Source organism: Globicephala melas, chromosome 1, assembly GCF_963455315.2.
Source record: "Globicephala melas chromosome 1, mGloMel1.2, whole genome shotgun sequence".
NCBI lineage: Eukaryota > Metazoa > Chordata > Mammalia > Artiodactyla > Delphinidae > Globicephala > Globicephala melas.
Window position 1 is genome coordinate 85078268 of NC_083314.1, and position 260212 is coordinate 85338479.

Genomic DNA, 260212 nt, shown 5'->3' on the forward strand with positions numbered 1-260212 from the left:
CTGGCATCTGAAGCATTTCTTCCTGAAAGCTTGTGGTCTTCTTCCTTCAGAAGCCACTGGCACCTGGTGCAGGGTATCAGAGAGACCCACCTAAGCCCAAGAGAAGAGTCTGGGGGCTTCCCTGGTGGCGCAGTGGTTGAGAGTCCGCCTGCCGATGCAGGGGACACGGGTTCGTGCCCCGGTCCGGGAAGATCCCACATGCCGAGGAGTGGCTGGGCCCGTGAGCCATGGCTGCTGGGCCTGCGTGTCTGGAGCCTGTGCTCCGTCCGCAACGGGAGAGGCCACAACAGTGAGAGGCCCGCGTACCGCAAAAAAAAAAAAAAAAAAAGAGAAGAGCTTGGGTGGGGCCGGGGCTGTGAGAATCTTCTTTCTGTAGTTTGTGGCTTCAGTTTCTGCTTTCTCACTCTTATGTGCTAATTGACCATTTCTTCTCTCCCATTCCTCTTTTTCTCCTGTTTTCCCCACTACCCCCCCCCCCAAACCCTCAACACTTCTCCTTTGGTCCAGAAGAGACAAACACAACATTAATGATTGGCTATGAAAGAGAATCTTACAGGTTCTTTGTATTCTCATCCAGAGCTCTGCAATAAGCAATCCCTTTTCATCCTGAAACATTTTCTTGATGACACCATTCCTGCCACTTTAGTAATCACCTGTGTCTGATGGAAGAGCTGAAGCATGGCTAAGTGGTAGGTGGGGAAATTCCGCATGCTTGAATGGTTTTGCTTTTAAGTTGTACACATTACCCATGTGTGTGCGCATACAACAGAAAATACCAAACATGTAGCACTCAAATAACTTACTCCATCTGACCCATGTAAACAGGCATGAAGGGCACAAGTACAGGGAAAACCACAGTTCAATTCATTCATTACACTGTCAATGCTGCTGTGGACAGAATTGTGTCCCCCCAGGTTCATATGATGAAGCCTCCTCCCCAAGGTGATGGTATGTGGAGGCAGGGCCATTGGGAGATAATTAGGTTTAGATGAGGTTGTGAGGTTGGGGCCCTCATGATGGCATTAGTGTCCTTATAAGAAGAGACACCAGAGAGGCGCCCTCCTTCCCTCTCCCTCCCTCCCTCCCTCCCTCCCTTTCTCCTTCTCTCTCCCTCTATATGTCTCTCTATCTCTGTCTCTCTCTGTCATGTGAGGACACAGTGAGAAGTTGGCAGTCTACAACCCGGGAAGAGGACCCTAGCCAGTGAGCTGGCATCTTGATCTGGGACTTCCCAGTCTCCAGTCTGTAAGAAAATAAATTTCCATTATTTAAGCCACCCAGTTTATGGTATTTTGTTCTGGCAGCCGAGCAGACTAATACAAATTCTCAAGCTAATTATTTGCTATCTGCCATAACATTTGTTTCCCAAATGTGCCATTTGCGCTCAAATCTACATGTAAATTGAATTAGCTAATTAATACAGGTATAAAGTACCTCAGGATAGGAGTCTCTGCTTACTTCATTTTCCATTAATTCCTATATATTTATATATCTGCCCTTGGAACTCCTGGATTAAACTACACAGCCCTCTCACTTAACTGTAAAGCACTCAGACAATTTTATCTAAACGTTCCCCTGTCCATGCTACCTTGATATCCTGACTCTTTCCTGAAACTTTACACTTACCTTTCCCTAAATTAGCCTCTTGCACTGTGGACCCAAGCAATGATCCTATTCTGTGGCAAAGCCCATGCTTGCATTTCATTTCCATACCCTGTCTCTCTGCTATTGCGTTAAAAATTAGTTTAAATGCAGGTAACTGGTTTCCTTTTCAGGAGTAAAAAGGATTAAAATGGCCAGTTTGTTGATGATGATAAAGATGATGTCTAACATTTATGAGTTTTAATTTCTTTACGCACATATCTCATTTAATCCTTACAAAAAATGATGTGAAGGAATGGCTATTCCCTCCATAGTTATGGATGAGGAAAGTGAGGCAAAGAGATTAACCGCCAGGGATTTCACAGCCAGGGACTGATGTCATCAAGATTTGAACCTAGGCACCTAAATCCAGATCTCACATTCCTGACTATTAAATTAAGTATTCATTGGGCATGCCACCTAAAACGACCAAAAAGTCAAACTGGAAGACCCTAAGAGGGAGTAGTTAGCAGCCTTGCTACAGCTGACTTCTTAGGAGGATTCATATGTTGACTATTTCTTCTGTGTGGAAGGGTTACTAAATATCACAGCTGCCATTTAGCTCTCTGTTGCCAGGTGGGAAGCCTCCTGGTTTACTGCCTTTGAATGATTCATACTTCATGCCACACTGAATACCTTCCTTCAATCAAGAAAAAGGTTTCACAGACTCGCAGACATAGAGAACAGACTTGTGGTTGCCAAGGGGGAGGGGGAGGCGGAGGGGGAGGGGGGAGGGATGGATTGGGAGGTTGGGATTAGCAGATGCAAACTAGTATGTAGAGAATGGATAAACAACAAGGTCCTGCTGTCTAGCACAGGGAACTGTATTCAGTATCCTGTGATAAACCATAATGGAAAAGAATATGAAAAAGAATATATTTGTGTATAACTGAATCACTTTCCTGTATAGCAGAAATTAACACAATACTGTAAATCAACTATACTTCAATAAAATTTTTTAAATAAAAGGAAAATTAAAACAAAGAAAAAGGTTTCAAGTGAGGAATTTAGATGTATGTGTTAGGAGCTGACACTACACAGAGCCAGTAGCCCTTACTCAATCTGGAAGCTAAGGCCAGCCCACAACCTCTTCAGACTCCTGTAACATGCTCAGTTTTTTGCTTCAATAGTGATGTTTTTGCACAAGCAGCTCTATTTGTCAATTTTAGGGCTAGAAGATATTTGGCCCACACATGGGGAAGAAAGGCCATTCTAACACTTGGGTCCTTTTATTGGGCTGGTCCTATCTTGGGTATTGAGAACAGGAGAATCTTCAAACAATTTCCTGCTGCCAGTAGGTGGTACAAGTAGCTGCTGTTGGACAGACCATTAAACAATACAAAGATTCCCTAAAGACAGACTGAAGAACTCATAACATCTGCCTTTAGTCATGGGAGACTATAACAAAACATACTCTCGTGTGTCTATTTGAACAGCATCCTAAGGCAGCACAGAGTAGCCATTCAATCAACATGTGCTGAGCTGAATGGAAATCTGTGGGAACCAGGGCAAAGAGGGCAAAGGTTGAATGAATTTGGATTGGAGGAGTGCTCCTCCAATCCAAATTCATCTCCCCTTTCTAGAGCCAACCAGCAGTTAGAGAGCGTGTGACAAAACAAGCACCTGTCATTGTTTTCTGTCCCAATGATCCTCTCATCACCTTGGATGTGTACAGATCTTTGCTCATGATGAGATGGCAGAATCTCTACAGCTAGAGGAAGCATACTGTGACAGAGCGTTGCTTTTGGAGTCCATGCACACGCTCTGCCCCTTAATGCTAGGTGACCTTAGGCATGACACTTTAACTGCTTTTTCCTGGCTTGTGGTTTAATCTCAGTTTCTTCACAGGTTTGTCATAAAGATTCAGTCCTCATAACTCATTAATCTCTTTCCCCTTTCCTCTTTGTGGAAATGGATGATGTCAGTTATTTCTGCATGCCTAGCGCTTAGTGTATGTCTTGGTACATGTTAGAGATCAGAAAAATGCTTATGGAATAAATAAAACTATTTCTCTTTTATTTACAATCCCTTTTTCTGTGTTGGTCATCTAGTTGGTTCTCAAATACTTTTTGAAAGAAAGGTATTTTTTAATTTACTTTTTTATTTTTTTAATATTCATTTGGCTGCACTGGGTCTTAGTTGCAGCACGTGGGATCTTTCTTAATTGCGGCATGCAGGCTCTTAGTTGTGGCATGCGGGATCTAGTTCCCTGACCAGGGATCAAACCCGGGCCTCCTGCATTGGCAGCACAGAGTGTTAATTACTGGACTGCCAGGGAAGTCCCAAAAGATGCCTTTTTAAAAACTCGGGTTTAAGTTATTTACATATAGTAAACTATTGTTATGTATTATTATAATATTTATATTAATATGTATTAAACTATATATTATTAAGTTCAGTTATTTACGTACAGTAAAGTACTCAATCTTAAGACAGCTCAGTGACTTTTTACATATGCATGCACTCAGGAAACCCCCACCTGGATAAAGATAAAAAACATTTCAGTTGCTTCAGAAGTGTCCTGCATGCTACCTCACAGTCAACGCTCCCCTTGCCAGAGGAAATCATTATTCTGACTTCTGTCACCATGGATTCATTTTGCTCATTCTTGGACTACATACCCTCTTGTGTCTGGATTCTTTCACTCAACAATGCTGTGAGATTCTTCCATATTGTCGTGTAAGTTGGTAGTTTGCTCATTTTTAAAAAAATTAATTAATTAATTAATTAATTAATTTTTGGCTGAGTTGGGTCTCTGTTGCTGCGCGCGGGCTTTCTCTAGTTGCGGCGAGCCGGGGCTACTCTTCGTTGCGGTGCGTGGGCTTCTCATTGCAGTGGCTTCTCTTGTTGTGGAGCATGGGCTCTAGGTGCGTGGGCTCCTGTAGTTGTGGCTCGTGGGCTCTATAGCTCAGGCTTAGTAGTTGTGGCTCACGAGCTTAGCTGCTCTGCGGCATGTGTGATCTTCCTGGACCAGGGCTCGAACCCGTGTGCCCTGCATTGGCAGGTGGATTCTTAACCACTGTGCCACAAGGGAAGCTCTGTTCATTTTTTTTTTTAATGTGCAGTATTCTGTGGTATATATAGACTATAACCAATCCATTCGACTACTGATGGACAATAGGTTTGTTTCCAGTTTTTAGCAATGATGAATAGAGCTATAAATATTCTTGTGTATGTCTTTTGGTACACATAGGCATTCATTTCTCTTGGGTAAATGAAAGGAATGGAATTGCTAGGTCATAGGGTGAATGTATGTTTAATTTAATTAGAAACTACCGAACTATTTTACAAAATAGTTGAACAGATTTACACTCCCATCAGTAGTGTATTGAATTCCAGTTCCTCCAAATTCTTATGAGCATTTGATATTGTCAGTCTTTTCAATTTCAGCCATCCTGATGTAACGAACTTGAGTTTTCATTTGCTGGTTATTTACAATGTATGAACTTATTAATAATTCCTTATCCAATGTGGTCCTCCATCTCAGCAAATTGTTCAATGTGATAAATATGCTTCTAGTCAAAACCTCTCTATTAGGCAGTCAGAACTGGTGCAGAAGGAGCCTTGGATTCAGAGATGACATGGTAGAAACTCCAAATTTCTAGCAAGTAAATTAAACATAAATGCAAGTATCAAAAAGATAAAGTAAATAGAAAGCCAGTTAAAATAATGAACAATGTGGGCTTCCCTGGTGGCGCAGTGGTTGAGAGTCCGCCTGCTGATGCAGGGGACACGGGTTAGTGCCCTGGTCCGGGAGGATCCCACATGCCGCGGAGCGGCTGGGCCCGTGAGCCATGGCCGCTGAGCCTGCGCATCCAGAGCCTGTGCTTTGCAACGGGAGAGGCCACAACAGTGAGAGGCCCGCGCGCCGCAAAAAACAAACAAACAAAAATAATGAACAATGTAACTCTGTCTTATCCCTACACTTTTAAGTAGAAAATTCGGTTAACAAATATTCTTTAAACAGAAGAAGAATCTGATAACATATGTCGTATTTAACAGATATATATTAGCTACCTCTGTGAGCTTGATATAATACCAGAAACTTTTCGATAATTTTGTTCAGTTCTCAAAACCCTCATAAAATTGGTATTATCTCCATTATACAACTTGGGAAAGTAGAAGAGATTGCTGAGGATGCTATCCTGCTTCACCTTGGTTCTGCCACAGCCCTCGCCCACAACCCTCATCCATCGCCTGAGCTGCTGCTTTTTCAATTCTCTTAAAGAACAGCTATTCTTTCCCTACTAGATAACATCCAATGGCTCACCCTGTCCACCAAATGAAGTCCAAGTTCTTACCCATGCTCATGATTTCTTTTCCTGCCCTTCCCCGACCGCAGTTAGAGTTTGCCCTAACTACGTTTCCATGTTTATCTCCCATTGCTCCCCTCCATAAATCTGACACTTAAATCAAGACAAAGCTATTCTATACACGATGCTTTGCTTGAAGCTAACTCTGCCCCCAGACCACTGTTTACTCCAACTTCTGCTGTCATAATATCTTTTGACAGTTTAAAGTTCAAATGATACCTCCTTTGTGAAGTTGTCTCTGATTTGTCATTGCCCATAGAACTTTACTGCATTAGGGGATAAAAATTAAAAGCCAGCATAACAGAAGTCTGAGCTGAGCCTACTGGGAATGCCAACTTCTCTGGACCTGTCTGATGAGTGGGGAGCCTCCCACAAGCTCAATTTGCATGACTCACGTTGCAGGAGAAAGGGGGCCTGTGATGAAGACGTTTCAGAGGTTCCTAGGAGCCGAGAATAAGAAATGGAGAGCATAGCGTGAAGCCTGTCTCGCAGACTGGTTCCAGACAGGCTGGTGTCTAGACCCTATGGAGAAAGGAGATGTTAAACGAAAGCTAAAAGGAACTGTTTTCACAAGAAAATCTTTATAGAGACATGGGGGCACAAACAATCTTGGACCTGTTTGCAATCCAAACAGAGTGTCATGCAAAGACAAAATGAGGGTTAGGCACTCTTCCTTGCTTACCACCGTCTAGCTTTGGCATCTCACATGCTCCAGCATCCTTGCTGCAATGGGAGCTCATAGATTTGAACAGAACAGCAGGAAGCCCTGTGGGAGGGGACTTGTTTGTGAACTCATATGAATTCCCAGAATCCAAGGGAAGCCCTAGAAATGCTTGAAGAACACTTTATAGATGGCCAAGACTCTGGGGCAAAAGTATGTAGAACTTGGATTATTGTTGATTCAATTTCATTCATGTGCATGGATGGGTAAGACCTGGAAAAACCTGGGTTATGCCTACTTTCATTTATGACTTGAAATGGTTTAAAACTTATCTTCATGTAAGTATCTGATTTGATCCTCATATGAGGTGGATACTATGATCACCAGATTTTTCTGATATCAATGTACTGAGCACAGTGTTGATTGTGGAAAGAGTCCAGAACTTTTTGTCAGTGGGCCTCATTTTGAGCTCTTACTCTTTTGCCTATGGTGGAGTGATCCTGGATAAACCCAACCTCTCTGAGCTTCAATTTCTTACCTGCAGGAAAGGAATACCAGCCCCTTTTGCATGGAGATGCCGTGAAACTCTGGGATGAATAATAACTCCCGTACCATTGTGAGAAACTATTAGGGCACGTGACCTTCTACCAACTGCATTCATCTTCTGCCATAAAACAGTTGTTCCTATCCATGCATCTCAATAGACTGAAAATAATGAAAGGAGTGTAGTCATGTCTTACTCTTCTTTGTGTCATCTTGTCCTGCAACTCAACCTGATGGTGTGGAATGCCTTGGGGTGATGAGTTTCTCATCGTTAGTGGGAGTGTGGTAGAGAGGATTCATGCGTCAGAACTGCTTGGACGAGACAACAATCCGGAGAGCCTAAGATCATTTATTAAAGTCGTCAGATATACAACAGATACAGATATAACACCTCAAATCAAGTTTCCCAGGAACATAATTCATGGCTAAAACTGACAGAACATTAGCCACTGAAAGAGAGCAGGGAGTGGCAAACTTTTTCCATGAAGGGCCAGATAGTAAACATTTTAGGTTTTGCAGGTCATACAGTCTATCGTGACAACTACTCAACTCAGCCATTATATCATGACAGTAGCCATAGATAATATCTAGACAAACGGGAGTGCCTGTATTCCAACAAATTGCATTTTAAAAAACAGGTAGTGGGCCACATTTGGCCTGTGGGCTACAGGTAGCCAACTCCTGAGACAGAGGTTTGTCCTGTTGCCAGGGAGGAGTTACTAACACAAGAAGCTGAAAATAAAACCAGGTGGTGACATAGAATAGAAAAGCTGAAATCAATGAGTAAAAGTAAACTTCTCTGTTAAGACTGAAAAACTAAAATGACCAAGGGCATAACTGGAGAGAGAAGAGGTTTCACGTAAAAAATGCCTGCTGAATTGGATGAAAACAAATTTTATTCTAAAGAAGTTCAGAAAGGTAGAAAGAAGACGCTGGGGTTTCAGTTACCTGAAAACTACTATAAGCCAAATGGTGTGGTGTGACTTCCTAGAAAATCCAACGTGCTCTATCTAGTTCCCATTAATGAAAACAGAACATCCAGAAAAAACTAGGTGATAGTCCCAGGGGAGCAGGGTGGAGTCTGCTTGAGTCACCACTGGATCCCACGCACCTACCCCAGTGCTCGATACCCAGGAGGTGCTCACTGGGCAGTAATCATTCCCATGTTCTGCTCTGGGTGGGGCAGTCGGATATTTGAGTGTCTGGTCTGTGCAGTCTCTGTGCTGAATTCAAATGTGACAAACTGGTGTTTGAGCTGAGAGCTGAAAGGCAGTATCCAGGCAAGGAGGGAGAACAGTGGTTGGGGGTAAGAGTACCTGAAATGGGGGCAGCACCAGGATCTATTCCGATTCTCTGATGGGGCTCAATCCCATTCTCTTTCCTTTCAATATTCAATTAAAATACGGGTTTCTGGAAATAACGGCGGGGGTGGGGGGAGCATCACACTTCAATGTTAAGAAATCTTAACATTAGCTTTGCTTTTGGAAAAATTTGCTCCCTTACCTGAGAGAGAAGAAATAAATGCTCTGACCTGTTTAAAAAGACATTTGGAGTATTTCAAATGAGGCTACAAAGGGAGATGAAATCAAGGAACCCATAGGCCTGCGGTGCGAGTTCTCATAGCCACCAAAAATCCCCTTGCAAAGGAACTAATTATGTTTGGAGAGGACGTGTGTGCCTGATAAAATAATTAAAAATAAATTGCTAGCCTTGGAAATGCAAATTAATGAGTGTTAAAGCAACCCTGTTGATCACATAGATAATAAATAGATGTGTTTTCTCAAGCCTGTTAGGTGGCACTGATTGATTTCCAATTCTGGCTACAACAGGGCCTAAGCTGCTTTTGAAACAAAGGTGAGGGGACCCCAGACCCAGTGGGGACAGTTGTTATCTCCTAGGGGACAGTGGTTGGAAGCCTTCGGCCATGACACTCCCCATCCCCCTCCTCCTGACTTTTCCTGGCTGAGAATAGAGGATGCTGAGATTACTATTCCCCCTGACCTCCTAGCCCCTGCCAGAGCAGGACGGGACAGTGGCACTGTTAAGTCCTCTGCCCTCAGATAACTGACACAGCCACCTTTCCTGCTACCCGGTGCTGTCAGGTCAAGGAAAATAAGGCTTTGGCTAAAAAAGCCAGGAGCCAGATGGAACTTTGGGTGTGGGGAGGAAAGGGAGATATGAGGCCTCGGGGAGCTGACTGGAGCACTGTTGCAAAATGTTTAAAAAAAGTTTTTCCTGGGCTTCCCTGGTGGTGCAGTGGTTGAGAGTCCACCTGCCGATGCGGGGAACACGAGTTTGTGCCCCGGTCCGGGAAGATCCCACATGCCGCGGAGCGGCTGGGCCCGTGAGCCACGGCCGCTGAGCCTGCGCGTCCGGAGCCTGTGCTCCGCAACGGGAGAGGCCACAACAGTGAGAGGCCCGTGTACTGCAAAAAAAAAAAAAAAAGTTTTTCCTTAACAATGACTTAATAAGTCTTATGGAGAAAAGAAAGAAAAAAAAAAAAAGGAAAGAAAGTCAGGCTACAAAATACCTTATCCTTTCACTAAAGAACCAATACTGATGAAGCACCTACTATGCAGAGCTTGCTCGTCAGTGGCGTTTATAGATGGGATGAGGATGGAGTGGAGGAGAAAATGGGATTTCTGCCTTGAAGGAAGCCACAGTCTGATTGGGAGGCAGATTTGATGTGAATGAAGGGCATAGTCCCAACCCCTTTTCCTTGCTGGCATCAGGTCCTTTCCTACATGTCTTATCTGGAGGCAAAATGTTACCTGGAGCCAGTGTGGCAGGACCACTGAGTGTTGTCCAGGGAATCAGTGACATAAGAGAGGGAAGCATCGCCCTGGGCTCTGCCGTGGGATCTCATTTAATCCCCAGCAGCTGCGTGAGGGAGGCACTCCTCTCCTTACAGATCTATGGACGCAGAACCTAAGCCCCGTGAGGTGTGGCAAGCGGAAGACGGTGTAACAGCGTCACCTAGCTCCTGTGGGGGATGCGATGGGTAGATGAGGTGACACGTGAAGAAACACTTAACGGTTTCTGGCACCACATACGCGCTCAATAAATGTTCCCTCTGAGTCCTAGGTACCTCGCCCCAGGCCGCAGACTCAGAGGAGGACAGAGGCAGGGGGCACTCCTCTCCTGGTCAGTCCAGTTTCAAAGTCCGCACTCTTTCCACAGGGCTGCAGGCGCCTCTCGGGATTCAACTGTCTTCACCGTCCTCTTCCAATCTGTGTGTGGTCCTGCTTCCAGCCCTTTTCAGGTCCACCCAGAGGGCCTTTTCTTTCTGTATGCTTAGGCTCAGAGTTGACAACTTCCTGGCCTTGCAGTACAGGCAGAGGAGGGAAATGAACAGAAGGATGAGCATAAGGAAGGGGCAGATGAAGAGGAAATAGAGTAAAGGTGCTGACGAGCAGATCCTGGAAGGAAACGTGGGCTCTGCGACAAAAAGGAAGAAAATAAAGAGAATAATTAGTCTCCAGCTTATTTGTACTCATCAGTTATAAACACTTCTGGGATTTATTGTTACAGGAAAATATATGTAAGAATAACGGGGCCAAATGGCAGTGTGCCCCTTAAATCACATGCGAGGAGCAAAGGGAAGGGAGCTGGGAGAAGAGAGCTCCAGGATGGCCTGTTCCAGCCTGACTCCCCCTCACCCAACAATTTCCAACCACCAGAGGTTCCCATGACCTACTTAAAACGAACAGCCAGAAAGAAAAACAAAACAGAAAAAAAAACCTCTCCTTTAATCTTCTTTCCTCAGAAAAGATATCTATAATTCAACCCTCGTTCCCAACTCTGTTGCCGGTCCTGAATTTTTAACTGAGTTATTCCCACTGCTGCTTCTGAAAACACACACAGACACATACGCACGCGCACGCGCACACACATGCTCTGCACTGTCCTGATAAGAACAACAGCAGCTACAAGTAAGAAGCACCATCCCTTCCTGAATCTCCAAACTGGTCTCACACTCCCCCACCCCCATTCAGCTCCTTTCCCCTCTTGCTCTTACCATCACCTCTAACTGGCGTGCTCACTGCACCATATCCTCGAGGTCCTACTGGCCTCACTCTCCATCACTCCAGCCTTCCACCTCTCCTCAGGCAGTTTTCCTCTTCTTTCTATCCTCTTCTCACACATGCCTTTGTTTAGACCTCTTTCATCCCCTTTTAACCATCTTTGTCATCACAGTTACTTGAGTAGCTCTGACAGTGTCCTTTGTTTCTATAGTCCTTGCAGTGCCTAGCACATGTGCCTGATAACGTTTGCTGATCTGAATTAAACTGGATTCACTGCAACCACATGGGCAAAGGCTACTATATAAAGGCATGCTGAAGCATCTGGCAGCTGCAGTCCGAGGGGAAGTGCTATCAACACATGGACACACAGCAGCCCCCGAGGGGTTCCTGGCCACACAGCCAGGGAAGCAAAGGCGAGAGAACTGCCAGTGCCACAGGCTCCAGGAAGCAGTGCCTCAGGTGACTAGTCAAAGGACAGGGATTCAGTCTCTCGATGCACAAAGACATATGCTTAAAGAGACACCAACTATTAAATGTAGTCTTCTGACTACATTTGTTTATGACAGGATATTCAAAACCAGGGCTCTTCTGAAAAATCTGATGCTAATAGTAGCTGTGCTTTTATTGGAAAACTGTAATGACCTAAGCACTTTCTTCTTCAGAGGTTAAGCTGTAGGATTCATGGGATTACAGACGCTTAGAGATGAAGATGACAGGTTTAGAGGTCATTGCGACCAACCTCATGCTGCAAGAATTCCATTTTTTTTTGGCATTGCAGATACATTTTGCACACTGAAGGACATCTCTTTGTGGGAGGTTAAGAAAGAATCTAAACCTGTGTCCAGCTCCTGCATTGTAAACTCCGGGAGGAGAGGGCCTATGTCTTACGTATCTTTTCCCCTTGTGCAGCACTTTGCTCATAGGTCATCAATGGAGACTAAAGAATGAGTCAATTGTGTGAGTGATTTGCGCACACAGGAACCCAGGAGTAGCTATCATCATGTTACCCAGAGTAAAGACCATCACTGAACGTTAGCCTGGCAGCTCTGAACAGGGCTGGCAAGGAGCTACGGGGGTTTGTGGCCCGGTTCTTCTCTGGTCTCATTTATATTCTCCACCCTAGATTTGGTTTTTGTTTTTGAAAGGGTGGGCAATGATAAAGATAGATTTTGAATTCTTTCTCATCTCCTCTCCACATCCTACCTGACCCTTCTCTCCAAGGCCCTGGCTTGACTACAATATTTCTCCCAGGTCTTACCTGAATACATTTGAAAGCGTATGGTTAAGAAGGAAGTGCAGACTGAAATGCTGAAAGAGAATAGAGCTGGAGAGTGGGTAAGAGGTCTGGCCTTGCTACTTCACACTACTCCTGTGCAGAGTAGGGATTGAGCACCTCCTATGTCTCAAAGAGAGCTGGGTTCAAATCCTGGCTCTACAACTTACTGCTATTGACTTTGGACAAATTACTTTTCCTCTCTCTCTAATCATTAGTTTCCTAGTCAATCAAGCGAGGATAATAATTTCTAGAGTTGTGATGAGATAATGCTTAATAAAGCATGAAACAGTGCCTAGCACATTTGTTGAGTCAGCAAGAAATAAATATCAGCTAGAAAGCTACTAAGAAAGTTAGGAAAATCATAGGTGACTTTTTCCCAAGAGACCAGGCAGAAAAGAGGGCTGAACCTGATGATTCCTCACTCAGGGACCGCAGACTTGGCCGTGTCCTTCCACAGCCAACGTCTCTCCCTTGACTCTCTGATCTCCCTGTCCCCTGGGTGGGTGGGTGACATTCAGCTGAGAGTCAAATGATTACTTGGGAGACTCTGGCTTCCTGTTCCAATCACGAGAGGCAGAGAACCGGGAGGTAAGAGTCCGCGGCACCCGTGGGTCACCATTGCTAGGATGGTGGTGTGATGTTGGGGGGGATGGGGCCGGCACACAGAAGGTGGAAAGAAACCTGGCGCTTGGATTTTCTGCCACTGAGACTCTAACCTTCCGTGTGAAGGGACTGCCAGAGGGCTTGACTATCTAAATGGGGCTGGGCTTCGAGCAATCTGCCATCCAAGGACGACAAAGTGCGCCCTTCGCAGTGCCGAATTGGCCAACAGCTAGAAACTGTCAGTGCTTCTAAATTACCTCTCCTGGGAGGGCGGTGTTTGCTCTGGATCCCACAGTCACCATTCCCACCATCTGCCTCTCACCCGTATCTGGATTAGCATTAGTGACATTCAAAACCATTAAGGTTTGGCATTTTGAAGCAATCTGAGTAAGTGCTCAGTGCTCCAAGTACAAGGTCTGTAAGGAAGAGCCAGAAGTATAATGAGAACACTGCATCACAAGGTTGAGTTTGTAACTTGCTTCTACCCCCAGCCAAACACATCGTGAGGAGCGTTCCTTTCCGATATTACCCCAGAAATACCGACTTTAGGAGAAGAAAGGTGGAGGATGATGAGGGGGCTACCAACGCACCCCCAACCCCAGACTTGGGCAGCTGACGTGCCAGGTGTGGCCGTGTGGGAGGGGTGGCTCCTGCCAAGAACTGAAAGCAGGATTAGGTAACCTGATACAAGCGCATCCCAGAGTAAGTGAGCCCCTTACAGCATCAGTTTCAACTCCATTGAAGAGTCGCTTGCTCATTTTTCATCAAGCATTTGTTGAACCGAGCGCTATGTGCCAGGCCTTGTTGGAAGCACCGGGGTAGCGTTGATAAAATAGCATGTTCTCTCCAGAAACATCAGTGTGATAGGGGCATATCTCCTTTGAGAATCCACTTTCTAAATATATCCTTACCCCCCAAAAGCTGGGAAATAGTGACAAATACCATTCTATTACAAATAATCCAGTCCCCAGAAAGCTTTATAGCCTTGCCTATTAATCACAGAGAATTCTCTAGAATGAGATACAAAAAGACTCAAGCAGCTGTAGCCCCCGCTTTGGCTTCGTCATAGCTAAGGAAGTAAGATGGAGAGGAAAAATGCAAGGTGCGTTCCACCAGGGAAATACCTCTCAACTTTTCTGCCTTCACAGGATCTATATGCTTCACAGTTCTATCAAGTAGTCCTAAACTAACCCAACCCAGAAGTGCCAAATAAAGGTGGTAGAAAACCATTTGAGAAGTGAGAGTTGGTAGCCTATTGTATTTCAACTGGCCTTTATTCATACACAGGCTGGTCCTGACCAGGAGGGCAGCTACACGGATTCAGTATTTGAGTACTGTTTCTGTGCCAAGCACTGTGCTAGTGCTGAGAACAAGACATTCAGTCTTTGCCTTCTCAGAAGGTATTGTGTGGCACTGAGGATGGATGTTACACAGGTGGGATGACTAAGAAAATAAGCTAAGTCACTGAGAAAGTGGCAGTTCAGTTGGTTGGTGAATGATTAGTAGGTGTTGATCTGGGACAGGTACCAGGAAGGAGCATTCCAATCAGGAGGTGATATAAGTTCACTCAAGATGTTGGACTGGGCTTCCCTGGTGGCACAGTGGTTGAGAGTCCGCCTGCCGATGCAGGGGACGCGGGTTCGTGCCCCGGTCCGGGAGGATCCCACGTGCCGCGGAGCGGCTGGGCCCGTGAGCCATGGCCGCTGAGCCTGTGCATCTGGAGCCTGTGCTCCGCAATGGGAGAGACCACAGCAGTGAGAGGCCCGCGTACCGCAAAAAAAAAAAAAAAGATGTTGGACTGTCAGTCATAACCATTCTCTTCTAATCTTCCTCTTCTTCCTCTCTACTGGCTCTTTTCTCTCTAGATGTAACAGTGCTCAAGTCCCTACCATCTTCAAACCAAAACAAAACAAAGCAAAGCTTCACTGCACCTCTTGCCATTTGCTCGTCTTCTCTCTTTCCGTTTACATCAAAGCTCTTGAAAGCATGAACTGGATTTGATGCGCCCACTTTCTCCCTGCAGTCTGACTTTTCTCACTATTTTTCTGTAACTGCCCTATATTGTTAAACCCAATGGATATTTTCCTATTTGGGTCTTAACTGGCCTCTTTGCACTAGTCGAGTCTGTCGGCTCTCCCGACTCTTGATCCCTCCTGCCTTTGGTGTCTGTGATACCACCATACCCTGGTTCTCCTCCTACCTCTAGGCTACTCCTTCCACTCTCCTTCACAGGTTCCTCTTCTGCAGTCCCCCGAGAAATAGCCGTGTATCTCAGGGATCCATCCTTGGGCATCATTATAGGCCATAAGCTGATGATTTCTAATCTATAACTCTGGTAGAGATCTCATTTGGAGATCCTGAAGTTTATTGGACAGATCTCCCTAGATGACTCACTGGTACTCCAAACTCAATTCCAGTCCAACTTATTCAAAATTGAACTCATCTTCCCCTTTAGTCCTTTCTCCTATATTACCTCATTTAGTGACTGTCCCCACTATCCATCTTAGGCCAGAAACCTGGTATTCATCCTCGATTCTCTTCTTCTGCTCATTCACCATCCACATACACCTAATCAGCCTCTAAATCCTGAAGACCCCATCTCCTAATATGGAATGCAGAATGCCTGTCTTTCTCTCAGCCCTCACAGGCACTGCCTTAATTCAGGCCTTCATCTTGTCTCACCTGGGTCCCTACAATCAATTTCAAATAGTTCTCCCTTCTCTGTGCCTACCTCCCTTTCAATTCATTTTTAACACTGTTCCCAGGAAGAGCTTTCTAAAACGCAAATCTGATGTGTCACTCTCCTGCCTGAACTTGTTCAACGACACTCTGTAACTTCCATGAGAAAGCTTATCTTCCCTAGCTCCAAACAAAAGACCCACTTGACATCTGTACCCGTTCCATCCCACTAGCCTCCTCTCTTGCCATCCTACCACAGTTTCTCTGATCATCTAGCATATACTTTCCTTTTCCCAAAACATGTGCCTTCCTTTTTATAGGCCCCATACTCTGGGGAACCTTTCCAGATCTCCTCCCAACCCAGCTCTTCATCCCAGCCCTGCCTCTGCTCCTTCCTTAGTATCCTGAGACTATTTCTTTCATGACACGTATCATGTTGGACTTTACTTCCCCACCAGACTCAGCTCTGTGGGAACAGATTCCATAATATATTTTTTGTGTGTCCTCAGAAGCTCATATAGTTATTTATTGAAGAAATTAAAGTATTTTATCACATAAATAGATATATACATAGGTAGATGTGTGTGTGTGTGTGTGTGTGTGTGCGCGCGTGCGCATCGCTAGCATGTTTGGAGTTATAAGGGGAGAAGGAGGTAACGTTTGTTGAGCACTTAGAGTACGCCAGGGACTGTGCTAGATACTTCATATGCATTTGTACCATAATCCTCATTTTATGAGAAAGCTGAGTAACCAGGGTATGACTTCATAGCTAGTAGGGAGGTGATAGAGCTGCAATTTGAGACTCGGCTTGTCTGATTCCAAACCCTGGGATTTTTCATCACCCACACTGTCTTTACAACTACCAGAAAGGAACAGCCAGGCAGAAGAAGTGAGATGCTATATTATACAGATTTACTTGGGAACACTTAACTGTACTTATAATGAAAACCCTCAGGTTCTCAAGGCACAGGCTTTCCAGCTCCTTCAGTTGTGAAGAATACAAAGACCATTCAGTCTGTAACATTTTCTTTCCAGAGTTGATCTTTTTAAAAACTTTACAGCTGTTTTATAAGACTTCCACAAAGATGAACAGTATATATATGCTTTGAACGATCCCACCTGTCTCAGAGGAGATGTGCTTTTTAGCCACAGAATATACACTTTTTACAGTTATTATCTATTTATTCTACTGCATAAACGGCTGAATCTACAGAGCCTAGGAATTCCAGTGGGAAAACATGTATGGAATGTGCTCAGGGTGGGGACTTCCTATAATTGTTGGAATGGAAGAAAAGCTGATAGGAAGATAAATCCTGCCTGGATACTTGGGAGAAGAATCCTGCTGAAGAATAGTCAGGGGACGAGAATGATGGACCCCAGCGAACAAGTTAGATAACTCTGACTTCCACTCTAGAAGCCTTGCTGGGGCTGGGATGCAACTGTCCCAACTCTGAGAAGGTACCATCCGTTCTCAGTAGCCCTCTTTCCCTCCTACAGACTGTCCCCAAAGCTAGCTGGTGCTGTAGGGATGTTATCTTTATTGATCCTTTCTACTCCTCCTGGGATGGGGCAGCAAGACCACACCTCTGCCTCTCCAGTGACCCTCTCTCACTGTAAGTTTAACCTATAGCTCACCTCTCGCCTTATCCTTAAACCCCACCAGAAAGAAATGGCTCAGAGGATGAGCAGGCTACAACATCTACTGGCTCCTTAGTCACCTGGGAAGATTTACTGGTCTGGCTGGAGGAATTTTTGCTTAATGAATGCCTGTTACATGCTTGGCATCGCACTGGCTGGAAGGAAGCCCTCTCCTCCTTCACGAGCTCTTGCTCTACACACCTCCTAAAGCAGGATAAGTTGACCTTCCCACACAGAGAAGGGTCACCCTTTGGCCAATGGTCTTCAAGCAGCTGTCTTTTTGCCAGAGCCTGTAAACAAGTTCTATGGGACACACTTCCTCCCTTGATGACTTTCAAGGTGCAGTCAGGAGAGGCACACCCAATGACTATCACGACCAAAACTCCCATAGTTTGTTGAACACATCAATAAGAAGCTTGTCGCTTATTCGTTGAGAAAGGCTTTTTTTTTGTTGGGTTCGTTTTGACTCAGGGAGCATGTAGATATAGCTGATTTTGGTTCAACCAGATCAAACACAAAGTCACCATGTCCCTATTGCTCACCTCACTCCCACCACAGGTCAGCCTTCTGAGATTGGAGAATTACTCAAGAGGTAAGGATGTCTGCCTCCAACATTATTTGGTTATTTAAAGGGATACAATGTTGATGGCTTTTTTGTTTAAGAGGGAAAGTGGGGGAGGAGGTCAGATGCCCTTGACATTTAAACGTCCATGCCAAAACCTCAGGTAAACTTGTCTGCCCAAACTGAGTTACTGTTGAGAGAAATGGCGAAGTCATTTTCTTTCGGGAATCTGTAAATTGTTTTCAGTCTGAAAAGAAGCAAAACATAGCTGGGTGGGAAAGCATAGGAGGGGAGACAAAGATTCTCCTGACCGCAAGCCATGACAGATGAACCGCTAGTTACCTGAAGGCAGCACCGTGAGCACCACACGCTGTGACTCGTCTGATGATTGGCTGACCCACTTGCTTGGGTTACCGTGTAGCTGCCACTCTGCCACCCTGCACCAGTACATTCCAGCATCCTCCATCTCCACTCGATGTATCATCAGGACAAAGTCTGCAGGGGATGAACGGTAACAGTGCAGGCGCCTCCTGAGCCCCTCTTCGCCATACTCCAGCAAGCCGTCATGCTGCAGGTGCACCAGCATTTTACTTCCAGAATTTTCTCTGTTCCAGTACCACATCACAGAGAACAGGGAGGCTGGGCTGCCCGCACTCTCCAGGCTGCAGCGGATGGCCACCTCGCTGTGCTCGGAGGCATTTTTTGTCCCGGACACTTTGGAGATGCGTACCTTACTTCCTAGGAAATAAAATGGCGGTAAGTTCGAGAAGAACCCAGATCTTAGATTGGACACCTCCTCTGAAAAGTCTACTTCTCATTGAAGGGATGCCATCTTATAATTTTTAGATATCAGGTCCTTCATCTTTAACACTTTTCCTTGACCCTTATCCTTCTTCCATATTTGCCAGAACATTCTCTGCTATGAATCAAACCAGCCACTTCCCTTCATCAGTCTGCCTCTTGCCTGCTGGACCTGACACTGAAAACCACCCAGCTTTGTCGGATGTTCTGCCCTGCTGCTTTTACTTCTCCCGGCTCAGCTCTCCCTTCTGCTTCCCAGAAAGGCCATTCGAAACTTCCAGCCCGCCCCTCAAGTCCCATGTTCCACCACTACCCGTTTTTGTTTTTGCAAATTACCCTCCTCCCATACACTGGATCTCACCTCAGGTATTAGACGCAGGGAAAGAGGAGGTTACCCAAGAGACTGAGCATTTTCATACATGTGTTAGAATATCACTCAAGGAGACTATTTACATTATTGGATTAGACTAAGTTTTAAACAGATTTTGACATTTACTTTTTTAAAATGTTCCCCTTTTAACTCACAGGTGAGGACTTGGAACGCTAGAGTAATCACACACAAAATAAATTATAGTATGCACTAAATTTTCAACTCTACTACAAACATATTTATTGATCTATCTTTAAAAGAACATCTTTGTCTGATCCTACATTCTTTTTTAGCTACCATCTTTACTCTCTCTTTCCCTTTATAGAGAAGCATGTGAAATATTAGTTTACATGGTACTGCCTCTGCTTCCTCACCTCAAGTTACTCCCTACTTCATTGCCATCAGCTTTCCATCTCATCTCTAGGCTCTGGCCGAGGTCCCCAGAAAAGGCCCGATTTCCCAGCTCAAGAGACCTTCCAGTCTTTTTTGTCTTCTCTGCAGTTTCTGTCACTGAAATCCATTTTCTTCTGATATCCTCTCCTCTTTTGATTTCAGAGAAAGCATCCCTCCTACAATTCTTACGAATCCTTCTCAGTATCTTTCCCTGGGGCCTCTTCCTTAACTTACTTCCTACACCAGGGTACACAGCTAGCTACTCCCAGCCAGCCACACACAGCCCACAAATATGTTTTATTTGACATCTTCAGTATTTTAAAAGAATTTGAATTCATTATGGACATTCCAAAATGAGTGACGTCACCAAAAAAAGATTTTAGGCATTTCTTGATAGACTAAAAGATTGAACAGCACTGGTCCCACGTTTCTGAATGGGAAGCGCTGGCTTGAGCTAAGAAATGGTGCGCACTTCTTAAAGGGGTGGGCACACACTGTCAAGATTCAGCTTGGACAACTGGGAGAAAGGGATGCCAGCCACCCAGATGGAGAATGGAGTGGCCATAAGCCTTGTGGGATGGCCAAGATGATAAACACCATCATGATGATTTGGGACATAAGGATGATTTGGGATATGCTGAATGTGAGGCTCTCTGGGTCAACCAAGTAGAAATGTGCAACAAGCAGATGGGTAGAAAGGCCCGGAGCTCAGGAGATGGGGGCTAAGCATAAAATCTTAGAGCTGTTTCACTGAAGGTGGTAGTTGGTACCGCCAAGGTGGGATTTAAGAGGTTTTGAAAGGCACAGAGAGAAGAAAAATGGTCTCAGGTATCCCTGATGAACACCTGCATTGAGCAGGGAGAGGAAGGGCATGGAGAAGGGCGGCCAGAGCGGCAGGAAGAGACCCTCGTGCTCAGCTGCTACTTTGCCCCTGCTGCTCCCAGCCGACTGCGAGCTCCTTAAGGCTCTGCCTTCTTTATCTTTGGATTCCTAATTGCCTAACACATAGCAATGTTCATTATAATCTTATTTTTTGATGTTACACTGAAAATAGAATTTTCAGTGCCAAACTAGATTAACTTATTTGCATCGTGCTTTTGGATCTTGGCCAGCTCCCAAACCTTAGCTGTGAGGTTCATTTAATTTTAATCAACATTGGAGGTGACCTAACTAATGCTGACAGATCTAATCAACCCTGCCCACATTTAGACCACGGCACTCTTAGACTAATGCAAATGAATGGAACTTCTATTTCTTTTTTTTTTTTTGGTGGTACACGGGCCTCTCACTGTTGTGGCCTCTCCCTGTTGTGGCCTCTCCCGTTGCGGAGCACAGGCTCTGGACGCGCAGGCTCAGCGGCCATGGCTCACGGGCCCAGCCGCTCCGCGGCACGTGGGATCCTCCCGGACCGGGGCACGAACCCGCGTCCCCTGCATTGGCAGGCGGACTCTCAACCACTGCGCCACCAGGGAAGCCCTCTATTTCATTTTTAAAGATCTCCTGAGGAGGAGGAGATGCCCTCAGTAAGCCATTCCAGCAGGTGACTACTTCTATTTGCCTTATGTTTAGGCAGCCAAACGTTGAACAGCAGTCTCTCCATACAACCCTATAGAGTTGGACAGTTTCTGTTCACAGTGGGAGAAATATGCTTTGTATTACTCTCTTTCTGCCAAATTACAGTAGAGCCCCACTGGAGTGACACAGCTTGTTTTACAGAGAGCTGGAGATACGATACCCTGGGTCGCTGCATAGACCAGCCTGTCAGGCTGAGAAGCAAACCAATCAAAGGGATCTTGCTCCCATCTAAGCTTCTCCAAATCTCAGCTTGACTCAAAGGGACCCCCGCCTGCTCTGGTGGGCTATCCAGTCCTGCAGTCACTGTGCAGGTGGGCACTATTCCTATGACTGTAGGTCATATTTTTACCTTCATCTAATCACTCCATAGAACAGCTGCCCAAGAGAAGACGGCAATTCTACAGAAAGATGAGTGAGAATATACTTGCAAGGTTTACCTGTGGGCCTGAGTTTCAATTCTGTTAGACCTGACGTCTTTTCTCCAAGCTTGTGCCAAGTGCCATTTGTAGACCAGAGCCATTCCTCCACAGCGCAGCGATATTTGCCCTGATCGCTGTCTTCCACGTTCAGAATGTGTAGCTGAAACGAGTCTTGGGAAACTTTCTCGGCGTGGAATTTTTGTTTTCTCCATGCGGTCTGAAATTCATCCCCGTATTTTACTACGTGGGTTCGGTCCATTTCCAGGATCCTCAGCCAGGTTGCATTAGTGGACGTGGCAGAGAAGTACCAAGTAACAGCCAACCGAAGGTTTCCAGTGGATTGGCACAGGATGTTACACTCTATGTCTGTGTTGGAGTTGATGGAGATCTCTTGGACTTGACTACTTGAATTCACTTTCAGCTTGCTCTCTAAATTAAAAGAATGGTACCATTACTTTTGTTACTTTGCTAGAAAATAGAACTTTAAAGTAGAAGGGACATTGGAGGTTAACTAGGGCCATACCTCCTACACCCATCAAATGTGTGAATTCCCTCTTCAGCAGCCCCACTAACTGCTCATTCAGCCTTTGAACAACTCACTAACTGACAAAGCACCCATTCCACCTTTGGACATGCTGCCACCAGAGGACTCTTTCTGATATCAAGTTGAATTTGACTTCTCCATAACTTCCATCCACTGGTCCTAATTCTACCCCTGCCCCGGAGGCGTGGGATAGGGAGTGTGGGGCAGGGAAGAAGTGTTATGCAGAAAAGCCAATCTCTTCCACATGAAAATGCTTCAGTATTAGATAACCAACAAGGACCTACTGTATAGCACAGGGAACTCTGCTCAACATTCTGTAATAACCTAAATGGGAAAAGAATAGACACGTACATGTATATGTATAACTGAATCACTTTGCTGTACACCTGAAACTGACACAACATTGTTTATCAACTATACTCCAGTATAAAAGAAAAGAAAAGAAAATGCTTCAGTATTTTGGCACCGACATCTTCTCTTCTATAGCATTTCATAAATCAAATTGAGAGAAAGTGGCCCTATTAATGCTTTGTCTGTGTGTTCACTATCCAGATACTCCTAGATCCACAGTTTGCCTAAGTCTAATTGTATCTGCCGGCAAACATGGGTAAACAAGAGGAAGTTGTACGTGGGCTATTACAACTGTGCGTTTCTTTGCAGCCACTCGACTGTGGGAACATTGTACGGATATGGAGTCAACTATCCTTTAACCCAGAGCTTTCCTGCTTTGTCAGAAAGATGAACGGTAAAGCCTGGCTTCCAAATCTTATGCTTATCTTCTTGCTGACGTCACCAGTTCTACTTTTGTGGCTGCTTATTGATGCTCCCAGTAGGTCCCTTTACTCTTCCTTCAACAAACATTTATTAAGCATGTACTATATTATGTGCCAGACTATTCCAGGCTCTGTGGATCCCTCCCCTCAGTCTCTGCTTAGAGGAAGAGACTAGTACAGGACAGAGGCTTAGAGATTATAGGATTGTGTCACCCAGGGGGGACAGAGGTATGCAGAAGTGGCTGTCAGAGCACACAGCAGGACTGTCTAACCCAAATGTGGGAGTGAGGGGAGGCTTCCTGGAGGAGATATCTCTAAGCTACGTCTTAAGGGTTAATAGGAATTAATCTGATGGAGAAGGGGTTAAGGAATCCCATGCAAAAGAAGCAACTTGAACAAAGACTAAAAATGAGAGAGAGCATAGAGTATGTGAGGAACTTCCAGTAGTTCAGTGTGGCTGGAGCTCAAATTCAAGATGGAAAGTGGAAAGAGATGATGCAGGAAAGACATAAGTGTATCAGATGGTAAAGGACCTTGCCATGTAATGGGAGTTTGGACATGAGGTAGACGTGGAGGAGTAGTGGATGACTCAGGTTTCCTGCTTGGATCACCGATGGATGGTGGGAACATGGAGAACAACGTCAGAGGAGTAGCTTTGGAGGGATAATAATGGTGTATTTATGTTTTGACATAGTGAGTGTAGACATGTCTTAGAGGCAATTGCATTGATGAGTCTGGAGATCAGAAGAGAAGTATTTCAAGATAATGAATTTGGGATTTGTCAGCATATAGCCTGAATCCCTGGGTAGGAATAAGCCCACTTTGGGACAGTGTACAGAATGAGAAGAGAGGAAGTTGAGGATGAAACCCAAAGGGATGAGTCAGTGAAGGAGGAGGATTCTGCAAAAGAGAATGAGAAGGAGCAGTCGGCGTGTCAGGAAGGAAACCAAGAAAATCTTGTGTCATAAGGTCAAGAAAAGAGAAGTTTTAAGAAGAAAGGATTAAATCAACAATTTGAAATACATCAGAAAGGACAAGTAAATTAAGGCATGAGTTAATCAACAAGGAGATCATTGCTATTACCAAAAATATAGCTCAGTAGCTGAGATAATGACTGCTACCACGTTTGAACATCTGCTTGGTGTGTCAGGCACTGTACTAGGAATGTGCCACCATCTTTAAATTGCACATCAGCAATTTACATATGGGGGTCACTGGGCTTGGACAGATTAAGGTGCCTTGTCTAAAGTGATGCTTCTATCCAGTGCTTGTCAGGTCTAAATGACGTCAAAGCCTCTTGAACACTTTGCCCTAAGAGAATGGAAGTCATGAAAGATACCAGCACAGCAGAATTTGCCAAGTTGTGTCTTACTTTTAATCTCTATCCTCTATTACCAACTGACAAGGTAAATTATTTTGACTGTAATCATAAATTCTCTAACTCTTGTATATTAACATATCAAAATGAATGGATAAATGTATTTAATGGGATTTACATTATCCATACCACCAGGGGACACATTCTAAACATTTAATGACTGATCAGGCATGGGTACTGACCAATCCGAAAGAATTCCTCACCACTGGATCTGGTCCTAGATGTCCCCTGCTGTGCCACGTGGTTCCCTTTAGTTGCTGAGTAGTGGGGACTTATGGGAAATGGGGAAGGGGCAACAGTTAGAATTCGTCAGTGTGGAAGTATTTCAATGTTTTAAAAACCAGTATGGCGGGACTTCTCCGGTGGCGCAGTGGTTAAGAATCCACCTGCCAGTGCAGGGGACATAGGTTGGAGCCCTAGTCTGGGAAGATCCCACATGCCGCAGAGCAACTAAGCCCGTGTGCCACAACTACTGAGCCCGCATGCCACAACTACTGAAGCCCGCGCGCCTAGAGCCTGTGCTCCGCAACAAGAGAAGCCACCGCAATGAGAAGCCTGCGCACCGCAATGAAGAGTAGCCCTAGCTCAACTCAACTATTGAAAGCCCGCCTTCAGGCACAAAGACTCAACACAGCCAAAGAAAAACAAAAACAAAAACCAGTATGGCCATTTTGTGCATATTGACTTAATGTTAACCTGGATATCCCTCTGTGTGTGTGTGTGTGTGCGTGTGTGTGTGTGTGTGTGTGTGTGTGTGTGTTTGTTTCTGGTTCCTTTTTTAAATTGAAGTATAGTTGATTTACAATGTTTCAGGTATACAGCAAAGTGATTCAGTTATACACATATATATTTTTATTCAGGTTCTTTTCCATTATAGGTTATTATAAGATATTGAATATAGTTCCCTCTGCCATACAGTAGGTCCTTATTGTTTATCTATTTTATATATACTGGTGAATATCTGTTAATACCAAACTCCTAATTTATCCCTCCCCCTCCCTTCCTGTATATCACTTACATATGGTGCTTACTTATAATACAAACTTGGGGAAAAGGTATTCTATGCTTTAATTCTATAACTTACCCTAAACGGGAGGAATGTTTAAAAATAAAGCAGGATTAATTTCAAGTAGTGTTTACCTGGTAAAGTGACAGTGATCCTCAATGGGTGAGAGATGGCAGAAGCCCTCACGGGGCCGTTTGTGTGTAGGGAACTTCTGTCATAAACTTCTACATTACACTGATAAACTCCTGCTTCTTCCTCGGTGGCATCATGGATTAGGAGTTGAGAACGAAATAAAGACTGTGAAACCTTTGTCTTCTTTTGGAACTGGGGTAGGAAGTTCCCCCATTCAATAGTGCCATTATGGGTGATTCGAAGAAGCAGATCAAAGGCTCGAGATCTAGCTGCCTGGAACTGCCATGTCACGGTGAGTAGAACCTTGAGGTCAGAGTAGCGAACACCCACTATGCAGGACAGGTCAAAGGTGTTGGTTAATTTCACTTGTGGTTGACGGCTCATCAGACTAACATGTAAACTTGACTCTGTGGGCAGAAACGTGAAACACAATTTCTAATACATTCAGCAAATCGAGGTACAAGTTGTCCTAGTCATTGCCTCCTCACATTGAACTATGTGTTCATACGCTGGGAGTATCAAATACGTGGGGGTAGAAACTGATTCACAGTACAGTCTGTCCTGAAGTCTGACTTCAATTTTCTAAAGTTGACCCTCTTCTAAAGAGTGTTCTCAGCAGAGACAACAAACAGGCAGTGTTTCTCCAGTCTGCTGCTTAGACAGCTGCCGCTGAGTGGGTGGGGTGCTCCCCGGCCCCACTGGCTGGCCTCCTTCCCTCATCCCCACTCCTTGGTGCACCATCACTCTTTTGCACGTGCTCCAAGAGACTCTGCAATCCCAGGGCTGCAGCTGTCAGAAGCCTGAAATGCATGAGGCTCCGCTCCACTTGGCATATCTCTTTTCTAAGTCTATTCCAATTCATACGATTTTGTTTTTAGCCTTGAATAACAATTTACAAGTTGCACTCTAACGATGATCTCTATAAAGATGAGTAAACTTCAGAGATCAGCTGACAGACATGGTAGCCAGAGACTCTGCTCTGTGTCCTGGGGTACACGTACCATAACTAGGGGATTCAGGGTGACACACAATCGAATTCCACAGCATTCCACTGCAGAAGGAAGATACTGAAGATGCGTAAGTTCAGAAAAGGATTTCCCTGACACTTACTCAGAGGTTTTACAGTGACTGACATCTGAGCCCAGCTCTGATCTCTGGTCTTGCTCCGGGGCATCTCAGACACCCTGCACTCATACATGCCGCTGTCTGTGATGGTGGTGGAGGTGATCTCCAGCTGGAAGGTGTCCCAGTCCGTCTTCTCCAGCCTTGTGTTGCTGTGCTTATCGAGTTGCCCGTAGAAGGCACCCAGCTGCATGGTGCCGTCCTGCCCCATTCCAGCCACAAACTCCGGCTCTGTCTCGTCTTGTGGGATGTGCCACCAGGTCACGGACAGGAGACTTTTAGCTCCACCTACCTTGCAGAGAAGGGTTAACGCCTCTCCTTCCCACACTGCTTGCTTCCTGTTCTTGGTAGACATGACCACATATCTTGCTGTGGATTACAGATTTTAAAAGAAAAAATTATTTCAAGTAAATGAAATTTTTTCTAAAAAACGGTGAAATCTCATTAATTAGGACTTGACAACTTTGTGACAAATCCGATCAGGTTGTTCACTCCTGCACCACCCGCAGAAAAAAAGATTTCATCAACACTTAAATAGTAGAAACAGCAGAAAGAATACCAGGAGAACTTAGTTACACTTAAACCATTTATAATTTGCCCTAATTTTTAGTGATTTGTTCCTTAGGAACATCTAGTTGGGAAAACATCTGGTAATATTTTGTTAAATTAATTACAGTTGGTGTATGAGGCTGAAAGTAATGAAGCCGTGTTTAGTTTTTTAGAATTCAGACTTTCACAGTTCAAAATGACCTTCCTCTTCTTACTTACCTTCCCCTAATTGGTATGTATTCTGAACAGTGAAGGAGTATTGTTAATTATATTTCTGTTCAAAATACTGCCACTAAAAAACAATTACTTGGGGGAAAATGTATGTATATATAAATATATATATATATATACAATAAATATATATATACATTTCCCCCCCAAGTATTTTTTAAATATATATATTTACCCATACATATACATTTCTCTTTTTCAAATCATATATTCATTCATATATATTGTTGAAGCGAGATCCTTCCTATATCTGAACTATAGTGTAAAACAATAAATGTAAATCTGGCTTCCAGATGGGAAATTAAAGATGTGTAGAAACGCAGACATTCCTTCAACAGATACTTCCTGTGCAAGGCCTTGTCCTGGGTGCTTTGTGGGCAATGTAAAGATCCCTCAAGCTCATGCATCCTAGGCAGCCCAGCCTCATGCTTCAGGTCAAGGTCACTGTTGTCAGAATTATCCTGGGCAACATAGTGGACCTCTCTACGCCTCAATTTCCTTTCCTGTAGATATGGGGGTAATAATAACACCTCCCTTATGCATTGTGAGAGGACTAAACGAATGGTACATGCAAAGGGCTTACCCCGGCTGGCAAGGAGAAGTACCCAGCAAAGGTGAGCTATTAGCGTTAGTGCGTCATGATAGGCACTTTGTGAAAGCAGAGGAGTTCAAAGCCAGAAAAGGAAAACAAAATAGATTTTTTTTCAAATTTATTTTTTCTGGCCTTGTGGGATCTTAGTTCCCCGACCAGGGATCAAACCCAGGCCCTCGGCAGTGCGGGCATGGAGTCCTAACCACTGGACCACCAGGGAATTCCCAGGAAAACAAAATAGAACTGGCATTAGAAATTTAAATAGGATCTAAATGAATCTGCAAATTGATCTTCCCTGCTGAGGAAGGAGTTCAGTCTTTAAGCACTTTATGTATAAATGTATATGTTACAAAGGCAGAATGAAGGCTAATGTCCACAAATAGGTTAATATATCTATATCTATTTATCTATCTATTACATATATATAACTTGCTTCCAAATTTTGGGTATTAGAGGCATAATTATACTTAATTTTTTTTTCAAGTTAAAAATAGACTCATGGGCTTCCCTGGTGGCGCAGTGGTTGAGAGTCTGTCTGCCGATGCAGGGGACACAGGTTCGTGCCCCGGTCTGGGAAGATCCCATATGCCATGGAGCGGCTGGGCCCGTGAGCCACGGCCACTGAGCTTGCGCTCCGCAACGGGAGAGGCCACAACAGTGAGAGGCCCACGTACCGCAAAAAAAAAAAAAAAAAAAAAAAAAAAAAAAGACTCATAACTAAAGTTTAGAAATTAGAGGGGAAATTATTACTCATAATCTCACTACTCAAATATAACCATTATGATTAGCTTCAACCAGCTTCAATTTTGTTTTGTTTTGTCTTTTTAACTGTGGTTTCCTTAGTTTACTGTGGTCGTTACTGCCTCTCGGTAAGAAGTAACACACTCACCACGCATGCGTAAGGTATACATGCATAGCAGTAGGGAGTACCCTCTTCTGTTTAAAACATTCACGGAGTGATAAAACTCTGCTCATACTTGAAGTAATGGTTTGAGTTTCAAAACCAAATGCTCCACAGGATCTTTAATAAATCTGTTAATAACCTTTTTTTATTCTACGTAAAAAGAAACAGGCTGGACTCCAGCCTGCACAAAGGATTATTTTTAGCTTGGGAAGACCAACTACTTGATAGGCTCGTGATCTGTGTGCCATGAAGCACACCTTTAGGTCTCTTTAGCACAAATTCCTATGTCCTGAGTTTATGAAAGATTTACAGATCTGCTCCAGCAGAGACAGATACACGAAGTTGAGATTTAGCTCTGTGTAAATATGTAAACACGCCTACATAGTTTTTTTCTGAATCCTAGCAAGTCAGAACAAATGTTTAGTGTCAAAATTACCACCAACACACTTCCTGGCTCGCCACTCTAGGCCAAAGCTGTGCGTCTTCACTCCCAGCAAAGGGGGTGATGGAGAAGAGGATGGAAGGGGAATGTTTCTATCTTTGGAGAGGCCTCCAGTGAGCAAGTACAACAAGGATATCTTCATTTTTAGTTTGTTTTTGATTTTGGTTTTTGCAAAACCAAAAATTTGGGGCAATTCATTTTTCTAGACTTTGAATTTAATACCCAGCCCAGAGGATCCTAATATTACTTGCGGATTTATCAGTTTTCTCTCCACACAAAAAGCACTGATAATTCAAACACGTTTAAGGTCACCCAGCCTTCAGAAACTAAACAAGACCTGAGTGGCCTTCCAGATACTCAGACCCATTGGGATAGGCATCTCACGACATCATAACAACATACAGGCAATAGAGTCTGCCCACTATCATTTACTTCTTCTTTTCTTACTCTGAGTCAGGCTTTGGTGCAGAATTAAGACTTAGTATCAGTTTAAGATAATAGAGAATTGATGAAAGATGTCGCAGGAGTAGGAGGGGTAACGTGGGTGTTTATTTCCCAGGAAGGGGGCAAGTGTAAGCTCTTGCCTCTTAATCTACTCAAAACACACACACACACACGCGCGCGCGCGTGCGCACGCACGCGCGCGCGCAACAAGGAGACAGAGGGCTTCATTAATACAGGTGTTCTCTGCTGAAAGAATACCCAATGGACAAAAATAAGAAATAACAGCAAATAGAATCAAAGAATCTAAGATGGCAAGAAGGTACTTAAGGACAGTCAGATTAGATGTCATTATCTTACAGTTGAAGAAGCTGAGATTTAGAGGTGAAGTACATAGTGTGTTCATGATCATGGCCCATTTAATGGCTCAGGAATAGGACTCAGGTCTTCAGCTGGTTTGGGTGCTTTCCTTTGCAGTACTCCACTCCACCTCAAAGTGATCTGATTGACACCTGACTTCAGAAGACCTCCCCTGTGTCCATGAAGGCATCCTGTACTCACAAAGGAGGGCATCTAAAAGCAGCCCAATCGTGTCTGGCCCCGACTTCACATACCTGCTGGCTTCCTCAGGTGCACGTAGCTGTCTGGTGACTGTTTTTTCTGGAGCACCTGCCAGGAGCCCATCTGAGCTCTTGTCACCTCCGCCACGGCACATCTGTAGGCACCTTCATCCCTTGGCCCCACAGAGAAGATCTTGAGAGAGAAAGACTTGGGGCTTAACTTTGAAACCTGGAGCTGTCCTTGACTTGCTCTTTCTTGATAGTTTTTCTTCAGACCCAGAACTCCACCAGCATCAATGTGGGCCATTTCAATATCATTGAAGAACCAAGTGCCATGAAGCTGTGGGTCCCGGCCACCGCCCATGACCAGGCAAACCAGTTCTAAGGGTTTTCCTTCAGGAACCGTGCTCTCAGCCGTGATGTTGACTTGAAAATCTCTCACTAGGAAACAAAAGCAAGGCAGATATATAGAGAGGCCACTGCATCTATCCTTTCAATACCAGAGAGAGATGCTACCTCCTGTTAGGATAGTACAGGGATTGAATTTCATGTGGGAGATCAGTTCTGAGGAGAAGGTAAGCCAAAGAAATGCCTAGAATTAAAAAATGCCCTTGACTACTCTTTAAATCACCTAGAAAGAACAACATACATGATTTTCTGAATGCAATCCTATTAAGCAAGATGTATGCATAATGTGTAAAGTACACAGTAATGTATCTTTTTAAATAAAATATTTTATACTATGTTGAATCGATGTAAATTGTGATTTCTTGCTCTCATTTTTGGCTGAGCATATCCAGTGGAATTTTCCGAAGTTAAAAGCATATGTGATATATGGCAAGTCCACAGCTAACATCACACTTAACAGTGAAAAGCTGAAAGCTTTTCCTCTAAGATCAAGAATAAGACAAGGATGACCACTCTCACCACTTCTATTCAACATAGTATTGGAAGTCCTAGCCAGAGCAGTTAGACAGAAAAAGAAATTAAAGGCATCCAAATTGGAAAAAAAGGAAGTAAAACTGTCACTGTTGGCAGATGACATGATCTTACATATAGAAACCAAAAAAAACTCCACCAAAAGATGTTAAAACTAATAAAGAATTTCAGTAAAATTGCAGGATACAAAATCAACATACAAAAAAAAAAATCAGTTGCATCTCTATACCCTAACAATGAACTATCCAAAAAAGAAATTAAGAAAACAATCCCATTTACAATAGCATCAAAAGGAGGAAGATACTTAGGGATAAATTTAACCAAGGAGGTGAAAGACATGTACAATGAAAACTATAGAATACTGATGAAACTAACTGAAGATGAAACAAATAAATGGAAAGATATCCCATGTTCATGGGTCGGAAGAATTAATATTGTTAAAATGTCCATACCACCCGAAGCAATCTACAGATTCATTGCAATCCCTATCAAAATTCTAATGGCATTTTAAAATAGACAAAAAGAATTCTAAAATTCATATGGAACCACAAAAGACCCTGAATAGCCAAAGAATTTTGAGCAAGAGCTGTAGGTATCACATGCCTGATTTCAAAATACATTACAAAGCTACAGTAATCAAAACAGTATGGTGCTGGTATAAAGCCATATAGACCAATGAAACAGAAAAGAGAACCCAAAAACAAATCCATGAATCTATGTCAATTAATCTCCAATAAGGGTGCCAAGAATACACAACAGGGAAAAGATAGTCTCTTCAAATAAATGGTGTTGAATAAACTGGATATCCACATGCAGAAGAATGAAGTTGGACCCCTATCTCGTGCCATATTAAAAAAATAAACTCAAAATGGATCAAAGATTTAAACATAAGACCTGAAACTGAAAAACTACTAGAAGAAAACAGAAGGGGGAATTCCCTGGCAGTCCAGTGGTTAAGACTCTGCACTTCCACTGCAGGGGGCACACGTTCAGTCTCTGGTCAGGGAACTAAGATCCCACATGCCACATGGCACAGCCAAAAGAAAAAGAAAAAGAAAAAGAAAAGAAAATAGAAGGAAAACATTCTTGACATTATTTTGGGCAATGATTTTCTGGATATGACCCCACAAGCACAGGCAACAAAAGTAAAAATAGATTGTGGGATCGCATCAAACTAAAAAGATCCTGCACACAAAAGAAACAATCAACAGAGTGAAGAGACAATCTACAAAATGGGAGAAAATATTTGCACACCATGTATTTGAAAAAGGGTTACTAGCCAAAATGGATAAGAAACTCATACAAATTAATAGCAAACCAAAAAAAAAAACCCCAAATAACTTAATATAAAGACGAGCAAAGGATCTGAAGGGACATTTCTCAAAGGAAGACATACAAGTGACCAAAAATATGGAAAAAGATGCTCATCACTAATCATCAGGGAAATGCAAATTGAAGCCACAAGATATCACCTCACATCTGTTAGGATGGCAATTATCAAAAAGACAAAAGATATCGAGTGTTGGTGAGGATGGACAAGAAAAAGGAAACCTTGTACACTGTTAGTGTACAAGGAATGTCAATTGGTATGGCCATGATAGAAAACAGTATGGAGGTTCCTCAAAAACTAAAAGTAGAACTACCATATAACCCAGCAATCCCACTTCCACGTACATATCCAAAGGAAATGAAATCAGTATCTCAAAGAGATATCTGCACCCCTATGTTCATTATTCATAATAGCCAAGATATGAAAACAACCTAAGTGTCCATCAAGGGATAAATGTATGAAGAAAATGTGGTATATATACACAATGGAATATTATTCAGCCATGAAAAAAAGGAAAATCTTGCCATTTTCAAAAACATGGATCAACCTGGAGGACATTTTGCTATGTGAAATAAGCCAGACACAGAAAGACAAATATTGTGGAAACTAAAAATTGACAAAATGAATACATAGAAGTGGAGAGTAGAATGGTGGTTACCAGGGGTTGGGGGAGTGGGGACAATGGGGAGATATTGGTCAAAGGGTACAAAGTTTCAGTTATGCAGGATGAATAAGTTCTGGAGATCTAATGTACAGCATGGTGACTACAGTTAGTAATACTGTGTGGTATTACTTGAAATTTGCTAAGAAGGATCTTAAGAATTCTCACCACTTACACAACACAACCACGTGAGGTGACGGGTATGTTAGTGAACTTCATTGTAGTCATTTCACAGTGCATACAGATATCAAAACATCATATTGCACACCTTAAACGTATACAACTTTTATTGATCTAAATAAATAAAATTTTAAAATAAAGAGTTTTACATTTTTAAAAATTGTTTTCAAAGGGAGGGGAAAGAAGCACATGTGATGTGTCTCCAAAGGACTCCCTGAGTATAATTTGGACACGTACCACCATCAGGACAATTTTTAATAGAATAGAATAACACTCCTAAAAAAAAAGAAAGAAAACTTCAATGATCCACTATTGGATCATTGCTTTTAGCAGGGATATATATGGTTATAGACCTCCTCCTACTGGACCAAATCCCATGTGGAGAGACCAGGAATCAAAATGGAGGCTTCCTGCTTGCTTTGGCGAAAGTGTCAATGGCTCATGAAGAGTGACATCGTTCCAAGGAAACGGGGTAAGGCGGAAGGAGCAGTGACTAAGACAAGGCTTCACGTTGGAAATAGGCTACTCTGAGGCGCAGGTGTCTGTGGGGAGAGGGCCTTGGAGAGATACATCTGTCTTCCAACGCCAGCTCCAGCAGAGCGAGCTAAGGCAGAGCATTTAGCTGAGGCTCAGGGTCATGTTTCAAAAATGGGGACTTGACTAGTTGCCTCAGAGGGTGGTTGTTAGGACTAAATTCGATAATGTATTATAGATAAAGTGCTTACACAGAGCCTGGCAAGAATGGCAACAAAACTATTTCCATGCATGGCTGTGGAATCTACCTAACATTCAACAGATTTTATCCCATAGAAAACCTCCCGTGGATGGAGCCCCAAATCTGTCCTTCTTACTTATGCTTCCCAGATGACAAAAACAAAATTTACTCAAACTTTCTAATGATTTTTTTTTTTTTTCGCGGTACGCGGGCCTCTCACTGTTGTGGCCTCTCCCGTTGCGGAGCACAGGCTCCGGACGCACAGGCTCAGCGGCCATGGCTCACGGGCCCAGCCGCTCCGCGGCATGTGGGATCTCCCCGGACCGGGGCACGAACCCGTGTCCCCTGCATCGGCAGACGGACTCTCAACCACTGAGCCACCGGGGAAGCCCTCTAATGATATTTTTGATCCAACAAAAGATTAGAAAAAAACAAAAAGAGAAAACTCCCTCGCGGTCCAGTGGTTAGGACTCCGCGCTTTCACTGCCGAGAGCGCGGATTCAATCCCTGGTCGGGGAACTAAGATCCCGTAAGCCACGTGGCACAGCCAAAAAAAAAAAAAAAGAAGAAGAAAGATATCCAGATACCCACTACTAGCTGTTAATGAATTTCCCGAGAAGATAATTACCTGCTGGATGGACCCTCAGAGTTGTTTGATCTGTCTGCTTTTTCGTGATGGAAGTCCAGGTTTCATCCGGATCCTGAATCCATTCAGTTGCCTCACAGAACAGCTGACCCTGATCTGAGGGCCGAAGTCTCCCTATGGACAGCCTGAAGGTAGTGACCCCAAGCTTGTCGAGTCGCACGTCACCAGCTGCAAACCTCTCTGTATACAAGGGCCCAGGGAGCAGCATAAAATCCTTGGAGAGGGAGATAATCTTGCTGGCTTGGCTTCTTTCTCCATCTTGCATCAGGTACCAGGCGACAGAGAGGTGAGTATGTTGAGCTGTGGCTTTGGATGACTCACAGGTAAGTTCCAATGGCTCACCTTCCTCCTTACTGAGAGTCTGGGAAGTCATGGCAGCAGAGAGGGTATCTGGAATGACTGGATGCAAAGGAATGATTGTAATTGACTGAGTACCTGTCAGACTAGCCTCCTTAGATGAAGATGGCGCCCTGACCCAACATCTGTACAGTACATACTTTGAGTCGGTTTTCCACCAGCCGTATGCTTTCCCTATTGCCAACAGGAACATTGGCATCTATATACATACAGACTAGGGAACTCGGCAAAGCTATTGGTTCACTGTTGTACTGACCCTGATTTTACATTTTTAGCATAGGCTGTAACCAATTTAGCTATTCAGACACAGAGGTTTTAAATGGGAAAAGCACTGGGAGCTAGAAGACTATATTCTGATCCTATATTTGTCCCTATTTGACTCCATGAATTGGAGGAAGTTACTTCACTTCCTTGGGCCTTCACCTGCTCCTTTATAAAATAAAGTTCTGAAATAATCTGTTACAATTTATCATTCAGAGCCAAAATGCAACCCTTACCAAAGTTTCGAAAACCATCTTACTACCCTACCATTCTTTCCTTCCTCAAAGGAAATCACACAGCCTAAGTTTATGTGAAAGCAACACTTAGATTCAAAAATGAATGTTTATTGAGCATCTACTCAGAGCTAACCACTGTGCTAGAGAGTGAGGTAAATGTTCTCTTCTCATGGAGCTCAAGGTGAGGTCAGAGAGGGTCATGTAAGTAGCCAATTACCACATAAACTGGGTGAGTACTAATAACAGTAGTGTGAACAGAGCATCAAGAAAGAACAAAGATGGGAATACTGCCTGAGACAGAATGGGTTTCACAGAAGAGGTAATACCTAAACTGGGTTCAGAAGTATATGTAGGAGTTTGCTAGGCTGAAAAGGGAGTAATAAGATATTCTAGGCAAAAGGACAAAAGGGTAATTTCAAATAATATGACCCTTGCCCCATAGGTAACTATGTTAGAGAATGGTAGTTTGAGAGTAATTACTTCCAAGTTAATGACTTACTTCCTATGGTATTATATTAATTATATATAAACATATATTAAATATATTAATACTGGCTCTTCTATCAAGTTAATATTCTGCCTCTGAGAAGAGACATGAGAACTCTCAAAGCTTTGTCTAATGCTGTGCTATTATCGACCTATGAATAGCTGTGGGCAAGGCCTGGGAAGACCACGTACTATCTAACTCTTCATGACAAAGTCGATTGGGAAAATGAATTAAGAGCTTTAGGGAATATGAGATACCTATTTGTGACAAACTCCAAAATATCCAGAGGGGTATGTGGGCTCTTTTGCCAAAACAAACAGCACAATATAAAGTCATGTCACGTTGCAAGGCATCGTGTTGATGGAGAGAATCTGGCTTCTCAGGGGCTGGCTAGAAGAGGAGGGCACACAGCTTACCAATTAGATTCGTCTTTGCACTGTAACTCCCATAGTATTTTCCATCAGTGTTGGGTGTGTGACACTCATACTCGCCGGAATCCTTCATCTGGAGCTTGGCGATGTGCAAAAAGACTGAGTTACCCTGGACCTTCTCCACGTAGATTTCCTTACTTTGCACCCGCTGTGCATACACTGCATAAGAGAAGGTGGCATCCTTGGTGCTAATGATCTGGATTTCTTGGGTCGGGGCTGTCGGCAGGTAAACAGACCACTGGAAATGCTGCTCAGAAGGTCCCCGGTAGCCAGTTACGTTGCAGCCGATGCTAATGGGGTAACCTTCAGCTCTGAACAGCGGTCCTTTCTGAACTGTTACTTCTCTCTGGGCAGTGCTGAGCTTAGCTTGCAAGTAGGAGAAAGAAAGGGGAATAAAAATAGATTAGTGCTCCAGTTCCCAATGTGCCACATTATGTAGCTCCCTGTATTACAATTCTAGAAAATGAGATCGCAGGTTATTAGCTATAATCAACTCAAATGTTCAATACCTTCTTCAGGATGAGGAGCAGTGGAATGGCTTGATGAGTTAATTGTTCTTTTTTTTTTTTTTTTTTTTTTTTTGCGGTACGCGGGCCTCTCCCGTTGCGGAGCACAGGCTCCGGACGCGCAGGTTCAGCGGCCATGGCTCACGGGCCCAGCCGCTCCGCGGCACGTGGGCTCTTCCCGGACCGGGGCACGAACCCGTGTCCCCTGCATTGGCAGGCGGACTCTCAACCACTGCGCCACCAGGGAAGCCCGAGTTAATTGTTCTTTTATAAGTTTAACTTCCATAGTAATCTCTAGTCTCTTAAAAAAAAAATGTTTAGCTTCATCAATGTAACATGACCACTTTCATAAAACATATCTGCTTATCTAAGTGCACCTGAAGTAAATACGATGTATAATAATTCACCTTTTACATTATTTTAGGGGAAAATTCCTCGATATACTTCCTCAAGCCTCCAATTCCTAGGTACCTGTCATCGAGCTTTTCTCACAGAAATGATTGCTGGAGAGGCAGAGTTTATGGCACTGCTCCTGGTGCCATGCTTTTTCCTGCTGGTTGGTTGGAAATATCTGTAGCTCCCGGCCAGGTGTGATGCAAGACTAGCTAAAATTAGCATCTGAAGAAGCAGCAGCACTTCCTTTCTATACCGTGGAGGGTTTTTCATTTTGTAATTTTTTAAAGAGCCACTACAGCTTTATTGAAAAGCTTCATACAAGATGACTGTCAAGTCCAACAGGATCTGGGATCAGATTTAGTTTAGTTGTTCTCTTACCCCAAGTTTTCAGTTGGGACCACTATGGAATGTTTCCTGTTGGGACAAATCTTAAGTATTAGGTTTAAAGGAGAAAATCTTATTCAATGGTAACAGTTCCTTTGACATACACCTTTTCAAAATCAAGACTTTTTTAGAAATTAAAAGGTATGTATTTATTTATTATGTTAACATTAAAGCCTAGTTTATTTTGTGTAACAGAAAGAACAAAGAACAAATGACAGAGATGCCACAGGGTGAGCTAGATCTTTCACTCGGGGCCTAGGGCCCAGTGGAAAGACATCAGAAGGGTCCAACAGGGAGCAATTGCTGGTATTACAGAATTAACAGAATAGAGTTCATAAGTAGGCATGGAAGAAGCAGAGCATCTGCTGAATTTGTTGAATCCACAAGGACAAAGAGTAAAGGAGACCAGAGTGAAAAAAAAGTGAGAGAGGGGAAAATGACATTACAGAGACCATGAATATAGGCTGAGTATAGGAATTTTAGAATGAAGACAATTCTGATAGGAGGGGACCTGCAAAAAAATAGGGAGAAAGGGTAAGAGATCACCTGATACAGTCAACTAAAAATTGCATATGGATACAATCAATGCAAAACTGGAAAACAAATATGCAATCAGTCAACCAATCACACAAATTTCCAGTAATCATTTAAAATATACTAATTTATTCATAAATCCCAGTTAATGTGATATATGTATGTTAGGCTCTTTTTGTAATAAGCATTTAGGAATAGAAGTTGGACCATATGAGAAAAAATTTTTAATTTTTTTTCAAAACAGATGACTTTTTATTGAAGTATAGTTGATTTACAATATTGTGTTAGTTTCTGGTGTACAGCAAAGTGATTCAGTTACACACATATATATATTCTTTTTCAGATCCTTTTCTATTATAGGTTATTACAATATATTGAATATAGTTCCCCATGCCATACAGTAGTAAAATTTTAAAATATTATTTACCAAAAAATTGTACTACAAAGGCAATTTAAAACATTGTCAGCAATGCTAGCCAGGCTTAGAGACATACATCTTAGAGAAACGTGAGCACTGCACCAGGCTACACGTGAAAAAGTATCCACAGCAGCAGTGTTCATTACAGCCCCCAAACTAGAGACCATTCATATGTCCATCAACAGTAGAACAGGCAGACTGTGGTACATTCATAAAATGGAATCTTATACAGAAATGAAAGTGAGTGAATTGCAACTGGTTGCAGAAACGTGGATCACTGTGTTTAATGAAAGATGCTGAACACTTTAGAATCTTTTTGACTATACCCTCCATAAAATTTAAAGAAAGGCAAAAAAACCACACTGTATTGTTTAGTGATGCAAACATAGCGGGTAAAACTATTAAAAAAAAAAGCCAGGAAGTAGGTACCACGAAAGTCAGCAAAGTGATTGTGTGTGTGTGTGTCTGGATGGGACGTGTGGCAAGGTGGGTGGGTGCTTCTAGGGTCCTAGCAATGTTCTATTTCTTGACCTGCATAGTGATTACATGGTTTTTACTTTTTATGTATTAGTTAAATTGCACATTTATGTTTTATTAACTTTTCTTATATGTTATATTTCAAGATAAAAATGTTTTAAAAAATATGATTTCTGAGGTACCACTAAGATGTTTATGTCAGGACATGTTTCCACAATGTTATTTTTGGTGTCTAGGCAACACTTAACATTTTTTATGACTTTTCGGAGAGATGGTACCACATGTGAAACATTTTATTTTGAAAACTAGCACTTCATTTTCTACTGCTTCGCCTACTAATTCAATAAATATTTGTTCAATCACTTATAGTGTTTCTGATGCTTCAAGGACTAAGATATGAAGATGAGTTTGGGACAGTCTCTGACTTCTTGATTTTACAGTTTAGTCAAGTAGGGTGGTAGTCATCTGTCCTGGAAAGAAATATGATAAAAGCGCTTTGAGGAATTTGAAGGAAGGAGACATTACATTTTGGGGGATGGAAATAGGTAAGGTGTATGGAAGATATAGTATTAAAAATGGACTTTGGAGAAGGTTATGACAAGTTAAGTGGAGAGACAGGGCCTTTTAGGTGAAGGAGATTTCATGAAAAGACTGTATAAGTAGTAATCAAAAGAATTGTTCAGGAAATAGAGAGTAATCAGTTGGATTAAGGGGAGAGTTACATGAAGATTAATAGAAAGAGGTAAGAGTGGGTAGGAATTTTGAGTCCAAAGCATGAAGGGCTTGACTATCATGTTTAAAAGTTTGGACTTGATTGATTAGGCAATGGGGAACCCACTGAAAGTATTTGAAAGGTCTTAGTAAAATTAACCTGAAGTGTATAGGATGATGGAGTTAGAAGTAGACATCAGGTAATGATAGTAGCCCAGAAGAGGAGTGATAAAGGCAATAGAAATGGAAAGAAAGTGGCTATAATTTAAGAGCCACTGTGGAGATAAGATCTATAGAGTTTTTCAGTGTCTTAGATGCTTGGAAGTAGAAGGGGTAGATGGAGGGATGGAAGGCAGGAGGAAATCAAAGATGATACCAGGTTTTGTAAGGGTGACTGGGAATAATGGCACTGTTTACAGGAATAAGGATTTCAGGAAAAGGTACTGTTGTGTACCTTCGGAGGTGAAGGAGAAGATGGTGCATTTAATTTTGGAAATACTAAATTAGAGTACCATGGAATAATCAGGAAGGAAATCCAGCAAACATCTGGAAATAATATTTAAATATATGTCTATATCTGTAGCTATATCTATCTATCTATACTTTAAAATCTACTCAACCCTTTGAAAATATTTGTAATCCAGTCCTCTTAAGAACTCTGAGATGTTCCCATATTTAGCAATGTCAAAGTTGTAAATGGTACAGCCAGAACTGAACTTGGATTTACACATGTCAAATTCCTGGCTGTGTCCATTGTTTCCTCACTGCTTCCTGTAAATGCTTGTTAACTAGGGAGAGTTCTGGGCTGTAGATGCAGATTATGTCAGTTACATGTAAGCACTGGGAAGCGTTCGGGAATGTAAGGAGAGGGCTGAAGAGAGATTATTAGAGGATCTCTCTCTTTAGGGGATAGGATGAGGAACAAAACCTACAGAAGGAAGAATCAGGGAGGGAAGAATCAGGTGGCAGGGCAGCAAGGACGCAGTAGCTTGAAAACCAAAGGAGCAAAATGGTCCAAGCAGAAAGAGCTTGTCAGCACTGCTGAATGCAGCTGAGAGGGTAAGGACTCTAAAGGCAGACGAAAGTCTTTGTAGTTTGATGATGAGGAGGTCAGTGGAAATCTTTGTAAAAGAGATTTCCATAGAGCAGAAGCAGAGTATTTCAATGGTAAGAAGCAACTGCAAGAAGCATAAACTACTTCAAGAAGCGTCATGGAGAAGGGAAAGAGATAGAATAGGGTGCCATTTAGAAAGAGTAGATGGACGTGGGCAGAGCAGTGAGGGAGGATAGACACAGGTACCTCTACATGTCTACGGGCAGAGAAGCTGTAGAAGGGAGACATGGATGAAGCCAGAGAGAGGATGATGAATGGCATAAGGTGCTAGTAGAGGCACGAGGTCAAGAACATGATTGGGAGGGTACTCAGAAAAGCGGAAGAAACAGTGTGAAGGTTTAATAGGTATTGTGGAGATAAAAAGGAATGACTGACAGAGGCCAATTCAAATGGCCATGCATGGGGAATCATACATACACTGAAGCATCTTATTATACATCTGTTTTCTGTGGGATGTTGTACATATCTCTCCTCCTAAAGAGTGAAATACCTCAGAGGACTGACCCGTTGCTTTCTCTTTTAATAGACAGAGGGTTAGTCACCTCTGCACAGCAGGTCAGATTCTTGTTGACTGATGGACACAGAGCTTGGCATTGACATACTGCATTGGAGTCCCATTTTTGTAACACGAAGAATTCCCTAATGGTGTGGACTTTTTCCAAAAACATTAATGGGATTGCCAAATTTTCTATTTCAGTATTATTTGAATGGAAGCTATTTGACCTATATAAAATGTGGCCAACACCTGGCCACTTTTGATACGCAAAAACAGCAACTTCCAATGCTTCCACCTTATACAAAACCTAGCTGGAGAACACAAAACACAACAAGCGACTTCTCTTTCTTTACCCATATAAAATCCCTTTTTGCTTGGAGGCTGAGAATGCTTCCATCCATAATTCAGTGGATTTTTTTTTTCGTGAATGCAGCCCCAGTAAGACAAACAGTAGCCCCTCCCCAGGACCCTCCCATGTTAATGACTTTTATCTGTAGGGCAGCTATTCAGGGTGAGGGGTGACAGACCAATCAGACAAGGCTAAGTCTAAGAGCTCATTTACCCATGACATTAACCTCATCTGGCCCCATATTCTAATAGGATTCATCAGTCTTTACATATTTATTTAAAAAATTAATTAGGACAAGGTATACATTTGCCAAACAATGCAATTGGTCAGTTGATCATCCATCATTTAATTAATTTCCTTCATTTTTCCCTCTGTATTTGTAATGACAGATAGCAGGCTTCCAAAATTGTTTTCAAGTTACTTCCTGATATATATGTTTTTCACATAAAAACTGTGGCTCTACACAAAAGTTGTGCTTAGGAAGAGTTTAAATTTAGAAGAAATAATTATATAACTCAGTTTAGGTAATGGTTTAAATGGGGTATGGAAAGGCTTGAAGCTTCCCCTTTTTGAACCTTGGTTATTACTTTCCTTTTCCCAGGTCTTTCATCTTACTCACTAGGGAAAAAAGAAAAGACAAAGAGAGAATTTGCAGTGGTCTGACTTATTGCACAATGTAAGCCCAGTTTCCCCATACACAAGCCAAACACATGGTTCACAGACACAAAGCACAGACACTTGAGAATCACACTCAGACACCTGAACAGGACACCAGCCAACAGTCCCCAAAGGGCCCCACCAGTGAACCTAGTCATTAACGTCTGCCAAGCCCGTCTAGTGGGCATTGATTACCCAGCAACTGGTCCCAGTAACCTCCTGCAGGCCACCTCTTACCCCAGCAGGTCCCATATCTGATCTTTACCTTACACTACCCAATGTCTTTTGAGACATGAACCCCATTCAACTCAAGCCAAGGTTTATTAAGCACCCCGTTGAGCTGAATGCTGCACCCTTTTCATGTATTAGCCACAGCCTTGGTCACACTGATTCTAAGCTCTTTTAGTTCCCCTATTGTCCAAGTCCCTTCACTAACTCCATCCAGTCTCTTTAAAGCAGAAGTTTTTAACTTGGGTCCATGTGGGGGGATGAAAAGATTCACAAGCTTGGGGGGGAAAAAAACCTACATCTTTATTTTCACTAATCTTAATGGAAATTTAGCATTTTCTTCAGTCATGAATGTAGACAATAAATCATAGATATTTTCACATCACACCACATCTATTGCAGATATCTTGAAATATTGTTCATACTCATTACGACTTTGAAGTTTGGTAGTTAATAGACCACCTCCAGATCTTCTTATGTAATACATAAATAATGAAGCAAATAAACGACTACATCAAAATTTACTTGAAAGTATTTCAATAACCCTATTTCAATATGATTGATTTTCCCTATAATCGTATACATTTTAATTCACACATTTAAAAATTATTCTAAGTTGGGGTCTGTGGGCTTCACCAGATGCTAAGAGAACCCAGAGCACTAAAAAGTAGCTGCTACCTGCTCTGTCTGCTCTGAGACTATTTCATTCCTTCCCCAGTTCATCTGTTCACGCATCTCCCCCCAAGCTTCCCCTTTCGCCATCCTGTTCAACCATGTACAAATGCCCCTGGGCCAGAGGTCCTTCCACTTGCCCCTCAGCAGAGCCAAGTGAACCTTCCTGCCCCTTTCTCAGGCTCTTAGTAGTCACTTCCCACTTCACCTCACAGATGAAGTCCAGAACCTTCTTTTAGGTTAGCCTAAAACTCCTAAGTGCTCTCATGACACTTCCTTCCATCCGGTCACATCCCCAAGGCACATTTATCTAGACAAGTTCTAACATCAGGCATCACCTCTCAGTCTGAGGAGTTAAGCCTCTTCCTATCTCCAGGGATGAGTTAGCCCAAGAACATAAGGTTTTTCCTGAGTTAGCCCAAGAACTTAAGGTGGAGGCAGGGCCAGCAAAATCAGCAGATCTGGCCACACACACAAATGTAAAAACCAGTGGGATCAGATTCATGGGACTCAACCTCACATTGCACCTCCTGGAACTCAAGGATGTCTAGGTAGCCAAGAACATCATCAAAAGTCAAAAATGATTGCCAGCACCAGAGATGTGTGGCATGGTTTTTCCTGTAGAGACCAAATTGTCCCATTTTATCATCCAACAGTCTCCATTTGACTAGCTCCTTGACAACAGTAACCTACAGAATGATGACACTTACTCAGAAAGAGAAAAAAAGATGCCACTCGTGGGAAGCGTGCCATTTGGACCAGCAGAGACCTTTCCTGGTGGTGTCACTGAAGTTGCTCAGACGCCGAGTGACAAATGTTGCGCTCTCACTACAAAGATAAAGAGGAAGCGATGGTGCGGTTTCCAGCCCACTGAGAAACAGAGACGGCTTACCAAGAGCAATACAGTTTGCTTCATATGGCTCTTTGCTAATCATTCACATTTACCTACTTATGAAGTTATCTTCATGGGTAGGTAAACAAAGATGGATAAAAATAAGAAAAGACGAGCCTCCTCCTGGTGAAATACATATCATTAGGTAATGATACGGGAATTTAAGTAAACAGAATAAATAATCAAGCAGCAATTTTCTCTTCTTAGCCCTTACCTCGCCTCCCATCGTGGCAGAGGAAAGGACTGAGAAACGAGAGACGCGCCCTTAGGAGACATGAACCTGGGGAGACATGCGGTGACGGTGACGATAACACACTCTAGGTGGGTGTGCCTGGGTCTGCACAGACTGTATTTTTGATAGTTGATCTTAGAACACTGAATTAATCTTTTCTAACCCTCATCGACAAAATGGAGATACTAACAGTATGTGCCCCGTAAGATTGCTGTGAGAATTGAATGAACTAATTCACTGAAAGCACTTAGAACAACATCTAGTACATAGAAAGTGCTCAATGCATATCAGCGACATTTAAGGGAATCTTCATCTGCCCAGCATGGGCCTGGGCACCAAGGATGGTGGGGGAGTGACTTCGCAGACTAGGATTAAGTTAGCCTGGCCCCGAACCCAGGCCAACTTAATCCTAGTCTGCGAAGACAAGAACATACACGGGACGAGCTTACTGAGGACGTTAGTTCCCCAGGCCGAGCCTCCATTTAGATGGGTCAGTAACAGCCTAGTCTGCTTCAGGCCACAGTTACAGCAGATCCCTGTTCCATCCACCTTTCCAACAATTTTTTTTAATCTTCTGGGTGCTATTGTAAGTGCTGCACATACGAAGCCTTTGTTCTCAGGAAACTTCCGTTTACTCAGATAACCACAAGGTAATTTTGGAAGCACATCAGTGGGGCACCTAAAGGGAGTGGGGGGAAGTGAGTGGGTGGGAGGGAGGGTCAAGATTGGCTGGGCCACATGAGACAACCAGGGAGGAAGGGGGACCGAGGTGCAGTTGGGGAGAAACAGTCCAGCATGGATAATGACACACCAGCTGTGCCCTCCTTCTGGAGTAAAGTTTGAGGCTGGTGTGAAGGGAGAAGAAGGTGCATTCAGAAAAGGCTGGTTTTCTTTAGGTCCTTGGAGATCTGGTATGATTCTAATAGGCAGAGAAGAGAGAAGAAAGGACATTCCACTAGGGAGGAATGAAATGTATAAAGGTACCGAGGCAGGGATGTACAGGCTGTATTTAGGGAACAATTAAAGGGCAGTTTACCTAGAATGGCAATTTCAAACTACCTCTCCAGGCCGTTAACCATAATATCAGTGGGGCTTGAAGTACAAGAATTTTTTCACCATTGCAGTTGGAGAAGGCATGGGTCACCCCCCAGGCACCAAAATTTACTGTATCGGTTAGTTATTGCTGTATAACAAATAGAAAACTTTGGTGGCATACAACAGTAAAGATTTATTTTTGTTCACAAGCCTATGGGGTCAGCCGATGGGAGCTGGATGGTCTAGGATGGCCTTAGCTTGGATCCCTCTCACAGCCCTCGAAAAGGCTAGCCTGGGCACATTTTCACAGTGATGTCAGGGGTCCAAAAGGACTAGGGGAAACACATCAGTACTTTTTAAAGCTTCTACTTGCATCATGACTGCATGCCTTCTACAAGCATCCCTCAGATGAAAGCAAGACACATGGCCAAGTCCAAAAGCAAGAGATGGGTTAATGGACTCCATCTCTTTAGTGAAGGGAACAGCAAAGTGGCAAGGCAAAAGGAGAGGTAGAGAACGGGGGCCATCAATGCAATCAATCTGCTACGTGCACTGAAAAGAGAATTATTTTAGAAATAAGCATTGACCACAGAGACAATCATTGGCAATACTACAGAGGACGCTGTATTCCTGAAATACATACAACTAAGTAAATGCTATGCAAGTTCTCCTTCTTGGCTGTTGCCAAGTTTTTTTTTTCTTTCTATTTTAGTGGCTCCATTTCTGCCAGAATTTAACATTGACAGGGTGATGTCGCTTCTTTTCTGGAGGGAAAAAAAAGAAGCTTTCTGTTATCAAGGGGAAAAGAAAAAAAGAAGAAAGAAAAAAATAGAGCCAGTGAGAGAGACAGTTATTCTATTACCTTGGGAACCACTGCAGTGCATTGCAATTTTATCAGTTGAAAGGAATGTAAAAATAGAGTTCCTGATTCAGATGGAGGGAGAAGGCCAGTGCTGGACAAAGCAACACAAGGATGTACTAAAGAAAAAAAATCCTTTCTGAAGTTCCTAGAAGATTAATGAAAAGTGATGTCTTTTTTTCAGGTTCGACATGCTCAAATATTAATTCCATAAAATTATAGAAATTGCAAGTATCGTGGATTCCTAAGCATTCAGGCCCAAGAAATATTTAAACGGGTACCTTTTACATGTCAGGTTCTGTGCAAGGCATTTTCACATATGCACTGTTATAGAATAACTCACATCACTATGTGATAGGTATTACTAATACCATTTTACAGGTGAGAAAACTGAGGCTCAGAGGAATCAACTAACCTAGCCAAGACTGTATGGCTAGGAAATGGGTGCATTCTATGGCTGCCTTCTTACTTGTGGCTCAGTGCTCTATTAGCTTGCCATTCGCAAGCTTTCAGAAGGCAGAATATGTAGGACAGTGAGTGACTGCAGGATGGAAAAGAAAACCCCGAAGGGGTCAGCAGGAAGCTGATCAGGATTTTGCCCCTTTTTCTACCCAAGCTCCTATAATTCAGGTCAAAGTGATCGATACCCCACAGGTATGGGACTTGCCAAGGTGTAAGGAAGCCCTGGGGCTAAGCCTCGTTTCTCTATGTATGGATCACCAAGCAGTGACACCACAGGAAGGGATCACAGCGAGCTCAGTCAATCCCTCATAGAACAGTGGAAGAAACGGCGTCCTCAAGCGGGCCTGGTTACAACTTGGCCCACCAAGTTGTACTTCCCACCAGCCTGGCTGTACCAGGAGCTGACAGTTAGTTAACCAAGGCTAAGAGCTTTTCCATGTGTGTGGTAACTCCTCCTGTCTGTGGGGAAAAGCCTGAACTAGATTCCTGTGGGCAGAGGCAAAGGCCAGAGCATGGGAAGAGGGGTGGAGAAGGAGGTGGGGACTAGAGGATGGTGGCAGCAGAGAAAGAGCAACAGATGGGATTCCCGGGCCATTTGCTGTTTCCGAATACTCCCTTGGGAAGAGCTACTTCTTAAATTCCCTATTAGGGAGTAGCTGACAACGAACTCTGATTTTAAAAAAAGGAAGGGAGGGCTCAGAATAGGTCCCAAAGAAAAGAAGGAAGGAGAATAGGAAGTTCACTTTACCTGGGCTTCGGGTACGGGTGAACCCCTGAGATACAGTTGCCCCCTCATGGCTTCCTTGGCCCATAAAGCAGCTCAGGTGCCTCCTACCCTATTAAATGGCCACATTTTCACCCTAGTTTCAAACCGCCCCCTCTTCCTTCCCCTCTTCAAATGTGGGACAGTTTCCCGGTGTTCTGTATTCTGCTTGGTTTCCTAACTTGCTGGTATTTCGGCCCACCACGATCTGGGCTTGGTTCCACCCAAACATCCAAGGTCACAGCGGCGGACACTGCTCAGCTCTCCCTTGATTTGGTCCTTCTGGGGCACAAGGGAGGACCGACCGTTGGCAAATCTGCTTGGAATTCTTTACTACCACCTCTGATACCACGCTCTGGCCGGGATTTTCTCTCTCCCCTTTGGAAGTTCCTTCTTAGTCGTCTTCTCGGTGGACCCCTTCTCCAGGCTCCTGTCATCAGCCCTTTGCTCCCCTCGCTGCTTCTGCCTCTCATGCCCCACCTGTATAAGGACAATCACCAATCTGTCTCCACCCGCAACTTCTCCCTTAAGCTCCAGGCCAATTATCTAGCTGTGTCGAACATTCCCACTTGAAGGTCCTGCAGAAAACTTAAATTGCGTCCAAAGCTGAGATCACTGTTTCCTTCTTCACTGGTATTTTCCACCGTGGTGACTGCACCAGCATCCACCCAGACCCACGGCTGGCCTCCACACTCCATATCTAGTTATAAAGTCCTACCAGTTTTTCCTAAAATCCTTAATGAATTCATTCTACCTGCTGCTGTCGCAATTGAGAGCTGCGATTTTTCACCTGGATTAATGCAGTTCAGTTCATCTTCCAACCTTGTCTGCACCCCGGCCCCTTCCACCAGAGTAATCTAAAGTGCAAACAGAGCCATGCACTGTCCTGATTAAAGGTTTTCAATGGCTCCCCCAAACTTCTAGACGATCAAGTCCAAACTCCTTGACTTGACCTTTACGAGCTGACCCTTGAGAACTCTCTCCTACCACCTCACCCTTCAGACACAGAACCTCTGTATTTCTCTGAGCGTATCTTACCATCCTCTCTCTTTAACTTTGTATATGCTATCCCCTCTGCTTAGAGCCCGCTCTACCTGCTATATGCCTATTCATTAAAAAAAGTTTTAAATCTAGGTTTGCACCTCCTACGCGAAACCTTTCTTGACACCTTAGAAAGTTCACCATTCCCTCTTCTATCTCTGTCAGTGAACTCCTATAATTTTACTTACTATATGTAATAAAATGAATTATTTACATGCCTCCCTCTCCTGCAAGACCATGAATTTCCTAAGGGCAGGGGCCAGTTCTTACTCATCTTTCTGTCTCTTCAAAAAATACTGAATGGCTAAAATAGTCAGGCACTGTAGCTGGTATAGTGATTTAGAACATGTACAGACTTTGGAGTCAGAAAGACCTGCATTCAAATCTCGAGCAAATTCGTTTCTTTAAGTCTCAATTTCCTCATCTATAAGGATAGGGACAGTAACAGTAGAAACTCATAATTAGAGCTGTTAGTTGATCAATTAACAGAAAAGTCAGGTGAAGACAGGAATCATAAAAAGACACTTAAATTTCTTAACAGTTTTATTTTCACCTCAATCATATACATATATATTTGTTCACCGATCTCTTAACACAGGCCCAGGTCTTTCCTTTGAGTATAGGTCTGTTGTCTGGAGTCTCCTCACTTTTTTGCATAAAGCAAACCTATGTCTTTGCTACAACTTTCAGGTTTGTTTTATTTTTATTTATTTATTTATTTATTTTGCGGTACGCGGGCCTCTCACTGTCGTGGCCTCTCCCGTCGCGGAGCACAGGCTCCAGACACGCAGGCTCAGCGGCCATGGCTCACGGGCCTAGCCGCTCCGCGGCACGTGGGATCTTCCCAGACCGGGGCACGAACCCGTGTCCCCTGCATCGGCAGGCAGACTCTCAAGCACTGCACCACCAGGGAAGCCCTGTTTTATTTTTTATTTTATTTTTTAAAGTCTTTATTGAATTTGTTACGATTTTGCTTCTGTTTACGTGTATTTATATTTGCTGAATGAAAACTGTGGTGTGTGCTTCAGTGAATGGAATTTCAGGCTCTCCCTCTGCACAGCCAGTGGGCGAAGGTCGCCTTAAATGACTCTTTCTTCCCATTTGTCTGTTGATCCCCAAACCAGTTGCTTTTTTCCAGTTGCTTCCCGGGTGCCTGTACATAGTTCGTCTTTTTATCAGAGCACTCTCCTGTGTTCTGCTTTAACAGACAACGGCTGTATGAGGAAGACAGTATAAACGGAATACAAATTAAACTGGATTTCTATGGCCTAGGTTTTGTACATACAGAAACTGCATGGTATTTAAATTATTGTTCGTCTCCAATGATGTATGCAGTTTCTTTAAAAACAAACCCAAAAAAAAGTCTTAAAAAAAAAACATTGCTTCTGTTTTATGTTTTGGTTTTTCTGCCGTGAGGCATGTGGGATCTTAGCTCCCCGACCAGGGACTGGACCCACACCCCGTGCACTGGAAGGTAAAGTCTTAACTACTGGACCGCCAGGGAAGTCCCCCAACTTTCAGGTCTGATTTCCTTAAAATGGAGTAAGAATTTTAAAAACACTTGTGAAGCCAATGGAGTACAGATCCTCCCATGTTTTTATGATTTGTCTCCCCTCAATCTTTTATAGTTGTTTTGCCTGGACCTAAACTGATAGCATTTAAAAAAAAAAAAGCGATTTGCCTTTATCTAGTCCAGAGAATTCATCTTATTGTATCAACACCTCTTTCTTTGGCACTCATATTTCATTGGTTTACATATTATTCAATGAAATGATGTGATCATAGTAACCAGTACTGGTGGCACAAATAGGCTGGAGAATAAACAGAGAGGACCCAGATGAGCATCACCCCCCCGCCCCCCCAACCCCAGTGGAGCTGAGCCACCCAGGTCTATGAGCCCCCAAGCAGTGAGTATATTAATCATGTCATTTTGTTTCTGGTTTTTGATGTTTTGACACCTAGGATCTTGCTGATCCTGGAGAGACTGCCCCTCCCACGGCTGGCCAGTTCCTAGAGAAAGGAAATCATTCCGAGTTGTCTATAAGCACGCCTTCCATGTGCAAACCAACCAATCTGGAGTCCACACACCCTCCACCCCCTCCATCAGGCTCTCATGCTCAGGACCACTATCCCCTGCTCTGATCACCCCAAGGCCAGGAACCAGATGTGTTGGCGGGGTGGGGGAGAGGGGAATAGCGGGTGTATTAAGAATATGCGGATTATGAGCTGCTGAACGAGGAGGCACCAGCCACCCACATGGGATCAGCAAGTAGCTCCCTCAGCATCTGAACTCCCACCCCGAGGAAGTGAAACCCCCGGGTCCTTTTGTTTGAAGTTGCAATTTCAATAAACTTACACAAAGTCACAAGATTTGTTACTTACAGATCCCAGAAACCAGGGTCGGGGTTGCCACTGAGCAGGGGGAAGGGCAGTGCTCCGACGTCCCAGGTGTCCAGCAAGCAGGAGATAAAGAGCAGGGTAACAAGCACCTATTACATATAACATGGTTGGGGCAGAGGCTGCAGGCTCAACTCAAAATGGTTATTTTAAAAGGTGCCCCAGGAAAAGCAAAGTGGGAACTTGGGGTGGGAATCCTAAGCTCAGGTCCTCATCTAAATGTCCAGGCTCTGGCTGTGAGCAGGGCTATTATACTGTAAAATCCTAGGCAGCAACTCAAAATAGCTGTTTTCTCATCACACCAGATAACTAGGGATACTCCCTATGCCCCAGAACCTGCTGAAATTATCCAAACTAGTCAATCCTAAGCCTGCTTACCCTAAGTTGCCCATTCCTTCCTGTGAAAACCCCAACAAAGACCATTGCCCATGCTTCACCCTTGCTCCCTCTGCTGCCTGAGGGACCCTGGTGCTTTCCCGTGTGGCCCCCTTTTGTGTGGCATGACCCTCCCTCTTGGGATCTGTGAGTGTAACAAACTGTCTTTTCAATGGCAGTCATCTCCCGATCTGCTGGCCCTGCCTCACCTAAATAATAATAAAACCTGTATTTTTTTTTTTTTTTTTTGCGGTACGCGGGCCTCTGTTGTGGCCTCTCCCGCTGCGGAGCACAGGCTCCGGACACGCAGGCTCAGCGGCCATGGCTCACGGGCCCAGCCGCTCCGCGGCATGTGGGATCTTCCCGGACCGGGGCACGAACCCATGTCCCCTGCATCGGCAGGCGGACTCTCAACCACTGCGCCACCAGGGAAGCCCTAAAACCTGTATTTTAAAGCAGTGTGCTACACACACTGGTCTGTGGGTAAGAGGACATGGAGTGGCTGTTACTTGGAAGATCTAGTTACATGAAGAGCAGGTAAGAAGTCTTCTGCTGTAGTCACCTCAGGGTGACCTGAGGCACTTGCCCAGGTGTACGGCACATGTAAGCATCCTAGTGTTAGTTAGCTGTTTTCACAGTGGTGAGGGGTCCCTGCCCTCGGGGCACTTTCAGACAACCAGAGCATCTGTCAGGGGTTCCTCTCCTAGCCTAGAGGGGCAGAAAAGGCTCCCTGGGACCTGAAGGAGAAGTAGGAGTTGGAACAGGTGGAAAGAGGTTTCTAGAACGAGCAAACAGCAGGTGCGAAGGCCTCTAGGAAAGGACATAAGTGGCAGGTTTTCTGTGCTTAGCACAATGCCTAGGCCACAGGAGGTGTACAAGCAAATTTCTGTTTTACTTTTAATATAAACCGAGGCGGGAACGGGCTCAGCAATAGGTATGTGACTGCTAAAGACCAGCTCTGACTGTGTCAGCCTTTTGATGTGAACAGAGTCCTCCATCTTCATGGAGAAGTGTGTAGTGTCGGGCTATTCTCCCGGCAGAACGTTAACGGTGCATTTATACACCGCCAGTCGCTTCTATCATGCCTGGATCAGGGCCAAGGTTAGTAACCGGGACACAGACCCAGCCCCTGAAGACCACACGAGTGAGGTGGTCCCTGCCCGGGACACACATGGGGAAGCCCAGCCGAGGCTGAGCGGCTGCTCCAGGGGCCAGCAGGGAGGTGGGGGTCCCGGCACTTCCTCCTGTGCAAGTCCCTGAAGCCAGCGGCCTGGGGAAAAAGCACTGTTTTTATATAATACGGGGACTAGCACCTTCTGGCCTAGTTTGGCTGCAGACCGGGTCACGAGTCAGAAAAGCCGTTCTGTCCCAGGCACGATATGGTCACAGAACTTGGGTGCGTTTCCTCATCTGCAGAGAGGAACAACCTCTAACTTCTCTCTTTCCTGACAGGAGTCCTATAAGGTCATGGGAATTCACAGAAAGACCAAGAGACCATCCATCAGCGACAGGATCCTAGCCCTCACCTTTCCACTTGGTGGGAATCTCAATACTGATCCTGTTAAATCCATTTCTTCTTTTCTCTTTGGAATATCTACAATGTTTTCATAGGATTCCAAGAGATCAGAAGGTGCCCGAGTTGCAACGGGAATTCAGTCACAGTCCTTCATGCGGAGGAGATAAAAGGGTAACAGAGGCGGAGATCAAGTGCCTCACACAACTTCAATTTAAATTAAACTTCGTTTAATGAAATAAAAAACAAATGGTGCATTGCATAATATTTTGTGGTCACAGTATAAAACAATACAATTAGTTCATATAACATTGGATATGGACAAAAATACACAGGACCCTTTCTTTGTCTACGTAAAATTCAGCAGATCCGTATGTGCCACACTAAAAAAGAAAGAAAGTCAACTTTTTTCTCCTAGTTATCTGCACACAATATTTATCACTGAGAATTTGGTCAAACAGCGGAGGAGAACTTACCCAAATCCTATAGTTCCCTTCTTCCTCTGTTGTCATCGGTGAAGCTAAAAAAAGTTTCTGAAAGTAGCAAGTTGTGTAGTATTGCTTATTTTTCCTGCTAGAGAGGCTCAGTCTTTGGCTCACAGATGTCAGTGACAAAATCATGGCTGCAGGCAGTCTGCAAAGCAAGAAGCAAGAGCCACCAGGGAAAACAGACAAGGGTCTGGGCAGGAGGGGCCACCTTAACGAGGATCTTAGGGAAAGCCACGTGGATAGGAGGGGAGAAAACACACACATAAATAAACTTCTAAATTAAGATTTAAATCCAGTTGGTGAGTCAGAGTTCCACCGTCCCATGAAAAACCTGAAAAGTTGTTCAAAAGTCAGAGCTTGGATTTTCTTTTTTTAAAAAAGTGAAAAGTGTATGTAAACATTATAAAGTAAACAACTGAAAGTAATTTTGAGGCTTCTATCGGAACATAGCTTAGGCTCCTTCTGGGGATATGTTTATGATTAGAAAATTAAAAAAAGCCAAACTTTTTATCGTTTGTGTTAAGCGGTGCAATTTCATCTGTGTGAATCGTGGCTGCGTCCTTCCATTCATACCAGTGCTTCTGGCAGGAACCTTTTCCAGAAGAGCATTTAGGGGGCCCTATTTGGTACAACAACCGAGTACGTCTCGCACTTTGAACGGGACACACATTCCAGCCAGTTTATGCCCCTGGAAGGAAGGAGGCCCTTGGTACAATGCCCTGGGATTTCTCCCCACTTTGTACCAGCTCAGTGGACAGAGGGTGGGGCTAGGGGGGCGGTCAATGCCTTCACAACCCCAGCCTTGAACTGCAACAGCAGTCTGAAAGGAAAAGGTACAGTGTGTGAGCACGTGTTACCTTTCCCGCCAATAAGTGTCAGTTGTGGCCCATCCGTGGTTTTACGTACACCTGGGGCCACCTGGTCACGTCCAAAGCCAAGTACCCTTTCCTCCTACCAAGGGCCTGTACTACAACAATCCTGAATCTTCTTTTAGGAGGCATGATAACTGCAAGGGCTCAAAGGGCACTGGCTGTTCCTAACACAGCACCTGTTTCTATTTCCTGTTTGCACAATCACCTGTGACCCACCTCCTCTGGAGTGGCCCAGTTAGGAAATGACATGCAGGAAACACCCAAATCTAGTGCTATCAAGGCCTCCATCCCTTCCTCTAGTCATCCGTGCTCTGGTGGGGCGGACCTGCTGCCCGTGTTCCCGCCACAGATGCTAGGCCTGGAATTCACTTGTGCTGCTACCATTAGTGCAAAATCTAGTTTCTATCACGTGAGTGGTCCCCTCTGTGGGCAAAACCAAAAGGAAAAAATTCGGTGGAAACTTGCCTCCTGGGGGTGACTTGATGATAAGTGCAGAACGAATCGTGGGTGACAGAGGGAGGGAAGTGGAGGGGAAGGAAGATGGTGAGCCCGAGGAGTTGGCTGTCTGGCCCATTGTGACAAAGAGCTGCACATGAATGGCCATCATTTTGTATTACTTTATTGCTCAAAACAAATGGATCTTTTTCCCCTTTGGAAGACAGAGCAGTATTAGATCCTTCAGAGCCAGGATAAAAGCACAGAGGATTGCAATGTGGGGCGTGAGTCACCAGTGAGCCTCAGGAAACCCCACTGAGATGCTTCTGAAAAGCCAGCGCTGTGCAGGGGCAGACACTTCGGGGGGGCGGAAGATCTCTTTGGGTCCGTTGTCCTTCTGGTATGAGTGATCAGGCGAAACGGACTGTTCTCAGATCTACTTTGTAGGCTGTTCACATGGCAATATAAATTGCTGGGTTTCCTTTGTGTTCCTCATAGGAAAGCAAACATACCACAAAGTATACCCTTTCTCACTAACCCCCTGCAGGGGATTTTAAAACGACTTGAAGGACTGAAAAGGTCATAGAAAATGCACGGTTCTTCCAGGTAATTTCTGATTCCGTGAAGTCAGTCTTGCAAGCAGCAATTCACCTCCACATTAAGGAGCCCACTCAGCCCACGAAGGATGTGGGGTGTCCGTGGTTCCCCCTGCAGACGCACAAGGCCTTTGCCTCTCACAAAGGGCGGGACAGAGAATAGAAGTGGCTTCTTCCGCCTGACACACCCCTGGCACCACTGACCCTCCGGGCACGAGCTCCAGACATCTAACTCCCAGGATCCCCCTTCTGCAATCCCCAGGGCCCCCTGAGGCATGGTGGCCTCCGAACTACGGAAGTGACTGTCTGTTCCTTTCCTTGTCCCCAACCTCCTCTTCCTTGCAGGCCTTCTTACTGCCCTGGACAGAGGTGGCTGTGCATTTTTCTTCATACGCATTCTTAAGGCTAAGGTGGCAAGATAAGGTGCTTGGTGGAGAGCCAAATTCTCAATTCCAGGGCCATTTCAGCACTCGCACATAAAGCAGATACGAAAGAAATGGAAAGGGGGCAGAGAAGCAAAAAACCCAACCAGAACAAAATGCATCTGGGCTCGATAGGAAGTTACGGACTGCAGGTTTAGATTTCAAATGTGGTCTAAACCCCCTGAAAATAGGGGGTGGGGGAGGGTAGTAAAAGCCACACATTAGCCTTCGGCACTGGTCTGTGTTGTCCCTCGGCAGGGGTGGAGGGTCGCCTTTAGCAGCTCTCTCAGCACGTGCCTCCGACTCAGAAGCCGGCCCTTCCGTTCTCACCCGAGACAAAGAACTCTGAACGCCTTCACCCCTTCCTCACCACAACCCCTCGAAACAAAAGGTAGAAACACACACAAGCCAGAGATCTATAAACCAGTAGGAGAAAAAAATTAGACAGAGGTTAACCATTAAAAAGCCGCCGTCGGGAAAACACACACTCGATTGTTCTATCAGAAAGTGCTGTGGGAAGAAGAGCCGTGTGCTGGTAAACATGTCCGCGCTCAGAACTTGACATGCAGAAAAGAGAGAGCGCCGAGTCCCACCTGAGATTAGAGAGGACTGGTTTTTAGTGTAACACACATCACGTTAAAAGATCACTGTCCTCTTCTCGCCCAAACTGCTCCTCGAACGTCCCTGCATCCCGGCCTTTCCCGGCACCGGCTAGTCCATCTCCATGGACATGAGCCGGCGGCGCTCCCGCCTGGTCTCCTGGACCTCCTTCTTACAGCACCAGTGCGAGCTGCAGTACCCGATGAGGCAGGACAGGAGCCCGATGACCGTGGACAGGCCGACGCCGATCAGCAGCGGGTACTTGAAGGCGTTCAACACTGGGAGGGAAAGACCAGAGGGAACGGGTCAGTGATGCGAGGCGGGCCTCGGAGAAGACCGCCGCCTCCCCTCTCCATCGCCACGGCGTCTCCACCAGGGATCTGACCTCATGCATCCTGTACCCGGCACCTGGCATGGTGCTTGAGACAAGAGCAGCTCGGCCATACGTGTCCAAAAAATGAGCAAATGTCTCCCCACCCAGTTCTGTGCGGGAAGGCAGCAGAAAGCCAGAAAAAAAAAAAAAAAAAAAGATTCTCCTTCAATGTCTTTGAATGTCAACTTGCTTTTTAGGGTTTTGGCAGGAGATTGATTTTTAAAAGTCAGTATAAGGGCACCACACATTCGGTAGCAGATGCATCCTTAAAAAAACCATACATAAATCAATTCTATGCATCAGATAACTGAAGTGTACTAGGGGAGCTATTTTAAGTAACACTATAGTAAATTATCTAGCAAAGTGAATAATCACTCCCTACTTGTTTAGTAAATCTGGGTTTTCATATGGAGTGACTGCAAGCAAGACATTTCTAAGAGGCAAATATGGTATAAATGACTCAGTTGCGGGAATGTACAAACACTGTTTAGATCCCACACCCTCAAATCCCACGTCCCCGTCCCCCAAAGTACCAGCACGCCTTGGGTGGAGGCTGGCACTGTGGTTGTTTGCCTGACATTTAATACAACAGCCCCAGGAGAGATTATTATCCCATTTAACAAGAGAGGAAACGAAGGATTAGAAAGGCTAAGTCACCTGTGGAAGAGCTGGGGTTCCAATTCCAGTCTCCGCCAAACTGACACAGCATCAGGGGAACACACTCAAAGGCTCCTACTTAATCCTTGGTGGTACCTGGACTTGAATTCTCTCCATGAGTGTTTTCAGTTAACGTTTACTCTGACACTTTTTGCAGAGAAGACATGTTTCTCATTAACCAAGGAACAACTGCCCACACTCTGAGAGGCCAGGGAGCAGAGGCGTGGGAAGGGGGCCCGCTGACCATGGCGCTTTAGGCTGACTGTGGTGGTCGGTGTAGGCCAAGGCTGGGAGCTCCCCCTCCCATCCAGGAGGAACCCACTTTACCAAGAAGCAGAACCAGTAGGAGGACACGAGGGGCAGGAACCCACTTGCAGCCCCTCCTAGAGACCTGGACCCACTCTCCTGATCTGGTCTCTGCCCCTGCCTGGTGGTATCCGTGCCAACCCGAGGACACAGCGAAGTGGGTGTGTACAGAATTTAGAGAAAGCATCGAAAATCTTTCCAGTAAGTCTTAAAAATCATTTCCCAGTGGTAGCTCCAGCACACACGATACCAAAGCTGGGAAAACAGCAAGGGCTGTGTGTGCTCTTTCTGGGTACAGGCCCGGGCCAGGCTAGAGAGAAAGCAGGCACATTCCTCAAAGGGTGGGAACCTGGATCCCATCAGCGGCAGCAGAGCGTGGAGAGAAGACATTCCCCAAACACCAAGAGGGTTATTTGCGTGTCATTCTTACCATCCATCTTCACAGTTATAAAGATGGGCTTGGACTGGATCTCTGCCTCCTTCTGCCAGGAACCGGTGGGTGACTTCACCCACGGAGTCACGGAACAGTAGTAGTTGCCAAAGTCCTGGTCCTCGGAGCCATGCACTTGCAGCAAGAACTCTAGCACGCTCACGCGCTCCAGGCTGAGGTCGCTCTTCCAGTCCCTCTGGGCCGTGTTCACAATCCCCTTCCGATCCAGGGACGACAGGAGGACGGGAGCCTTGTCCAGGCCGAAGGAGTGCACCGCAAACCAGGTCACGTCAAAGGCCATGTCGTCTATGGATGACCAAGCCAAAACACTGGGGTCAGGGCCACAGGCACAAGTACCAAGTACGGCTAACATGCCTGTAACCTGACTGTGGGCCAGCACGGCCCTACGTGCCTTGGGTCTCCCCAGATCCTCTCAACAACACCCCATGATGAAGGTACTGTCACACTTCCCGCTCTGTGGCGGGACCGAATAACTGAGGTCACACAGCAAGGAAGTCACAGAGCACGTGGCTTAACCCAAGAGTCTAGCTCCGGAATGCACCCTCTTCACCACGCCACTGCCCCTACCCAGCTGAAGGAGCACAGCCTCAAACTGTCTCCTCCAGAGAACACGGGATGAAAGGCTGGTGGTGTGTGGTGACATTGAACGCTCTGTCTCCCAAAGAAAGCAGGGTCCTTTGGCATTTTAGGCAGAAGAACCCACGACAGGAAGGACACGAAAGTCATAAGGAATGACCTGGACATAAAGTGAATCGTACAAAATGGAGAGTTGTAAACAGTTTAGATTTTATTGTTCACTGTGATTTTTTTTTCCCCCTGAAGTGCTTAAGTTCAAAACAAGAGGAAAAAAATGTCAAGCTGAGAAAATTGAACACAGTTTAACAGTCCCAGAGAGTAATGCTGCGGAATCGTAAAGTACTCTGCAAAATTAAGGTTCTAACAGCCTCACATAAATTAATATGGGCATAAGAGAAAGACGGCTTTGGCACAAGTGGTAGTTCTCATAGAACGTGGAAATAGAGTGCACATCCTAAACCTCTGACCTCTTCTTTTGACTGCTACCAAGTGATACCAGCTGTGTCAGGTCTGAGAGTCACCCAGCAAGCAAGAAAGGACTGGGAGGCCACAAACACTGCTTTATCTTAAAATCGCTTGACGGGGCTTTCTGTACACATGTTAAATAACATAATTTTTGTTAAAAAAAAAGTAACATCTGGGCTTCCCTGGTGGCTCAGTGGTTGAGAGTCCGCCTGCCGATGCAGGGGACACGGGTTCGTGCCCCGGTCCGGGAGGGTCCTGCATGCCGTGGAGCGGCTGGGCCCGTGAGCCATGGCCGCTGAGCCTGTGCGTCCGGAGCCTGTGCTCCGCAACGGAAGAGGCCAACGACAGTGCAAGGCCCGCATACCGCAAAAAAAAAAAAAAGTAACATCCATTTAGTAAAAATACACTAATAACCTCAAAAAGCATATTATAAGGCAAATAAATTACATTCAGATCCTTACATATTAAAAAAGGAATATAAGCAAAACTAGAAGCAGGAATTTTTGGGGGGGGCCACATCACATGGCTTGCGGGATCTTAGTTCCCCAAACCAGGGATCGAACCCTGCAGTGGAAACGTGGAGTCCTAACCACTGGACAGCCAGGGAATTCCCCAAAAGCAAGAATTTCTAAAAAATTATTCAAATGGTAATTCCTTTTCAACTCAGTCTAAAAATGTTAAGGGCCACAGGCAAATCTCAACTCTACATGTGTGATGTCAGCCCTCTACTCTGAGGCACCAAAATATCATTTTTTCCTCCCCATCGACCCGCCGTGGCCCTTGAACACAACATTTGATTGTTCCGAGGGTGAGGGTCATCTCTTGCAAGAAGACCAACACCCTGGGGGCAGAGGGAGTGAGGTCAACGTCCTCACACCCTCACAGTGCCCAGGCAGAGTGGGCCCCCAGATCACTCCCAGGTCCTCAGTGAAAACTAGCTCAGTGTCGCTGTCACCTGCAGGCGCCGGGTGGTTACTGAAGGCAAAGAGTCACAGCTGTGTCCCCATTACTTGTGTCCAGACTCTAACCCCAGTCCCGCTGTGCCGTACAGTGCGGTGGCCAGGCTGCAGGGTCAGGCTACCCGGGCTAGAATCCCAGCACTGGCTCTTGTTAGCCTAGTGACCTGGGTGAGTCACTTAAGTTCCCTGTGACTTAGTTTCCTTATCTGGAAAAGGAAATTACAATAACACCCATAGTTAGTTAGCTTTATAAAATGCTTAGAACGGCACCTGGAATATAGGAAGCACTCAATAATGGTTGGCCGCCATGAACATCCTTACCGCCACAGTTCAACATACACGGTCTGTACTAAGAGATGCTGTAACAGGAAGGGTACTGCCGCCTGCAGCAGATGCTCGTGGTGCTCTGCCCCAAACAGCTGGATCGCTGGGCCCCCAGATGCTGCAGGTGCCGGCTGCTAAGCTCTCACACCGGTACCCTTCTCCAGAGGACTGGCCTTAGCTGACAGAAGCCACCTCCTGGAGAGCCACCCCTGGAGGTGAAGAAACACTACCCCTCCCCAGCCATTCACTGTGGATAATGACTGACAAATTGGGGTGGCGGGGATATAAAAGCCCAGTCCCTTAGCTCAAGGAGGTCACACTCTGTGGTGCAACCCATGTTCTGGAGCTCCCCACAGGGAGTTAGACTTGTTTCGAAGAGCTCTGCCTGGCTTCCTTCCCTGCTCTATCCTGACTCCCTCACTCCCTCATTGTTGCCTCCTGAGGGCACATCTTCAATTAATCACTCGCACGCTTGTCTCAGGCTTTGCTTCTAGGGAACCTGACCTAAGACACCACCTCTAAAGGGCCGTGGTCTCCCCCTGCCCCTCCCCCTGCCTTGGCACTCGGCCCACTTGGGCCACATGTCCTTTCCGGAAGAGAATTCCTTCACAGCCCACAGGATGCGAGAGGAAAAACGAAATTACGACCTGTGCTTAATTATTCAGAATCTTCCACCCATGCAGTCTAAGAGTGCAAAGTTCTGGAAAATTGTGATCTGCAAGATAACAGCCACCTATAGCTTCTGCAATTACACTGGAGGAAAAGACTTACATTAAGGGCACAGTTGGTGACCCATCAATTTCCTGAGAAAGAGCATTTAAATGATTTATTTTTGTATATCTCTATAAATGAGCTTTTAAAATTTAAAAAAAAATTTTATAAATGAGTTTTAAGGGTAAAAATGGTATTACATTATTCCAACTTTTGAAAAGGATCTCCCCGCCCACCGCCCCCTCCCGGCAGTCTCCACAGATGTGGTGGCTCAAACAAGACCTAGAGGCTCCTCCTTCCTAAGCCCCAGGACAGAGCTGACCCCTCTGTTGTTTTGGATGAGTGTTTTTCTTTGCCTTTCCTTACATCTTCCACAAACTCTTCTCCTTTTTCCTACCTCTAAAGCTCAACCACGTTCAAGTCCCCTATGAGAGTCAATTTCGGTATCAATCAGCTCGTCCAGGGGTCAGTAAACTACAGCCTGCAGGTCCAATCCAGCCTACCGCCTGTTTTTGTAAATAAAGTTTCACTGGAACACAGCCAGGCCCATCTGTTTACATTGCTCTCTTCGGCTGCTCTCTCTCTACAACAGCAGAGTACAGTAGCTGCTGTAGAGATCATCTGGCCCACAGCGCCAAAAATACTTTCTACCTGGGCCCTTTACAGAAAAGGTTTGCTGACCCTGAACTAGCCGCACCTGAACCTTCAACTGGAGTCCCTGCAGTAGCCAGACCTCAGGGGGTGGCGGCCCAAGCCCCTCTGCTGTTGGTCACACCAGATCCAATACAGCCCACCCTCACTTTGCTGACAGCCTGCCCTTAACACAGAATGTAGACCTGCTTCCAGTTTCCACCCCAGGGCCACACATCCCGTGGTCTCTGCACAGAACTTAGTGAACCCTGCACAATTTGGCCTTTTTGAGGCACAGATCTGTGTGAGGCCACGGCTCTGCTTATGATGGGGTGGGCAGTACAAAGACACCCAAGGTCAGAGCACGGGCATCCCCCAGGCGGTGAGTCAGGGTATCCACGGGTGCTTTAGGAGAAGGCAGAGGTGGCTACAGTCCTGCTCAGCAACAGAGACACACCTACATGCATTTAATGTTCTTTCAAACCCTGAGGGTCTACGAGTGAGAAGAACAGCACCGGGTACTAAGGGGGCCAAGGAGAAAAAGTGTAAGGCTGCTGGCCCACAACTGTTAGGTATCCTGTTGGCAGTACTAGTATTCTCTGCAAAGAAAAGATTTACAAAGATTTCCTAAGAATTTAAACTACAATAGCTCCCCGTGGTTACTGGCTACTCATTTCCTCTGCTCTGTATTTCTTCAGAGTGTTAATCGCTATCTGATATTATATCATATGGTGATTTCTTTCTTGTTTGTCTCCTTAACTAGGCTGCAAGCTCTATGAGGGCAGACATGGTGCATTTTGATCACTCCTCTATTTCCGGCAACTAGAACAGCACCTGTTTATAGGAGTTCACTAAACAGCTGAATGAATGGATGAATGAATGAAAGACAAAAAGCGAGGGAGCCAGACTCTGCCAGTGGGCTGCAAACGAGATTGAATCAGCCCCCGAAGTGGCCACTAGATCACCCTGAGAACACATTCAAATGTCTGGTTGTGTTTCCAAATCGTCAAACAGATAGTTGCATCCATTAAACACCTACTGAATACTGCCGAGCTAGGCAGTTTGGGAATAAACAGCCAATCCAATCCCTGACCTCCACATCTGTGTAACATAGTGGTGATGATATGAGAAACACTTACAAAAAAGAAATACGGGGAAGGGGAAGGATGGAGAAAAGTACCTGGATCCAGGGCTGCTCCTTCAACAGTGATGATACAAAACAATTTGATGAGATCTCCCCGGATGACTGATGGCGCGTCCGAGTGCACAGAGGCATTAAATATAGGACCTGGAAGAAAGCAATGCCACTTCGTGATCCTCTTTCACACTTCTGTTTAAATCCTGTTCTTGGTGTGCAAATGGGCATCTAAATGTGGGATCCCCTTCCTTGGAACTGAGCTAGAAATTCACAAAATAGGTGTCCTAAGATTGCTTTCCTTCTATTCAGAGAGACATGTGCATTAAGTATATGAGCTTCATCTTAAGATTACAACCATGGTCTCATTTGAAGGCCACCCACCTCCCATCCTGGTACAGCCTGGGCTGTTTCTAGCTGCACATGGTTCACTTCCAGGCCAGAGTGGCTCAGATGCCAGAGGGTTCAGGACTAAATCAGGGATGCTTTTGGTCCCGAAAGAGTGAGCAGCCTCATTGTATTGGGTGCTGGCGATGGGCCCTGCTATTAAGAGGCTGAAATCCAGTAATGCCAACAATGACGACATTTCTATAAAGCATGGTGGGAGCACTGAAGGCGATTCATTCCAATCTGCTGTGAGAAACTGAGGAAACGTGGAAACTCCTTTTAAAAACTACCCAGGGACTTCCCTGGTGGCGCAGTGGTTAAGAATCCACCTGCCAATGCAGGGAACACGGGTTCAAGCCCTGGCCTGGGAAGATCCTGCATGCTGCGGAGCAACTAAGCCCATGCCACAACTAATGAGCCTGCGCTCTAGAGCCTGCGAGCCACCACTACTGAGCCCGTGTGCCACAACTACTGAAGCCCGCGAGCCTAGAGCCTGTGCTCCGCAACAAGAGAAGCCACTGCAATGAGAAGCCCGTGCATCGCAACGAAGAGTAGCCCCCGCTCGCCGCACCCAGAGAAAGCCCGGGCACAGCAACAAAGACCCAACGCAGCCAAAAATAAAAATAAAAAATAAATAAGTTTACAAAAATAAATAAATAAACATAAAAACTACTCAGATAGGATCTGTCTTGCATACCTTTCTGAAACTCTCCCTTGATACCCAGTTTACTTTTATAAAAGACCCCTTTCCTTCTTCCAAAGGCCAGAGGATGTTTCTACACAAACCATGCTGACTCCTCATTGTATCATTGACTCAGAGCAAGGCAGAGTTGTTCCAAGTTTCTAAGTTGTAAGGCAATGAGCCTATGCATGAGCAAGAAAATGTGAAGAATTAAGTCAAAAGAATTTAGGGCTAGAAGTTAATAATATTTACCATAGAGTCAGTTGGATGCATTTGAATGTAGGCATAATTATTATTGTGCTATTTCATAACTAGGCACAAATAAATGACTTAATAAATTAAAAAAAAATAGGTATGCCTTGTATGCAAGAACTCTGCAGCTCCGATCCCCTCCTTAGGCAGAGAGAAGGGCTAGGTACTGCATTCTGTTTTTAACCCCTTTACAGCTCACTTTTAGGTGACAGTATTACATAGCTTTAGGCCAATCTGATCCTAAGAGCTTAATATTTACCATATGCCAATTCCTAATGTCTAGGAATAGGCAAACCTGAAGAAGATTCCAGAACACCAATGCTAGGGGATTTCCCTTGGGTTTTCTGGAAAGCAAAGATAGATGGCCCTGGACAATGATTCTGAAACTCACTAGAAGCTAAGAATACAGGTGTAACTACCTTTAAAATCAGATTACCAGAAAGGAAAAGGTACGTTTTGTTTTAACATCCAAAAGAAATGACTGTGAGAAAGAGAGTAAAAGGTCATATGAACCAATGAGGCAAAAAATTGAAAAGACTATACTTTCATTTCAACATGAGTAGTAAGATGAATTCATCAGATGGCTTTCTTAACACCGAGTCCATGAGTAATCCGTGTTTTGCTGGGAGCAGGGTGAAGGTCGGTTGTAGAACATGGAAACCTTAAGGCATTAGGCAGCCCTGGGCAGGTTCTGCTGAGTACTCAGATTCAGTCTAGGGCATGGAGAACGTAACAGAATGGCAGTCCCAGGACATGGGGAAAGGGATGAAAGCAAAAAGGACAAGGAAACTTTACCTACTTCTAGACATCACATCCTTCAATTAACTCGGCTCAGCCATGGTTCCCTCAGGTCCTTACCACCCTGGATTTGCTCTGTTTATAGCAGTGAGGTGGGAAAGGATTAAGCCAGTTGCTCTGAGTTGGCTCAGTGGTAATGACTGGGGGGACTTCATGCCATATATGGTCATCCATGAGGACAGGTTAGTAGGGACGATGGTGAGCAATGGGGACTGAATTTTTTTTCTCTGACTAGAAATTTCATGGTTATAAATAGAACTATACTATGGGGCTTTCTTAAAGTATCCAGACCCCTCCTAAGAGAACACAAGATAATAAAACACAAGGAGATCCTCATAATGGATTTAGGTTCTTATTTACTTAATTTGAAACAGCAGAGAAATTTGGACATATTTCCTTTACTTTATTTGGACAAATTTCCTTACCTAATTTGGACAAATTTCACTTTTTCTTTATATTTCCAAAAAAAATCCAAAATGCCTTCTAGGTCACAAGTTACTGTTCTCATTTCCCCTCATGGCCGTGGGAACAACAGAGCATTTGTGCCATGCTCACCATGCAGACAAGGACCAGGGAAAAAGCCTGCACTGTGAACTATTCACAGTAGTGGATTTCCTTCGAACGAAATGAACAACTCACTGTTAATGTGGGTCATTATCCCAGGCTTAGAAATATTTTTATTATGGTCAATTTCTGTGGTAATGCTGTTTTCTTGAGGGGATGTGTCTGGTTAACTTCACAGATGACAAACTACAGCACAGATAATTTAAGTGAACAACCAGAGTCACTACATGTCCCTGGATTCCTAGTCTGCAGAGTACATGGACCACTTAGCATTTAAACACAAACATTGACACAAACCATGCTCCAACTCTCGCCCCTAAAAAAAGGTTGTAAATGACAGTATTTTTGTGAAAGCCAAAACTACAGACTGTCGGCATGTCCATCAATAGGATGATGGTTAACCAAATTCTAGCAAGTGTAGTCATTAAAGTTGGTATTTACCTAGAATTTTTTATAACACAGAAAATGCTTATCTTATAATGGTGGGGGAGGGCAGAAAGCAGGTCATAAAATTGCATATACAGCCTGATTTCAAAGTTATGAAGAAAACATGCAAGGGAAAAATTCTAGGAAGACGAATACCACCAATTAACAGTCTCTGGTAAGACTGTGGGTGATTCTTCCTTGTATTTTACTGTATTTTCACACTTCTCTGTTAAGGAGAAAAACTTTATTATTATTCTTTTAAAAGGCCAAAGTCCTTCACATCATCACATTTAAACCATACTATTCCTCCTCATACTTTGAATCAGTAGAAGTTACAACTCAGTAGGACCCCTTGGGGAACACAGTCCGCATACCAAGAGGCAAGTGTCCTGAAAGCAGAGGACAGAAAGGTGGACACCAGGAAGGATCTCTTTGTTACATGCGTTTTACCGTGTGCTGCTAATTTTTAGGAAGTAAAGGCTCTCAGTATCAAGCCAATGTTTCCTTGGAGCTATTCGGGGCTACGGCATTGTGCTGGGTGCTGGATTTGATGGCAGCTCCTCTTAATTAAACTGTGAACTGGCCATGACAACTCCGTGGATTAAACAAAGCAAAAACCTGAGGCAGTCTATTTAACCTGTAAGCTACAGTGATTTCATCTGTTATGTGGAGATTTAAAGAACTGAGAAATAGATTTAATTCCCATTCCTCACCTAGAAATACATACAAAAGATTTTATGTCTCCCCTCTTTCTAAACACAGTTTTAAAGAAACATCAAATAACGAATGTAAAACAAATGGGAATAAAATCCTATAGGCAATAAAACAGATACACAGAAAAAAGGCAAAAACCACACATAGTCATCTGAATCTCAATAGTCACAGAAAAAGCGTTTGACAACACCCAACACTTCATCATGATAAAAACACTCAACAGATTAGGAATGAAAGAAAACTTCCTCAACTCAATATTTGGTGTCTATGAAAAACCCACAGTGACCATGATACTTAAGGGTAAAAGATACTTCATGGGGAAAGTTCCCCCTAAGATCAGGAACAAGAAAAGGATGTCCACTTGTGTCACTACTATTCACCACTGTACTAGATTCTAGCCAGGGCAATTAGGCAAGAAAAATAATTAGAAGGCATTTAGTAAAACTGAACACAAGAAATAAAACCATCTCTATTTGTATCAATAGATCACATGATCCTATATTTAAAAAGCCTAAGTAGGCCGGGGGGAAGATGGCGGAAGAGTAAGACACGGAGATCACCTTCCTCCCCACAGATACATCAGAAATACATCTACACGTGGAACAACTCCTACAGAACACCCACTGAACGCTGGCAGAAGACCTCAGACCTCCCAAAAGGCAAGAAACTCCCCACGTACCTGGGTAGGGCAAAAGAAAAAAGAATAAACAGAGACAAAAGGATAGGGACGGAACCTGCACCAGTGGGTGGGAGCTGTGAAGGAGGAAAGGTTTCCACACATTAGAAGCCCCTTTGTGGGCGGAGACTGTGGGTGGCGGAGGGGGGGGGAGCTTCGGGGCCGCGGAGGAGAGCGCAGCAACAGGGGTGCGGAGGGCAAAGCGGAGAGATTCCAGCACAGAGGATTGGTGCCGACCAGCACTAACCAGCCCGAGAGGCTTGTCTGCTCACCCGTCGGGGCGGGCGGGGCTGGGAGTTGAGGCTCAGGCTTCGGTCGGAGCGCCGGGAGAGGACTGGGGTTGGCGGCGTGAACACAGCCTGCAGGGGGTTAGTGCACCACGGCTAGCTGGGAGGGAGCCCGGGGAAAAGTCTGGACCTGCCGAAGAGGCAAGAGACTTTTTCTTCCCTCTTTGTTTCCTGGTGTGCGAGGAGAGGGGATTAAGAGCACCGCTTAAAGGAGCTCCAGAGACGGGCGCGAGTCGCGGCTAACAGCGCGGACCCCAGAGACGGGCATGAGACGCTAAGGTTGAACTGCCGCCACCAAGAAGCCTGTGTGCGAGCACAGGTCACCATCCACACCTTCCCTCCCGGGAGTCTGTGCAGCCCGCCACTGCCAGGGTCCCGTGATCCAGGGACAACTTCCCCGGGAGAACGCACGGTGCACCTCAGGCTGGCGCAACGTCACGCTGGCCTCTGCCACCGCAGGCTCGTCCCACATCGTGCCCCTCCCTCCCCCCCGGCCTGAGTGAGCCAGAGCCCTCGAATCAGCGGCTCCTTTAACCCCGTCCTGTCTGAGCAAACAACAGACGCCCTCCGGTGACCTACACGCAGAGGCGGGGGCCAAATCCAAAGCTGAGCCCCGGGAGCTGTAAGAACAAAGAAGAGAAAGGGAAATCTCTCCCAGCAGCCTCAGAAGCAGCGGATTAAAGCTCCACAATCAACTTGATGTACGCTGCATCTGTGGAATACATGAATAGACAACGAATCATCCCAAATTGAGGAGGTGGACTTTGAGAGCAAGATTTATGATTTTTTCCCCTTTTCCTCTTTTTGTGAGTGTGTATATGTATGCTTCTGTGTGAGATTTTGTCTGTATAGCTTTGCTTTCACCATTTGTCCTAGGGGTCTATCCGTCCGATTTATTGTTGTTTTTTTTTTACTATTTAAAAAATTTTTTCTTAATAATTATTTTTTATTTTATTTTATCTTACTTTCTTTTATTTTCTTTTATCCTCTTTCTTTCTTTCTACTTTTTCTCCCTTTTATTCTGAGCCGTGTGGATGAAAGGCTCTTGGTGCTGCAGCCAGGAGTCAGTGCTGTCTGTGCCTCTGAGGTGGGAGAGCGAACTTCAGGACACTGGTCCACAAGAGACCTCCCAGCTCCACGTAATATCAAAGGGTGAAAATCTCCCAGAGACCTCCATCTCAACCCCAGCACCCAGCTTCACTCAATGATCAGCAAGCTACAGTGCTGGACACCCTATGCCAAACAACTAGCAAGACAGGAATACAACCCCACCCATTAGCAGAGAGGCTGCCTAAAATCATAATAAGTCTACAGACACCCCAAAACACACCACCAGACGTGGACCTGCCCACCAGAAAGACAAGATCCAGCCTCATCCACCAGAACACAGGCACTAGTCCCCTCCACCAGGAAGCCTACACAACCCACTGAACCAACTTTAGCCACTGGGGACAGACACCAAAAACAACGGGAACTACGAACCTGCAGCCTGCAAAAAGGAGACCCCAAACACAGTAAGATAAGCAAAATGAGAAGACAGAGAAACACACAGCAGATGAAGGAGCAAGATAAAAACCCACCAGACCTAACTAATGAATAGGAAGTAGGCAGGCTACCTGAAAAAGAATTCAGAATAATGATAGTAAAGATGATCCAAAATCTTGGAAATAGAATAGAGAAAATGCAAGAAACATTTAACAAGGACCTAGAAGAACTAAAGAGGAAACAAGCAACGATGAACAACACAATAAATGAAATTTAAAATACTCTAGAAGGGATCAATAGCAGAATAAATGAGGCAGAAGAACGGATAAGTGACCTGGAAGATAAAATAGTGGAAATAACTACTGCAGAGCAGAATAAAGAAAAAAGGATGAAGAGAACTGAGGACAGTCTCAGAGACCTCTGGGACAACATTAAACGCACCAACATTCGAATTATAGGGGTTCCAGAAGAAGAAGAGAAAAAGAAAGAGACTGAGAAAATATTTGAAGAGATTATAGTTGAAAACTTCCCTAATATGGGAAAGGAAATAGTTAATCAAGTCCAGGAAGCACAGAGAGTCCCATACAGGATAAATCCAAGGAGAAACACGCCAAGACCCATATTAATCAACATGTCAAAAATTAAATACAAAGAAAACATATTAAAAGCAGCAAGGGAAAAAAAACAAATAACACACAAGGCAATCCCCATAAAGTTAACAGCTGATCTTTCAGCAGAAACTCTGCAAGCCAGAAGGGACTGGCAGAACATATTTAAAGTGATGAAGGAGAAAAACCTACAACCAAGATTACTCTACCCAGCAAGGATCTCATTCAGATTTGATAGAGAAATCAAAAGCTTTACAGACAAACAAAAGCTGAGAGAGTTCAGCACCACCAAACCAGCTCTACAACAAATACTCAAGGATCTTCTCTAGGCGAGAAACACAAGAGAAGGAAAAGACCTACAATAACAAACCCAAAACAATTAAGGAAATGGTCATAGGAACATACATATTGATAATTACCTTAAATGTAAATGGAATAAATGCTCCCACCAAAAGACACAGATAGGCTGAATGGATATAAAAACAAGACACATATATATGCTGTCTACAAGAGACCCACTTCAGACCTAGAGACACATACAAACTGAAAGTGAGGGGATGGAAAAAGATATTCCATGCAAATGGAAACCAAAAGAAAGCTGGAGTAGCAATTCTCATATCAGACAAAATAGACTTTAAAATGAAGAATATTAGAAGAGACAAAGAAGGACACTACATAATGATCAAGGGACTGATCCAAGAAGAAGATATAACAATTGTAAATATTTATGCACCCAACATAGGAGCACCTCAATACATAAGGCAAATGCTAACAGCCATAAAAGGGGAAATCGACAGTAACACAATCATAGAAGGGACTTTACCACCCCACTTTCACCAATGGACAGATCATCCAAAATGAAAATAAATAAGGAAACACAAGCTTTAAATGATACATTAAATAAGATGGACTTAACTGATGTTTATAGGCCATTCCATCCAAAAACAACAGAACACACATTCTTTTCAAGTGCTCATGGAACATTCTCCAGGATAGATCATATCTCAGGTCACAAATCAAGCCCTGGTAAATTTAAGAAAATTGATATTGTATCAAGTATCTTTTCCAACCACAATGCTATGAGACTAGATATCAATTACAGGAAAAGATCTGTAAAAAATACGAACGCATGGAGGCTAAACAATACACTACTTAATAACGAAGTGATCACTGAAGAAATCAAAGAGGAAATAAAAAAATACCTAGAAACAAATGACAATGGAGAGACAACAACCCAAAACCTATGGGATGCAGCAAAAGCAGTGCTAAGAGGGAAGTTTATAGCAATACAATCCTACCTTAAGAAACAGGAAACATCTCGAATAAACTTGCACCTAAAGCAATTAGAGAAAGAAGAACAAAAAAACCCCAAAGTTAGCAGAAGGAAAGAAATCATAAAGATCAGATCAGAAATAAATGAAAAAGAAATGAAGGAAACGAAAGCAAAGATCAATAAAACTAAAAGCTGGTTCTTTGAGAAGATAAACAAAATTGATAAACCATTAGCCAGACTCATCAAGAAAAAAAGGGAGAAGACTCAAATCAATAGAATTAGAAATGAAAAAGGAGAAGTAACAACTGACATTGCAGAAATACAAAAGATCATGAGAGATTACTACAAGCAACTCTATGCCAATACAATGGACAACCTGGAAGAAATGGACAAATTCTTAGAAATGCACAACCTGCCAAAACTGAATCAGGAAGAAATAGAAAATATGAACAGACCAATCACAAGCACTGAAATTGAAACTGTGATTAAAAATCTTCCAACAAACAAAAGCCCAGGACCAGATGGCTTCACAGGCGAATTCTATCAAACATTTAGAGAAGAGCTAACACCTATCCTTCTCAAACTCTTCCAAAATATAGCAGAGGGAGGAACACTCCCAAACTCATTCTACGAGACTACCATCACCCTGATACCAAAACCAGACAAGGATGTCACAAAGAAAGAAAACTACAGGCCAATATCACTGATGAACATAGATGCAAAAATCCTCAACAAAATACTAGCAAACAGAATCCAACAGCACATGAAGAGGATCATACATCATGATCAAGTGGGGTTTATTCCAGGAATGCAAGGATTCTTCAATATATGCAAATCAATCAATGTGATACACCATATTAACAAACTGAAGGAGAAAAACCATATGGTCATCGCAATAGATGCAGAGAAAGCTTTCAACAAAATTCAACACCCATTTATGATAAAAACCCTCCAGAAAGTAGGCATAGAGGGAACTTTCCTCAACATAATAAAGGCCATATATGACAAACCCACAGCCAACATTGTCCTCAATGGTGAAAAACTGAAAGCCTTTCCACTAAGATCAGGAACAAGACAAGGTTGCCTACTCTCACCACTCTTATTCAACATAGTTTTGGAAGTTTTAGCCACAGCAATCAGAGAAGAAAAGGAAATAAAAGGAATCCAAATTGGAAAAGAAGAAGTAAAGCTGTCACTGTTTGCAGATGACATGATACTATACATAGAGAATCCTAAAGATGCTACCAGACAACTACTAGAGCTAATCAATGATTTTGGTAAAGTAGCAGGATACAACATTAATGCACAAAAATCTCTGGCATTCCTATACACTAATGATGAAAAATCTGAAAGTGAAATCAAGAAAACACTCCCATTTACCACTGCAACAAAAAGAATAAAATATCTAGGAATACGGAGACAAAAGACCTGTATGCAGAAAAGACAAGGAGACAAAAGACCTGTATGCAGAAAATTATAAGACAATGATGAAAGAAATTAAAGATGATACAAATAGATGGAGAGATATACCATGTTCTTGGATTGGAAGAATCAACAATGTGAAAATGACTCTACTACCCAAAGCAATCTACAGATTCAATGCAATCCCTATCAAACTACCACTAGCATTTTTCACAGAACTAGAACAAAAAATTTCACAATTTGTATGGAAACACAAAAGATCCCGAATAGCCAAAGCAATCTTGAGAACAAAAAACAGAGCTGGAGGAATCAGGCTCCCTGACTTTAGACTATACTACAAAGCTACAGTAATCAAGACAGTATGGTACTGGCACAAAAACAGAAACATAGATCAATGGAACAGGATAGAAAGCCCAGAGATAAACCCACACACATGTGGCCACCTTATCTTTGATAAAGGAGGCAGGAATGTACAGTGGAGAAAGGACAGCCTCTTCAATAAGTGGTGCTGGGAAAACTGGACAGGTACATGTAAAAGTATGAGATTAGAACACTCCATAACACCATACACAAAAATAATCTCAAAATGGATTAAAGACCTAAATGTAAGGCCATGAACTATCAAACTCTTAGAGGAAAACATAGGCAGAACCCTCTTTGACATAAATCATAGCAAGATCCTTTTTGACCCAGCTCCTAGAGAAATGGAAATAAAAACAAAAATAAACAAATGGGACCTAATGAAACTTCAAAGCTTTTGCACAGCAAAGGAAACCATAAACAAGACCAAAAGACAACCCTCAGAATGGGAGAAAATATTTGCAAATAAAGCAACTGACAAAGGATTAATCTCCAAAATTTACAAGCAGCTCATGCAGCTCAATAACAAAAAAACAAACAACCCAATCCAAAAATAGGCAGAAGACCTAAATAGACATTTTTCCAAAGAAGATATACAGACTGCCAACAAACACATGAAAGAATGCTCAACATCATTAATCATTAGAGAAATGCAAATCAAAACTACAATGAGATATCATCTCACACCGGTCAGAATGGCCATCATCAAAAAATCTAGAAACAGGGGCTTCCCTGGTGGCGTAGTGGTTGAGAATCTGCCTGCCAATGCAGGGGACACGGGTTCGAGCCCTCGTCTGGGAAGATCCCATATGCCGCGGAGCAACTAGGCAACTATGCCTGTGAGCCACAATTACTGAGCCTGCGCTCTGCAACAAGAGAGGCCGCGATAGTGAGAGGCCTGCGCACTGCGATGAAGAGTGGCCCCCACTTGCTGCAACTAGAGAAAGCCCTCGCACAGAAATGAAGACCCAACACAGCCATAAATAAATAAATAAATAATTTAAAAATATCTAGAAACAATAAATGCTGGAGAGGGTGTGGAGAAAAGGGAACACTCTTGCACTGCTGGTGGGAATGTGAATTGGTACAGCCACTATGGAGAACAGTATGGAGGTTCCTTAAAAAACTACAAATAGAACTACCATATGACCCAGCAATCCCACTACTGGGCATATACCCTGAGAAAACCATAATTCAAAAAGAGTCATGTACCAAAATGTTCACTACAGCTCTATTTACAATAGCCAGGAGATGGAAACAAGTTAAGTGTCCATCATCGGATGAATGGATAAAGAAGATGTGGCACATATATACAATGGAATATTACTCAGCCATACAAAGAAATGAAATTGAGTTATTTGTAGTGAGGTGGATGGACCTAGAGTCTGTCATACAGAGTGAAGTAAGTCAGAAAGAGAAAGACAAATACTATATGCTAATACATATATATGGAATCTAAGAAAAAAAGAAAATGTCATGAAGAACCTAGGGGTAAGATGGGAATAAAGACACAGACCTACTAGAGAATGGACTTGAGGATATAGGGAGGGGGAAGGGTAAGCTGTGACAAAGTGAGAGAGTGGCATGGACATATATACACTACCAAATGTAAAATAGATAGCTAGTGGGAAGCAGCCGCATAGCACAGGGAGATCAACTTGGTGCTTTGTGACCACCTAGAGGGGTGGGATAGGGAGGGTGCGAGGGAGGGAGATGCAAGAGGGAAGAGATATGGGAACATATGTATATGTATAACTGATTCACTTTGTTATAAAGCAGAAACTAACACACCGTTGTAAAAAAAAGAAAAAAGAATACAATTACTTTTAATTAAAAAAAAAATGACCACACAAACAGTGTCCTCTGGGCTGATGGGACTCGCTATGTTTAAAAACACTGATTAGGGGACTTCCCTGGTGGCACAGTGGTTAAGAATCCGCCTGCCAATGCAGGGCACACGGGTTTGGGCCCTGGTCCGGAAGATCCCATATGCCACGGAGCAACTATGCCCGTGCGCCACAACTACTGAGCCTGCGGTGTAGAGCCCACGAGCCACAACTACTGAAGCCCACGAGCCTAGAGCCTGTGCTCCGCAACAAGGGAAGCCACCACAATGAGAAACCCTCACACCGCAACAAAGAGTAGCCCCTGCTCGCCGCAACTAGAGAAAGCCTGTGTGCAAAAACGAAGACCCAATGCAGCCAAAAATAAATAAATAAATTTATATTTAAAAAACCCAGAAGTACTAGTACTTCTAAAGAAATGTTTCAACTCCACTATAGGAGGAAGACTCCATCTAAACCTGGAGCAGACACGTGATGACTTGAGAATTTCTGAAACACCTGTCTACCTTTGAAAGAAGCACAAAATTTTAAAGTCTCAAGATTGGAAAGAATGTAATGGTCAAATACTGTGACCAATCAGCTTGTGTTTTAAGTCCTTCTCTCTATATTCGCCAAATGTCACCACCAGCCTATGAATCACGCCTCTGATGATAAGAAACTTGCTTCTTCCTCAAGCTCTAAGTGCTACACAGTCATTCCTTATAAAGACCAACTTGAATCTAAAAGACTTCTTCTGTATTACAAGTGTTGTATTCATATTTGTATTCTTAGGACCTAGTAAAACATAGGAACACAAGTGCTCAGTGAAGTTGGTTTTATCAAATTGAAAAAATTTCCTTAGGTCATATAGTACATTGCAGTCTAGTTAATTGTGCACAAATTTTATTTTCCTAACTGGATTGTAAACTCTGTGAGGAATGACATCTTGTTTTATACATCTTTGTATCCTCCGCATCTCCTAGTATGGTATTACGCACATAGAATGTCCCAAATAACTATTTGTTGAATTTAAAATGTGAATGAATGAATGAATAACTGAATGAATAAATCTTATTACTAAGCCATTTTCAGGGACATAGTTTTATACTGCTCTTCAAAGCTAAGGACAAACACTTATATTCCATTTCTAAGACTTAAAAGAATGACTTCAGTTACAATTTTCTTATACCTAGAAGTTTCTACACAAAGCAGCCTGTTTGATTATGGAAGAAGACTGGTACTTACTCCTTGTTAATTTTTTTTTTTTGCATTTTTAAAAATTGAAGTATAGTTGATTCACAATATTGTGAGTTTCAGGTGTACAACAAAGTGATTCAGTTATATATGTTTTCTTCAGATTATTTTCCATTACAGGTTATTACAAAATATTGAATATAGTTCCCTATGCTATATAATAAATCATTGTTGCTTATCTATTTTATGTATAGTATCAATAGTTTGTATCTATTAATTGTATACTCCTAATTTATCCCTCCCCCTCTCCCTTTCCTCTTTGGTAAACATAAGTTTGTTTTCTCTGTCTGTGAGTCTGTTTCTATTTTATATATAGATTCATTTGTATTATTTTTTAGATTCCACATATAAATGATACCATTAAAAAAAAGCCTAAGTAGTCAACGACAACAAAAAACTATTAGAACTAATAAACAAGTGCAGCAAGGTTGGAGGATACAAGACCAAATTATAAAAGTCGATTGTGTTTCTATACACTTGCAATGAACAAATTGAAAAGGAAATTAGGAAAGCAATTAATTTATGATAGCATCAAAAAGAATAAAATACCTAGGATAAATTTAATGAAAGAAGTTCAACATCTGTACATTGAAAACTACAAACACCACTGACAGCAATTTTAAAAGATCCAAATAAATGGAAAGACATCTCATGCTCATGGATTAGAAAACAATATTGTTAAATAGTAATACTCTCCAAACTGATCTACAGATTCAACACAATCCCTATCACGGTCCCAGCTGTCTTTTCTGCAGAAATTAATGAACTGATCCTAAAATTCATCTGGAAATGCAAGGGACCCAGAAGAGCCAAAACAATTTTGAAAAAGAACAAAGCTGGAAGGCTCACACTGATTTCAAAACTTGCTAGAAAGCTATAGCAATTTAACAATGTGGTTCTGGTATAGGAAAAGACATAAGGATCAACAGAATAGAACTGAGAGTCCAGAAATAAACCCTTATATTCATGGTTAAATGATTTTTGACAAGTGTACCAAGACAAGTCAATGGGGGAAAGAACAGACTTTTCAACAAATGGTGCCAGGACAACTAGGTATTCCCATGCAAAAGAATAAAGCTGAATCCTTTCTTCATACCACACACAAAAATTAACTCAAAATGGATCATAGCCCTAAATGTAAGAGCTAAAACTGTAAAACTCTTAAAGGAAACCATAGGTGTAAATCTTCACGACCTTGGGTTAGGCAATGTTTTCTTAGATATGACACCAAAAACACAAGCAACAAAAAGAAAAAATAGATAAACTGGACTTCATCAAAATTTAAAACTTGGGTGCTTCAAAGGACACAATTAAGAAAGTGAAAAGACTACAGAGTAGGAGAAGATATTTTCAAATCACATATGTTGTTAAGGGACTTTTGTATTCAAACTATGAAAAGCTCTACTAGCCAACAATAAAAAGACAAATCAATTTAAAAATGGGCGAATGGTTTGAATAGACATTTCTCCAGAGAGGATACACATATGACCAATAACTATATGAAAAGCTGCTAATCATCAACAGTCATTAAGGAAACGCAAATTAAAACCACAATGAAATACTACTTCACATCCACTAGGTTGGCTATAATAAAAATGATGGAAAATAATAACTAGTGAGAATGTGGAGAAATTGGAACCCTTACACACTGCTGTTGGGAATGTAAAATGGTGCAGCTGGTTTGGAAAACAATTTGGCAGTTCCTCAAAGAATTAAAGAGAGTTACCATATGATCCAGCATCACTCCTAGGTGAGAAATGAAAACTTATGTCCACACAAAAACTTGTACGCTAATGTTTATGTCAGCATATTATTATTCATAATCGCCAAAAGGTGGAAACAATCTAAAGGTCTATCAACTGATGAACAGCTAAACAAAGTGTGGTATATCCTCACACTGGAATATTATTCAGCCATAAAAAGGAATGAAGGATTGATACATGATATAACGTGATGGACCTTGAAAAGATTTTGCTAAGCAAAAAAGCCAGTCACAAAAGCCCACGTATATGCTTCAAATCATATGAAATGCCCAAAAAGGCAAATCTATAAAGATACAAAGGAGATTAGTGGTTGCCAGGGGCTAGGAATAGAGAGTAGAGGGAGTGACTACTAACGGGTACAGAATTTGCTCTCTGGAGTGATTAAAAAGTTCTAGAATTAGATACTACTGATGGTTGTACAATATATATCTGTGAATATACTAAAAACCACTGAATTGACCCTTTAAATGGGTGAAATTTATGGTATGTTAACCATATCTCAATAAAGCTATTATTAGAAAACAAACAAGCAGATAGATACACAACAAAAGAAGCGTGTGTTTCCTCTGCTCTTTCCAAATCTAAGGGTTTAAATCAATATTTACTCTTAATTAATCTACACATTTAGAGATTATTAGATGCCAGAAGATTATTTCATTATACACTATGAAAACTTATAATACTACAAAATATTAATAGAAAGCAAACTTTACTAAGGTATAGTTTACCTTTAATATAAACGGTAATAATTAAATTCAACAAATATCTTGCATTCATTGTATTGATTAGTTAATACCTGAATCTTTACAGGTGAGTATGAATTTACATATTCAGAAACTTCTAACTGGAACCCAAGGCACATTTAGTGAAAACATTCAGTATTAAACTCAAAAGTGATGATCCTTCACTTTGATATTCTAAATAAGATTGGGAATCAAACACTTTTAAATCTCTACCTGCTGAAACACAGATACACACACAGATTTGTCAAAGGAGCTTAATGAATTTCACAGATAAACATTTCCATTTCAGAATATGTATGTATGCTATTAAAAAAAAGTGGAACTTTCCACCTTATAGCATAAAAACATTTTACTTACCAAAGATAAAATCATTCAGAATGGACACCAAAATGCTCGTTTTAATTAACCCTCCCATAGGTGAACACCACTAATAGTTATTCTTAAAAAAACAGGTTGACAGATATATTCACCCATACCACCACAGCTCTGGAGACTGGACTAATTGGAAATATTTTTCTAGTCCAAAAGCAAGGTAAAGCATAGCCCAAAAGGTTGGGATACTCATCCCCTGTATGGAAATACTGCTCTGATAAGTTGGGCCAAGAACAGTTCCCATCACCTTCAGTCCTAGGGACCTCAAAGAGTGAAAGCCACAGGCTGGATAAGACTTGGGTCTTAGCTTTGAATCTTCCACTCTTGGCAAGTCATTTAACCCCTCTGGAGGCTCAATTCCTTCTTATCTTTATACTCCATCCACCATGTTCCTTGAAGGATTTGATATAGGTGTGTGTCAGCTGATCTATTTTAAAAAATGAGGGTAGTATGTTCACACAAAAACTTGTACACAAACGTTCACAGCAGCAGTATTCATAATAGTCAAGAATTGGAAACACTCAAATGCCCATTAGCTGATGAATGGATAAATAAAATGTGGTATATCCACACAATGGAATATTATTCAGTCATAAAAATGATGTGCTAATGAGAATTTATTTTGCGTTAAATGTTACAGTACAGAAAGAAGGGGATATGTGGTTTTTTGGTGTTTGATTTTCTTAAAAAACAGTAAGTAGTATTTGTAGTTGTGAGTTACATAGGTTTATGTGGAGAGAGCACAGTTTGCTATAGCCACCAAAAAAAAAAAAAAAAAAAATTGTCTTGTCAACACATCCCAAGCGCTTTGGGATTCCTAAACTTATTTTCTGATATAGAAAGTATGGTATTTACTGGCATTTTTTTGCACTTCTCAAGACAAAAATGGCATTAAGTAAAAGTTACATGTAAATTTGATTCACAGGTACTTAAAAACTTAAAAGCTGCAACTGAAAGAAAAGGTCCCCAATATTCAAATAATTATATTTTCTTTTTCTGACTACATTATGAAGTTTATACCTCATTTATTTCATATATGTTTTCTTTAAAGCACTGTTCCTTTTGACATTAAAGTTTTCATTGTACTACATTTTTCATGTAACACAAAATCCAGGACTGCATTTTACAGTGCTTTTTCCCTCACACTGCTGCTTAAAAAAACAGCTAGCACTGTGAATTTATAACATGTCAAAGATGACACAGAAACTACATTTATTTTTGTTCTTTTTAAAACGCTGTGAGCAACATTTATCAAGATATTGTGTTAAAGTACTGGCATTCTCTAGGTACTAAACAAAAGGCTGCAACTCTCTAACATTGAAGTATATATATGTATACATATGCATATATATATATAGCAACAAAAAATTAGAAATAAATTTAAAAAAAGAATGAAGTACTGATACATGTTGCAACATGGATAACTCTTGAAAACATCATGCTAAAGTGAAAAACGAGGGGATGCAGCAAAAGCAGTTCTAAGAGGGAAGTTTACAGCAATACAATCCTACCTCAAGAAACAAGAAACATCTCAAATAAACAATCTAACCTTACACCTGAAGCAATTAGAGAAAGAAGAACAAAAAAACCCCGGGCTTCCCTGGTGGCGCAGTGGTTGAGAGTCCGCCTGCCGATGCAGGTGACACGGGTTTGTGCCCCGGTCCGGGAAGATCCCACATACCGCGGAGCGGCTGGGCGCATGAGCCATGGCTGCTGAGTCTGCGCGTCTGGAGCCTGTGCTCCACAACGGGAGAGGCCACAACAGTGAGAGACCCGCATACCGCAAAAAAAAAAAAAAAAAAAAAAAAAACCAAAGTTAGCAGAAGGAAAGAAATCATAAAGATCAAATCAGAAATAAATGAAAAAGAAATGAAGGAAACAATAGCAAAGATCAATAAAACTAAAAGCTGGTTCTTTGAGAAGATAAAATTGATAAACCATTAGTCAGACTTATCAAGAAAAAAGGGAGAAAACTCAAATCAATAGAATTAGAAATGAAAAAGGAGAACAACTGACACTGCAGAAATACAAAGGATCATGAGAGATTACTACAAACAACTATATGCCAATAAAATGGACAACCTGGAAGAAAGGGAGAAATTCTTAGAAAAACACAACCTTCCGAGACTGAACCAGGAAGAAATAGAAAATATAAACAGACAAATCACAAGCACTGAAGTTGAAACTGTGATTAAAAATCTTCCAACAAGGGCTTCCCTGGTGGCACAGTGGTTGAGAGTCCGCCTGCCGGTGCAGGGGACACGGGTTCATGCCCTGGTCCAGGAAGATCCCACATGCCGCGGAGTGGCTGGGCCGGTGAGCCATGGCCACTGAGCCTGCGCATCTGGAGCCTGTACTCCGCAACGGGAGAGGCCCGTGTACCACACACACAAAAAAAATTCTTCCAACAAACAAAAGCCCAGGACCAGATGGCTTCACAGGTGAATTCTATCAAACATTTAGAGAAGAGCTAACACCTATCCTTCTCAAACACTTCCAAAATATAGCAGAGGGAAGAACACTCCCAAACTCATTCTACGAGACCACCATCACCCTGATACCAAAACCAGACAAAGACATCACAAAGAAAGAAAACTACAGGCCAATATCACTGATGAACATAGATGCAAAAATCCTCAACAAAATACTAGCAAACAGAATCCAACAGCACATTAAAAGGATCATACACCATGATCAAGTGAGGTTTATCCCAGGAATGCAAGGTTTCTTCAATATACGCAAATCAATGTGATACAGCATATTAACAAACTGAAGGAGAAAAACCATATGGTCATCTCAATAGATGCAGAGAAAGCTTTCAACAAAATTCAACACCCATTTATGATAAAAACCCTCCACTAAGTTGGCACAGAGGGAACTTACCTCAACATAATAAGGGCCATATATGAGAAACCCACTCTCAATGGTGAAAAACTGAAACCATTTCCTCAAAGATCAGGAAGAAGACAAGGTTGTCCAGTCTCACCAATATTTGAAATTTTTCTTGTTTCTTGATGTAGGCTTGTATTGTTATAAACTTCTCTCTTAGAACCGCTTTTGCTGCATCCCATAGGTTTTGGATCGTTGTGTTTTCATTGTCATTTGTCTCTAGGTCTTTTTTGATGTCCTCTTTGATTTCGTCAGTGATCTCTTGCTTATTTAGTAATGCACTGTTTAGCTTCCATGTGTTTGTATTTTTTACGTTTTTTTCCCTGTAACTGATTTCTAATCTCATAGCGTTGTGGTCTGAAAAGATGCTTGATATGATTTCAATTTTCTTAAATTTACTGAGGCTTGATTTGTGACCTAAGATGTGATCTATCCTGGAGAATGTTCCATGTGCACTTGAGAACAAAATATAATCTGCTGTTTTTGGATGGAATGTCCTATAAATATCAATTAAATCTATCTGGTCTATTGTGTCATTTAAAGCTTCTGTTTCCTTATTTATTTTCATTTTGGATGATCTGTCCATTGGTGTAAGTGAGGTGTTAAAGTCCCCCAGTATTATTGTGTTACTGTTGATTTCCTCTTTTACAGCTGTTAGCAGTTGCCTTGCGTATTGAGATACTCCTATGTTCAGAGCGTATATATTTATGATGTTATATCTTCTTCTTGGATTGATCCCTTGATCATTATGTAGTATCCTTCCTTATCTCTTGTAACATTCTTTATTTTAAAGTCTATTTTATCTGATATGAGTATAGCTACTCCAGCTTTCTTTTGATTTACATTTGCATGAAATATCTTTTTCCATCCCCTCACTTTCAGCCTGAATGTGTACCTAGGTCTGAAGTGGGTCTCTTGTAGACAGCATATATATAAGTCTTGTTTCTGTATCCATTCAGCGAGCCTCTGTCTTTTGGTTAGAGCATTTAACTGTTCATATTTAAGGTAATTATTGATATGTATGTTCCTATTACCATTTTCTTAATTGTTATGGGTTTGTTTTTGTAGGTCTTTTTCTTCTCTTGTGTTTCCCACTTAAAGAAGTTCCTTTAGCATTTGTTGTAGAGCTGGTTTGGTGGTGCTGAATTCTCTTAGCTTTTGCTTGTCTGTAAAGCTTTTGATTTCTCCATTGAATCTGAATGAGATCCTTGCCGCCTAGAGTAACCTTGGTTGTAGGTTCTTGCCTTTCATCACTTTAAATATATCATGCCACTCCCTTCTGGCTTGTAGAGTTTCTGCTGAGAAATCAGCTGTTAACCTTATGGGAGTTCCCTTGTATGTTATTTGTCATTTTTCCCTTGCTGCTTTCAATAGTTTTTCTTTGTCTTTAATTTTTATCAATTTGATTACCACGTGTCTTGGCCTGTTTCTCCTTGGGTTTATCCTGTATGGGACTCTCTGTGCTCCCTGGACTTGGGTGGCTATTTCCTTTCCCATGTTAGAGAAGTTTTTGACTATAATCTCTTCAAATATTTTCTCAGTCCTTTCTCTCTTTCTTCTCCTTCTAAGACCCCTATAATGCGAATGTTGTTGTGTTTAATGTTGTCCCAGAGGTCTCTTAGGCTGTCTTCATTTCTTTCCATTCTTTTTTCTTTATTCTGTTCCACAGCAGTGAATTCTACCATTCTGTCTTCCAGGTCACTTATCCGTTCTTCTGCCTCAGTGATTCTGCTATTGATTCCTTCTAGTGTAGTTTTCATTTCAGTTTTTGTATTGTTCATCTCTGTTTGTTTGCTCTTTAATTCTTCTAGGTCTTTGTTAAACATTTCTTGCACCTTCTTGATCTTGGCCTCCATTCTTTTTCCGAGGTCCTGCATCATCTTCACTATCATTATTCTGAATTCTTTTTCTCCACTTCATTTAGTTGTTTTTCTGGGGTTTTATCTTGTTCCTTCATCTGGTACATAGCCCTCTGCCTTTTCATCTTGTCTATCTTTCTGTGAATGTGGTTTTTGTTCCACAGGCTGCAGGATTGTAGTTCTTCTTGCTTCTGCTGTCTGCCCTCTGGTGGATGAGGCTATCTCCACTCTCACCACTATTATTCAGCATAGTTTTGGAAGTTTTACCCACAGCAATCAGAGAAGAAAAAGAAATAAAAGGAATCCAAATTGGAAAAGAAGAAATAAAGCTGTCACTGTTTGCAGATGACATGATACTATACATAGAGAATCCTAAAGATGCTACAAGAAAACTACTAGAGCTAATCAATGAATTTGGTAACGTAGCAGGATACAAAATTAATGCACAGAAATCTCTTGCATTCCTATACATTAATGATGAAAAATCTGGAAGAGAGATTAAGGAAACACTCCCATTTACCACTGCAACAAAAAGAATAAAACACCTAGGAATAAACTTACCTAAGGAGACAAAAGACCTATATACAGAAAACTATAAGACACTGATGAAAGAAATTAAAGATGATACAAACACATGGAGAGATACACCATGTTCTTGGATTGGAAGAATCAACATTGTGAAAATGACTATACTACCCAAAGCAATCTACAGATTCAATGCAATCCCTATTAAACTACCAATGGCATTTTTCACAGAACTAGAACAAAAAATTTCACAATTTGTATAGAAACACAAAAGACCCCGAATAGCCACAGCAATGTTGAGAAAGAAAAACGGAGCTGGAGTAATCAGGCTCCCAAACTCCAGACTATACGACAAAGCTACAGTAATCAAGACAATATGGTACTGGCACAAAACCAGAAATATAGATCAACGGAACAGGATAGAAAGCCCAGAGATAAACCCACACACATATGGTCACCTTATTTCTTTTTACTTATTATTTTTTTTTGCGGTACATGGGCCTCTCACTGTTGTGGCCTCTCCCGTTGCGGAGCACAGGCTCCCGATGCGCAGGCTCAGCGGCCATGGCTCACGGGCCCAGCTGCTCCGCGGCATGTGGGATCTTCCCGGACCGGGGCACGAACCTGTGTCCCCTGCATCGGCAGGCGGACTCTCAACCACTGCGCCACCAGGGAAGCCCTGGTCACCTTATTTTTGATAAAGCAGGCAAGAATATACAATGGAGAAAAGACAGCCTCTTCAATAAGTGGTGCTGGGAAAACTGGACAGCCACATATTAAAGAATGAAATTAGAACACTCCCTAACACCATACACAAAAATAAACTCAAAATGGATTAAAGACCTAAATGTAAGGCCAGAAACTATCAAACTCTTAGAGGAAAACATAGGCAGAACACTCTGACATAAATCACAGCAAGATCCTTTTTGACCCACCTCCTAGAGAAGTGGAAATAAAAACCAAAAGAAACAAATGGGACCTAATGAAACTTAAAAGCTTTTGCACAGCAAAGGAAAACATAAACAAGATGAAAAGACAATCCTCAGAATGGGAGAAAATATTTGCAAAGGAAGCAACTGACAGAGAATTAATCTCCAAAATGTACAAGCAGCTCATGCAGCTCAACATCTAACCCAATACAAAAATGGGCAGAAGACCTAAATAGACATTTCTCCAAAGAAGATATACAGATTGCCAACAAACACGTGAAAGAATGCTCAACATCACTAATCATTAGAGAAATGCAAATCAAAACTACAATGAGGTATCACCTCACACCGGTCAGTGTGGCCAACATCAAAACATCTACAAACGATAAATGCTGGAGAGGGTGTGGAGAAAAGGGAACCCTCCTGCACTGTTGGTGGGAATGTAAATTGATACAGTCACTATGGAGAACACTGGAGGTTCCTTAAAAAACTAAAAATAGAACTACCATACGACCCAGCAATCCCACTGCTGGGCATATACCCTGAGAAAACCATAATTCAGAAAGAGTCATGTACCACAATATTCATTGCAGCTCTATTTACAATAGCCAGGACATGGAAGCAACCTAGGTGTCCATCGACAGACGAATGGATAAAGACGACGTGGCACATATATACAATGGAATATTACTCAGCCATAAAAAGAAATGAAACTGAGTTATTTGTAGTGAGGTGGATGGACCTAGAGACTGTCATACAGAGTGAAGTAAGTCAGAAAGAGAAAAAGCAATACCATATGCTAACACATACATATGGAATCTAAAAAAAAGAACCTAGGGGCAGGTCAGGAATAAAGACGGAGACATAGAGAATGGACTCTAGGACACGGGGAGGGGGAAGGGTGAGTTGGGATGAAGTGAGAGAGTGGCATGGACATATATACACTACCAAATGTAAAATAGATAGCTAGTGGGAAGCAGTCACATAGCACAGGGAGATCAGCTAGGTGCTTTGTGACCACCTAGAGGGGTGGATAGGGAGTGTGGAAGGGAGACGCAAGAGGGAGGAGATATGGGGATATATGTATATGTATAGCTGATTCACTTTGTTGTAAAGCAGAAACTAACACATCATTGTAAAGCAATTATACTCCAATAAAGATGTTAAAAAAATAAAGTGAGAAAAGCCAGACACAAAGCTTACATATTACATTCCATTTACGTGAAATGTCCAGAATACGCAAGTTTCTAGAGACAGAAAGGAGATTAGTGGTTGTCAGGGGGTAGGAGGTTGGGGAGCTAAAGGGTGTCAGCTAAGGGTGCAGGTTTCTATTGGTTGTAATGAAAATGTTCTACAAGTAACTGTGGTGATGGTTGCACAACTCTGTGAATATACTGAAAACCACTGAACTATGTATTTAAATGGATAAATTGTATGGCATGTGAATTATATTTCAGTAAAATTGTTTAAAAACATGAAGCCATTGGATCAAAACCCTAGGGCCCCTTCCAGCTCAATCTAGGATTCAACAGGGTTCCCTGCTCACCTGAGGTTTGGAAGTCTATCTCAATAGGATTGGAGAGACTGGTTGCTGCTTCTCGCCACAGGCTGCCCCTAACAGGAGACCAGGCTGTCACCATGCAGCGGTATAGCCCTGCATCCGAGACCTGAGTCTGGTACATTCGATAGCGAAATTCATCTTCCTGCACTTTCTCTAACACAACGCCGTCCACCCGCGATGCATCTGTCCAGTTCTCCAGCTTCACCACAGAATCCTGGTCCAGGGAGATGATGTACTTGGTTTCGTTAGGACTGGAGAGGTCCCCAACAGGCTTCTCAGCCATGATGAGAACCGAGTAGCGTGGCGATTTAATATTTTTGGAAGACACTTTGCAAGTCATCTCAAATGTATTTCCGGCAGCAAAGAAAGGCTTGGGCTGCCTTGCCTTCACCACAAGCACGGAATCTGCAATGAAGTACCAGAAAGACATGATTTCTAACAGGATTAGGTAAATGGATATGCATCTGAAAGCACAATGTCAGGGAAATAGGAATTTATTTGCAAATTGCCGCACAGTAGCGTTTAAGAAAATCTGGAAACTCAGAAAAGTAATCACGTGTGTCAGTAAGCAGGCTGAAATCCCCCACGCTGGAAGAGGCAGAGCAGTCTGATTCGATTTAATGGGTGTGAGGGAAGAGGGGATGGATGGGTGAGAATTTGTTTTTATGGATTTTCAAGTCCTTGAGAAGTTTCACCCAGAGAGAGGATTTGGGAAGCTGCTGGTGCCCCCAAGGGTGTGAGGGAAAACTCGCTTCCAGTCAACTGGGGAAGACAGGGCTCTGGGCAATGCCATTTGCCTCTCCCCTCTGAGGCTCCACTGGGTGCAGGGAAAGTACACTTAGCCTAACCAGCCTGCTTGGAAGAGCAGAGCAAGGGAGCAATGGGTTCTCTCTGTTTCATCATATGATGGTAACATTATAAAACAGATTATTACTAAAGTGACTGGAGCTTACACTTGTAGATCCAGTCATTTCCACAGAGATGCTATATTAACATTTTGAACCAGTGTCCAGGGCTACTAACTTAAAGTGTGTGACTCCCTGCCTCTCCGTCAGAAAAAAAATAATCCCTAAGCATATACACATTAGAATTCATCTGTATTATAATAGCTCAGTGTCAGGCACTTGGAAGGTACTTAAATATTTGTTGAACGGATGGATAAATGAATTAAACACAACTCTTTTATCCTTTAATGAGATAATTCTATAACCCATCTGGTACCAAACAAAATTTTTATGTTGGGGTTATTTTGGGAATAGTTGTTCCAAACCTATCAGGAGGACATGTATATTACGGGGTCTCTCCAGAACCACTGATTCCTGAGGTTCCACTGAGCCATTCACATTCTTTCTTGGAGTTTAAATTTGTGAGATTAGAAGAGATCACTAAAGGTTAAACAAAAAGAAAAGTCCAAGGACTATGCCCTCAGGTATCTAATGTCCGAGGATCAGGAAAATGAACAGAAATCAGCAAAGGAGGCTGAGAAGAAGACTTACGAGGTTGGAGAAAAGCCCAGAGGGTAGTATCCCACAAGCCAAGGAAAAGCCGAAGTATTTCCAAGAAGAGGGAATGATCAACTGTGTTAAGTCCTGCTAAGTCAAGTAAGATGACTAACAACTGGACTTTGCAATATGTCAATCACTAGTCATCTTAACAGCTGGGGCAAAAGCCAGATTAGAGCAGAACAGAGAACAGGAAGAGAGAAAACAGAGACACTGAGGACAAACGAATCAATCCTTTGCCTATCAAAGGAAAGGAACAGAAATGAGTGGGCAAGGGGTATGGGGAACAGACAGATGGAGGGGGAAGCAAGACCAAGATTAGTTTAGCTTTAATTAAAAAAAAAAAAAAAAACTCACAACAAGAGATCTAAAATAGGCCAGTGGGAAACAGTGGGAGTGATGTAGAAAGATAGGTGTGTTTACAGGATAGGTTGTTTGGAACTGAGAGGATGGAGAGCTCTCAGTCATCAGAAGTGAGATGTCTAGTGCAGGGTGTGAGCTTGGGAGTGAATAACCAAATAGGACAGAGGTCATAATGACTAGAAAGGAGGACAGGGGCCTGAGAATGAAAGGTTTCTCAACCTTACATGCACCTGGGAACCACCTTGGGAGCATCTGACAATTCCAATGCCCAGATTACACAGAACCTCAGGCCAATTAAGACAGAACCTCTTGTGGGACTCAAGCATCAGTATGTTTTTAAAGCTCCTCAGGTGATTCCAATGTGCAGCCAATGTGCCCCAGCGCCCATACAGATAGTGAAACTAGCAAGACAGCAGGAAAAGCAGAGAGCGGCTGCGAGACAAAACTGAGCATCTTCAAAGAATGCGTGAGGAGGACCCAGGAGTTGACAGGTGACGGCAATGAGAGGAGGTGGAATGATCTGATGACAGGAGATGTGAAGTTGGATGTTTTTAGGGAGGAGGGAAAAGAGCCTGGAGGCTGCAGTGAGGGACGAGGAGGGCACCTGACTCATCTAGGCCCGGTTACACTGTGGGAAGAAAACACCACCACTCGGGAAGGCTCCAGGGGAAATGGTGTCCTTGGGGAGAGCGAGGTGGGTCATGTTTACTGTGAGGAAGAGAAAGGACTATTCAGAGATGAGGTCAGGAAGCAGGAGATTTTGCCAAGCTCTAGAGGGCCCTGTTTGGGGTTTGGGGATCTCAGAGGCGTGGCAATGAGGCGACAGAAGCCATGTGGTGGGCTGTACGGTGCTTCACATCCGGGGCACGAAGGAGGACCCGGGAGGCCTGGCCTTCCTGCAGTGACGGACTAGACCAGGGATAAAAGACTTGACAAGTCTGACATCCCAAGGCACACAGGGCTCTGAGCATTGGGGAGGATACACATCAAAGAAACTGTTTCCCTTAAGTTCTTGTCAGCTCTCCCCAGGAACACTCTCTCTGAATGGGTGACTGACCTCTCCGGGGCAGGTGCAGTGGCCCGGGGCTGCCCGCTCATTCTGGGGCATCTGAAATGTGCCTGCAACCAGCGGGAACTCACGGACCTGGATACACTCTCAGAGGCGTGTGCAAAGTTTGGCTTCAGATCACCCAGTGGGGCCATAGGTCGATGGCGTACACCAGGCACCCTGTGAGCTCCTACAAGATGATCTCCTACCACGACCAAGCCCCAGCCCTCTTGTTAGACTTACCCTTCTCAACGTCGTCATCGTAAAGGGGTTCGTGCTGAGGATAAGAGGCACAGTCACTGGAGTGTGAATTTCTTGGATCCCTAGTGTGCATGGAAACCTGCAGAGTGACTGTGCATCTGAAAATGCACAGTGGGATGACTTAAGCCAAAACAAAACAAAAATGTTCATGAACAAGAAGGAAGTGCCTACCTTCTGATGCCCAAAATATGCTGACAGGTTTGGAGAAGACGTCCTTGCTCTTCACCCAGCTGTTGTTACGCTGTTTGGTCCAGGCAGACACAACACAGTAGTAACTGCCCCTGTCCTCCTCTGTAGTCCTTTGGATTCGGAAATTGAACGTGTCTGTACGCTCCTTAGAAAAAATGAAGTCTCCGTCCTGGGCCCGTTGCTTGCTCCTCTCTCCATACTTCAGCGTCCAGTCCCCGTTCATGACTGCAAGGAGCTCGCTGGCCACCACGTCATCGCTGCGCCGGTTCACCCTGTGGTACCAGGACACCGTGAAACGGACACTCGCCTCGGTGCTCTCCACATCCACTATCCGGCATTCCAGCTCGGTGAGGTCGTCTGAGAACTCAGGGACCTTAGAAGCATTCAGGTACACCTGATAGTCTGGTTCTGAAAGAGAGAGAAGGGCCAGGATTTTAAAAAAAATCAAATCAGACAGAGCAATTTACCAAGAATTAGCAAAAGGAACAAGATAAGCACTATTGTTGTCCTGACAATTAAATGCCCATTCTATTCGCTACGGTGATAGCAATGGAAGTCTTCATGTTGTATGGGAAGGATCCTCTGAGAGTCTGTTACTGCAAAACCTTGCACAACTGCAAAACCTTGCAAAACCCACTGTCCCCCCTCAAGAAAACCTCCCAAGGCCAGAAGCCAAATGTCCCCACTCAGAGTCTTGATCTTTCCAGAGGGTGAGGCCAGCTGTTAGTTTCCCCAGGAAGTTGGAGTCTTCTGAGAAGAACCTCTTAAGAAGTTTGGTGTCCATGCTCTACCAAGACGTTCTCTGGCATGCCAAGCAGTGCCCACAGACCTCCAAAGCCCCCACTGGCACAGCACTGGAAAACCCAACCTCAGAGTACATTCTAGCTCTTGCGGCCAGTCAACCCACCGTGTTGCGGGTTCCTGCCATCCTTGGCTTTGACCCAAAGGCAAGGCCCTCAGGTCATCATTCCTCCTGTGGACGGCCATCCTCCAACTCCCCAAACGGTATTTTTTTCACTGACACACGTTAACTCTCCTATTCAATTCTGCCAACCTTGAAGGCAGCTCACTGTGATCCTGGCTCTAGTAAAGCCCGCTCACTATGACCATCCTGCTTCCTGCCAGGCGTAAATTCTGATGAGGGAGGGAGGGAAGCCAGCGAGTGCTCTCCTAGTGTCCCCACTGCCACTGTCTCAGTCCTGTTATTTTTCACTCGTATAGAACCCCTCCTCCTGTGAAGTTCACTGTTTGCATTTAATCCATTTCTACAACTCCACATTTCAAAGCCTCCCAGGAACTGGTATGAGGACCCCCTTCACTGCTTCCTTTCTTCTACCAATACCTCCTCTGCATGTCACATCTAATTATCTGAAGTTCTCCAGTCACTGCAGTCTTGCACCACCGGGTGACCTGTTAGCGGTGGCCTCTCCTCTTGACTGCCCTGCAAACTTGCTCTCATTCTTCAGTGTCACCTCCTCTGCGCTCCCTTCCTGGACACCCTTTCTCTGTGTTCCCATAAACCGTGTAGGTACTGTTGTAAAGCAGTTACTACTCCTTGCTTGAAGGTCTTGTCCCTAAGGTTCAAACATACAGCCGTGTATAGAGTAGTCACTCAATAAATGTTTGCTGCCTGGATACTAAGACTTCTGGAAAAAAGCTACATTTTTCTCCTGTAGCGCTTTGCCTGCTAGGAGACAAATGATTCTACCTAAACAGAATTTTCCATTTGCCAACACTGTATTCACATCACCTCCATCAAACAGTTTAGTTTTATTTAACGTTGCTTTTATTTATGACTCATATAAATTATAAACTGCTGAGGTCAAGGAACTGTTGTTTTGTGATTTATACTTCTAACAAAGTGTGTAACATCATGACTTCCCCAAGAATGACTCAGTGGCCAGGAAATGGAAAGAACTCAAACTCCTAATTCCCTTAAACGTCATCTTCACAAGCATTTAATTGCAAGTGAGCCTGGACCCTGTTCCATAAAAAGCTGAACCAGGGCTTCCCTGGTGGCGCAGTGGTTGAGAGTCCGCCTGCCGATGCAGGGGACACGGGTTCGTGCCCCGGTCCGGGAAGATCCCACATGCCGCGGAGCGGCTGGGCCCGTGAGCCATGGCCGCTGAGCCTGCGCGTCCGGAGCCTGTGCTCCGCAACGGGAGAGGCCACAGCAGTGAGAGGCCCGCGTACTGCAAAAAAAAAAAAAAAAAAAAAAAAAGTTGAAGCAGCGCAGCTCTGCCTTCTGATGGGAGAATGTCCTCAGTGATGTGGACATTACAGAGAAATATGCTAGAATGTCATCTGCCACCTCGTTTCACAGGTGAAGGTGCCAAAGATATACAGCTTGGGGGTTTCCTGGCCCTGGGCAGCGTGCTAACACACACGCTGCCTCTCCAGTGACTGCTGACTGTGGAACAAACACTGAAATGTATTTACACCATCACACGCATAAGACGAGGTATTCCCAACTTAGCCCGCATCCAGGGTTTCAGACCCTTTCCTCATGTGGGACTTCAGCACAGCAACTAGAGTGAGGACAAGGACAACCAAGTTCATGTAATGTGGAAAGGACAGACTTGAACTGGTTGTGCGCACAGCAAGACTGCCCTCCTCAGTCCTGTCAGGACCAAACGGGAACACCAGATCATCAAGAGTCCAGCAGCTCGCTCCATTCCGAGCACAACGCGAAGACCCTTCGCATGTGTCACCACATTAACCTGAACAACAAACTGTGAAGCAGGAAAGATCAGTGGTGAGGAGCCAGGGGTCTGGAAGTCAGACTGTATTTGAATCCTGGCTCTGCCTTCACTTGCTGTGTGACCTTGGGCAGATTACTTAACCTCTCTGGTGCCTCATCTGTAAAAATGGGGAGAATAACAGTAACCACCTCATAATGTTATCATGAGGATTAACAGTTAAAATAATACACGTGAAAGTGCTTAGACTGGTGCCTGGTCCGTGTATGTGTGGCGGGGGTGTGCGAGGTGTACTGGCAGAGGTGTGTGCGGAGTGAAGTGAATTGGGTTGTGAATGTGTTATTCTTGAGATGCAATGGAGACACCAAGTCAAGATGCTAAGGACACAGCTCTGTGCCAGTGTTTGAACCTGGAGTCTAAGAAACAGCTGGGGCCAAAGCAGTGGAATGGACACACACACACACACACACACACACACACACACACACAGCTGAAACCTCACTCCAAACACACACAGCTGGCTCCTCCTCCTAACTTTCCAACTGCTACTCCTGGTACCACAGCCCACCGTTCACTCTCCCAGTTCCCCCTCTTGAAAGGTGTACCATATCCCACTCTCTTCAGATGGTGCCTAAGTCTCACCATTCTCCCTCCTCAGCGTCTCTTCCACTTCTCACGTTCCAGGCCTCACACACAGTAGGTGCTCTATAAATATCTGTGCATAGAAGTGAAAACCTCACGACCACCATTCCCGTCCTGGCCCTCTGCCACCAGCCGAGACTATTATAATAACCTTCCGACCTGCCTCTAGGCTCACACCACCACCAGGTCATCTGTTCAAGAAGCCTCCCAGTAGGTGGCTTTTCTCTCACCTACTGAGTGAAGAACACACGCCCCAGCCTGGCACTCAAAGCCCTGCAGAGTGTGAGTCTAAGCCCTCTGTCCAGCTCCACCGCCCACTGCCCTCTTGTACACGCTCCAGACTCGGTGCCGGTGGCGCCTGTTACCACTCCCTCATCACCTCCTCTGCTTCCTCCCGCCTGTTGCCTCTGCCTCAGCGCCCGGGACACCTGCTCAGTAAGGAGCTGAGTAAATGACTGAGCCGATTCCCCCATTCTACTCCCTCCTCTCCCCCTTGACGGATCTGTTTAAATCTATGTATCCAAATGTGGAGAAAGGCGAGTACAGGGGTTGCAGTGCATGTGCATCTAGTTACAGGAATGCCAGCTCGGCAGAAGAGCAAAATCTCTTCATTGACTGGTTTGTCTCCTTGTTCTCTGTTCAAACTAAATCTTAGGCCCGCAAAAGGAGGATCCTAATGCAAAAACAAACACGTGGATTCTTGTGGACTTACAAGGCATAAGTTCCAGGGATTTAAAGGATGTGCAAAGGTCATCTGAACGATTCCCCCAGCCTTGGGGGTCGCCTTCGGACTTACACTCCTAGAAAAGATATGAATCCACTACGTCAGAATGGTAGGCGTGTGAGTGGGTGCCTACTTCTTTTATGTTTTGGTGCATGTATGGAAATCTTCCTTTATTGTTGTTTCACAATTTTAAAACTTGTTGCCAGAGATTGGGCGTACTCCTCAAGGTCCGTCGTGCACAGACCTCTTCAGGTAGCCTCTCCTACTGAACAGGAAGCCTCCTGTGAACTCACCAGCCTGTCCCAACTCTACTTCTTATTTAGCAAACATTCAGAGACCCTACCACCCGCCAGATTCCCTGCTCTCTGAGGACTTTACTTGAACATTGCCTTGAACTTCAGTTACAGGTCTGTCTGCCTCATGGACCTTCTATAGGGCTCTTCTCAGGGTCTGGGACCCACTGTTTGATTCATCTGTGTGTGCTATGTATGCAGTGCCTTGTACACAAAAGACATTAACACACTTGCTGAACTGGACTAAATTTAATATTTTGCATAAAAATGCTCATTTTCAGCATAAGTGTTACACGACTGATTACTGCTATATTCTGCTTGATCTCATCAAGAAATCATCTAAGAATGTAATAGTGGTTATGTTTAAAAACTGCTTATCAGTTAAAGATGCATACTAAAGTATTTAATGGCAAAATGACATGATGTCTGGGATGTGTTTTACATTCTTCCAGAAGGAAAAGAAAAGAGGGGGCAGGGGAAAGAAAGAGAGAGAGAGAGTGTACGTACGTGTGTGTGTCTAGGGGAGGGAAGAGAGATGAAATAAGATTAGCAAAATACTGATAACTGTTGAAGCTGGTGGTTTGTTCTACTTCTGGGTAAATTTCTACTCCAAAAGTTTAACACAAACAAACAACCCGCCCACAGCGTAAGCCCTTTTACAGAATACTGAGGCCAGTCTAAGGCACGACATCACTAACCTTCCAGGAAACAAGGCTCTCTCCCTAAACTAGCTCCCAGGACAACCTGCTCATTTACACACCACCTCCTGCAGCTGCGGCCTCCCATACTGTAAGCCCCACCGAGAAAGACTTTGTTTTCTGATTATGGGTCATTAAACTCCTTTGTTATAACTTCCGAAACAATGAAAATGTTCCGAATCATTGGCTAATTTGTAAAAGCAGATATTTTGTGCCTACCACATGCAGGGACCTGAACCGGGGGATTTCACAGATTACCTCATTTATTCACTCTCACAACAATTCTGTAAGGAAGGTACAAGGATACTAATAACTGGCATTTATGGAGGGCTTCCTGTATGCCAGGGACCAGGCCATACACTTTCCTTGCATGCTGGTTTAATCTTCAGAACAACCTTATATGATAGATACTATTTTCACGTACTTTTCCTAAACCAAACCAAACCAAACCAAACCAAACCCGAAATCAAAGCCCAAATGAGGTTAAGTTCAAAGACGAAGATCTTGCACAGCGCGTGGGGGGTGGGGGAGCAGAATCATAGGAGAGGCTTTGGCTCCGTGGCCTGGCTCCCACTAGGGCCGAATTGCACAACCTCATTACACACCCAGTTATTCATGCTTCTCAAAGCCAGCTCCATCCCAGAAGACAAGAGGGATGATAACAGCTGAGGCACTGATCCTGAACTGTGTACAACAGGGCCATGTTCTAATGCCCCCTTTGAAGTTTAGTTAACTTGGGGGAGCTAATTAGATGAACAGGCTGCAAGCACGAGTCAGAAGAAACAGGAGGAAGAGGGCCCTTTTTTCTGCCGATGCCAGTTTTATTACCCTGAACTGGGCAGGTACTTTAGATGCAGCTGAGCGAGTTGACTAATTGTCAAAGAGTTGCCACTATCATCACTGGTATACAACAATTAAATATTCTCTGGGGGGCTTCCCTGGTGGCGCAGTGGTTGAGAGTCCGCCTGCCCATGCAGGGGACGCGGGTTCGTGCCCCGGTCCGGGAGGATCCCACATGCCGCGGAGCGGCTGGGCCCGTGAGCCATGGCCGCTGAGCCTGCGCGTCCGGAGCCTGTGCTCCGCAACGGGAGAGGCCACGACAGTGAGAGGCCCGCGTACCACAAAAAAAAAGAAAAAAAAATTCTGCAGATCTAAATCTTATCTTCTGTAGACGGCAAAGAACTCTCAAGTCTCTACCAAGTACTTAGCAGATTAACAGCTCCTTTTAAAGAAAAATAATTACCTTCCTCGCTGGCACAGGGCTGGAAGAGGGGACGGTCCGCAAGTGGGGAAGAATGCAAATCAGGTGCCTAAGCCCAAGTAGCACCGCTCGGCTCTGCCGGTTCCTGCTCCTGTATCTGAAGCCCGTGGAACCCTCTCCAATTAACACCACAGCAGTCTGGGACTTCGGGCAGAGAACTCAACCATGAACTGATTAGTATCCAACTCTTGCCAAGGGCTCATTTAAGACATCTGATAGCAGAGAGAGATGGCTTCACATGCAGATTAGCCAGCCATTCCTCCCGATTCTCTGTAGCTTTCGCCATATACTAAATTGGATCGACACAAAGCGACATTCGTCCTCCACAGTAACTCAGTCTCTTACAAAAACTCCTTCACACACTTAAGATTTATGCCTTCAGCTTTTATGGGGAGTGGATACAAGAAACATCCATCTGAACAATCACTTAGAGCGTTTGTAAAAGAACAGTTGAAAGCACTGTCCATTATGCTATCGAATGCCCCTTAAATAAAACAAGCGCATGATAAATTCAGTGCCAAGAAAAAGTTTGTCTCTCTTTTGTTTGTTTTCCATCATCAGAGGAGGGCTGTATAATCCCATCTCTTTTGCCTCAACTCTCCAAAACTTCAGAGGCAAATTCAGTGCTCAAATGCAGTCACTAATCCACCCCAACCACCTTGCAATACCTATTCTTTGATTTTTTTTTTTTTACCCCTTTTGATCTTGATTTTATTTTTGTGCCTCCTGCTTTAAATTGGACTTCGTTTTGCAACCCAACTTAAATCTTTTTGCCTTCAAAAGTAGGGCATCCATCCTAAGTAAAGAGATTTTTTCTTACCCTCTAAAAAATTATAGTCCTCCCAGCTGCTACAAGTGCTCCTGGACTTGACAGACCCATTCACGTCATTGCCCTGATGTCTCTGGTTAACACGATGGAACGTGAGAAGACCCCAATCAGCTTCAATCCCTCATCTACTCAGTGCACCCAAGCAAATGAGGACAAGAACGACCCAGCTTTTAGGACTCTATGCTTTAGAGTTTCAGGCGTGAAGCTGATCCCCAAAGCCAAACCGTTTCCACACAGGATGACAATACTCGGGACAGACTCCCCTCAAGATGAAAATACTTGGGACAGACTTGACCTAGGGCCATAATTCTGTCCAAGCCATTCTAAACATTTCTTTGGAAGTAAAAGGAACAAGCATTAACCGCTGCATAGATTCTACTTTCCAAAGATGATGCAGTAACGTTTCCCATCTCACATGCCCTTTTTGAAATGTGACCTTGCTAGTCTCCCATTAAGAGATGGGGTCTCTTTCTCTACCCCCTTGAACTTGGACAGACTCTGTGATGGCTCTGACCAATAGAAGACAGCGGAGGTGCACTGTACCAGTCCCAGGGACAGCTTTCAACTAGCCAGGCACTTCTACTTCCTGCGTCCTGGCAGCCAGCCGCCACGTAAGAAGAATGACTGTCCTGAGAAGACGGCGCCATGAGAAACCCAAGCCACATGGACAGGGCCTGGATGAGACACCACATGGGGACAGAGAGAGATGCCCTGGAACGTGGTGACAAGTGCATGAGAAAGCCACCTGGAAGGGGATCCCCAGCCCTAGCTGTCCCAGCTGTCACCATGTGCATCAGAGATGAACCCCATTGAGTTCTTCCCTAATTCCTGACCCTCAAAATTGTGAGCAAAATGAAAATCAGTGGTTTTCAGGTGGGGATTGGGACAGTGCCTCACTCGCACTGTTTGCAGGGATCAAATATTTAATGCGTGCAAAGCCCTTGGCCTAGTCCCTGGCACGCAGTAAGTGTTGAGTACACAGTAGTTATTATGTTTAATACGTCAGGTAGCAAAATTGAGCATTTTGTGTAATACCTGCACAGGGAACTGGCTTTCTCAAGAGCTCTTCTGTGACGACATTCCACAGTCACGCAACGTAAGATGACCTATCTAAATAGACCACTTCCTGTCTTATTGCCACCTCTCAGTTAGCCTCAGCAGGCCCCAATTTACATGTGGCATGGTATCCACGTGCATACGCAGACACGTTGTAGATCTAGAGCGAATCACACAGTGTCAAGCCAGGCCTGACCACTGCTGAGCGGAGAATCCAATTGGGAGGTCCTGGAGAAAAAGCCTACTGCTGTACTCAGGCCCAACTCGCCTCCTGACAACTGTCCAGGGAGCTGTAATGGTATGAGGCACAGGCACAGGGAAGGAGGAGAGATTTAAGGGGAAGACAGGAGAAGAATACCACTTACACTCCTGACAGGTTTGCCCATGTGCAGTACCTCTGAATGTTCTGAGCTGAACTTATTGCTTTCTTTGCAATTCTTCTTCTCCTATGCACATATGTTAACATATCCATGTGTTGGCGCTGGTTTATCTACCCATCAGGCCAGTGTTTACTGAGTGCCCATTACGTGCAAAGAACTGGGAGAGATGCGGGGTCTGGGGCCTTAGATCAGCCAGGGAAAAGCACACTGACAGCTTTCGCAACAACCGTGTTGGATCCTCAGAATAATAACCAAACCTTTTCCCACAATTTAGTCTCTTTATTTCTTCCCACTCTCTGGAGAACACAGCCACCAACAAATCCCTTCCAGCTAAAAGAGCCCATTCCCTCCCCGAGTTCCCCTCCTGCTTCCTGACAGTCTCAGCATCTCTCCCCCGGGGTAGGCTGGGATCAGCGCCGTGACGACTTCAAAGAGGCCGTCTAAGTCGGTGGGGGAGGGGTGCAGAACATCCGCGCTGGGATCTGACAGCACCGCACAAGGCACCGAGGACCAGGGCTGTGAGACACATTCAGCTCCGGGGCTGAAAACTCTTCTTCTGGTGCTGACAACATCTGTTTTATTTTGAAGGTTGCTAAGGAGAGTTCTAGCTGGGCTAACGTTGTTCCAGTTCAGTACTTCATGATGAGTTTCTCGCACGGGGTTCAGAAGGCAGGAATAAAAGCTCGCCAGATGAACCCGCTCCTTTCACTTTGCAGATATTAAAGAATCACTTTGCTACCAGGGATGACTAACACCCCGCCTGGTCTCGCTCAGAATTGGACGGACCCTCTGCTTACTCTCTTATGACTCGTCTTCTCCCTGCCCCCTCTGTCCCCACTTGCCAACTCCCCATCTTTGCCAAATACCAGCTTATTAGGAAGAAACAGACAGTGAATGTGCCACTAGCCCAGGAGAAGATTTCACTGCAGAGACAAGGAAGAGCTGAGAAATGAGTTGGGGCTCACGGCGGGAGGACGTTTAGCATTAGACAAAGGAGGAAATGATTTCCGAGCCTTTGAAGATCTGTTTTACCTCCTAATAGAGCAATGCCGAACGCCTTCATGCGGGCTCGGAACAGTCAGGAGACAGTAGAGAGACCAAGCTCAAAAGAGGGAAGAGGCTAACCGGCAGGCCTGTCTCCATCTTTGCAGTAATGGACTTGGGAAGCGAAGCACTCCACACTCCACCCGGCCCCATCCTGCCTAAGTCCACTTGCGATTAATTACAAGATAGTAACAAAATTAGGAAAAGTCGGCCCTGGAGGGCAAGCATTCAGGAAAATAAGAGATGGGGAAGGTGAGCCTGGTAAAAAAAGAAGAGGATGTGACAATGACCTTCACATATATGACAAGTAACAATGACATGGGTGGCAAGGAGGGCAACAGTTGAGGGCCACTCTGCTCCTCCCTTAGGAATCAGACGTGGGGAGAGAGCCCTCCAAAAGAGCAGGGGAAGCAGGAAGCCCCCTGGATTTAACTGGTATCTGTAAAAAAAAAAATTCATTTGGGCCTTCCAGGGCATTCGGTGAAAAAAACGTGTTCCATTAACTAAAGGAATTCTTTTTCTTCCCTGGGCTTTAGAAAAGCCCCAGCTCCTGCCAGAGAGTACCTAGGAGTCCAGGCAAAGGAAAGGGAGAATGGCAGTGTTCTCCCTCCAACAGAGATCTATTTCAAAGAGCCATTCAGCAGGGCCCCCCACCCTGCAAATCTCGACAACAAAAGGAATATATATCCTCTCAGAGGAGGGTACTGAGACAACTGAGGCCACGTTATCTAAACATTTCCCTTGCCTGCCAGATTCTATTTCAGCCAGTTTGGCTTTCTCCCCCAGCTTGGGATCTATGCAGGAGAGAGTATGCTTGTCCTGATATCAAGAAGGCCCAAACAGTGCAGAACACGCAGCTCCCTTACTCCTCTCCGTATCCCAGAGGAGGGATTAAGCCAGAGAGGTGAAGAGCCAGCTCTCCGAACCACTCACCTAGCCAGGTCACAGCCACAGCACCTGGGGCCGACATGGCCTCTGCCACCTTGTGCCAGCTCCTGTTGTGCCCGGGTGTCCAGAGCGCCACGTGGCAGAAATAGTAGCCAGCGTTTTCTTTGCTGACATCTCGAACCAGTAAATGGTAGGAGCGCGCATCCACGTGACTCAAGGCCATGTGAGGAGAGCTGTGCACCAGGGAATCATGGTCCAGCCGAGCCAACACATGGGGGCCGGGCAAGGTGCTGTCAGGCGTCCTGCTGAAGTACCACGTCACCGCGGGTCGGACGTCGTCCGCTCGGTCCGTTGTAATGTTGCAGGTCAGGTCCAGCTCCTTTCCTTCAGCCACAGACACATTCCTGGCCACAGCGGCTCGAAGCACTGGAAAATTGAAAACAAGAATGTCTAGATAATCTCCGTCGTATTTGCTGCTTCCACCCCCGTCCCCTTAGATCATCTCTTTTTACCTTCTTATTTGCAACATTCAAGTTAGAAGGCTTTGTACAGTTTTGAGTGCTTGAGAAATGTACTGAATAAATGAATGAAACATACCATATTTCTTTTTCTTTCATTAAAACAATAACAAGCACTTATATATATATGCTTACTCTATGCCAGGCACTCTTCTGAGTGCTTTATAAATTTCATCTTCAAAACAACCCTACGAGGTAGTACAATTATCATCTCCATTTTACTGGTAAGGCAGTTGAAGCACAGAGAAGTTAACTAACGTGCCCAAGGTGCCACAGCTAATAGGTAACAGAGCTAAGATTCAAATCCCGGCTGTCTGCCTCTAGGGACGCTGCTCTTAAGTGTTACACTATTATCACGTACACTATCATTTTGAAAACAAGTCTGCTGAACATTACAAGGCTAAAATTATACTTTCTCCATATGCACGACAGGCCTTGGGTGACTTTCAGAGAAAAGACAGCTCAGCTCTGGCCGGTACATATTATCAGTTGGGGGCCAGGAGCTGGAGGGTAGGAAGTGAGGGTGAAACCATCTTCTGGGTAAAAGGGGGGCAGGGAGGATCCTAAACAGAAGGACTGGGAAAGTGAAACCAGACAATATGCCTGACGAGTCAAGTCTTCCAAAGGCTATGCACTTAGAGCATCATTTATTCTGGTCCACACACCCGCCTTAAAGTCAAGAGTAAAGCATATATTCTAAAACCAAACCACAATGATTTCTGGATTACCCATGCCACTGCCCTCTCTGTGTGGATAGTTAAAAGTAGACTATATTTAGACGAAGCACTGAAGGATCTGGTGTCACGGTCTCCAGGCAGATGTGGTTTCAGCATTCCCCTGTCAAAGCTTTTTACATGGAAACATTTTAGTTTATTCAAGGGATTTTGTGCAAAGAAGTTGAACATCTGTAATCAGAGTAGAAAAACATGCAACACGTGCTAATGCTCTAGGAACAACTGCTTAGATGATAACTAGCTGACACCTCCCAGGGGATTCAAGTGGACGCACAGCAAGGTCCTGGTCTTCCAGCAGGAGTCACTCAGCACCAGCTGCGGTCCCGGGTCAGCTCAGCGACAAAGGCTGTCACTCAGTTCAGAAAAGACGCAACCCCAAAACCCATGTCCTTTGGAGTAAATGACTTTCATATAAATATTTCCAAAGGCTGATGATATTTCCAACAAGTGTTTCAGGCCAAGTTCAACATCTGCCTTGATGAAGGCAGAAAATGAGGTGGGCATAGTATTAGAAAAAGGAATTTGAAGTCTAATTTCTCACCTCCACCCACCTTCTTCCACATTCCTCCTCCTCCTTCAACCTTTAAACGAGCCAAAAATAATAAGAGATATCTTTTGAGGGGAGTCAGTATGGAAACTGCTGCTCCGAGCCTGTGCTGCGGTTTGAACCTCCCCACGTACAAACCGTGGTCAGGGATCCCAGAATACTGCCAGAGTCCCTCTGTGCCGGCCACCACTACTGGCGGTAAAAGAAGGCTCAGGAGGGAGCCAGCTGAGGAAAGAAGAAGTAGGCAATATGCAGCTGTGGACAGTATGCATGGAGAAGACAGGTTCTTGCGTTTAGACATACTGGCAGAAACATCTCTTTAGCGGTATAGTTCACTTTCTAATTTTTTTTCCCTGCAAGTGGCTAAAAATCTTGTCACATCACTAAGCATAGTTGTCACATGTTCTATGGGATTGGAGGGTTCACTGCTGGGACAGGACGAAGTACGGGGAAGGGAAAAAAAGAATCAGTTCTAAGGACTCGTAATGCAAGAGGGGACCTCAGACTAGGCCTGGAGTGATGCAGGCTTTCTCCTACTGGATGTAACTGAACCTATAAATTAGACACCAACATCTGCATCAACCAGACCACTCCCAATATAGGGGGGTTTACTGCCACCTACATGACCTACAGCCCCACCATTTAAGTAGCTTTGTGCCATTTATCATAACAATGCCATAAGAATACTTAAGAAGCTAGCTATGGACAACATTCATAGCAGCACTATTTACAATAGCCAAGATATGGAAGCAACCTAAGGGTCCATCAACAGATGAATGATTAAAGAAGATGTGGTGTACAAATACAATGGATTATTACTCAGCTGCAAAAAAGAATGAAAGAATGCCATGTGCAACAAAACCTGTAGGGTATTATCCTTAGTGAAGTAAGTCAGGCAGAAAAAGACAAATAGTGCATGTTTTCACTTATATGTGGTCTCTAAAAAATGAAACAAACGAACCAATATAACAGAACAAAAACAGACTCACAGATACAGAGAACAAATCAGTGGTTACCAGTGGAGAGAGGGGGAGGGGGTGGGGCAAGATAGAGGAAGGGGATCAAGAGGTACAACTACTAAGTATAAAATAAATAAGATACAGGATGTAGTACACAGCACGGGAAATACAGCCAATGTTTTATAACTTTAATGGAGTCAAATCTATAAAACTATTGAATCACTACGTTGTACACTTGAAACTAACATAATATTGTAAATCAACTACACTTTAATTTTAAAAAAAAAGCTAGCTGTGGAGAATGCAGGTGCTGAAAATGAGAGAAAGACCATCACTCTAGCGTGGTAGTTCTTAACCTGGGGTCCACAAAGAGAATTTAAGGAATCTGTGACATGGACGGGAAAAACAAATTGTCTTTGGTTTACTAACCTCTACGTGAAATATAGCAGCTCCTCTCGTTATGAAACTAAGCAACAAACCAGTGTAGTATTATCTGTCCCTGGGACCTTGTTCCCAATAGAAATCACAGATATTTTCACATCACCTGACAATTGTTGCAGATATCTTAACATATCATTTATATTCATCACTTATCAGAAATTACAGTAGTTGTTAGGCCTGCCACTATATCTTATTATTTAATGCAATAATAAAATATTATATTATTATATAACAAATTTTTCTTAAAATTTTTTGATTACTATTCAATGTAACTGTTTTCCTTTGTCATCCTCCACATGGATTTTATGAATTAAAACATATCAACTCTGAGAAAAGGTTTGTGAGCTTCAAAGGACTGTCGAAGACGCCCATGGCACAACAAGCTACGAGCCCTGAGGCTCAGGTGAGAGCCAGATGCTACCGCCTGCCTAATAGACGCAGGGTGTTCAAGTCTTATAACTATACTCTGGGTTTTGCGGCTTGTTTGAAACGAAAAAAAAAAAAAACCTTTACAACTGAAATTCTTGTATGAAAAGATAATTCTCTGCCAGGCTGAAATTCTTAACCCTCCTGCCCCGTTAAAACAGTTGTCCGATGCAAGCTGAATATCCGTGGTTTCTTAGGTCAGATTCCTGGCAGATCACTTCCGAAAAGGCAGGTGACCTGAATCCATCCGGAAAGTGATTTCTGCAGCTGGGAGAACCAAGACTGAGTGTGACCTGCAGCCCCTCTTGTCGGCAAGAGCACCTCCAACCTCACTGACGGCCACGGTCACTCAGTGGCCAGTCAGTGCTGCTTTTCCCAAATCCAGCTCCTGTGTTGTGGTGCAAACGCAGGGTAGAGTGCTCAGGACAATGCAGCTTGCAGAGGAAAAACACTCCCCGTGTGTATCGTTTCCTGCTTTCCTTCCAACCTCAGCAACAGAGCGACCACACACTCTTGTTTATAGTCAGGAAATGAGTCCAGCCAAGGTCTTCCCAGTTTACAGAACAGGGGGCAGCAGCAACAGCAGCAGAGTACTCTGAGATCTGGAGATGTCAGACTCTCAGCAAACCAAGTCTATCCAACCATCCACAGCAGTGACATCACCCTGAGATGGGCTCTTTTCACTTTCTCTCTGCCAAGCCAGAAGCTCCATGAGGCCTGGGAACGATCCTTAAGCATCTCTGGCCCCAGAGCCCAGGACAGAACTGAGCACACAGTAGATTCTCTACTGATGCCTGTTGGAAACTGGCCTGTTTTTCTTTCCTATTTGTTTTTCTTTTATTTTTATGGGTTTCCGAAAATGTATTTTGCATTTCCTTAATTACTTCTCTAGCAGGAGTAAGAAGGGTTTTGTTTGTTGTTTTTGAAAAGGCTCGTTCACAGATGACAAAAACTTCTTGCATATAGACCCCACAGCTGAATGCTTCTGGGGTATGTGGCATAGAGGACATAAGAAGAGGCCCAGCCCTAGGGAATCCCTCACCTACAAGGGGATGTCACATCTGAGGGGACCTGAAAGGCAGGTCTAGAGGACCCAAGTCAGACGAGAGGTTTGGGGATGAGCCAGACGCGTCCCCAACAGCTGTGGGGAAGGGCAGATCCAGAGATCTAGGAAACACCAAACAAAATGAAGCCAAGGGAGCAGGCTGGGGGCAGCTCCACCCCAAAGCCCCTCTGACCACCAGGCCGGACCTCTCCTGGCACTTAAAAGGACTTCATCTTTCAGTCACAGAATACTCAAAGTATCTTATGCAACCTGCAGCTTCCCAGGGGTCTCGGCATTTGGCACAAAAGAAATGCATCCTCCCCAAACCGTTAACACCACCCTACTCCCTCACCCGTCAACGCGAGGCCTCCCAGGAGGAGCAGAAATCTTGTCAGAGAAGAAAAAGGCTCCCGGCCGAGTTCTTTACACCACATTGCCCCGAATAACATATAGTCTAAAACATGCAATTTCCAGAAGCTCACCTGTTGGCTGGATCACCACGGTGGCCACATCCACGGCTTTTTCTTGAATTTCTTGCCAGTTACCCTGCTCTCCGATCCACTCGCTGACGATGCACCGGTAGGAACCCTGGTCGGAGGCCAGGGCCCGGGACACGGAGAGGCGGTACCCGTCGCTCCCCACGGTGTCCAGGCGCACGTCCCCGCTGCGGTAGCGCTGCTCGTAGCCGGGGCCGGGCCGCAACCTGCCCTCGTGGGTCAAGGAGAGGATGCTCCGGCGGGCGGGGCCGCGCCACACCTCCCAAAGCAGCGCCAGGTGCGTGTGCAGCGGCGACGCGGTGGAGGCCGAACAGCGCAGCTCGAAGGGCTCGCCCTCGCGCAGGCTGGGGCCCGGGGAGGGCTGCGGGCCGGCGGCCACGCGCAGAGCATCCGGCAGCACTGCAGGGAGAAAGCGGAGCCGTCAGCACACCGCCACCCCAGCCACTGCGCAAGTGCCCAGCACCGTCCGGGGCTTGCGGCACAATTTCCTCCTCCCCTCCCCTGTTCTAAAGCCCAGATGGGCACGGCTGCCCATTGCGCTTCATCTATGATCTCAACTTCCTGACTCGAAAAAAGAGGAGACACTAATAAGACCCCTGGCTAGAACGAGGTGGTGCAAATTCCCTTTGGGGAGCTGTGCCTTGGAGTTCTACTTCTGCCACCCTTAGGCAAGTCACTTTACCCCTCCGTGCCTCGTTTTCCTCAACTCTAAAAAGGGATGACAACGAGACCTATCTCCGGAAGTTGACTGAGAATTAAACCAGTTATAAGGGAAGGTGCCCAGGACGATGCTTGGCACTCAGCAATTACAATCAAATAACCAGCCGCTACTGTCCAACACTCCTTTGTTAGGACACAGGCTGGAGTAGAGAACCAGGGGGATCTTCTAGGAGTTAAGGCAGTGTAATCCGCAAAGCACAAAAGCACAGGAGAGCTTCCTGTGCCTTGAGGCCTGGGGAATGTCTAAGAATGACTAGGGTGAGCAGCAGGTATCTGCAGGGTAGGAACCCATCGAGGAGAACTGACGCCTCAGCTATTTAACTATTAGGACCCACTGGGGAAAAGCTGGGCTCTTCCACAGTCTAGAAAAAGGGGGCCTGAGATCAGAGAAGTGTCGGCGACTGCTCTTGAGGAAGGGAAGCCACACGTGAAGTAACCAGCGAGGAGGTCCCTACCAAAGGGCAGGGACAACCTCTCAGGCTTGCCTACGGGCTGGCTGAGAGAATCCCCAAACACCACTGTGCATCATCTCCTTGGGTTTTCCTGCCATCCTACACTCAGAAACAAATTCAGTGTCCTTGAGAAGGGACTACTCTAAATAACAGAAAAAAAAACTGCTACATGTTTAGAAGGACACATCACAAAGACCTATCTCTATTGCAAATGAATATAATGACCTTCTACTATACACATCAGTCTGTGAGTCCAGCTAACATGACTCAGTTCCCAAGACAAGTTATCCCTGAGGCCATGGATATACAGTTTGAAGACCCATGAAGCTGAAGGCCAGAGAGACACTAGACCATGCATGGCAGCCACAAGAGCCTCCACTTGGGCAGACAGCCAGTCTCTTTCACGGCCATCCATCTGCTTTCCTGACCCCAGGAAAGCCTCTTCTTACTCCTGTCTTTCAAAGACTGGAGAACAAACAGCAGCAGAGTACTCTGAGAGGCCTGAGTAGGTTCCCCCCTGCTGCCTCCAACTCCTCAAGATGAGAATTACACATGGAGACGAGGGTGCATCTGACCTGGTGGAGGTGTACCGTGTGTGTGATGACTACAAAAGCAATGCATTATTTAACTCCAACGCAAGAATGTCTTACGGGACTTTTTTCTCAAAAACATATTTGGATTTTGTAGAGGAATGAGAAGAGGTAATGGAAGAGGTAGATTGGACATTTTAATACCTGCATAATGGGCATGGCTGTTTTATTCCCTCATGAGTCTAATGGGGGAACAGTATCTGGACAATACGGTAGCAGTCCATAAATCATTACAGAAGGAAAGAATGCCTGAATCAACCCCTTCTTTATATATCATCATGTACATCTTCTGCTTTGCTGATCATTAATTACACTACTACTCTGATATAATTCTTTTTGGAACAAGGCAGGATACACATAAATGCATACTTAAGTAATAATAATAACAACACTAATAATGTTCCTATTTTGCTAGCCCCAAATTAAAATTGTTTGCTCTTGCCCATTTACTAATTAGCTGTATGATTTTAGGCAAGTCATTAACCTATGCTCTTCCATTTCCTCATGTGTAAATTTGGGAAATACCCTGCCCTCTCTTCTTCATTGGGTTGAGAATTGAATGGGTGAATTAATCAAACAGAACTTGGAAAATGAAAAAACAAACAAACCCAAACATTCCAGATACATAAGGTGTGATTACTTGCACAGCCAGGCCAATAAGGTTGCAGTGACCACATCACTCTTTCTCCACATATGACCCCTACAACTTCTAAATCATGAAGGGTACAAAGAAAGACATGAGCTTTTAAGTATCTGTTAGTCCCATAAACCTGAACATCGGTGTCATCATGACCATCACCTCCTCGTCCCTAACCTGACTGAGTGTTTACTATGGCATTGCTCTGAGGCTTTACATGTCCTAACTCACCTCGACCTTTACAGAAGGTTTTCCAGAGGAGGAAGCTGAGGCATGGGACATGCCCACGGCCACAGAGCTGACACGTGGGAGAGCGAGCCATGGGACTTACTGAGCGCAGGCAACCGGGCTCACAGCTGGAGTCGCCATCACATACCACTCTGCCTCAACTCACCAGCCACGGGAGGGCTCACAATCACAATGGAGTGAAGAGAAAGGGCCCTCAGAGGCCACCCGGCCCATCCTCTGCCTTTAATCAGGTAAGACATTATTCCTCCATCGGACAGAGGTGGGAACAGAGACCCAGAGGACTTCAGTTTCTGGCACAGTCCTGCACAGCTGAGTGGCAGAGGAAAGTCCGGTCCTCCAGTGCAGCAACCCCGCCCCCCGTGAGGATGTACCTTTAACTTGCACTGTATCCTCATAGTTGCCCTGGACGGTGGCATCCGTGCTGGGGGTGGAACACTTGTAGTGGCCTTGGTCTGAGGGCTGGACGTTCTTTATGTGCAGTTCCACGGCGTCGTTGGCCGTCCGCCGCAGCACGATGTCACCCCTCTGCAGGCGCTCACGGTACAGCTGGGCGGGGAAGCCCACCTCCCAAGTGCTGGCGAGCTCCACGAAGCTGCTGCCCGAGGCCAAGAAGCTCCAGTCAAAGTTCTGCTCGCTGGGGCCGTCGTAGTCGCTGACGTTGCAGGGGATGACCAGTTCAGTGCCCACCACCCGCACCAGACTCCCCGCGGGGACCCTCACCACACGCCCTCGACAAAGAGCTGCAACAACAAGAGGTGAAAGGCAGGGCTTGAATCCAATAAGGTCTTCCCAGTATAAATGTGGTAAAACTGTGGGCGCTCCGGCTCCCAGGCACATGGTGGAAACGTGACATCGACCAGCTGGGGAAATGTGACACTGACCGGCGTGCTGCCAGTGTCTGTGCAGAAGAAGGCTGAGCCCACCCCAAGGACCCCAAGCCAGGAATACCCCCCTGCGGTGAGTACCTCTCATGCAACAGTCTCCTAGGATATCCAGGGAGGAAGAGAAGCACTAAAAGTAGGCTAACCATGAACTTGAATAGCTTTCTCCCTCCTGTTACTATTTAACCTACTGTGATCACTCAACATGAGGCAGAAATACTTTAGGTTTTGTGTGAAAGAAAAGGACACAGCTAATCAAGTATTTACATTTCTTCCCACCCAATGTCAACATTCTTCCCTAGAGACCACCCCCTGGGGGCTCCTGAGACCTGATTTACAACGATGGCTGCCAATTTTTAAATCCTAGAGCAGCCTGCTGATAAAATGATTTAACTCTGGTTATCTGACATTGCCTATAAATTAATTTTAAAATATGACGACTCTACCAAGTATTAATTTTCTATTTTCTGGCTCATTTCCTTCTCTCTACTCTTCACCCTGATCTAAATTCAGAAAGAGGATAGGGAAGCACAAAGAGAGACAGTGCCTGCTCTGGCTGGTTGCTGGGCGTTGGTAGGAATGCAGCGGCTTACTGGGGATGAGAGGCCTGGTGGACAAAGCCTAGAGTTCACTGGCATTCCCTGCCCCAAGTGCAGACCTCACAGGCCTCTGGGATGGCCCTTAGGGACCGTCACCTGTGTGTCCTTTAAGATCGCTTCTTTGGGGGTGGGATAGGGAGGGTGGGAGAGAGGGAGACGCAAGAGGGAAGAGATATGGGAACATATGTATATGTATAACTGATTCACTTTGTTATGAAGCAGAAACTAACACACCATTGTAAAGCAATTATACTCCAATAAAGATGTAAAAAAAAAAAGATTGCTTCTTTGCAATGAACTTCAGCACATTTTTTGGCAGTGTGTTTATTACCTGTGTTAGCATTTCAATTCAGACCAAATGAACTTGCAGGGCTCTTTCCTGATGTTCTATGAATAGGTACAGCATTAAGAGATACAGGAGAAAGCATGGGCTCTGAAATCAAGGAGACAAGTTTAAACTGAGAGACCTCTCTTAGCTTTGGCTTCCTCCACTATAAAATGAGGAAAGAAGGAGTCACTGAGTTGATGAAATAAAATGGCCAGCTGAGACTCTGCCATGTAGGAAGAGCTCGATAAAATGGAACTTCTATTATTTATTTTCAGTTCTGTGTTTCTGTCATTTGTTATGGGTTGAATTGTGTCTCCCTACCACCACCCCCCACATTCATATGCTGAAGTCCTAGCCCCCAGCACCTCAGAAAGTGATCTTATTTGGGAATAGGGTTGTTGCAGATGTAATGAGCTAAACTGTAATGAGGTCATACTGGAGTAGGGTGGGCCCCTCATCCAACGACCAGTATCCTTAAAAGGGGGGAAATTTGGACAGAGACAAGCACTCAGGGAGAGTGCCATGTGAATATCAAGGCAGAGATTGGGATGATATGTCTATGATCTAAGGAATGCCCTGCACCCCCGGTCCCGGGAATGCACACTGGGGCTGAAACAAGGTCAGAGTCCTCCTTGCTCATTTTTGCTGAAGCTGCAGGAAGACACTTTCACCTCCTTTGGAATCAGGGTACTGCAGAGCTGCTTCGCTCTGAAGCTGCATGTGGGCAGCCCTCCTGACCAGGTGAGGGAGCCATCTACAGCAGAAGAGACCCAGGTCAACACTGGGACCAAAGAGGTGCAGAGAATGTGCCCTCATGACTAGATGGCATCATCTGAGCCACTAGATCTGCCATACCTTCTAAATCATTCCATATGCACACACACATACACACAAACGAACACATATGCACATGTGCACACACTCACACACACACACATACACGCACACGTCTTCCCCTGGACATTTCAATTCCTTGCAATTCTACTCACACCCACTTATATTCCTTAGGATAATTTCTGTCACTGGAAACTCAGGGCACTGAAATAATACCCAGCAAGCAGTGAGGTCATCATCACTACATTTCAAAGGAAACAGGCCATCCTTTTTACATTTAATTTCAGAGATGACTGGATAATTCTGACTGTCCCAGAGAGACCCTTCAGAAGGAAGCTTCAGGACTTCCCTGGTGGTGCAGTGGATAAGACTCCGCGCTCCCAGTGCAGGGGGCCAGGGTTCGATCCCTGGCCAGGGAACTAGATCCCACATGCATGCTGCAACTAAGAGTTCACATGACACAACTAAGGAGCCCGTGTGCTGCAACTAAGACCTGGTGCAACCTAATAAATAAATAAATAAATATTTAAAAAAAAAAAAGAAGAAGAAGAAGAAGGAAGCTTCATGGTGGAGACCCGTAAGAGGGAGCACAGCCTAACGCTTATCCTCCTTGAGCCCAGTTTCCATCTGTGAAATGGAGACACACCCTAGGGCTGTGTAAGGATTAATTGAGCCACAGAGCACTCACAACAGTGCCCTGCACGCAGGAAGGGTCTGCGGTTACCTGCTTTGCAGGCCGCCTCTAGAATAAACCTGTTCACAATCATTCACTTTGCTTCCTTGACAGGTTTACAGAGGAATTTCCTAACATGTAAAGCTTTGCAATTTCTAGCCCTTGTCAAGAAGTTCACCAGGGTTAACAACCGGCTCAACGGGGCCCTTCGGCATGAGGCTACCTTCCTTGTAAGGTGTCTGTCTTTATTCTTAGTGAGTGGAGCTCAGCAAACTGAGCCAGCTGCTTGTGTCAGCTCTCCAGTCCTGCTTCCACAGTCACCCAAATCATCTTTTTAACGCACAAATCATACGTCACTTCACTGGTCAGAAGTATCTCATGGTTCCTCATCACCTACAGGATACACTCTATCTTCCAGACCCCCCACTGCGATGCCCCTGGTTCCTGCCACCTTCCCTCTCACCTGAATTATTGCAACAGCCTCCCAACTGGCTGCCTGCCTTCCCTCTGCTCTTGCCCTCCACTCTCAACACAGCCAAGCCATCTTTTAAAAATTTAAGTGCATTACATCCTTACTCTGCTCAAAGCTTTCCAATCACTCCCCATGTCACTCAGATAAAAGCCAAGTCCTCACAGAGGCCACCAAGACCTCACAGGACCTGGCCCTCTTTTCTGCTCCAAGCTCCTCCCTCCACTGCACTCCAGCCGTGCTTTCCTCCTAAGACTCTCGAGCAGACAGACCTATTCCAACCTAGGGCTTCTGCACATTTTCTCGGTCCGGAGCACTCTCAGACGTAAACCCCGCTCCATCACCAGCTTCACATTTCATTCTAGTGTCGCCTTATTAGTGAGGCCTTTCTTGACCACTTAAAATTGTACACACCCACCCTCATTCTTGCCAAATTTTCTTATCACTTACCACTAATATTCTTTACGTGTATCCCTATAGTTTTACTATTATTTATTATCTGCCTTCTCCCACCAGGATGCAAGGTCTAAATGAGCAGTGATTTTTATCTGTTTTGTTCACTGCTGAATGCCAGTGCCTGCCTAGAACTGGGCCTGGTACATAGTAGTTGTTCAATAAATACTTGCTAAATAAATGAACGAATAGAAGACACACAAGATCCTTCATAGTCTGGTCCATGGCTACCATTCCAGCTTCATCAGCTACCCTTCTCCCAGCCCTTAGTCCTTAGACTTCAACAAAACAAATGGCCCTTCAAGTCTCTGCAAATGCCATGCTCTCTTGGGCCTCACAGCCTCTGCTTCTGTGCTTCCTTCATCTGGAATGCCCTCCCGGCAATCTCTCAGCCTCTTGCAAGAAGCAGCTCCAGCACCACCTTCTGTGGGAAGGCTTCCCCATCTCCCCTGGGGTCACTTAGGCACTCCTGCCTCAACTCAACCTGCAGAAGTACCTTCGACTCAGGCTATGTTACAGTGCCACTGGAAAAAGCCAAGCAGATAGGAACAGATGCTTGAAAGATCAAATTTTAATCTAAAAAAAATATAAACCCGAGCAGTGCCGTACATGCAGAACTGGGATGTCCCCTCATCTGTGCAAAGCAAGATTCTGAAGTTTAGTTAACAGAATTTCAATTTGCTACCAGCAGTCTGCTATTTAGCACATATTTCCTTTAATATTGTTAAATAACAGCTAATGATATTTAAAAAATAAACACAACTTGTAAAACATAGAGCATATGGCTCTTTCCAAATCAAAAAGAATATCTGCAAAGCCACACATTACCGATTTTAGTTGAAACCTCTTGTAACAGTTGACTAAGGGGAAAAAAACAAAATTTTCCTCTGGTTTTCCAAATCCTACCAGTATTTCAAATGAAGAGTCCCAAACACTTTGGCGCCTGAACTGTGTTAGGTTAGCTTTCTATAAAAATGTCTTTACTAAGAAACAATTTAAATTTGTTTTCAGGGGTCAATATAAGAAACCATTATATGAAAAGCATTTCTTTATTAGTTTTAAAAGGACTATTGAGGCCACGATTGGGTTGTTCAATGACGCAAGAATCCATACGATAAAAGTCTCTTAAAATTTAGTACCAGAAAAAAAATACCAGTTGATGGACCATTGTGTGTTCTTTCCCCAGCAAACAAGAACTATATAGGCGTCTCTCACAACCCAAGTACCTTTGATACTCAACACAAATTAGGGTACCTTAATAGCACATTTTGTGCAGTATATTAAGGCTCTGATGCTAAACCTCTCTCTCATAATCCCAATTACTAAGTGGCCCAGCACCACATCACCATGCCCTGGTGATGCCCAGACCCTCTTAGATAGGTCTCAGAACCCTGCACTGCTTCCTAATTCCTGTTTTTAAAATTTCTGCCTAAACCTACCAAAACAAAATAAAACAAAGAACACACAAACAACCCTGAATACAATTGTTACTTCTTCATCATCTCTTTTACCCGTATTCCAACTTCCAAGTCCTGTTTTCCCCAACATATATAAAATTCATGTGTCCTTTTGTACCTTAGCTTCAAGGAAGTCTAGTACGAAATATGATGGTGAAATATGGAAACCATTCACAATCTAAATTTCTAATAATTATCTCTCTCCTCTACCTCTACACCTTCCTGTGCCTTCTCTGTCACCCTTGTACTTTTGACTTCTTTACCCTTAGTTTAAAGATTATTGCATGTATGTGTGTATTTCACTGTAAATTGCCTCAAATATGTTTTTCGGGAGGAGGGGAGATAAGTGAGGTATAAATTTCAAAAGACTAATAATGGAGATGAGATACTTTCTGCTATGATGGACTAGCTTGTATCAGATCAACTCCCTGCCCCCTGCCCCCACCCCAGAACAACTACAAAAGATGGACAAAACACAAGAAACAGATCATTGAATGCACTGGTGATCAATCCAGGTATCCGGGACTAAGGGGCCAAGATCACAGAAACACCCCAAGGTGGGCCTGACAATATGCACTGCTTTTTCTCTTCAAATATTTGCCAATTTTAAGTTGTGCAGTAAAAGGTAGTAGTTCAGAACTGCCAATGCCTCATGGGGCCAAGAAGACAGCAACTGAAGTTCAGGGCCATTAAGAAAGTCATAGTCTAAAACAAGCAAACAAACACAACAAGAAAGTCATAGGCTGAGGTGGGGGGAGTTGGTGGGGGAAGATTGGTAAGTGTCCGAGAAGTTAAACAGAAAATAAATATTAAGGGGCTAAGAGGTTAAGCAAATTTTTCGACCATCTCACAGTACTGGGGAAACAAAAATTGGAATTCCGAGTTTACAAAAGACGGTGGACAATAGTAAACACCCCAGACTGAATTACAGCCCTGGAAAGGGCTATGCCTTTGGAGTAAGAGCAAAGCTGAACAAACAACCAGCTCTCAAGAATACTGAAATCTTGTCTCAAAACATCTCAATTCCTCACTGGATTACAGTGAGCTTCTCTTACTGTATTAGCCTGCTAGAAAGAAAAATAAAAAAATAAAACGTAAATCTTCTTGTGAAGAAGATAACATCACACAGAGCCTCTACAATTTTTCAATATTCAATCAAAACCTACCAGACGTTCCGTACAACAGCACCAAATGACTGAAAACAAAAGACAACAACCCAGACAATAGAAACAGATGCACAGGGATCCAGATATTGGTGTTATCAGACGTGGACTTTAAAATAACTATGATTAGTTTATTAAAGAAACAGACAACAGGATTTCACTTCTTAACTTTATTAAAATAATCAGATTAAAATCCTAGAACTAAAAAAAAAAATCTAAAATTAAGAACTCAATAAATGGGTTTGATATCAGATTAGATGCAACGTTAGTCAGTATAAGATATCCAAACTGAAGCACAGGGTGTAAAAAAGATGAAAAATGCAGAAAAGAGTCTAAGAGACACATGAGAGACGATAAAAAGGTCAAACACGTGTAACAGAGTCCCAGGATGAGAAGGAATATGATAGAATTAGAATTAATTTCTGAAGAAATAATGGTTAAGGTATTTCTTAAACCGACAAAAGACGTCATGCCACAGATTCAAGAAGTACTATATATCTAAAGCAGCACGAATACAAAGAAAACCACACCTAGGTGCATCATTGTAAAACTGCTAAAGGCACGGAAGGGAGCAAGAATTCAATGATACCTGACTTTCAATAGAAACAATGCTCTTAAGACAATGGAATGACATCTTTTTTTTTTTAATATCTATTTTATTTATTTATTTACTTGGTTGTACCGGGTCTTAGTTGCAGCATGTGGGCTCCTCAGTTGAGGCATGCAGGCTCCTTAGTTGTGGCATGCGAACTCTTAGTTGCGGCATGCACGTGGGATCTAGTTCCCTGACCAGGGATCAAACCCGGGCCCCCTGCACTGGGAGCGGGGAGTCTTAACCACTGCACCACCAGGGAAGTCCCTGGAATGACATCTTTAAAGCGATGAAAGAAAGTAACTACCAACAGAGAATTCTACACAGAAAAGATATCGTTAACAAAGGAAGGCAAAATCAATATGCTTTCAATCAACTCTCAATCAGGGAAAGAGAATTAATAAAAAGAAATGCTAACGAATACCAAAATGATATACTAAAGGGAGTTCTTCAAATAGGAGGAAGATGACCCCAGATGGAATCACGGAAATGTAGGGAGGCATAAAGAGCAACAGAAAGGGTAACTGTGTGGGTAAATCTACTGAATGGTGACTATGTAATACAATATTAGTAATGTCTTCTGGAATTTAAAATATATGCATAATTAAAACATATGACAACAACAGCACAAAAAGCAAGGGAAAGAGTGAAATAACTGGAGCCTAAATGTTTTCTAAGGTCTTGCATTTGATAAAAGGACCATCAGTAGACACTAATAAGTCGACAATGTATGTTCTAAGCTCTTGAATAACCATAAAAATGAGAGAGTGGATAACAAACTAATGAGAGGGGGATAATAAAAAATACTTGATTAATCAAAGAATCTGAAATTTCAGCTAAAATCATATAAGCTTTTCTCAAGTATTTACTTTGTAATGTGTTCACTTTGATTCATCATCAAATTTCTCTCCACAACACTAGGATAGAGTAAGAGGAGGAATAATAACATACTGCATCTCTCTTATATGCCAGACCACCCCTATCACAGAACCAATGAAACTGAGACTCAGAGAAGTTAAATAACTTGCTGAAGGTCATAACAGCTATGAAGTGAGGGACTCAACCCAGGTTTATCTGGCCCATGCACTGCACTGTCAAGGCAAAGATGGGCTGGGCTGGTTTTGTCTTCAACTGCATTGTTGATACTAACCATATTCTGTTGATTTTGTCTTTGCTCTGAGTAGGAAGAAGCAACGGCTTGAAATTCCCTATAAAATACTTCCAATTCTCCACGGGCAATGTGAACCAGATAGGTAACAAAGTAACCAAAATGAGTTACTAAGGGAAGAAATATATATTCTTGGCATGAACTAGAGGAGAGACATCCCGTTTTTAGAGAAACGGGATTGTTAAAAATAACTTCCAGTTTCTTCAAAAATTTTTTTCTGATAGACTGCCTTCATTATTTTAAGTGATACTAACTCTACATCTCACACTTCCATGTTCAAAAAAGGTGAAGAGAACTTCATTCTAAAAACATATGGGAAGGACTTTTGGAAGCCCACCTCTCTGACTTTTCAGCGGTGCACATAATTAACATGCAAGAGGTAATTGTTTCCAGATTCCTATTTGCCTACCTCTGAAGTTCTCCAGAAAATAATTAAATGCCTTCAACTTTCTTCCATCATGTAGAATGGATGGAGATAGGCAAGAAAAGTCGGGCAAGTTTTTCAGTGCAATTATTCCTGCAATGTTTATTTCAACAAGCACTATTGGCAACCACGAGGAATCATTAAGAGAGACAAGCTAATGAAGATGAAACTGTATTTATCCACCCTCTTCCACCTCCTTATGAGATCCATGGGAAATAGATTTTATTTCCTGGGTTATCATCAATATTATTCTAAATCAAGGCCTGTAGAGTACAGCAGATCTGCAAAGGATTTTTGCAATTGTTCCTATTATTGCTCCAATTTTATCACCTCACCGAGCTGCCTAGAAGCAAACAATCTGATTTTACAAACGGAGCCATTTGTAAGATAAGTATTGTAAGTTACTGAATCCAGTAGAACAGGCAGAACGGAAATACCGAAACCGAAGAGCTTGTGGTATTTCACTCTGCCTTGTAAAATGACAGCTAAATCCCCCTTCTCCAGTCCTTACAAGGCCTTTAAGAGAGACCAGGGGCCTATGGATTTCTATACGAAGTTCCCAGTCCACACGTGATTTAGAAGTGAATACACAAGAAGGTTAAACCTGTAAACTCTCACAGAGCCTTTATTGCAGTATCTGACTTAACGAATGCAAAACCTTTGTCTCCTCTGCTGGACTGCCGCTGAGAGGTCTGGCAGGAAGGGATCATGCCGGCTTTCATCTAGACAGTCCCTAAGTGATGAAAATGCAGCAATGTACACATTAAACAAGTTACAGCCAGCAGAGAATGTGTAATGAAGTCACATATGGCAGTACTTCAAAATCCCATCCAAACGCCAATAAGGTTCTACTAGAGCGGGCCTTAGAATCATTTTTTAAAAAAAGGTTCAGCTAAGACCTCAGAGAGATAAACTAGACAAATGCAGTATGACTCATTTAACAAACAACTACTGAGTAAGAAGCCCTCGTGCTGGATGATATGTGAGAGAGGAAGGTAAATCAGCCTTGGACCTTCTTTTAAGGGACTTACGGTATGTTGAGTCATAAGGGGCACGTGAAAACTCTAACAGGAGGAACGATATATAGTAGCCAAAAAGAGGTACTAGCAAGTGCTGTGGGGTTCCTCAGAAAGTGAGGGTGCGTCCCTCCAAAGGGATTAGTGAAAAGCTTCATGCAGTGTCAACATTTAAATCGGGCCTTTGAAAAATGGCTGGGGAGTAGGGTTTGGGCAGGGGACACTGCGGAGGAAGATGATCAGAGTTAAAGGGAGGAGCATAAGCAAAGGCCTAGGCGGGGACATGTGGGGAGTGGTGAAGAGTAGGGCGAGCAGAGCAGTGCAGTTAAGAGCAGGCTGGAGTGGACACACACACGCGTGGTCAGTCGGGAGCCCTCTATGAGATGATGGGGCCGGGGGTTGGGGGAAAGGTTGGTACAAGAATCAAAAGAAGAGCAAGGGCAGGGAGTGCCTGGTGGCGCAGTGGTTGAGAGTCCGCCTGCCGATGCAGGGGACACGGGTTCATGCCCCGGTCCGGGAAGATCCCACATGCCTCGGAGCGGCTGGGCCCGTGAGCCATGGCCGCTGAGCCTGCGCGTCCGGAGCCTGTGCTCTGCAACGGGAGAGGCCGCAACAGTAAGAGGCCCACGTACGGGAAAAAAAAGAAAAAAAAGAGCAAGGGCAGGAACGGAAAGGCAGCAGTTCTAAGAGCCATGCTGGAAGAAGAATCCATTGATAGACCCGAGATGAGAGACATGCCAAGGGAAGCTGAGCGCTGCCAAGGAAACACAGAGGAGAAAAGTAGTCAGTGAGATTCAGACAAGTTGAAAGGTCCGCCAGGCATGGAAACCCCCCAGTCCAAAGCTATCTGAGCCCCAGATAAATGTGGAGTCACATGCTTGGAGAGGAGATCTGGTGAAGATATGGGCGATGTGGAGGTCCATGGGGTCACCGGGGGACAGAGTACAGAGAAGAGGGAAAGGGACAAAATCACAGTGAGCTCCTATTATTTAAGACACAAGCAGAAGAAAAAAGGCAAAAAGGAATAGTAGCCAGTTAGGAAGAAAACCAGAAATGGCTTACGTCCTAGCCGCCAAGGGATGCAAGAATTCCAAGAAGGAAAGGCTGCAGTGATACCTACTGCTTTACTTAAGGACATACCCATGTACTTGCTCCTGGGAGGCTACGAGCTCCTAAGGCAAGACCTGGTTCCTATACTATCTGCATCCTGCACAATATCTAGAGTAGAATCCTATTATGCTTCAGTTTGGAAAAAATGAGCAACCATGTCAAACCTGCAGAAAAGTCAAGGCAGACAGGTGCTGCGAAAAGACTTCTGCACTGATGACCACGCAACCACTGGTAACCTCCACAGAAGCGCATTTGCAGTAATGTGGTATGGGACTTGGAGGGTAACAGTCAGGAGAAAGGAATAATCAAGATGTAAGTAAGAGAGCGTACAACCGTGAAAAGACCCCAAAGCAGGCAAGAGGAGATGAAGGGCACAAGTGGGCAGTTTATCCTGGAAAGTCAGCCAGTTGGTCCTCTCAGCACCTTCTAGGCACTGCGGACATTCGGCCAAGAGTCCCTGCTCAAAAGAAGCTTGTGTTCCAGTTAAGGGGAGAGTGGGGAAACAAGCCCAGAGCGCTGATAAATGCTATCAAGATAAAATAGGCCAACGTGCTGGTGACTGGGGACGGGGGAGGGCTGCTTTTAGCCAGTGTGGTCAGGAAAGGCCCCTCTGAGCAGGTCACCTATGAGTTCAGACCAGAATGAGAAGGAGGCAGGGGTAGAACTCTGGGGTAAGACTGCTCCAGGCAGAGAGACCCGCAAATATAAAAGCACTAAGATGGAGCAAGCCTGGTGTTCAAGGGATAGAAGAAGAGATCAGTGTGACTGGATTATAATGAACGAGGGGGCAGAGGCCTTGGACTCTGGTTGAAATAGGAAGCACATAAAACTAGGGAATGATAGAGCCTGCTTTATTGTAGAAAGCCCACTGGTTGCTGTGTGAAAGACGGATTACTGTGGGACCAATTTGGAAGCAAGGACACCAGAATGGAAGAAGTTACGGCAGACCAAGCAAAAGATGATGGACGTTTGGCCTCAGCTTGTAGTGGTGGTGATTCTCAGGAGTAGTCAGATGCAGGATATATTTTGGATATAAAATGAAAAGACACACTGCCATTTTGAATGTGGAAAGTGAGGAACACAGGAACTGGTATGATACAGGCTCTGGCTTGAGCACCTGGGTGCATAGTGAAGCCACTAACTGAGAGGGGAACGTAACGGACAGGAAGGAATTTGTATCAGGCAAGGCTAGAGTTTTCTTCCAGCCCTTTGAAGTCTGAGATGCCTGCTGGACATGTGAGTGGGGGTACAGTGGAGTAGGCAGTAAATTTATGTGTCTGGCGCTCAGGGGGGAGGTCCAAGCAGAGACATTCACTGGGGAGTCATCAGCACATAAATGGTATTCAAAGCCACAAGTGGCATGGGATCACATAGGGACAGAGTGTATACATACAAAGGAAAAAAGAGCCAAAGGTGGAGCCCTTACCTTTTTCAGAATTTAGGAGAAAAGGATGGGTAAAAATATAGCAAGGTTTTGAGGCAAAAAGTTTGAGGAACCTTAGGTTGGTCTCCAGTGTCTCAGTGAAGTAGCAGAGAGGGGTTTAGATCCTGGAGATTGTGGACAAGGTTTAGAATAAGAATTAGAAGGAATATAGTGGAAAACCATCACAAAACTAACACAAGGTTCACTGAGGCAGTAAAGACACCCTAACTGGTAGGAAACTCAGGTGGGCAGGTTGTAGGATTTTCCCCAGCAAGATGATAAAGCTCAGACTTAGAGACTACGGTTGGTGTGGGTTACTCAACTACAATATGAGGACTGGCAAAGAAATGTGGCAGAGGGTCCTTAACAAGCTCACTGCTGGCATGCTGACCACCAGGATGAGAGCCCAGGAAGTGAAAGCGGCTTCGGAAAAAAGGTCAGGGGGATCACAGTGAGGATGAAGAATAGGTTCAACACATACGAGGGAATCTGAAAGGAGGAAGGCAAAGCACTTGTGGTCACACAGGGAAATATCAGAGTTGACAATCAAAAGGTGACAAAAAATTTTTAAAATTTTTAAAAATTTTTTAAAAATTAAAAAAATAAAAAAGTAAAAAAAGTAAAAAAAAATTTTTTTTAATTTTTAAAAAGTAAAAAAATTTAAAAATATAAATAAATAAATATTAAAAATAATAATTTTAAAAAATAAAAAACTTAAAAAATTTTTTTTAAAAAGGTGAAAGAATTCAGAGTGATGACATGGTCCACGTGTGGCCATTAAATCTCACGAAGTGTGTTATTTTCTCAGGAGCTAAGATGACCATAGAAGGCACTTCCTGAGTCCTTGCTGACCTGAGCTGGCTGCAGAAACACAAGGAAGGGACAATATGACTAACAGACCATGGGGGTGAAGAAGGGAGGTACAGAGATCTAAACCTTGCTCTCACTTAACATTTACACGACAGTTTCTGGCTCTGGTCTGCAGTCATTCATATCTGCAAATCTTCTTTTAGCCTTCATACCAGGAGAGGAAGGAGAGTAAGCATCTGTTTCCCCAGGTCAAACAGAACCTTGGTGATAGAAGGCTTCGCGCTCCATGGGAACTGACAGGCTCTTCAGTCAATGCAACTTTCCTTAGCTTTTGCTGCTGAGATAACCATGCCCTCTGGCACTACAGACAGGAAAGGCAAGGAAGACAGGAGATACAACTGAGGAACACAGCTGCAAGTCACTTCTTAAAGACTGGATCATTAACTAAGTGAACTTCTTACCACTGAAGCACTAGATCACCTAACCAGGATGTCGCTCCAGTTCCATGGCCTTTGAGAGATCCCAGGAGGCCAGTCATGCCAAATCCTTAATTCCACATTATGAAATCGTGCAGGTTTGTATTGAGTCAACATGGCCAAGTTGGAACTACACTCCCTGGAAACCTTCTCCCTGTGCAGTTCTGGGTTAGAGTTGGACAAAAGAGACGTAAGTGTGTGTGAGATCTGGGACGTGGAAAGGAAGCAACAGCCATCATGCTCTGGTGGTCGTCAGGGTTCAAGGCAGCAAGAGACAGATGCACAGGTGTTGGTGGGCTCCAGTGTGTTCTAGCTCTTCTTTCTGCTCTGGGTTTCTTCCCAAATGCTATCTTTACTGACCAACTCGGATCCAAGACCACCAGATGCTTGATTGCAAACTCATAGGTGGTAGCTATAAATAGGCAACTACCCTTACACAGGCTCTTATGCCAGACCCCCCCTCCCAGTCCCGTGTGCCCCACTCGCAGTCCCACTCTGCCTGGCTTCTCGATTCCTCTGCCAGAAACAGCCTGTCCGCCCCCACTAGTGCTTCGGAGGGACGACTAGTGGCTTTTCCTTGATCCCTTTTCAGACCATCATTTCCCCAGCTCCTCCCAAAATTGTGTAGTCTAATTCCTCTACTAAATGGCTTATTCCATAATATTCACAGCGGCTCTGCTCCTCTGACGGAACACTGATACATAAGCCAAATACGGAGCAGAGAGCTTCGCCCTCGAGGACCCCGTAACTGACAAAACCCACCTTACATTTACAGCATGGCTTTAGCGTTTTCAAATCCTGTTCACATGATTTAATACTCAACCCTGAGAGGATTAAATAAGGAAACTGAGGTTCCGAGAAGTCAGGTGACCAAAGAACAACACAAAGACGCAAAAGCCACTTCGTGCCAATCTGTACCGGTGGGTAACCAAAATAACTCAACAGAACACGAAATGATTCAAACAATTCTCTGTCCAAGGATCAGAGACAGAAAAAGCTGAGGCAAGATCCAGCCACAAGGATTATTTTAGAGTGTTCTATAAAATTAACAGCTGCTAGAGGCCCCAGCGCTGCCTAGCCCCCCTCACTACTCAGCCATTTTCAATCCTCCCCATGTTTGAACAGGCCAGCAGAGTCTGCCAAGTTCTGTGTGAACACCTGGTCCTCCTTTCAGTCTAGGTGAAGGAGAATGGGAGCTTCACATGAGTTTAAACTTGCATCTGGGCATGAACGCACCTGAGCTGTTAGTAAAATTCTCCCCGACTCCTTCCCTTGAGGAACTTTGTCCTCTTTCCCCCAATTTTACTGTTTTCTATGCCCATTTTCTGCTCTTCCTTTGCCTTGTCCATCCTTTCTCCCCAACAAGGCCTTAAGCCTGCCCTTGATATTTACAGACACACTGCCAGATGCCATGGGTGGTACGGAGGTCTATGCCAGCTTCCCCAGTGAGGCCCAGTGAGGAGTACAGTTTGGTAGTTTGACTTGAACAAAAAAAGACTCTGAGTTCACATGCCCTTCAAGGAACAGACCCTTGACTCCATTGATCCAATATTTCATTCCTTCACTCAGCAGCTCTTTACAGCACACATACTGGGTGCAGAACCACATCATCAGGTGAGTCGATGAGCCGACACCTAGCCAGGTGTCAAAGTTAAGGACGATGGAACAGTGTGGCAGCCTCATAGAAAAGTGGGGGGAGGGATAAATTAGGAGTCTGCGATTAGCAGATACAAACTACTACATATAAAACAGATAAACAACCGAGTCCTACTGTACAGCACAGGGAACTATAGTCAATATCTTGTAATAACTTATAATAAAGAATGTGAAAAAGTTATATATGTATAACTGAATCACTTTTCTGTACACCAGAAACTAACGCAACACTGTAAATTAACTATACTCCAATAGAAAAAGAAAAAGGAGGGCTTCCCTGGTGGCGCAGTGGTTGAGAGTCCGCCTGCCGATTCAGGGGACACGGGTTCGTGCCCCGGTCCGGGAAGATCCCACATGCCGCAGAGCGGCTGGGCCCGTGAGCCATGGCCGCTGACCCTGTGCGTCCAGAGCCTGTGCTCTGCAACGGGAGAGGCCACAACAGTGAGAGGTCCGTATACCGCAAAAAAAAAAAAAAAAAAAAAAGAAAAGAAAAGCTGGGAGGAGATGAGTCCTCCAACAATGAGAATCTTTTAAAATATTAAGTTAATAAATGACATGAGGGACTTAGGGAAGGCAGAACCAGAAAAAATAGACATTCACTCAGGACATCAGGCTTAAACTCCTTTAGGTGACATTCCAGGCTCTTCACAATCTTACGACTCTCTCCAGCCTCAACCCTTTCCCTCTGAAGCCCCTACGACTTAACCCTCCATTCCAGCCACCAAAAAGTTTTCTTCACACGCAAGCTTTTGTAAACAGGTGTATTTACTCACGCTCTTCCCTCTGCCTGAAACAAATAACCCGTGCTTTCTCTACCAGACAAAGCCTACTGACGGCTCAGACTTAATGAAGGCCATCTTGTGGAAACCTTTCCTGATCCGCCCCCAGCCCCAAGCAGAGTTCAGAATGTGCCTACTGAGGGTCGACTCGGCATGGACACCGTGACCATCCCAGGCTCATTTGCTTGTCCGCCGCCCTCGCGGGACTGTGAGCTCCATGGCGGGGCAGAGGGCTCGCTGCTCATCACCACATTCCTAGCCCAGCAACGTGCTTGCGGATGCAATGGCTGGGATCACTCCTATCTCAATGAACTTCTGCAAACTGGAATTTTAGAGCCAGAACTAATCTTTGGACCACCATCTAAATGGGTTAACGGGAGTTACTTAAATCTCATTTGTATCAGGAATTGCCCCTCATTGATGAATTTTCAAAAAAGCTCTTCGATAAGCTCATCACAGAAAGCGAAAAGCATACGGTTTGAGCAACCGTAACGCACAGCATCATCAACCAAGAGACCAGTTCTCAGCACCCCAGGAAGTGATAACATCTCGATACTCCAAACCCCACATTTTGCCACATGCGTTTTATTATCACCCTTTGGGGCTAGAGAAGCCAACAACTTGGGTGCTTTGGATCCTTACAAAGGTTTCCCAATCCAGACAGAGCACTAAAGCCTAAAAGAAATGCATATACAGGTGGAGAGGACACAAGTAGTGATACAAACAGGTATGGAGAATTGTGTCAGCTGTCCCACCTTTTCTGCAAGAGCTCCTCTGTCTAAACTGGCCCAGAATGCTCTCCCTTTTCATTAAAGTTTCAGCATTTTTTTTCTAACAATCCTTAGACACCTCTGGGTTTTTTTTGGTTTTTTTGGCTGTGCTGCGCAGTCTGCAGTATCTTAGTTCCCCGACCAGGGATCGCACCTGTGACCCCTGCAGTGGAAGCTGGACCGCCAGGGGATCCCCCTTAGACACTTCTTCGAGGCCACCTCTTTTCCTGGGTATATGTCATGCCTCCACATAGAGACTGGCAGCTACAGGATTCGGGTCTGTGACTATGTCCTCATATGCCCGGAGCTCGAGACTAAAGCCTGGCACAGGGTAATTAATAAGGAGTAGTTACGACCCAGGCCAACAGCGAGACAAGGCACATGCTGCAGGCAGCAGCCCCCTGCCCCTTCCCGCAGACGTGGCCAGAGCTGGCCACTTATGAGAAGAGCGATGGCAAGAACCCAGCCACCAGGCACGTGAAGCCTGCAATGGAACCGAAGAAGTACGCTTCCCCACGCTGTGAGCCACTGACACGAAGCCCAGGAAGGAGCAGATGCCAGTCGGGGATGGGAGAGGCTGTGACGACCCCACAAAGGGAGGAAGGGGTGGAGGAGGTAGAGCGTGAACAGTGAGAAGCATGAGTCGTTTGTCTTCCACACGAGCTGGCAAGGAGAAAATGGAGAAAATCACATGAGGAAGAATGAGGACTTTCTCATCCCTGCCTTTTCACGTGTGGACTCCATTTCTCCTCCCCTACCCCATCCCACCAACCTGTCTTAGAAATGAAGGCACCTGCAATCACTTCGGAAATACTACGGTAGTAACAGAAAAAGACAGTACGCACACAAACGAAAGATAGTGAGGACACACAGATAACCTCTGTCCCCTTTATGACTTAAGGCCCACAATACAGACTTTATATGTGTATTTCATACATGCGTTGTATATGTCATATACATTATACATGTACACATGAGATATACAGGTGTTTTCTAAACACATCATTTAATCATTCAATAACTCAAAGTCCTAAGACACTCGGGTAAACAAAAGCAGACCTGGCCCTGCTTTCATGGTGATTACAGTCTGGGGTGAGACAGACGCTCGACCTAGTAAACAGAGCATTATAAACCGATGGCCATGCTCTGAAAGAACGGGTCCAGCGAGAGCCCAGGACAAAGGAATGGACACAGCTGTGTGCTTACCTTACAGGCAGCCGCCCCCCAGAACGCGTGCTCACCTCTCCCAGGAAGTGAGGCTTGAACTGGGCTCCAAAGAGTCAAACAAATAGAAGTAACTCCAAGACAATCTATAAACACAAGAGGGGCAACGTGTACGCAGATGACATAGTTGTTTCTAAGGGCACAGAGTGACGGATGCTTGGGAAGACTTCAAGCGGAGTCATCGAAACTTAATTATGGGCTTCTTTACCCTGAGGTCCAAATGGTGTCAATGAACGCACTGGAGAGAACACAGAGCTTGCTTTACCATTGCCATTTCCGTAGGACCAAACATACCTTGCTGTGGGATAACTCCTGTTAGGCCTGTACAGGGGGGTACCACCGGGCAGTATATACCACCTTGCTGCCTCTGTGACACCCCCGAGCTGTGGTAACAGAAGCACTGTCCCCAGTTACTTACAAGCTGGGTTCAACACTAAGCTTTCTGGGACTCATATTGATGTTCGGAAAAAACTTGTTTGCAGAATAAACTGTTATTAAAGTGGGACTCTGATGAATAGACCACATGATTGCATAAACCTTGTTTCCACAGAAGAAATTCCCCATCCTTCCTCTAAAACTTATGCGTCTCTTATTTGGTGACGGTCTTTTGAAGAGATGCTCTGATAAACTACCTAAGGGGAACATCAGCAATGGTTTTGTGAGCCATTTTCCTCTTAAGAAACCACCAACAATAGGATTATGGCCCGACTTATCACCTTAATTTAGCAGGCTAGCTTCCTGCGGGCCCCAGCAGACCTCGCCAGCCTCACGCGTGTGGGTTCTTAGCTTCTCTGTGGGTGCCGGCAATGCTGCTGACAACTTTCAGGGTGATTCTGATCCCGTTCTTCCAACCTCCCTGACCCAGAGTTTGATACCCACACTCCCTGAGGTCTCTCTTACTGTTCCAGCTTCAGTCAGCGAATCCCCCAATGGAACACCATCCCGCGCACGCTGATTCACGCCCGCCTCTGAGAAACGGTGCCGGCCATTTTCCTACCTGAAACGCTTTTCCTACTCTTGGCTCAAACCGCCTTCCAGACCCACGTGCTCCACGGAGCCTTACGATAAAGCAGCTCCCGGCCTGTTTCATCCCTATAATTCTGACAGCTCCATACGCACAGCTATCCCATAATGCATCCACTCAGGTGTTTAAAAAAGCACCAACAACCCATCCTGCTGTTCAGTTGTAACTGGTTCGGTTTCCATTTTGGACTCCATTTCCTAATGCCTTTGTCCTCTTTCACAGTGTCAGAAACATGGTAAAGGGTCTCTAACTGCTGCTGAAGTACTAAAAAATAAGGCCACAAGGAAAAGCAGGAACGTCATATATCAATAGTTGGGCACAGTGTACTTATTCGCAACTGTGTTCACTTCGACCAGCGTGACCGAGTGCCTGCCACGGTACTATGGTCTTAACTTGGAACATACTGTATGGATTTCCCAATCAAAGATGATGGACTATAATGCCTTCTAATAAATAAGAAAATATATGGATGTGCCAGCCTTCAGAAAATGGAAAACATGAACAGCTGCGCCAAAAGTGGTTTGGGTTTGCTTTTTTTAAACTCCTCACTGCAGCATAAGCCGATAGCAGCACACTGGACAGACACCAGATCAGCCAACATTCTGTTCTGAGGACATCCTAGAGGGGCAGTGCAGTTATAAAGCACTATCCACCCCTTTGCCCCCAGAACAGCATATGACAGCAAGCCACCTCAAATGCAGTGGATAATTCGCTCCCAGAGTGTTCTCGATGAGCGCCCAAAAGACCCACGTCCAAGACATGGGTCAAAACCAGCATCCACACGTGCACCTCAAAGTAGCCAGAGGGCTGGGCAGCAGCCGGCATGCAGTAAGGACTGAGCTCATAACACACAACCAACAGCATGGAGGTGTTCCAGAATGTTTCCTTTTCACTGTGAATGTATCCAACATCACTTGCGCCCTCCCCTTTCGGGCTAAGAGAATGAAAAGGAAGGAAGTCCCCAAATGCTAGAACACATCGCTTAGCCGATTAAGGCTACTGATGGGCAACGTCGGAATTTCAACTCTCCTACTCTACAGGAAGGTGGAAACTCCAAAGTGGTGTCAACGTTTGGACCCAGCGAAAGGTGTCCGTGTCTCTTCTCGCTGTGGTTTGGGGTGTCAGGAAAAGGAGAACCGTGGTGCCTAACTGTCTACTGGTTCGACGTGAGAGCTGAATGGGGAAGAAAACACAAGTCACATTGCTGAGGGCTGAAACTGGATTACTCAACCGCAACTTACTTGTGGCTGATATCCTCAACGAAACTTACTTAAAAAAAAAAAATCAGTAATAAGGAACAGTCTGCCATCTAGAAACGCTTTATTGGTTTTACTGTTTTTGTGATTTTTTTTCCCAGAGGTCCATCAAAAAATGCAGTTAGTGGTGGGGATACCTCGGTAACCTAGAGTACTGTGAGGAAAGACGCCAGTTTCACCACACGGGATGGGCTAGGAGGAGGAAGCAGTTGCTGCTGCAGTGACAGAACAGCAAACAGCTCCCAGAGCCCTCAGAGGCACCAAAGCCCCGTTGCAGAGAGGTGCCAGGCAGATGAGACAGAAGGCGCAGGCTGCACACAGGAGTGCTGGGCAAGATGGGCGAGGAGCCAGGGCTGGACCAAGCGGCCCATCTGGACCACAGCAGGGATCAGCATGAACTCAAAGAATTCTGGAGATGGAAGGGGGCCTTGGGATCAGCTAGCCCAGCCCCTTACCTTACAGAGGCTGAGAGCTATTCAGCAACTTGTTCAAGGTCACAAAACTAGTGAGTGGAAGATCAAGGGTCAGAATCCCAGCCTCCTGTTTTAAAAGACAAGGACACAAATGTTATCACATCTTAACTGACTGTATCAATCCCTTTCTATGTTTTCCAACATGTATTTGAATATCTGTACTAAGACAGAGAGCAGTCTAGTGTATTGTGGTTATGAGCCCAGACTCTGCAACCAGGCCATCTGGGCTTGAACCCAAGCAGCTGGACCACTTGCGTGACTTTGAACAAGTTACTTCACCTCTCTATGACTCAGTTTTCTCTTCTATCAAATGGAGGTCCTAACAGTACCTACCTCATGGGGTTATGAAGCCTACTAAATGAGTTAATATATAGAAAATGCAGGGCCTGGCACAAAATAAGTGTTATATAAAAGATAGGAAGGAATTTTTTTTTAATTTATTAATTTATTTATTTTTGGCTGCGTTGGGTCTTCGTCGTTGGGTCTTCATTGCTGTGTGCAGGCTTTCTCTAGCTGCAGCAAGTGGGGTCTACCCTTCACTGCGGTGCCCGGGCTTCTCATTGCCGTGGCTTCTCTTGTTGCGAAGCACAGGCTCTAGGTGCGAGGGCTTCAGCAGTTGTGGCACACGGGCTGAGTAGTTGTGGCTCGCGGGCTCTAGAGCTCAGGCTCAGTAGTTGTGGTGCACGGGCTTAGTTGCTCTGCAGCATGTGGGATCTTCCCAGACCAGGGATCAAATCCGTGTCCCCTGCATTGGCAGGCGGGTTCTTAACCACTGTGCCACCAGAAAGTCCCAGGAAGGAATTTCTTAAGGAGGAAATAATCCTCATGTTGGCTCCTCCCCGGCCTACCTGCTCCCAACTCCCTTTCATCCTAGTCACAGGTTAAGACCTTTTCCCTACAATACCTGGGAATAATGCTTCTAAAACGTCACTGCTTAGTCTCCTAATCCCTTCGGCCAGACCCAGTCAGATGTTAAATTGGCCAAAATGACATGAGAGGTGAAATCTTTGGCTACTACTCACCCAGCCTACTACCCCTCGGATAGGCACTTCCAAGACCCTGGACTCAGAAGTTACCTCTTTTGACCCTCACCTCCTACCTTTCTGGCCCACCCACTCCCTTGTGCCTCTGAATCTGCTTTTTTACCCTCATCCTGTCCTCCAGGCCCTCAAACCTTCTGCGACTCACCAGGCCTTCCAGCCTCTCAGCTGCCTGTCCCACCTGGACTCCTTGGCCAACTGTCTCCATGATGCTGTCAGAGCTTTCTACAGATTCCCGCAACCCTCCTCTCACGGCAAGATCACACCATGTCCCTGCCTTGTTCCCCGGATGCTGAACCTGGTGGAAGAAAGTCATGAAACCAGGCTGAGTACCTCCACTACAGACCTAGGCTAGCCCCACCCTTCATGGCTAACTGACCGCCTACCACATTCCCACAGAGCCCAGCCCGTCCCACTCTCCTCTAGTTCTGACGCTCTGAACATGGCCTTTGCCTCAAAATTCACCAAGGAAGCCCAGGCCACCACATAACCCATGTGTGAAGCACTCTACCAGACAAGCGTTTCTCAAAATTTAGCACTCGAATCCCCTGGGGATATGGTTAAACCACAGACTCTGATTCAGCAGACTGGACTGGGCCCTGAGATTTTTCCCAGGTGCTGCCGACGATGTTAGTCCCCAGACCCCACTCTGAGTAGGAAAGTTCGAGGGATTTACATACGTGAAGTTTAATGTGCGCATTTTCCTAGACACATTATTTTTAATCTTCATGACAAACCTGCAAGAGAAGTAACAGTCCCTTTTTACATGTGCAGAAAATAAGGTTCCAGGAGGTTAAGAAACCTGTCCAGTTTCACAGTGCTGAAGGGTAGGACTCAAATGGAGGGCTGATTCCCAAGCCTGAGCCCTATTTTTTCTCTCCATATGTGATTTTGAAGAGCAGAAACAGTTTAGAAACACACAGGTCATGGTTTATTTGTAATATAAACTACTGAAATCTTAGCTGATGAAGATGGGAGAAAGATGGGTGATAAAACTGCCCCGGAGTCCCCGTGCTGGAGATTCCAACTGACAGCTGAAGGCCTCAGTGCAGCTGTCAGAGAGAAGGTTAATTCCACCAATCAACGTGGACGAGGACACCCAGAGGAACATGGGGGAAACTTTCAAAAATTTATACAGAGAATGAAAGGGAACATATAGATGACCTCCAGCTGATATGTCCGGGGATTCTGGGGCCACTCGCAGGGCTAAAAAGGCTGAGAGCACTACAGAAACCATGTGTCCTACAGCACACAGCTCCTGCCCTATCCCCCTCCACCTCTCCCTTCCATCCTCTCCACAGCCTCCAAATCCAAGGCTTCCCTTTCTCTCTCTGGTTTTCGTGCAGCATTTGACTATTCCCTCTTTAACAAATCTACCTACATCCATCTCTGCTTGGCTTCTGATAGAGTGATCTCCTGGTCCTTCTGCCATCCCTGTGACTACTCCTTCTAGAACTCTCCCATTTCCTGTCCCCCAACTACAGGCATTCCCATGAACTCGCTCTTGACCCTCGCCTCCATCATCCGGGTGGTGCTGCACCTTCCGCGGATACCATCCACCACACATCTAGTGCATCCTGTCCCACCGGTGGAGGGCAGATCTGAGTTGGCTCTGTTCGCTGCAGAATCCCCAGGACTCAGAACAATGCTTGGCCTAGAGCTGCAGGCACTCTCTCAATATTTGCTGAATAAATAGATGAGCTACTCGCCATGTCACTGAGCTTCTCATCTTCCATCTTCAAACTGCCCATCCTAAGGCCAGGCTGGGGTTCAGGGGCTGCGGTTCCCCAAGTAAGAGACAGAACTGTCGATTTCCAGCCAATCACAGCACACGTAGGAAATGGGACTAGCTGTATGGCTCTCAGGGTAGACAGGGCTTCAGGTTTCAAGGCTGCTCTGATCTGTGGGCTCCAGGGTCTGAGGGTGTCAGTTGTCACAGTCAGTGCTTTTGAGATCTTGGAATATTTTCCTCCACACCAACTGTAGTCTTTGTGAAGCAACAGAATGAGACCCAGTAATTAACTCTGACACACCTACAACCCACCTGAACCCCATGTGGGTCCCTTACCATAGCTCACAAGCTGGGAGGTTCTAGCCCAGTCCAGCCCTAAGTAAGAACAAGGAAGTAACAAGATTATTAGTACGTTCTTGGCTTGGTGTCACTTGTAAGGTCTGAGAAGTGACCCATCTGTCTGCATTACTGCCTCTATTTCAGTAGCATTCCAAGGTAGCACCCATCCTGAAATGTGCCTTGAACCCTTACGCTCAATTCTGTTCTCCACGGTTCTAAGCCAAATTTATCCTAGACAGTGCGACAGTGGCCAAACGCTGTTTCCCCATTCCCCTGAAATACCCTGAGGGATGCAAATGCTTTCACATTCGGCACTTATAAAGGTGCAAAGCAGGATGCAATTAAGGTCCCCAAACATCACACTTAAACTTGAATCGGGCTGCTTGGTGACTGCCTAATCCTGCACAAACACACAGGGAGTGTTGTGGAGAAATCAGCCTTTGAAGAACACAAATGTGCCCACGGCGCCAGCATCTCTAGTCTCCTGGAAATAGCATTGCTGGTCCACGACAGTGTTAACTACTGGGTCTAATTCTGTTGCTTCGCAAAGACTACAGTTGGTGTGGAGGAAAATATTCCAAGATCTCAAAAGCACTGACTGTGCCAACAGCAGTGCTTTGCCTTTTCCAGAAGATAAACTACAGAGAATTTTTGCCGGTTCAAGTTATTTTCCCAAAGCGAAGGGTCAAAGGGCCTTGCTACCCTGCCTTTAAGAAACCAAGGCAATTAAACAGAATAGCTATGAACTGCCCTGACAGCTCCCCCCAACTTCATTCGATAAAGTGAGGCGCAGACACGCTGACAGACAAGCACACACCTTATTTAACTGCCAGACACTGCACTAGTATGGAAATGTACATTCAACCTATGGGGTAGAAATCAGCTCAGCTCGGCACAGAAACAAAATAGACATATAAATGCCGCCTAGCACGACTACCTTGTAAGGAATGATCACTGACAACTAGAGTTCCTATTCATCAGGCTAATAAGAATAATTACAGCCGGGGCAGGCATTAATCAGCTTGGCAGATACAGGAATTCTGTTAACAAGGCTAAAATGAGAGCCGAGCACTCTCTGAAGTCCACAGCACTTCAAAGACGGTTGCGCTGGATGGATTGACTGGGGTTCCTCCTGCCAGCCTTTCTCCTCCAGCGCTTTCTGGAGGAAGCTGCAATTTGGTCCCTTTCCTCAGAGCAGGGGTGGTGACGCCTTAGGGGTTGCAGAGCTGTCACATCTATGAGGTGCATCCTGGCACTGCCCCTCCCTTCCGGAATCGTGCCTGGGCTGCACTCATCCCTTCCTCTTTTTAACCGCACTTTTGCTTTCAAACCAGTATTATACTTTTTCGTCTACACTCATCTTGAGTGATACACAAAATAAGACGATGGCGAACATCGGTCAATCTTTCCTTAGTTGAGACCAAATTTGGGTCCCGTGATCAAATTCTGGCTCAGCCATGGAGTAGCTGTATGATTCTGGACAAGTTATTTAACTTTTCTGGGTGTCGGTTTCCTCATCTGTAATATGGAGAAAATAGCAGTACCTTTCTCAAAATGTTGCCGTGAGAATTCAATAAGAAAATGTCCGTAAGAGCCTGACGCTGGGTATGCACACTATAAATAGCAGCTGTTATTACTCTGTGCCTGTTAGGTGCAGAGCCCTGTGTAGAAGCTATGAGAAAAGACCAAACAAAATATTCAGTATACGGACACATGTACCTTATATATGAGTGGCTGTGCCTGGGCAGTGGGAGGGTGGGCACATTCATCCTTTTACCTTATATCCTTTATAAGTGACACCGAGACTGCAAGCTGTCCCCCAGATCTGTTCTTCTCTTCTTCTACAGTAGCCAGCACACGGCTCCCACATTCCTCTGCATTTCCCGGCTTCCCTTGCAGTTAGTGTGGCCTGGACTAAATCCTCTGCCATGGAATGTGTGCAGAAGTGATGGGGGCCACTGCCGGGCTTAGCCCAGGAAGACTACATGCTCTTTCCCCTTTACAGGGCTGGAAGGGCGATGGTGACAACCCAAGTGATCTTAGAAACTAGGGGCTGGGGCTTCCCTGGTGGCGCAGTGGTTGAGAATCTGCCTGCCAATGCAGGGGACACGGGTTCGAGCCCTGGTCTGGGAAGATCCCACATGCCACGGAGCAACTGGGCCCGTGAGCCACAACTGGAGAAAGCCCTCGCACAGAAACGAAGACCCAACACAGCCATACATACATACATACATACATACATACATAAATGAATAATTAAATAAATTTAAGGGAAAAAAAAAAAGAAACTAGGGGCTGAAGACAGCAGAACTGCCCATCAGCCTGGGAGCCAGAATGCCTGTGTGCAACAGTGATCAGACCCAACCATTTCATCCGAAACATCCCCAAGAAGAGTTAGGAAAGACACTTCCATTGTTTGAACCACTGTTCTTTGATTCCATTTGTTAGAGCAATTTAGCCTACCCAATACAATAATACATTACCCTTCTATGTTATTTGGACTTTAAAACATAGATGTAATGTTTTTGTTGTTTAAAAACTACTTCGATGGATTTGCAAGTATTTTTTTTAAAAGACACACATTAAGAGAGTATCTTAGTGACTTCCCTGGTGGTCCAGTGGTTAAGACTCCACGCTCCCAATGCAGGGGGCCCGGGTTCGATCCCTGGTCAGGGAACTAGATCCCACATGCCGCAACTAAAGAGCCTGCATGCTGCAACAAAGATCCCACATGCCGCAACTAAGGCCCGGCACAGCCAAATAAATAAATAATTTTTTTTTAAAAAAAAGAGAGAGAGAGAACCTTCATCCCCCTCCACAATCTTCATACCTTCCTCTCTAATTCATGCTCCACGCTAGGACTGGCCTCCTCAAACACATCACCACGTTGTATCAATCTCACCCTGCAAATTTTCAATGGCAACCCATGACCCACAGAAAAATGATATACACGCGCATTCATTCAGTCAGCCAATATTTATGAAACACCTACTCTGTGCCAGACACTCGATTAGTAAGAGGAATACTATAGTGAACAATACCAACCTGGTCCCTGCCCCATGGGATATAATCAGGGTGAGGATTTAGACCAGGAACAGATAATCATATACAGAGAGATAAAGAAGTGCTCTGATGGGAGAAGCACAGGCTGTGTGGCAGCACCCACAGGCCAACAAGCCCACCCACATAGTGAAGACTTCAGCACTGCAAGAATAGCCTTCAGAATCCATCCCAGACCCACTTTTCCAGTTTGCCCTCCTAGTATCCCTCCTCCCACCTTCACTTACATGGAACTTACATGCCCTTTTTGAATGAACCAGGCACTTTCATCCACACTGGATGCCTTTCCCCAGAGCCTGGAAGGCTCTTCCATCCTTTCTTTCAAAATACTAATTATCCTCAAGGCTCAGCTCAAATGTCATCTCTTCAGCAAAGTCAACCCTGACCCCAAGTCAAAATTAACCATGCTGTTCCTTGCTTCCTACCAGCACTCGGTTGTATGTCAGGTATTTCATTCCGGCTTGTAGTTGGCTGCTCTATTAACTGTCTGCCCACCCCCACTGACCACTCAGTGAGACACTGGGTCTTGATCATTTGTCTGGGACACTCTTACGGACACACTGGGCATTCAAGAAATGCTGTATTAAATGGATGGATGAGACGAGTCAGACATGGGCAATGGAAGTGAAAACCTGCTTTATGAAGCTGAGTGGGTTCTGTTGTGACTGTGATAGGTACACTCATTTAGGGAAGCTTTATGGAGGAAGTAGTTTTAGGGGGAAAAGGAAATACACAGGTAAGAGGAGAGAAGCAGGAGAGGCATTCCCAGGTCATGGGAAATGGAAAGGCCAGAAGATTCACATACATTCTATGTAAAGGATAGCAAACAGGTTCCTTAGAATGAAGCATCTGAATCAGACAGAAGACTAGAGGGGAGAGAATACAAGGGGCAGAACATCCTCAGAAGGAAATCATAAGGGACTCATGAGCTAAGGTGGGACCTCCAGAAACGATCCTTCGGGAAAACGATGAACTTAGAAGGGAGGCTGGAGGAAAAAGTCAAACAGGTACAGATGTCAGATCTGTGTGGGGAGCTGTCAGAACTCGAGCTAGGACAGTAACTTTAGATACAGGAAGGACAGGGAAGACGCTCGAGTCTGCACTATGGGAAAAGGAACAGAGTTGGGCGACAGTGTGAACATAGAGGTCAAAGAGAGTGACAGCAAGATTATGCCCAGGTTGCAATACAAGAGCAAAGATGATCTAGCATATCAACATACTGGGTTTCAGGAATCAGTACAGTGCTAGAGTAGTGGTACCACAGGGAGGGCCTCCCGGAGGTCACACGGAAGCCACACCAAGTGAGATTCGGTACAGCAAGCTATCAGGTGAACATGAAGTTCAGGGACTGTTAGGGGACAAGGCATTGGCTGGTGACACCACACACACTGCCTGTGTGTAGTTGACATGAGATGTCCAGCCAGGGCAGGATGTACTGGAATACCTCCGAGACTTCCCCAAGCTGTACTTTCCCCACTTCTATTTTTGCTTTTGCTGGTCTCTCTTTGCCCCCTCTCCCTTTTTCTCCCTCACCATAGTTACTCACGGACATTCTTTTAAATTTCTACCTGGCCTCGCCCTCTTAACTAGTACAGGGGCTGTGAATTGCACAACTTTGGGGAGGGCCATTCACACAGAGGACGAAGCGAACAGCAGCTCCTAGAGTTGTGCACTCAGTGCACGATCTGTGCAACTAGTAGCCGTGGCCCTGCTTGACCCAGACACATCAGCCAATTATGTAATGGGTGTGGACTACCACCAGCAGTGTGCAACAAACGGAAAACTTACAAGGGCCCCAGAGTGAAAGGAAGAGAATAAAAGCACTAGGACCACAGAAGAGATGCTACAAAATTAGGTGAAAGATCTGGAAGCTTTCTGCACCTGGCTGCAGCTAAAGCAATGTGTCTGGGTGAGCTCTTTTAGGGACGGAGTTCCAGAAAACCCCTCAGACATGAAGGAAAAAAACACAGTAGCAGCTAGAAAGCCTGCCCCCCCCCCCACCAGCAGCAGGAGTCATGGGAGTTGGGACAGTGTGGAGCCTGGTGCCAGCTGGACGGGAGTGGCTGTGGAAGGTCTCCACTGGGACCCTCTGACCGTAAGTGCAGAGTAGTCATTTACCCTGGGTGCAGCTGGGACAGACACCACACACCATGTGCTTTATAAAAGATTCAGCTCTGCCTTCTCTAGCGGTGTGGAAGAGAACCCCTGGTCAGGTCACAGAATTCCTTCTGTTCTGGTTGACACTGACCAAAGGGCTTCAGGAAGAGCAAAGCTTTTAAGAGTCAGCCTTCCTGATCCATGGTGGGCACTTAATCAGCAGATTATTTCTGTGGCTGATAACTACTTGGTTATATTAATATAACCATATTACACGATGTGAAGATGGTGTCTGTGTGTATGGGTGAACGGAAGATGGAGAGGGGAAAAAAAAAAATCACACCAAAGATTCCTTGGGTTGGGGGAGGGCGCTGGGCCAAATAATCTAGAGGCACCAAGGTTGAGAGAGGGTGGAAAACAGGGGACAGTAAGGGAGAAAAAGTAACAGGTAGGAAAAGTTGAAGAAGCCAAGGTTCCCAGGTCTTTGTGTGCAAATATGCAGCGAGGCAGCTTCAGAGGAGCTGAAGGAGAAGACTGAGGCAGAAGAGCTAGCCACAACTAACATGACAGAGGGACCCGCGCACCGATTTTTACTGTAGCGCTCGGGGCCACCCGGTGACCTTCGCAGAAGGAAGTTGGCGGATCCTCTCGCTTCCCTGGAAAGGCAGCCCGGCGCGGGGGAGTGTGTGTGGAGTGCGGTTCGGCCGGTCTCGGCCATGGCGGGGCAGATCAAAGACGCGGATTTCCGCTCCCGAGCCGGGGACGCGGGCCGGGACCGCAGGCACCTTCCGGGCCGGGAGTTCAAGGTGAGCCGGCCGCGGGCGGCTAACAGGTAGGGAGGGCCCGGGGAAGCCGGCCTGGGGCCACTCCCCCCCGCACATGTGCGGGCGAGGCTCGGCCTGGAGCACGGCGACTCGCACCCCGCGCGATTCGCGCCCGCTCCCCGCCGGGCCCCGCCGCCCGCGGATCCCGGCCCGCTCTCCCGGGAGTGGCCCCGGCACCGTCGGCGCCCCAGGCCGCGCGCGGCAGCCGCGCCCCACAGGTCCCCCCGCGCCTGGCCGAGCCCCCCGCGCCCCGCCGGGCCCCGCGCGCACTCACCCAGCGACAGGAGCGCCAGCAGCAGAGGCCTCGGCGCCAGGCGCCCCATGCTCGCCGGGCGGGAGCGACTCTCCCCCTCCTCCTCCTTTCCCGCCGCCTCTCCTCCTCCTCCTCCTCCAGCTCCGGCTGCTCCAGAGTCAGCGCTCCTCCGCCTGGGCCGCGCGCCTGCTCCGCTCTCCTCGCGAGCCGAGAAATCCCAGCGCTGGGGCCGACGTGCGCCCCTCGCTCCGCTCCCGCCCGCCCGCCTCCGCCCTCCTCCTCCAGCCGGCCGGGCACCGGGAGCCGGGCGCCAGGGCCGCCCCGCCGAGCCGAGCGTGTAGCCCCGACCGCTTCCCGAAAGCAGGAGGGAGGAACCGCAGCGCTCGCCCGCCCGCGCCTCCCATCCGGCGCTTTGCCAGCAACAAACACAAACTTTCCCAAGCCCCTCCCCGCTCCAGGTAACAGAGGCAGGGCCGGGGCCACCCGCTTAAAGGGGAGGAGACGTCGAAGCCCACCCAGCTCCCCCCTCGGGGCCCCCGCCCCGCGGCAAACTTTCCTCCGACCTTAAAAGTTGGCCTTAGAAAGACTCATCTGGAAATCCCATCGCTTGAGCTCCATTCCGAGCCACCCCGCGTTCCACCACTCTGGAGTCACCCACGCGGGGCTCCAATTCCCTCAGCTAACTCCCCGCACCTTCACCCACTTATCCTGAACTAAGCACCCCACCAACCAGCCGCTTGGACCTGGCTAAATATTATTCAGATATGACTGAAAGAGATGTAAGGACTTTCTTTGTTTTTAAATATTTCTTTATTTACTTTAGTTATTTATTTGGTTGCACCAGGTCTTAGTTGCAGCAGGCAGGCTTCTTAGTTGAGGCATGCATGTGGGATCTAGTTCCCTCACCAGGGACTGAACCTGGGTCCCCTGCATCGGGAGTGCGGAGTCTTAACCCCTGTGCCACCAGGGAAGTCCTGAGAAGAAAGGACTTTAAAGGCTGCGGATTCTCGCCTCCAAAGAGCAGAGGCCTTATCGTGTGGTGCCTTGCCCTGGGATTCACATCGAAGTGTCAACACCAGAACCCAGATCTCACAGGCTCTGCTCACTGCCCTGAGGCTGGGTGGGCCTGCCTCGCCTCTCCTCACCCACCTCCTTCCTTCTCAGGGGTGCCTATGGCACTGATTAACACTCCCCACAAATAGACCCTCCCATGGGGGGAGGGGGGCAGACCCTGGGAACCCGTGTATTAATAGCTACAGTACTTCATATGGAATGTACTCTTTAGACTTTTTATTTATTGCTTTAAGTGGACACAACTGTTTGCCAATAAAGATTCTTTTCTCCCCCCATAATGGGGCTTTGTGCTTTTGATTTGAATACAAAAGGCCCAGTATTGGGGGAAAAAATTAGTGTTCATTGTTTAAAACTTCACAAGGATAATTCAAACATACAGGGAGCAGAACTGGTGCCCCCGCCCCCCAATACCACAGCCTTTCATTAATATATGCAAAACAAATCACAGATGTTAATGGGAAACTGCCCCAATTGGGGAGAGGAACATTGCTTTTACTCTGATAATCATTATTTCCACTAACAAGTGTTTCTTATTTCCACTAACAAAAGTGCCTAAATTTAGCCAGGTATGAACCCTTCTGCAAGAGACTCTTAAAAATTCATACCTGGTGGGACAATAATGTGAATGTACTTAACGCCATTGAACTGTACACTTTAAAAACAGTCAAAATGGTAGATTCTATGTTATATATATTTTAACACAATAAAAAAATTTTTTATTATTTTATTTTATTTTTGTTGGGGGGGTCTTCACTGATGCGCGCAGGTGCGCTGGCTTCTCATTGCAGTGGCTTCTTTGGCGGAGCACTGGCTCTAGGCACACGGGCTTCATTAGTTGTGGTGTGCAGGCTCAGTAGTTGTGGCTCTCAGGCTCTAGAGTGCAGGCTCAGTAGTTGTGGCACACGGCCTTAGTTGCTGGCATGTGGGATCTTCCCGGACCAGGGATTGAACCCATGTCCCCTGCATTGCCAGGCGGGTTCTTAACCGCTGTGGATTCTTAACTGCTGCGCCACCAGGGAAATCCAAAAAAAATTTTTTTTCAATTCATTTTTGTCACCAAGCCTTTCTTCATGCCATTTACCCACCCTACAATTCCTTTCAATTTCCCATCCCATAGAATTTTTCAGGCAAATTTTTCAATTTAATTCAATCAACCTTAAATGCAAGCCTAATATTAGGCCTTGGGGGATGCTGGAACTACAGAGAAGAGTAAGGCCTGGCTTCTCCAGAAGCTCAAATCTTTCCCTTTCTTAACTATGCACAGTGCTTAATGTCTGAAGCACACATTCTGGCACTTGGTCACGATTGGTTTAGCACATACTATGGACTGAATGTCTGTGGACCCGCCAAATTCATATATTGAAGCCCTAATCCCCAATGGTGTTTGGAAGTGGGGACTTTGGAGAGTAATTAGGTCCTGAGGATGGAGCCCTCATGCATGGGATTAGTGCCCTTATAAGAAGAGACATGAGAGATTATATCTATGCTACGTGATGATATAGCAAGAGGGCATCTGTCTGCAAACTAGGAAGAGATTCCCTCACCAGGTACTAAATGGACCAGCACCTTGATCTTGGCCTTCACAGCCTCCAGAACTGTGAGACATAAGTGTCTGTTGTTTTAAGCCACCCAGTTTATATTTGTTATATCAGCCCAAGCTAACAACATACACATTGCTCCCATCTCTGTCTAATAATGGAAGGGCCGAAGAGACGGTCACATGCTCATTTTACATCTCTCACATCACTGCAGAGTCGATGTTTGCTAAAAACTCTTCTGTTTAACAAACAAAGTGCAAGTCTGGGTGTGTGCCTGGCATATGGTAGGTCTTTAGTAAATATTTGTAGAATGAATTAATGCTAGGCACTGGGCTAGAGCCTGGGAATACAGGGGTAAATAATACAGTTCCTGCCCTTGAGGTGCTTACAGTCTGTGCATCCTGACTTAGTAGGCGTGACAGCATTTGCAGTTGTGACACAAGGGAGTGGTCAGTCCTGGGGAAGCTTGTCCAAAAAAGCTCAGAGGGCATGACTGTGAACCAAGTCTTGAATGATCAGCAGGTCTTTAGCTGTGAGGTGGAGGGGTGATCTGACAATAGATGTTGTATATTTAATGTGATAGTGATTCTTCTCCCCTCCCTTCCCCACACCTAGATGTTATTAAGTTAATGGTGCATCTTACAATCATGGAAACAACAGTGGTTAGTTGAAATGGAAAGAAGAAATAAGACTGTCCAGGCAGGGCCAGTAGACTGAGGACTAAAAATGGGTGGCCTGTTGGTGGTGGGCAGTTAACTGTGTCATGAAAGTCAGCCCAAGACAGCTGTTGTTGTAGCAGAAAATGAGGCTAAATTAATAACTCCAGATGCTTGGTCATAACACCACACCCTTTGCATAGCCCTGACTACCAAAGGATAAAATATGTTTCGAACTAAAGGAACAGAGCACCTGAAGCAGACCAGCACAGTTTGTTAAGTCATGACTCTGGAATCTGATGATATTCTTATTATGAAAGATATTTCTTTGCCAGAGCGAGTAACCCCCTATACAGGTAAGGCTTCTGCCCCAACGAACTGTTCTCAGTTTGCTTAGTCTGTAAGCTTGCCTGGGGCAGGAAGGCTCACTCTCCAGCAACTCTGACCCACACCCATCCCCAAGGAGGTGAGTCCCGCCTCCATGGGATTCCTGCCACATCACAGAGACCCTCAGAGGCTCTGGTCACAACAGCCAGCCATTACTGTCTCTTGATTACACGGATCTGTCTGCAGACATTACCCCTGAAAACTCCATGAGGGTCCCACAGACTCATTCCTAACAGGTTTTCCTTCTGAGATCAGTAAAATCACATTGTTTAAAGTTGAACATGGAAACGTTAAAAGGTCCCATGGAATGAATTTGCCGATTTTGCCGATTGTCCTAAGATTCACCCAGACCTCATGTGTTAGCTTTGCCACCTCCACCAGCCCATACTCTCTCTCTCTCTCTTTCTGTCTCTCTCTGTGTCTCTCCAGATGACCTGGACGCTACTTTAGCGGAATGGCCAGCAAAGGCGTGTGTTCAATGGCAACATTTCATTACACTAATCAATTTCATTAAATTGTCCTTGAATTGTTTCCAGGTGTCTATTTCCCCATTGAAGTTAAACAGGGGATTACTAAAAGTAATTACGAAGTAATTACTAAATTTCAAAAATAAATTTAAGATTTAATCATGGAATTAGAGAATGGAATTAAGAGTTAAAAAGGGAGGGGTGGTGAGAGGAAGCCTTCATTTCCTGATGAGTGAGAGTCATTCGGTGCTGGTGAAGCCGTGAGGGAAGTTGTGGAATGCCCATCTGACAAGCTTCAAAAACAGTAAGGGGCCTTATCTGTTTGAAATGGGTTAAGCATGGTCCTGCCGAGGGCTGTGCTCTGTGACCTCTGGCCTCAAAGACCAAAATGGGAGATAGTGAGGAAAGTGTCCTGAGATGCCTGGAACTGCCCCTGATTCCTGGCCAGAAGTGACTTCCAAGCATTTACTCCTGCAGGGACACTGGGGTGAAAATGTGAGAAGAAAAATAAGAAAATGGAATGAGGCAAGTCTTTTGCAATAAAAGCTTTCTACAAAAGTGAGGCATTATGACTATATTAAGCGTATGCATAGCCCTTGCCCTAGAGGAGTTTATAATCTAGTTTAATGTGTCAAAAGACCTGGAATGCTGTAAAGGAAGGGGAGAAGATTGATGCCAGAAGAGCAAAGGAAATTGAAAGGGAGGTAAGTAGATTAGAGAGGCACCAGTTATTGTGTGTAGTATTGTGCCAAAATACTATCTTCCGGGCTGAAAATACCTCCGACAATGAATAGAGACAGCAGAGTCCATTACAAGAAGGAAGTGCAGCCACATCACAGAAGTTGGAAATAGTTAGAGGGAGCTCGGGATGTTGGGGGAGATGATTTACCGAAAGCTAGGGCTGCCGAATGTGATGGTACCCAAAGGTGCCCACCTGGCCTGAACTTGTGCCCTGGAAGGTACTGTACCCCAGTCTTCACACAGAAGCATGGGTGGGGGTGGGAGTGTCCCCCTTCCTTCCCCTGACCATTCCTCCACCAGCCTTTCTCACCCAACTTGAGCTCTGCTTGAGGGTTCAAATGGAACAATGCCTTAAGTTCTAGGCACTACATCTTAAAAACACTTGCAAACTAAAATGCATCCAGAGTAGAGCTACTAGCTAAAATACAAGATGCCCAGTTGAACCTGAGTTTCAGAGAAACAAAGAACACTTTTTCAGTATAAATATGTCCCAAATATCATATGAAGCATACTTAAACTGAAAAAGTATTCCTTGTTTATCTGCAACACAAATTCAGCTGGACATTCTACATTTTTATTTGCTAAGTCTGGCAACCCTCATCCAGAGAGGAGTTACCTTATATGGAAATAGGTTCTTCTGGAAGACTTGGAGAAGACAACAGGGAGCTCTGAATAGTTATCTTCAGATTATGGTGAAGTTTTGCGTTTCAAAGGAGGAATAGACTTGCTTCGGGTGTTATGTTGAGTCACTGGGTAAAAGTTGCTAAGAGACTGAATTGGCCTCATTTGTCATTACCAGTTAGTCATCAGTGATGAGAGGAGCTATGTTATTTGGTGTTATCCTCTCCTCTCTAAAAAGCATTCAGTGAAAGGTTACATGCCTACCTGTAAGGGGGGCCATGGGGGAATTACTGTATTGGGTGGGGCACTGGACTAGCTGCCTTCAAAGGAAGTCCTTTTCAACCTCAAGACTGTGTGATTTATCTAAATCCAGGCAACTCTCTTTTCTAGTTCCTCTTCCAAAGTTAAGTCTTTGTCTCTGTTGTTTCCTTTTCTTAACTTCCACCTGTTTGGGCTGGGCTGGTGTGTGCCCTTGCAGCATTAGAGAACAGGGCACGGTCAGATGTCAAAGCTGTATGGAAAACTAGGATAATACCCCTGCTACCTACCTACGGTACTGCTGGGGACTCAGATTAATGATTGCAAAACCAAGCTACCATTTTTCGTAGATATCTCCCCATTTTTATCCATTTTGTAGCTCATAATGGCCCTCAGCAAGTCACTGAGCAGAGAGATACATTTTTGCAACTTTGTCTCTCCTGGAAGGTACGTGGGGCATGGCAATTTGCAAGCCAGCGTCAGGGATACTTTACTGAGTGGCTTTCCTTTCCCTGGGGCAGAGGCCCGTTTGTAGCCCCTGCTTCAGTAATTCTTTCTGGCCTAAAATTGTTGTATCCGTGCTTTATGACATAAAGCCTCTGTGGCTGGCGTCCATCACCCATTTGCCTCTAAGTTAGAAAGAATGCAAAGTTACTTTCTGAGGAGAATCTTGGCGGCCTGCCCACGAAAACCCTGGTGGTCTGCTTCCCAGCCATGGTGGGTGTGCTCGTGTGGCCCCAGCCTCTCACAGGAGGATGTCAGAGCTGCTCCAGGTGGGCTGATTGATGGCTAGCACAGTATTTATGGAAGATTACTGGCATCAATGCAGTCGGTACATTTCTTTAGGTACCCTGAGATCTACCCCTGAATTATGAAGGAAGCAGACCATCAGTGAGCTTGATATCTGGCTATATCCTATCGGCACCCCCATAAAGTTGCTTTCATGGAATTGCATTTTGTCACGATGTGCCATCAGTCTGTACTGAGGGATGTCCTAAGGAACAGTCCTAAGGACAGGTTTACAGATCCTCTTCATCGCATTAGGCAACAGCCTCTCTACTTAGGACCCAGCGAGAAATTTTACTCTGGTCTCAGTACTACAAAGAGTTGTGTTTTTCCTTAACGACTGGTTTCTTTTTACCTAATGGACTTTGTAAATATTATAACTGGCAGTTTTCCTTTTCATGGTAGTGGTTAGAAAGCTTATGGTCAAATCTGTGGCCTTCATCTAGCAGAAAGGAATAGGACTTCCAGCATAAATTTTTTTTTTTTTTTTTGCGGTACGCGGGCCTCTCACTGTTGTGGCCTCTCTCGTTGCAGAGCACACAGGCTCCGGACGCGCAGGCTCAGCGGCCATGGCTCACGGGCCTAGTCGCTCCGCGGCATGTGGGATTCTCCTGGACCGGGCCACGAACCCGTGTCCCCTGCATCGGCAGGCAGACTCTCAACCACTGCGCCACCAGAGAAGCCCCAGCATAAATTTTGAATTACCTCACTTCCAGCTCCTCCTTCCCTTGCCACCATAATTTTCCCTTTCCCTCATTTTATCTTTTTTCATTTGCATTTCTTTTATTCTGTTCAGGCAGTGACACAATGTAGGAAGCAGTTTCCTATCCTCCCTACTGTAAAATTCTATTCTACACCTCCTGCCCTTCAAGAGACATTTTAAATTCTAACTCCTCATTTGCAGATTAAATACAATGAGGTAATAATCACAAGAAACGAACTCTGCTTCCAGGCAGAGGCTGGAAGGTGATTCGCCTGTGTCAGCCACCCTTGAACTCGGAGTACTGTTGGGATGAAGAGGGCACTGAAACCCATCAGAGTCTTCGGAGCTCCTGAGAAAGCACATCGTTTCCAAGAGAAGCAGGCAGTGGCCTCTCCTCCGCTAACCCTCGAAAAGTGTGCTGTTCCTTCGTCTTCACTGATTAGCAAATATGAGAAAGAGCTCGCTCTCTCCAAGCACACAAGGGTTGGAGGGTTGGAGTGGTCTGCGAGTGTCCTGGGCAGATGGATGGTAAGTGACCCCAGATTCTATGCAGGCAACCGCTCAACCGCTCAGTGTGACGGTTCTGCCAGCCCTGAACTGCTCTGCTGCTTCTCACTTCTTAGCGTCTGCTGCCATCCTGTCCTCCCTCTGCAGTGCCTCTCACACTGCTACATGTAGCCACCCCTTAGGTTAGGTTGCCTTGAAAGCAAAACCTGAGACCCTGACTTGGGTGTGAGTGGCTGATTTGGCAAGTGATCTCAGAAAGCAGTACTGAGGGAATGGTGGGGGGGCAAGTCGGGGAAGGAAAGAGAGAGAATAAAGACTGTGTTCTCCAGGGGGCCATCTGTGTCCCATGTGCCTCAGAACTGTCCCCCAGGAACAGAAGCCTCAGGCATTGGCCCTCTGATTGTCATGTCTCAACAGCTGAGGTTGGCCCCCAGTGACATTAACTCCTCCACGCCTCTGTCTGCAGCTTCTGGGCCCAGAGTCCTGATGCAGGCAGGTGGAAAAACACGGGTGTGCTTGGGCTGGGCCACTGGCAGCATGCACTGAACTGTCCCCCTTGACTGCGTGGAAACCATGGGAGGGGCCCAGGGCTGTGTCTCGGGGCATCTACTATGACTACCGCCCTCCCTGTTTCCCCAGGCTGCTGTCCTCACCATGCCTTGTGCATATCTCTAGCTCTGTATTTAATGCATGTGCCGTATAGTTGCACAACTGTCCTGTATTTACATCTGTCTCCCCCACCAGAATGAGAGTAGAAGCTGTGTTCCACTCACCCAGCACCCAGCACGGTGTTCGACACATAGCAGGCCTGCTTAGTAAATGCTTCCGCTCCAACTGTTAGTGTAATTTTATCCCTTATCTATTGAAGTGCCTCATAAAATTTTATTTGAGGAAAAAATAATCCCAAACCACTATCTACTCTAACCCCCTCATTTTACAGAGGAGGCATCTGAGGCCCAGAGAGCCCAAGTAACTTGTCCACGATATCACAGTATATTAAAGTGATTACGGAGTATTAAAATGATTTCATCAAGTACGCCAAGTGCAGACAAGGGAGCCAACTGGAGTTACAGTGTAAATTATTAGCACTTCAAACGGAGGGTATGACCACCTCTGTTCTGGGTTTCCAGGAGGAAATTGCTTAAAATAAATTTACTTGGAACGTTCTTGAGATCTGATTAAAGAGGTGAATGGCTCAAGTGAGGCTCTCTCTTCTAGGAGAAGAAATTCATCCTCTGTAAACACATTTGCAGGTAACGTACCAAGGACTTTGAATCAGAAGGAACTCATTTAGCATTTCCTTCCACCAGGCTGTTCATCTGACAGTGGCAGCTATAGGAAGAATGTTGTGTTTGTTTTTAATAAAAAATGAGGTGTGAATGGTACTACTATCTTAATAAACTGGAAAAGCCTTCTGCTAGCCCTTGCCTTTGCCCATGCTCCCTTCCTACCTCTAGACCATCCTTCTATTGCTGTCTTGGGCACATGTTTGATATACAGAATGCCACGGGTGGTCAAAGACTATGATGAAAACAAGAAAAATAAGATTTGACCACTTCTCACTGCATGCTAGTATTAAAAACAAAACAAAACAAGAAAACCTGAAACCCGTTATTTTGTGGGGAGGGGGGTTGTCACGTGAGTCGTGAGAACTAGTCATTCCTGCCAAATAAGACAGTTAGGGGGCTTCCCTGGTGGCGCAGTGGTTGAGAGTCCGCCTGCCGATGCAGGGGACACGGGTTCGTGCCCCTGTCCGGGAGGATCCCACATGCCGCAGAGTGGCTAGGCCCGTGAGCCATGGCCGCTGAGCCTGCGCATCTGGAGCCTGTGCTCCGCAGTGGGAGAGGCCACAACGGTGAGAGGCCCGCATACCACAAAAAAACACACAAAAAAAACACACAAAAAAAACAAACAGAGAGTTAGGATTTATGTGAACAGACCTACTCGTACTAAACTTTTATTTGCCCAGACATGGGTCAATATTATTCTAGAAAAGAGAGGCTGGTGTAGCATTTCCATGGTCCATGACACTATGACAAAAACAAAAAAGAACTTGGTGAGTGTAAGGCAGACAACTTCTCCTCATCTGTGTGGCCCATTCTTAAAAGTTTTCCTTTGGACACTCATCTAAGCCAGAAGCACCAAAAATCAAATGATGAAGAAAGCAATGGTGCTGGTTTTCTTCAGGCGATGTACGGTAAAAGTTAAGAGACCTGAACTGGAGTCACACAACATAGGTAAACATTCAGGCTCTGCCACTGACAAAAGCTCTCTGACCTGACCCAAGTTATTTAAACTCTCTGGGTCTTTTTCCACATCGGTAAAGTGGGGACAAAAATACTATTGTTTGCGGGATAACTGAGCAATGGTAAATTACACATTTCTGTGGTAGAAGCTGTTGGTGTGTCACTCAACGGTGAGTGCCCCCACCTCTACCTCCACCATGACAGACACCCAGATGCCACCAGAATGTGTGTCCCATTCCACCGTGTGGAGTTATCACTGAGAATCAACTCTCCTGCCGGGAACCGTATTTCCACTCCCTTTCCATCTAGATGTGAGTAAGTATGAGCAGAAATTCCATGTGTAACTTTGAGGGGAGCAGGTTAAGAAGTAGTTCTGTGGCTTCTTTATAGTCTCTTTCCCCCATCTGCTCAGTGGAAGCAGACACCTAAGGTGACAGAACCACGAGATGGGGAAGAAACATGAGTCCCCGAATCTCTACATGAAGGAAAGCTGCCCGCAACCAGGAACACCTGCCTTGTCCTGTCATGCTAGGGAGAAATCAGCTTGGAAGGTGTTCAGGCACTGAAATGTGAGGGTTTACTTGTTACAGCTGCTACAGTTACTCTCAGTAATATACCTCCCTTCCTCTCTTCTAACAGAACTTCACTGTTGCTGAGAAGTCCACCCACTTCTATTGAACCATATAGTTCAAGGGAGACTGCCTCCCTCCCCTGGCCCAGCGGGTAATTCCTGATCACTCTACAACATGAGCTCTCTAAAGCGCCAAGGCTAAGCTTCATAAATTCTATTCCCTTGTCAGTGATTAGTTTAAGCATGAACACGTGAGCAAATTCTGGCCAATGAGAGGTTAAAGGAGGTCTTCTGGGAGGGGTTCTTGGAAAGGTCTTCTTTTTCTTATATAAATATAGCCACTCTAGCTTTCTTACCATTACTGGGTTTTTGTTTTGTTTTGATTTTCTTTTTATTATTACTTTTAAGCTTTATTGAGGTGTTAATTTACATATAATAAAATTCACCAATTTAAATATACAGTTTGATGAGTTTTTACTAATCTAGACAGTCATATAATCACAACCACCACAATCATAATAAAAAATATTTCTACCTCCCCAAAAGTTTCCCATACTCCTTTGAGGTCAGTCTCCTCCCTCTATACCCTGTCCCTGGCAACCACTGATCTGGTTTCTATCACTATAGTTTTGCCTTCTCTAAAATGTCATATAAATTGAATCATACAGATATAGTCTTGTATGTCTGGATTCTTTCACATAGCATAATGCTTTTGAGATTCATCCATGTTATTATATGTATCAGCAGCTCATCCATTTTTATTGCTGAGCAGTATTCCATTATAGATATAACACAATTTGTTATCCATCAGTTGATGCATACTTGTGTTCTTTTAAGTTTTTGTCTATTATGAATATAGGTACTATGAACATTTGCCAGCAAGTATTTATGTGGACATACATTTTTTTCTCTTGGGAAAATGCCTGGGAGTGGTATTACTGGATCATATGTTAGGTTTATGTTTAAATTTATAAAGCACTGCCAAACTGTTTTCCAGATAACACTTTGGAATATATTATTTGGCATTCTTACCAGAAACATATGACAGTTTCAGTTCTTCTACACCCTTGTCAACACTTGGTATTGTCAGACGTTTTTAACTTAAGCTATCCTAGTGGGTCTGTAGTATAATTTTAACGGGCTTTTAATCTGCATATCTCTAGTGACTAATCATGTGGAGTATCTTTTCACGTGTTTATTTGCCATCTGAATATCTTCTTTGGTGAAGTGTCTATTCAAATGGTTTGCCCATTTTTAATTAGGTTATTTCTCTTCTTATGAATAGCTTATAGAAGTTAAATATATGTTTTGAAAACAAGTCCTTTACCAGATACATATTTTGCAGATATTTTTTTCAGATTCATGTTTGCATGGTATATCTTTTTCACCTCTTACCTTTACCTATCTGTGACTTTTTACTTAAAGTGCAAGTTTAGTAGATTGTACCTAGTTGGGTTGTGCTTTTTAATCTGTCCTGACAATCTCTGCCTTGTAATTGGATTGTTTGAAACATTTACATTTAATGCAACTTCAATATGGTTGAGTTTAATTCTATGATGCTGTTTGTTTTCTATTCCTCTCAACTGGTCTTTTCTTTTCCTGCCTTTGTTTGGATTGAGTTTTATTTTGTTTTTAAGTATTCCATTTTATCTTTTCTTTTGCCTTTTAGGTATATCTCTTTGCTATTCTTTTTAAAAGTGGTTTCTCTGTTTACAGTCTGCATCTTTAACTTCTCACAGCCTGCCTCATATAAATAGAAGAGGTTACAACACTACTTCCATTTCCCTTTCTCCTCCCTTGTACTATTGTTTTCATTAATTTTCTTCTACATTTGTTATAAATCTCAGACTACATTATTGTTATTTTTGGGTTACACAATCAATTACCTTTTGAAGTAATTTAAAAATAAGGAAAAATGTCTCATATTAATCCACATGCTTACATTTCCAGAGCTCTTCATTTCCTTGTGTGGTTCCCAATTTCTATCTGGTATTGTTTTCCTTCCACTTGAAAAACTTCCTTAATATTTCTTGTAAGTGTACTACTGCAGGTGATAAATTCTCCAGTTTTTATTTGCCTGAAAATGTCTTTATTTTGTCTTCATTTTTTGAAGGAACAATTTCCCCTGGATGTAGAATTCTAGATTGTAAGTTTTCATTTTCTTTCAGCACTTTAAAGATGTCATTCATTTTTTTCTGGCTTCCTTGACAAAAAGTCAGCCTTGTTAGCCTTATTTTTGTTTTCCTGTATATTGTATATCTCTTTCTGTGGCTACTTTAAAGATTTCCTCGTTATCATTGGTTTTCAAAAATTTTATTAAGATGTGTTTTGCTGAGATTTTCTTTGTATTTATCCTCTCTTGGGTTTATTAAAATATTTAAGATCTGTGGCTTATAGTTTTCATCAAATTTTGAAAAAATTTGGCCACTAGTTTTTCAAATGTATTTTTTGCCCGTGCTACCCCTTTTTGTCTTTCTGAACTCCAATTATATGTATGTTAGTCACGATATTACCCCATAGGTCACTGTGGCTCTGCCCATGGTTTGAAAAACATTATTCTGTCTGTGCTTCAATTTGGATAGCTTTTATTGCTATGTCTTCAAGTTCATTGATCATTTCTTTTGCAGTATTGATTTTGCTGGTAAGCCCATCCAGCAAATTTTTCATTTCAGATATTGTATTTTCAGCTCTAGAGGTTTCTTTTCATTATTTTTGCAGTTTCCATTTATTGCTTCATTATCTTCATGTTCTATCTTGAATTCTTCGACATATTTATAATAGCCGTTTAAATTTTTGTTCGTTTGTGTTTTCTTTTGGCCACACCACATGGCTTGCAGGATCTTAGTTCCCTGACCAGGGACTGAACCCAGGCCCCAGCAGTGAAAGCATGGAGTCCTAACCACTGGACTGCCAGGGAAGTCCCTAAAATTCCTTTTTTGAAAATTCCACCTTGATGTCATTTTTAATCTGTTTCTACAGACTGTTTTTTCTTCTGGTTAAGAGGCACATTTCTCTGCTTCTTTGCATGTTCAGTAGCACTTGGATGCTAGGCATTGTGGGTATTATATTGTTGAGTATCTGGATTTTGTCATCTTCCTTTAAGGATTGATAGGCTTTATATGGGCAGGCAGTTAAGTTACCTTCAGATAAGCTTGATTCTTTTTTTTTTTTAACTATTAAAAACTTTTTTTTATTCTTAGAAGTAATGTATGCTTATTATACAAAAGTTGGAAGTCTAAAAAGTATAAAAAAAGGAAATAAAACAACACAGAATGTAATTATCCAGCAATAACCACTATTAATATTTGTATATTTCCTTTCAATGTTTTTTACCCCTTAAGGATAAATTTCATTAAAAAAATACATAAACAATATTATAATGAATAAACAGCTCTGTTTCCTGCGGGTTTTTTTTCTTTTTTTTTTTGTGGTACGCGGGCCTCTCACTGTTGTGGCCTCTCCCGTTGCGGAGCACAGGCTCCGGACGCGCAGGTTCAGCGGCCATGGCTCACTGGCCTAGCCGCTCCACGGCATGTGGGATCTTCCCGGACCGGGGCACGAACCCGTGTCCCCTGCATCGGCAGGCGGACCCTCAACCACTGCGCCACCAGGGAAGCCCTCCTGTGTTTTTTACATTACATTTTCTCATGTTATTAAAAGTCTTTTATAAACTTCTTTAGCCTTCTATTTTGAAATAATTTCAGATTTACAGAAGAGTTGCAAAGGTAGCACAGAGTTCCTGTGTCTCCTTCTTCCAGCTTCCCTTGATATCAACACCTTCCATAACCACAATACAGGCATACCTCACTTTATTGCACTTCAATTTACTGCACTTCATAGATATTGCATTTTTTTACATACTGAAGTTTTGTGGCAACCCTGCATGGAGCAAGTGTATGGGCGCCATTTTTCCAACAGCATTTTCTCACTTTGCGTCTCTGTGTCACATTCTGGTAATTCTCACAATATTTCAAAAGTTTTCAATATTATTATATTTGTTACAGTGATCTGTGATCAGTAGTCTTTGATGTTACTATTGCAAAAAGATTGCAAATTGCTAAAGACTCAGATAATAGCATTTTTTAGCAATAAAGCATTTTAAATTAAGTTATGTGTATATATATATATTTTTAGACATGACATTATTGCACACTTAACAGACTACAGAATAGTGTAAACATAACTTTTATATGGGCTGAGAAACAAAAATTTCATGTGACTTGCTTTATTGTGATAGTCGCCTTATTTCAGTGGTCTGCAACTTAACCTGAAATATCGCTGATGTATGCGTGTACATTTTATCTTGAGTTGCCTGCCAGATTTAGTAAATAAAAACACAGAACACATAGTTAATCTTGAATCTCAGACAAACAGTGAGCAATTTCTTAGAACAAGTACGTCCTAAATATTGCATGAGGCATGTGTGTATATGTATATACACACACACACATATATATTTTTACAAAACAGATTGATTCTTTTGAGGATTTTTTAAACTTTGCTAAGGCAGGTAGCCTTTAGGGTTAGTTTAGCCTTACTATTAGCCTTACTGCTAAGGCATGACCCTTCTGGAATCTCTACTAAATGCTCAGGTATACAGAGAAGACTCTCCATTCTAGCTGGCTTGAATACAAACAGCTGTCATTCCTGTGTGAACAATGGGAGTCGTGCAGCTTCATGAGTTGTTTTATTGTCCAGCCTTGTACAGTTTTACTCTTGAGTTTATACAGCTTAGTATTCGACCAAAGACCAAAGTTTCCCCTTAAACAGATCACGGGGGGTTCTTTCTCTCTGTAGCTTTAGTCTCTCTAGCACTCTGCCCCCCATTCCAAACTCCACATCCCCAAATTCTGATTGTGTCTCCCAAGCTCAGAGTGGCTGCCTGCTCTGCATGGGTCCCCTTCCTGCTCTGTAATCCAGAAATGTCTGCAGGAAGAAAGCCAAAGCAATGGTAGGGCTCATCTCATTTTTTTCCCCTTATCTTGGGGCTCACTCTGCACTGCTTGTGAACAATGATGGAAAACAGTTTTTTCCTATATTTTATCCAGCTTGATAGCTGTTTATGACAGAAGTCAATTCCAGTATCGGCTCCAGCTTGATGGCCAGAAATGGAAAAGTTTCTTTTTTCTTATTAAAAAAACAAAGCAAAACACATACACACATGGTGTCTTCTTTCTTGGGTGCTGCCGTGCTTGGTTGTGATGATGGTTGTGTTAGCCAGGTTATAGGTGGGAGAAAAGCTGGCTTGCAGACAAAGCCAGTATGATAAGAATGGTAGGGACAAAGTGGGAAATTACCCGGGTCCTTGGTGACGTGGTTGATCCACTGAACTAATCAACCCAGGAAACACTTCCCCGCCTCCTTGGAGACATATTGCTATGTGAAAAAACTTTTCTTCTTAATTTTTAAGCCAGTCAGTTTGCAATTTTTGTTATTTGATGTCAAAAGTATCCTAATTAATACAAATTAATGTACTAATAAAATAGCTAATGTTCAGTCATTGTTAGTAAGTAATTTAAAAAATACAGTTGTAAAGCACTGTGTGCTAACTAGCTCATGTGCTGAGAGATTTATGTATATTATCTCACTTAATATCATGGTCAACCTAGCAGGTAGTTAGCACGAACCCCATTTTACAGATGCAGAACTTGAGGCTGAGAGAAAAGCACGTTTTTCAAGCTTACAGATTTAATCTGTGGCACTGCCAGGATCTAATCACAGGCCTCTCTGACTTCAAAGTTACACTGTTAGTCTTTCTAATATTGGTTTTCAAGTCCCTGAACTTAATCTAGACCATAGTTCTTCTCATTAAAAAGGAGAAAACCAATCAATGATAAAAGTACCTTTCAGGGCTTCCCTGGTGGCGCAGTGGTTGAGAGTCCGCCTGCCGATGCAGAGGACATGGGTTTGTGCCCCGATCTGGGAAGATCCCACATGCCGGAGTGGCTGGGCCCGTGAGCCATGGCCGCTGAGCCTGCGCGTCCGGAGCCTGTGCTCCGCAACGGGAGAGGCCACAACAGTGAGAGGCCCGCGTACCGCAAAAAAAAAAAAAAAGTACCTTTCAAGATGGGAATCCAGGACACCCAAATGTTAGCTCAGTTGGGGGAGAGAAAGTTCTAATCTAGTCTTGGGTCCTAACTTCCCCTGCCTGCCCGTTTCTGAGGATAAAGTTTTGGCTGCTTTCTGCTAAGTCAGCACAGCTGGCTTAATCTGAATAAAGACCACCTGAAGCAAGCGAGCACCTGGGAATTAGAGTTCGGTCCCCAGCAGCTAGAGATCCAGATGTACAGCAAGGCTGAAACAGCAGCCAGGGAGTATCATCAGGGCCACCTGAGTTGAGGGAAGTTTTCAAGTCAGAGTCAGGGCCACAGCAGGTGGGAAACAGAAGTTGCTGGGAGAAAGCCAAGTCCCATGTCATGGCCCTGCTATCAGGAACCTGAACGGTGCTAATTTAGAGATGTTGGAAAGAGCCATGATCCTTAAAGCTTACTCTGTCTGTGCTAGGAATGCCAAAGTCATAGTTTTAAAACTTTGAGGGATGTAAAAAAATGGACTGCATTCTGGTGGTATACAAATAGAGTAAATCCTTTAGGAAACTCTTTCCTCAGTCACTTAGTGTAAATGAAGTTTCTGAGAGCTGCTATCAGCAGAGAGGAAGAAAGAGATAGAGAGACAGAGAGAGAAAAACTCAGGAGCAGGGCCAGAAGATGGACAATACTGAAGCAGGGAAGCAAGACTAGAGCTGGTCTCCAGTGGGTCAACGGCACTGAATCCAGTCGATCCTTCTGCAATGATCGACTCTAGGCAGACTCAAGACAAGAACAGGGGGTGGGGGACTTCCCTGGTGGTGCAGTGGTTAAGAATCCGCCTGCCAATGCAGGGGACACGGGTTTGATCCCTGGTTCAGGAAGAGCCCACCTACCGCCGAGCAACTAAGCCCCTGCACCACAACTACTGAGCCTGTGCTCTAGAGCCCACGTGCCACAACTACTGAAGCCCACGTGCCTAGAACCTGTGCTCCACAACAAGAGAAGCCACTGCAAGGAGAAGCCTAAGCACCGCAGTGAAAGTAGCCCCGCTCGCCGCAACCAGAGAAAGCCTGCATGCAGCAACAAAGACCCACACAGCCAAAAATAAATGAATAAATTAAAAAAAAAAAAAAAAGACAAGAACTTCCCTGATGGTGCGGTGGGTAAGACTCGCACTCCCAATGCAGTGGGGCCAGGTTCGAGCCCTGGTTGGGGAACAAGATCCCACATGCCGCAACTAAGAAGCCCGCCATGTGCGTGCCGCAGCTAAACGTGCTGCAGTGAAGATCCCGTGTGTTGCAACTAAGACTCGGCACAGCCAAAATACGTAAATACATAAATAAATATTAAAAAAAAAAAAAGAACGGGCATGAGGCTGAAAAAGCACATTTCTGTTCCTAACTAGTGCCTTTTCCAAAAGAATTGGGCAATAAACTGGAGTGAGTCATGGAGTCATCAATAGAAAGGAGGGCACTTGGAGGGTTGGAGGGAGTGTGTGTGTGTGTGTGTATGTGTGTGTGTGTGTGTTGAGGGGAGTGAGCCACAAGACAGAGAGAAGGACGGAGACTCACCCTTCTCCCCAATCCCAAGAAACCTGAACATGATAATAATTTGGGTAGAACTGCCTTCAGAAGTGAGGAGGAAACAAGAGACATCTAGGCATGACAGACTGAGTAAAAAGAGCAATAAAAATTGCATTAGCTATGCAGGAGAACATGGAAAAATGAAAACAGTGAATTTGCTGGTGGGGGAGGGTAGGATTATGGATGATTTTTTTAAAGTCTGTTATTTCAATAAATAACTTTTTAAAAACGGCATCCTCTGTTTGAGAGTCAGGATTTGGTCTGGAGTCCCTGTCTTGGAATTTACTCCCTGCCGGAGGGTCTGGTAGCACTTTAAATTGATCCTGAGAACAAAGAAGGGAGACTCTGCCACAGTTTAATGGCCTCCAGCTGCTAGACCAGCCCCACCCAGGCCTTAGCCTTGGCCACACCCTCAGAACGCTCTGCTTTTGGGCAGTCTGTGCTCCCTGAGGTTTGGCTGTCTCTGATGGAGTTAGATCGGCTCCCTGGAAAACGTTACTGCCAGTGTCACCAGTTGCAGCCGACATCTTGCCTTTGGCATGAGGACCCTTGCTGGCTTCACCTTCCCGGGCTCTCCCGCAGGGAGGTAGTGGGCCTCTCTTCTCTGCAGCTGCAGGGTGGGCAGGGAGACTTGCTGGAAGGCCTGGGCTGGTCGATCAAGGAGTACAAAGGCCTGACAGTCCCCATGCCAAGTGGTCCATCCAGCCCAGGTAAAACGATGTGACATGTAGCCTGTCGTCCAGCTCCACCTTCACAGCATCTCATAGGGGAGGTTCAGCAAACTAACCCATTTTACAAATCACCAGATTTGAAGATCCCTCCCCCTTTCTCCCAGCAATTTAGATGCTTAAATTGCTTATCTCCTGTATTAATTACATTTTTTAACTTTTAAATTAAATGAAATGACTTTGAGTTTTCTCAAAAAATTAAAAATTACCATACCACCCAGCAATTCCACTTCTGGGTATTTACCCAAAAAAATTGAAAGCAAGTACTCTTACAGATGTTTGTGTACCTGCATTCACAGCAGCATTATTCACAATAGCCAAAATGTGGAAACAGCCCACACGTCCATTGACAGGTGGATGGATAAAAAAACATGTTATATACAAACAACGGAATATTATTTAGCCTTAAAAAGGAAAGGAATCCTGACATATGCTTCAACATGGATGGACCTTGACGATATCATGCTCAGTGAAAGAAGACAACTCAAAAGGACAAATACTGGGTGGGCTAAAATGTTCATTCAGCTTTTTCTGTAAGATGGCCCTAGTAGCACTTAGTTGTCTTTAACTTCATTTGAAACAATTTTATTAGATTGCACGTGACAGCTTTCTTATCAGCGTGCATTTAAAAAAAGACATCAAAATTGGTGAATTTCTGTGTAGCCATCTTAATACTGAAGATGGAAGAAAAAAGCAACGGTTTCGGCATATTATGCTTTATTATTTCAAGAAAGGTAAAAACGCAACTGAAACGCACAAAAAGATTTGGGCAGTGTATGGAGAAGGTGCTGTGACTGATCGAACGTGTCAAAAGTGGTTTGCAAAGTTTCGAGCTGGAGATTTCTCAGTGGACGATGTTCCACGGTTGGGTGGACCAATTGAAGTTGATAGCGATCGAATCAAAACAACAATTGAGAACAATCAACGCTATACCACGTGGGAGACAGCCGACATACTCAAAATATCCAAATCAAGCGTTGAAAATCATTTGCACCAGCTTGGTTACGTTCATCACTTTGATGTTTGAGTTCCACATAAGTTACGCGAAAGAAACCTTCTTGACCATATTTCCACATACGATTCTCTACTGAAACGTAATGAAAACATTTCGTTTTTAAAACAAATTGTGATGGGTGATGAAAAGTGGATACTGTACAACAATGTGCAATGGAAGAGATTGTGGTGAAAGTGAAATGAACCACCACCAACCACACCAAATGTCAGTCTTCATCCAAAGAAGGTGATGTTGCGTATATGGTGGGATTGGAAGGGAGCTCTATTATGAGCTCCTTCCAGAAAACCACATGATTAATTACAAGTACTGCTCCCAGTTAGACCAACTGAAAGCAGCACTTGATGAAAAGCATCCGGAATTAGTCAACAGAAAATGCATAACCTTCCATCATGATAACCCAAGACCGCATGTTTCTTTGATGACCAGGCAAAAACTGTTACAACTTGGCTGGGAAGTTCTGATTCATCTGCCGTATTCACCAGACATTGTACCTTTAGATTCCCATTTATTTCGGTCTTTACAAAACTCTTTTAATGGAAAAAATTTCAATTCCCTGGAAGACTGTAAAAGGCACCTGGAACAGTTCTTTGCTCAAAAAGATAAAAAGTTTTGGGAAGATGGAATTATGAAGTTGCCTGAAAAATGGCAGAAGGTAGTGGAACAAAAGGGTGAATACGTTGTTCAATAAAGTTCTTGGTGTAAATGAAAACTGTGTCTTTTATTTTTACTTAAAAAACTGAAGGAACTTTTTGGCCCACCCAATATCTTATGATCCTACTTATATGAGGTACCTAGAGTAGTCAAAGTGATAGAGACAGAGAGAAGAATGGTGGTTGCCAGGGGAAGTGGGGATGGAGAGTTAACAAATCCACCGTGTCAGCTGCGATGATGAAAATGTTCTGGAATGGACATTAGTGCTGATTGCACAACAGTGTGAGTGTGCTTAATGCCACTGAATTGTCCACCTAAAATGGTTGAGATGGTAAACTTGTGTCTATTTGACTACAACAAAAATTAAATGAAACGTATTAAGTAATTTAGTAATTCATTTAGTCAACGAGCATTTACGAGGAACTTATATGCCAGTGTTGTACTAGACACAATACAAAAAGAGAGTAAAAAATTTTACTGCTCCCAGGGAGGTCACCATCCAAAGTGCCAAATACAGTCTTGCCAAACTAGACTCATTTCCTTCCTAGACACTGTTAAGGGAATCCATAGATAGAAATCCATCTATTTCTGCCGGAACTTTTCTTTTCTCAAGTCTTAGTCCCCTCTACTCAGTCCCTTTCTCCCCTGTACTTATACATACCTATGGACCTTTACTAACACTTATAACATCATAATGTAATCACTGGCCTGTATATCTGTCTCATCTTCTAGACTCTGATCTCCCTGAATCACCCTGTACCTAGACCCTAACGTCAGAAATGCTGTATTCATGTGTCAGACGGAGAATGTGGGATAAGAGCCTTGCTACTCAAAGTGTGGTCTGAGGACCAGCTGCGTCAGCATCACTTGGAAGCTTATTAGCAGTGTAGACGCTCAGACCCCATCCCAGACCTATTTAATCAGAATCTGCATTTTTATAGGACCCCCAGTTGATCTGGGTGCACATTCCATTTGAGAAACCTGGGGTTAGAGGTTAATATATGTGGAAGGTGAGCATGTATTTGGGTGGGTGTGTTCACACACACTTTTTATGGGGTCTGACCACCCCCTAAGAAGACCCTAATTGGTAGCCTCTGGAAGCATCCCCTCTGATTATTCAATCTGTCTCTAGTCTCACCCACAACTTTCCTCCTAAACAGTGGCTGAACTGGATTTAAATAAGAAGTAGAAGAAAATGAGCTGTAATAGAAAAGATTCCAGCCAGCCTGGGTAAGGTTCCGCTCAGCACAATGGAACAGTTACTACTTCCTCACGTCAAATCTTATTACCACAGCAAAACTGACATGGCAAAATCCCTCGCATAGTAAAGATTTCTGCTTTCCAGCTGATTCTCTACTTCTTTCAAGGAAGAACTTCAAAGATTCATAGTATTTTTTTAACATCTTTATTGGAGTATAGTTGTTTTACAGTGTTGTGTTAGTTTCTGCTGTATAACAAAGTGAATCAGCTATATGTATACATATATCCCCTTATCCTCTCCCTCTTGCGTCTCCCTCCCACCCTCCCTATCCCACCCCTCTAGGTGGTCACAAAGCACCGAGCTGATCTCCCCGTGCTATGCGGCTGCTTCCCACTAAGCTATCTGTTTTACATTTGGTAGTGTATATATGTCAATGCTACTCTCGCACTATGATGTTAAAGGTACTCAGTTAACGAACATTTGTTAAGCTTCTGCATTCATTCCTTCATCTCACAGGAGAGCAAACCAAATGCCGAGTGAGATTGGAGAAGTTTGAGCTGATTTGGCCCCTAGGATCAAGGCTAGACAGAAACTGTGAGCACCTGGCAGATTAATGAGTTGGTAACCCTTCAAATTGTTATTTTTTAAATATTTGTTCAACACTTACATGGGATTCCAAGAATTAACTGATCTTCTGTTAATAAAAATTGCATATAGAAACAGATCCTCTTGTTAATTTATTCCTACTGGCCAAAACAGAGTCTGGGTACCAAAAAAAACCTGGAAAAATATTTTCCATCTTCTGATGTTCTTATTCTCACTTCCATTTTCTTTTACAATTTTCTAAACAAGACAACTTCATGATGGGAATATGAAAGGGTTTACAATGTAATTAAGCACTATGTTTCCCTTATTTAGGTTCAGAATTCACCTAATTGTGACTTCTAGCTTCAGGTATGGTTGCATCAAGCACCTGTACGTGTCACTTCTGCGTACAATCCGCAGAGACAGGTCACTTTGGCAGAGTGTTCTGTTTTGTTTTTTCAATTGAAGTATAGTTGAGTTACAATGTTATATTAGTTTCTGGTGTACAGCAAAGTGATTCAGTTATATATATATTTATATACGTATATTCTTTTTCATAGTATTTTCCATTACTGTTTATTACAGGATATTGAATATAGTTCTCTGTGCTATACCGTAGGACCCTTGTTGTTTATCTATTTTGACAGTGTTTTTCAATTTACTACTCAAGGGTGCTGTGTGTTTTGTGGAGACAGACCAAAGCATAGCCTATGCTCATGACTTCAGGGGAAATCTAAATTAAGTGACAATCGTTCCCATTTATAATAGTGGTGTTCTGTTACCCTGGGCAGTTGCTTGGCTGGATCTTATTCATCCAGCTCTGACTGAAATCTAGATATATCTAGGCATATCTTGAGGATTAAAGGGACAAGCTGCCAGGAGACTATTTGCATGAAGGGTCAAGGAGTGTCAGGGAAGAAGGGACTATTGGGAAAAAGAGGCATCCTAAAGCCTCAGCCCCACAAACTTGTCTCAGCACTTCCCATTCTCTCGTGGCAGCTCCATTTGCCCTAGGACAACAGCAGGGGCCTTTGGAATGTTTCCTGGCTTCTCCCCCTTCCTCTTCTCACTGTGTAAGGGTGGACCTGATCCAGAATGTGGCTCTGGCACTGAGGAGTAGCAAGCTCAGTGTTGCTCTCTGCAGGCACCAGCAGCAGAGCATCAGGGGACCAATGGGGACCAGAGAAGGAGAGAGGAGGATGGAGGATGTCACATGGCAGTTGGAAGGGCTTGTCCATGAGCACAAGTGAGCCTTCCTGGGGTCCCCAAAATAAGATCAGAGAGCCAGCAATAACACTATTAGGGTAAGTCTATTTATATCCTATGCTCATTTGTTCTGATGAAATGAACAATAAACTAGGAGTCAGGACCTTTGCTTTTTCCTACTCAGGTGACCATTGGCATTCAGTGACCTCTCTGATCCTCAGTTTCCTCATTTGTAAAACAGGACAATAATAACTGCCTAACCCCCTCCCAAGAGTATTGAGTTTCGTGTGATATAAAGTACTTGAAAACGTTTTGTTAGCTATAAACGAAGTAAGGTATTAACCAGAAGAGAGTCAACCCCCAAGGTCACAGCCTAAGAGAAAGGGCTGTAGACTAGGACGAGAGAGGCACCTAGGAACCCAAAGTGAGAGATTTTACATTTGTGCCAAGAGAACAAAGAAATGCGATGAGATCGCCAACTCCAGCTTGTTGGCGGAGAAGCTGAGTGTGAAGGGTGCTCCTTGGAATTGTGTGACAGAGAGCTCAGGTTCTTTGCCCCCCCACCATGTCTCTTCGTGTTGTACTAAAACTTGACTGTGTGTTTGAATCACCTGTACTAGACTTGATTGGACAGGACTGTCAGCGCTGGTATCTTCTGGGGGGAAAGAAACTAAGTAAGAGTTAGAAGCAACGGGCATAGTCTCTGAGCGGACATGCCTATCTCCGTATTATCCTGGGTGGTGGCAGAAAAAAAATTAATACAAGATTTCCCAGACCAGCATGTCATATCCTGTCTAAAAGAGGGCTTTCCCAGGCAGAGAGGAGGCTCACTCAGCATTCTGTAGTTATTGCCATCATGTCATGGTCTTGGGTTCGTTGATAATAGTCAACATACAGAGAAGCACAGGTTACAGCATGCAGTGCTCCAACAGGTTCTGGCCACACAAACCAAGCTGGTGACTTGAATGGTAGAAAGCCTTCCGTAAGATATTAAAGTGGCCTCGATTATGTTAGAAATCACCGTTAGCCTCACCCGGGTGGATCCTATCACAGTGGAAAATTTGGGTGTTTTTCCAGGTTAGGTGGGCTGTGCTTTCCTTGGGAAGGAATACTACAGAATGCTGTGCTAATCACATTTGGACAAAAAGCATTGCAGATATTTCCGTGTTCCACACAGAAAGCCTCAGCAGTGAAACCAGAAAATGCAATGGTGGCAGGGACTGCTGGGGTTCCTGGAAAGCCATTTGGTGCAGACACCTGGGGCCAGATCCTTGGAGCAAAAGAGGTATTCCCTTCTTCTCCTGGGCAGTGATAGCTGTCTTGTGGTCCACTTCCCAAGGTCTAAACGGTTCAGCTGTCAATCAAACAACCTTCAGTCAGTCATCAAGATCCCTTTCTGCTCTAAATTTCTATGACTCTGTAATCAAATAGCCATTGCGCAAGTAAGTATTCAAGGCTCTATTCCTGGCACTGTGGAAGTTACGTGGTCTCTTCTTCCCATCCCCCATCCTCCCAAGAACTTATCTATTTAAAAAACAGGTGAATAAAACTGTTCACATCTATTTAACATCTTCTATTAAAGCATTGCAAGCAAATTATTTTTCCAGATAATTGAAGCTTACTTACTCCGTAAGTGCCAAGGATTTATTTGAATCTGTTTTGATGGAAACCTTTTCAAAATGTATTATACAGCTCTCTATTTTCTTAAAATGATAGTCTGAACATTATGTAGCCTTTCTTTAAGTTACTATTCATTTGCAACCATTTGTTCAACAAGTGTTTTGTATGTAACTAGTATTGGGTAGACACTCCTAACCCCTGGGAATATAACAGTGAGCAGTACGTAAATCCTGTCCTCCAAGTGCTTCCAGGTGATGGGGAGACAGACAAATTAGCAGGCAGGTGTTTTACAGAGAGCTACCACCATGATAGGGTAGGGGGAGAGGAGGACTTTATCTAATCTTGAGGTCAAGAAAGGCTTCGAAAGAGGCGCTCTTGTAGTTGAGAACAGAAGTACCAGCAAAAATTAGTTGAAACAGAAATGAGAAATTGAAAGCCATCTTTAAAGAAGAGAGAATTGCAAAAGCATATGTCAAGACATGCTATGGAGGCTTGAAGCAAAATGCAGAGAAGATGGGGGGACGGGTTGGGGGGGGAATAGTAGGGGAGGGGATGTGACGTGATGAAGCCCACAGGGCACCTGATGCAAAGAAGACTTGAGTCTAGAGACATTAACAGAACCAGGACACGCACCAGGAGTTTTCTATGCCTTTGGATAGGAATTGCATCTTCATCTTTTCAGTCTGTGCACAACGCAATTTGATTAATTGGTGGACAAATGTTAATTGGCCACCTACTAAATGCCAGGTGTTGATAATAATAATGGCTAATCATGAGTGCTTACTATATACCAGGCATATCACTAAGCACTTTAGAGGTTGCCTTTTTTAATCCTCATGAAATACGCATTAATATTACTCTCATTCTATGGACGAGGAAATTGAGGTTCGAAGAACTTAGGCAGCTTGTCCACAGCCACACAGCTCATCTGGCCCATACCATGGCAGGTTCCACAGATCATGAAGAAATATCTAGGGAGATTTTTGCAGAAGTGCATGACATTTTAAAATGACCTCCACCATCATTTCTGCCCTAGTCTATAGATCAAAGCAGTCCCAAAGATCTCCAAATAAAGGGAGAGGAACTTGACCTCACCAGTGGATGGGAGGAGAGTATAATGTCATATTGTCAGAAGAGCATGAGGGGTGGGAGATATTGTGGTTGCCATGTTTGGAAAAGGCAATCTGCCTGGGGGTACCTTGGGAAAAGGTCCACAGATTGAAGGCTTTACCCACTGCATGGCTGGGCCCATCGTGCAGTGCATGAACTGCAGAAACACATGCAGCAACCTCGGCCCCATCAGTTTTGCTTTGGGGCGGTCCCTGACTGAGTGAATTACAGAGGGAGGGAGTGTTTTCTGGATCTCCATACTGAACCACCTGGAATAATTTTTACCTTGCATTGCTAAGGTCTTATCACCAAGGCTTGTGTGCACAGCTGGGTGCACAGCTAGTAATAATTCCAGTGATGTGATGGTCTCCAGTCTACCAAGCATTGTGGGAAGCTGCAAGTGGGGGCAGCTATGAGGGGGGCAGCAGTTATAGTGTTTGTTCCTGAGACTTGATTACACCGGAGTCACTACCTCTCCCCAGTAGGCTGTGTTTCATTGCGAACTACGAACATAGGAAATAGTTACCCTTGGAGAGCCTATTTAGGAAGGAGTATCCTGGAAAGGACTGGAATTTCTCTTAGTGAAGTGGTTGGAGGCTCAGTGTATCCAGGTATACATGACATCATTTGCTGGTTTTCTACCAGCCGAGACAAAGAAGCAAGAAAGTGTTACAAAGCAAAACCAAACAAACAAAAAAAAACCCAAAATAATCCCAGGACTCTCTGGATGACCAAATCCATTTTATTGCAGCAGATGGCCAGAGAAGTGAAATAGTGGGACGAGAGCTCAGATAGGTAAATTGCAGAGGACCTTGAACATCAGGCTAAGGGGTTTCATCTTCTTATTTAGACTAGTCGCTTCCGAACATTTTTGATCATGCAACACACTAGTAGGACATTTTTTTTTTGAGCACTCCTTGAAATGAATACTCATCATGTCTGCACTAATATACAATGTACATTATACAGCCTTTTCAAGGATAGAATTAAGGCAGAGACCAGATAATTATTAAAGATACTTCCAATATTTTTTTCTGTACCCTGACAGATCAGCACACACATCTCATGTTGGAGGCCACTGGCTCAGACAACGGGAAATCTTTGAAGGGTCTTCTTGCTGCCGGCAGAGGCATGGTCAAGGCAGCACAGGAGGAAATCTAAGCTGCTGGAGACTCAAGCAAGAGGTGCTTGTTATCTCTAGACCTGGGCAGGCCCTAACCCTCTCTGTGGTTTTGTTACCAAGAGAATCTATTTATTATTCACGAGGGGACTCACCAGGTTCCCTCCTCACTTTTCCCATCTCTCTCCTTTCCCAGCTGTTCAGGGTTGGAATACTCATTGCATTGTTCCAGCCGCTGAACAAATTGCACGGAGATCTGTAGACCTGCAACATTTCAAATAAAGGAAAATTATGTCTCATTCTGTCAAAGCTTTTTCTTGACCCAGCCTGAAAAGATATCCGGTCTGCCTTCCTCTGTTACCATGTGATACGATTTCTCTCATCACCAAAATCTTGATAGCTCCCTTTCTCTGGCGGCTTGTGTTGGAACTTTGTGAATCACCCAGTGGGCCAATACTGCTGCTCTGCGTAGGAGAATATCGGATAATATTGTGTAATAAACATTCAGCAGTGTGAATACGCACAGCTATCAAATGTTAATTCTCTTGGCAGGCTTTAAAACAAGTACCAGGGACTTCCCTGGTGGCGCAGTGGATAAGAATCTGCCTGCTGATGCAGGGGACATGGGTTCAATCCCTGGTTCGGGAAGATCCCGCATGCTGCGGAGCAACTGAGCCCATGTGCCACAACTACAGAGCCTGAGCTCTAGAGCCCACGAGCCGCAACTACTGAAGCCCGCATGTCTAGAGCCGGTGCTCTGCAACAGTAGAAGCCACACAATGAGAAGCCCGAGCACCGCAGTGAAGAGTAGCCCCCGCTTTCCGCAACTAGAGAAAGCCCTCACAGCAACGAAGACCAGATGCAGCCAAAAATAAATAAAATTAAATCTTTAAAAAAAAAAAAGTACCAGTGTGCACTGAGGTCATGCTTTGGGCTGTCTGGTCCTCTTGTTTGTCAGTAACCCTGGGCTGGCTGTTGGTTGGAGTCCGTGGGCTTGCACTTTCCAGCTGGTCATGGAAAGCCTGTCAGCCTATCCCCTTCCATTACTGCTGCCTTTCAGTGGATGTGGCCTATTTATTTCTTTATTTTTACTGGCTGAGGTTGGGAACCCAGGTTTAACTAGCTTTTCAGTCTAATGGGGAAGTGAGCTTGAGATGGGTGGCAATGATCAAGCCAGAGCCTTGCTGTGACTCTAGGGCCAGACTAGGGTGAGACAAGTGAGGTACCCAGGGCACACAGCTTGAGGAGGTATCAGTCTCAGTATCACTCACGTGCAGGGCCAGCGCCTGGGGGGGATGCCTCCTCGAATGTTGCCTTGCTCTAGGGACCCCCTTTCCTCTCTAGACTGACTTAGTGCCCAGGATTGAGCTTTGGAGATATGGGAAGATGGATCAATTTTACCAGGGATTAAGCTGAATCCCATCTGGTCTAAGTGTATACCAGATTCTGAGGTTTTCCCATTAGTCCAGAAGGGCTGAGCCCAGATGGAGTTGGGAATGTAGCCCATCGTGATTCAGAGTTTTGAAAGTCTCTATCTAGGCTAGGAAAATGAAATAGCAGAGACTGGGGGAGGAGAAATAATCCACGTCTCTTGCATTTGCACACGTCGTCATGGCCCTTGGTAAGTGGACCGTGGCAGTTCCTCTGCTTGTGGGAGCATTTGAGTCATATGTTTGCATCCTGTTGGTTTAAGGAGCCTTAGTCTTTTGAGCTCTGACCAGTGGGCCATCTGTTACCGAGTTAAAAATGTTGCTTCTGCAAATTGGCTGCTCTGCCTGCCTGCTCAGCTTCTAGCCCATTGGCAGCAACAGTTTGAGTGTAATTCCATTCGCTCTTTCATTCCTTCCAGGTCCTTCAGTAAAGAATAGCACCTCGTGAAATTCTTCCAGCTCACACACTTCTAACCTTTGAGTCAACATTGAGGGTAGGTCAAAGGGTATCAAAATGGCTCCAAATGCACAGATTAAGCAGCTCTCTGTCTGAACACAGTGGAAGTACTCAATAAAAGGAAAAACTGGAAGCAAAGATTGTTTTGCTTTGTTTCTTCCTTTTGAAACGGGGACAAGCTGGAAACAATCTAAATACCCTAAACGAGGGACTGGCTAAGTCAGTTACGGTACAGCAACCCGAAGGAATGCTATACAGCAATTAAAATAAGAAAATAATCTATGGAAGTACCTTTGTAATGTAGTGTTACACTTTACAAAAGCAGAATACAAAATTGTATGTGAAATATGTGAGTGCGTGGACACAAGAAACACGCATATGTAAACCTGGTTGCACGGGGGTGGTGAGTTTACTGGTGACTTTTTTTCTCATTTAAACATGCTTTTTATGATGTTATTTATATAATGATATTGGCATTCAAAAAATTCCTAAACACTTTGAAGAAAATGAAGCTGATCTGATGAAGGTTGGAGATTTGTGTCATTCAGTGAACGCGTAGACCCCCCCTCTGACAGGCTGGAGTGTGGGCCCTGGCTTCTAACTGTCTGTGTTGAGACCCGACTTTGCCACTTTCTAGCTACGTGACCTTGAGCATATCCTTATCTCACCTGTCAAGTGGAGTTAAGAATCGTGTCTGTTTCACAGGTGATTGCAAGTCTCCGTGAGTTAGTGTATGTATAGTGCTTAGAAAAAAAATTCCTGGCCCAGAGCGTTCAGTAAATATTAGCTCTCGTGATTATATTGTGGATCTAAGCCACATCAACCTGGGCAGAAAGCTTAAGTCAGAGGAATTCCTCTGTCTTCACCATGACCCACACTCATAGGTCTTCTCTGATTTTTTCCAGGATGCTTCAAGGGTATTTGGCAAGTGAGGGGGTCCTCACTGCCTCAGCTGGCTGGCAAAAAGGCAACCATGCTAGCTGGAGGCCCGCAGCCTCCGTGGAGGGACTGGTTATCCCTCCCAAAGATGGAGGGACACCCGCTGCTGAAGGTGCGGGGCTGGCGGTCAAGGTGGCCACTACTGCAGATGCCGCAGCTGGTGCTCATTCCTGTGGATGCCCAGAGTCACACGCCAGCTGCCCCACGTCAATCTCCTCTGTGCCCTGCCGCCTGTCCTGGGGAGAGCATGGCTCTCCCTTTTCACATGTATACAGACCACTCACCCTCAGTCCATGGGGACAGGGAAAAGTCTGAGTGACAACAACACTGTGCTGCTCTTCACACTGTCCCTCCTCCCACCACTGAGTCAGAGCCCGAGCTGAAGTCTGTGTGTGTCTGGCTGACTTGCCCCTCTTTCCCAGGAGGCCCCAGCTGCCTTCTTGCCACCCGCCTCCCACTTGCCAGTGGGACAACCCCAGATTTGACTGTATCCTCACGTGAGGATGATTCTGCTCCAGCTGGGACCCCATGCAACGCAAAGCCAGACAGACATCCAACCTGGAGAAAACATTTGGTTTCAGGAATGAGGACAGATGCCCAGACAGCCAAGGGCAGGGATGGCTGGAGTGTGGGGGGCAGGTGCCTGACGCTGCTGCTGACTGGACACTGAGGTTGGAGGGAGAAGGAAGGACAGGGAAGGCAGCTGCTGCCAAGGAAGAAGGTCCCTAGCAGATGCTAAGAAAACCCTCAAGCTCATTTGCACAAATCAGCTTCAATCTCCCCAGAGGATCTCCCTCAACCCCTACCACTCCACACCCCCTATTCTTTTCTGGTTTCTAATCTTTACAAAAAAGAGTGTTTGAGGTTGGCGGGAGGGGCTGTTCACACGTGTGATTGTCTCACATACCTTGTTCTGGAGACAGACCTATTATCTCAAGTAATGTTTCCTTTCCCTTTCACCAGAGTGGGATTAGAAACGGGGACAAGTTTCCTTAATAAAGGGGAGGGGGTGTGTCTGAGGAAACCTGGATGTTGTGAAAAGGGAAAAAGAGACAACGTAAAAAGCCCTGGTGGAAATAAAGTGCTCAACCAGTCCTGGATCCATTAAAGTAATAACATCATTGCATGGCAGGTTTATCACTCCCTTGCAGCTCCTCAGCATAGGAGCTGTGGCTTTTTAAAAAAATGAGAACAGAGTTGCGAGCTGCTGCTCCAGTGTGGAAGGGCAGGTCTCCCTGTCCCTCCCCTCAGCGATCCTACCTCACCACCCCGCCCCCCAACCTTGGACTTCTCCCAGCCTCTAGACCCGTCACTAAAATTCATTTCACTCTTTAATTAGATTTCATGGAGTAAGGGATTGGGAGGGGTGCTGGGAAAGGCATTCATATGACCTCTTTCTGTAGAGAGGGGTAATGCTGTTGATAGGGAGGTGGGACAAAGGTTGCTATGGAGACATATTCCCAGACATACAGACACACACTCATTTAAATGCTTTTTTTTTTTTTTTTTTTCCAGCAGGGAAAGGATCCGGTGCCCTATTTTTAGTGTCAGATTTCAGGAAAACAATTCACTTTCATTTCATCACACACACACTGCTGGGTTTTAAAGTAGGTCACATTTTCTAAACATATCAAGAGCTCAGATCTGTCTTGCTTGAGTAGTGCAAGGTTCCACAGAAGATTTTACTGATTGAGACGAAGATCTCAGACTTGCCTTGGTACAGTTTTCTTTCATCTCTGTTTGACAGGCATTAGAATAGGCAGAATGAATAGCTGTAGGTAAATTTACATTTTAAAGACTAATGCAAAATGTCTGGGCAGTGATACTGGTAAGGGGAGGTATAGAAATTAAAAATGACAAACTGGTCTGTTATTCTGTTATCAGATTATCACTGATCATCATAAAAAATAGTCCTCTAGTGGGAATTCTACATAGCCCATTGGGGAAGAAATAAGTCCTGACTGGTAGCTGTCCAGTTTAAATCTGGGATCTTTGTTCCAGTTTGACTGGGTATGTCAGAATATGTGAGTCCAGTGTTTGGGGTTTTATTTCTGCCCCATGCCAAATAGTAATTTTTAAGTGTTTCTGTCTACATTTCTTGCTTTGTGCTCTTCCCCGAATTTCACAACCCCTCTGTGACGAGAATATCCTGTTGACTGGAATGAGCACTGGACATTCCCCAGCAGAATTAGCCTGAGGGGAGATTGTGAATTGGTCCATAATTTCCAGCAGCCCTAGACTCACCCACTCCCCTGGATCATCCCAGGACCTCCTGCTCCCTAGGTTTGGTTCTTTCTGAGGTGGCAACAAATCCAGAGTAATTTAGGAAGGATTACCCTCTCCTCCCTTGAAACACATTATATATTAAGTGAGTCCTTTTTTTTCTAATGGGGAAGCTATTTTTACACTGGTGGAGACTTCTGACTTCCCTTTCATAGCATGGAGTGGGAAACTTCCTGTGTGTAGAATCAAAGGTACCCTGTGGTCCACAGCCTTAAAAATAATAGTCTGATAGAAAAAGAAATGAAATCATCAAGATAGAATACTGACAGTGGTATCCTAAGTAGTGGGAGTTCAGCTGACTAATTTTCTCCTTCCTAACTTTTTGTATTTTCTAAACTTAGTTGAGAATACATTGCCTTATTAATCAGAAAGTAATAAAAAATAAAAACAAAAATGATAAACTCAGGCAGACACTGGCTCCAGGACCCCCAGGCTATGCAGCCAGCTATGCCAAGACCCAGTCCTGCCAACCAGTGGACCAACAGCTCTTGTACCAGGCAAGGCCTGGCAGCCAACAGGGCCAGGGCCAGCCCCACCTACAAGCATACACACAGTAGTCAGACCTTCCACAAGAGAAGGGCACACGCACCCCACATAGAGGGGACCCTTAGAGTATATAGCTCTGGTGACCAGAGGGGAGTGTTCTGCTGGGCCCCACAGAACATCAATATCAGCCCAATTCTCCAAGATCAGAAAATGTAACGAACCTACACAATACACACAAATAAACACAGACAAAATGAGGTGATGAGGGAATATGTTCCAAATGAAGGAACAAGATAAAATTCCAGAAACAGAACTAAGTGAAGTGGAAATAAGCAATCCACCTGATAAAGAGTTCAAGGCAATGATCATAAAGATGCTAAATAAGCTGGGGAGAAGAATGGATGAACACAGTGAGAAGTTTAACAAAGAGAAAATATAAAGAAGACCCAAATAAAGCTGAAGAATACAAAAACTGAAATAAAAAATAGACTAGAAGGAATAAACAATAGATTAGATGAAACACAGGAAAAGATCAGCAAACTGGAAGACAGAGTAGTGGAAATCACCCAAGCTTTGGACTTTAAAACAAAAACTGTAACAAGAGACAAAGATGGGAGCACAAGAAAGAAGAACTACAATCCTACAGCCTGTGGAACAAAAACCACATTCACAGAAACATAGACAAGATGAAAAGGCAGAGGGCTATGTTCCAGATGAAGGAACAAGATAAAACGCCAGAAAAACAACTAAATGAAGTGGAGATAGGCAACTTTCCAGAAAAAGAATTCAGAATAATGATAAGTGAAGATGATCCAGGACCTCGGAAAAAGAATGGAGGCAAAGATCGAGAAGATGCAAGAAATGCTTAACAAAGACGTAGAAGAATTAAAGAACAAACAAACAGAGATGAACAATACAATAACTGAAATGAAAACTACACTAGAAGGAATCAGTAGCAGAATAACTGAGGCAGAAGAATGGATAAGTGACCTGGAAGACAGAATGGTGGAATTCACTGCTGAGGAACAGAATAAAGGAAAAAGAATGCAAAGAAATGAAGACAGCCTAAGAGACCTCAGGGACAACATTAAATGCAACAACATTCGCATTATAGGGGTCCCAGAAGGAGAAGAGAGAGAGAAAGGACCGAGAAAATATTTGAAGAGATTATAGTCAAAACTTCCCTAACATGGGAAAGGAAATAGCCACCCAAGTCCAGGGAGCACAGAGAGTCCCATACAGGATAAACCCAAGGAGAAACAGGCCGAGACACATAGTAATCAAATTGGCAAAAACTAAAGACAAAGAAAAACTATTGAAAGCACCAAGGGAAAAACGACAAATAACATACAAGGGAACTCCCATAAGGTTAACAGCTGATTTCTCAGCAGAAGCTCTACAAACCAGAAGGGAGTGGCATGACATATTTAAAGTGATGAAAGGGAAGAACCTACAACCAAGATTACTCTAGGCGGCAAGGATCTCATTCAGATTCGATGGAGAAATCAAAAGCTTTACAGACAAGCAAAAGCTAAGAGAATTCAGCACCACCAAACCAGCTCTACAACAAATGCTGAAGGAACTTCTCTAAGTGGGAAACACAAGAGAAGAAAAAGACCTACAAAAACAAACCCAAAACAGTTAAGGAAATGGTAATAGGAACATACATATCGATAATTACCTTAAACGTGAATGGATTAAATTCTCCAACCAAAAGACACAGGCTTGCTGAATGGATACAGAAACAAGACCCATATATATGCTGTCTACAAGAGACCCACTTCAGACCTAGGGACACATTCAGGCTGAAAGTGAGGGGATAGAAAAAGATATTTCATGCAAATGTAAATCAAAAGAAAGCTGGAGTAGCAATACTCATATCAGATAAAATAGACTTTAAAATAAAGAACGCTACAAGAGACAAGGAAGGACACTACATAATGATCAAGGGGTCAATCCAAGAAGAAGATATAACAATTATAAATATGTAAGCTCCCAACGTAGGAGCACCTCAATACATAAGGCGACTACTAACAGTTCTAAAAGAGGAAATCGACGGTAACACAATAATACTGGGGGACTTTAACACCTCACTTACACCAATGGACAGATCATCCAAAATGAAAATAAATAAGGAATCAGAAGCTTTAAATGACACAATAGACCAGATAGATTTAATTGGTATTTATAGGACATTCCATCCAAAAACAGCAGATTACACTTTGTTCTCCAGTGTGCATGGAACATTCTCCAGGATAGATCACATCTTGGGTCACAAATCAATCCTCAGTAAATTTAAGAAAATTGAAATCATATCCAGCATCTTTTCTGACCACAACGTTATGAGATTAATAATGAATTACAGGGGAAAAAAACATAAAAAACACAAACACATGGGGGCTAAACAATACGTTACTCAATAAGCAAGAGATCACTGAAGAAATTAAAGAGGAAATCAAAAAATACCTAGAGAAAAATGACAATGAAAACACGATGATCCACAACCTATGGGATGCAGCAAAAGCTATTCTAAGAGGTTATACAGACCTACCTCAAGAAACAAGAAATATCTCAAATAAAAAATCTAACCTTACACCTAAAGGAGCTAGAGAAAGAAGAACAAACAAAACCCAAAGTTAGCAGAAGGAAAGAAATAGTAAAGATCAGAGCAGAAATAAATGAAATAGAAACAAGGAAAACAATAGCAAAGATCAATAAAACTAAAAGCTGGTTCTTTGAGAAGATAAACAAAATTGATAAACCATTAGCCAGATTCATCAAGAAAAAGAGGGAGAAGACTCAAATCAATAAAATTAGAAATGAAAAAGGAGAAGTTACAACAGACACCACAGGAATACAAAGCATCCTAAGAGACTACTACAAGCAACACTATGCCAATAAAATGGACAACCTGGAAGAAATGGACAAATTCATAGAAAGGTATAACCTTCAAAGACTGAATCAGGAAGAAATAGAAAATATGAACAAACCAATCACAAGTAATGAAATTGAAACTGTGATTAAAAATCTTCCAACAAAGAAAAGTCCAGGGCCAGATGGCTTCACAGGTGCATTCTATCAAGCATTTAGAGAAGAGCTAACAACTATCCTTCTTAAACTCTTCCCAAAAATTACAGACGAAGGAACACTCCCAAACTCATTCTATGAGGCCACCATCACCCTGATAGCAAAACCAGACAAAGATACTACAAAAAAAGAAAATTACAGACCAATATCACTGACGAATATAGATGCAAAATCCTCAACAAAATACTAGCAAACAGAATCCAACAACACTTTAAAAGGATCACACACCATGATCAAGTGAGATTTATCCCAGGGATGCAAGGATTCTTCAATATGTGCAAATCAATCAATGTGATACACCATATTAACAAACTGAAGAATAAAAACCATATCATCATCTCAATAGATGCAGAGAAAGCTTTCAACAAAATTCAACACCCATTTATGATAAAAATTCTCCAGAAAGTGGGCATAGAGGGAACCTACCTCAAGATAATAAAGGCCATATATGACAAAACCACAGCCAATATCATTCTCAATGGTTAAAAACTGAAAGCATTTCCTCTAAGATCAGAAACAAGACAAGGATGTCCACTCTCACCACTACTATTCAACATAGTTTTCGAAGTCCTAGCCACAGCAATCAGAGAAGAAAAAGAAATAAAAGGAATACAAATTGGAAAAGAAGAAGTCAAACTGTCACTGTTTGCAGATGACATGATACTATACATAGAGAATCCTAAAGATGCACCAGAAAACTACTAGAGCTAATCAATGAATTTGGTAACGTTGCAGGATACAAAATTAATACACAGAAATCTCTTGCATTCGTATACACTAATGATGAAAAATCTGGAAGAGAGATTAAGGAAACACTCCCATTTACCACTGCAACAAAAAGAATAAAACACCTAGGAATAAACTTACCTAGGGAGACAAAAGACCTGTATGCAGGAAACTATAAGACACTGAGGAAAGAGATTAAAGATGATACCAACAAATGGAGAGATATACCATGTTCTTGGATTGGAAGAATCAATATTGTGAAAATGGCTATACTACCCAAAGCAATCTACAGATTCAATGCAATCCCTATCAAATTACCAATGGCATTTTTTACAGAACTAGAACAAAAAAATCTTAAAGTTTGTATGGAGACAATAGACCCCGAATAGCCAAAGCAGTCTTGAGGGAAAAAAACGGAGCTGGAGGAATTAGACTCCCTGACTCAGACTATACTTTAAAGCTACAGTAATCAAGACAAAATGGTACTGGTACAAAAACAGAAACATAGGTCAAAGGGACAAGATAGAAAGCCCAGACATAAACCCATGCACCTACGGTCAACTAATCTATGACAAAGGAGGCAAGGATATACAATGGAGAAAAGACAGCCTCTTCAATAAGTGGTGCTGGGAAAACTGGACAGCTGCATGTAATAGAATGAAATTAGAACACTCCCTCTCCTTGACAGCATACACAAAAATAAACTCAAAATGGATCAGAGACCTAAATGTAAGACCAGACACTATAAAACTCTTAGAGGAAAACATAGGAAGAACACTCTTTGACATAAATCACAGCAAGATCCTTTTTCACCCACCTCCTAGAGTAATGGAAATAAAAACAAAAATAAACAAATGGGACCTAATGAAATTTCAAAGCTTTTGCACAGCAAAGGAAACCATAAACAAGACGAAAAGACAACCCTCAAAATGGGAGAAAATATTTGCAAACGAATCAACTGACAAAAGATTAATCTCCAAAATATATAAACAGCTCATGCAGCTCAATATTAAAAAAACAAACAACCCAATCCAAAAATGGGCAGAATACCTAAATAGACATTTCTCCAAAGAAGACATACAGATGGCCAAGAAGCCCATGAAAAGCTGCTCATCACTAATTATTAGAGAAATGCAAATTAAAACTACAATGAGGTATCACCTCACACCAGTTAGAATGGGCATCTTCAGAAAATCTACAAACAGTAAATGCTGGAGAGGGTGTGGAGAAAAGGGGACTCTCTTGCCCTGTTGGTGGGAATGTAAATTGATACAGCCACTATGGAGAACAGTATGGAGGTTCCTTAAAAAACTAAAACAAATTACCATATGATCCAGCAATCTGACTACTGGATATATACCCAGAGAAGACCATAATTCAAAAAGACACATGCACCCCAATGTCCACTGCAGCACTATTTACAATAGCCAGGTCATGGAAGCAACCTAAATGCCCATCGACAGACAAATGGTTAAAGAAGATGTGGTACATATATACAATGGAATATCACTCAGCCATAAAAAGGAACGGAACTGGGTCTTTTGTTGAGACGTGGATGGATCTAGAGACTGTCATACAGAGTGAAGTAAGTCAGAAAGAGAAAAACAAATATTGTATATTAACGCATATATGTGGAACCTAGAAAAATGGTACAGATGAACCAGTTTGCAGGGCAGAAATTGAGACACAGATGTAGAGAACAAATGTATGGACACCAAGAGGGGAAAGTGGTGGGGTGGTGGTGGTGGTGGTGTGATGAATTGGGTTATTGGGATTGACATGTATACACTGATGTGTATAAAATTGATGACTAATAAGAACCTGGTGTATAAAAATATAAATAAAATGAAATTCAAACCTAAAAAATAGAGAAAAAGAGACAAAGAAGGACATTACATAATTATAAGAGGATCAATCCAGCAAGAAGATATAACAATTGAGAATATATATGTACACAACATAGGAGAACCTAAAGACATAAAGCAAATATTAACAAACATTAAAGAGATAAATTGACAGTAATGCAATAACAGTAGGGGACTTTAACACTCCACTTACATCAATGAACACATCATCGAGAATATCAATAAGGAAACACTCTCCTTTGATGACACATTAGATCATATGAATATATGAATACCTATATGAATTCCACCAAACATTTAAAGAAGAGTTAACACCTATCCTCCTCAAACTATTCCAAAAATTTGAAGAGGAAGGAACACTTCCAAACTTATCCTGTGAGGTCAGCATTCCCCTGATACCAAAACCAGACAAAGATACCACAAAAAAAGAAAATTACAGGCCAATATTACTGATGAACATATATGCAAAATTCCTCAACAAAATATTGGCAAACTGAATTCAACAACACATTGAAAGGATCGTATACCATGACCAAGTAGGATTTATCCCAGGGATGCAAGGATAGTTCAATATTTGCAAATTAATCACTGTGATGCACCACATTAACAAATTGAAGAATAAAAATCATATGATTATCTCAACAAATGCAGGAAAAGGTTTTGACAAAAGTCAATATCCACTTATGATAAAAACTCTCAACAAAGTACGTATACAGGGAACATAACTCAATATAATAAAGACCATATATGACAAGCCTGTAGCTAACATCATATTCAACAATGAAAAGCTGAAAGCATTCCCTCAAAGATCAGGAACAAGACAAGGATGCCCACTCTCACCATTTTTATTCAACATAGTATCGAAAGCCCTAGCCACAGCACTCAGACAAGAAAATGAAATAAAAGGAATCCAAACTGGAAAGGAAGTTGTAAAGGTGTCACTGTTTGCAGATGACATGATACCATATATAAAAAACTAAAAATCCTACTAAAAAACTATTAGAACTAATAAATGAATTCAGTAAAATTTCTGGATACAAAATCAATATACAGAAATCTGTTATGTTTTATACACTAACAATGAACTATCAGAAAAGAAATTAAGAAAACAATCCCACTTACAGTTGCATCAAAAATAATAAAATACCTAGGAATATATCTAACTAAGGAGGTAAAAGCCCTGAACTCGGAAAGCTATAAGACATTGATGAAAGAAATTAAAGATGACACAAACAAATGGAAACATATACTATGCTCATGGATTGGAAGAATTAATATTGTTAAAATGACCATACTACCCAAGGCCATCTACAGATTCAGTGCAATCCCTATCAAAATACCGATGGCATCTTAACACAGAACTAGAACAAATAATTCTAAAATTTTTGTGGAAACACAAAAGATCCTGACTAGCCAAAACAAACTTGAGAAAGAACAAAGCAGGAGGTATCACACTCCCTGATTTCAAACAATACCACAGAGCTACAATAATCAAAAGTGTATGGTACTGGCACAAAGATACATAGTTCAGTGGAACAGAATGGAGAGCCCAGAAATGAACCCACACTTACATGTGGACTAACTAGTCTACAAAAAAGAAGTGAAGAATAGACAATGGGGAAAAGACAACCTCTTCAATAAATGGTGTTGGGAAAACTGCACAGCTACATGCAAAAGAATCAGACTGAACTACTTTCTCACCCCACATAAAAAAAATAATTCAAAATGGATTACAGACTTAAATATGAGACCTGAAACCACACAACTCAGAAAGAAACATAGGCAGTACACTCTTTGACATTAGTCTTAGCAATATTTTTTTGAATCTGCCTCCTTAGGCAAGGGCAACAAAAGCAAAAATAAGCAAATGAAACTACATCAAACTAAAAAGCTTTTGAGCAGCATGGGAAATTATCAACAAAACAAAAAGGCAGCCTCCTAAAAGGAAAAGACATTTGTCAATGGTATATCTATTAAAGGTTTTATATCCAAAATGTACAAAAACTCATAGAACTCAACATCAAAAAAAAAAAAAAAAAAAAAAAAAAGAAAGAAAAAGAACTTGATTAAAAATGAGCAGAGGAACAGAAAAGTCATTTTTCCAAAAAAGACATACAGATGGCCGACAGGCATATAATATACTCAACATCATTAATCATCAGGGAAATGCAAATCAAAACCACAATGAGATATCACCTCACACCTGTCATAATAGCTATCATCAAAAGGACAACAAATAGCAAGCGTTGGCGAGGATGTGGAGAAAAGGAAACCCTCGTGCACATGCACTGCTGGTGGGAATGTAAATTGGTACAGCCACTATGGAGAACAATAGGGAAGTTCCTCAAAATATTAAAAACAGAACTACCATATGATCCAGCAATCCCAATGCTGGGTATTTTTCCAAAGGGAAAAAACCCACTAATTTGAAAAGATATATGCACCCCTATGTTCATTGCAGCATTATTTACAATAGCCAATATAAAAGCAACATATGTGTCCACTGATAGATGAATGGGTAAAGAAGAGGTGGTATATATAAATACAATGAAATATTACTCAGCCATAAAAAGGAATGAAATCTTGCCATTTGTAACAATGTGGGTGGACCTAGAGGGTATTATGCTAAGTGAAATAAGTCAGAAAAAGACAAGTATCATAGGGTTTCACTTATATGTGGAATCTAAAAAAACAAAACTAATGAACAAACATACCATAACAAAACAGAAACAGACTCATAGATACAGAGAATAAACAGGTGGCTGCCAGAGGGGAGAGGGTTGGAGGGATGAGTGAAATAAGTGAGCGAGATTTAGAAGTACCAACTTCCAGTTACAAAATAAATGTTATGGGGATGAATTGTACAGCATGGGGAATATAGTCAATAATATTATAATAACTTTGTATGGGGACAGATAGTAACTAGATTTATTATGGTGATCATTTTGTAATGTATAGAAACATCAAATCACTATGTTGTGCACCTGGGGAAAAACGATGTAACATTATTATTACAAAATGTGATATAATGAATATTATTTAGAGACAGGAAGGTAGTGCCAATGTAATAAACTAAACTGGTTTCTTTGCGGGGTGGGAGGGGAGAATAAGAAACTGCTGGTTTTCACAACATCCTTTGTAAAACCATGAGACTCTTTAGTCTATCTGCATGTATAACTTTGATAAAAATAAATATTTTTAATAACGATAACCTCATATTAAATGACATATGCTAATTACTATGTTAGGTGCTAATTGTTCTTTTGTGTATAATTCACACACCACACTCTGAGATAGGTATTATGATCCTCATTTAACTGAAGAGGAAACTGACAAGGAGAGAGTTTGCCCCTGGTGACACAACTTGCAAGGCGCCAAGTGAGGATCCAAACCCAGATCTGTCCAAATTAAGACCTAGGGCTTCCCTGGTGGCGCAGTGGTTGAGAGTCCGCCTGCCGATGCAGGGGACGTGGGTTCGTGCCCCGGTCCGGGAGGATCCCACATGCCGCGGAGTGGCTGGGCCCGTGAGCCATGGCCGCTGAGCCTGTGCGTCCGGAGTCTGTGCTCCGCAACGGGAGAGGCCACAACAGTGAGAGGCCTGCGTACCGCACAAAAAACCAAAAAACAGAAAAGAAAACAAATTAAGACCTAAGTTCTAACATCCTAAGCACATGCTCCTAAATAAGTACAGCTACCATTTAGTAAACACTTATTAAATGCCAAACATTTTATGTGTGTGTGTGTGTGTGTGTGTGTATATATATATAAATATACACACACACACACACACACTTATTATACACATTATATACATATAGATGTATATACATATATGTATATTTGTATATATAGTCATATCTGTACAACAGGTAGTTTTGTTTTTTAATTCGTATTCTACAGTTAAGAAAACTGAGGTTCAGAAAGGTGAAGTAATTTTCCCAAAGTCATAGAGGTAGTAAATAACGGGAGTAGGGGATATTTGAACCCAGGTTTGTGCAAAGCTCATAGTAGCTCCCAGGGGCTGTGGGGTCAGATTGGGGGATTGAGGGAAGCTAATCTCTCAATTAGGGAACGGACAGTATCTAATAGAGATGTCCTATTGTCACACATACAAAACTCTATTCATTGAAAACTCCGAGTTCTGACTGCCTAGCAAAATGTATTTTCTTGCTGCGTAGATTTCAGGTAGGCTCCATCAACACTCTTCACAGGAAAAGGTCCTAATCTATAGGAGCCCCAGCCTACTCACGGTAATGGCTGCTTTGTTTATAAAGACAGCCTCAGGTGGTCAGGGACCCTGAATCTCTGGGGTACCAGCCTGGACAGTTGCATGAAACGCAAGTTCATTTCTTTTGTAGTAGCATGACTAAATTCTTAGGTTTATTTTTGGTAGCAATTTTGCCTATCTCAGCTAAAATATAAATTGGTACCAGGATTTGGGGTTGGAGGGTAGGGTTAAAAAATCATTACAAAATCCTAAAATGCTTAGGCAGCAGGAAGAGTAGGAAACGAAAACTAAATCTATTCAATTTTTAAGATGTTAGGAAAAGTGGTAAGGGATGTGTTTTCTGCCTTTGGCCTGCCATCTAAATTGACCAGCAGTCCAGTGGTTTGGGAACTTAAAAGTGAAAAAGGCAACTCATCTGATGCCTCCCAAAGACACATTTATAGGCAGTGGCTCTAAAGCTGCAGTAAGTTCCATTCAGGTAAGTGCCAGTAAAAGTTCTCTACCAGACAGTGGCGATAGCTTAGCTGTTCATATCCAATTAAAAGTGTTGCTTTCGTTCCAAAATTTACAGTTTCAAATAGCCTCAACTAACTGCCATTAAACTCGGGGAGGAGAGGGCAGAGGACAAAGGTCTACAATTCAAAGACCTTAGTCTTCAGGTTTGAAAACTATTTTTAGACAAGATCTTTGGCTGTTGTTACTTGTACGTGGAACTAATAAAAGGCACGTGGACGAGATGCCTACTGAGTTTTTGAGGGAATTGCATTGCCAAAGACACCATAAGCCTAACCTGCAAAAGGCTGTGACTATTCAATGTCTAAAGCAGCCCTTGTGCTTCCAAATCAGCAGGAAATGGGCTCTGAAAGCCATGCAGCCCTCTAAGGGCACACTCACTGCTTCCTGCCCCAGCTATGGCCATGGAGGGTAATGGACACAAAAGTACCTCCCAGAGGACAGTTGGCTGACCTCTTCTGTTTCAGAAGACAGTCTCCTCTATTCTTGCTCAGCAGGATTTGAGCATTGTTTTAGACTGTGATTTCTGAGGGTTTCCCATTTTCTGAATGGCGGTTTAAATTACGGTTCTCCTACTCTCACTCCAACGCTTTATATGGAGTGTGGTAGGCGGCAGATAAGTAGTCTTTTAGTTTGTGGTTTGCAAGATCCTATAACATCGCATCTGGACTCAAACAGGGTGACTACATATCACCCAAAGATCTTGATTTTGAGCTGGAGACAGTCCCAAGATAAGATTTGGGTGTTCCTTCTTTTGGGGACAAAGTGTGTCCTATGAGGAGAAAGAAGGGTGCACATATAGTTTTAGGAGGTCAAAGGGGTAAGCTGTGGTAGAGACTGCTTAATTGTCCCAAAGCATTAGTTTTCTTCACCTTTATAGCATTAGAACCCTTAATATTTAGCCAGGGGAGGAGATGTTCTCTTCTCTTTGTCTTTGTCTTCTTTCTCCTGGCTGGAATGGAGATGTGAGGGCTGGAGCTAAAGCAGCCATTTTGGATCATGAGATGATTTGAGAACTGGAGATTATGCAAGGCAGAAGATTAAGGAAAAAGAATCGGAGTCCCTCATACTGTGGAGCACTTTACAATCTGTGAACTACTTACCCAACTTTATATGAAAGAGAAATAAACTTCTGCTGAAGACCAAAAATGGTTCAGAGAGGCCATGAATTGAAGTAAATATAATGCCACCTTGTACTAGATACATAAGTTAGAGGAGGATCCCATGCTCAGGGTGTTCATATTCTGTTATACCACAATTTACAACATCATCAGTATCTCCAGGAGACACTAATACAGGTATCCCTTGGTTTCAAACATTCTCTTTACACCACTTTACTTTTAAGAAAGACCTACATTAGTACCTGTTTTCACTAACCAAAAGAAATCTGAAGAGGATTTTTGCTTTTATGAAAAGTTGTTTTGCGGTGAGCTGTTTTAGAGGCAGTGTGCACCTGTAGCAGCAGGAGTGGTACCACCAAGCTCCTTCCCTGGGAATTATGCTCAGCATCTCAGCATCAAGCCACCATGGATGTGAACTATGCTTGTGAGCATCTGTTCTGTATCTCAACTCATGTTGTGCATCCATTAGCAAGATGTGTCGTAAAGTAATTTTTGCTTCACACCATTTTGACTTACGAAGGCTTCTAAGAACTCTCTACTTTCAGATAGTAGGGGAGAACTGTACCTATCCCTCTGTATTGAGACACTGGAGCTTCGGAAACCAGATTCATTTACTTCTCTGGGTTTTAGCCAGAGAGCTTGTCTGCAAAGCCCCCTTTTTAGACAACTGTCTGCCAGGTTGGTTTAGGAAAAATTGCCCAAATGGAAAAGAATATCTGTGGCTATGGAAAATGACTCAACTATTCCAAACTGTTTAAAAAGTAAATCCATTCTTAACATCCCAACAACTGTTTAAATTTTGTTCCATCTAGTTTGGTATAAATCTATTTTTACTTCTTAACTCTTAATATCTCCATTGACTTCAGTTTTTGTGTGGAAATTTTAATATTTGATTTCTTCAAAATTCTATTTTATTAACTTGATGCAGTTGCAAACTCCTCTGATGTCACATCATTATTTAATCACTTCAGTATAACATTGATTCAATGATTTTGCTATTGGTTACCTAAATATTATTAGTTCCCTTCCATTTCCTCTCTTATACAATAATAGTGCTTCTTTATAAAACTGCTTTGAAATTACTAAGGGGAAAGAGCTATATCAAGATAAAGTGCTGTGTTGTTCTTTCCTTGGAAATATGCCTGGGCTCAAATTTGAACTTGGGGTATAAATTGTAAAAGATTCTGCCAAGAGTACTCCAGTTCTGATATGCAGTGTTAGATGAATTTCTGCTTCCAAGCCAGGTCACTGTGCAACTTGAGAGAGATGGGAAAGGAGAGTTAGGCAGGAGAAAGACGGGTTTTATTCTATTGTGCAGAAACGGAAGCTGAGTTCCATTTTTCCCCCTCTCTCTCCTTTCCTTCCCCCTCCTTCCCTTCCTCATTTCCTTCTTTCTAAAGCTTCTAATTTCTTCCCTCCCACCATCTCCCCTCCCTTCATGCCTTCCTTCCTCCCACAAATACTTATAGAATCCTGTGGCAGCTAATCTTCAGAGATGTTGATGAACTCGGAGAGCTCATGTGTAGGCACTCAGGACCACAGACACAGCTGAACTCCTAACCAGCAGGCAGCATCATGTGTCAGTCATGTCTTTCAGATGACACCAGCCCCAGATGCCATTTGACTGCAAACGTGAAAGATTCCCACTGAAGAACCGCCCAGCTGAGCCCAGTCAGCCCATGGGATAGTGAGATTATAATTAACTGTTGTTTTAAGTCACTACATTTTAGGATGGTTTATGATGCATCAATAGATCATTGAAATGAGATTTACCATAAACCAGGTACTGTTCTAGAATATGGAGGTGAACAAAACAAATAAAAATCTGTTCCCTCATGAATCCACAGGCTACTGGGAGAGATAGGCAATGAAAAAGATCAATATACAAATAATAATAAAATCCAATAAGAGAAAATAATGTAGTAAAGGAGAGTATGAAGTATGGGGGGATAGGAGGGTTTGATTTGGGTTGCCAGGGAAGGCTCACTGAGAAAATGATTTCTGAGTCATGAACTAAGAGCAGGGGAGAGTAGCTACGTGGCTTCCTGGGGAAGAGTGTCCCGTGGAGCAAACGTCACTGCAAAGGCCCTGAAGTGGGAGTGTGTCTGGGAAAGTCAAGAACCATAGAGGCAAGAGTAGCTGGGACAAAGTGAACAAGGGCAAAGTGTCTGGTGATGAGGTTAAAGAAGGTGGGTGGTACACAACATGCAGGAGAAACATGATGGTGGCTTGGATCTGGGTGGTGGCCATGGTAAATGGTGAGGAAGAGGTTGAATTCTGGGTTATTCTGAAAGTATGTGATGATGGACTGAATTTGGGCTGGGAGAGAAAGAGAGGAATCAAGCATGATACCAAGGTCTGAGCCACTGGAAAATGAAGATACTATGAATTGAGATGGAGGATACTATGGAAGGAGCTGTCTGAGGGAGAATATTTGGTGCCCTTTATTAATTTCCTAATTTTTGCCCTCCCTCCCTCCCTTCCTTTCCCCCTTCCTTCCCTCCTTCCTTTATTCCTTCCTATTGAAGTGGGATGTCTCTCTACCTAGTTTGAGATGCAAATAATGTGCCCAGTCCATTCCCAGAGCACCTCACTCCATATACTGGCAATAGCAGGAAGTCCAAAGGGAGAAACCAGTCTTTCCCCCTACAAATCTGTAGCCACCATTTTATGTCTAGGGATCTCAGAGTGCAAACAAGTGTCCAGTCCAGTCTGGGCCTCTCTTAGTAGGATCTCTGGGCAGAGAGATGCTGGCAGCTGAGTAGAGCTTGGCCAACGTGAGTCATATTCAAAACATGGAAGATGTGCAAAGTCCTTTCCTCTCGTATCAGCCACTGGTTCTAGGATGACCTGCCTTGTCTTGCAAAAGCATCTTTCCGAGGGCTAGCCCACTCACCAGAGTAATGCTCAGTGATGGATACTTTCAACCAAACTGCCAGGACTGCTCAGAAGAGAGATCCTGGGGTCCCTCATTCTGTTGCTTCCCCAAGAGATAGTAGGCATCTCATGGACACACAACAGCAGAGATTTGGGCTAAGGAGCAATATTTCCACATGGTGACTTTGCAACTTGGTAGAAGAATAGTTGGATCAGTGGTTGAGTCTCTCTGATGGAAGGTAAGAGTTTCAGAAATTTGAAGCAATTCCAGACTCATTCAAGCCTGGAGAATAGTGGTAGTACCTGAGCCCGCTGCTCTGGATCCTCCAGTGTGTGCTCTCTGAGTGTACTCAGTCATGAGGACCTCATGTGCTTCAGCCAGTAAAGACAGAATGAATGAATAAGTCTCGGGCTTCCCTGGTGGCGCAGTGGTTGAGAGTCCGCCTGCCGATGCAGGGGACGCGGGTTCGTGCCCCCGTCCGGGAAGATCCCACATGCCGCGGAGCGGCTGCGTCCGTGAGCCATGGCCGCTGAGCCTGCGCGTCCAGAGCCTGTTGCTCCGCAACGGGAGAGGCCACAACAGTGAGAGGCCCGAGTACCGCAAATCAAAAACAAACAAACAAACAAAAAACAACAAGTCTCAAGGGTTACAGTCAGGGGTGTGCTGCTAAATGTTTAACAAAGGCTCCCTCAGGGGGTGGGGTGTGGAAAGAAGCATTGATTAATAGAGTTTGCCAATTCGCATGGTATAAATACTCTCACCATGACTGATTTCAAGCTACCAATGCGACATCACTGAATGCAGAGCTGGGAATGCACAGTAGCTCACCGTGATGTACAAAATTCCCACCATACAGCTACAATGGATGTAAATAACCTCCAGAGCATAGATAATAGTGAAATGTGAGAAAATAATTAGTAAGTGATGAGTTTTGAGAATTTATTATCTTTGTTTTTAATATAACTATTTAATTAAAAGTTTACATAATTTAATATTTAATAATGGCTGTATTTAACAACTGGTTGGAAAATTCCTGAAAAATTAACCATCAATTCTGTCAGTTCCAGAACACCACTGGTTTCCAGCTCTTGCCAGCCAATTCTTTTGTATACACACACACACACACACACACACACACACACACAGCCACGTCCCTGGTGTCAAGCTGGCACCAGGTAAATTTAGGACTGACTTCATGAGGACCTGGACATCTGGTAAAGCTTTCTACCAAGCGCTAGGAATGCCAGTTGCTCTCTTGCCTCCCGGGAACTTTATTGCCTCCTGGGAACTTTATTGACCAGCCTCTGAGTCATGCCACCATGGGATACATTCCTGACTTTGAACCTCAGGGATCAGGGACTTAAACTTTAATCCTTCCCCTCTCAGGAGGCATTGAACTCTCAGGTAAACAGATCCTCTACTTCCAGAAGGTCCAAATCTGCATATGAAAGAATGGGGAAGGTTTTTACCAGAAAGGAGGTAAGAGAAGGGAGGGGGGGAAAAAAACCAACCTACTAAAACTTCTCCCAAGACAAAGTTTGTCCTACAACTAAGGGAGATTGTGAGTGACTTGTCACTGAGCAAGGAGTATCTGCTTCAGGACAATTCTTCTAGAAGACAATGGGTCCAACGCTCCTACATTTATGGAAGCAAATGCAGGAAGCCACTTAGAGGTTCTTCACAGAACAAGGAAGACACACACTTCAGTGCAATTTTCTGTCCTTGACTATAGAGAGAAGCAACTCCTACTGCAGAAAAAGGAAAGCACAAGTTTAATCTATGGTGTATCCCTCTGGGGAAGCCTCCCCCCGCCTCTTTTTGTCTTCTCTCCTCCACCACTTCCTTCCTTCTCTAAACATTTACTTAATGCCTTTCTCAACGCATGCTACCAGATACTAGGAATGCCAAGAGGGGTAAGAGGAGAATCCATTCTTGTTCCCCTTTCAATTCTTTCTCTACAAATCTGCCCAAGTGCTCTTTTAAAAATGCAAATCAAAAGGTAACCCAGCTCTTTTCCTTCTCATTTGTATTCCATTCCCTTCCCATCCCTTCTCTTCTTTTCTCTTCCTGTCTTTGGAAAATATTTATTGGCTTCCTTCCTTTCTTTCTTTACCAAAAAGTCTGAACGAGGTGGAGGATGCAAACTGGAGAAGGGATGAGGCAGGGGCCATGATCCAGTGGGATAAGAAACTGGCTACATAGAGGTATATTGAGGTGGTGGGAACAGGGTTACCGCTGTTGGAGAGGAAGGCACAAATAAGGCAAGGGGGAAACAAAATTAAACCTCATGCTGTTGGATTGAAACCCGAGCTATCAGCGCAAATTATGGTTTAGGTACATAGATCGATAGATAGATGAAAAGAGATGTAAATGTATGTGTGTATACATACACATATATATTTCCTAGCTCTGTCCAGTGAAAGAACCTAAGATGACTGACACCCCAAGTAGCAACAAGTAGACTTAGTGCTCAGATCTTGGTTCTCAACACCACTCCCCACACAAGGAACCCTGGTTTTCTTAGACAAACGGCTGATTCCAGGGCTGGGGCTGGGAAAGAACAAGATGGCCCTGAAACATCTTGTACCAGAATGAAAGGAATTTCTCCAAGAATGATGAGCACATGTCAAAAGGACACAGAGGGGCTTCCCTGAGGGGCTTCCCTGGTGGCGCAATGGTTGAGAGTCCGCCTGCCGATGCAAGGGACACGGGTTCGTGCCCCGGTCCGGGAAGACCCCACATGCCGCGGAGTGACTGGGCCTGTGAGCCATGGCCGCTGAGCCTGCACGTCCAGAGCCTGTGCTCCGCAATGGGAGGGGCCACAACAGTGAGAGGCCCGCGTACCGCAAAAAAAAAAAAAGACACAGAAACAATCTTGAAGGGGCTTCTATTGGCCAAATCTGGGACAATTTGAGGATCAAAATGAATAATGGTAAGTCATTGAATAAAATAGAAGTCTATGAGTCCCTATAGATAGTCATAGAAATGAACATATAAATATGAAGAAATTATTTCTTACAGTAGAAAGTCAACCAATAAATGCAGAAGAAATAATCATATTAGAAAGTCACCATTTGGTAATCATCAGTGTAATAATTTAGGCAAGAAACATCAAAGCGTGGTGGTGAATATTGGTAACATTGGGGTGAGGAAAGGGCCCAGGGTGCACCCCGCATCTCCCGGGCGTTCCTGGATCAGTGTGGGTGGCAGGGCTCAGGCAAGGGTCCCTCAGAATTGCACCTGCATAACTGGCCCTGTTGCACACCTTCTCTGTCTCCTGGGCTTTGTTTTTTTCCTTATCACTTACGACATTTCTAATTCATAAGCTTGAACTAAATTTTATGGAAAGATTTAAAAAATTGTTCCTTGGAATTAAGCACCATATTGTAATACCTTTTAATAGAATAATGATAAAATAACAGCTAACATTTGTTTCACATGTGTTCTCCCATTTAATCTTGACAACAATCCTTCCAGGGAGGACTATTTTCATCCATACTCTCCACATGAGGACACTTGGGCCCAAAGACATGAAATAATAACTTAGTGAGAAAAAAGAGCTGGCTTACAAATGCTGGTAATGTGACTCAAGGAGTGGGGGTGAGGGACGTGCCCGACAGACCCCACAAAGATCAAGTTTAAGCAACTAACATTAGCATTGACCTGCCAATAAAACTCATGACCATGTAGCTATGGGCACTCGTTTTCCAGCCACATTCACATCTTCGAATGTGAGTTTTTTCTCCTGCCCATACTTAGAGTGCCTATGATAGCCTAAACTGAGGGAGTGGTTGGAAGCAGATTATGGTGAGGGAGCCAGCAGGAAAAGTTAGTCCAGGTGCAGGCAATAAGGCGTGTATTAGTCGGTAGAGAGTTTAAAATTAATAAGACCAAGTAAAAACCATCTGGTTTGTATTATCGCCATGCACCATGGCAGTTCTAAATAATGTCACTGACAAAATGCTCCTCCCAGACAGGGGCTGACTCTTTTACCCTCCACCACCTTGGAATGCCACTGGCTGGATGAGATGCATCTTACTCGATAGTAATCTTTATCCAGTTTTGATTTCCCAGAATTTGTAGCGCCTCGGTAGAATAGATGCTCAATAAATATTACACTAAAAAAAAAAAAGTCACCTTAAACTTAGATATTTGTGTGGCCCTTTAAAACTGGGCTGGACTCCCCCAGAGACTTGCCTGGGTGTCACCTATCACAAAGGAAACTTGAGGCAACACAGGCCCACTTTGTTAAAACACTGAGGAAAAACTGAGGCAATCACCCAAGATCTGTAGGCGAAGTTGGAGCTTTGCCTGAATGATATAGACAACTGCCTTCATTTTTTACTCTGCATTGGCAGTGGTTATCAGACACGCCACCAGGTGGTTTTAGTTATATGTTTTATTTCCCTTTTTTGGAAAACCAGCGAAAATCACCTCATAACTCAGAATATTAAGGATCCATTATTTCTAGCTGGGCTCGATATCCTAAGGGAAACTAAGTGCTTAGGAAACCCTCCTGCTACTGCACAGACACCCTCCAAACTCTCAAATTACCCAAACCAGCTCATAATTGGGACCAGCTGGCAGGATGAGAGCTGAGGCCCCTGCGCCAAGCGGGAATCATGTTACAAATTTCATCCCTGGAAAGGAGCTCGTCTAGTTCCATTAAGGGTTAAGATGTGGGAGGTCAAAAGAACAGTGCTTAGGAGCTGGGACTTAAGTTGTTTAAATAGACCCTGAAAGCAAAGGGTGCTCAGACTAGCAACTACAGCTCTTCGATTTGTCTGGGATAAAGCATGTGTGAAATAATTGAATTGACTGTGCAGGGCTATAGCATCAGCTGAATTTCACTTCATTTTTCCAGAATTGGTGTAATTGATTTCTAAACAGCTCAATAGCTCTCCTTTTCCCCGACTTATTGCCACTCAGCTTGCAAGTACAGACCTTCCCTTCCGCAAACCAGGAGCAGGGAGGATTTTAAATGAGTGATGTCACAGCTGGTATCTCCTAATCTCAAGTGTTTCTTGAGATCTGCTTTCTCAATGGGCTAGCAGCACCTGGACTCTGCACCACCCCACCTCACTCTACCTTGAGCCAGAACTACAGCTCTGCTCTTGGAGAGCAGCTCATGAGGCCTGTCCTCCCAGCCTTGGCACTGGGTCTTCCAGGCTGGACTGGGAATCTGGAGGAAACAAAAACAAGCTCTTGGAGTGAGTGCACGTTTTTTCAGCAGAGTCAAGTGGCAGTAGTGACCGTTAGTGGCTGGAGGCCGTGGCGCTGATGGCCCTGTCCCAGCTGAGTGGTTTTCAGTGGTGTGACCTTGGCTGTCCTCTCTGGTGCTAGTTTCCTTCGGTTCTTGCTTGTTGGCCAGCCAGATTCTCCAGGCTTCCTGTCTATTCTGTTAACTACCTGATGGCTTTCCAATAATTTTTTTTTTTTTTCTGCTTAACAGAGTCAATTTCTGGTGTCAGAAACCAAAAACCCTGACTGGTGCAGCATCTGTCCCCCTTCAAGACTTAGGAGACTGGTGCCAGCACTGAAGGGGGAAAAGGAGAGATCAAATAAAGCAGGAGAATCAGAATAAAGAAAGGGAGTTAGGCAGCAGAAAAGGCTGAGGCCTTTGTGCGAATGTCAGGGGAATGAAGGGGAGGAAAGTCACAGAGGAGGGGAAAATAGGGGGTAGAGAAAGTAAAGGAATTGGCAGGTGAGGCGGAACAGCCTAGAAGGGGTCATTCACCTTGCTAATGCTTGTAATAGGAGCCTTGAAGGAAATTGGCAAGCGGCCTCCTGGAGGTATTTCTACATTTCTATTTCTGGCAGACAACGTGGTTTAGATGATTTTGTGTGACTGTTTCAGGAACAACAGTTCCTTGATCTGGATTTGCTTCTGGAGATAAGTGAAGGTGTTAGCTTCTACCTCAGACATTTATCAAATGAGCTGCATGCTTGGAAGCACAGAGATACGTGGGCATGCATATGCATACTGTGATATGATAAATATATGCATGAGAAAAATGGGTCTTGGGCTAGTTATGTGGGTGGGGGCATTTTATGTAACAAACCTATTGAATATCTCAAAGGGAAAACATTACTTACTATGCCCTATTAGCACATCGTTCGTCTTACTGGGAAGACAGAATGAAGAATATTGAACAATTAATAGAAATCATAGGAAAAATTATGATTAAGTGCCACCTGCTGGCTTCTGTGAGTTTTATTTTTTATGCAGCTTCAAGCCTGTCCTCATAATCATCAAATGTCTTGCTGAGGGTGAACTCACTCATTTCATTATTTGGCCTATTAATGAATGCCTCATTTTGTGGACGTGTGTGTGTGTGTGTGTGTGAATGAAACTAATTTGGGAGAACAAATTCGCCCTACAAAAATCCATTTTCCTCTCAATTCTGATTTGAGAGAGCAGACAGACAAGGGTTTATTTTAAAATTCTGTTTTCGTGGCAGATTGCAAAAGCTGTGTGCTTAGCATGTGTATAGAGGGGGAAGGCAGGGGAATGGTTCTTTGAAAGTGACTTTCTTCCATTCCACTGCTCTCCTCTGAGAATGGATACGGTTTGCATCTCAAAAGCTCTGTCTAGCTTATGGCAGGTGAGAAATTTCCATGTCTCGTTTTTGATGACATTGCAACAAGCAAGCGTCTCATCACTCAGAAGTTAGTGGAAAGGGAAACAGGTTCCATGCGAGTATATTTGACCTCTGGGTCTAGTTCTGGAGCCTGGGCTGCAATTCTCAGCAGGAAGTAGGTCTTGCTGTTAGTAAATTACCATGACTTGTGTTTACATGGTGAGTCAACAAGCCTAGGTCAGCTCTCCTCTCCAAGCAGACCCTTGAGCTGATTCTTTATCTGGGTAACTCACATTCCAGATCCATTGTTTGCCTGTGATTAATGAGATTGACTGTCAGGACTTCCCAAGTAATAATAGATACCATTAACTAAGTGCACCCTATCTACTAGAAACTGTGGTAGGCTATTTAGAAATATATAAATGCATATTTTAAATATTTATATAGTCAAATATTTACATATTTGAAATTCATCTTAGAATTTCAACAATACATAATGTCAAGAGAGTGTCCTTTATTATTTTAATGTTACATTTGATAAATAAAAAGAGTATAGGTGATATATGTGTCTTATTACGTATAACGATAAAATGAATAAAAATGAACCTACCACGTGACTCAAGATGGGGACCCAGAACATCACCAGTACTGCTACATTGTGGTAGATTCTCTATGTGCATTAGTTCCATCTATCACACTTTTACGACATAGGTGTTATTCTCCCCACTTTACAGATTAGTAAATTGAGGCTCAGAAAGATAAAGCAACTTCTCAATCACACACAGCTGGTAGGTAGGAGTGGTGGAGGTAAACGTTATCAGGGTTCAGCAATACCCACTTCCCACTCCCTCTCTACGGGCAAGGCAGCCTCCTCCAGGCCCGATCACAGAGGCATCAGGACACTCACTCTACCCTTGGGCTTGTGAATGTGTCACTCTGGGCTGAGGCAACATAATATTCCTGGAAGATTGCCCAGGCTCTCTCCTGCCCGGTGTGGCAGGTTCTGTTACGGCTCGACCCACATCCCCCTGGTGCTCACCGCTCGGTTCATGCCAGTGCTTTTTCCCACCCGTAACTCTGCTCAAGTGGGCCAGACAGGTGGGAATTGCCAGGAAGTGACTGCCTCCGGGAGTGGCTTTGCATAATGACATGCAGGGTTCGGTGGATAAGTACCACCCCTCCTTTGGCCCCGGAGTGGAATAACTCCGGGCATGTTCGATTCTGTCTCGCAGGGTCATCCAGCAGCATCCTGTTCCACAAAGCACTCCACATTGATTTCCTTTCCTTCCCCATCTCACTTCCATGTGCCCCAATAAGCTACTTGCGCTCACATCCTGGGCTGGGGATCAGCCTCTGGAAGAAAATCCAAGCTGAGTACCTCGGTGTGTGTTCCGAGGAGGCAGCTACTCTGTGATGTGGACCCTCTACGTGATGGCTGTCTCGTGCACTGTTCACATCCCCTTCCAGGAAAGACTTGTCGCCCCAGGGGCTGGAGCAGCTGTCTGCAGACAGCTTTCCGCAGTCAGTCCCTGCAGGGATCACCTCAGCTGCAGAGAGCCACCTTGCCTGTGGTCTACCCCGGGACTGACACGGAGGTATAAGGATCCAGCCATCTTGTTCCAACCCCAGACAGCGCTACAGGGCTATTCATGCTGCAGAGACCCGGGGGGTTAGGCCAAGGCTGTTGCCAGGGCTGCACTGCAGCTCACCTCCTCCCTCTGCACAATCCTGTCTCCTTCTGCACTTTTTTTTTTTTTTGCGGTACGCGGGCCTCTCACTGTTGTGGCCTCTTCCGTTGCGGAGCACAGGCTCCGGACGCACAGGCTCAGCGGCCATGGCTCACGGGCCCAGCCGCTCTGCGGCATGTGGGATCTTCCCGGACCGGGTCATGAACCCGTGTCCCCTGCATCGGCAGGCGGACTCAACCACTGCGCCACCAGGGAAGCCCTCCTTCTGCACTTTTACGTAGGTGTTGATCCCAGGGGCACTCCCTAACAACTTCCTGCACGTTAATTTCCTTCCTGAGCCTGCTTTTCGGGGACCCCAGCCTGCCACACGTCATCAGTATGGGTCCAGGACTGAGCAGGGCAGATGCCTGTCCCCATCGTGAACTTGTACTGAATGGGACTAGCCCTTTGTTGTATCAAGCTGATGATATTTCAGGGCTAATGTGTGAGCACAGGATAACATAATGCTTTACATCTATCTGCCTCCAATGCCTGCGTTCTTTCCAGGTATCGCTCCATTTCCTAAAACAATCATTCCTCCCCTGGCTTTGGCTGACAGTTCTAACATCTTGCATCTTGACTGCATTCTGGCTTTTCTCATGTATGACCTTTGACCTTCTTGTCTGGGGGACTGCTGAGGTTGGCTATACAGGTCCAAACATGAGGTTTCAGAGGTTTTACGTGACTCATCTAGCCTCACACCCAGGGCCCAGACTTAAGAGGCTGGGCCTGGGCCTCTTGCCTGCAGGGCACTAGCTCTACCAGATGGGAGGGTATGACTGGTGCTTCGTAACACATGTTAAGAAGCATGTTAATTCCACACACAGTTTGAAAGCACTTCCTGTGTCCCACATTCTGAGGACATGACGATGAATAAGAAACAGCCCTTGTTTTCAGCCTTGTCATGGAGATAGGCCGTACCTGCAACGCAATGTTGTAAGTAAATAAAGGGGTGCAAAGAAGGGGCCCAGGGGGACTTCCCTGGTGGCTTAGTAGTAAGGAATCCGCCTTCCAATGCAGGAGACGCGGGTTCAATCCCCGGTTGGGGAACTAAGATCCCACATGCCATGGGGCCACTAAGCCTGCATGCTACAACTACTGAGCTCACGTGCCTCAACTAGAGAGCCCGTGTGCCGCAAACTACAGAGCCCATGAGCTCTGGAACCCGTGCCACAACTAGAGAAGAGAAAAGCCGCATGCCGCAACTAGAGAGAAGACCGCGTGCTGCAGCAAAAGATCCCAAGTGCCACAATGAACACCCGCCACAGCCAAATAAATAAATAAATATTTTTTTAAAAAAAGGGGGCCCAGGAACCTGATCAAAGGAATTCAGGTCTGGCATCATGGGGAAAGTGCCCTTTGAGCTAGATCTTAAAGAATCAAAGGAGCTCACTAATGAAGTAAGCGCAGTGAAGAGAATTCCATGCAGAGGGAACAGTCTATGCAAAGGCACAGAGACATGAAATGTGAGAAATTTTGTTGACTAGAGCAGAGGTGTGAGGCCAGAGGAGAGGGTGGTAGGTCAGGCCCTTGGAATCCAATGGGCCTTTAGGCCTTATAATGCAGGCCAAAAGAATTCGTGTTACCAGAATTTACTTTTTGGGAGGAAAAAGTAAATTTTGATAATATTTATTGAGGAATTAGCATGAGCTACATTTCTTACATAGATCGCTTCACTTATTCCTTATAAGAGCCTTATGAGATAAAGAATATTATCAACATTTATGGGTTATTGTGCTTATTGAAAAAAGCTACCTCTGGTAGCAGAGTAGGGGATAAACTAGAATGCATAGAGCCTGGTGGCAGGGAGAATATTTTAGGAAGTATGCAACGTTCCAGGCAAGAAATGGCAAGGCCCTGAGCTAAGGGGCAGCAGAGGGAAGGAGAGAAAAGTTCAGATGTCTGAGCTGTTTCTATGGGACTTGGTGATGATTGATCAGCTGAGTCTGGGAGGCTGGAAGGCCCCACTAACCACAAAAGGAATCACTGGAGGGGCAGGTTCATGGGGAAGCATGTTGTCTCTAAGGTTCCTGCAGATGTCGAGGTAGAGATTTCTACTGAGGAATTGGATTTGGAGACCAGGAGAGAGGCTTGAAGTGGGAATATAGATTTGGGATGCTCTACCTATAGATGATAAATGAGGACACGGCAAGTGAGTGATAGAAAGAGCTTGTGCGCTAGAAAGGAACGGCTCTGGAATTAAATCCCAGCTCCATTATTTACAGGTGGTACGTGTGATCTTAAGCAAGTTAATCTGTGACCTCCGTTTCCTCATCTGCAAACTTGGGGATGATAACGCCGACCTCATAGAGTTATAATAAGCATTTAGAATGCTTAGTAGCATGTCTAGAACATAAGAAATGGTCAATAAAAGGTAACTATTCCTGGATGAGTAGATGAAATCACAGGCGGAGAGCGTGTACAATGAAAAGGAAGCAGGATGAGGCTGGAACCCTGGAGGACAGCAACATTCCAGAGGTAGCTAAACAAGCAGGAGTCAGCAAAGGAACAAGAAAGAGGTGCCGGACAGAAGTCTCCTGGAAGCAAAGGAAAAAGATCACTTCAAGAAGAGATGGATTTGTTGGTATCAACACCTAGAGGACATCTACAGGAAAAAAAAATACAATGGCAAATAAATAAATGAAAAGATGCTTAATCCCACTCATCATTATAGAAGTACAGATTAAAAAGATAATAAGGGATTTCTTCTCACCCGCACCAAAGTTGTGTGTGCAGGTCTGACCCTCATCCCCGTCTTGCAGGCTGTTTCGACGCCAGGACCCCCTAAGAGACGATGATGTTGGGCACCGAAGGCGGCGAGGGACTCGTGGTGAAGGTCCAGGGCTTGCCTTGGTCTTGCTCGGACGACGAAGTGCAGCGGTTTTTTTCTGACTGCAAAATTCAAAATGGGGCTCAACGTGTTCGTTTCATCTACACCAGAGAAGGCAGACCGAGCGGCGAGGCTTTTCTTGAACTTGAATCAGAAGATGAAGTCAAATTGGCCCTGAAAAAAGACAGAGAAAGTATGGGACACAGATATGTTGAAGTATCCAAGTCAAACAACGTTGAAATGGATTGGGTGTTGAAGCATACTGGTCCACATAGTCCTGACACGGCCAATGATGGCTTTGTACGGCTTAGAGGACTCCCCTTTGGATGTAGCAAGGAAGAAATTGTTCAGTTCTTCTCAGGGTTGGAAATCGTGCCAAATGGGATAACATTGCCGGTGGACTTCCAGGGGAGGAGTACGGAGGAGGCCTTCGTGCAGTTTACTTCACAGGAAAGAGCTGAAAAGGCTCTAAAAAAACACAAGGAAAGAATAGGGCACAGGTATATCGAAATCTTTAAGAGCAGTCGAGCTGAAGTTAGAACTCACTATGATCCACCACGAAAACTTATGGCCATGCAGCAGCCAGGTCCCTATGACAGACCTGGGGCTGGCAGACGGCATAACGGCATTGGAGGAGGAGCTGGCTTTGAAAGGATGCGGCATGGTGCTCACGGTGGAGGTTAGGGAGGCTATGATGATTATATGTCTATAATGATGGCCATGGATTTGAGTCAGATAGATTTGGAAGAGACCTCAATTCTTGTTTTTCAGGAATGTCAGATCACAGATACGGGGATGGCGGCTCTGCTTTCCAGAGCGCAACAGGACACTGTGTACACATGCGGGGATTACCTTACAGAGCTACTGAGAATGACATTTATAATTTCTTTTCACCACTCAACCCTGTGAGAGTACATACTGAAATTGGTCCCGATGGCAGAGTAACTGGTGAAGCAGATGTCGAGTTTGCAGCTCATGAAGATGCTGTGGCAGCTATGTCAAAAGACAAAGCAAATATGCAGCACAGATATGTAGAACTCTTCTTGAATTCTACAGCAGGAGCAAGCGGTGGTGCTTACGGTAGCCAAATGCTAGGAGGCATGGGTTTGTCAAACCAGTCCAGTTATGGCAGCCCAGCCAGCCAGCAGCTGAGTGGTGGTTACGGAGGCGGCTATGGTGGCCAGAGCAGCATGAGTGGATATGACCAAGTTTTACAGGAAAACTCCAGTGATTTTCAATCAAACATTGCATAGGCGGCCAAGGAACAGTGAACAGCTACTACGGTAGTGGAAGCCGAGCATCTGTGGGAGTGAACGGAACGGGAGGGATGTCTAGCATGTCCAGTATGAGTGGTGGATGGGGAATGTAATTGATCCTGATCACTGACTCTTGGTCAACATTTTTTAAAAGAAAAACAAAACTTAAGTTCTAACAGTTTTGCAATACAAACTTGTGGTTTATGCTTACTCTAAGTGGAAATCAGGATTGTTTTAAAGACTTAAGTTTCAGTAATTTTGAACGCAAACATTCATTTAGGATGTAACTAGGTTGAGTAATCTGTTACTGTTAAATAATTTTCAGCTTTTCTCAAGTTAGTTATATTGTAGGATGTACTGAAGCAGTAGGTGTATTTAGGTTAAAGCAGTTGAATTATGTTAAATGGTGTTTACACCACATTACATTGGACACTGTTGGGATGCATTGTTGAAAGACATGCTTTTTTGTGAAACTCAATATAGGAGCTGTGTCTACAATTAAAAGTGAAACATTTAGCATGTTTGTTAATTCTAGTTTCATTTAATAACCTCTATGGCACGTAAGTTTAAGCTTTTTTTTAAGTTAATGGGGAAAATTTGAGACGCAATACCAATACTTTAGGATTTTGCTCTTGGTGTTTGTATGAAATTCTGAGGTCTTGATTTAAATCTTTTCATTGTATTGTGATTTTCCTTTTAGGTGTATTGTGCTAAGTGAAACTTGTTGAATAAATCTTCCTTTTAAAAACTAAAAAAAAAAAAAAAAGATAATAAGGTACTATTTTTTGCTATTAGATTGGTAAAGATTATAAAGTTTAGTAACATCCAGTGTTGGCCAAGGTGTGGGAAACAGGTGATCCCAGGCATTATGGGAATGTACATTCATGTCATATTTTAAAGAGCAGTTTGTCAAAATATATCCAAATTGTGAAGGCACGTGTTCTTGACCCAGACACTGTACTTCTAAGAGTTTACAACAAACTCATAAGTATTCAAAGATGTATCTTTAAGAATATTAATTACCACATTGTTGAATACAGCAAAAGAAAACTAGAAGCAACCTAAATGTCCATCAAAAAGCGACTGGTTAAATAAAATGTAGTGCATCCTTACAACTCAGCTGGGGTGGCTGGGAGAAGGTAAGGGTTGGGATGGGGATGCAGAGGCCTTGGAACAGGCATGATGGGAATTGCTGAGACTGTGTGTGTGTGAGTGTGTGTGTGTCTGTGTGTGTATGGGTGTGTGTGTTGGCAGGATACAGTGAACGGGCCAAAGAGGAGAATGCCCAGTATGGGCTGGCAATACCATGGAGGAGAGGCATGCCGAACATAGTTTTGTTTTGTTCAAGAGGCAGAGGCTGATCCCAGGCAATGTGACCCTTCTCCTCAACCCCATCAATCTTTTTTTTTTTTTTTTAAAGTTTACTTATTTATTTTTGGCTGCGTTGGGTCTTCGTTGCTGCACGAGATCTTTCTCTAGTTGCGACGAGCAGGGGCTACTCTTCGTTGTGCTGTGCAGGCTTCTCGTTGCGGTGGCTTCTCTTGTTGTGGAGCACGGGCTCTAGGAGTGTGGGCTTCAGTAGCTGTAGCTCGTGGGCTCAGTAGTTGTGGCTCGTGGGCTCTAGAGCGCAGGCTCAGTAGTTGTGGCACACAGGCTTAGTTGCTCCATGGCATGTGGGATCATCCTGGACCAGGGATCGAACCCATGTCCCCTGCAATGGCAGGCAGATTTTCAACCACTGCACCACCAGGGAAGCCCCCCATCAATCTTTAATAATACTTTATACATCAAATATATTTGGTATGATTGGGTTTCTTGTAAATGTCCCTTGACCAGGGGCTGAGTCTTGTGTCAAGCATGGCCTGGGACCAAAAGAGAGTCAAGCCATACAGACGAGGTAGACAGCCAACATCTGGGTCACATATGCACTTGCATATGTGTAAAAATTCTCTAGAAGTGTATGCAAAAATCTGTTATCAGGGTAAACTCTGGGAAGCGAGACTGGGGATGTTGTATGGAGATGGACTTTACTTTTCAGTTTACATCCTTCCAAACCACTGGCATTTTCACTTTAAAAACTATTTAAAATTGTATCACTCAGACAATACAACTGGAGAATAATAACAACTCCTAGCCAGCTGAATGGAGTCTCAACTTTTCCCCTGATCTGATACTTGGATGACTGTGAAGACATCCACCCAATGGTTCTTACAGAGAAGTACAGGCGAAGAGATGGTGCCTGCAAAGGTTTGAATATGACACTTCCCTGAAATTACACAGTTGATGCATTATAGAAAAAGGAGTGTTTGCTGTACTTCTTCATACGTGCTTGACAGATGTTTATTGGCTTTAATAATATTTAAAATATTTAAACCTTCGTCCAGAGTTAAGATATACATGTATCCTCTCATTCGCCTAAATTTTAGGGGAACCATAACTCAGTTAATTGTGAACCGCTACTATGATAGTAATCCTCTACTCTGTGTTCGGCATAAATACTGCACCATTCTCCTAAGCAATGTCCTGAGTGATCCGTTAAAGCGAAACAAGGCAGTAGAGTTCCAATGAATCACCCACACGATACTTAGTAGTTATGTATATACTATGTTCAGGACATTTGAGACTCACTTTTACAGCAGTTCTGAAATTTTCCAATTTAATTCAACTCTTGAGGAGGGCGGTGCCTTTCCCGAACTGCAGAAGTGCCTGTTGAAATCCTGGGATGGAAATTTTCCATTTTGAAAGCAGAGTCATTGCTTGTAATGCTGTTGCCCCAGGCAGGCTGGAAGCAGAACTGGAAATGATCACGCCTTGTCTGGCGGGAGAAGTCCTACATTGATGTTCCAAGTGATGCAAACTTTCCTGGCTGCAGGAGAAAGACCCTCTGTGAGCTGGGGTTCCTGCCCCATGTCCACCCATCAGGAAAGAGCTGCTTCCTCTACCTTCCTCAACGCTCCCGGTACCTCCATTTCTACCTCCCTGGTGCCCATTTAATGCTTTTTTACATCTGGACAGTTCATCTCCATTTACTCCTCTGAGGCTGCTCATGGCCATGACAGCGCAGAGGGGCCACCAGATCCTATTTTTAACTTTGTCTCCCAACATTTTATTAGAACAATTTTTTTTTTTTTTTTTTTTTGTGGTACACGGGCCTCTCACTGTTGTGGCCTCTCCCGTTGTGGAGCACAGGCTCCGGACGTGCAGGCTCAGGGTCCATGGCTCACGGGCCCAGCCGTTCCGCGGCATGTGGGATCTTCCCGGACCGGGGCACGAACCTGTGTCCCCTGCATCGGCAGGCGGACTCTCAACCACTGCGCCGCCAGGGAAGCCCCTATTAGAACAACTTTAAACATTCAGAAAAGTTGAAAGAAAATGTGCAGTGAATAGCCATATACTCAGCACTGAGATTGTAACATTGACATTCTATGCTGTTTTGTCACATGTCCAGGCCTCTGTTTTCAGTACCATGTGTGTTCAGCATCCACACTGGTCCTGGTGGCCACAAAACTCTGTCTCTGTGGCAATAATAGACTTAAATACACAGTTTAATAAGTACTTATATTCAAAGAGATACTAACATTTAGTACCTGCTTTGTGCCTGAGCAAGATACAAGGTACTTTCACACATATGATCACCTAATTTTTCAACCCATGAAATAGACAATATTATTGTTCCTAACTTACGGCTAAGAAAATTGAGACACAAAGAGGTAAAGGGAATTCCAAAGTTATTTATAGCTAGAACTGTTATTATAAAAGAAACAATTACAAATGAAATAGCTTATATCTTTAAAACAAAATAAATAGTTATATTTAAGTGCTCTTCTTAGTGTTTAAATAATACACTGGCAGAATTACGTTGCAATCATTAAATGTGTGTTTCAGAGAGAGATGTTTTAAAGTGGTCGTTTGCATGCAGCCGTTTTGACATGGCTGTTTACCAAGTCCTCAGAGAGTTTTGTTTTTGTGTTTTGTTTCTGTAGTTGTTCTTATTTAATGTCAGCCATTTTAGCTGTAGCACTTCATTATTTTTCCTCCTGGAGAATCAAAAGTGTCTCATTTGTTTTCCAGTTTGCTTGATGAAAATTCACGGGTACCAACGGCTTAGTATAAATAACCTAATAGAGGATTCTGGGCAACACCAGAAAATACTATGCAGTTTCATGCTCATTTTTACTTAGCCTAAAAACAAGCCATAAAACTTTCAGTTGCAAACAGCTGTTGTGGAGCCTCTGCTCCCACAAGCTACAAAACAATAAAGCACACGGGACAACGGCAAGCATCCGAGGGCGCCGCAAGGAAAAGCATCTTAACCACAGTCAGTTAATAGTGATGTAAGGGATGGATTTTGGAATATGGGGAGGTCTACAGAAAGGGGAGACGAGAGAGGCCAAGAGTAAGCTTTGCATTGCCTGAGGCCAGCCCCTAGAGCTCTCCACTTTTACAGAGGCCCCTGCTAGAAAACTAGTCTGTGTATGACAATCGAAATTTAGAGGACACTTGACAATGAACCAAGCACTTTTCTAGAAATTATCAGACTTGAATTTCCCAACAACTAAGAAAAAGGCAGGTTCCCATTTTTCTAAGGCTGAGGAGTTAAATGACTTAACCAGGAAGATTCAGCATTTCTGTGGAGCATGGGATTTAGAAATCAAGGACTGGGATCTGAATTGCATGTCTGCCTCCTGCTAGCTCCAGGCCTCTGAGCCATTGACTTAACCACTCTGAAACTGTTCGCTGTGAAAAGAGGATAATAAAACCTATCTCATAGGCTTGAGGTTAGGATTATGTTGTTATGCATGAAAAGTGTTCTGTGAGCTGCAGTATATGAAATGAACTTGGTTATTGTTAATATACAGATAACACATCAACTGTGTTAACGTGTATTTTACTTCATTAAACTTTTTATGATGACATTTTTAAACATACACTAAAGTGTGTTTGAAAATAATGAATATATTTATAATGAACCTCCATGGGCCCATCGCCTGGCTTCACCATTTATCAACATAAGACCAATTGCACTTTATAACCTCTACTATCCCACTCTCTGCTAGATTATTTTTTAAACAACCCCAGAGTTTATATCACTTCATTCAAAAATACTTAAACATATATCTCTAAGAGATAAGGGCTCTTTAAAAAATATATCCATCATACCATTATCACATCTAGAAGAAATTAACAATAATTCCCCAATACCACCTAGTATTCAGTCAGTATAAAAATTCTGATTATACCATAAACGGTTATTTTATCTGAATCAGGTCCAAACAGGATACACACATCAGTTTTGCTGCTATTTCTCAAGTCCTTTTAAATTTATATGACGACCTCCCACCCTGTCCCCACACCCCATTTTTTTTTTTTACTTGCAATTTATTTGTTGAAAAATTGGGGTAACTTGTCCTATAAAATCTCCCATGTTTTGGATTTGGCTATTATATCCTCATGGTATCTTTCACATGTTCTTCTATCCCCATTGGTTTGTATAAACTAGTGATTGTATCTGATGCTTGATCAATTTGTAAACTGTTGGCAGAAGCATTTCATGTATGGCGCTATTTCCTATTCCATCACAGCAGGAGGCATATCATGTTTGGTTGTCTTTATTTTTGTGATCTTAAAGTTGATCAATAAGTTCACACAGAGATCCAGGTATGTGGAGAATAAAATTTCCAATTTGAGGAGCTTTCTTTAAGAGGAAGAAATATAAATTACAAATATAAAATGAGGTTCTAGGTCTTGAAGAGGACCATGCAAGTGAGGGGTGCTGAAACTTACAGTATATCAGCTCAGGGTAAATGCACCTCTGAATTCAGGTGAAATCAGCCTGTTTCATTCATTACTAGGTTCCCCATCAACCTTACTGAATGGCCGAATATCGTTGATGATCATTGCCCAGATCTGGTTTTTTCACTGTTACATATTTTAATTCTGTCATTCCTTACACATTTATGAGCTGGTCTTCTTGTATATAAAAGAACAGTCCCATGTTAATGATTTGATTACCATGTGACTCAGTCAGGGTCCAGACAAGAGGCAGAAACCGCACAGTGATTTGAACAGAAAAATGTTAATATGAGAAATTATTAAATAGTAATAGAGGATTAACCAGTAGGGATTAAGAAACTCTAAAGAACGTAGGAATAGCAGACACAGGGAATAGCCATAGCTCTCGAGCTGAGTCAGAGCACCCAAGGGAGTGACAAACTGGAAGAGGGTCTCCCTATCCCCGAGGATGGAGAGAGTGTGGCTGTAGCCCACTGGATGGTGGAGGAGTTCATGGAAATACTTTAGGCCAGGGCTGGCAAGCAAAGCTCCATAGGAAGCCATCCACTGGTGTGCTGCTAAAATTCACTGAGATGTCCTCCACACCCTTGACCACCGTGGATGGCAGGAACAAGCCACTGGTGTGCTGCTAAAATTCACTGAGATGTCCTCCACAATCTTGACCACCGTGGATGGCAGGAACAAGCCACTGGTGTGCTGCTAAAATTCACTGAGATGTCCTCCACACTCTTGACCACCGTGGATGGCAGGAACAAGCAGGAGGACACACTGGAGCCAGAAAGAGAAACTCCTTCCTCCTGCAGTGTCCTTCCAGTGGCCTCTACTGACGAAAGCTTAACACTGGTGGCCGTAGGAGAAATATTCACAGGATCCAGCCCAGTATCACAACACAGAGCCAGGAAGGGTGGGTCGAGAGCTCATACAATGATAACAGACATGTCGTGAAATGTAGTTCATATAGGAAAGGCAGAATAAATGTTTTGTTCTTTCCATTTATTATCCAGTTTTCTGAATGAGTTAGTGCCCTGGAAACCTCCAAAGACTGCCATAATGGTTCCTACTGTGGTCATTGTTGTTTTAAAACCATTATAAACTTATGAATTTTAACATATTTGACGTTCCGATTCAATTCTTTTTGTTTGACAGCATATATATATATATATATATATATATAGTTATTTATTTATTTATTTAAAATTTTTTTTTGCGGTACGCGGGCCTCTCTCTCACTGTTGTGGCCTCTCCCGTTGCAGAGCACAGGCTCCGGACGCGCAGGCTCAGTGGCCATGGCTCACGGGCCCAGCCGCTCTGCGGCATGTGGGATCTTCCCGGACTAGGGCACGAAACCGTGTCCCCTGCATCAGCAGGCAGACTCTCAACCAGTGCGCCACCAGGGAAGCCCTGGCAGCATATAATTTAAGCAGATACAATGCACAAATAATGCATGTTTTCTCTTTTAGTGTTTATAAAAGATAAGATGGAAAACTATCTCAAAGCTTTTGGAGACAAAAACTCGTATAACATAGAAACCTATAGCAGAGCGGAGTCAGAGCTGGGGAGTTTCTTTTCTGTTGGCTCAAAAATTACCCTGAAGTAGCACTATTTACAATAGCCAAGACATGGAAACAACCTAAATGTCCACCAACAGAAAACTGGATAAAGAAGATGTGGTATATATATATATACAATGGAATACTACTCAACCATTAAAAAGAATGAAATAATGCCATTTGCAGCAATATGGATGGACCTAGAGATTATCATACTAAGCAAGGTAAGTCAGAAAGAGAAAGACAAATACCAATGATATCACTTGTATGTGGAATCTAAAATATGACACAAATGAACATATCTGCAAAACAAAAACATACAGACATAGAGAACAGACTTGTGGTTGCCAAGTGGTAGTGGGTTGAGGAAGGAAAGACTGGGAGTTTGGGGTTAGCAGATGCAAACTATTACATATAGGATAGATCAACAACAAGGTCCTACTGTACAGCACAGGGAACTGTATTCAATATCCTGTGATAAACCATAATGGAAAAGAATATTAAAAGAATATATATGTATTTGTGTGTGTATAACTGAGTCACTTTGCTGCGCAGCAGAAATTAAACACAACATTGTAAATCAACTATACTTCAATAAAATAAAAAAGGCCCTGAAGCACGTGGGAAATCTTGTCCTCAGATGTACACTAGCCATAAAGTAGGGAAAGGAAGCTTTGTTGATCATAGATAGTGAGGCCGTCAGAACTTCCCAGTTGGTGTGTCATGAACTACACACATATTATGTTTTCTGTGTGTGCTATGAGGTGACAAAGGTCGGGAAGCATTGGATTAAATGCCTGAGGCAGATTTTATTTTCCAGAGTTGGCTAAAACATCTCTCACCTTATGTGCTTCTCTACAATATGATTTTGCCATGTCTCCATCAAGAGGTGGGGCCTAATTCCCCTTCCCTTGAGTCTACTCTGTCTAATGATTCATCTGTAACCAATAGAATGCCGTGGGAGTGGTACACGACTTCTGAGGCTAGATCAGAGAAGACCTTGCAGCTCCCACCTGGTTCTTTGGAGATGCTTGTCCTGGGGGAAGCTAGACATCAAGAGTGAAGTCCTAGTACCCTGAGTTGGCCAAACCAGAGAGGCCATGTGTGGGCTTCCTAGTGGACAGCCCATTCAGCCAAAGTCAACTGCCACTCATGTCAATGAGCCATTTTGCACGGTCAGCCAAGTTGAGCTTTCAGATACCACAGCTCCAGCTCACATCTGACTGTGACCACAAGAAAGACCCTGAGTGAGAATGACCCAGCCATGACCTTTTAAGTAAAATGATATGGTGGTTTTAAGGTGCCAAGTTTTGGGGTAATTTGTAATTCCACAAGAGTAACTGGAATAAAGGCCTAGAAGGCCTTTCCTACACAGGTGACAAATCAAGACTGTGTGTAGGCTGTGGACAAAGAATGTCACCTGCCATTTCAGTAAACAAAGAACGTTGCCACCGTCCAGTCATCAACCACCCAGCCACCCTCAGGACGGTGTGCCCTGAGGGGAATTTAGGGTGGAGAAAAACAGAGTACTGGTCCTACATAGTTAAGATGTATATCAAAGGCATCATTTCAATGAGCACAGACTCTTGCCTCTTCCCATACATAGAGAAGCACTGAAATTGAGATGTCTGTTTTTTGTGATTAGTAGTAATCTTTCGATGTTCCACTACACGGTTCGTTGGTTTGTTTTTCAGCAAAAACGCCTGTGTATCCTGGTTCCTCCCTCACCTCTTTGGAACAGTTCCTCAGAGCTGCCTGAGAGGCTGTCTCCTGGGCTAGAGTCCCCAGTAATGTCCCTGAATAAAATATAACGCACAACCTTTAGGTTGTGCGTTTCTCTTCAGTCAACAAGGCCTGTGAATTACAGGTATGCTGCAGAGATGATTTTTAAAAAGGGGCCTACTTCTAAGGTCTGATCTGAGGATTCCTCGAGTCCATGGGCAAGCCGTGGTCATTCCTCTGTAGACATTATGTCTCTGTCACCTGTCTCCTAGTTGATGGGCCAGTCCTGTTTCCTGGTCACTCCCAGGCATTTGCAGCTCTGTCACTCATTCTGGGTGATAGCAGGAGAGGACTACTCACTTTTCTTCTAAAGCAGCCTGTTGGTTTAGCCATCAGAAGAGTGTACTGTTCTTGAGAGACGAGAGACGTAGAAGGAGGAGCATGAAATCTAGGGTCAAAAGGCCTGGGTTCAAGTCCAGATTCATTCACATTCTAGCTGTGTGACCTTGAGGAAATTATCTAACAGCTTTAGCTTCAGTTTCCCCATCGGAAAATGGGAAAAATAATCTGTATCCCATAAAGATGTTGGGAGAATTAAATAAAATTGCACCTATGAAAACATAGGGTTTCAACTGGCTTGTTTGAGCTTCTTTTATTATTTTTATACATTTTCATTTTATTTTTAGAAAATTAAAAAATCCAAAAAAAGAAAAGAATAACCATTCATATTTTCACAACGGCGAATTACCACCACTTACATTATGATTTACTTATTTCCAGTCCTTTTTTTTTTTAAACCACTTTGTTGGTTGTTTTAGGAAAACTTAGAAATGTTATGTATTAATTAAAAAGTCTTCAATCATACAGAAAAGAGCCCCCAAATACGGAGTGCTTCAAGAAGGTGAAAGTCATCTGGTGCAGGGGCCCTGATGATCTCTGTATCGTTCCAATGTTTTCACATCTGTGATGCCCTCACCTGCATCCTGGCATGTTTTAAATACTAGGATTTTATTAGTGCGTAAGAAGAAATTCACTTGTATCTACCGCCAATCCCCTGGTCTTTTGGATATCCTTTAAACTTGGACCTCTATTTGAGTACAACTTTCCTGCCCTGGCTGAACACTCCTATCCTCAGGAGGCAACATTCTCTATTGTTTAGCCAAAGAGAACACTGTCTTCATCACCACCTTGCCCTCTGCCTCTTTTTGCTGCAAACTGTACTCAGCTCTATATCCCACTGCCTGTTCAGCTCAACATTCCTTCTCACATATCATTGCTGTTTTAGAACACATGGTCAGTTGTATCAGAACCAAATTTTACACATGCATCTGTGTTTGCTGACACAACTGGGAAGGGTGCGCGGCTCTGCAATGGCATCCGGGTAGAACGTTCAGCTCTCTCTTTTTTTGTTTATCTTGCCTCTTCCATTAAATTCTCTCTTTTTTTGTTTATCTTGCCTCTTCCATTAAATTCTTAAGCTCTTTTAAAAACTTTTTTTTTAAACTTTTCATGGAGTATTGTTGTTTTACAATGTGTTAGTTTCAGGTGTATAGCAAATTGAATCAGTTATACATATACATATATTTATTCTTTTTTAGATTCTTTTCCCATATAGGCCATTACAGAGTATTGAGTAGAGTTCCCTGTGCTATACTGAAGGTTCTTATTAGTTATCTATTTTACATATAGTAGTGTGTATATGTCAGTCCCAATCTCCCATTTATCCCTCCCCAAGTTCTACTCTCTTGGAGTTCCCTTCTGTGTGGGCCAAACAGCAGGGATGTCCACATGGTTGACTCTGTACTTGTTTTCACTTCATCCTCCCTCCGGCCTTTGTGACCTGCCAACATCTTCACAGGGTCTCCTGTGCCTCTGTTCCTCATGGGACCAGGAGGTGGGAAGGCAGAGCCGGTGTCCTCCCACTGGGCACAATAAACCACCCAAGACTCGGGGAGGGGATGCATCATTCACCTACTGCCTTAGAGAGGACTTATGTTGAGCTCATCTACACATTCCCCGGGAGTCCGTAGGAGCCTCTAGCCTTCAGCGTTCCTGCACGTGAGCTCTTAGGTATGAGATGTTAAAGAAAAAGTATTATTCTGTTAAAGAAAAAAGTTATTTGTGACACTTACTAAAGCATGATATGGCAGACTTTATTCAGGGGGACTGTCATGATAGGTGCAATGGGAAAGAGAGATTGGGCTCAACTCTGAATACAGAGAGGAAAAGTGGAAATTTACGGCCAAAGGGTAGGGTGGGGGTCAGTGCATGAAGAATTGCTATGAAGAAGCATCAGGGGTAAAGGCGGATTCCAGCTAAACGGACCCACCAGGATTCTTGCTGCAGGCAGGCCAGGGTGATGGGAGATCACCTGGGGGATGGGGCGGGGGGGGGGGGGAGGAGGAGCCCGATCAGATATTGAGGATGATCAGATATCGAGGGTGTGCGTTCTTGCTAAGCTGACTTAGTAGGATTCTTGCTCAAATTAGGCAGGGCAGAGACGAATACGAAAGCCCCCAAATCAGGCCCCAGTTGAGAAAAGAGTTCAGAGGAGAGAGTCTTTGTCAGGAAGCAGGTGTTGATCAGTGTACAAAAATCTGGACATCATGGCAAAACATGACCTGGCCCTTCTGCCGGACTTGGGCCTGAGCCCTGGTGGGCGAACGAGGACAGAGTGGTGCTGGCTGTGTCCTTCTCTGCGTTTCCTGTTACCTGATTTTTCTCTACCCAACAGCCATGTTCCTGTCAAGATTAAAGAAGAACACCAGGACAGAGGACTGGAGGAAGAAGGCCTGCTTGGGCTTCAGCAAAATGGGGAGCTGAGGGCAGGAGCTGGGACTGGAAGAAAAGAATTTTCTAGATAAAAATGGCGTGGAGGGCAGTGAGTGAGGCTCCTTGCCCCCCACAGGGCATGTTCAGAGTCACTGCTTACTTCTCTCCTAGTCTTCTCCAAACACCCTGCCCCTGGGCCCCATGGGCTGCCAGCAGCTGGTGCAAACAACCGCAAAGTTCTCATTTTAAAGCCATGCCTCTGGAATAAGTCATTCTTTCTCTCAAAAGTGCCTTTAAGGGGCTTCCCTGGTGGCGCAGTGGTTGAGAGTCCGCCTGCCAATGCAGGGGAAGCGGGTTCGTGCCCCGGTCCGGGAAGATCCCACGTGCCGCGGAGCGGCTGGGCCCGTGAGCCATGGCCGCTGAGCCTGCACGTCCGGAGCCTGTTGCTCCGCAACGGAAGAGGCCACAACAGTGAGAGGCCCGCGTACCGCAAAAAAAAATAAAAAATAATAAAATTTAAAAAAAAGTGCCTTTAAGTATCATTGTTGCCCAGACACCACTTAACCCATTCGCAATCATGTTAGTACACAACAGACCCGTAACTCGAGACATTAACCACCCTGTTTTGTATTTCTATTCCACCACCACTGGTATTTGTGCATTGAGATGTGAGACTGCGATTTGCCCCAAGCGGGCATTGTCAGGCAAGGATAAAACCTGTGAAAAGTTGCCTGATGGGGTTCAAAAGGCACCATCTCTAGTGAGGCTGAGGGACCTGAAGTACAAATAGGCAGAGCAGGTTTCTATCCAGGGTCCCCTCCCCCAGACATACACTTAGAGGAAGAACACTGGCAGGAGAGGAGACAGAGAGTTCTGGAAGTTCTAGCAACAGTGCAGGAGCTGTAAGGTCTGCCCCTGTCTTTATCCCTAGTCAGAAGGAGCTGGAGGAACAGCATCTAAAATAGAATTGCGTTAGAGCCTGGGGAGCTTCCTGTCTGGGGGGCATGAGGAGGGGGGAGGGGGCTGTATGAGCTACTGAGTGGTGAGGAAGGGGACCAGCCCGGTTTATCTGGGTTGAACAGGAGGGCAGTGCCCGTCAGGAAAGCCCAGGAGAAGGGACGCTGTTCTAAGGGGTGTAGGGTGGACTCCCCTCTGGCGGTCATATTCAAGGAGGAGAGGTGGGGACTGACTCAGCAGGGACAAGCTGCCCCAGGAGAGCCGTACATTGTCGGACCTGAAAGGAACAGATGGGAAGAGGCCATACACCACAGATGGGAGCACAGCACTGAGATAATCAAGGACTGAGAAGTCTTGGCCAGTAGTAGGGGTCCCTAATGTGGAGGGCAGGCAGTTAGCCAAGTCCCTTAGAACTGGGCCTGGGGAAGGCAGAAAACTGAAGAAGGACATTTTAACTCTAAATATTTATATCTTTACGTGTGAAAGATTACTGCATATCCTTTTAATATCATACTGTATTGTTGTGATATCAGCCCGCCTAAGAGTCATCTGATGTTCTAGGGCAGTGGTCTCAAAGTATGGTCCGGAGACCTCTGGACACCCCTGAGACCATTTCAGGGGCCCATAAGGTCGAAACAATTTTCACAATAATATTAAGATGCTATTTACCATCCATACAGGAGCTCCCACATTGGATTGTTAAGAGACAAGAAATAAATTCTGTTTCTTAGGCACATACCTAGACTGTATTTGCAGCCTCCCCGTTGTTAGGTTGGCCCTGTGGCCGAGTTCTAGGCACTAGGCAGAAGTGATGCCCTCCACTCCCACCCTTGGCCCTAAAGTCCTCCCATGGGTGACCTCCATGTTCTTCCCCACTCTGGCTGGTTGGAATGAAACAGACTCCCCTTCCCCCAGCTTCCCATCCCCAGGGCAACCTTGAGAACAGCCTGTTGCCAGTGGCAGAGAAGGGGGCTGGATCCCTGAATCCCTGCTGAGGAGAGAGTCATCCACACAGGAGCCTCACTTTGGATAAAAAGAGACAAGAAATAAACTTTATTGTGTTAAATCACTGAGCCTTGGGGGTTTATCTGTTACTAATACAATGAGCTCCACAATACGAAGACAAGACGAGGCCACTTATCTAGAGTTAACTGCTATTGTCAAATTCAATGCACGGCAAATGTAATCGGACAAATCCCTCATTTGTCTGGCAGCCCTTCAGGTTTTGACATCAGCTGTTATTGTGCCGCATGACAACTAGGCATCAATAATAAACATTTCACAAAAATGGTTGGAATAGCTTTTGCTTTTTAAGAGACAAACTCATTTCCTACTTTTTTCCTCCTCCAGAACCTACACTTGGAATCAGTCAAAAATTGCTTCTGGGGCTTCCCTGGTGGTGCAGTGGTTGAGAGTCCGCCTGCCGATGCAGGGGACACGGGTTCGTGCCCTGGTCCGGGAGGATCCCATATGCCGCGGAGCGGCTGGGCCCGTGAGCCATGGCTGCTGAGCCTGTGCGTCCGGAGCCTGTGCTCCGCAACGGGAGAGGCCACAACAGTGAGAGGTCCGTGTACCACAAAAAAAAAAAAAATTGCTTCTGATATTACCCACATTATCATCCTTAAAACCATGGCATTAATAGACGTATAATATCTAGAACATGGGGGTTGATGACTCTGCTACAGTCTAGGCTGGTCACATTATGACTGTGAAGGGTAGCAGAATATGCCACCCCAAACATGTTCCCTTGGCACAAGGATAATTTTGAGCTGAAGACAACTGAGAAGAAGCAGATAAAGGGAAATCACTCTGCCTTCCCTCTATTTGCCCCAAAGCAGGACACAAATTTAAAAAGATGTCCCCTCTCCCCTCCCTACTAGGAAAGGGAAGTTAATCACCAGAGATAACTGAAGACACTTATCAGCCCAGAGACCAGTGCTAAAAAAACCTACATAACGACTTCTGCTAAAACCAGACCTTATCTACAATTACTTTCCCTATATATTTGCCTTCCAACAATTTCCCAGTCCTAGAAGCCCAAAGTTCTTTTCCTTGTTACTTCTCTAAAAGTTTATTGTTCTCTTGTTAAGATGCTATATAAGCCCAAGTTCTAGCCACCACTTTGAGTTACTCATAACTGAGCGCTCTCATGTGGATGTGGAATGCACACGCTAATAAACTGCTGTTCGTTTTTCTCTTGTTAAATTGTCTTTTGTCAGTCTGAGTTGCAGAGCACCAGACAATGAACATAAGATAGGTAGAAGAAAAACAGTTTTTCCTCCCCTACAACTGGAACTTAACTTCAGGTCTGGGCTCCCCTCTTTGTGCTGGGGAGAGACAAAGTGGAGCCTAAGAACATAACAACCAGGATTGAAAAGGGGTTCAAAACTTCCCTTTGGGAGATGGTCAAGAGACTGAGAGAAAAAGTAAATTCCAGGAAGATGTGGTAACTGTCTTAACCTATTTGAAAGGCTGTCATGTTGAAGAGGGATTAGATTTAAACTCTGGCCCCAAGGGGCAGAATAAGAACCAACTGACTGAAAGCTCCCAGTGAGAAATATTTCAATAAAGAAAGCAATTCCTAACGGGGCAAAGTGTATCCATAAATGGAAGTGACTCTGATGTGAAGAAGGAAGTTACTGCTGATTTAAAGGAATAAAAGGGAGGGAGAAAAGAAGAAAGAAAGAAAGAAAAAAACCCAGAGTCTTCTAAAGAGAAGTAACAACACATTCTGGTTTCATTTGGAGGTTGGAAGTAGTTTTCTGCCTTGAGTTAATTTTGAGGTGGACTGCTTCATTGTTCTGGGGGAAAAAAATACTCCTAAAGAACCTTTGGTAATGCAAATATAGGACACTGACCCTGTTCTGGAATGACAGGTTTGAGACCCTGGCTCTCAGGAGCTAAACTGCATTGCCTAATAATGAAAAATATTTTTCATTTTTTGTAGGAAAAGTTGCATCTCTACTAATTGAGTTTTTCCAGGAGAAAAATCTCTCTTTCCTGAGTGTGAATTTAGAGTCCATGCAATATTTATATATTATGACTTGTCCCTGTGGAGGTGTGAATGTGTGTTTTGTCTCAGCTGTTCCTCAGGAGAGATTTAGAGGATGGTGTGGGGACCAGGCTAGCCTGCCTTCACTCTGAGCTGGAGACACAGTTTAGACTATTTATGTCCCACTCACACTCCAGGAACGAGTGAACCAGATGTGGGCAAAGTACTGGTGTAGAATTTTTAGGTTTTGATGGATTCATGTGGAGCCTCTAAGGCAGTGTTCCTCAGAGCCTGATCCAAGGATAGATTTAAAGAATAATTTAGAGAATAATTATAAAATGAACATCTCTGTAATCAATCAATCAGCAGTCAGAAAAGAACACTGATTTCAAGATCAAGTACGTTGCTGTCTTCCAATCACAGCTTCTCTCTTTCCCAGACATGGAACCAGTAAGGTGATCTTATGATTATTGTTCCATTGCTTGTCTTTATAGTTTTAACATCTGTGTGTCCCTAACGACCATTTTCTTAGTTTTGTCTGTTTTTGAACTTTAATGAGATTTATAGCCTATGTATCCTTCTTTGATTGGCTCTTTTTACTCACGATTCATCCATGTTGATGTCTGTTACTGTGTTTCATTCCTTTCTGGTGCATTAGCATTCTGTATACTGTTACTGATCTGGTCAAGTAGGGCCCCAACAAGGGTCCTCCTGCCTAGTGTCATATAGGGCAGGCAATAGAATAAGACTGAGTTTGGCTCAGAAGCAAACGAAAGCTTTATTCTTTGATTGAACAATAGAGAGGTGTGAGCTCTCGTGCTAGAGTCCATGCCCTCCCAACAGGCCATGGGCGGGGCTGCTTTATAAGGATCTCATCAGCAGGGAGGGGAGGGGGTGGAGCTCTAGTGGAGCAGGCACAGGCGTGTCGCTCAGGCTCTAGATCAGAGTGCTGGGCTCAGGTCTCTGCACACGGCCCGCTGCCACCATCTTGAATTGAGTGTCATGTGCAGCTTTTGCACATGCCCTGAGTTGAGGTGTGTAGCGCAGCCATTCCGTGCTAGGAACTCCAGTCTGAAGTCCCAGGTGTGAGACCTCTACGCGCAGTTCCCCACGAGTCAGTGAAACCAGACTAAGCACAAAGGAAAAGAAGGTTAGACGTTATTTTATTGCCCAGATTTTATTTTTATTTCCAGGAAATTGTTAATGGGCTTTGCCGGTGACAAATCCTTCCTCTGTCTTTTGTCCTGCTCCTCATTCTTGACCGGCGCTGAGGAGTGCAGGTCTGTCTTCTGTAACTACTTCCTGCTGATTTTTGGTGTCGTCATAACCCCAAGTAGAGGAGCAGAACTTCTCCCCAGCTGCCTTTAGATGTGTTTGATGGTCACCAGGCCTCAGCCCTGTCTGTTCGTATCCCTGAGTGACCATCATTTGTCTAAATTTTTAGAGACAAAGGAAGAAAATGCAGGTCTCCAGGTCTTCTGCCTGTAGGCACAAGCATGCCCTGACGTGGAGACTCACTGCCATGGTCTGAATAGCCCTGGTTACACTTTGTTGTTTTTAGGAAGAGAAGCTTCAGTTTGGAGAGAGGTTCCCATGAATAGTCAAGGGGGTCTAGTGCCTCAGGTTGTCTCTCTGGAGGCTGGGGCTCAGGGGCCTCTTCACTCAAGTGTGATGTGCCCACAGAGTGATCCCTGTAACTTCAGGGCAGAGTAGGTGGTTAGGATCACCAGGGCTCTGTTCCACCTAGGAGTGAGCTGACCTTGAGGCTGCCAGTTTTCCAGGTTTTTAGGTTCACCCCGTCTCCTGGCTGGAAGGGGTACAGCACAAGGTCGGTGGGTGCAGGCAGCACCTGGTTACCATATGCAGTGAGGGCTTTCACATTTTCTCCTCTCTGGAGGGCATACATGAATTGTTCCATTTCAAGGGGGCTAAGGAGTCCCTTCTCTTGGGATTGGGGAGTGGGTTTACCATACAGGAGTTCAAATGCACTTAACTTTAACTTATTCCTTGGGGCTAACTGGATACAGAGCATGGCAATCAGAAGCAACTTAATCCAATTTTCTTGAGTTTCCTGACATAGATTGGCTGAGGCCTGTTTCAAGATCTTGATTGCATTTCTCTACTTTCCCCAAAGGTTGGGGTCTCCAGGCTGAAAGCAAGGTCCCTTTTATACCCAGGGCACTTGTTACCCTTTTGTCACTTGAGATACAAATGCTGGACCATTATTGCTTTGTAGGAATCCTGGGAGCCCAAAGCTGGGGATTATTTCTTTTAGTAATGCTGTAGCAGGTTCATTTCTAGCAGGGAATGCTTCTATCCACCCAGAAAATGTGTCTATTAGCATTAAGAGGTATCTGAAGTACACTCAGCATGAAGTGAAATCAATCTGCCAGTCTTCCCCAGGATATGTCCCTCCTGTCTGAATGGGCCTTATCTGGGGCTCTCTGGGGGGTAGCCTGGTGTTGGGGTTGTTCATTGTGCAGATGGGGCAGGTCTCAACTATCTGACTGATTATACTTTTCATGCCAGGCATTGCCATGGCCTCAACTAACCAATTATATAGGGTGTCCCTCTCTTAGTGAGTTCCTTGATGAGCCACCCTGATGGCTTGACAAGCTGCAGTTTGGGGAAAGAAATATTGCCCATGTAGCTATTAACTAGCTACACATGATCTCTCAGATCTCTATTGAAGTCCCATTTTTGGGCTTTGTCTAATCCTTCCTTTGTGTAGATTGGGGAATAATTGGATGGGTCTGGCCTTTGAGGTATGAGGAGTAGTTGCCAAGTTACTGGTTCTAGGGCTGCCCTTTCGGTAGTTGTGTCTGCCTTATTGTTTCCCTTTATCACCTCTGCATTCCCCTTTTGGTGACCCCTAAGTGAATCACTGTCACATATTTTGGAAGCTGTACCACTTCTAAGAGCTTCAATATGCTTAAGCCATGTTTCACCTGTTTATTCTTTGTAATAAGCATACCTCTTTCCTTCTAAATAACCCCCTGTGCATATAGGATAGCATATGTATATGCGGAATCTGTGTAAACATTTCAGATCTTCCCCGTCCTGAGCTGTAAGGCTCAGGTGACAGCTATCAGTTCTACCTTTTGGGCAGAAGTCCCTGGGGGTAGGCTTCTTGCTTCTAGACTTGGGTCTGGGAGGTCACTGTATCCCGCCAGCCGTTTTCCTTCTCTCATAAAACTGCTCCTATGTGTGAACAATTCCTCTTCAGCATTTGGGAGAGGTTCATTTCCTAGTTTGGAGTGACTGGGATAGATCAGGTCTATGGTTTTTATACAATCATGCTCCAGGGGCTCTGTTTCTGTGGGTAGCAGGGTGGCAGGATTTAGCATGTGAAAGGTTTTTGTGGTAGCCACTGGGTTGTCTAAAGGCATAATCTGAACTTGAATCGACCTTCCAGGGGATAGCCATTCTGTTCCCTTAGATCTTACTAAAGCCTGAACCTGGTGTGGAGTCCATATAGTGATTGGCTGACCATATGTTAACTTTTCAGGCTCCTTTAGCAGGGTTGTAGTAGCTGCTGCCCAGAGGCAAAGAGGCCATCCCTTAGCGGTTCGATCTAATTGTTTAGAGAAATAAGCAACTGCCCAAGTAAAGGGTCCCAGTTTTTGAGCGAATAACCCCAAAGGCGAGTCCCCTTTTCTCATGAATGTAAAGGTCAAAGGCTTTAGCTAAGTCCGGGAGGGCCAGGGCAGGGAACTGAAGTAACTGCTTTTTCAATTCTTGAAAGGCCCCTGTGCATTCTGAATTCCATTCAAAAGGATCATAATCCTTACCTTTCAATGTGTCATAAAGAGTCCTCACTATTAGACCCTAGTTAGGGATCCAGAGGTAGCAAAACTTGGCCATCCCCAGGAAACCCCTAAGCTGTCTTCTAGTTGTAGGAGGGGTGAGGCTGCAAATGCCTTCTTTCCTTTCCTGGGATACGCTTCTCTGACCTTCTGTGAGAAGGAAGCCTAGGTAGGTGACCCTAGTTTGTGGTATCTGAGACTTTCTTGGACACCTTATATCATTTATCAGTTAGGTGGTTTAGAGTGGTTACGGTATTTTTGTCGGAGGTCTCCTTAGCAAGGCTGGAGATCAGAATGTTGTCTACATACTGGAGGAGAGTTCTCTCCTCCCAAAGTAGATCTTTCACGCCCTTTAGCTAAAGTTTCCCCAAAGATGGTGGGGGAACTTTTTTAACCCTTGGGGCAGGACTGTCCACCAGTATTGTTGTTTTTGTTGCATGTTTGGTTCCTGCCACTCAAAAGCAAAAATTTCTTATGACTCTGGGGCTAATGGAATACAGAACAAGACATCTTTTAAATTTAATACGGAATAGCGGGTCCACAGTAGAGTGGCCAGAAGAGTGTAGGGATTAGGGACTAGTGGATGTATATCCACAGTGGCTTCATTGACTGACCTGGGGTCCCATGCCATCTGGTATTCTGTATTTGGTTTCTTTATGGGGAGAATGGGGGTATTACAGGCTGATTGGCATGGTCTAATAAGGCCTTGTATAAAAGGGCAATGCCCAATAAGGTCTCTCAACAGAGAGGGTACTGTTTACTACTGGGCCATGTTTGTCTGCATTGTAGATGGACTGTCACAGGACTGGCTCCTATGGCTTGTCCCACCTGTCCCTGGGCCCAGGATTTACTCCAGAGAGGTCGACTTGCTTTGTCTGGGGAGGTTTGTCCTCAGCCATTGAATTATCATCTTGTGCCCTTTTTCTAAGAGGACACCAATCACAAGATTTGACCCAAATAAGATTTCCAGTTCGAGACATTTGAACCAGCACCAAACTATTAAAGAATTCCTCAAAAGCCCAAAATAGGAGGCATTCAAATGACGTGGACTCTGGTATAACTGAGGGTTCCCCTTGAATTTTGTAATGGCCCGTGCTTGAGATAGTCCTTCTCAGTCAGAATATCCCATAGGACGTTAGATGGGACTGCCTCTGGGCCAGAGCAGCCTAGCCACATTAGTTCCTAACCAACTTGGTCTATTAAGGAGTGGCACAGCTACCTGAGGGGGAGGAGAGAGGGGAAGAGTCAGCAGAAAGGAGGAGTTTTCAGACTTCCTGCTGGGTGAGAGCTAAAAGCATGAGGAACTCCCACAGTGTACTCATCAAGTAGCTCAGGCAGCTGGTATTCTGTGCTGATACCAGGAGTTTTTTACTGTGGAAACTCAGCTAGTAAAGAATCATGCAAGGTTTGCCTCACAAGCAGAGAGGGAAGGAGAGGTCAGGTGGTGAGTGTTTCCTGTTCTTGCCAGCAACTCACAGGGTCTCCCAGTAGTGGGGTTCCTGGTCTTATGAGAAGCTAGTGCTGACCCGAAGAGGTCAAGTCACAGGTTGCAAAACTTCCTTGGGATGCTTTTTCACACAGGCATCCCCAGTGCCTTTTCCTGAATTCAGTTCCAGGGTCCTCATTCCGATTTGTCAGGCAGTTCTCATTACCTAGGTCTTTTCCTGATCTCACCTCTTGGCTCATGGGGCTGGCCACTTCCCTTTACCAAAACAAACATAACTACGGAGATGCTACTGATGACCCCTAGAGGTCAGCAAGGAGGGCAAAAAGTCCTCGTGCAGCCGCTACTGCCTTGTACAGGGGTCAAGAGGACAGCACTACTGGTGAGATAGCAGGCACGTCTGCCATGGCTCCAGCTCAACCACAGGTCCCCACCATCCCTGGGCACCCAGAACTATGGGAAGGCCAGCCAGAGGCAGTGGGCAGACACGTGCGAGTTTCAGTCTCCATCCCCTATGATGCCACGGCATGATCCCCTCAAGGGGGCACAGTCCAGATTATTCTGGAGGCTATGCTGTGTGTGTACCACACCTGGGTATCAGGTTGCCTGGTCAGAGTTGCTCTGAATTTGGCCAAAGGCTGCTACTGTTCTGTCCCATCAGAGTGTACTTAAAGACCAGAGTTAGTCATCCTCATGTGAACCTCCCAAAGTCTCTGTTGTCCTCTCACTGGAGCCAGAGTGAGCTCACAGCCTGGTGGATAGGTGTGAGTGAAAGGCCATGGTCCATCCCATCTGGGTTGTCAAAATTTGTCACTGAAACTTCTGAGTTGGGCCCCAAAAAGGGTCCTCCTGCCCAATGTCATTTGAGCCAACAGAATGAGACTGAATTCAGTTCAGAAACAAAGTTTTATTTTTTGATCAAAGAAGGAAGAGGTGTAAGTTCACACTCTAGAGTATACGTCCTCCCTGAAAGGCTATGGGCAGGGCTGCTTTACAGGATTCTTGTCAGTGGCATGGGCTGTGGAGTTCTTGCAGATCGGTTGCAGCTGTACTGCTCATGGTGCTGCCAGTCACAGCATCTCCGCATATGGTCTGCTTAGCTGAAGTACTGAGTGTGGCCATTTAGCACTAGAAACAGTGGCCTGAAGTGTTGAACAGAGCCTCTGCATGTGACACCCTATGAACAAGTGAAACTTGACTAAGCACTAAGGAAAAGAAAGAGAACAAAAAATGTTTGATTTTATTTTATTACCAAGATTCTATATTTATTTCCCAGGAATTGTTAATGGGTTTTGCTGGTGACAATACCACAATTTAGTTGTCCAATTTACAGTTGATGGGCATTTGGGTTATTTCTAATTTTTTGTTATTAAGACATTGGTGTTATGGAATTTCTTGTACATGTTTTCTGATGCACATATGCAAGAATTTTTCTAGGGAAGTTGTTCTCAACGTATGGTCCCAGCATCAGATCACTTGGGAATTTATTAGAAATGCAAAATCTTGACTTCCCTTCCAGACCCATTGAATCAGAAATGCTGGGAGAGGGCTCCAGCAATCAGTTCTAACAAGCCTCTGTTTTAACAAGGTGTGCTAATGGCAAAGTAATCAGTTTTAACAAGGTGTGCTAATGGCAAAGTAAAGTTTGAAAACCTTATGTCTTTAGGAATGAAATTGCTGGGTTCATGTTCAACTTTGCTAGACAAAATTAATCTGTTTTCCGAAATTATTATACCAACTTAAACTTTACCAGCTCTGTATGAGAGTCCTTGATTTTCCGTACTATTGTCAGCACTTGGTTTTGTCTCTATTTACTTTAGCTATTCTGGTGAGTATGAAGTGGTATTTTGTCATGGTTTTAATTTGCAATTCACTTTGCAATAATGAGATTGAGCAATGTATAAGACAGAGTTCCAACAGGAAAAAAAATAGCATACTCAACATAGTCGACTTAGGATGTGTGTGTGTGTGCGTGTGTGTGTGTGTGTGTAGAGTAGTTTAATATAGGTGTATAGGGAATACTGGAGATAATACAGAAGCTCAAGGCTAGCAGCCGTGAATTGGTTACTACCCTTAGGTCAAAAAGATGGAGATAGAGTTCCATTGAGCAGGCCACCTTCAGAGGAGCACTGACCTTTGAAGAATATAGCTAGTCAAGGCAGTTGCTTTCAGAGAGGGAAACAAGGGATAAATACTCTGTCCTCAACCTCCTCCTTTTTCTGAACTCCTGTGGGACTCCTCACAGGGATGGGTTTCTGATGAATGTGGAGGAGCAAACGGAAGACATCTAGTCTGGTACAAACATCTTTTTCATGTGGTTTTAGCTATTTGAGTTTCTTTTTTTGTCAGGGTAGGAGTGCTTATTCAGGACTTTGGTACTTTTTCTTGTTGATTTCTAGGCATTTAAATATTCTGAATTTACGCCCTTTGTCAATTATTTATGTTGCAGATATCTTTTTCCACTGTAAAGGATTCTACACACAGGCCAACATCTGTGTGTGTGTGTGCGTGTGCGTGTGTGTGTGTTTCAACAACACCAAGCAGTTCTCTGACACCAGCTGGGTGTCATAATTTAACTCAGTACTGACACTATCTATCTGGAGATAGCATCAGATTTCACAGGTTTAGACTTAGTCCCATAAAACTCCATTTCAGATGCCAATCACAAGTCCAGGTTGTTACCTGTATTTCTGACCAACTGGCTGTAAATCAGAGCTTCCCACCAGTCCTCTCTTGGCTTCAATTAATTTGCCAGAGTGGCTTACAGAACTCAGGAAACATTGTACGTATTATATTACCAGTAATTATAAAAGGAATAGCTCAGAAACGATCAAATGGAAAAGATATCAATATATAGAGCAACATATGGGGAAAAAGCTTTGGTGTCCTCTCTGTGTGCTCTATTACCCCCAAATTTCCATGTGTTCACCTACCTGGAAGCTCTCCAAACCAAATCCTCTTGGGGTTTTTATGGAGGCTTCATTACATAGACACAGTTGATTAAATCATTGGCAATTGGCAATTGATTGGACCCTACCCCTTCTCCCCTCTCAGGAGGTCAGGGGGTTGGACTGAAATTTCCAACCCTCTAATCACATGGTTGGCTCCAGCCCTCATCCTGGGGTGCTTTCTGAAAATCACCTTATTAACATAACAAAAGACACCTTTGTTACTCTCATCACTTAGGAAATTCTAAGGGTTTTAGGAGCTCTGTGCCAGAAATGGGGTGAAGAAAAGATATATAGATAGATAGATAGATTATATGTATATACATATAATATATATATATTATATATAGTTATTATTGTAAATCACAATATCACATCACTGTTTGGCTGTCTTTTTTTGCTCTTTTAATGGCGTCTTTTGATAAACAGAAATTCTTAATTTTAATGTAGTCTCATTTATCAAAATCTTTGTGGTTAGTGCTCTCTCTCTTCTATCTTAAAAATATTTGCTAACTTGAGGTCATGAAGATAATCTCCTTTATAAATTTCTAGAAGATTATTTACATTTCACATTTAGATGCTGAGTTGACTTACCTAGAGTTTCCACCTTTGTCATAGCAAATGTCCTATACATATAAATCTGTTCCTGGCCTCTCTTTTCTATCATTGAAGCAATACTATAACGTCGTGACTGCTGTAGCACTATAATAAGTCTTGATTTCAAGCAGAGCAAATCTTTACCCTTTGTTCTTCAAGAGAGTCTAGGTTATCCTTGGGCCATTGCATTCCTATATAAATTTTAGAATGAGTCTGTGAAATTCCACCAAAAATTCCCAAAATACACTTGGAATTTTTACTAAGGTTGAATTGAATTCATAGATCATCTTGGGGAAAATACACACTTTTACAGTGTCAAGTCTTCCTATCCTTGAATATTGTATACCCCACTCCATTTATTTAGGCATTTAATTTTTCTCAAAAATCTTTATAGTTTTCTCTATGTAAATCTTACATAGCATTTTTAGATTTATAACTAGAAAGTCTGTATATTTTGATTTTTTTAAGTTATACCTTTAAAAAATTTCATGTTGTAATTCTGTTGCTGAAATATAGACAAGCAAAAGATTTTTTTAATTAGCAACCTTGCTAATCTTCCCTAAAAATTCTAGTAGTTTATATTAAATTCAAAAAAATTCTCTCTGTACACAAGCATGTCACCTGTGAATAATGACAGTTTGTTTCCTTTTTCCAATTCTTTCAACCTTTTTTTCAATGTTACATTATACTGGATAGACCCTCATGTACAGTGTTGAAAATAAGTGAGGATAGAGACTTCCCTGGTGGCACAATGGTAAAGGCTCTGCACTCCCATCGCAGGGGGCCTGGGTTTAATCCCTGGTCAGGGAGTGAGATCCCACATGCATGCTGCAAATAAGGAGCCTGCTTGCCGCAACTAAGACTCGGTGCAGCCAAATAAATAAATAAATTAAAAAAAATTTTTTTTAAATAATAAAAACATAAATCTTAAAGGAAAAGAAGTGATGATAGCAAACATTCTTATTCTAGTTACACTGTGGTTAATTTCTAAAATATTTTTTAGATTAAAGGAGTTATATCTTACTCCTAGTTTGCTAGGAGCTTTAAAGAACACACAAAAACTACAAACATATGGTAAATTTAATTAAATGAGATAATCATATGACTTTTCCCATTTTCTCTATTAATTACATTTATTAATTTTTGAATGCTAAGCCAATTTGCATTCTTGAATAAACCCAACTTTGTCATGAGGTTGTGTCTTTTTTATATATTGCTGGATTTGGTTTGCTAATATTTTGTTTGGGATTTTTACATCTGTGTTCATAAGTGGGATCAGCCTAGTATTGTCCTTTCTTGTTATGAACCACTAGCTGAACAACCTTACGACCAAGATTACGTTGGCCTCACAAAATGAGTTGGGAAGTGTTCCCCAATTTTCTATTCTCTGTATTTATATAATATTGACATTTTCCCCCATTAAGTGGTTGGCAGAATTTGCTGGTGAAGTCATCTGGGCCTTGAGTTTTCTTGGAGAGAAGATTTTCAATTATGGATTCAATTTCTGTAATAATTTATGATTATTACAATTTTTTCTTTCTTTTGGTAGATTGTATTTTGTATTTTTCTTGGAGTTTAGTTCATCAAAATTTTCAAATTTATTGGCATAAAATTGTTCATAATATCTTCTCATTATCTAATAATTTACCTTAAATTCTTTTGGATTCTCTCACAGAAGTTCAGAGAAAAGAGGGGAGTGAAGTCAGGGTATTTCTTCCTGGTTTCCTCTCTATAATGATATCCCTTTTCATTCCTGATATTGTTTATTTACATCTCCTCTCTCTCTCTCTCTCTTTTAAAATCTACTTGCCAGTATCTAACAATTTTATTAATCTTTTCAAAGAACAGACCTCTGATTTTATTGACAATTTCTATTGTATGTTTGTCTTACATTTCACAGATTTTTGCTCTTTATTATTTTACATGCTTTAGTTTCCTTGAGTTCATTTGGCTAATCTTTCTCTACTTTCTTGGGATGAATGTTAGCCTTTCCTCTTTTCTAATATACGCATTAAGAATTACAAATGTCTTTCTCAGGACTTCCTTGGTGGTCCAGTGGCTAAGACTCCATGCCCCCAATGCACAGGGGCCAGGTTCAATCTCTGGTCTGGGAACTAGATCCCACAGGCGGCAACTAAGAGTTCGCATGTCACAACTAAATATCCTGCATGCTGCAACGGGAAGATGAAGATCCTGTGTGCTGCAACTAAGACCTGTCACAGCCAAATAAATAAATATTCTTTAAAAAGAATCATAAATGTCCTTTTAAGAATGATGTTAGCTTTGCCCCACAAATTTTGATGTGTAGTATTTTTATTGTTACTTCGTTCTAAATATTTTATATTTTTCATTGTGATTTCATCTTTTATCCATAGGTTACTTAGAATCAAATTGCTTAATTTTTAAACATTTGGGGAGTTTTTCTAGCTTTATTTTTGTTATTAACTTAGCTAAATTGTGACTAGGGAACGCTTTTTGCAAGATTTCAGTTCATCAAAATTTGTTGAGACTTGTCTTATGGCCAAACATATGGTCCATTTTTCTAAACGTTTCAAGTGCGATTAAAAGGAATGTGTATTCTGCAGGTATGTGTGCTATGCTCTATATATGTTAATTAGGTCAGTTTTGCTGATACTTACTTTTCATATATTCTAAGCTCTTTCTATTTTTTTTAATCTGCTTTTTCTATCAATACTGAGATAGGGTGTATTAAAATCTCAGCTATCATTGTAAGTTTGTCTATTTCTCTTTTTACATTTGTCAATTTTTACTTTATACATTTTTGTTTGTTTTTTTTTTTGGTACGCGGGCCTCTCACTGTTGTGGCCTCTCCCGTTGCGGAGCACAGGCTCCAGACGCGCAGGCTCAGCGGCCATGGCTCACGGGCCTAGCCGCTCTGCGGCATGTGGGATCTTCCCGGACCGGGGCACGAATCCGTGTCCCCTGCATCGGCAGGCAGACTCTCAACCACTGTGCCACCAGGGAAGCCCTACTTTATGCATTTTGAGGCTATTTTGTAGCTGTATGCAAACTTAAAATTCTATATCTTCCTGGTAGATTGACTCTTTTATCATTATAAAGAGTATCTCTTTGTATCAAGTAATGCTTTTTGCCTTAACATTCACTTTGTGTAATTTTAACATAGTAACACTAACCTTTTTTTGGTTAGTTTTTACACAGCATTTTTTTTTCATCTTTTTCCATTCAGATTTTCTGTAGCCTTAAGTTTAGGCAGTCTATCCAAAATACTTTATTAAACCTGACAATCTTTGTATTTTTTCAATTGGAGCATTTATTCCATTGAATTTTATGTAATATATTCTGGTATATTTATCCTGCCACCTCTATGCTCCTTTTAAATTTATTACTAGGTAGTTTATACGTATACTTGGGTACTATTTAAATATATTGCTTACTATATCTTTTACTCTTTGTCTCAGCATTTCCACTCCTGAGTAATTTTGCACAGAACTCATGCATAGGTCCATGAGGGCATGTGCAAGAATGTACATCATAGTATTATTGTTGCAGGAATTTGGAAGAAACTGTGGAAGCAAAACTGCTTCTTTGTCCTCGTAGAGTTGTGATTGTGTGCATCATTTCCCACCATCTCAGGACAGGACATTTTGCACACTGAGATAAACACCAATAACAACAACTATGGCAAATGACAGGTTTATCTGTCTAGTTTTATTCTCCAAAATAAATGAAAGCCATAAGCATATCCCATATGTTACTGACTGACTAAAGGAAACAACTCTACCCCTGACTTTGCCCATGCTGATGTCTGAAGGCTGGTGATCACCTTCATGGATAGGAAAATCATATGAAAAGAACACATGCTCTTTTCCCACCGTGAACAGATGAATGAGAGCTTGGTGACGTTGGTAACTTTGTACCTTTCCATTTAGATACCTCTTGTGGTTTTTATTTGAAAAAGCAGTTCTTCTGAATGCGGACTCCTTTACATTACTTCTTTACATGTAAACTTCTACTTTTCTTTTCTAAATAATCTTGTCTTTGAGTCTTCTCATACAACCCAGGTTTCTATGACTAGAGAATAAGCAAGTAAAATATGGGGGATGAAAACCATGGAACACTGCCAGCTGTTATCCAGAAGATGGAGATACATACAATACGTATATATTTTTAAATATGACGCTAAGTAAAAAGCAAAAAAGAAAACATTATATATATAGGAGTTCCATGTTTTAATTTATTTAATCCTCACAGCAATTATAGATATAAGCTTCATAAGGGCAGGGATTTTGTACCCGGAACAGTGCTGGGCACAAGAAGGCCCTCAATAAATATTTGTGAAACTTTGTCGAATGAATCCTCATTTTACACACATGGGATGGAACCACCAAGGGTTACATAACTTGCATAAAGTCATCTCGTGAGTAGGTGGCAGGGCTGGGATTCCAAGACCACACTCTCACCAGCGCACTCACAGTCTCTAAGTGAGAATGGTATAGTACTGTTTTTAATACTGTATAGTACCAATGTTTTTAAAAAATAATGCAAATTCAGGTACTCGGGCAAAACAAATTGAGTGTGTGTGCATGTGGTGGAGAGGGAAAGGAGAGTTGGGACCAGTAACGAAGGGAAGAAAACAAAATACAACACAGAGGGGCCTTGTCCACGCTGAATGCTACCCACCAGTTGAGCAATAGGAACAACTCAACAACTTGCACCTGTGGCTCCAAAATAAATAAACAGCAATTTTATAACAATAATAATAACAATGATGATGATGATAAATGATGAAAGGAGGTGAGAAAGTAGAGATAGTAGGTAAAAACAACTCTTCCAAAAAGTTTTGCTCTGAAGGGGAACAAAGAATGGGGCAGTAGGTGAAGGGGAATGAGGGCTCAAAGAAGATTTTCTTTTTCTTTTTTTTTGAATAGCAGCTTTATTGAGATATAATTAACATACCATGCAATTCCCTTATTTAAAGTATATAATTCAGTGGCTTTTAGTATTGTCACAGAGTTGTGCAACCGTTGCCACGATCAATTATAGAACATTCTCATGACCCCAAAAAGAAACCCCATTCCCATTAGCAGTCACTCCTGATTTTCCTCAACTCCTTCATCCCTAAGCAACCACTAATCTGCATTTTTTATCTCCATAGATTTGCCTATTTGGACATTTCATCTAAGAGGAGTCATAAAATATGGGGCCTTTTGTGCCTGGCTTCTTTCACTTAACGTAGTTTCCAAGGTTCATCTACATTGTAGCATGTGTCATCAGTTCATTTCTTTGACTCCAAATAATATTCTTTGTGTGGATATATCACATTTGGTTTATCCATTCATCAGCTGATGGACATTTGAGTTGTTTCTACGTTTTGGCTATTATGAAGGATGCTGCTGTGAAATCCATGTACAGGTTTTTGTGTGGACATTTGGTTTCATTTCATTTGGGTGTATACCTAGAAGTGGAATTTCTGGGTCATGAAATAACTCTACATTTAGCTCTTTTTTTGGGAGCTGCCAGACTGTTTTCCAAAGTGGCTGTACCATTTTACATTCCCACCAGTAGTGTGGGAGAGTTCCAATTTCTCCACACATCCTCACCAACACTTATTATCCATCCTTTTGATTATAGCCATTCTAGTAGTGTGAAGTGGTGTCTCATCATGGTTTTGATTGGCATTTCCCTCATGGCTAATGATACTGAGCATCTTATCATGTGTCTTTTTCTTTTTAAAGATGAAACAAAAGTATGATATGAAAGTCCCATTGGAGGGAGAACTTGACAACACAGGAGATACTGAGGCTTTACATGCCTACTCTACGACCCTGTCCTCTGTTTTTGTGCCCAAATTCCCTGGCATGCAAGGACCTGGGCGTGTGAGAACCTGGGTGTTCGAGGACCAGGTTGAATGGAGACTGGGTGTGTGAGGACCCAGGGCACAGGAACCACGTCTACTCACCATTTGTAGTTCAGCTCCACACGTCTGTGAACCTTCTGAGAAGAGCAGCAGACAGGGGTGCTCTGTAATGAAGGGACAGGCCCGGGGTCAGGAAGTGGCATCTGCCGTTCACCATAAACTATCAAACAGCACTTTGAACAAAGGCTATGGCCTTGGCTTGGGGCCAGCCTTCTGAGGTCTCAGGCTATAAATCATCCCAAAGCTGTACATCCTGCTGGCTGGACCCAGGCCGTCCTTCAAGGTGGGTGTAGGGAGAAGGACAGATAGCACTGTGGGCTTCCTCCTCCCCCTTCTCTTTGTGTCTGTCAAAAGCACGTTAAGATGAACATCCTGAGAGGCCTTGATAGGAAGAGATGCACAGGGCTGTGTGATTTGCAGTGTGGCTAGTTTGGAGTGATGGCAGGAATGGAGAAAGAGGAAGAGGGTCCTAATCCTGCGAACCTTCAGAGGCAGCCAGGTCAATTTTTATCCTCTACTGGTGGGGCTGGCTAATTCTTCCCCTCCTACTCCTAGCTCCATCTCTCAGCGGCAGGCCAGGGGCTTTCCTGTCCTCTCGGCCAGCTCTGTCCCCACCTTGGCTGCCCCCACCAAGCTGGGAGAGAGGGTCTAAGGCAGTTTGGAGTATGATCTGCTGAAAGCAGAGTGGAGAGAAGGGAAACGTTGAATATCAGCCTAGCAGGGAAACTGCAGAGGACAGAGAGAAGTGCTGCATAAATCTGCATGGCTAATGAAGTCAGGACAGAGATGGCTGAGAGCCCTGGGACGGCAGGTCGAGGACAATGGGGAGCTGTGAACTTGAGGGGAGAATACACAGCCAGAGAAATACTCTCTGTCATTCTGGACTAGAGGAATTAGGAAAGGAGGGGGGCAGAGGGCAGATGTGATTTTCTAACAAGTGAGGGAACAATGACGTAATTGTGGGCCAATCAGAGTGAAGAATGGAATTTGAACTGAGGAATGCTAATAGAAAAGACCCCTGGGGAATTGAGAGTGTCACATTCTTGTGCCCACCTTGAGACCGTGTGAGAGGACAGCACAGAGCAGGAAGGCCAGTCTGGGGCCTGTGCAGCTCGGTGTTAACCTTCGTGCTCCAGATTTCCTTTTGTGCAGTTTTCAGTGTGCTGGGAAGAATGTCCCCACGGGGCAGGGGGGACGGCCCTCCCTGGGAGGTGGCCTCTCTCCCTACAGGTCAATGCCTCCCTGAATCCTGGCCTACAGGGCAAGGTTCTTGGCTGTGCCCCGTCCCTTGGCAGGTGGCTGGCTGCCCCTTCCCCCATTTCCCAAAATGCTGACTCACTGGTAGATGGGACATGGAGATCCTTCGGGAATCCCACCCTTCACATCTTTGACAGGTGACCCTCCAGCCTCGACTTGAGCACTTCCAAAAACAGGGAGCACACTATCTCACAATGCAATTGTTCTAATTTAGCAGGTTATTCTTTTATATCAAGAAAAAAAAATCTATCTCCCTCTAACTTCCACTGATTTTACTTAGAGTTGCACAGAATACATTCGACAACTTTCTGACAAGAGAGTATTCTAATACATAAACATTTGTAGGATTGCTCTCATTTCCCAATAAGTCTTTTGCTTTCTAAAAAGGTCCAGTTTTTCACTCCTGTCTCTCAGGAACAATTTCCTTATCACTTGCCTTCCAAGTTGCTCTCCCCTCAGTATGTATCCATTTTTCACTTCATTATTTTCTTGTTTATTCACTCATATTCCCAATTTATTCCAGAAGAGACTTGAAGCTTACAAGGCATAAGTGATACAGCAGGTTTATAAAGCGATGGAGGTGTTAGTGTAGGGAAAATAAATGCAGGAAATACTGACCCAAGGTAGGCATAGTACGTAGACATATGCCATACAGCTCTCTGAACTTCGCCAGAGGTAGTCTCTAAATTTGCCTTTTGAACTTACTGGCAACCAAACCAAAAAGGAAAATATGGGCAGTTATACAATTCAGTGTCCTTAAGAGTAAATAGGAAACACAGCTATGCCTGTATCTGGAAATGAAAGAAAATCTTCTGTGTCCTCCTGAAAAACACACCCAACAATTTTCTTATGATAAATTCAATAATACACTTATGAGGCCTGTCTCTCAGAAAGTTATCTCTCCATGTAGATCTAAGTCTTAACTCCAAAGCACAATTTCAATAAAAGCAGACATTCCAGTGTGCTCATGTGCCTCTTAAATATGGCAATAAAACATTTCAAACTCAATCTGACCAAAGAAAATTACAATGAGATATTTCTGCCTGTTTTGGGAAACTATATTTCTATTAACGTAGCTTACAATTGCATTTGCTTTTGGGAGAGTGTCATCGTTATTGACTCTTTGTTAGCGGTCTACTCAAACTCACTCCTGCCACTGTGACAGAAACTGAATGTAAGCCAAGCTAGCTTCATCTTTTACTGTGCAATTGATTTTTTGAACTTAAGTGCAGGACTATAATGTTTATCACTACAAAATTCCATCTTGTTAGAGTCGCTCCCATTTGTTCTATCCTGTTGATAGTTTTTGATTTGGATTACATCAACCAATATACCGTATTTCATTGAATATGGCTCTTTTAATTGTAAGATGCACCATTAAAAAAAAATTACCGCAAAGAAAAAATACTGCCAAGTAAACTATAACATAAAGTTGATTGCGTGATACATTTGATTTTCGACATGTTAGGCTGTGCATCTTAGATTTAGTGAAATATGGTATTAATAATCTCTCACATTCTGTCATTTGCAATTTGATAAACATATCCTCCATAGTGCCATTTACTGGGTTTTCATAGAACGCAACCACTGATGAACACATTGAACTGGGCAGGGCCAAGGAGAGAGTTTAGGAGACTTCTATGGGGGAGCTCCCTCAGGTTTGTTTGATCATTTGTTTGTACACCCACTCACCAAATAAATAATAATTTATCCAGTGAATGCACAAAGGACTCAGGTTACAAAGATGAAGAAGGCCTGGTCCCTTCAATCCCAATCTGGAATTCACACATTAATCCATTAAGACATATTCTCTGGACCTGGTTATTCCAGCCCCTCAGAATCCCTTTAACTGAATTATCGTCCGCATCAGAACTTGAGGCTTAGGCAAGAGGGGCAACTGGAGGAGGATGGAACAGAGCAGGGAGGGGGACAGGATCTGGTACCAGGGTAGGAGAAATGGGCTGGTTGCAGGGATAAGTAAGTAAGTAAATAAAGTCACAATGCCTGGGGACTTCCCTGGTGGTCCAGTGGGTAAGACTCCATGCTCACAATGCAGGGGGACTGGGTTCGATCCCTGGTCGGGGAACTAGATCCCACATGCATGTCGCAATGATGAGCCCGAATGCCGCAACTAAGACCCGGTGCAGCTTAAATAAATAAATATTAAAAAAAAAAAAAAGTCACAATGCCTGAAGGGTGGAGTGAGTTCAGGCATGACCAAAAGTAGTTAGACCCAGGAAGAATGGGTGGCCTAAACCAGAGATGCCACAGTTGTCTATCCTCACGCTCAGGTAGATGGGCAGATGACCTTCAGAGATCTGAGCATGCATGGGCTATAGGTGTCCAGGCCCAGATGGCAACAGAACAGGGCACCTAGGACCCCCAGCTGATACTTTGGTTCTAGATGGGGGTCAGGGTACCAGGAGGCATAACAAGTCAGACCTAAGAACCAGGTAGACTGGCCCTCCTCCCTGAGTATCCACAGGGTGAGACAGGGGAGGTGGACAGGTGTGGGGAGAGACTTCCTCCTCAGGGGCAGTAAAAGCTCAGACCTGGCCTCAGTGTGGAGCAGGGGAGCCAGACACCTGGGCTTTTGACACGCAGCCCAGAAGCCCGGCAGGGACCACAGGAGAGAAAGTGGGGAGGAATAGAGGAGCAATGCCTGCTCCTGAGATGAGGTCTGAGGGGGTGAGTAGTTTCCCCAGGAGGCTGAGGTCTCTGACACATGGGAATCCCGTCAGGAGCTGACTTGGGGCAGAAGAGGCCACTGGGGGCAACCTGGGTGCACACAGCTGCGAGGACCTGGGGAGGGCAGAGGAACAGGGAAATGGGCAGCGAGTTCTCATTTCTCCTTTACTGAAAAATCTTTCATCCAGCCTTTAAAGATAGTCAGTGAACATTATCAAGTATCTACTCCCTGTAGGATGGGCGCAGCTGAAGGAAGGCACTTCCATTTAAAAAATGAGATTTAAAAAACCTCAGTGTCTAGAGAGGAAGGTAAGATGTGAACTGAAATATTGATAATTTAGTCTTTAGGAATAGGACTTAGGTGGCTGCAACACAGAAGGTGGCAATAAAATTTAAAAAAAGGTAATTATGGTGACAGTGATAAAAATGAGAAATGAAAAAAAAATTCATGATGGTGGCTTAGAATAATAATTATAAATTGAATGCAGAACATTAGTTTACGCCCATGTCAGAATGAAATAGAAATATAACCAATTCTGGCTGATTGCAACTTAATTCTGAGTGGAGCAAGGTGTCCAGTGCCCATGTGTTGGAATAGCTTCATTATTTGTGCTGACTCAGATTTATCTCAGACACACATGTGATTTGGTAGTGCCCACTCTCTTTGAAAGAAGCCTCTTTGGTTTTGTGCTTTTGCTTTTAAGAGAAAAAAAAATCAAGACCCAATCAAATTGTGAATTTAAATACGAACTTTAAAATGGTAGGGATTCTCATAATCACATTAAGGTCTTTCTATCATTAGATAAGCCTGAAACTTATAGAGCATTTTCTCTCCTGGGCAAAACTCAGATTGAAATGGGGAAACAGATGATCAAGCTTTAATTTTTTGTACTTTCCTTTGTGGGCAGTCACAGGTCCCAGCCCTAGAAATTTTTCACAGGAATCTCAAAAAACGTGACTCATTCAATGGAGATAATGTAACATTAGCAACAAGAACGCCGAAGGCTTCATCATATCTGGACCATTCATTTCCACCTGGGAGGGCTGGCCAATTTTTGCACCAGAGGCCGGTGTTAAGAAGAGTCCTGGCAGAGGTAGAGGGAGGTGCCCAGCTGGGCTTTATCTCTGCAGGCCTTCAGGGGTTTGTCACGTTATCCTGTACACCAGTGGCGGCTACCTGGGGCTGCTGAATGGTGGCATGGGAGGCACGTGAAAGCAGTAGGTGTGGCCTTCAGGAGAGAGTGCAGGAAGGGCAGCCACAGAGTGCCGCCCCGCCCCTCTGGCGTGGGGTGAGTGTAAGTTCCTGCTCTCCCAGCAGGGGGCAGCAAGTGACGAGGAGAGGCATTTAAATAATTCAGGGAACATAGATTTCTTATTAATTTGAGATATAGCGATTTAGAGTAATAATTTGGGTATTATTAATAATAATTAACAATAATAGTAATAGTTTGGGTATTATAGTAAATGAGACTGTTTTACAGTCGCAAGTTGGTGGGGCGAGAGTGCTCAAGTTACTAAAAACATAGAATGTCAATGAATGTTAATAAAGGATGTAGACAGGCAAATCACAGCAGAATGAATGCAAATTGCAAAATAAGCTTATGAAAATATTTCAGCCTTACCTGTACAAAGAAATGTAAACAAGATAGCATTTAAAAATCTGTCAAGCTATCACATTTTTAAATTATAACCTGTCAAAAGTTTGGAAAAACTAGAAGTAAAATCAATGAATCACTGAAGGAGTAGTTAGTAAAAGTTTATCATGCACACACCAAAAAGACAGTTTGCAGACCGGCAGCACTCAAACTAAAATATGGAATAGGCTCAGAGGTATGTTGTTACCAAGCAGCTTACACAGTGTGGAGACAGTGAATGTCTGTTCTTCACGGTGATTGGTTACAATACCAGAATTTTCTTAAATGAAGGGGAATTGGTTAGTGCTTAGGTCATATAAATGTGGGGGAACAATTTAAGTTTCGCTTATGATTTTTAGAGGCATAAGCAAGAAGTGACCAAAGTCAAGTTACCCTGACTTGTCTTGCAAAATAAGCTAAATTAAGCTTTGCTGTATAACTGAACTGATTTTGTCTGCTCGGTTAACTTTCAAGTTGGTTTCCATTTGTGTTTGATTTTTAACTAACTTCTGACTAGTTTTGAAGAATTTTTATGCTTTGGACCCTGTTCATACATTATCTCATTCAGTCCTAATAATCCTAAAATAGTCCTAAGTATCAATCCTATTTTATGAATGGAGAAACAATCTCTAAGAGATTGAGTGATATAAAGATGTCGGTTTGAATATATATGGTGATGTCCTCTCTATGCTACTAAAATGATAAATAATTCTTTGTTGTAGGAGCTATCCTGTGCACTGTAGGGTGTTTAGCATCATCTCTGGTCTCTACCCACTAGAAATCAGTAGCAACCCCTCTCCCTAGTTGTGACAACCAAAAACATCTGCAGATATTGCCAAATGTTCCCTGGGGGGCAAATTTTCCCCAATTGAGAACCAATAGATAAGGGCTATCTGAGGGTGAAGAATCTCAAAAATATTCTTGCAGATGATGTTGGATGTAGCAGACTAGAGGAAGCCAAAGTTTAATGTGCCCACTGAGCCACCGTAGGATGCAGAACATCCTGCAGCACCTCTCAGCTTAGAAACTCCAGACACCAAAAGGGACAGAAGAGACTTGGAGAATTAAAACCCAGAGGATTAATTGGAAGTCTGTCCAGAGAATAATCTGATTCCTGATCCATCTTGAAGCAGGCTTATGAAGAACTTTGACACAGAGATCTTCAACAGAATACCTGATATAATGGTGACTTTTTAAAACGTGAACAATGACAAAGAAGACAATGCAGAAAGAAAAGGACAATTAGAGATGACAGCCCAAACAAAAAGGGATGGGAAAGTACATGGAATGTTAATATACAGTGAGGGTCTGTGTTGAATAGTATTTATGGAGTTATAATAATTCATTATTATATTAATCATATATTAATGATAATCACAATGAGGTATTATTGTTATATTACTTAATAATTAATTATTGACTTAGTGTTGGTTAAACTAAACATAGCTATATGTTTATTGGAAGGATGTGGGAACGAAAAGTGGGGCAGGGGCTGTTGGTGTAGATGAGTGAAATCCTAACATGTCACAGCAGTAAGTGACTAATGCCTACAACTTTGAAATTATAGAATAAGCGTGTTATTGGTGGTAAGCACCTCAAACAATAATTTTAAAAGTTAGTGGGTTGCCCCTGGGCTGTGGACAGGAGGGAGCACCGAGAGCCAGGAGACTAGTGTTTTCTATTATGTCTTTTGATAATATTTATTTTTTAAAACAATATGCATATATCATTTTGTTTAAAAAATATTTGTAAGATCCAGACCTGTTGAAACTTTAGTGAGAAGAGCACTCTCCTTTCTTGCTGGTAGAAGTATGGATTGAGACAAGTTTTCTGGGAAATTGTGTGCCAGTTATCAAGAGTCTTAAAATATTCATAACCTCTAGGAATGAATCCTTCAGACGAAGCTAGAAATGTAGGCTAAAATTTATATGCAAAGCCTCGTATCATATTATTTGTCACAGTAAAAAGTTGGAAGCAATGTAAATATCCAGCAGTTGGGGAGTGGCTAAATGAATATATAGATATACAACTAATAATATACAACTTTTAAAAGGGTTTAGAGACATGCTTACAAAATGTTAAGAGGAACAAAGCAGGGTACGCAACTGAAAGGTCTTATCTCAACTATGTAAAATACATAAGTGCAGGAAGAAGTCTAGACAGCAATATACGAACATATTAACACTGGTTATCTCTGGGGTTGTGGTAAATTTTATTTTCGTCTCAATTTTTCTTAGTTTTCTAATTTTTTTTCAATGAGCACATATTGCTTTCACAATCAGAAAGAACATAAATGTTACTATTTTAAAAGAAAAGGAAACAATCTTGAGTACAAAGTGCCTAGCTACAGAGCAAAACCTGCCGCTGTGTGGCTCAGGCCTGGAGGATAAAGGGTGGAGGTTGCTCATTACCTGCTTCAGGCCTTCCTGGAACGCCTGGAGGTTGATTTCCCACTTTACAGTCAGCTAGAGATTAGGAATGGAACAAAAGACTAATGTAGAGTTTCACTTTGCGTAATTGGTTTAGCTCATCAAGGCCTTGGAACATGCATTCATTTTTATCCACAGTCTAATGGAGGCACTGCCATTTGCTGTCACCTTCATGTGTCTCAATCTGTGGGGCTGGTCCATAGGAATCTATGAATTCTTAGGGTCTTTCCCTTCAGTTTCAGGTAGTAAACAGGTGAATGATGGTACTTTGACTTATGGCTGTTTAGGCCAACAAGTAAGGCTTACCCAGGTATGGCTAAAAAGCAAGCAAATGAAGAAGATATTACTTATTTGAGAGTCATTTTTTAGTGGTCTTTTCCCTAATAAAATGTAGCTTTTCATCAAAATACCGAATCAAAGTATTCTGTCATTCATTAATAATACAAAATAGAGCAGTGGTTCTTAAACTTTAGAGTTGTTAATTATCTGAGAAACGTATTTAAAATACAGACTAGTTGGCCCAACCTCTAAAGAGTCTGATGCGTATGATCTAGGATGGATTTAAGAATGTGCATCTTCAACAGATATGACAAGTTGATTTTGATGCTTCTGTTTCTGGGACTCATTTTGACCGTTATAAAGTAAGGTTTGAAGAAGTACCTACCCATGGATGTAACTTCAATACCTTCCAAAGTAAAAATTATTTGTTAATCACTGCTTAATCTAACTAGCTTTCTTTAATTTATAAATAAATATTTAAACTTTCAGTAAAAGATGGGTGGATTAAACATGGGGAATTGAAGAACATAGTTATCTTTATCTCACCTGAAATTCCAATAAAATGACAGTGGATGGATTTTTGTGAAAGTCATAAATCCACAAGAACAAAGACAATTAGGAGAAAAGACACTAGAAGAAAGATGACAACAAGATCTTGGGAGTCATAAGGTAGATAGACAAGAGGTAAATGATGCAGTGGTGTGGAGGGAGCAGGAATCTCAGTGTGCAGTGGGGAAAGTGATCATGGGAAGCCAGTTTGCTCAAGTGAGCCTCATAGAGGCCTGGTGATCAGAGGTGCCAGAAACCTCTGAATTTAGGGATGAGGAAAGGGGGCTGAAAAGAGGAGCATTGATTCACAGTCTGTATAAGCAGCAGTCAGACCACAGGTCACTTCACCTATGCCACCAGGAGATAGAAGATGAATGTTCTTGAAATTGACAAAGGGACTCTAAACTCAGAGATACCTGGCCAGTGCAGCGCAGGTGTGGTTCTCCATTTACTGTCTCTCACTTCCAGATCTATGCTTCGTTGTCCTGACTTGTGATATGGGAGCTGGACCCTGTGAACATTTTTCTTTGCTGACTGGCTTGATAGTAGGCCTCATCAATAGAAGGTTCTAGAGTGACACTACAGGGCGATAGCAGCAGGAAAGTGCCTGCTTCCCTTCTGGTTCTGTTTCTCCTACCATCTCTTTCAGTGAGGGAGCCAGCGGATGGTCTGGCGGTATTTACCTCAGTGACCCTCATGACCAGCTCTAGCCACACGCAGCCCGTGCTGTCTGCCTAGCTGCCACTTCCATGGCAGTTCTAGCTAGGCCCCCAGGAAACTGCTCCCACCGAGACACCATTTCCACAGTGGCTCAGCCCATCCACAACCTCTGTAGTGGAAGGCCACCTCGACAGATTACCTCTGGAAGGTCTCTTTGCCACAGGTAGGCTGCATGTTCCTGTAGTAACTGTGCCTTCAGCTTGTGTGTGGTGGGGAGGGGAAGCAGTGTGCCTCTCCTAGTTCCTAGTCCCATTTCCTTTATGGCCCACTCTTCCTCCATCTAAATAGTCGAAAGCTAGTAACAGTTTTTCTACTTCTGGAGCTTTTAGAAGTGGAGGCTTTTTTTTTTTTTTTTTTTTTTTTAAGTAGTTAACTTAAGTAGTAGTGTTTTTTTTTTTAAGTAGTTTAGCTAGTTAATATTTCCTTACATTAAATTTTCCTCTGTTTGAATTACTAGTGTGATTTCTGTCTTTAGATATAGTGCAAGGGTTTAAGAACAGGGAGTAAATGAAAATCCTCCTATTTGAAAGTGAGATCCACAGTTTCCTTCCTTCCTTGACTCCCAAAACACTAGCATATGGGATTATATCCCTCAGGCAGGAGGATCCCTCCAGGGAGAAACTGACTGACCCAAGAGAAAAGATTTACATCACTGACGCATTGAGCCCCACCTCATAGCCCTGCTGTGAAGCCCATCCGTCACTGTAGGTAACCAGCTTTCTGTTCCTTGCTTATAAATAGAATGAATAGCTGAGAATTACCAGGAGTCTGAGGAAACTTTTCACTGTAAAAGACAGTTTTAGTAACAAAATTTTAGTGACAAAGAAGCAGAAAAAAAAAATGAATTAAAAGAAAAGAAAACACCCTGGGCTTAATATCACCTAAGTCATGCAATAGTACATTCATAAAGAAAAAAAAAAAAAAGCTATTAAATGAACATTCAGAAAATGGAAAAGGACTCTTGGAAATTAAAAATGTGATCATCGGCCTTCCCTGGTGGCGCAGTGGTTGAGAGTCCGCCTGCCGATGCACGGGACACGGGTTCGTGCCGCGGTCTGGGAAGATCCCACATGCCGTGGAGCGGCTGGGCCCATGAGCCATGGCCGCTGAGCCTGCGCGTCCGGAGCCTGTGCTCCGCAACGGGAGAGGCCACGGCAGTGAGAGGCCCGCGTACCGCAAAAAAAAAAAAAAAAAATGTGATCATCAAAAGCTCAACAAAAGACTGGAAGACAAAGTGGAGGAAATCCCCTCGAATTTAACCAGAAAGACAAAGATATGGAAAAATACAAAAATTAGAGCATCAATCCAAGAAGAATAATTATACTAAGAGGCATTCTAGAAAGAGACAACAGAGAAAATTAAGTAAGAAATTTTTCAAGACAATAATACAAGAAAATCTTTTGGGCCTGAAGGACGTGAGTTTCCCTATTGTAATGGCATGCTGAGTTCCCAGAAAAAGGACACAGAAACACATCATTGTAAAATTTTAGACAGTTGGGTAAAAGATAAGATCTAAAATCAGAAAATCACTAGACTTCTAATTAGCAACACTAGAAACTGGAATATAGTGAAAGAATGACTGCCCAGTTCTGGAGGGAAATGATTACCAACTTGGAATTCTATACCCAGCCAAGCTATCAACCAAGTGTGAGAGTAGGATGTATACGTTTCCAGACATGCGAGTCTCAAACGTTTCACTCCCTTTTGCCATTTCTGGGAGACTAGTGGAGAATGTGCTTCATCAAACCAAGAAAGAGGACAGACAATATGAGAGCTGTGAAACAGGGCATCCAACATAGGAGGGAAGCAAAGAGAATTCCCGGACTATACATCTCTAGCAGGAGAGGATATCTCAGAAAAATCAATGAAAATGATAGGTTACCTTACTTGTTTGGCTTACTAAGAGGAGTTTTAAAACTTTGACAGAGAGTTTAGAAGAACAGTTAGTGATAGAGCAAATGAAAATAGAAAATAATTATCTCCAGGCCATTTTATTTTATTTATTTATTTATTTTTTTTACGGAGCACAGGCTCCGGATGCATAGGCTCAGCAGCTATGGCTCACGGGCCCAGCCGCTCCACGGCACGTGGGATCCTCCCGGACCCGGGCACGAACCCACGTCGCCTGAGTTGGCAGGCAGACTCGCAACCACTGCGCCACCAGGGGAGCCCTCCAGGCCATTTTTTAAAAAGTTATAGAAGAGAGGAAATTAATCATAGTACTGTTTGTGCTTAGCTGTGAATAATAGGTAGTCATAGTAATATTAACACTGAATATTGATTTTTAACCAAAAATCATGCTTGGAAAAAACCATACTACAAGGATGGAGAAAGAGAAAAGTTTGTATGGGGTGTGTTGTGGGGGTTGGTGGCTGTAAGATAGTTAAATCCTCATTCTCTATAGTAGGAAGGCAATAGATAATACCTAAACTTGAAAAATCAAGAAATATTAAGTATAAGCACATATGTCAATATGGATATAAATATCAGAAGAAATGTCTGAAAGAGTGGGAAATGGTTCCCTATAAGGAGTAAAACTGGGGGTATAAGGAAGGCATAAACAAGAAACTGCCCTTCTTTACTCGTTGAATTTTAATACTTGTTGAATTTTAATACTCTGTGCAAGTATTATGTGAATCAATAACTAAATGTGAAGACATAGAATTTCAATGACTTGAAATCCATCACTATTACTTTTGCTATTTATGAGCCATCCTGTTGGGGGTCTCCAAGACCACCACTAGGTTTGGTGGTTTGCTAGGAGGACTCATAGGATTCAGCATATAGCTGTACTCATGCTTTATTACAGCTAAAGGATGCAAAATAACATTGGCAAAGGGAAGAGGAGCTTGGGGCAAACTCCAGAGGAGACCAAGCACAAGCTTCTGAGAGTCCTCACCCAGGGCAGCCACACAAAACACGTTTACATCTTTCAGCAATGACTAGAGGCAGCACATGTGAAATGTCGTCTACCAGGAAAGCTCATTAGAGACCTGGAGTTCAAGGTGTTTATTGGGGGCTGGCCACTCTGCCTAGTACCTGGTGAAATTCCAGACTCCCAGAAGGAAAGCAGGTGACCAACATAAGCCACATTGTTTACAGAGTTTAGGTACATTGGGCCAGTCTTATCATTTGGGGAAAGTTTTCTATCAATCTAGGGAACTCTTTATCATTCAAATTCCCAGATGCCAGCCAATAGCCTACCTTGCAAAGCAGGTCTTTCCAAGGATAGCCATCTTAGGCTGCTATGTTAATTCTTTTTTTCTGCACCAACATTAAAAGTTTTTACAGTTTTTCTTACAACATGGCAGAAAAGAGCTGAGAGAACTGGAAAGACCCCTGCCTGAAGCCAGTCATAAGACCTGAGTTCAAGTTTCACCCAGGCCACTTTAATGGTCATGTTATGTTGGGAGAGAAACTGAGACTGAGACTTGCTTTCTCCATAGGGCTAATGGAAAATTTGAAGGATAGTAGACAAAAAATAAGTGCTCAGGAGATGTTGATTTCTACAATTTTGTGACTTTGCCTACTCTTTTCTCCATTTAGACTTCATCCTTTACTTCTCACTCAGCCTCCTCTAGCCTGTTTTTGCATTAAAATAAATGTGTTCTATTCCAAGGAGTTTTTAAACATTTCCTTCACATAGTTTGTCTTAGTTACATAGAAATTCCTGCTACTTTTCATGTGCACTTATCGGCAAGAGGCCATGCAGCTTCCCCAGCTCTGGGCGTGAAACTCTTTGATGGGTCCTTTACGAAGAGAAACCACATCAGCGTAACCAGCATTGAGTGGGTTCCCAGTGGGCGACTCCCAGCGGCTTTCCTCCGTGTGTCTGGTTTGCTTTCATTCACAGGAACTCCCCCAGGGTTGAAGAATGAAGAATGACTCCCCTAGTTTCACCTTTCCTTACTACGCCCACATGACACCCCTCAAGGAATGATTTTGTACAAAAGTCAAGGAACCCACTGACTCCATTATTATTGTTCACTCCCCAGTTGCCCTGTCTTGCCTCCCCAAATCCACTGGTTTCTGACCATCTGCTCTGAAGTAATCCAACACAAATCCTGGGTCCTGTGGCACATTGCATAGTGTCCACCTAGCCCTAAAAGGCTATTTTCTATGTGATAAGATTGTTCTGAAGATTATGTGAGCTAACAAATGTGAAAGTGTTCTGGCAAATGTAAAATGATATGAATATTGTTTTATATTGAAGTTATATTGCAATATTGTTTTATCATGCAGTTTGAGAGTTCTGCAGATCTACCTATTAAATAATAATTATTTACACATAATTACACATAATTATTTACACATAATTATTATTTACACGTAAGGTGTTCCAGTATGATATAGTTATGGCCCTAGAACCCTAAAGATTTCATAACTAAAGTGTTTTAAATTTTTAAAAAATATTATTATCACCAATAAATATTTTTATCAAATTTAAATTCTTGGTAAGAATCCCTAATCTTTTACCAGTTTGTTTGGTTTTTTTGTGTGTGTGTGTGGTACGCGGGCCTCTCGCTGTTGTGGCCTCTCCCGTTGCGGAGCACAGGCTCCAAACACGTAGGCTCAGCGGCCATGGCTCACGGGCCCAGCCGCTCCTCGGCATGTGGGATTTTCCCGGACCGGGGCACGAACCCATGTCCCCTGCATCGGCAGGCAGACTCCCAACCACTGCGTCACCAGGGTTTTTTTTTAAACTTCAAATTTATACCATTTATTTGTTGTTAAAGAAATCGGTCAAAAATGAGGCTGTTTTGATGAACACAATGACTTTAAATCAGAAGTTATGGATAACAGTTTGAATCTCATGTTAGCCAATTGATCTCTGTGTTTTGTTTTGAAGGCATAACATTGAGAAAATCCTAATTACACAGAATAGAAATCACAAAACATAAGTTTTTAAAAAAATAGCTTGCTTTAAATCTAACAATGCTCCTTAAATAACTATACTAGAAGCTTGAAGAGGGAATAGTGTCTCGTGATTGTGTTTCAAAGTTGAATCATTACCAATATCTAATAAGTGCTTGTCACTCTTTCATTGGTTATTAGTCTATGTGGAGAGCATGGATAAATGGCTCCCTCAGATAATATGTCTCAATCGCTTCTCAGCCTTTTGGCTAAGATCAAGTGCAGATAATATGTCTCCACTATGTGGAAGAAAATACATTTGAATCGTATGGTAACTTTTGATACCAGAATATTTCAATCTATGACCTTTTACAAAGTTTCATACAACTGAGTTCTTGTCTTTGATAGAGGTGCATTCCAATTCACAACAGTGAATCTAACTTACTTTTCATATTGATTCCACACTTGTTTCAGTTTCATCTCTGATACTCTCTGTAGTTATAAGCCCAGTGACACTGTTATTGTATACAGCCACGATTTTACTGAATTTACTAAAAACTAGTAAGAGATACAGGCTTGTACAGCCATGTTCTATTGCAGAGATATTTAGTGAATGGGATTTCTTTATCACCCTCCCCAGAGGGATTTCTTGTCTCATCTGAACTATTTGTACAAACATCCTGTCTTGAACTTCACTATGCAAAATGAAAACTTGGTATTCACAGTCCACAGCATTACAGACAATGCTGAAAAGTCCACAGTTTAAATACTATACCTTAATCAGGTCATACTATTTGTGTGGAATTAGCCAACACTTGGAAGACTCTGGCATCTTCATAGAAGTTCCTGCATGTCCCTGTGGCACATAGTGTGACATCAAACACATTTCAGCAGCAACATTTGTATGTGTTACGGCTTGCGCAGTTTTTCTATTACTTTTTGCTCTCTACGGCGCTGCTGTTTTGCCAGTTTATTTGATGGAGTATTAAAATTGATCCCAACAATTAGGAGTGCTGTCTCCTGTTAGGTAATAAATCTTTCTTGTTTGTATCTGTATGATTACATTACAAAAGAACAAGCAGAAAGGTGAGACCCACAGCCTTCCTCTCAGCCACTTTTTCAATGCAACCTAGAACTAAACTATGATAATATTTAAATATCACACAACAGAATGCCTTCAGGAGTCTTAGACTTATAATAATGGAGACATTGTCACTCATGCAAACATCTGAAAGGAGTGCTTAGTGGTGAAATTGCTAAGAGTGTTCTCGGAAATCTTGGGGTTTACTTCCTCCAAGAAGTCAGACACAGGATGCAATGGACTTTCAATGAGTCATTAATTTGACGTTCATTGGCCCTTTTGTTGACAGAACGTAGAGAAAAGTGGGGTTATTTTCATGCTGCCACTAAGACTAATTCTAGAGATGGCATAAAATGCAGGGCAGCTGCCTAGAAATCCTGGGCGGCATCACCCTGGGCCTTCTATTTACCAGTGGGGAGAGGGGAAGGTGCTGTGGAACTGTAAATCCAATAGGCTCTCGAGAGATTTGAATTGACCCTCAGTCCTGGTGTCTGGAAATCCATCATTCTACATAGACACAGGGACTTGAGTGGAATGAATAATTAGTATGGTTTAGAGAATTCAATTCATCTAGTATTTATTGAGCGCACTGTGAACACACAGTGTTCAGGGCCAGGTGCTGGAGAAGGCAGGAAACGAGGATGAGAGAAAATATGTCACAATATATGAAAGGTTTCTAATCCTCAGGAGCTTTCAGTATTGACAGAGACAGAACACACTTAGGAAATAATGAGAAAATCTGAGAGACAGTGTCTAATATTTAAAACCATAGATGCATGCAAATGAGTGTCAAGATCAGGCCTCATCTTGGGACATGGGTTAGATGGGGACTGGGGAGGCAAGGAGACTGTCAAGTGGCAATTAACTGGTCCAGGGAGACATGATGAGTCTACATTAGGGTAAAACAGTGGAAAAGGACCAAATGGTGATACTGACAGAAGCGCCAGAAAGAGTATTGATTGACATTAAAATCATACTCTTATTTTGACAATATAGATTCTTCTGATTCTCCTAAAAACATGTTTTTGTAACATTCTAAAGTCCTTTTCAATTCTAAAACAATCTATTTGTTCTAAGCCAATTTCAACTCTACTGACCCTCAAAACGTTCTCTAAGAAAAATCAAATATAGAACTTGTCATTAGGATAGTTCTGGAAATGATGCAAAGATCAAAGAAAATAAATTTACATTTCCTGAAATTTAAGCTTAAGCTAAATAAAGTTTAGGTGTATAGAACAGGACTATGAGGGAGAGTAAGAAGAATGAGGGATATGATATTTTAATGATGAAAATGACATCCTCAACATAAATCCTATTTTTAAAAACGTTTCTGGTACACATTACTGTCTTCTCCGAGGACTCTCCTCCCCTTCCAGACACATGGAGATTACAGTTTCCCACTCCTTAGAAGTTAGGCAGAGTCACATGACTAACTTTGAAGAATGCTGTCGGCCGATGTGATGGGTGTAACTTCCAGGAGGAAGATTTTTAAGAGCAGGTGCACGACTTTCCATAGGTGTGTGCTCTATCACAAGCCTAGACAGAGCAGCGAAGTATGGAGGAGCCTCTCTCAGCCTGGATCCTTGAGGCCTCTCATGGAGGATTGTGGCCCTGAAGAGTCACCTGAGACCTCAATGGATGTTGCATGAATGAGGACTAAGCCTTTGCTATGCTATGCCCTGAGACTAGATGGTTTGTATCACAGCACAACCTATCTTATCCTGACTGGTACAGTGTTTGATTTTGTTCCTTTAATTTTCAGTCAAAATTTTTAAAAATCTGGTTTAGTTAGAGAATAGTTCTAAGAAGGCTAAGAACATAGATTTAATCTCCATGCAGATTGGTAACTTAATGGAGAGAAAAACTGTTTTAGGAGTCCATGGAACTCAAACTCTGTGTGCCTTCTCAGATCCCCTGGATTGCCTCCTTTTTTCCAAAGGCATTGCTTGGGTTCCCAATTCTGCCACCACCATCACCAATCTGTTGGCACCCTACCAAGAGTTCTGAGCTGGAGACTAGGTTAAGACCCACATAGTTCGCACATCTCAAACACCAAGACTTATCCCCTCCACGTCATGTTTCCACTTCTGGAACTTGAATGAAATGAGTCAACTCATGAGGCATGGGATCTGGCTTTTTGAATAGCCAAGTGATGTCACCCAAAAGCACGGGGGGTGAATTCAGTCCTGGGGTAAACCTTGGCCAGTGGGAATCAGGAGATGCTGAGAGCCAGCAGATAATGTTTTCTCTTCCTTTCTCCCTTCCATACAATACACCGAGGCATGGATTTTTCTTGCAACTTTTCCAGAGGAAATTCCACCTGAGAATGTGGCCCTCTCAGACAATCTGTGTGCTACCTCATAGCCTATAATAAATTCCCTTTTTGCTTAAAATAGCTAAAAGGGTGATGGTGTTTTGAATTAAGGACTCTGACTGATAGCCTTTGGATATAGCAAAGTAAAGAGGTTTAATTATGAAGACTAATCCTGCAGGCTACATGCAGAAATCAATATCATTACATACAGTTCCGCCTCATTGACTTCTGTGTGCAAATAAAGAGAAGGCTTACAAACTCAGATTACCAAAATAAATATGATATTGTATTTAGAAGAGAAAAGTAATTTAGAACTTAAAAATATACCTTTCTTAACAATTTTGGTTCAATGGCTTTTAAAATTATACAGAATTCTATTGTCTGGTTCAAATTTAGGAGTATAGTGGTGTGTGTGTGTGTGTATGTGTGTGTGTGTGCGTGTGTGTGTTGCAAGTTTGGTTTGATCTGTGGTTTAGTTAAAAATAAGAAATGAATATTCATTTCCAGTTGGGATTTTATGTAAGTTCCTGACAAGGTTATTATTACAAAGACACAAAGAGGTCAGCATCATGGAGATAAATAACCACAATGATGTTCCACATGATATCCCACGACACCCGTGATGAATAAAGACTACACATCTCATTTCCATTCCCATTTCACCTCTGCTCAGAATTCCCTCCCCTCTGTCTCTGCAGACCTAGATCATAGTTGTCCTTTAAAGCTCCCTTTTCATGCTGCTTCCTCCATCAAGCCTTCCTTTCATCACAGCCAGAGGAATTGAGTTCTACTTAATATTCGTGCATATGTCTGTAACCTGGCAGCATCCCTTCTGTGGAAGGTGGTAGAGGCAAACAAGGATGGTCCTTCAGTGGTTGGTCAGTCGGTTCCAGGAGTGACCATCTTCATTTCGTCGCCTTCTGTGGCCCAGGAGCGTGCTGGTGAAGGAAGGGTGGGAGGTGGGTGGGAATGGGAAAGGTGACTTCATCTAGGTCTCATGGAGTCAAACACACAAACGGAATCACAGGGGATGTAAAACCAGCTCTTTATTTCTGTCTCCAGCCTTATAATCCAAAGGATTCAGGGTCCCAGTGGTTAGTTTCCTTCGCCTTTTAATTTGTTCCCACCTCGGTTCATGGGCACAGGCCTCCCTGTTCAACCTTGGGGTCCACTTCGAGCGACTGCTCTGCGTGGCAGGGTCCATTCCCGAGATCTTTTTTCGGCTGCCCACTTTTCCCCTCCCAGGCAGTTATCTTAACCCTTTTCCTCCACAGCACCACCCCCAGGTCCCACCTCTCTTTGTGTCTAAGCTTCCAGATGCCTTGTCAGTTACTCTCTGCTTCATCTCCTTCTGCTCTGGGATAGGGGAGAAGGGGAACTTTGAATGCTAGAGTAGAAGAAAGTTGAGAAAGGAACCCTCAAGGGAGGCTGAGCATGAGATGGAATATTTAAAATTAATGTAAGATCTCTCAGAAGGCAAATGTTAACCTATCCGCATATGTCCTGTATCTCATTGTATGAAAAGACTGTCTCTTTCCAAGACCCGGATTTCACAACAACAAAACGACCTCCTTTATTATTGTAACCTTAGGAGGTTTATTCCCTGGGAAGGGGTGGGGATGGTGAGGAAAAGAAAACCCCATTCTTCCAATTACCCCTCTGGCTAAGAAATTAAGCATTTTGAGAGAAGGAGCTGTTTTCTTACACCTTCCTCAGTCCTTGTACAGATAGATCAACAAATAGTTGTTTAATGGATGGATGGACTGTGGAACTAATTTAGCAGAGAAAGCGTCATGTTCTGATTTTGATGGTACATATTATGTCTTCGAATGACTGGTTCTTTTTTTTAAGGTGAGGCAAGTTTGTTATGACCTAAATGGTCAAGACATTTATACCCACCTAAGGCACTCTCTATGGCATGGAAGTGGATGCCCACAGCCTTTATTTCCCTGCTGCAGCCCAGCAGGGCTAGCCCCGGGCAGGGTATGAGGAGAGAGAATTTGACCTTGGCTCTCCAGCTCTCCTTTTTGTCCCCCAACCCCCAGGAATCTCCCCTCCTCTTCCACCCCAGTCAGCGCTTTCTTGCTCTCAACTTGCTTGCAAAACAGGAAAAGGTCTGATAGCATGTGTATTTTCACTGAAATTGCTTCAGGTGAGATAACTAGATGATTCAGAAAAATTGTAGATGCTGTCTTTGAGATACCGTGGAAGTGTGACAGCCCGGATAAATAGCAATTCCAGAGCAACAGAACTTTATCTGAGAGCCTGGAAATCTCGAAGGACACAACAGGAAGTTTCAACAGAAACTACTTAAAGTGCCCGCCCAAAGCTCCCCGTGCAGCAAACGGGCGGCAGGGCTCTGTCTGGGATGCAGAGGGGAGGGAGGGAGGGAGGTAACAAATGAGGCAAAAGGGGGGAAACAGCTGTAGCTCTGGGCAGGGGGTGGGGGTGGGAGGCTTGGAGTTTAACAGTTGCTGTGGGTGGTCCAAGTCAAATACCACTGTACTGTCACTTCACCCTTGTTCATTCCCAAGGCTGATGAGACTAGGGAAATAAAGGTGTGTACACTGCAACTGGATGGTGAGTTTTCTAGGCCAGCTATAATATTTTTCATCCTTCTATTCCCAGTGCCTAATACTGTACCTGGCCTGATAGGTATTCACATAGAAAACTACTGAAGAAATGGATGGCTGAATGAATGACTAAATGAAGAGCACATCTTACATTTTCCCAGTTCTCTGAGCTGAAAATCCAACAAACAAACAAAAAATAAAGTTGAAGAGGAAGGAGGCATGGTAGCTTCTGCAGGGGCCTGAGCAATTTCCTGAACATTCTAAACGATTTTATAAGCCCATTAATGCCAATGAAAATTCAGAATTGTCTCGTGTTGCCTTCCTTCTCCACTCTGCAAGGTCTCGTCGTACTCGCGTGGTCATAGAGCTATTCCTCCACACCTTTGCTGTATCACACACTCTTATGGTGGGTGCTTTTGAGCGCTGCTGACAACTTGAGGGTTCAGGTCTCTGGGCTGAAGTTACGACAGTTCATTGTGCTGAGACCCAAGCCACGTGCTCCCACATCCCACGGCAGCAGGTGGAAGAGAGGACTGATTTTCCGTCCCCAGCCTCTCCAGGAGCCTTTAAGACATGCTACACCCCAGGACCGGCCATCGCATAGTATGGTTTGAGGTAGAAGGAGAAGGGCTCTCACACAGTCCTTGCCACGTTCCTTGCACACTTGCTGAAATTCCTAGAGGGCACCAGGTTTCTCCACACATTGCACATGGCCGGCTGAGGGGAAGCATTGCTGTGAATGGATGTGACTGCATTTTCAGCGAGGGTGTAAATGATGGTGTATGACCCTGTCCTGTGAGAAAGCAGAAACAGATCTGACTCTGAGAGACTGCCAGAATCCACATGACGGGGAAGGGTAGAAGGGACAGAAAGCTCTCCCTGAGGAGAGCTACCCCTCAGGACTGCTCCGCCTGAGAGGCGCTCCCCTGAGGAATCTCGCTGAGGAGAGCTTCTCTCTGAGCATGGCTTCCTCTGGCCTCTTCCCTACAGATTCTCCCCTGGGCTCTGGGTTGAGGAAACACTCTGTCTCCTAGAACGGGAGACTTTCCTCCTTAGAAGAGGACAGATTTCTCTTTCATCTTCCAGGCAGCTCTTGGAGGCTACCAGGGGCAGGCGCGTGGCAGGGGGCAGTGGTCTCCATGGGCCTGACAGCTGCTGGGAGAGCCCAGGCCAACTGCCCTGCCTGCCCAGCACCGTCCCTCTGCTCTGGGCTCCGAGGTCCAGTGTGCTCTGAGCAGGGCTGGCCTCACGCAGAGTTCTGAGGGGACAGAAGTTGCCCCAATCCCCTCCCCGCACTACTCTCCTACCCCTAAGCTACACACTCAGTCCCCCAACCTCATTCTACCGTCTCCACACCTTCAGCACCCAGTGCCAACCTGCTCTTCTTTCCGCACAAAAAGGCTGCACTCTTCTGGGAGGACTCACATTCTAACAGGGCTCAAACCTTAAGCCAGAAGCGGGTGGCCTTTCCCACGCTCAGGAAAAATAAAGCGCACACAGGCCCCATTTGCTTCCCATTGAAGTAAATATGAAAAAAAAAAAAAAAGGATAATCTCAGGACCTGGAATACCTACTTTACTGAATAAAAGAATGTCTGTGAGGAAACTGACAGGGCTCCTTAATCATTAGAAAGTTAGGAAGTTCATCCTGAAATCATTGGGCAGCCTGATGGTCTCACACGTAGCTCTGAGTCCTCAGGTCGTCATCACTGCTCCACACTGAGAAACGCGAAGCTTTAATAGTGGGATTTCAGTTATCAGCCAGTGGGATGGGATCATCTGGAGGCTGGGGAACAGCGGCCCCTCAGAAATCACACCAGTGGGCTCTCCTTGGGCCTGGCCCTGAGACATGGATCTCTGAAGTATAGAAGGGACTTTCCTCTACCTTCTTACAGCTTCACAGAAGACCCCTGCTCCAGGGAGGTGAGTGGTAGGACACACTGATGACAGGCCTGCTCCCAGAGCAGGAATCTCTGCTACTTGTTCCCCTCGCGTTCTTCGGGAAATGTGTTTCTATGTTGTAACCAACCGTCACACTGAATCTCTTTATCAGCTCTGTGAGGGCAGGTGTTGATGCAGTGACCAATCTAGGTCACAGATACCTTGCTTTTTCCCATCAGGGTTTGCGTCCCCTGATGGACATGCTGATGTGGGACCTACTCATTCAAACACTGGTTAGTCAGCATTCTTACTTCAGGTAGCTCTGCTGTCGTCAGGCTATCGCTACTGTTAGCACTCTTAAGGCACGTGCCGCCAGCTTTGCCCCAAGAGCATCGTATAAAGTCAACCTCAATGGCCTGACCTTGCGGCAGGAGCAAAAGGAAGCAGCTAGAGTCTCTGTGGGCTCTCCTCTGGCAGGAAACCCACCTCTTCAGGCCACCTGCCTTCTCCCAAAGTCTTCTGAGGGTCAATTTTCAGTCTGGTGATTGTGAAGGTGAAAAGGACAAAAATACCCACACTGGTGCTTTTGTTTTCTGGAAATTGCTTCCCTATTCTCTTAAGCTCATTCCATCTGGGGCCAGGGAGCGTAAGTGGAGAACCTGCCTCGGGTCCCTGGGCTCTTCCCTGGCTGCCACCTGCCCACTTCTCACAGATGGTCCTGGTCACCTCCTCATCTGTAGACACAACCCTGTCCCAGGTCTCAGATGAGTCCCGACCAGGTCCATCCTTTCCTATCGTGGGAAAAAACCTACATATTGATTACTCTGGACTTCTGGTCGGGGATGTGGTTCCTGAGGTGGGCCTCTGGCTCCTTGAACCAGTCACACAAATATATATTAATGAGTAAATCAGTGAATTCGTTTAAAAATATTTATTGAGCACCTACTATGTTTCAGGCACCATATTAAGTACGGGTGACTCCAAGGCAAACAAGACAGACCCAGGACACATAGCCCAGCACAAAAGGCAGCATTAAGCAAGTGACTGCTCTAAAATGTTAGGAAGGTTGTGGAAGGGGATGGTCATGGTGCTGTGGGGGATTTGGGACAGGGGCCTCGTACTCTAGTCTATTAGGGAATGTGGTTGAGGTCTTAGGTAAGAAGAATGATATTTAATCTGGAACCTGAAGGACAGATAGGAGTTTGCCAAATATGGTGGCAGGGCTGGCATATGCAAAGGCCTAGAAGTGAGAGTTTAAGTATATTTAAAGAACCGAATAAAGTTCATACACCTAGAACTTAGTGATGGGGGTAGATGTGAGGAGATGCTTGAGAGGCAGGTGGAAGTCAGGTTGGGAGGCGCTTCAAAAAGTGGCAGTAAAGAGTTGGGCCTTTTTTGAATTTGGAAAAACTACATGTATATGTATAACTGAATCATTCTGCTGTGCACCTGAAACTAACACGACATTGTTAATCAACTATACTCCAATATAAAATGAAAAGTTAAAAAAAGTTGGGCCTTCTTTTTTTTTAGAGGACATGGAAATAAGATGGCTCTTAAGCAGCACTGGTATTTTATAACTTCTTCTTAAGATTAGGATTTAGTCACTACTGTAATAGAGCAGAGCATTCATGCCTGAGCACCAAGTTCTCCACAGTCTCATACCTATGAGCTAAATAACCTCCTGCCACACAAGTAATATTCTTGGTCGGGAATTGAAATTACGGCAGAAGAGCAAAGATCTAACGACATCCCTGACGTCTTTGCCCTTAATTCTGCAATTGCTTCCAGACTCTGATTGCATAGTGTTTGTATGGAAGGTTCTTGCTAGCCTGCCTCTGTTTCTCCTTTAGTCTTGTAATTATCTGCAAAAATGTCTCATTGTTCTGGACTAGTCAACAGACTTACCCACCCAAGTTTCCTTCTAGTTTTTTTTTTTATGGTAAAATAATTATAGATTCATAGGAAGTTGCAAAAATAGTATCTAGAGTCCAATAAACTCTTCACCCAGACTTCTTCAATGGTGACATCTTATATAACAGTGTTACAATATCAAAACCAGGAAATAGATATTAGTACAATCCTATTGACTAAATCACAGGTTTTATCTGGTTTTCACATGAACTCTGAGTGTATGTATGTATATATGTGTGTGTAGCTCTAGGCATTTGGGTCCCATGTACAGATCTATGTAATGAATCTGTAAATATTGAACTGTTCCATCACCATGAAGAACTCTCTCATCTATCCCTTTATAATTGCTCCCCCTGGCAAACATAATTCGTTAGCAGTACTGTTTTTAAGATGTTTCCTTGTTGCTGTGTACTCATTCAACTTGTGTCTAATTGCATAAAATTCTACACAAGCACCAAAATATGCTTATCCATTCTCTTGGTCACCTTCTAGATTACCTATAATTCTTTGTAAGAACAGATATAAGGGGCTTGTACAGGTATTTCTCTAAGATATATACGCCCAAGGATAGATTTGTCAGGTCAGATGTTTTATGAATTCTTGATTTGACTCCGCACTGCCAGATGGCTCAGAACGCACCCCTTTGACTAGAGCCGAAACACTTGGCCACATCTAGTTGCCTAGGGTGGATGGGAAATGTAGTCTTTACCTTGGCAACCATGCTATCCAGGTCAACTGTTATCATTAGAAGGAGACCAATTAGCAACCATGGCTGGATCTTTTATTCTTACTAGGCTAAGACTTTTAATCAAATGTTGTTTGTTTGTACACTAATATAATCATGATTTTTCTCCTTTCAGCTATTTTGTAATTTTATTGATAGATTATTTTTATGTTGATGTTTCCCTGAATTTGTTTGATGAACACTACTTGATCGTGATGTATTTTAAAAAATATAATGTTGGCTTTGTTTGTTAATATTTTATCTAGGATTTTGAAAATCTACATTCATAAGTGAAATGAACTCATACTTTCCTTTTTACATTGTTCTTATTCAGTTTTAGAATCAGGATTATATTAACCTCATAAATTGAACTGGGCAGTTTTCACTCTTTCTCTATTTTCTGAAATTACTTGTATAAGATAGAAATTAGTGCTCCATGGACATTTCATAAAAGTCACCTGTAAAATGCACTGGAGATATTTTAAAAGGTAGATCTCTGATAATATATCACTTTCTTTAACACCTCATAGTTTATTCCCGTTTTGTGCCTCTTCTTGTGCCAATTTTGCTTTTTATATTTTTCAAGAAATATGGCAAATTTCCTTAGTGTTAGAAATATATTAGTGTATAGCTATTCATAATACTCTTCTATGAATTTTTAAATTTCTGCTGCATCTGTAGTTATCCCCTCATTTACATTCTGTATTTTTTTTCTTATTTGAATCTTCAACCCCTCTCTTTTTCCTTAAGTAGTCTCACCACAGGTCTATCTTACTAGGCTTTCTAAAACACTAGTTTATGACTTTGTTAATACTCTCTAGTTTTGTCGTTGTGATTTGCGATTTCATTGATATCTGTTCCACCTTCATTATTATTCTTTTCTTTCTGTTTCTTTCCTTATTCTTTTCCCACCTTCCTGAATATTATCCTTTGCTTGTTTTCAACCTGTCTTATATCTTGATAAATGTATTTAAAACTACATATTTGTTTCTCAAACGTACTGCTGTAGATGTAGTCTTCAAATTTTAACATGTAGTACTTTCATTATCGTTTGGTTTTATATATTTACTTCTTTGGTGATTTTATTATTAACCCAAGAATTACTTAATTATATGTTTTCTATTTTTCTAGAAATAATGTATTTCCAGAAAAGTAATGTTTTCTAGTAATCTGACATAGATGTCTTTTCACTAATTTTTAACATTTATTTATTTATTTTTATTCTTGGCTGCATTGGGTCTTCGTTGCTACGCGTGGGCTTTCTCTAGCTGCGGCGAGCAGGGGCTACTCTTTGTTGTGGTGCATGTGCTTCTCATTGAGTTGGCTTTTCTGGTTGCAGAGCATGGGCTCTAGGCACACAGGCTTCAGCGGTTGCGGCACATGGGCTCAGTAGTTGTGGCTCACGGGCTTAGTCACTCCATGGCATGTGGGCTCTTCCCAGACCAATGCTCAAACCCGTGTCCCCTGCATTGGCAGGCAGATTCTTAACCACTGCCCCACCAGTGAAGCACTCTTTTCACTATCTTTTTTAAAAAAATTTTCCAATTTAATTCATTATGATTGAAAAAGGTAATCCGAATAATAGTCATTCTTTAGACTTTCTTGTAATTTCCTTTGTGGCCTAGTATGTGATTAATTTTTTAAACTCTTTTATGTGTGCTCAAAAAGAATATGTACTCTATTGGGTATAGATAAATTGAGCTTTATTGATTGAAATATTCAGATCTTCTACATCACGGCTTATTTTTTCCTCTGTTTAACCTATTCATTTCTGAAGGCTCAGTTTTCTCCTATATAATTTTTTAATGTTAAAACTTCCGACTAAAATTATTAATTTGGCTCTTTCTTATCAAGCTCTATCAGTTGTCATTTTATAGTTTTTGAGGTAATATCTCAGGTGCATATGTGTTTGCCCTATTATTGCTTCTACCGACACATGATTTCCTCCCTTGTCCCTGGAATTTTCTTTTGTCAGGTATTAAGACTGCTGTCTCATCTTTTTTGCTTGATATCTTTTTATTTTCAGCCTTTCTATATTCTTTTGTTGTAAATGTGTCCTCTGTAAACAATATATTGTTGGATTTTTTAAAATGTCCAATTTGAGATGCTCTGCCTTTTGATTTGTGACTTAATCTATATACATTTATCATAACCACTCCATATTAGGACTTGTTTCTGCCATCTTATTTTGTAGTTTCCATTACTGATATCTTTTTTTTTTTTTTCTGTTTTAACCTTCTTACTCTTTACTGAGTAGGTGTGATTTTCTTCTGCTGGTTTAAAAGAACATATTTAATTGTTGTTCTTATAGTGGTTGCCCTTACCTTAAGATACATATTTGTTTATTTATTCTTCCTGACTCATTAAATGTATCAATATTTATTTCCTCTCCCTGACAAGGCAGGTAGTTTAACAGGTTGTCTCAGTTATTTGGACTCTGCTTCCCCTGTCCCACACATAATACACACAACAGCGAAAACAACACACACACATACACACGAGACTGATATAGCCTAGATCAAATTATAGTTCTGGGTTCTTATGAATATAGTTTTCCCTTTGCTTTTTTTCTGTAACCTTCCCCCCCCCTTTTTTTTTTTTTACACAACAGTTTTGCTAGGTTATTTGCTCACCTTAACTCTACATTCCTCCTCAGCATCTGTTGGATTCATTTTCCTCTTTTTTGAATATTTCTTCCAAGGTTTTTCAAAATGAGTCTATGCATAGCATAGATTCTGAGGTTTTTTTATGCCAGAAAATATCCACAATATTTTCTATTAGATCCTCACATTTCAATGTCAATTTGGCTGAATATAAAATTCTATGTACGACACTTTAAAAATAGTATTGCTTTTTTATCTTCTTGCATCTAGTGTTGCTACTGAGAAGTATAATGTAAATCTGATGCCTGTTTTTTGTATGTGAGCTTCTTTCTCTCTCTGAAAACATTCCAAAATTTTCTTAGTATTCAGTGATTTTAATTCATAGTAATGTGTCTAATTTGGGGGTTTCTATCTCTAGCCTTCATTTTCTCCCCTATGTTTGTTTGTTTGTTTTCTCCTGTGAGATCCCTGTTATCTGAATGTTGGTATTTTTATCCCTCATATTTCTTAGTATTTCTTTTACTTTTTAGAATCTCTTTATATTTTCCCCTGCCTTCTGGGATAAGTCTTCAGGATTATTTTACAGCTCCTTAATTCATTCTTTCACTGTATCTATCTTGCTACTTATCCCAGCTATTACGTCTTTTGCTTCAACTACTATATTTTTCATATTTGATATTTCCACTTGGTCGTTCTTACATCGTATTACTAATATCCTCCCTGATCGAGATTCCTGACAAGCCAATGAACCAGCTTGTGCTGCAGGTTCCTTCCTCCAAAATTAACTCTTGGCAAACTACAGAACTACTGAAGGGAAAAGAGCATGGATATGAAAAACTAACATAAAACTGAGGACCCTCTGAGAAGACTGAAGGCTCTTTGTGAGTAGGAGTGTGAGCAAGGGGACCTGAGGGGATGGATGTCCACAACCTGGGGTAGAAGAGGGTAAGTCAGCGGAGAGCTTTTAAACCATCCCTGCTCTCTCCTCCCTGCCTGGGCTGCCTCATCACCACAGCAATCCTGAGCAAGAGTCCCATCAGCTTGGTGGTGGCAGAGAGAGTGAAGGGAGCTAATCTGAAGGCAGTGCCGGAAGAAAAAACAAACGCATATACAGTCAGTTCTCATTATTCATAGTGGTTGTATTCTCTAAAGTAACCACAAACACTGACTCAGCAAATACTGAACTATGCTCCCAGGGGGAATACAGGGTTAGGTTCCTGGAAACCTCTGGTCACACATTTTTATCAACTGATCAATACAGAACCTTGAACCTTGTTTTACGTGTGTTTCTGTTTAAAGACACCTAATTTAGGATACATTGCTGAGGCATTAACATTGAACTCACGGCCAACAGTACTATCACTCATTCTTCAATGAAGCTTATCTGACACGTGGGTTTTTTCCATAGGACACATAGAGCCTTCTTGACCTTAGGAACACTAGCACTTCAACGCTGTTATGGACTAAATTATTTCCACCAAAATTTATATGTTGAAGCCCTAATCCCCAATGTGACCATATTTGGAGATGGAGGAAGAGTAAAGACCGAAATCTCTGTGATCAGGAGGGGTTTAACAACTAGCTGGGTGGTTTTACTGGGAAACCTTGGTTGTCAGTATCGTTAGGTCTTTTTAGATGAGATTTTTCTTTAGCTGATAAATCTTTCCCAATATCCTGCCTGAAAATATCATGAATACTCTGCCTGATTTCTGCAAGCTGGGTGGGGTAAGAGCTCAGTCCCAACATTCAGTAGAGAACTTGTATTTAATCCCTCTGTTTTTAATTGTCTACTGTTTTTTTTTTTCCCTCTGTTCTCTTTGCCTTTGTGGTTTGTGTCTTTTATTTTTGTTAAGTTTAATGTTACTTTTGTTGGGTTTCAGAAGGGAGTAAAGGCTGACGCATGAGTTAAGCTGCTTAACTAGAAACTCTCCTGCCTTACTTTTACCCCTGCCCTGTTCTCTCCCTGAAGACAGCTCCCCGCAATCCAGGTTTTGCTTCCCCAGTCCATGTGGCTGGGCTCTGCGGCACCAGTTCATGTGGGACTTCCGGGGCTGTTTGACTGTTTGCTAAAATCCATGAAATTTATTGCCCCTCCCGGCATCTGCTGTAAGCACCTTCCGGATGCCAGCCCTGACCAGTGGGTAGATCTCACACCCTATCAGAGGCAGGCTATCAGAAAGACCCGAACTTCCCCTGCCACCCCTTCCCCTGCTCTGTATTGCTGTGAATAAACCACCTTCTTGTGGTTTTCAACCTCCATCTTGGGGAGTGATGTCCAAATGTGTCATCAGGGTGGCCCTGCTTATGGGGCCAGGGAGGTGTCAGCATGCTGGTGGCTCAATCCAGGATTTGTGGGGCTGCCTCACAGGTCTGTTCTTTGCTTTTAATATATCTGGCATTGGATTTTATCAATTTGTCCTATGTGGCCAGATGTTAGGAAACTAACTCAGGTGACTCAAACTCACAGCACACTAAGTCACCTTACAGAGTGCTTATTTATTAATTTAAAACGGGTTGTGTCTCTTTCCAATACTGGACCATTTGTATCCACTATCCAACGTATTCATTCTCAGGTATCAAGCCAGAAAGAAAGCTCAGAGTTTTCAGATTTCTGCTGTACACCAGGGCATCCCAGTTACATTTACAGACATTATTTCTAGTTAATCCTCACTTTAACCCTGTGAGGTGTTATCCCCATTTTACAGATGAGGAAACCAATGTTCAAAGAGGCTGAGTAAATTATTCAAGCTTTCAAAGCCAGTGAGAGAGAGTCAGAACCTTCTGGCTGCAGTACCTGTGGGCCTCATCCTCCTTTGAACTAGAGGACGACAGAATGAGACACAGAGATGAGATGGTCTCACAAGGTTCATGTCACGGCAGAGTTCAGGGGTCAGGAAGGGCCTCTTTCATGACCCTCAATCTGAGTCCTGAAAGAAGAGTGTGGACAGGTGAAGAGCCAGGTGAGGGGTTTGGGCAGTGGGGTCAGCATGTGCAATGATCCTGCAGTGGGGAACGCATGGGTGAGCTTGAGGAACCGTGTGGCTGCAGCCCAGCCAGCCCAGGCGAGCTCACCCTAGAGACTGCAGAAGGAAGACTGAGATGAAACTGCTAGTCTGCTGCCAAGGTCCCCTTGGAGCTAGGCTGACCCAGTTGCTAGGATCAGACTGCTTTTAGGGAGAGCAGGGAGGATATCAAAAAGACCGGAATTTTCCATCTTCATGTGACACTCTAGGGTGTTCCAGTGTCTCAAATGACCTAAATATATCTTCCAACCAGGATGAATTCATTGTAGTGGACGTTACCCGTAGAGGATTCTTTAACTGGACTGTGGCTGCTTTTCTAACAATGCTGTATTATCTATAAAGTCCTCGGGTTTGACAAGTCACTGATGATTAATAATTGGAGGACCAGTATTGGACCATCACACCTGCGGTTCCCCACTTGAAAATCCCTCAGAATTGTTATTGTTAAAAATAACAGAGTCTCGGGCCCCAACCTAAGCTACTGAATCATCGATTTTTTTTTTTCTCACAAGCTCAGCTAGCTATTCTGCAGCTGGCCTGACCACTTCTCAGAAAGTCCACACTCTGGGACAGGCTCAGTGGGAGATCACACAACCTCAGCAGGGGTGACTGCAGCACAAATCTTGAGTGAGGCCTGTGTTTTCCGCCTCACGGTGGAGATTCCAGCAGGCCAGGGAGTGTATCTTCCGTATGTAGATGCCACGGATGTTCACTTCCCTTCCTTTC

The 260212-nt window shown here is 43.6% G+C and overlaps 3 protein-coding genes across 3 annotated transcripts; 1 reads left to right on the plus strand and 2 right to left on the minus strand.

Moving 5' to 3' along the window:
* Nucleotides 1-9684: 9684 nt before the first annotated feature.
* On the minus strand, nt 9685-44111 carry CD101 (CD101 molecule). The gene is made up of 9 exons (XM_030869172.3): nt 44069-44111; nt 36402-36782; nt 34627-35043; nt 30228-30614; nt 26443-26823; nt 25335-25739; nt 21518-21928; nt 18284-18679; nt 9685-10596 (listed from the first exon to the last, which is right to left on the minus strand). The coding sequence occupies exons 1-9, from the start codon at nt 44109-44111 to the stop codon at nt 10361-10363; spliced, it is 3057 nt and encodes a 1018-aa protein (XP_030725032.1). The 3' UTR covers nt 9685-10360.
* A 9012-nt stretch (nt 44112-53123) lies between these two features.
* Nucleotides 53124-138911, minus strand: PTGFRN (prostaglandin F2 receptor inhibitor). The gene is made up of 9 exons (XM_030869171.3): nt 138696-138911; nt 108643-109011; nt 105609-106022; nt 100502-100882; nt 89925-90350; nt 86565-86984; nt 62973-63080; nt 58107-58412; nt 53124-56618 (listed from the first exon to the last, which is right to left on the minus strand). Exons 1-9 carry the CDS (start codon nt 138742-138744, stop codon nt 56452-56454), a joined length of 2640 nt encoding a protein of 879 aa, XP_030725031.1. The 5' UTR covers nt 138745-138911; the 3' UTR covers nt 53124-56451.
* Nucleotides 138912-197125: 58214 nt separating this feature from the next.
* Nucleotides 197126-198519, plus strand: LOC115859953 (heterogeneous nuclear ribonucleoprotein H-like). Its single transcript, XM_060287037.1, is given in 2 exon segments — nt 197126-197928; nt 197931-198519. Coding segments are annotated over 2 exon segments (1287 nt in total). The 5' UTR covers nt 197126-197192; the 3' UTR covers nt 198482-198519.
* Nucleotides 198520-260212: the final 61693 nt, after the last annotated feature.

Excerpts from the sequence above, each read along its gene's own strand:
- PTGFRN (XM_030869171.3), bottom strand. The coding sequence starts at position 138,744 with ATGGGGCGCCTGGCGCCGAGGCCTCTGCTGCTGGCGCTCCTGTCGCTG. Across the intron at positions 106,023-108,642 it reads GGATACAGTGCAAGTTAAAG|TGCTGCCGGATGCTCTGCGC; the intron begins GTACATCCTCAC and ends TTCTCCCTGCAG. Across the intron at positions 56,619-58,106 it reads TATAACTGTGAAGATGGATG|TGTTGAACGCCTTCAAGTAC; the intron begins GTAAGAATGACA and ends TTTCCCTCCCAG.
- CD101 (XM_030869172.3), bottom strand. The coding sequence starts at position 44,111 with ATGGCACGCTTCCCACGAGTGGCATCTTTTTTTCTCTTTCTGA. Across the intron at positions 30,615-34,626 it reads TCTGAGGGTCCATCCAGCAG|TGAGAGATTTTCAAGTCAAC; the intron begins GTAATTATCTTC and ends TTTGTTTCCTAG. Across the intron at positions 26,824-30,227 it reads GCACCTGAGGAAGCCAGCAG|CAAGATATGTGGTCATGTCT; the intron begins GTATGTGAAGTC and ends TGTAATCCACAG.